Source organism: Leptinotarsa decemlineata, unplaced genomic scaffold (assembly GCF_025532065.1).
Source record: "Leptinotarsa decemlineata unplaced genomic scaffold, Ldec_3_MD MMD2_tig00026314_RagTag_RagTag, whole genome shotgun sequence".
NCBI classification, from domain to species: domain Eukaryota; kingdom Metazoa; phylum Arthropoda; class Insecta; order Coleoptera; family Chrysomelidae; genus Leptinotarsa; species Leptinotarsa decemlineata.
The window spans coordinates 16,488,801-16,751,856 of record NW_027412684.1 but is presented as its reverse complement, the minus strand read 5'-3'; the positions used below and the strand labels follow the sequence as shown (position 1 = coordinate 16,751,856).

The window sequence follows — 263,056 nt, the reverse complement described above, 5'->3', positions numbered from 1 at the left end:
CGAGTAGTGGTACTATGTACTATCTTTTTCAGCTACCCGCTAGGTGGCATTAGGCGTAATTAAATATTTGGAATTACCGCGTTGTTTCGAGAAAGTTCTGGTTCTAGCTAGTGGATTCCGATCACCTCGAGATGGCAGAAATAATTGCATATAAGAAGGCTAGCGGCGTAACTGCGAGTTAGTCTGCGTAGGAAAGGCGAAGGAAGCGAAACTGTCTATTGTGAAATAAAGTAACACCCGTCAATAAAAGTATTTTGATTTGACTTATTGTTTTTATGTGTGATTTGATAGTATGGCAGAAAATAATACTATTTCAATCGCAATTGCGTAAAAAATGTTTCATACATTTTGAATCATGTGAAATATTCAGCCACACTACAGACACTGAACTTCCCGTTAATTTTGCAATCGAAACTTTGAGTGCTTTGAAGATAAATTTTGATACTCGTTTTTCAGATTTTGATGTCATTGCGAATGAAATTAAGCTTTTTCAAAATCCTTTTGATTCTGACATTGAAACCCTGGCTTCGGAAGTCCAAATGGAAATTATTGATTTACGGTGCAGTGATATGATTAAGAACAAATATTAAAATTCATCTTTGTTGGAATTTTATAAGAGTTTTCCACTTGAACAATTTGATAATTTACATAAATTTGCTCGTGGGTCGTTTTCTGTTTTTGGTACTACTTAATTGTGTGAGAAAACGTTTTCCAAGATGAAGTACACAAAGAATGTTTACAGATCTCAATTAACCGATGAGCATCTTAAATCTCTTTTGATAATTGGTACAAGTAAAATTGATCCACAACTACAAAGTATTGTCGGTGGAAAATCACAATTACATAAATCTCATTAGTGTTTTTGTTTTACTGTGATTCATTTCCATTATTTGTTAGTTATTAATATGCTCAACTTAGATACTTAAGTTTTCTTTGTCATCATTTCTGTCGTTAAGTTTTATCTTGCAAGTAAATAAAACCGAGTAATTATCATTCTGTGTTTTCTTCTTCAACTTATCACAGCAATAGTAACAACAATTAGGTAATCATTGGCTGTCGCGGGCCAGATTGATGACAGTAAATCATTGGCTGTCGCGGGCCGGATTGATGACACTGGCGGGCCGGATTTGGCCCGCGGGCCGTAGTTTGGAAACCCCTGAACTAGACTATCATTGGCAATATTTTGAACCTTTCTTGAAGAGGCGCCTTAAAGATTTGCCTGTAGTGCTTTTGTTTTGGCCTTGAAAAATATAGTTTGATCGAGGGAAAAATGAACCACCCTCAAGAAGTGTGACGTTCGTCAGTCTTGTATTCTTGATGGTAACCTCTCGTCTCGATGGAACTCTGGAAAACTCGAAATTGATTGAATAACTTTTTTCCAGATCAATTACCCTAACACCAAACTGATATTTTTGTACTCGACGCGCGTTTTGCCAACATTAGCATCCTCATGAGAAGAAAATTAATGGTTTGGGCAATTGATCTCGAAAAAAGTTATTCAACTTTCACACCAAAGGTTCCAATCTCATCGTTATTCGAAATTGATTAGCAATGTAAAAGACAGTTTATTACAGAATTACTAAATAGTTGAACAAAATTTCTGGTGCTAATTTATAAAATGAGCATTTTCTGTATCAGGAAAGAAATCATGAACAATTTTTATGATTGTTGAAATCGTTATTTAAGCGATTTAAACTTCTTATTGTTGAAGTGGTATAAGTATTGTAACTCAATTCATATCTTACTCAAACTAGATCCATTCAATTAATCGAAAGGTATGGAGAAATGTAATTGATTTATTCAGATTTGTATTTTTTATTGAGAATTCAATCACTTATAGTTATTGTTAATCAGCGTTCGAATTTGACTGTCTTGATAAAAGTACTATAATTTCACCAACATATTGTGGTGATATGTACAACGACTAGGTCATTAAAATTTATGGGTTATTATTACAACCGTTTTCATTCAACTGAAAGAATAACTTCCGCTCTCATCCATACTTCTGAAGTTGCAGTTATTTACACACTGAAAAATCACATTGTTCGCTGCCCTGCGATTGCTTCGAGATAAACAACCAGTTCAAATTGATTAAACAATTCATTGTTGTTGAAACATTGTTATTCATATCATTCAGAATCAGACTACTAAAGTTTGTAACTGTGCCAAAAATGTAGGTCTCTGGTGAAGAAGCGATAATGAAAATGTTGAATGAAATACATTATAGGTAGGGACAGTGTAAACTTTTCATAATGTTTCATTTTTTTTGTTGCTACCATATATTTACACTTTCAAAATAATGAAATTAAAAATTCAATATTTTTCTGTCATATATAAGAAACAGATTTTTGTATGTGTAGGGCATGTTTCATACCTTTCGTGACCATGATCAACTTTGAAAATTTGGGATTCAATATAAAGTGTGAACATTAAAGTCCAAATCATATGATAATAACTTTATTCGAAATTTTACTTTGGCGTCAATCTCTGTTCCAGTCAAGATAGAAAACAACCAAAAAATGTAGAGATGTGATTTGCATTATCTGTCAAAAATTTATTTTTTTTACATTTGAAAAGTGAATGTACTTATAAAAATGTATAAAAATTATTCGAAAAAGTGTTTCTGAATACAATTTTCAGTTTATATGCAAGTCAGCAGCACAAAAATACTAGTATTTTTTGATCGTTATTGTTTTAAGCTTATTTAAAAAATATTTTTAACTTTTTAGTTCGATGTTCTTTAAAAGGGGGTTTTTTAGATTTTTTAAACCACATTTTTTCCTAAAAGCATCACTAATGCAAAATGAGACTCATGGCATTGTAATAAAACTGAATAGTTTTCAAAATGCTTCATTCCAGATACGTTTTCTTCAAAGTAGCGCCATATAAATGTTAGGTCGGTCGGTAGCCAAGCGGTTCGGCGTGGATGATTTGTTCACTCACTCGAATTGACTGCCGCGTTGGTCGGTGGTTCAAGCCCTAGTCTGAACGATCGATCTTCACTTGCGCTATCGTTCAACCCGTGTTAGGAATCACACGTTAAAAGGTAAGACCTCGTTAATCCTTAGCTCGCATAAGTTTCGACTTCTGAGTGTTGTCGTTCGTATGGGTGCGACAGCTGGTTATTGGAAAAACAGATTTTAAACAGACAAATGTGTATTTCTTTACCGAATCGGCTACAAAATTTTTGACCCTGTATGAAGTATCTTGAAAAAATATCTTTTTTTGAAAAGGTACTTTGTGTCTGAAGTAGGACTCACCAATATCAGTCAGTTGACTTGTCAATTGACACGTACTGACACGTCAAGAAGAGTACTTCGACCATGCCACCGAAGATGACTGCCCTAGTATCTATTTAGCTCTTTTGAATTTGGTGATACTAAGCTCTTTGAAGTTATCTGGCGAATAGTTGAAAAAATTGTAATCAACAGAATTCATTTTTGATCTGGTCAAACGTTATCGGTATGTTCTTACCTTGTCTGCATTTCTCGTGAAGTGTTGGTGTATGTCAGACTGTTTCTCTAGCAAATGAGCATTTTTTCTGATTTCCAGTAGCCTCTGATAAATATATAATGATGGCAACGGCATGATGCGTAATTTTTTCAATAATGGTCTACGGGGCTCCTAGAAACCTGTACCAGTATTTTTACATTTTTTTCTGTACTTTGAAAATTCTCATCGAATCAGGAGAGTTCCCCAAAGAACAACACCGTAGCTGATGTGTGAGTGGAATAATGCAAAGTACGTGATTCTTAGAATCCCACCGCTTGTGATGTTTTGCTGTTGACGAAGGATAAATATTGCACTAGATAGTTTATTTGCGAGAAGATCTGTATATTGCTGCCAAGATAAAGTACTGTCGAGAGTAATGCCAAGTAATTTTACACTTTTGTTAGCTGAACCTACAGTGGTGAACTCAAGATTTTGAGTTTTGTCACTATTCAACTTCAATATATCTGCTAGAAACCTGATTTGGCACCCTGGCGTTGGATGCGATCGGGCGTGGTGGGGTGGATTTTCAGGAAATCCTTGCGGGTACCGCCCCTCACCCACACCAACAGGATTTCACATGGCCTCCTTCCGCTTCACCGAACCCGGAGTTGCCTCCTTACATCTACTTAGTGTGGCTAACCAAGAGACAGGACCATCGGCAGCGTTCGACCGAACGTTCGTACAAGTTAACTAAGCTCGTCTTTCGCCAGAGAGTGCTCGCGTCGCACACCTGCCCTCGCCAACCATGCCAAATCAGTTGGGAATATTGTCCCGGAAGTGGCCGGTCGGGATCCTAAGCTCGGATACTAGTACCTCCGTCCATCCGGGGTCCGACACCTCGAACGTCTGCCTTGGTGCCCTCCAAGACTAGACTCGGATACTAGTGCCCGTTGGAAGGACCGCGAGCCCCGACACCTCGAACGCTTGGATCCGTACAGAAGCAGGCGAAGATCACGGAACAGCATGAGCTGTCCAGTGCCTCTGTAATGGGGCTGCAATGCACCCATGAATGGATTATCGCAACCCTGTATCCCTTTACCCGCTAGTGGAGCCGCTGCCCCTAAGAGGCCAACGCCAGTTGGAGATGAGGCTCGCTAGCCTCCAGCCGCGAGCGGACACTCACCTCCCCCCTAGAACTCATGTTAGGAAAGTTCCCTTTCCAACGTTTGATGAGTAACCGTCGAGGACTCTTTCGAGTATCCTCTACCACACATCTTATGTCGAAGATGTCGCACCCAGTGTAGGTGCGGGATAGGGCGGTTCGCCAACAACTTTTTGGTGTACGCCGTGTGGTCTGCACCGCATACCCTTACGTTACCCCAAGGGGCACTCATGTTGGCTTGATTTTCCACTTCTTCCATTACTTGTGGAATGGTAGATGATGACTGATCGTTATATATTAGAGTTGTGTCATTTTCATAGAGAATGAAGTCATAAGTCATTAACATAAATAACAAACAGCAGGGGCCCACGTATTGAACACTGTGGAATACCGTGCTCAACAGGTTCAAAATTTGATGTAACACCGTTACATGAAACCGTTTGATACGTATTTGACAGATATGATTCTATGAGTGACAGAGATACCTCTCTAACTCCAGAATATTACAATTTTTCAAGAAGTATACTGTGTCATACACAATCAATGGATGAAACATGGCACCATCATTTCACACCAGAATCAAAACGATCGTCATCTGAGTGGATTGAAAGTGGTGAATCGACTCCAAATCATGCAAAGACGCAACAGTCGGCTGGCAAGGTTACTGTGTCAGCGACTATTACTTAGCGTTATTGGTGCATTTGAAAGGCGAAGTCGCCGAAAACGGCCCCTTTGAAGAAGATGAAAGTAGTGTTTTATCATGACAAGGCACCGAGTCACAAATCAACGAAAACGATAGCAAAATTATATGAATTGGTCTTCGAATTGCTTACGCATCCACCGTATTCTCAAGATCTGGCCCCTAGCGACTTATTTCTGTTCTCAGACCTCTCTGGAAAGAAATTCAGCACCAATGAAGAGGTTATTGTCGAAACTGAGGCCTATGTCAAGGCTAAAGATATATCGTCAAATTTTATCAACTAAATCCAGATATAGACAGTAGTATTTGGTTTAGCCTTCAGAATGTATCTGTTTTTTGAATGAACTCAGAATTCGCAATTGTAAACTTTCGATTGATTGTCAAAAGTGTATCCTAAAGCAATTTTCACATTTTCAACAGCCAAAAAGAAATTTTATATGAAACTGCGGCATTGAACTTGATATTATTTGAACTAGTGGTTCACATACATTTATTTCACTTGATAAAATATCGACTATCGGCAAGATCGTCGGGTGTCAAGGCCTCTGAATACGTTTTGATGATGCTGTAGCGAAAGTAAAAAATCAAGGGTCACTTCATATTGGCATGACGAATGCGGATAAAGAAAGAAGTGCGGAGAGAAAGTTTATCTCCTCCGTGGGAAAGTTGTTCGGTGGGACCACCTTAAATTTTAGTTTCAACTACTACCTGCCTTTACATGATAGAGATGTAGAGCATAGATCATAGAGATGCTACAAATGACACTCATGCAATAGCAAGATGACGCTTTTTGTAAATATTTTCATCAGAAACATTTGAGCTTTTGAATTTCAGGACTTTCGACAACTTCTTCAGTAACGAAATCCATTGACAACATACAATAACTATTTGTTCTCGATTAATCTTGTGGTTACCTCGTATTCATTCGGGAACAATGGCAAACACTGCATACGAGTAGAAGTTAAATGATAAATATAATTTTGTATACAGTGCATTTCTTTAATGTAAAAAAATTGAAATTTGGGATAATGAAATTAATGTATGAATACTTTATTTTGAAGGGAAATTGACAGATGAAACTCTTTAGTTAAACAATTTAGATAAACAATTTAGTTTTATACCAACGTTTCGGACTTTATTAAATCCATCATCAGTATATGCCAATACATATTGCAAAATTTATAAAATTTATATAATCTTATATTATATAAAAGAGAAACAAACAGGTGCACTTACCAAACATTAGTTATCCATGCCAAAAAAACGTTTTGAATATAAGTGTCAGACAACATAGGTACAAATGAAAATGTCCAAATGTCCTCATGAAATTGCATGCTCCATTCATGCAATTTTACTTCAAAATAAATTATTCATGTAACACAAAAGTAACAAAAGTAAAACACAAAATATGATCTTTACATTAAAAAACACTAATGATTACGAAAACTCATTGAAAAGTGCGAAATTCCTAGGTGTGTATCTTGATCCAAAATTGAAATGGGATGACCATATCAACTTTACAGCAAAGAAATTACAAAAAAATTTATATGTACTTAAAAACTTATCAATATGTGTATCTAATGCGACACTACGAGCTGCATATTTTGCTTTATGTCATTCACTCATAACTTATGCCATTATTGCATGGGGGCACGCTGCGGAAAGGCATAGAATTTTCAGGTTACAAAGAAAGGCAATTAGAATTATAGATGGAGTTTATTATAAAGATGATTGTAGAACATCTTTTATAACACTGAGTATTTTAACATTCCCATCATTATACATATTAGAAAATTTACTCTATATAAAATCGCATATACCTCAATATGAATCATTTGAAAATAGACACGAATACAACACTAGAAATAAAAAAGATATTATCTTTAATACATGTCGCGTTAAAAAAGGCCAAAATGGACTGAAGTAATGGGCTGTGAAATTTTATAATAAACTTCATGAGGAAACAAAAAAATTAACTACCAGCAAATTCAAACGTAAAATAAAAGAGTTTTTAGTATCTAAAGCTTACTACAGTATAGATGATTTTTTACAGGATGACCTTAGTATATAAATACACAAGACGAATCATGATAATATTTTTATATTGTATTCACCTTTAAATGTAGTTTCGTGAAATTATTTAAGATTGTTTTAGTGTGTAATTTTAATATAATGTTGATAAGCTTATTTTATGTTGTATCTTTGTTTGACTTGTGTGAATACTGTAAGTATATTAACACCAATAAAGTATCTATCTATCTATTTATCTATCTATCAATTTCATTATCTCGAATTGAAATTTTTTGAGTTTGAAAAATGAAAGGGGGGGACATTAAATAAATGCACTGTATATTTTTGCTTACCTGAAATTGCTACTATCATTTCAAACGGATAAAGGGACGGTATGCGTACTCGAGTCATAAAAACTATAGTATACATACAAAATACAATAGTAAGATACAAATAAAATACATTTAAAGTTCACATATTGGTAAATTCATATTTTGAACATGAAATCCTGTTTTTAAAGTCAGAACTTCATTGAATTATCACTTCAAACTCTTAATGTATTGAATTTTATTTTTAAAAATATGTGTCTCCTCTACAAATCGTTATCTTAAATTTCAAATCTGATAGTATTTTCATTCAATGTGAATTTGAGTTTTTTCATCGACCGTTTTTGGGTATTTTTTACCTTCCAAAATTTTTTAGTTTACCCCGATAAGTTACTGCATCAACTAAAAAATTGTGGAAGGTGAAAAATACCCACAAAAAGTTGATAAAAAAACTGATTTTCTTCCACAAAAAATGACTTTCTTCGATGACAATTTTGGAATGTAATAATACCTTTCAAATTATTCGGAATCAGTTTACAGTTTCCAATAACATGATATCCGTTTCATTTTCATTTGAGACTGATAACACATTAATTTATATTCCACTTTCTATAGAATACGATAACAGTTCTTCAAAAAACTACCGGCATATGTGCATGGAACGTGAATAGGTTTTTCGTATGAATCAGTTAATTATACAGGTAGTGCACAATCTAATATCGAACGTTAATGTTTCTTTAATAACGGCAAGGTAAAACAAATTAACAGTGACCGTGTGAAATAGAAATTGATTTTTCGGGTGTTATTAGTAGATATTAGATAAATTCGAGAAGAAATTTCGACACATCACGAAGTTTGACCAAATGAAAAGTCGCTAAAAGGATGATAATTATCATTAGAAAAAGAGTTAGGTAAGATAGTGCCAAGTAACAACAAGAAAGAAAAGATTGAATAACTTTTTTCGAGATCAATTGCCCTAACACCAAACTGATATTTTTGCACTCGACGCGCGTTTCGCCAACAAAGTTAGCATCCTCAGGAGAAGAAAAGTGATACCTAGTCTAGTCTGGTTAATCCTTATACAGGGTGTCCCTGGACTTCCTCTTTTCCTCTCGGGAATGTATAGATGGGGTCAAAATATCACCAGTACTTCATATAACTTTTTTTCCTAAAAGTCTTTGTAACCAAGTTACGGGCCCTCGAAGTTACAAAATGAAAAATGTTTTTCTTTGATAACTTTTCAAGTGAATATACAAAATCATCCAAATTTTGGTAATTGACTAAAAAAATGAATTCCGTCGATGAGCTTTCATGCAGGAGTCAGTTGTTTTGCTACAAAGTCAGGAACGGACTACCCCCGATGGTCCACACCCCAAAACTTTGAAATGACAGATATTTTTCAATATTTTTCAACAAAATATGGTTACTTGGGCAATTTTATGAATAAAAGTACTCGTGTGGAAAGTCGATCGGAGCAACAAGTCTTGATAAAAATGTAGTTCTACTCGACGACATCAAACCCGCTCGTCCACCATAACTAACGAAACTCAAGAGCCTCAAGAGCAAACAGAAATGAATAATCCGCTACAGAAACTGCTCGATATGACCACCTTCTCTCTCTATACATTTTCTTAGTCTGCGAAGACACCCTCTCTGTACTTGAAATAGCATTCCAGGGTCGTTTCGTATGGCTTCACAATGTAATGTTATTCTATTCAACAATGCATCTCTTGTGTGAATAGGTGTAGCGTAAACAAGGCTTTTTAGATGCCCCCACAGAAAGAAATCCAATGGATTTGAATCCTGAGACCGCGATGGCCATGAATATGGCCCACCTCTACCAATCCATCTATTGTGGAAAATATGGTTCAGATGGTCACGCACAATCAAACTAAAATGAGGAGGAGCGCCATCATGCATAAACCACATATCTCTTCGGGTTTGCAATGGAACATGTTCCAAAAGTCCATTCAAATCGTTCTGAATGAACTCCAAATAACGTTCTCCATTCAATCGGTCCTGTAGAACGAATGATCCTATAAGATGGTTTCCTATGATACCAGCCCAAACATTCACGTTGAATTTCCGTTGGTGTTTAGTTTGCAATATCCCATGGGGATTTTCTTCGGTCCATATATGGAGATTATGAGAGTTGATAACTCCATCTCTACTGAAACCTGCTTCATCAGTGAATAAAACTCGATTAATAAAAGTCATATCCTCTCTTTGCCTATCCATGAACCAATGCATATTCCAGTCGTGCTGGAAAATCTTGAGGTGTCATGGCATGTACCTTCTGGATGTGAAATGGGTGGAGCAGTTGTTCCCTAATTATTCTATGAATAGTGGACTTGGATGTATGGAACTGTTCTGATAGATTTCTGATGCTCATTGAAGGATCATCAGCGACGGCTTCCAAAATATTTTCCTCCAATACAACGGTACGTACAGTCCTAGGAGCGCCCTCACCACCTCGTTTTGGCAAAACTGTACCTACAATAATATCGAAATAAAACAACGTGCTCAAATTAATTATTACATACCTGTCTCCCTCATGCTGCGATCGACACGCTCGAATGTTTCTCTTGACGCGTTCGATTGGGAAAATGCTCGGAATACAGACGACGAGCTTCTGCAGCATTACAAAATGCTCGTCCATAAAATACATGCATATCTGCATATTCATTGAATGTAAACTGTTCGGCCATATCAAAAAAATTCAAAATATCCTATAGAATATTGACAATACAATGATAGTCATATGACAACGCACCACTCAACAAAACAAAATCGCATTTCAGTTTCTCAGTTTTTATCAAAACTTTCTAAAAGGTTTTTTTGTCAACATCTGTGAAAGAAGTGGAACATAATTATTCCCTGGATATTTTTCACCTGATCATGTGCAGCCGTTTTTGTAGTTCATTCGTTTGCTTTTTATTAGTATAGTAAATATTTTTTCCGATGTGCGTTTTTTCAGCTAAATTTAGATTCGTGTTAAAGAATTTCTCCCATAAAATTATAATTATCAGTGAAACTCCTCAACAGTTTAGCTGTGAAGAAGAATTTGAAACATTCGAATGTTGAGTTTCATGAGATTCAGATAACTGATCAACACGAAACGTGATTATTCCACACGTATTATGTACATACAAAATATGGAATGAATTCGATATTTCATAGTAGAGTAGCTTGTTAGTTTGAAAACAACACGAATCTACAGAACTACTATCTGCTATCACAATTGTGACTTAAACTTCCATATAGGTACTGTACTTTTTGTTTACGACTTCATTTTAGCATACTTTGTATTATTCCTGTTATAAATGTTGTTGAATTAACGTTATCATTATTATTTCTGCTTTGATAATTATTCATTTCAAATAATGGTGGACGAGCGGGTTTGATGTCGTCGAGTAGAACTACATTTTTATCAAGACTCGTTGCTCTGATCGACTTTCCACACGAGTACTTTTATTCATAAAATTATCCAAGTAACCTTATTTTGTTGAAAAATATTGAAAAATATCTGTCATTTCAAAGTTTTGGGGTGTGGACCATCGGGGGTAGTCCGTTATCGGGGGTAGTCCGTTCCTGACTTTGTAGCAAAACAACTGACTCCTGCACGAAAGCTCATCGACGGAATTCATTTGTTTAGTCAGTTACCTAAATTTGGATAATTTTGAATATTCACTTGAAAAGTTATCAAAGAAAAACATTTTTCATTTTGTAACTTCGAGGGCCCGTAACTTGGTTACGAAGACTTTTAGGAAAAAAAGTTATATGAAGTACTGGTGATATTTTGACCCCATCTATACATTCTCAAAAGGAAAAGAGGAAGTCCAGGGACACCCTGTATACTAAAATTTGTTACCTGTAGTTGTATACCTGAAATCCAATATGGAATTTTTCGGTAATTAACTACCTGCAATTTCTTAGTAATTATTCTCTTCCTAACAGAAGATTAAAAAGCGGGCTAAACGTGGTGGGTCCCTTACCGCCATTCATGCTGTTCTTACATTTTGCTATTTCTAGACTCTCACATGCATCGAGTAGCCTGGTGTTATGCATATGCTTAATTAGTTTCAGATTGTTTTCACTAATTCTGTGGTCCTTGTCTAGAGCATGTTGGGCGACACTGGATTTTTTTATCCTTCCGCATTTCATGTGTGCACAATGCTCCTTGAAGCGGGTTTTATTCGCTCGTCGGCTCTGGCCGATGTATTTGCTGATGCAATCTTGACAATGAAAAAAAAAGCAATCGGTTGTTTCCAGGGAGAGTAAAGTAAAGTAAAGCCATAAAAACGAGAACATTTCTACATATGGAATTCCTCTTATTTGCCTCTCCAATATCTTCGAAACCAATAATTTCATCACATCCTGTATTAAAAAAAAGATTGGATTTTAAAGCCATCTCATCTATAGATATCACACATCGCTTGTCCTGTCCGAGCATTGTTTTAATTTTAATTTCAAGTGCCTTAAATATAGCTGAATTTTCTACTGTTTCTCTCACGATGGATTCTTCAAAACTAATTATCTCCTGAAAACTCTTGCTTAAATAGCATAATTTTAATGTATACCGAGTTAGGTAGGTACCTTTTGTAACTAACTACCTACCTCATTATGTTTGCTCAGTGCTCACAGACTAATGGAGACAACTAAGCCCGAGAATGACGTGGAGACAACCAAGTCGACGCATGCGTCTACGTAAAAGGGACACAAAATGGCCGTCTTTGTCGCTTCTCTGTGGTAGGTATTCTCAGCTCAAGCATATAAACCCAGCTTCTTGACGAAGCTGATTAGTTCGTACGCCGATGACACGGCTCTTCTCTCATCTTCCATGGGTCGGAAGCTCGGCGTCGTCTACATGCAACGTGCATTGGACGACCTCGAGCGCTGGTACCTCGATTGTAAGATCCGAGTAAACCCGGAAAAGACTCAGGCGATAACCATGGGAAGATTACTGTCTTCTCCGGCCAGAAAAGTGAGAATCTCTGGAAGGGAGATTGACTGGCAAGCGCGAGTAAAGTACCTCGGCCTTCTAATAGACCGTAGGCTCACTTGGAACCCGCACATCATGAGCGTTAAGTCTAAGATCGAGGGTCGGATAGCCATTCTGTACCCTCTGATCAACAGAAAATCAAAAATGAGCACGAAGAACAAAATCATGATCTACAACACGATGTTCAAGCCTGTCATCATGTAAGCTTCAGGTGTCTGGGGACAAGCGGCTCCGTCCAACATTTCCATTTTGGAAAGGTTGCAAAATAAGTTAATTATGATGATTGTGAATGCTCCTTGGTTCGTGCGGAATGAAGTCATCCGCAGAGATTTGCAGCTGCCTTCCATTCAGCAGTCCATCAAGTTGAGGAATCAGAGAGTTCCCGTTAGTTAGGGAAGCCACAGATTATGCTGTAGACGACCCCTCCCGATATAGAAGGCCCCGACACTCTGTCGAATGAGGCCCTCATGTCCCCCGTTAACGGATGAACAACTTTCTCATCCATCCCACCCCAGCCAGGTAGGGGTATCCCGTGAAGGGCGGCACTGATGTCTAAGGACTTCATGCCGTCATACCATCAGTCATGAACCCATTGGTCCTTCTTGAGACCAACAATCAGCCGAAAGGGTAGGGGAGCTGGACTCTAAACCTGAACGAATCGAAGATGACCTTCTGAAGCTGATTAGTTTATATGGTAAGTGGTCTTTCAGGTCAGATGGTTAGAGTGACCATATATGCTCCACATTAAAATCAACCCTGAGTCACTCTCGAAACCCCATTTCGTATGCGAGTTCATTCTTGACTCAAGAAAACTTCATCTTGTCATAGAAATCACAGTTCAGTTACACTTTCTTCAAGTTCAGTATCCATTTCATGCACGTGTGTACCTCATCAAATGTGAATCAAGTCGCCAGTATGGAGGTTGGTAGGACAAGTACCATCGTTCTTTATAGCTGTCATAACTTCGAGCCAAGTTTTTGTCGAGGTGCAATTTTCTTAACTTTCTTTCGCGTCTTCCGATCGATACTTTTTCGTACAGTTATAGTTTTTCTTCCAGTTGAGCGTTAATAATGGTTTCCTACGAGTGTGAGTTTTTGAAGTGACGCAACCGATTCGTTGGCCGGCAAAACATTTCACGATTAGATATTATTTATTACTTTTACCACCAACGACTCGAGAGAGAAGTGTTTGTCTCTTGGCACACCCACGCTATGATTAGGATTGGATGAGTTCGAATATGTGCCTGAGGTGGTCCAATCAGAAATCGAAACGAATGCTTTTTCAGATACATCCGACATAAGTGTCATCGTGTTGTTTCATATTTTGAATGTTGAAGACTTTTGAAAATTGTTGAATTTAACTGTTTGATCAAGAATTTGATCACGAAGCATTAAAGAAATCTGCCCAAAAATGGACTAAATCTAAAACAAACGTCTCACAATCGCCAGAACTGAAAGTCAAAAAATTTTGGAGTTCCATCTTCGAAAGGAACTAACATCGTAAAAGAAGTGCGTTCGAATAAAATTCTTCTGAAGAAGTTTCTTTCAGTTCAGCCTAATTTCTGATTATTTTCTTTATTCATAGATGTGTGTACTTTGTGTGTAGTACTTTGTCCAATCTGTTTCTTTCGACTATAGAAACATTCTTCCTCAAGCGTTCCTTTCTTAGTCCAGTACTGATAATTTTTTAAACAAAAAGGAAAAAAACATGACACAAAAGGAAAAATAATTTACGGCGATTTGAGGAAGAGAAGTGAAAGAGGGTGAGTTCTTAAGGGTAAAAACGGTTTATCGCGATTTCCGGAAAAACTGTGTAGGTGATAAAAAGATCTACAATTTTTGCGCTTACACTTTTTTTACATAAACCTAAAATTTATGCGAAAAATTCAAATAACCTATTGTTTTCATCTACAAAAATTTTTCCACCAAGTTTAGTGACAAATATTTTCATGTCACAGACACACTGTAATTTTTTTTATTAAAAATATTCATTTTCCCCTTATTTGTTTTTACCCTCATTATCTAGACTCACAATTATGACAGTTTTATTAGTATTTCTGACAATTACTATCGTAGGTCTTAATTATGTCAATATCCTTCCCCATTTTTTTATGAAATACCTTTTGATGGACTAAAATTTTCCATAGGACACTCAGGTATATAAGTTATTTTGATTTAAAAGAGAACCTACAACTTATTTGGTTGTTGATTATAGTATTATATTTGGTATATTCTTTTGTTCATCAATGCAACATGGAATCATTAATTATTCGAGTGATCAAAGTGAAAATTTCAATAAATAAAAAATTTCACACAGTGATTTTTCGGATTCAAGTTTTTTTATTTTTTTGCAATGTCTGAAAAAATTTGCAATAGTAAAGTATATTTTTTACATCATCAGAAAGTGGGGATTTCAACGAGATTTTCCTGAGAATTCTTGATTGAAAAATAAGATGCTTTCTCGATAAGCAGAAAAAAATGAATATTTCAGATCCAAAAAATGGTTGTGTGTTTGGGGCATAAAAAACTAAGTGTTCATCAGATTTGGTGAAGAAAAAAAATTACTGAAATATAAAATTTTGTTGTTATGTGAAAAAAAGTGTGAAAACAAAAGTTGAAAATCTTTTTATTAGCTACAACTTTGATATTCAAATTTTCTCCATAGTTTTGCCGGACATCGCGACAAACCGTTATTAACCCTTAAAACCCCACCCCCTTCCAGTTCTCGACCTCAGATCGCCCGTAAATTATGTTTCTTTTCATTTCTGTCATGTTTTTTTCCTTTTCCAATGGGTTTCACTACTACTATTTTCTTTCACTTATTAACCTTTTTCGAATGCTTTGGCACTGGTCCACCTTCTCCGAAGCGAATATTCGAACGCGTTTCAGTAAAAGCGACCGAGGAGGCACGTAATCCGGTGATAACTTTCCAAACGAGTTTGAAATTCGCCGAGTCTCAGGTTCAGGGACAAGACGCCAAAACCTGCTCTTCTGCATCTCAAGCGAACTCGACGCAACGGAATGTTTCTTGGTCTTCTCGTTCTTGCCGAGTGTGTTTTCTATGCCGCAGCCTCACCGTCTCGTCAATCATGCAACGCGGACCTGTCATATCGTACCATGAACTTTTTTCAGACACACTTATGTTTCAAAAAGTACTTGGTCGAAGTCCCGAAGTTTTGTACTAGAGAGAAATTCCCCTCTATGTCATAAACTGTATTGCGGGGACTATCAAATAAATAATAACGGACCGTCAAGAAGAAAATGGTCACTTTGGGTTTGACTGGTTCATAATAGACTGTCACACATTTAATATATATACATATTGACTTAGTGTTGGAAAGCTGCAGACAAAGCAATATAAAACATTATTATTATCATTATTATTATATTCACCCTGTGTTTGCGCTTGTCAGGTTCTATCCCCTGAAGCCTCGGTACATTCAGAAGGGCGTGCCAGCATTATCAGCCAACGACCACCCTCCACACCGTGGGGTGATCATTGGGACCAAGAACCATGTGAGTGAGCCAATAATGACGGCCTTCTGCATTTGCTAGGATTTCTGCCGCAGTGCGGCAATCCGATATGGTTTTAAGATTCGAGAGTAGAGAGGGCATCATTCCATCAAAGACTTCGATAATCTGAACAACCATCTTGACAGAGTGGTCTGGATAGTCTGCGGATTTCGAAGAGAAACCTCCGGTTTCTGGGGGTGCCACAGTATTTCTGAGCTCAACGGATAATGGCGATAGGGAGATGCAGAAAAGAAGAGGACTGAGGAAATCACCCTGAAATACACCCGTTCTGAAAGTGACACACCCTGTTTGGACTCTAGCCTGACCAGATTTTATGTGGAAACAAGTCCGCCAGAGTGGTATCAGTTGTTCAAGGCATCTCACTATTTTGTCGGGTACCGCAAGGTATCTGAGCAAATGCAAGATGAGTTTGAGCGAAGTTGTATCAAATGCCCTGCGGTAATCAATTCAGGCAATAGAGTGGTTACGATCATACTGCATCGAATCCTGCGTTACACATTTATCGACCAGCAGTATCTCTTTAGGTCTAGCGACTCCTCTCTTCCACCCCCTCTGCTCATATATCCGTTCGAACACTCAGTCAACTGCGGTGAGTACCTCTTCGTGTTCGTAAACAACTTATAACACGTTATCGGTCTCTAATTCTCAGGAATCGACAAATTTCTGCTTTTAGGGATGAGAACGGTCCGCCCCTCGACAAACCATTCCAGAATCGGCTGTCCAGTCGTGAATTGAAAATCCTGGCCAGATGGCGGTGGGTGCTTGGTAGTCTTCTCCACCAATAAGTGTTCAGCCCATTTGGGCCCGGAGCAGCAAAGTTCTTGGAACCCACAAGGGATCTTGAAACGTTATCCGGGGTTATCGGGTTGCGCAATTCATTGAGCTCAGGCAGTCGGAGCTCTCTGCTGAAAGGTTCGAATTGCGTTGGGACTGGAGTGTCTAAGTTGAGTGGTTACGGTCTCGATGTCCTTCCAGAAGGATTCTACCTGATCAGCGGTCGGCGGATTATTCACAACACGTGGAGGCTCTTGGAATAAGCGAGAAGGTTTCTCGCGGAACTCAAGGTTTTCCGCGATACTTCTCGGTCGCCTTGCTAGTGACTTCAGCAGTCAAAAACATTCGTATCAAGGCAGTGCTGTTTGGTGGTCAGCAGCACGCCTGGACTCGAAGTGTAATGGATACGTCGTAGTTTGGCGGCTACTAGCCGTACTGCGGGCGTGAACAGCCTGTTGGCCGCCCTGTAATCACATTGGATACGAAACACGTGTTGCCTCGTCAACGTGATCTTTAACCTCCATCTTGTGTACCCGCCGTTCAATCTTCCGAACCGCTAGGCCGGGATTTCGTCTTTTCGATTCGGAAAGCGACTGGACGACGCTGTATACGGCGGTGTACAGTGTTCTAATAGAAGGGGCTGACCAGAGAGGCCAGCCCCTTCTATTAGAACACTGTGAACCTTTGCATCCAAGCCAGTTCTTGTGGCTTCAGAGGCCTGATTTTGTGGAGCGCCCTGCGTATTCTTATTATCCCCATTGGTGGCATGATACGAGTCACATGGCTGGAGAGGATACGATGAAAACAGTGAGCAAAACCTTGACATTTGATCGAATTTTAGTTTCGATTTGATATAACATATAACTATATAACAAATCCCCCGATTCGTCGCCAGTAATGACCCTCTTTAGTAAATCTGATTCGTCTTTGACTGTTTTAAAATCTGTTTTTAAAATCTGTTTTTCCGTCAATCACCTGTCGCCCCCATACGAACGACAACTCTCAGAAGTTGAGAAACTTGTGCGAGCTAAGGACTAATGAGGTCTTACCTTTTAACGTGTGATTCCTAACACGTCAACAACAATTCCTGAGCACAGCTCATGCGACGGTTGTTGGTCAAAATTCAGCAATTTTGAAACGAACTTCGTTTCCATTTCCGAAAAAGTTGCATAACATGAGCCAACCGATATGCCGACATACTCAGCAACTTCTCTAATAGTGATTTGACGATTCTTCATCACAAATTTCTTCACTTTCTCAACATTTTGATCGGTTGTTGATGTGCTGGTGAGTCCAAGACCAGCTTCGTCATTCACATCACCGCCACCTTCAGTGAAAAGCTTTTACGTTTATCACTGTCAACATTTCAAGTGTTTTTGAGCACTCAGTTCCACTTTTTAAACAAAATTTGATGCAAATTCTTTGATCCACTTTTTTCGATAGCAGATAATCGCCGAATATGCAAAATACTTCTAACTTTTATGCCTTTCACCAACAAACTAAACATGCTAAATAGCTGAAATTGTGAACATATAGCCGAGACGACTGTACCAACCTAAAAAAATAAAACAATTGCTAATCGAATGTGCGTTGCCCGCGAAATTTGAACATTCACCTTATTTTTTGAACAGATCTTGTACTCTGCTACCCGAGCGTTGCCGAGGCGGCTCGCTAGTTCCAAAAATGAATAAAATAATTTTGTACATTGTGTATTATTCGGTTGAAATAAACAGCATATTATTTTCCGAAGAAAGACTCGTACATGGCACTCAAGGTGGATTGTATTTACGTTGATATCAATATCAACAACAATATATTATGAACGGATGAGGCCAGTTTCACCAATTAGGGTTTTCTCAGTAAGAAAACAAGTATTATTATTCCAGTCTCATGCATGTGGTTAGATTACATGCCAGGTTTTCTGTAATTCATGGTAAAAGTATAATTTGAAGTTGGTTAATAATAATAATAATAATAATAATATGCTTTATTTCCCAAAACACATTAGGTCTTATTGACATTGATCCTCTGAAATTTTAATATGGTCAGGTAAATGATTAAACATCTTGAGACCATTATAATATAGAGTCTTTGACTAGAGTAGAGGCTGATATGGGTAATCGTAGGTCGATAGATTGACGAAGGGCATAATAATTGGAGTAACCGCTAAATATCAATTTATGTATGTTAATTAAACATACTGTTTCTAAATGAAAGAATTTGTCAAGATTTTATGTAATTCAAATTGGGGTTTGCAGGAGTCTCGACTTTTGTCATTACACATGAATCTTAGAGCCCTTTTCTGAATAATGAACACCGTCTGCATTTGAGTTTTGCAACCCAGAAAGGAATTCCATACCTTAAATGCGATTCAACAAGTGAGAAATAAATCGATTTAGCGGCAGACAAACCAAAATATACTTATATGTAATTCTCATTGTAAAACACCCTGAACTAGCTTTCTATTGAGGGTTACAATGTGATCGGCGAATTTGAGTTTATTGTCAATTATTACCCCCAAAAATTTAGTAGTAGGTCTGTTTTCAATTATCCTGTCCGCGTCCTGTGTTGGTAAAGGAATGTTGTCAATAAAGCAGCGGAATGGAAACATTGAAAGACAGCAGATTAAAGTCACACCATTTTATTTTATTTTATTTTATTCACATGAAAATAACAATATTTTATAATCAATTTTACTGATGTTCAAACAACTACAGTTTATGGGATGTTTGACACAGATAACTTTCGGCAAGTAAAACACTACATTTTTGCCACGACCATAAACAGCTCGACATGAAACAGGAAATGGGACCAAATTTGTATAGAGTTAGTGAATTTTCAAACTGATATTTCACCCAGATATCCTCAGTGTTTTCAGAGATATACCGAATAGACATTTCGGCTGGAGATTGCAAAACCTGCTAAGTATTTGAGGGAAATACACCTATACAGACCAGCACTTCAAATATTTACTTTGGTATTTAGGTTTATCGGTATTTCTAATTTAATCGAAATTTGTAATATTTTCACATTGTCAACGTCATTCAAAATCCAAAATTATATTAATAAATTGCAACAAAACATACTGAATACTTGACCCCCCCTATAAGTCAGAAACGGACGTGTAATCGAAAATTTCGAAGAACACGTCAATTTTTATTTCTAGGGGGACTAATTCTGATATGGAAATTATACCCGAAACTTCAACCCCCTGCAGTCAGCAATTACCCCCCGGTATTTTTTCAATGGCATGGGGGGTCGAGTGATACATCATTTGAAAGATCTTTGTCCCTCTATTATTTTCTCTACAATTTTCTCAAAATTGGTTCATTTGTTATTGAGAAATTGAATGTTGAACGTTCTATTTAGGAAGAAACAGAAAATTCGCTTTCGCTCATTTTATTGAGGAAATCAACAACAGAAATATCAATGACAACACAATCAACCGATGAAGTTCTCAAAATAACCTCCATCTAGTTCCATACAATATTACAGTCTACTTTCGAAAGCATTCCTTACATTATTGAAGATGTCCGGAGTCAGAAATCGGCATTCCCGAACAATTCTCGTAGATCGTAGATCTTTTAAATTTGTAGAATTTATTTAATTAGAAATGAACGTTTTGAAATGGACGACACTATCAGTTTTTTTTACACTGGTAGTTTTTGTTGAATCTAGTTGTCGCAGAACAAAAAGTAGGTAGTTGGCCACTGTCACTTCTTCAAGAATTATTATTCAGTCATCTTTGTTCACTGTGTTCTAACATGGTTTATACTGCCGAAGAAAGAATAGACATTGTTGCAACCTATTATCGTAATAACGAATGTGCTAAAGCTGCTGCAAGAATTTATAATACGAATCATCCAGACCACAACGTGAGCCATCAATACGTTAAGCAGTTTATGGTTAAGTTTCGAACTTCAGGTTCTGTTCACAACAGTAAATGGCGGAGTTGAAGTTGCAGTTTTAGGACATGTACAAATGGATAATCGACAAGTAGCTAGAGCGTCTGGTGTATGAACTGCTAGTGTTTTTCGTAGTTTGAAAGTCTACAAATTTCATCCTTTCAAAATAAGGCTAGTTCAGGAATTAAACGAAGATGATCCTGATCGTTGACTTCAGTTTTGTGAGGTGTTCAGCGAGAAATTGACTAATAACCCAAACCTATTATACAATACATGTTTTTCAGACGGAAGTTCTTTCATGTTGAATAGTGAAGTGAATAGATATAATTGTCGTAAACACATTCACAAACTCCACAAAATTGAATTTCTGGACCAGCATTCTTGGTATTCATATTTTTGGGCCATTCTTCATTGAAGATAATCTCAATGGAGACACATACTTAAATCTATTACAAGACTGTGTAGACGAGTAGACTGTAATATTGTATGGAACTAGGGGGAGGTCGTTTTGAACAATTTATCCGTTGATTTTGTTTCCACTGATATTATTTGTTGTTGATTTTCTCGTTAAAATGAATGACAGCGAATTTTCTGTTTTATCTTAAATAAAACATTCAACATTCAATTTCTCAATAAAAAATGAAAAATTTTCAAGAAAAATTACAGAGGTAATAGAGGGGCAAAATACCTTTCAAATGATGTATTACTAGACGCCCCATGCCATTGAAAAATAATTGGGGGGGGTAGTTGCTAACCGCAGGGGAGTGAAGTTTTTGGTATGATTGGTATGGTACTATGGGTTCCATTCCACCACGTCCTACCAACCCGGATTTTGTACTCTTTAACCTACTAGAATGCTGATTCGTTGATATCTACCATAGATGACGTGATGTCATACTTATCAACCACTCATAAATTATAAAAGATAAGAGAAGTGAATTAGAACAAATGGAATAAGCGACAAGGAGATCATCGAATAGTCGTAGCCCTACACTCCCAGCCCAATCGCAGTGTAAATACTGGTTCGATATCACTAACAGATTACTATTATCGATAATTCATTACTATCAGTGAGCAATAAATAATAAAATATTTCTGGAGACATTTCTTTGTCTATATCTATGCGATATTTCTCGAGATGGAATGTATAATATTCTTCCTAAAGGCAAATAATGGCCAATGTTCTGTTTCAAAAAAAGTTATTGAATCTTTTTTCGAGAATTATTTTTATTCACTAAAGGAATTTGAGAAGTGTGTGGTACAAGGTGGTATGCCTATAATGGATACCCACTGTATTCATTATTATGGCTCTGTTTATTATTATTTATTTTAACATGTGAACTATTTCAAAAGTGTTGCCATTTTTATATAACTACTTGTTAATTTGACCATATTTTTATTGATATTTTTATTCTGTGACTTGCAGCTGTATATAAATATAGTCAAATAAAATACTTTATTCTGAGTTCGAAACTTTCCTGAACTGAACTGAAAGTGAATATTTATCTAGATAAGGAAAAAATAGGCGAAGTTAAAGATAGGGAATTAGAATTGAACGAACTTAATTTTTTATAGAGGATATCAGAGGTTTTATCGACCTTCTTTGACATTTTCACCTTCCACGATTTATCCTTAGGTTTCGAAGGCTTCAGAATTCTCCACAATTGAAAAAATTGAATGAACTTACTAGTTCTCTGAAATATGGTATATTCCACATGAAAAAACTGAACCACCGAAGAAAAAACTGCGTGTATTATTAAATTAATCCAATTCTGAAGACTGAGGGAGATTTTAGCTCTGAAACATTGAGAAGCAAATTCCATCAACAGTGAATATTATACAGCGTTATTGGGGCATTTGTAGGCCGAAATTGCAAAAAAACGACCGCAAAAGGCGAAGAAAAAAATGTCGTTCCATCAAGATAACGTACCGTATCACAAGTCAATCAAAACAATGGCAAAACCACATGAATTGAACGTGGAATTGCTCCTACATCTTCTGTATCAGCCAGATTTGGCTCTCTCTTTTCAGCTCATGTGTTATGTACGAAGTCAAGACAAAATCTAAACATTCTTTGGTTGAAAGGGGATCACAACCGCCTGTATTTCAACCCAATAATTGATCAATTATGATTTTCGATTAGGCAAAGACTTACAAGAATTTCCTGATCTGCCTTGTATTAGGCATTTCATTTCAAAAATAAATTTTATTTTTCTGTGAGAAAATTCACCGAAATTGGTTGTTTCAAAATTTGAGAAATGAATGAATATGAATTGTTGCAATACTTGTCATATCCTCTTTAATTATTTGAGATTTTCGAGTATTATGTTACTAATACATTAATTTGGTGAATGAACTGAATTCAACTGAAATTGCTGAAACGATGTAAGACTTTAAGCGAAAATATGTGAAATACGTAAACGATGTTGTAACGTGGCAGATTATGAGTAAATGTTGGTGAAACGGAGTAATACGATTACCAATTAATAAGCAAAACACGACCACAACAACTTGAATCATTTCGTTTCAACGAAGTCCAGCGCATTTCACTTAAAAATCCATAAACCGTGAGTCACCGCAAAGGTAATTGTTCCCTTTCAAGTGCTTCGAATATGCCAAGTCTTGTTGAGAATTTTACCTGACGATAGGACAATACTTATTTTCATTACAGGGGGGAAATAATTAGTCATTGCTATTTGACAGTTCGATACCTGATAAAGAAATTTTTGAAATAAGGGAACTGACTGTCAATAGATCACACTTCAACATTTTGCAACATGGTTTCAACACAATGATCTTCGTTATTTGCAAATATTCATCTGCCTTCCATTCATTCTGATACATGTTGACAGAAACTGAGCAATCAAACTATCAATACATTTTTTTTCTTCTTCGTAGACAAATAGATTACATGGAAAAAAACCCCATACCTCTGTTTCAAATCTGTTTTTCCGTTAACAAGCTGTCGCACCCCTACTAACGACAACCCTCAGAAGTCGAAACTTGTCTGAGGTAAGGACTAACGAGGTCTTACCTTTTAACGTGTGATTCCTAACAGAGATAATTCTAATAATTTCACTCAAGGTAGTGCCACAAATGTTTGAAACTCATTGATAATTATAACTAATTGATGTGTCACTTTGCGTACAGGTGAATTCTTCACCAAATCTAATCCTCATTAAGATAGCACGTCAACTCATCACTTGGCGAAGTCTAGATGTGGCTATTCTAACCATCAGAGGGGCTTACGCCCCAAAAGATATTTATTATAGTGGATTGATTAATTAAATTATAGTTGACTGCTTCATTATCAGAGATTACATAGATATGAAAGGGTATATGATTTGAGACATAAAATTGTTTCAGTGATTGAGAGTGCATACTTATAAGAAGGATTTGAAAAAGTAAATTTTTAATATGTAATGTGAGGAGTGGTTGAACAGTTTGGTTGAATATATATGAACTCTTCTGGTAACATATTGTACATACTGGTTGCATTAAACACAAATGTACTGAAAAATTGCTGTTCAATGTTGAGGCATGGTGAAGTTAGACTTATTTCTGACATTCTTTGAATGGATTTAAGATCAAAGAGTGAAGCAAAGTATCAGACTTGGTGGGTCACGATCATTAAAAAGTTTTTTAGCGAAGGTACTTGAGTGAAGTTGTCTTCTATTTTCCATATTGAGCCACTTACATTCAATGACTTGTGAAGCACTGTTTGGAACCTTCGGTGGTGTAATGAAAACTACTGGAGTTTTTTTCTGACACCAAACCGTTATTTTAACACCCCGACACGTGTTTCGATCACCAAGTGATCATTTTCAAGAGGAAGATCAAATATTCATTGAGTTTATGAGAGACGGGTTCATATTTCCCTGTCCCAACAACTATTTTGTACCTTTTGAACTAGCATTTTATGAATGATCATTAAGTATGGACCGTAAATGGATTCACATTAGGTTTTTTTCCTGAGGGGAACGCTCCTGCTCGAAGTGTGGGACTCCATGACTCTGTCACAGCCTACCCACTAAAACCCCTCTTCAGCATTCAAGTGGCTCTTTCTGGAACTGCTTTGGGGCAACACTTCAGAAAGAGGATGCTTATTGTTCTTAGTTTTTTTCCTCATCGCTGTCTATTTTCTCTCACCCTGATGTCTCTCTCCTTCATGTCAATTATGTATTTGGCCAGGGAGCTTATCTTAATCCAAATTTCTGCATCCTCCAGCATCTTGTTTATTATGTTGTCTGGAGTTAGTTGACCTGTGACCGTTTCCACTTCTTGTCTTTTTTGATGCCATCTCATATAGGTGAAGAATGTATGTTCGACGGTGTCACCTTCCTCGCAGTATATGCATGAGTCGCTATTGCTTAAATGGAAGCGTTTGCGGTAAGTCTGGAAGCACCCGTGCCCTGTTAGTAGCTGTGTCAGGTGGTATGTGGTATCACCATGCTTCCTCGAAAACCAGGGAGCTATATCCGGGATAAGTCTGCGCGTCCATAGTCCTGTATCTGCTTCTCCTTGCCACCATTCCTGCCATCTTTCGAGCATAGTCGTGTTAACGTTGGTCTTCTCAGTTGACCTCTCTTCCATTCTTTGTCTAGCCCATATGTGGATGGGGGGCATCCGTGCCCTAGTGGATGCGGTTCTGTATGCTCCAGTTATATAGATAGCCGTCCGGCGTTGAGTGCTTAGCAAGACTTTTCGGTTGACCTCTCTCTGTAGAGCCTTGCTCCAGATTGGTGCTGCATAGAGCATAATTGAATGCACCACTGAACACAGGATTTTTCTTGTGGCCCCTCTCGGACCTCTAGCTTTGGGCATCAGCCTTCCTATCGCCGCTAGGGCTTTGTTAGCTCTTTCCTCTGTTCTCCTTATACGAGCTCCCATTGTTATGTTTTTATCCAACAGCATACCTAGATATCTCACCTTTTCCTGGCTCTCCACCACGGTATCCTGAATTTCTAGGCTGATGGTCTTGATTTTTCTTCCTGCTACCAAGAGAACTGCTTCCGGTTTCTGTGGGGCCAGTCTCAATCGCTTATGATGAAGCCATTCTGCAATATTTTGTAGAGTGTGATTTGCTATCATTTGCAGGTTTTCCTTCGTTTTGGCTGTAACTACAATCCCCACATCATCGGCAAAGCCTACTAGCCTGACTCCATCCGGGGTTTGGATACTGAAGATGCTGTCATAGTAGAGGTTCCATAGAGTAGGTCCTAGTACGGATCCCTGAGGAATTCCACAGGTTACTTTCATTTTTGTTTCTACTCCTATCATTAGCCCTCTCTCTTCGGGGTGGTACGGGGTGATCTTTCTCCTGTGCAGCTCCCCCAGTATTTCTTTCCACGGTGCTGTGTTGAATGCGTTCTGCACATCGATGGTTATAAGAGCGCACAGCTTCCTCTTATGGTATGGATCGTCTCTGGCTTTCTCTGCTGTTTCCGTTACCCTCTCCAGTGCGTTCGTTGTAGATTGTCCCTCTCGGAAGCCAAACTGTTCATCTGATAGCCCGCCCACTCTCTCTATTTCTATCTTCAGTCTTCCGAATAGCAGATTTCCCAGGACATTCAACACACATATGGGTCGGAACGCCTTGTTTGTGCTTCCTGCTTTACTTTCTTTCTCGATTAGTACCAGCCTCGCGGTTTTCCATTCCTTCGGAAAGTTACCCTCCATCAGAGCTGCGTTCATAGTCTTCAGCATTTTATCCGGGTACTTTTGCGCTGCTGCTCTGACCACTTCTGCTGTCAGACCGTCCGTACCAGGAGCCTTCTTTACCTTGGTCTTCTTTACTGCTGCCAGCAATTCCTCTATACTGAATTTAGGGACTTCATTTTGGTGCACTATGAGTTTTTTCCATTCTGTTACTGAGTGCTCTGGAAAAAGGGTTTTGGATATTTCTTTCTGTTCATTGTCTGTCATCTTTATCGTTTGTGGGGTTCTGATTTTTTTGTGACTATCTGGTATCCTTTACCCCATCTATCTCCATCTACTTCATTCTGGAGCGGAGTCACAGTAGTTGGAGTGACTGAAATGAGGTTGAGTGATCCGATAGATCGGACTTTTGAACTATCAAACCAGCTTGTGACGTTTGGATCTCGAATCAGATAGGGGGCTCTTTTCTGGATAGACTTATGCTATACTTATGGATAGAACTCGATTTATTTGGGCAATATTCTGAAGAAAGTTTAATTTGAGCTTCAAGAAGCATAAAGATTGGCTGACGTCTTTTATAATTTCAAATGGTGTTTGTCCCTATTAATTCAAGTTAAATTCAGAATCAGGGACCACAAAATAGTGTATTGGAAATATCCAATTGAAATTTCAATTGACCCCTTTCAAATCTCAGAATAGTCTGAGATAATCAAAGACAAAAATGAACCTAAGGAAAATTTCACATCGTGATTATTTATGAACTAATCATGGTTTATTCACAATCATGACATCACTGAACTTCACTCTCTAGGCAGTCAACAAAAATATGCTACTTCAAAACATCTCGTTAATTTCATTTAATTGGTTTGATTGTTCACATATTTGAAAACGAGTTGAAGTGACAGTAGGAATAGTTTTACTTGTAAATGGTTGCCCCTAAAACCTTTAGTATATAGGGTGTCCCAAACTTGGATTCGATGGAGAAAAGTATTAAAATTGTTCAGTAATGTTGGAGACATGCTCAAAATAAAGGTACAAATGGTTGAGATGCATGCTTGAAAGATGAATAACTATTTCTAGATGTTGATTTTGTAAATGAAAACTGGAGCAAATATGTCTCAAAATATGAAACTTTGTCCTAGCCCAGTTGATGAAGTTGATGAAGTGACTTTCTTAAAATACGTTCTTGATTTGAAGAAGAAAACTAAGAACAATTTTGCCAGGAGTCTGAAATGTTTGTATGGGAAAATCTGGACAATGGCAGGTTCTTATCCCTCCTTTCCAGGGAACTCAGGAGATTCATTACCTTCCGGGCTAGTATGGCTGGGACCTGAATCGGTTTATTCAGTCTTTCTATTGAGAAGACTTTTTGAGGCTTTAGTGAGAGCCAGATCTTCACAGCGCTGCATTCATGAACCAATTGTATGGAAATCTGCCTGAAATATGTTCTCATAGGACCCAAGGCATGTATCTATGCTTGGCCTGCGACTAAATATACCTATACCAGAACCTGGAGATGTTTTCCTTTGAAGGTTATTTTGACCAAAGAGACCGAATTCCTCATTTCGTAAATTTCTGTGATTATGATAGATAATATATCACACCATAATTTTTTCTTATACCTAATATATCCTTATCTTCGTAAATAGGCATACCTATTTATTATCATGTAAATATTTCAAATGATAATGTTGTAACAATATCAATTGTATATGGATAAATGAATATAGTTTTCAGTTTTAACAAGTAATTTCGTTCACATACCCAAACGTCCACCACTGCAGTTAATTAAACTAGCCGAAACCTCAGAAAAATCTTTTTTGGGAACCTTTTGCGATACAAAATAGGGTGGACCCGGTAAAGTATTATAAATCCGCCTGTACCAGCTGTGGCAAATCATAACGGTATCACAAAATTTTGTTTGAGCACCTTGTAAGCGTTCTGAATTTATTAAAAAAATCTGTTCAAAATATGTTTTCCTGTTATTCAGCTGTCGCCCCCATACGAACGACAACTCTCAGAAGTTGAGAAACTCTGCGAGCTAAGGACTAACGAGGTCTTACCTTTTAACGTGTGATTTATAACACTTATCACTATTGGGAAACAGTATTCAAATAGACGATGAAAAATATCAGTTTTTTTTGTAAAATGTTTCATTCAACTGTGGAAGCGCAAAAGGGCCACCTATCTTTATTATTTGTTTCTTGGAAATTCGAAATTACCAGATCAATGTCGAATTTGAAGTCGAAATGATGAAATTTTGAGATTGAAGTCGAAATTTCGAGATTTGAAGTCGAAATTTTGAGATTGAAGTGGAAATTTCAAAAATGAAATCGAAATCTAGAGATTTAAAGTCGAAATTTCAAAAATAAAATCGGAATTTAGGGATTGAAGTCGAAATTTCGAGAATAAAATCGAAATATCGAGATTAAAAGTCGAAATTTGGGGAATAACGCCGAATAACGCCACATATTTTTAATATTTGTTTCTTACAATCGAAATTTCGAAAATGAAGTCAAAATTTGGAAATTTAAAGTCAAAATTTGGAAAATAACGTCGAAATTTGGAGTATAAAGTCGAAATTTCGGGAACGAAAGTCAAAATTTCAAGACTGGCCACATATTTTCATTCGTCGAAATTCGAAAATCGAAATTTCGAGAATAGAATCGAAATTTTGAGATTTGAAGTAGAAATTACGAGATTTAAAGTCAAAATTACGAGATTTGAAGTCGAAATTTGGAGAACAAAGTCGAAATTTGGTGAATAAATTTTAAATTTCGAGATTTAAAGTCGAAGTTTGGTTGGTTGAAATTTGGAGAATAAAGTCGAAATTTCGAGATTCAAAGTAGACATTTTGAGATTGGCCACATATTTTCATTCAATTTGTTTCTTGGAAACTCAAAATTACGAGATTAAAGTCGAAATTTCGAGATTGAAGTCGTAATGACGAAATTACGAGATCAAAGTCAAAATTTCGAGAATAAAATCGAAATTTCGAGATTTAAAGTCCAAATTTGGAGAATAAAGTCGAAATTTGGAGAATTAAGTTGACATTTCGAGATTTAAAGTCGAAATTCCGAGATTGGTCATATATTTTTATTATTTGTTTCCTGGAAAATCAAAATTACGAAATTGTGGGAAATTACGAGATTGAAGTCGAAATTTCGAGAATAAGATCGAAATTTCGAGAATAAAATCGAAATTTCACGATTTAAAATCGAAATTTGGAGAATAAAGTCGAAATTTGGAGAATGAAGTTGGAATTTCGAGGTTTAAAGTGAAAATTTCGAAATTAATCACATATTTTTATTAATTGTTTTCTGGAAAATCGAAATTACGAAACAGAAGTCAAAATTTCGAGATTGAAGTCGTAATGACGAAATTACGAGAATAAAGTCGGACTTCCGAGATTGGAGTAGAAATTTCGAGAAAAAAGTCGAAATTCGGAGATTCAAGGTCAAAATTTTGAGAACGAAACTTGTAATTTCCAAGAAACAAATTAGTGGCTCTTCTGCGCTTCCATATTTCCAGTCCCATAAACACCGCAAGTTTTTGCACCTCGTAGGTTACGCCCTGCCCTAAGCAACACTCAGACTAATTCCACAGCCTCCGCTTCTTCAGCACTCCTAGTCCGCCGATTTTCCTCTCTTCCTCCGGAGCCTCGTTCTGTTCGTTCCTCCACCGCGACGATCGTTCAGTAATCACTCCGTTTTGCTGTTGGTCGGTCGAGAATCGAGAGAACTCAGTGAATAGTGAGACGCAGTCAGGTGAATCAGCACACCTGAGTTGGTTCTTCGAGTGCGTGCTTTTGTGACTCATACAGCATCGTGCCCGAGGGTGCCGGTGGAATTCTACAGGGTGGTGCTTGTTGTCAGTGGTGCGGAGACTAGTTTTTTCTGTACATTTTGTGGAGGATTTAAACCGACAGAGGGGTGAGTGTACCGAAGTGGATGTTGAGTTTCGTTGGTAAATATTCGTTTTGAGCGCCCCGGCGATTTTGAAAAAATTTTGAGTGTACTTACGTATTTTGAAGCGTTGATTACGAATCCGAAAGGAAAAAGCGGAGCTCTCCCGTATTTGCAAAGTTACGGCCCTTCAAAGTTCAGACAAGGGCAACTTTTCAGCCTTCTTTTTCACAAGATAAACTATTTAAAAACACACGCATTTATTTACTAGGTCATCTTTACACCTTATTCCTCCTCAATTGACACTTTTCAATTCAACAATCAACATTTTTCTTATAAAAAACTTGAACTAAAAACGAATGTTTGCATCAGTCGTACCAACTATGCCATTAACCTTAAAAATGTAAAATACAGAGATTTATAACCAAAAAGCAGCCCGTACATTTTTTAACATTTTTATTGGAAAAATGTGGATTGTTGAAGTGAAAAGTGTCAAGGAATGAGGAATAAGGTGTAAAGGTGACCTAGTGAATCAATGCTTGTGTTCTTAAATAGTTTATCTTGTGAAAAACAAGGCTGAAAAGTTGCCCTTTTCTGAACTTTGGAGGGCCGTAACTTTGTAAATACTCAAATACTCATACTCAAATACTCATGTTATATGTTAATATTTTATAGAGGCATCACAAAAAAAATAATAGACAGTTTGCAACCACTAAATAGTTAGCAAGGCCACTTGCAGTGAAATTAATAGAATATACTTTGTCGCAAAAAAAATTGTCACGTCCCTACTTTATACCACATATCAACATTTTGGGCCACCGTCTTTCAGTAGCTATACAACAATGCATGGAAATCACTCCTTCTATTTTTCCCCTGTAGGCTCAAGTGATCATCTCAGTAGGAGTTGATTTTGTCTGAGGAACTGATAATTGCTCTTCTTTCACCAATTATGAGGAAAGGAGAACTGCAGACCTACGGTAGCCACGATATTAAGATATTGAATTGAAGACATTTGTATAGAAGTATATAATTGTAAAATCTTATTGCATTAGAAAACCATATGTCGATTTTTAACAAGCTTCTTCTAATTGATAACTTCCTGTAATAGTCTAGTTCACATATACTTTTTTTGTAACATTTTTCAGTCCTGTCCTAAAATTATGACCAAGGTGTCATTCGATTCGTATTTTTGCCTAGAAAGTTTAAGGAAACGTCCGAAAAGTTATAAACAATTGAGTGGCTTAAATTGTTAATAAATTCATAATGAACAAAAAAGACTTGGCAATGGTTCAAAAGTTATTATAATTATATAATTATAAAAGCAAAGGAGCGAATGAAAAAGACAAGTATCAAGGTATCACAATATAAAAAGTTTTATAAAAAATAGAATAAATTAAAAAAAAACACATAGTTACTTTTATTATAGAACAAAGTATTGAAAAAAAAATTGTTTATAACAATTTTTTTTAAATAAACAATTAAAAGAAGATGATTTAAAAAAAACGGTTCCTTAATTTTAATATTTAGTTGCAAAAAACGATTGTTAATCAACAAACGTATTTTTCAGCAACAAAGAAATTTTTTTAAGAAACCATTTTTTTTCCTAAAAATCATGATTTTTTTCAATTAACATAATGCAATAAAAATATTTTCGAATTGCTTATAAACAGTGTATTTGTTTATAATAAATTTAATAACAATAGCTGTAAAAAATTTAAAAAAATATTATTAATTAGTTTTTAGCCATGAGACATTGAAACAATAAAAAATTTAAAAAAAAATTGTAACGTATTTTTTATAAAATGATAATTTTCAATTGTTAATAAAAAAATAGAAAATAACAATTTTTTTATTTTGGCAACGGTGATCTATTTTTCTGCCTATTAAGGATAACTTCACCAAAGGAAAAAAATGCCAAAGTTTTAGTTTAATAATTATAGGGATTTTTATATTAACTTCCAATTCAGAAAAAGTTATTAATTAACAAATTTATAATTAACGTTAAAATTGGGATAAAAATTTTTTGACTACGGATTATTGTTTATTGATGTATCCCAACATTACGTGAATTTTTTCACTCCTTAATATTTACATTCAATAATTTTTTTTGTTTTTATATCAGAGTAACGAAAGGCGCGCGGAAGCCAGACTACCCGCTTTTGGCTCTATTTTCAGGGCTCTGTAAAAATTATAAATAATCGAGATACAGTTTCGGGAGTCGGGACTTTTTTTAAGCAAATTCATTGATCTTTTCAAATCTTTTTTCAAATTTCCAAAATTTTAAAAATTTTCCGAGATATTAAGAAAAAACTAAAGCCCCATTTTTTTACCTTAATTGTTTATAACTTTTGTAATTTTTATCGGCGCGTTTTCGGACCTTTCCTTAAACGTTCTAGGCAAAAATACGAATCGAATGACATCTTGGTCGTAATTTTTGGACAGGGCTGAAAAACGTCATCAAAAAGAGCTAAATCGAGTACATGTGAACCAGACTATAAATATCAGTGTAAAATTGTAAAATATTATTGTTTATTCAGCTTCTCGAATTTATTTATTGATCTACAGTATGGTAGCCGCAGCTGATATTTACAAGAAGTTATCAATTAGAAGAAGCTCGTTACAAATCGACATATGGTTTTGAGTGCAATAAGATTTCACAATTATACACTTCTGTACAAAATTCTTCGATTAATTCATTACAAATAAGTGTATTCAGCTTCCCAAATTTATTACTTAAGATGTTTGAGAAAGAAATGTATGGTATAACAAGATGTTTAATTTTTTGGACAAGTTTAACATGATAACCAAGTTTCAACACGGATTTTGTCCCGGTAAGTCGACTGAAAGTGCTTCATACGAGTTTGATAGGAAAAGTAGGTGGATGCTCTTTTTATCGACTTATCCAAGGCATTCGACTTCATCAATCCTGAAAAAATCCTGAGTAAGTTATACTCGCTAGGATTTAGAGGAAAAAATGTACTTTCAATACTGGAGTCATACTTGACTCTCAGAAAGATGTGCGTGAATTATGATAAGTGTCAATCACAACCAAGATGGAGGTCCCAAGATGGAGTCCCTCAGGGATCCATCTTGGGACCTCTAATGTTCCTGCTTTTCATCAGTGACATGCCAGAACATGTAAAATACAAACCGAATATGCAGACGACACACTTGCTGCTGATGCTGATAGCCCAGAGGAACTCCAAGTTAAACTCAGTGAGTTTTCTGTCGAATTACCAGATTGTTGCCGCTAAATACTAAAGTGAAACTCTTAGACTGCTTTGATGCATTTCTATCCCAGAACTATTAGGAACATTGCCGATTTTCGAGTCAGAGTGAGTAGTCACGATGTGATTTCATCAGACAGACAGACTCACACCCAACTCCCAAGCCATGTTGATAGCATTTTGGCATGTCAGAAAGGAAGTGAAATGTGGTTATTATCCACCTTCAGTCCACCTTCACTCCACCTTCCTCTGCTGGTTGAAGAGCGGACAATCAGTAAGAAGATGCCTCACAGATTCACGAGGTACGCTTTGCATGCTGGTTCATTCTTGTTTTGAAACAAATACTCATGAGTTAGGCGTGTGTGGCCTAACTGAAAACGGGTTAGGATTACTTGGTCTCTTCGATGTTCCGGTCAGCTTTTGAATGTTTATCATCCTGTCATTCATTGTGACATCTCTTACTATATTGCTGTATGGAGCTGCTCCACATATATAAATGAACTATCGTTAGAATGAGTTAGATTTCAAGGAATGAGACCGGAGAATCATAAATTCTTCATTCCATCAACTGCTGCTTTGTTCCATTGATTTTTCTGAAATTTCTCCCATGTCCAAGTCAACATGAACTATGTGATGGACACGTTCATAAGAAATATTCAGTGCCCCAGATGGTCATGTTCGACGGTTGCATCGATACTTACAGGGTGGACACAGAAACTGACCTTCCCGATCGGTCTTCATCTTCAGTGGAAAATTTACTCATTTCGAAGCTCGCAGTCCAAATTTTCACAACTACACACGATTGATCACCAAGGATATCAAGTGTATCTCCATTAATCAGCTGACCTCTTAGCGTCTTCAAATAACAGGTACTGATAACTGGATACTTCAATTTTTCCATTTTCACTTTTTTGGTTGACATTTCTTTCCAAATTTTATCGCGCAACTCTTGGTTTGAATTTTTGATGTGAAAGTGATAGTTCTAATTTCCTACTTTTGGTGCTATAGTGAATTGCTCTGTTCCACTGAACTGTTCCGGCGAACTATAGTCCGTTCATAATTTGTTGATAGCTCACTGCAAGTTTGACCCTCATTAGAGAACTGAAATACAGAGAGGACAGCTAATATGATATAATAACAAAAACCAAACTAAAACTGGCAGTTTAAGATGTTTTCGACTAACCCACCTTGTATCTGAAGAAATACAATACAGCTATAAAACTTTTAATCCGATTATGTAGGTATTTTGAGTGGAAATGAGTGACCAGTGTCGTAGAGTATATGATTAAAACATTAGTTACTTTAAATAAATAAATATATTAATATTCTTAAACTGTAGGTACTGTAAACTGTATTTTTAATTTAAAAAAAATCTTTATTTTATTCAAAAATAATAAGTTACTTGCAATTTGTAAAAGATACATTTATTTAATTAATACCTATTTTTAAATGATATAAACTACGATTACTTACAAAACTATTCAAATTCAAAATAAACAGGATCATCTTCGGAATCCGAGTCGTCTTGCAGGTTAATAATTAGCGGTTGTGTCTCTACAGTCGCATCAATTATATTGTCAAGATCCCACATTTTTTGTTCTTCTTCTATTGCATGTCTTACTGCATCTCGCCAATTTTGTTCTGTAATATGTTGTAAAGACTCATATAACAATTCACGTACAGCTTGTATTTTATATGACGTATTTTTTCTAGCCACATAGCTTTTCATTTGTGCCCAAATGAGTTCAATTGGATTTAATTCGCAATGGTAGGGTGGAAGTCTAAGGACTGTGATGTTTCGTCTTTCCGCCATTTTGTCAACTACGTATTTCTTGAACTTAGATTTGTGTTGCCGGGCAATTTTTAAAAGTTCTGCTTTAACCATTCCATCTTCGTAAGGCAGGGACTTATTCCGCAGCCAGTCAATGATATCCTGTTTCTTCCACGCAGTCGTTGGAAGTCTTTCAACTAGTCGTGAATGATAAGGTGCATTATCTAATACTATAATTGAGTTTGGTGGTATATGTTCAATCATCTGCTCAAAATACTCTTCGAAAACATCAGCTGTCATCTCCTCGTGATAGTCTTTTGTGCTTTTGGATTCAAATTCCAACAAACCATGCTTAGCAAATCCTTTTTCACTGCCAATGTGAGAAACTATTAATCTACTGCCTTTAACAGAGGGTGGGGAAATACCAGTAGACCAACCTTCCATAAAGGCTTGCCTGGAGCTTGATATATTTTTATCTGTCCAAATTTTTGTGAGAGTATGACCTGCGTTTACCCACGTTTCGTCATGATAGTAAATTGGCCTTCCTTCAGCCCGAAATTTTCGTATAGATCTTAGATACTTTCTTCTCCAACATATTATCTCTTCCCGGTCAATCAAAAGTGATTTTCGGTCTGATTTCTCCCACCGGAAATTTAATTCTTTTAAAACTTGCCACAATTTGGTTCGTCCGACATGAGGCAAATCCGGGTCGTCTCTAACTTCTTGTAAAATTTTGTTTAAGTTGGGTATTTCTTTTTTGTAAAAAAATTCGTGAATTTTCCTTCGAATACCATTTTTGGCAAATTCATCAATTTCAATAGATTTTCTCCCCCTCTTTAAGTATTCGTTTGTATTTGGGTTAGCTATACCTTTTTTTTTCTTTCTGATAGGAACCTATATATTGTTGACTCCCCTACGCCCGTCATGTTGGCACAACTCTTGATTATGTTCTGAACAGTGTTTGTGGGATTCTGAGAAACCAGAGCATCGTGAATGTTCAAAACAATAGTCTTCTCTCTTGGTGAATAGACAGACTTACTGACTGTACGCAACAGTATCGGTGAAAACTTGATGATGTTGATGATGATGACGAAGCCATCGCAAGCAATCAAACAAAACAAGTAGGAACGAAAGGTACGTATATGTTTGTAGGAATATGAAAAAAAGTTACTCACGCACTGCACAAAATTCGCAAAATAAATATTAGAGACGTTAATTACTGCCGTAGACGCCGAAACACCAACGAGCCGTAAATTAAATGCGATTAAAAAATATACTAAACCAAAAATTATTTTCGTTCGTAACAACTTCACCCTTTCAAGGCAAGTTTCGAATATAAACTGAAGCTTTATATTTAATGAATAAACACCTCAGGAACCTTCGCCTATGATTTTACGAGTTTTACGACCGTTTTATGACTTGGGCCCTCATTTTGTGCTACCGACAAATTATGAACGGACTATAGATATCAATACATCCTTGTGGTAGCTCTTAAAGTGTCCAAAATTTCAACTTTTTCCTCGTTTTTATACATTGAGGAAAATAATAATCTTCAACACTCGAACATTTCCCCTGAGCTTGTTCAATCTTTCGAAAAACGAGCAAGCAAACAATATCAATTACATCCTGTATCTGCCCCGCTTTTCCACAAAACGAAGATAAATTTTCGTTGTCGCTGTGATCATCGGTGTAATCGATAAACCTTCCAGTCTAAATTGTATCAAACTTTTTCGCGGTGTGATTTTTTAACGAGATTTAATGGAAATCGAGAGATTACTCGGCATATTTGGAAAGCAATTTATCAAAATAGCAATTCCGGGACGCTCCTAAGTGAAAACCGAGGAAACTCGCGAGGAAAAGTATCCGGCTCTTAGGCGTTAGGGTGGAAAGAATACTTATACCGAAGGTATTCGACAAACGCTTAATAAGCTGGAATTCTGTTGTATTCGAAGGTTTCAAATGTACCTGCGATATTTATATGTGGACTGTTGAAAAAATAAGGTGAATGTTCAAAATTCGCGGGTTACGAACATCCGATTATCAATTTTTGATGTTGGTACTCTCGTTTCGCACATATTCACAGAGTCAGCTGTTTAGCATGTTCCGTTTGTTGGTGAGAGGCATAAAAGTTACAAGTCTTTCGTGTGTTCGGCGATTTTCTGATTGATCTGGATTGGTCAATAACTCAAAATATGTTTAGAAACACTATAATCAAACAAATTATTAATTTATCATCTTAATGTTAACTGATTATAATTACTGCTATGATACATTTTCTTATTTGTTAAATTGAAAGTAATATTGTAAAAATCATAGTGTTAAGTTCACTTTTACTTTTATTTTTACTTTTACTTCTATTTTTCATGTTTATCTCTTGTAAATTAATATAAATTATTTGTAATATTATATACAGGGTGTCCCATATAAAACTCCGCGGGCAAATATCTGAAAAATAAAAGAGAATATCCATATTTCGTAAAGGCAGATGATTTTGATGTCAAAAAGTCCTCTTATTTGCGAAGAGATCTAGCAATAGGCGTCATCCATTAGGGCGTCACGACACCGACGCCAATTTTTTTAAATGTTAACCTAGATTTTCCGATTCGTTTTTGGATTCTGCAATAAATTCTGAATTCAGCCATATAGCACACTTGTAGTTTTTGTTGAATACTGATGAAAAAAGGCCATTTTATTGCATATTATAAGGAGGACCATGAATAAGTCAAGATAAATGCAATAATGTATTTATCGATCTGTCAGAAGACATGTCAGAGTTGATGAAAGTGTATTCCGCAATTGTCGAAGTCATCAGGCCGTAGATGCCACTGGGTCCTAAAATTCTTAGTCCAGCCGCTTCCTTGGCTGAAGAGTCGGCAATGCGATTACCTTCATTCCTGTGATGCCCTTTAACCCACCTTAGGATAATATTATTATCTACCGAGGCTTTGGCTAAATCTTGGTGGCACTCTAGTACTAGCCCTGAAGTTACACGTTGTCTGTTCAAGGCTAATAGGGCTTGTCTGCGTCAGTGCAGATTGTTATGTTTTTGCCAGAAATTCCTTTCCTATTTATTTCTATTGTGGCAATTGAGATACCAGCCAGTTCTGTTTGGCTCACGCTGGTATTTTTTCTCATTCCCCACTTAATCCTTAATGAAAAAAAAAATGGTTTTGAGGTTATGTGAAAAAATTGTGGATACAAAAGTTTTAGATCTTTCTATTACCTAAAACTTTGCCATTTAACGTTTTTCCATAGGCCTTGTAGTTTTGCTGGAAATCGGGATAAACCATTTTTTACCCTTAAAAATTCACATCCTCCCAATTCTCGAACTAGATCGACCGTAATTTATTTTCCTGTCTTTTTATCATATTTCCCTCATTTTCTAATGAGTTTGATCCCAGTATTATTTTTTCACTTTTCAATATTTTTGAAGGCTTCAGCTCTGGTCTATAATAACTACAGCATTTTTTTGGAAAAGAAAGTTTTTGGCTTTCTACTACTCCATCTTGATAAAAAAAAAGGATGAGGGAATCTTCCAAAGGAAGGAAGTATTTATATTCATAGAATATTTATAGAAGTATTTGTTTCGAAAGACTTTTTTTCTTTAGTGTAATTCAATGTTTATATGAAAGTAGCTGTTTCAGGAGGACTTTCTTTCAGTTTGTGTCTGAAAGTTACTTCTTTGCATGATCTACACATCCATGTATAGAGTTACTTATTTTCAAATTGATTACTTTCTTTCTTTCTTTGGAAGATTCCCTCATCCTTTTTTTGTATCAAGATGGTGTAGTAGAGAGCCAAAAACTTTCTTTCCCAAAAATTAATCACTCCCAAAAATATAACCCCTCCAATTCAAATGAGATTCCTCTTGGCTGGGATTGAATCAAATAGATGAATGAATGTCATTACTATGTCATTGATGACATAAGCAAATCAAGCTTATTCCGTGACATTAAAAATCGTAATTCATTAACGAATTGTGTGTATTTTCTATAATGTTGTCCAATTTGATACTGAAGAGACTTAGGGAAAGTGTCTTAAGGCGAAACATCGATACCAGTGAGGATGATAGTGTTCCATGTAAGTGCAATTTGTTACCATTCGTTTAAAGTAGAATTCATGTGAATGATATCTGATTTTTGTTCCACAACGAATGTTCGAAATACAAACTGAGTAGAGAAAAGTATCTTCTGTATAATTCAGTGTTCATATAGAAGTATTTGTTTCGAAAGATTTTTTTTTCTTTCGTTCAATCCAATGTTTATATGAAAGTAGCTGTTTCAGGAGGACTTTCTTTCAGTTTGTGTCTGAAAGTTACTTCTTTGCATGATCTACACATCCATGTATAGAGTTACTTATTTTCAAATTGATTACTTTCTTCCTTCCTTTGGAAGATTCCCTCATCCTTTTTTTGTATCAAGATGGAGTAGTAGAAAGCCAAAAACGTTCCTTCCCAAAAATTAATCACTCCTAAAAATATAACCCCTTCAATTCAAACTACAGCATCTCCAGCAAAGCAGTGCAATTATAGACTACATTCAGTTGACGAAATGTCATCAGTAAGTTCTCGAAAGCAATTTGTTGAGTATAAATCTGTAAGAAACTGTTTATGATCGATAGTTTCCAAGCCATCAAAATTCTTGGAACCCAAACATTACTATGCAGAAAAAGGCACACCGCGAGTCTATAAAACATCAAACGGAGCGACAGACAGTACTATAGCATCTCGTTACAGTGAATGAGCTGTGAATGACGAAGATGTGACGAAAATAAATTCCCATAACGCAAACAACTTCCATAGGAATAAACAGATTCAAACCACACAATCAACGCCAGAGAACTGCTAACGTTTCCTTTCTCGATGCCATTTGGTACACATACGTTGCGGTAAACACGGATATGCTTGAAGATGGTTTCGATTTGATGAGTTCACTTATTTCAAAAATATTTCAGCGTTTATCGTAGAGAGCTTTTCCTTCCACTTCACTGTGTTTACACATAAACAGATTGCAAAACCGATGCACGCGTATACTTGCTTCTTCAGGAGGGTTTCATACTTTGATCTCAAGCAGCGGAGTGATAAAACATTTTCAAGTACAGGTTTCATGTAATCATGTTTCGATCCGATCTAATAGTGCTTTAATTACGTACTTCATCACTTGATGTGAATTAATTAATGATAAAGTCCTTCACTTTTAATCAGTGTTGTTATTAGTGAATTATACTTAGTGTGTGAATTTAAATGGCTACTTCAGTAAAACGAATGAGCAAATGTGCTGTTAACGAAACGATTATTAAACTCAATGTATATAACGCTTTCAAACGCCAAAATTCTTCGTATTCTTAGTATGATAGTCAGGTGGAAATGTGTTCGCAAATGCGAACGTTTCAAAATCATCGACATACGAGTATAAACTCAAATTCAAATTAAAGCAAAGTCCTGCCAAAACAGCCCAAAAAATTACCCAGGCATTTGATAATGATACTTATGAAGAACGCACTATTCGTCGTTAGTTTGCGAAATTTCCTTCCGGAGATTCTAGCCTCAAAGATGAGTCCCGAAGTGGTCGACCTACATTAATCCCAGACGAGGATCTTGCTGGAGAGTGACCCATCACTGGCGTGGGATGGCGGAAGAACCGGGCGGTTTTTGCTGGTTCATAACGTATTGGAAAAGTCGAAAAGCTCGAGAAGTGGTTGCCCCCAAGATTTGAACGATCGAGAGAAATTTTCATGTTTCAAAGTCTGTTCTTCTTAGCTTTTGAGCAACCAAAACGGTCTTTTTTTTATTAGGATTGTCACGTGTGATGAAAAGGGGATCCCCTACGACAAATAGGAGACGTTCAAGACAGTGGTTGGACACTGATGAACCACCCAAACACTTCCCACAGGTGAAAACCCACCAAAACAGACCATGGTTTTGTATGCTGATTAGTGATTCACTATAAATTTCTGCAACCGGGTAAACTATAACAGCAGAGTCATATTGTGAAGAAATCGACGAAATATACTGAAAATTGTGACAGCAGCAGCCAGCACTAGTCAACAGAAGAGGTCCGATCCTGTCCCACAGCAACGCCCGTCTGCACGTTTCACAAATCACCGTCCAAAAATGAATTAGACGTTGAAGTTCTGCCTCACCCACCATACTCCCCAGACCTCTAGCCAATCGACTACCACCTTTTCAAGCACTCCGATAACTTTCTCATCGATAGAACCAGGACCAGGCGAAAACGGCCTTTGTCAACTTTATCGAAGTTTAATGCTAACGGAATTAATCCACTTGTGTTACGTTCTCAAATGGCGCTTATTTCTATTGAATTGCATAAATATTCATTGATATATTAGGTTAGGTCCAAAGTGAGTGAGTCTATTTGACCCTTCACCGCAACCCGCAAGGGTTTATTATGGCTTACATCTATTCACACTCGACCAATGAACTCAGCTTCTTCACGAAGTCGATTAGGTTGTATGGTGAGTGGTCTTTCAGGTCAGATGGTGAGAGTACGGCATGCGCAGTGGTTCAGGCACTGAAAAATGAACAAGGAAAGCCAACCCGCCCTCTGAGATATTACAGTAGACTCATAGAAATGGATGAAACTGAGTTCAGGTACAAACTACGTTTCCAATAGAGTTGTGTAACAATATCATGCATTTAGGAGTTTTCAAATTTGAAAACGACAGATTTTTGGAAATTTCCGAAAGTCAAAACAACTTTTTGTTCAAACAACAATTTTATCTTTGTTTGAAGGTGATTGACAATGTTTCGTGATGAATTTCACTAGTTCGGACTTCCATTGTCTACTATATAAAATGATTTGAAATCCCTGAAAGATGTAAAAAAGAATAAATAAAAAAGAATAGTTGAAAATAACAATTATATTAAGCAACAATAAACCTGAAATGAAATGATAGTGAAATAACCTACAAGTAAAAATATAATAATTGAATAAATAAAAATTAAAGGAATGAAAAAAGAAAATAACAAAAAATAAAAAATAAAAAAGTGTAGAGATTCCAAGTCACGTTAGTTCACGACGTTTCGATTTTATCGACCAATAACGCTTGGAACTGTTTCTAGAAACTCGCTGTTCTTTATATTTATTTTTCTTGGGAAAAATTGCTTTTCCGCCATTTCAAGAATTAAAGATTCCATCGCCGTAAGCGACTACGCTGTCCACAGACATACATTCAAAATCAGAATCGTGATATCCTTCACGATACTAAACACAACCAACGATTTATGGCTTCGACATTCACTGTTCGTCGTCATTGTTTTACTACTTAGAATCATGTAACCCACAAGGAAGTATCTTCGCTGAATCGAAAGCAGTACGCAAACTTTTAGCAACTAATTATTACTTATTTTGCTTATACTTTGCTGAGATATATCGCCTTCTCACCTTGAAAGTAGTTGAGATGATTTTGCACTCCACTTCCAGACCCCAACACAGCACAGTCATATCTTTAATTTTCGTCAACCACGAATTATTTAAAGCTATCAAAAGTAATTCAACGTGTTTAGTTCTTTTGGACTATATTAATCCCTTCGATACCCTTGACTTCGACATCCTGTACCTCTTTGGTTTTTCAGTGAATGCGTTGCCTCTGGTTAAAATCAAAGAGTTGTAGTAGATGACATCTGCTCAGAGTCTCTACTCGTGATCAAAGGTGTTTCCCAAGAATCCATTCTTGATCCTTCACTGTTCAGTTCGTATATTCGTGACTTCATGGTCGGTAGAAAATGCAAAATTTATAACTACGCAGATAATTCTTAACCTTACTTCACTTTACAGTTTCTGACATTGATTTTGCTCAACATTTCACTAATCGTAATCTACAGACTATATTTCACATTTCATCAGCTCATGAATTGAAGTTGAACTCCAACTCGGCAGTGATGGTTTTTGGACGGAAAAGATTCTGATATATTGTTAACAAAACCCTTCAAATGTATATTGATGGTGACGTTTTGCCTTCTGTTAGTGAAATGAAAATTTCAGACCCGTGATTTGATTCTGAATAGTGCTTCACAACACACGTTCATCATTTGATTCAAACTTCCCTCAATATTTCCCAAATCGGGACTTTCTCATTAAAAACTCAAACCAAAACTATGCGAGGTGCTAATTATCTCCAAAGTCTCAAATTGTGACAGCATTTATGGCCTGCGTTACTTCAATCTGATTCCCTACGTCTTCAACGAAATCAAAACAGTTGCCTGCACTTAGAGAAACGGAATACTACTCCTATTTACAAACACCCCCAACGTCTTGAACACTGGAATGCCACATTATTTAATAAAAAAATCGAAAGTTTTCTTGAATATTCATGTCTTTTACACAAGAAACAGATCGGTCCTGGTTATTCCAGTACACACATTCCCTGTTTTGACTCGCAGATTTTCATAGAACACATGCAATTCTTCATTCAAATGTTGTGTCGTTTCGGTGAATTTGTCGATTTATTTTGGATGCACATGCATGTGTAAAAATCCGATGACCGTACTGTCCAAATCAAAAACACTCAGTAGACGACTTTGGCACACAGTCCGATTAAAAATTATAATTATCAATATGACGATGAAAACGATTAGAAAAATTTCTCTTGCCTCATAAGTAAATATAGGTTAGTTCCGAGGTTGAACCTCGAGGTGAACGGTCTTGATTTTATGCTTCGCAAGCAAAGTAGTTTATAATAATGATGAATTGTAAAGGTAACTGGTGCCGAGGTTTTCGAGCTACCACGGGTTTATTTATTGTATGTCTATACCAGTGTGTTGATTTCAAATGAACATAATATTTGAAACATTATCACATAGATGCTAGAATGGATCCTCAAAAAAATTCAAGAATTTGTTTTTGGAAGTATTTATTAAAAAATTGTTTTATTTAAGATGCAATGAAAGCGAAATCTTCACCTCACAGAAAAAATCATTCAGGCTGTGAAATGAAAATCTCGCACTAGAAGAATTTTCAATCAAAAATTATGGAAGCATTTCTAGATCTTTTTCGAAATCTTTGGTAAGTGATCGACTGAAGAACTTTTTATTTTTAAGAACAACATACAATCGAAAATGATCACAGATACGTCATTTATTATTGTGACTCCAATGACATATATGTGATAAATTGTTTTTGGAGAAAAATGAAAATTCGCTTCATTTCTTGATCAGAGAGCGTATAGTCCGAAATCGTTTTATAGGATTTTACCTTGCATACTTTTAGAATCTACTTTAATGAAATCAAGGAAAAATAAAATGAAAGACAATTCGCCCTTGAACAATAATGTTGCTTGAGAATGAAATTCGAATATATTAAACTTCTATCGTATATTTCACAATGAAAAAAATTGAACTCATATTGAAAACACCATTTGAACAACACTCCTTCATTCACGCTTCATTATCAACTTGGCTGTATCTGTTTCATCTCAATTACATTCCAACAGTTTGTTTCTATCTTCCACAAACTGAAAATCTACAAGTTTAATTCAGACACCTATTTTTCACCACCACATTTCTTATGTCATGAACTGGCGAAAGTGACTGGTACCGATTTGAAAAACACTCCTGCTTATTGACTCACGTCATAATTCAGCCTTAATTGGACATTCCAACGTCGTTAGTAAATTCTGGCGGATTAGTTCGTCTATTGTGTTTTGTCATTCAGGAAGAAAAGGATAACAAAACTGCAGAAAGCTCGTTGAAAAACAGCGTCGATGACATCATTTGAATAAAGGATTAACAAATACTATTTATGCTCGTATTCGCTGTTCAAGACTAATAGTACAACTGTTTTTTACCTGACGGAAAAAGTAAAAAATGTTGATTGACCTTACTAAATCAATGTCTGAAGGATTTGTTATTACTTATCGATGACATTTTGACTTTGAAAAAGTCGTCTTCAGGGTGATTTACGTTTTCCTTTGTTGAATACTTGCAAATGAGAGATACTAACATTGCATGGCAGCTGCTTTTATAGAAAAGTTGATTTGGTAAGATACATTTCATTTTCATACTTATTTCCATCGAAACTATTTTATTTGTAGCTTTTACTTCAATGGTTTGGACTAGTTTTGTAGCAGAGAAAGACTGAGGATGAATGTAGTTTAGTTCTGAACTAATTTAAATTTTTAAACATAATGAAAGAAATTTTACCAACTCATTGAACTGAGTAATGAACTTATTGCCAATTTCCACCTTAGAAAACAGATAAGACTGAGGGGAGTAATTCAATTCGTTCAATCGATACATTTTTCAATTTCCTTCTTCTATTAATGATTAAGTATGAAACCTTTCACTTCCAAATATAATATATCGTAGTTTTGGTTGAACTCATGCCTCTCCGCCAAAAGATGATTTGCAAATGTGAAATTGGACTTCACAATAAAAAAACTACTGCTATGTTATTTCAATCTCTGGGAAATAGTTCTTTCCTTTCAGCCAATAGATGATTTGCAAATGTGAAATTGAAAAAAACTACTGCTATGTTCTTTCAAACTCTGGAAAAAGCTTCTTTGGCCAATATAAAGTTTTGGGCGAGATTCACAAGTCAACTCATATATTGAATTAATTCCTCAATTCCTATGGTAATTCTATGTAAGACTATCGAGTTCCCAATTATCCAATCGATATGAAGGAAAGTTGCAAAACAATTTCAGTTTATATTATCGACTCGTGGATTTTTCTAGTATGAAGGTTGATTGTATTGTTCTTTACGGAATCCCGAACAAATTATTAACAAATAACAAATACTTCTATAATGATCTGTATCGAATCCATCACTTTACGGGTATTTTCCGAACATGAATAAGTGAAAATGTAAATATTTCAACGTCGGGTATTTACAGAGTCATTTGAATAATATTTCTTTTGTAGTGGATATTACTTGAGTAATAACTTGGGAATTTGATTTGAAACGCCATATTCGTACGTGCTTGAAGTTTGGAATGATATTTTAACCACGACTGTAAAGCTTCTGTAAATTGACGACCATAAAACTTCAAGGCTAACTTGTTGGAGAAATGAAGGTGCTGGTTACCCAAAACTTTACAAAAATACTTTTTCAAATTCTTTATAACAAATTATACTCTATTAGGGCAGTAGGTACTCCAAATTTTCACTCATTTACAATAAAAATTAAGTCACTTTGTGGACTTTTATTAGTAATCACCACATGGACTCAACAGTACCTTAACTTTTTCCTTTTCTATCAATTAACACGTCTATTTCAGCTTCACTTTTATGTTTGTCCTTTGGTCTCGATTTTGACTAACTTTAAACGGGCAGATGTATTTTAAACTTTGCATACTCATCAAGAATCGATAACAATACAATAATGTCGTAAGTTTATCTCATTATCCTGATTAGGATCGCCGAAATTAAATAATTTCCTTACACAGTCTCTGTGTGAGAGCAAGTTTGAGACGACCACACTGTCTGTGCATGCGTATATATTTTATATTAAAACGAATGGGGTTGAAATAGCAAGCTAACTAAAATAACTCGCTTTAATAGCAACACAAACTAAAAAATAATTCGAAATTCATGTAAGATTGTGTTCAACATCGATAATAAGTCCTATGGCTTGACCTAACTAATGACTTTTAATAAGTCTGTAAGTAGAATTAATATTTTTACAAAAAAATTAATTTTGTTGTGAAAAAACGTGGGGTTCAAATCTGGCAAACAGCTCCTAACCAATTGTTTATAACAATGGATATTCGTGCCCCATCCCACGCTTTTTCACAACAGAGTTAAATTTCTGTAAATATATTTATCCTGATTTCAGACTCATTAAAAGTCATTGGTAACATCAAGCCATAGGACTTAAATTAGTTAAGAATAATTTTTCATTTTATGATGCTTTTTAAGTGTGTTTTTTTTAACTATTATTTATTTGTAGTTGGTTTATAAAACAATCGCCATTTGGAATACAACACACTAAAAGTATATCGAAAAAATTACCAAACATATTTGTGGAACAATTCCCTCCTGTAAAAAAGAAAAACTGATTGAAAGCATTCAACGAAAGTCATTTTTTGTGGAGGAAAAAATCAGTTTTTTATCGACCTTATTTTTGGGTAATGGTTACCTTCCACAATCTGAAAAAATATAAAAATACACTGAGATCTATACTCACACATACAAAACCCAACAACACTGAAGAAAAAACAAAAAATTGTATTTATAAAATACCTTGTTTTTGTGGTAAAAGTTACATTGGTGAAACCTCAAGACCATTGAAAGTGCGTGAGAATGAACATCGAGATTATATAAAAAATAGACAATTGACAGGATCAAAATTATCAGAACACATTTTAAAATCAGACGGTGAACATCGGGTGGAATGGAATAGGACAAGAATGATTACCAATGAGCCTCATTCTAAGAGACGTAAGCTAAAAGAATCAGCGTATATTCTCATGTCTGGAGAGAATTGTATCTCGAATAGCTCCTTAGAAATAGATCGTACTTGGCTACCCATCTTGAAGAAAACTTTGGATAGTGGCGAAATGGCAACAAACTGATATCGGAGAGTACCTTGTATTACATCGAATATTTCAGTTGTCAATCAACAACATTGACATAATTTCATATTTCAAAACTTCTTTGACATCTGTCGAAGAAGTAAAGAAATAAGCTCTCAAAAAAGGAATAACTGCATATTTATTCGAATTTTTATCCATTTCTGAAGACGGAGGCAGATTTTGGCCTCCGAAACGTAAAAGATAAGTATAATTTCTTAATATTTTTTTGATAGGCAAAATTGTGAAATACGACAAGTTACTGATAAATAGAAGATTTTTCTTTGTGAAAAATACTTTGATTTTTACGCAGTAACTTATCGGGGTAACTAAAAAGTTTGCCCTTCTACACTTGTATAAACTTCTCCATTATAATTTTTATATTTTTTCAGATTGTGGAAGGTAACCATTACCCAAAAAAAAGGTCGATAAAAAACTGATTGAAAGCGTTGTGAAATGTTAAAAAATGAGGATGAAAGTACCTTTTTGACGTTGCCATCTTTTGAAACGGAAAGCGATAGATCAGTGAAAAAAACACACAGTTGTTATTTTTTCAGTGACTATGTAAAAACCGCGAAAAATACCCAACTTGGCCCACATTTTATTTGAAAATGGATCTCCAAACAAGTACAAGGAAAAAATTTGAATATTTTTCTCATTTTCTCCTGCTTTTGATTTCTCAACATTTTGAAATTAATAATCATAAATTTCCTTTCGAGTTGTTGTTATTAGGGTCAGGTACTTCTGCAGATCCTGAAATGTGTCATCGAAACAACATCATTGTGAAAAAGTCGCTTGATATGAACGTTTATGTTTTTAATATTTAGCCTTAGTCTGCAAAATTCTTATGTATATTTTGAAGGCCAAGCTGATTGTTTTTTGTTTTTGGAATTCACCGTTCAAAAAGTTAGTATATCTATTTCAATTTGGTATCAGATATACAAAGATACAAAAAAACGTAGACATCCCCCGTTAACTGTACGTAACAGATATAAAATACTACAATATATAGAGAATTAGTTTTTATATTATTTTTTTTTTATATTATTTTATCTCTGAAGTGATATACTAATAAATAACTAATTTATATGAAGTTATCATACACAAACATCTACTATAATATGTGGTATAACATTTACCTCAATGACTTCATTATTGGCTGAGTTTTAGATTGTTCAGTAGTTTTCGACAAAAAATTTTTCAATCAAAATTGGTTTCATGATTTCAACATCCGAATTTTAATTTTATGATGGAATATTTCTAAAGAATAAAATCATTCTACAATGTATTCAGGCAACGCCAACTTGTGTTTTTAATTAATTGAAAAATTCCCATATTTTTTCATTATTATCCATACCATCTGATACTGTGGCCTATTCCTTTATTGATATTATTATTCTATTACCTTTTTTCATGCGAAACCCATTAATTATTGGAAGGTAACGAATATTACTTGGTTAAACCTTTAACCTTGAACTATAAATGTATGAAAGAATACTACCACACTAAAACCAGGCTTCCATGTTGGGCCTTTCAATTAATCATTACTTAAATAGAACTGAGTCCAAATTTGTCTGGATGGCAAACAGATGTCAAATTTACAGGGTAATTCCATGATGCATATTTAATTCCTCGACAGACGTCAGAAATCACAAAAATAGGTAAATCATTCGTGAATACCAGTCTAAGATACAATGAAATGATGATAAAAATAACGTAGCGTATAAAAATCTATTTTTTTTTAATCGTTTGATACGTTAAATGAAATAGGAAAGCTGAAGGATGAGTGTGGGTGATTGATTCAAATTGTCAGCTTCCTGAAGCATGTCAAATAGAACTTTTAAATCTGTCCAAGAAATGTGTTTTTCGAGCGAAAACCCTTTTACCGTGGCATTCCTAGCCATTCATTTAGTTGTTCAATAAATGCAAATCTCAAATGAATCTTACAAAAAACACAGGCATAAAGTTTGTAGGGACATACCCGAAAAATATATTTAATTTTCAGGGTATTCACCGTTTCGTTCAAATAAGCTTTCCTGTTTCTGTCCATTACGCAATAAATCATATAAATCAAAGCGGTATTACAATTTCACGATGGAAAATATGTATTTTTGCGTGACTGCAAAAACCAGTTTTCCCAGAACAATTAACCTGTTTACATAATTTAGGCAATTTGTTCAGCAAACGAATGGTGAAATTGTGAAATTTTTTCGAGTAAGTACCTGCATATTATATTTTCATTCGAGGAATTTTTTATCTGAGAACCCATGAACTGAATAGATAACAAAAAAACTCTCATTTTTGAAACGACTCACTTTGTTTATAGCCCATTCTCACCTAGAAGTACGAGGTCTATTGAAAAAATAAGGTGAATTTTGATATTTTTCTCAAAAAATATTCATCAATTTCTATTTTGTCCCATTCAGAGTAGCCAGCGTTTTTTACAATCCTCGAAGGGTGGTGATTTCGAGTCGCCTTCCAGCTACAGACCAATTTCTATACTACCTGTTCTGTCAAAAATTGTTGAGAAAATTATGAAGAGGAGAATGACAGCATTTCTCAAAAAAATTAATATTCTAAGTAACCGGTCTGCAAGTGTGCCCGTTCCAGAATTGAAGGTCGACTCTTTCAGTTGTATTGCCAATTGCATATGAGGAAAATTTTCTGTGAAGATTCCTGCACTGACCCCTGTCGGATATAATCCAACGGCCTTCGTGATATTAGCCAGGGCAGTAGTTGTTTTCTGATAGGCGTCAGTCCATTAAACCTACCGTGTAGGTACATCGAGACTGGCTTGAACGTTTAAAGTTCATTTGCTTTAGACTTATATAATAGACTTATAAACATATATACTTATATATAATATAACATAAATTAACACACCCATTCCACCAGAAAAATAAGCATTTATATCCAAACAAGAATATGAACAAAAATCGTATGTAACCTAAATTCAAATATGCACATTTATGCACACATGAATTGCATACTCCCCAAAACGGTATTTTATAACGTAGGTGGGATTTAACGAGGGCGTAATACACCGTTCTGGCAGTTTTGATTCCCAAATTTATTGAAGTTACTCTCACTGCATAACATCCAGAGCAAATTTTACTTTTAAGTTGTTTAATATGCTCAATAAATTTGAGCTTGTTGTTACTGTGAATACCTAGAAATTTAGATTGAGTCTCGTTCCTGATCACTAAGTTATCACCAAATGACAGGTCATCAAGAGCACATCTAAATGATAAAATGTTTGTTTTAGTGATATTGAAAAATAGCAAATTAGCATAACAACACTCCTTGACTTTTTTCATATCAGTAGATATTGCGTTGTGTAAATCATTTGAGTTTTTGTTGTTCCATTCACCTTATTACTTTCTGAACATACCTCGTATATCGATGAAGTATTCGTCATAAAAACTAGAATGACATCTATTATACGTTTGATGAGTTACAAGTGCTGAAAAAACTGTTGTATTATATTGCGTACATCTTATAAACAATTCTTTCGTTGTTAGGAATATGCACTTATGAGGGCCTTTCTCTTGATGGTTCTGATTCATTTCCAGTTGTTTATTCTTTTCCCATTGATTTTTGTTTGGGACAACCACTCCAAATTGTTTATTATTCTATGTGGCCTATGTTTACTTTGGAGCTATAACAAATGCCAAGAATTACTCATCGTGAACAGTTTCACATGTATCGACGATAAAATGCCAATGTGCAATGCGAGAGTCGATAAGATACTCTTTATCTATGGACAAATAAACACCACTCATAGTTTGTTCCTGATAAGCCAAATGAAATATTCCAGCTTGCAATGTTGAAAACAAAAACACTCCTTTTATATCCTTGTGAAATAGTTGTCAACATTCAGTTCCATGGAAATGCAGCGCAGTGAGTAAAAATTAAATATTGTGGTTGAATAAATCCCCCAAATTGATTATTTATTTCATAGAATACATTATTTTTGCCCAGAATTTCATTAGTCTACTCCTTGTTGTCTTTGTCTCATTATGACTGAACTTCTAAAAATTTCATGGGAATATTTTTGGAAAATTGGAATTCATTTACATATATTCGAACGCCTGAAATGCATATTATTAAAATTTGTTCACTTTCAGCTGATCACGTTCAGTCACAAAACAAAAACGCGACCTCAACCTTCAAAGTGATATACTACGTAAAATCGCATTTTCAATCTTTCTTCATCACGCGTGTCGCCTCGATGTGTAAGGCGACTGGAATTTATTATCTTGCCCGATAATTTCAATTTTGCGATAACGTCAAAGATAAAAGTTGAAATTGATTGATATATAAGGCGATTATATTTATTTATTTATTTATTCAATACACCCAGCAGGTCCAAAAGCCCATTTACAGGTGAATACAATTAGAAATATGATAATTATACATAAAGTAAGATCAATTTTGAATGAAACGAAGAATCTTTTTTTTTAATTGTTCAAACATTATAAAAATATATGTACACTAGGAACATTATTAACACTTCTAGATATAGTAGTTATGGGAGAATGAAAATGATGTAGAGTATTGGAAACCGGAATATGAAATGTGCTACAGAATCTAGATGAAATACGCGGTATACTGAATGGCATTTGAGACAATAGAGGCGAGCAATCTATCTGACCATGTAGTATTTTATATGCAAAACACATATCTCGGCTTTGCCTGAATTTTTTTAGGTATTTGGAACTTTTCTCATGTTGATTGAAATATGCATATTTCAAAAAATATTTTTGAATATTTTCTAAACTAGATATACAGCGTGACTCACGGTCGATGGTAGGTTAGACGTTTCTGGAAAACGCAAAGCATGATTTTTCTGAAAATTTCACCACTCACATTTCCTTACCTGTTCTATCGATCTAAAATATTTTCAGCATTGGGGCGTTGCCACTTCCATCAAAAAGTCCTAGCAATTATATTTTTTCAAATGGAACACCCCGTATATTAATACATTTTTGGAATCGCTCTAGTATTTTAATACTTTTTTGTTGATAATGTCCTATACCTATCTCTATCTGTTTTCGAGATAAAAAATAAATTGTGCTAAATATAGTCCAAAACATAGCCTTAATTGAAATTAAGTACATCAGTATTCTCAATTCATGAAAAGTTGATATTTTGATGATAGTTTGAACAAACTCGAAATATTCAAATAACACCAAGGAATCGACTCCATATCATACAGGGCGTGCTAAAATTACTATTATTTCCATTGTGCACAAAAGTAGTCGAAAGTTCATTTTTTCAAATGAAACTCCCTGTATATTACTCGATAAATTGAAAGATGGTGAAAAATGCTTCAAAATGATGTACATGTCCTTCCTTTCTTTGGAAGAATCCCTCATCCTTTTATTGTATCAAGATATAGTAGTAGAAAGCCAAAACCTTTCGTTCCCGAAAATTAATCACTCCTAAAAATATAGCCCCTTCAATTAAAATAATTAATGAAAAACATATTTAAATATAATGTAGTTGTTAATGAAAAATGAAAATTATTTTTAATTATTCATTAAGTAATAATTTGTAAACCTTAAATGAGCTGATTTCGATCGGAACAACCAGTTGATTTCAAATAATATTTAATCTGCGCTCGCGCTGCCCTCTATCTCAAAAACGATTCAACGTATGAAAAAATGTTTGAAACAAAAGTTGTAGAGAATTTAATTCTCTACAATATTGATAGTGAATAAATTTGCATAAAACCCATAGGAAACGACATATTGGCAAAAAACGTGCAAAAAGTCGTTTTTTTTTACTTTTGACCCCCAATTTTTGAAGTTGCGGCCATCGAATCATATGTGAATTTTAAGAATACTTTTATGATGCCAAAATACAAAGTTTACAGCTGGGTATGTTCACTCTCCTAGGCAAACTCCCTAAAATGACTAGACTAGAATTCATCCAGATTGGAGACGTAAACATCACTTGCAATCTTGATAGTCTGGAACATCGAAGAAAGATTATATAGATACTTCCACGGGAGGTGTACAAGAGACTTTGATTTCACCAAGAGCGGTACATATCAGAAATACGCGACAGACTGTGGCTGCTCATCGTTTTGAGGTTCAACTTACTGCACCTCAAACTTCAATGTTCAAAAACTCTTTCATTTGGGAAACTGCGTTTATGTGGAATAAATCCTGAGAATTTTTCTCAAATGGATTTAGTCTCCAGCGATTCAAATCCAATGTGAATCGCTACTTCCGCACAGGCACCGCCCTTAGAGAGCCTTACTGATGCTTCTGTAGTGCTTATGTTTTATCCTTATGAAAACTATCCTCACTAGTTTCAACTATATTAAGCTTTATGATGATAATAATATTTTTTATTACAATATAATCAACAGTGGACATAGCAAATGTCAAACTTTCGAGAAATTACTCGTAATTCTAGTTTTTTTTGTTTATGAATGTAATATTTTGTAGACAGGCTGTTTTCCTTTTACTTACTTTTTGTGCTGACAACGCCAAATCGACATTCTTTTTAAACATCCTCACGCTCTCTGAAATGTCCCTAGAAATAAAAGCGAGCCAGGCCTTCAAGAGCTTTTCAAAGCTCATTTACCTGTTAATAAAAAGTTTTACGTCCTGTCTAGACGTGAGGGATGCTAAAGGCAAGTTTCTTTTCAATGTCCCACGAAACATTGTAAACATTCCTTTGGCAAGACGTGTCTCGCAGGTATTATGTAAAATGTATAATGAAATGTTACTCGAGTTGATACCTCATTGTACGACAAAGCTTCTTTGTTTGTATACATTTTTGGAGGGAGTGGAGTTGGATTAGAGAAACTCATAGGAGGAATAAAATTTTGATGAAACAATTCAGCGCAATTGTGACACAGTACGGTCCTCAGGATTAACTTCTTTCAATAGGGGGCGAATCTATTTGAAAACTCACAACTACAACTCTTAGTCCTGAAAATTTTTGTGACTTTTAAAAAATTTGCATCAGAGAATCTCTTGTTCACTTCTGAGATCTCTTCAAATGAACATATTCATGGAAAATACACCTTATTTTCAGAAAAAATATTCTGTATGTGAATTATCACAAGTAAAGAATCATTTTCTCTGATGTAACTTTATTTGATATCAGGTATTTAATTGAATTAGTTCTATTTATAGTTATAACTGAGAAGAAGTATATGAAAAACATACCTGATAAGTTCCAGAAAATAAATTTTACTTTCACAGGTGAATTACCAACAATGTTTCAAAAGAGGAATAAACGAATTTAACTTCTCCCCTACGTTGATTGATGTTGCCTATTATAAAATTTTAGAATAAAGATCATACTAAGCAAAAAAACTGAAATTACAATGAAATAAAATACAAGCAACAATTAAAAAATCAAAAAATTGAACATGAGAAGAACATTAAGTGGCTCTGCTATTCCTGATTTGCTGGTTTCTCCTGGCTGTGTATGTTTCTTGTGATGGAGTAACCATTCCGCAGAAAGTCGTTTTGGATGATGCATAGTTCCTTTTCGAGACCTTCCTTTGTATTACAGAGCTCGAAAGCACCGTCTACTAGAGTATTGATGATTCCTCTCTTATAGTCGATTGATGGTGGTTGGATTCGTGGTTCACATACTGTCCCGTTTGAGTGGGTTTTCGGTCTACAGATGTTTCCCATTTATTGTCGGTCCTCTTCACCAATACGTCTAAGAATAGCAATTTGTTGTGAACTTCCTTCTCCATTGTGAAAGTGATGGAAGGACTTACGTTATTGATGTACTTCAGAAAGGTGTCTAGTTCTGTATTCCTATAATTCCATATTATGAAGAAGTCGTCTACGTATTCTTGTGGGCTTCTTCAATTGCTCGAGTTTCAAACCATTCCATATATACGTTGGCTACAACCGATGAAAGTGGCGATCCCATTCAGTCCCTCATCTTGCGTAAAGAATTCGTCCTTCAGTTGGAAGTAACAATTTTGTCCATTAGGTATTTTTATTAGAAAATCTCATTTGATACATTTATGAATGTCAAAATTAAAAAAACAGATAAAATAATTAAAAGAATAATGAGTTTTAATTTCAATTTTCTTCTTCTTCATAGTCGACGTCTTCTCGTAGCTGTAAACATTCAAGGGCGTTATCATCTTCATTGTCATCTCCACCCAGATTCGTTTCCGATTCTTCCATGATTTCTGGATCAAAGGACCTATCTTCGTTAACATCGGTGTTATATGGTACAGCTTTGAGACAAGCTTGCGCATTACACTGGCCACAAGCTAAAGAGCATTTCAAACTCGCTTTTCTGCATCCACATCTTGAACCACAACCACTTTTGCAGTTACAGAATATCGTATTGAGTAACTCATCTGGAGCAGGTAGTAAAATGGTCATGATAGGTTCTAACAATCCGTTACGCATTGTCCAACCCCATACCTGGGGTTCTAAATCATCTAAAGTAATTTGTCTTGTATGTGAGAAAATAAATATTATTATTATTAGTTCATTCCTATAAAATGTAACAGATATCTCCCAACATGATGATTTTCAAAGACAACGAAAAATTTCAAGAGTAAATAACGTTGTCAACTCAAAAACCGGACAATTATTAGAAAAGTGCCAGTAGTTTCTCTTCTGCTGAAACAAATGAGAAAAATAAATTTTTGTGGTTTTATTATGGCTCATAATGTTAATATCGGTACTTTGAATACTACTAAAAGTGAGCTTCTTGATTCCCATTCGCTCACACAAATGAATTCAAAGTAAAAGGAAACATTACAGTCCACCATTAACACAGCACTCCTAGTTTACCCAGAGAAAGAAAAAGTCGTTTATCGTTTGATAACGATATCAAATTCAACTGAGTAAACTTTTACACATATAAAACAAACAAGCTGCTAAAATCTAGACATCCTCTCTCATCCTGGTTGGGAAATAATTCTCAGGTATGTGCAACGACTTAACTGGCTCATAGAGATAAAATCTTCTTTGTGCTTTATATTCTGATGGCGTTTCGTAGGGGTCTTTGACCCAAGTGTGCTGAAGATTCTTCGTCTTCGCGAACTTGTCTTTCAGAAGCTCATCAGGACCGATGAACGGTTAGCAACATATTCAGCCAAAAACGTGTGTTGATGTCGACTTTTTTGAAGGTGGTGTATTTTAATAACGGTACAGAAGTTCTTATAGATGGTGGAGAAATGATAAACCATTTTTTAAAATTTTTTTCATATAAATTTGCAAATATCATCGCCGATGTTTATAAAATTTTGGATTTAGGTTTTACTTATCCACTTTTGCTTGTGAAAAACAAAAAAATGGTGTATTCATTTTAGTACATTGTTAAGATCCAATTCAAATGGTGTAATAACTTGTTCAATATTGGTTCTTTTTCGTTGTCAGGATTTTAGCATCGAATGACCCTTCAAAACATGCTGGAGGGTGATTGCGGAGTTGTCAAGTAAATCTAGAGGTTTCCAAAACATAAAAATAAAAATGGGAAATGAAATGATTGAAAATCCCTCTGAGTTGGCAACACTTTTCAACAACTTTTTGTTACTGCTCCAAAAGATCTGGTTTCTCAGTTAGACAAAAAAAGCATAGAACCAACAGAAAATACAGATTTTAATCTCAATTCCCTTTTTCTGATTCCATTTCAGGAAAATAAGTTACTCAGCATATTGAAAAATACAGTAAAAAATAAATGTTCAACAGGTCCAGATGAAGTTCCTCCTTTTTCATTAAAAAAAGTTATCAAATCGATAGTAACACCTCTCAGTTTCATGGTGAATTTGTCTTTCTCTAATGACGCTTACCCAAAAGGACTAAAATGCGGGAAAGTGAGTTCACAAAACAAATTATCGAAATAATTTGGAAAATTACAGACCAGTAATGTATTCGAATACTCTTTTCTGGACCATCTTGTAACATTTATTGAAAAATTTGAAATTATAACAGAAAACCAACATGGTTTCCAAGAATCAAGGTCGACGGTAACGGCTTTAGTTTCCTTTTATATCACAGTGGTAGAACATATTAAAGGAGATGAAAGTCCAGCTGCAGTAGATTGTGACTTACGCAGTGCTTTCAATTGTGTGAACCACGCTAAGTTACCAGCAAAACTGGACAGATTTGGTATTAGAGGGGTAGCGAATACTTGGATATCAACATTCATAGAAAATCGTACACAGTATGTTAGTATAGTATGTCAGCAAGACTCAGAAGGTCAACTCACAACTGAGAACTATTGAAAGAGGTGTTCCTTAGGGGTCAATATTAGGGCCTGTGCTATTTATATTGTATGTGACAGATATAGATCAGAATATCACAGGCAAGTACACTGCATATGCAGATGATTTTTATCGGAAATAGAAAAGGTGGACACTGATGTAATGAAAAAAATTACTAACTATTTCAATGAAAACGACTTGTATCCATAACAAACAGAAAGCATGTAACACAATAGAAATAGAAGTGAATGACAGGCCCTTATCAAGCTCTAATAAAGGAATAATGAAATTTCTAGGGCTTTATATTGATGAGCACCTTGACTGGAAGGCACAATGTGGACATATTATTGCCAAGCTTCACTCAATTAATTACTTAGTTAGGAACAGGCGTAATCTTTTAACCAGAAAACAGTTAATAACTCTTTATTCTGCTCATATAGACACAAACTTAGATATGGCGGTGTGCTGAGGTGTTTATAGCACAAAAAAAGATTGTTCGCTGCATGGCAGGGGTGTCTAGCTCTCATTCATGTAGACAATTATTTCCAAACTTAGGTATATTGACAACACCATGTGTTTATATATACGAAGAATGTATGTATGTTTTCCGAAACAAAAATAAATTCACACTTGATGATAACGTGCACAATTATCATACGAGAAAGGAAAAAGATATACATTTTCAGACGGTCCGTTTAAAGCTGAGTAATGAATCTCCAAATAGCATGGGCGCTAGATTATTCAATAGCCTTCCACCTCAAATAAAAGGAAAGGAAAGTTTACATGTTTCAAAAAACTATTGAAACAGTTTCTGTTGGAAAAATGTTACTATTCAGTTGCTGACTATCTCAATGAATAAATGTATGCAATCGTTTTGATTTGTTGAATTTTTTAAGTAGGTGTATGTATTATGTATTGTTATATATTTTTATTGGTGTAGTGCTATGACAACTTTCACGTCAAGTAAAACTACCACGAAAATTGAGTAGGTGTGGGCGAAATCGTAAATACTAGTATTGGAAGGTAAGACAATCTCGTTTGCTTCGCGTGAGCTCAGGCGTAGGCGCATCGGTGTCAACAAACAATTGTGAAAGTAAGAAAACACCTCAATTTGCGTTTTACAAATGAAACCAAACACGTTGTCAACTAGCGGTGAATTCAGCCAGAAAGGCCATCATTATATCAAACAGGTAACAGTAAACAAAAGGGCAAACAATTATTTAAATAACTTGGTATTACACAAATATTCAAATAAACCAATTATAACTTGCGTGCTCTTTTTGGGCCACCCGGTATATGGTATTAGGCTACCCCGTAGTTCGACGGAGGTGGGTCACCCTGTAGTACGGCGGAGAGGGATCACGCTGTAGCACCGCAAAGATAGATCACCCTGTAGCACCACCAAGATAGATCACCCTGTAGGGCTCAACAAGATGGACCAGCAATGGATCACCAAATTGGACCCCAAAAAAATTTATATGTTTGAAAATGTCCATATAGGACGAAACTGCAGTAACGTTAGTTACAAGTAAAAGTGGTAAAAAACATAGAAATTTTCATTTCTCTTTCCTCCCTACATTATAATCATTTCAGTTCTGTCTTGAAGAATGTACACCATTAAAGTAACCACTAAACAACCTACAGGTTCAAATTTTTGAACCAATTTTTTGCCTGAAAACAGAAACTTTCACAGCAGAAGTAATAAAAAACGGCTATCTGTACACTTTCTGTGATGAGAATTGAAAATTAAGCATTTACTAAACACAACTTTACTACCATCTACGTTTTACTATTAGACTACGTTTTGATGTAAATTAATTGGAGCTAATGGCTATAGTTACCCCTAATAAAGGGTTGCAATGGTACCACCTAATATTCTTACCACTTCTGTTAGTTTAGAACGCTATTTTTCGGAAAATTCCCATAAAAAAATAATAGATAAGGGTACCATTACAAGCAAAATTGAACACCAATCAAAATGATGTTCCACTTGAATCCTTTCCCATTTAAAATTCTAAGGGTAACATCTACCCCTCCTAGGGGGTTGAACAACGAGGACTACTCGAGAGTGTCCCTCTCGACAATAAAATGGACCTGATTTTTCGATTCCTCATATTGTTTACTGGAAGGAAGATAGAAAGGGTGGACAGTTTACAAAGTGACACCCTGTGTATGTTAATTGCTTGTAGATACGCATATGTAAAATCCACAACTAAGTCGATTCACAGTCTTATATCCTTCACTCCTGATTCTCAAAACGCCATCGTCATCATTGTCAAATCAGCGAACATAAGATTGATTCATTCATGGCAGTTTTTTTCCAATCATCAATTATCACGGACTTGTGAATTTGCGACTTTCATCACCCGCCAATCGGCACTGAATATTGTTTTCATTGCTGACTGAATGTTTTTCACAGACACATTAGCACTTCAATTACGACTCGGTTTAAACTGCTGACATAATAATTGTTTATCTTCCCATGACATAACTCAATATTTGGTAGAGGAGGAGAACGGAGAAGAATATAAACTGAATGTCTCAGTAGCGGCGAAATGTTGCACAGGAAAATTGACACGATAAATTATCATTGAAGAGGTGTACAATGAACACTGTGAGTTATTTCACGCGGAAAAAGGTGGCCTATGAAAGATTCTGGAATTTGTAGCATTTACATTCTGATTTCAGAAATGTGCCTATATTTTCAGACCAAGTTCATGAAAACTAATGTAGCCAGGAGCTCCGACGTGGGTGCTTTGTTCGCTCACTGGAATTGACTGCCGTGTTGGTCGGTGGTTCAAGCCCTAGTCTGAACGATCGATTTTCACATGCTATCGTCCAACCCGTGTTAGGAATCACACGTTAACAGGTGAGACCTCGTTAATCCTTAGCTCGCACAAGTTTCGACTGCTGAGGGTTGTCGTTGGTAGGGGTGCGACAGTTGGTTAACGGAAAAAACAGATTTTAAACAGATTATTTTTAAAACAGATATACGTCATCAGCAAGAGCACGTGTTTCACGGTACAAAAGCTTCCTCAGACGTGTTCAATAATACTATACAGTATACTAGTAATGGTTATGAAACCGCAGCACTTGTTTTTGCCTGAGGAAGTACTGTCTGATTGAAACCCATGTGAATTGTTTAATGCACTCTCATAATACGTTTCTCATGGACTCAGGAAATCCACAAGTAACGTCAATCAACTATCATAATAAATGCCACTATAAATCTACTTCAGACTATTTTCAATTGGATAAAATTAAATATAATGCAAAATATGAATTCATTTTTCCAGGTTCTCTATAGATTTCATTATCGACACGTCAATTTGAAAATTATTTGGCTTTCTACTTATCCATCTCTATACAAAAAGATTGTGGGAATCTTCCAAAGGAAGTAAGAAATGAAATAAAAAACTGTATAATAATCTCAGAACATTTTTAATAAACAATGAAATGTCAAACGATAGTGATAGTGAATAAAGTTTATTCTAAGATAAATGTCGGTGAAAAAACTGCCGCAGTATTTTGTGATCTATCAAAGGCATTCGACTGCGGTAATCACAAAATACTGCTGAGAAAGCTCTAACATTATGGATGCGGAGAAGTAACTCACAAATGCTTCGATTCCTACTTAATGAGACGGACGCAAATGGTCAAAACAACTCAACTTTCAAGAAAAAAGGAAATTAATTCTGGAGTTCCACAAGGCTCTGTGTTAGGTCCCATTCTTTTCTTATTATACATTAATGACCTCACCAAGCTTAATATTTCTGGGAAGTTCTCCATGCTCCATTTATATTTTTACTTTAATTTCAGTTGGTATGTATTGCATTTTTTTAAGTATGTACTATCCAAGCTTTGCCTTCAAGATTATGTCTTATGATAAAGCATATTAATATTATTATTATTGTCATCAATTTGGCTTGGAATATCTATCTCTCTTCGAAGTATCAGGTGCAAACCATCATCCAAACGAAAGCTGTGGTTAAACGTAAACTGTTTTGTCTTCAATTGCACAATAAAAAGTTGATATATAGAACTTTACTCAAGTGGGTTTAACTTATCGTTCATTGATATCACTGTGTCAAGTTTATTCAATAAAAATATGAGAGTGTCGAATTTTCCCCTTCTTCCATTCTCAGAAAATAATAAAATACCGTTCTAAAATTAAACTTGAGATGGTACACCACTGCACATAATACCAAGTCACCCATAAGGTTCACTTACCGAAGCAGAATTGGAGTGTAAATAATGAATTTTTAAATGAATGTAGGTTTCTCAACGTTGGCTTTTGTTTCAGATGATCAAGGACTACTAAAATTGACGAAGATAAATCAATTTGAGAGTGACGTAATCATTACAAAGTGAGTAACAACGAGAATAGCAGTCGATGATATATTTTTCAACATCATAATTGTTCTGATGTTTATTTTTACGGCAGTAATGTTTTTGATGAATGCTTTGCACAGTCAGTACAATTAGTATATTCTAAATATGAGATTTAAAAGCCCATTAGGTCTGAAGAGTATGCTTTTAGAGTGATAATATTATTGTTTTGAAAACAAACGCTCATATTGTTGAGTTTTTTGCGATGACACTTTCTATTATGTCACGTTTTCATCTTCTCAGTGATGGAAACACACTATGTATTAGGATATTAGTCTCGCTGAATTTAATTTCACAATCTGTAAACCCAGAAGAAAAGCCACTATGTTCTATTTGTCTTCTCCAAGCTAAGGGACCAATTTTTACCTTCAGCTGTCAATAAATATTTGACAATCATCTGGAAAATATTCAGAATGGCCTATTCTTTCTTCCTAACTGTCGGCATGAAATTAAATTATTCGGGTTGAGATTTCCAATACCAAGGACTGAAGAATGTATAAACAAACCGGATTCATTATTGTGAGCTACATTCGTCTTTTCACTTCTTCTCGAGTATCTACAGTCTTTTGACATTTTTTAACTGGTCCTTTCTTCATTAGGAAGGCGGGTTCCTTCTTGATGTTTTCAAATTTGACTGCTTCTGCAGAAAGACGTTCTTTTACCAAGTCTGTTGTAAGTTGAGCACCACAATTTTCCAAAGCCATGATTAACGGTTTGTAATAATCCGGAAGACTTACAAAGATAAGTGCAGCTAAGACACCATTTTTTATTTCGAGGTCGGTTGCTTTGAGTTGTTAAGCTAACTTTACTTTTTTAGAAAGGTAATCATCCATGCCTCTACAGTCATTGTACTTTATCATTACCAATTGTTCGATTAAAGCAGCAACTCTTGAAAATCCTTTGAGTTCAAAGATTTTGGCTAAGCGATCTCACACTTCTTTGCTTGTTTTCAATTCCCTTAGTTCAGTGTAGATATGAGTTTTCACACCAGGCAATAGTGTTTGGTGTGAAAATGGATGCAAGTGCTCGTTTACTTTTACCGTCAAAACCGGCTTCTTTGTCATCTTTTGTTCCATCTACATATTCCAACAGTTCGCAATTGATGAGATGAATTTCCATGGCGTACTTCCAGTCGATATAATTTTCACTTCCCTCGAGTTTTTCGAAACAAGCTGAGACGGCAGTATTTGATATGGACATTTTATCAGGAACAGGTATATCCAACTTATTCTGTCTTCTAATTGCAGTACAAGAACAACAGAAATGTTCAAATGTGCAATTCTGGGCACATAACCTGATACAATTAGTATAAGATTGAATATAATTAATTATACTTGATGACTTTTTTGGAACGTATATTTTGACAAGTAAACAAACTCGAATGTTTTTAAATAACAACTACAACATTGTTATATACAGTGGGGCTCATCTATCATACAGGAACAATCTTCATTCTGCAACAAAGTGCCTGCATGGCTCATCTTGATCCAACCACTGTTCTGAACGCCTCTTGTTGTGAAATATCCACTTTTAATCAAATGTGACGATCCGGGTACTTTTGGTCGCTCAAAAGGAAAGAAAAACAGTCCTCGAAACGTAAGAATGCATTTTTGTCTATCGTTTCGGTCTGTTTTGGCTTCGCTTCGGTTCAATTTAATTCATAGAGAAAAATTGGTAAAAAATCGCTCAACTACATTATAAAGTAATAAGCTGAAAAGAAGCAAAAAATACACATGACATTAGAACAGACAAAATTAATAGTTACATTTCACAATTTTCCTGTCTCAAATCTAATGAGGGTGTTTCATATTTTCAACTTTTTATCAGTTTTAGATTGAAACGTGCATGAACCTGTCTCTGAATATTGAACAGGAGGTAATTTTGGAGGAAACCTGAATTTTAAAAAAAGGTTGTCATCGTCTTTGGTTTCCTTCGATTATATGATAGTAGTTTCGATTCGATTTTACGTAAAACTTTGTTTCGTATACAACAGCACTGATATACAAGATGGATTTGCCGAAGGTCTCTGTTTTGATAAATGCCACAGTGAAAAACTGTGTGACAGTTGTATTCAAGGAAAACAAACTAGAATGATTTCTGATGATTTCACCTGAAAAACATTCGTTTATTTCCTGATTAACAAAAATGAGGTGTTGAAGAAAATTAAAGAATTTTCAGCAAAGGTATTCAACATCAAACAACGCACTTCATAAGTGCAAAAATCCACCAAAAAAAGACAATGGTTACTGTATGGTGGTCAGCGGCTGGCGTGATTCACAGTAACTTTCTGCGACCGGGTCAAACTATCACAGCAGACTCTTATTGTGAGAAAATCGACGAAATGTACCAATTATGTTCCACGACAACGCCTGTCCGCATGTTTCACAAATCACCGTCCGAAAATTAAACGAATTGAGCGTCGAAGTTGTGCCTCATCCACCATTTTCCCCAGAGCTTTCGCCAACCGACTTCCATATTTTCAAGCACTTTCATATCTTTCTCACTTGTAGAATCTTCGACAACCAGAACTAGGTGAAGACGGCCTTTGTCGACTTCATCGAATCCTGACTACACAATTTTTATGCAGACGACGATTAATCGACTTGTGTTACGTTGGAAAAAGTGTTTTGATACAATAGACGCTTATTTCGAATAATGATTAAGTGTAGACTGATATATTAGAGTTTAAATTAGACTCGTAAAAACGGACAAAACCGTTGAAACAGCCTAATATAAGACGAATAGCTGTAATTTTGTTCTTGAAGAAGTAGGATATAAAGAAAAACCTTGACAATTTGAAAGGAATACTTTTAATTATCACTTCCTCTCACGCCTCACCTCGATAGTTTACCCCAGTCACATATTTACATGGCAATACCATCTACAACTATGCCAACTGCTTCATCTAGATTTTCTTGTTGTCTTTGCTGGCCTACAATTCCATTTCACAAACGACGACAACTTGACGCTATTCCACAAACATAAAATATAGCAATAATGCAACTCTACATAAATTATCGTGTTTTACATTCCGAGAAAAAAAAATGTATCGGTCACGTGTAAATTGGTTACCTTAGCGCGAGCCGATAGAAGTGTTGTAATTATACGAGGCAATCAATGAAATACGAGCGGTTGGGAAAAATAATTTGCCCCGGAATTCACATGGTTTAATTTAATAACTACGCGCTGGTCTGACAGGTACTTTCTAAATCAGAATACACAGTTTTTGATACGGAAGTCGTACCGAATTCTTAGAAAACAAAAGCGCAGATGATGTTGTTACACACAACAGGTTGTTGTGATTGCTGTAGAGGGAGTCTTGTTAGTTGAGTTACATTAAGTTGAACGAATCAATTTTTATACTTATCAAAAATTAAATTAATTTTAGTTTTGATCTGTGTGTGTGCGCCTAAGCTTTTTTTGTAGTACCCCAGGGATCTATACTTGGGCCACTCTTATTCCTATTATAAATATATCAATAATGTAGACAGGAAAATAGCATATTCTGCAGTAACTGCTTATGCAGATGATATTAGTTTGTTGATATCTGCCAAAGCGACGAATGAATCAACACGAAAATGTGAATATACTCTGGATTTAGTTTCAAACTATTTCAATAGTCACGACCTGTTTTTCAATGTAAAAAAAAACTCAATTAAATGATATAGATAAAATACTTTGTCTAAGTTCCACTTACTTGATGTATTGATATTAATACGACCAAGGTTTCGGTTTTTACACCATTCTCAAGTATTCTGAGTGTTAAGATACTTGAGAATGGTGTAAAAACCGAAACCTTGATCGTATTAATATTAATACATCAAGTAAGTGGGAATTAGACAAAGTATTTATTCATTTAATTGAAGATAAATTTCCATAAAATAAATAAGTCATCAATATCACAAAAGTTAATCCGCTTTCACAACTATCAAAATAAATCCGATATTCAGGTGACTGTTAATGACTCTACTTTGAGAAACACCCATGATGCTGTTAAATTCCTAGGCATGCAAATGGATGAGAGTCTTTCTTAGAATGAGCACTGTGATCAAGTAGTTTCAAAATTGAACTCTATAATCTATCTTTTCATTAACTTGAGAAATGTTCTCAACATAAACCAACTTATGGCATGGCTGTTTATCATACCCAGGTCGAATCCAGATTGCGCTATGGTGTATGTTTGTGGGACAACTTGACAAAGAGTATGTATTTATCCTACAAAAAGCTATCCTACTCTGTTTGATCAATGTTCCTCGAAAGTATTCATGCAGAAACATTTTCGCTACACACGAAAGTTTAACTCTGGTTGGATTATATATTTATGAGTTGTCAGTTTATGTTTTCACTAACAGGAATGACTTCAATCTCAATAGCGATATTCATGATAAAAACACTCGGCAGAAGCAAATGATACACGTTAGATTGGCTAAGTATTAAGATAACTCAAAGTGCACCAAAACGTATAGGACCCAAAATTTACAACTGTTTACCAAATAAATTGAAGTCAATATGCACAGCCTTTCGTTGTTTAAAAAAAAATTGAAATCATTTCTGTTAGAAAGATGTTTTTAAATATAAAAATGTCATTTGCTACGCTGTGTATTTTCCTTGTACATTCTTGTATATGTATTTTTTTTTGTCAATATAAAGAAATAAATAGTTTGAAATAACTACTTTTATATGAAAATTGGATTATATAAAAAACACGTTTTCTATTCAGTTTGTACTCCTTATTTTACTATGGTGTAAAGATGTATAACCATCCGCCGAGCTACTCTAAAGAGACAAATATTAACCCAATCAATACAGGAAAATAATCAATGAATTTTTAAGTAGCGAACCCTATTATAGTTTGAATAAGTTCCATACCGTGCGTGTTTTATGTGTGTATTTGTTTCAACCATTAATTGTTGTTTTCATTCAGTGTTTTTCATACTTTAGTTTAATGTACACTATATTTTCTTTATATTTTTATATTCATAGGATATTCAAGTATTTTATTTTATACCTACTTACTAGCTTTGTCAACAGGATTTTTTTCTTCGGACAATAAAGTCTCATGAAATTTTGTACACATGTTCTTGAAGTATTAGAAATAACATAGGATACTTTTTATTAAAAAAAAAACAATTATTTTTTATGTGAGATAAAAACATTGTTTGTCAAAAAATCTCAAAATCTAGCTACTTTAACGTCATCTAGCATTCCAGTAATAACCCTTTGTACCGTAATTGCGTCGCTCTGTATTATTCACAGTCACGACAATATTCAATCCAATCCAGCTGACTATAGTTTCAGCTGTTTGTAATTTTTCTATATTTATTGTTATTTTCTTCTGTCACCCGCGAGCGAAGCCGCGGGTGAAAGCCAGTTTATTATATACATTAAACAACAGCAAGAACTTTAAATATGACTTCAATTAATAGCAGGGGAGCCCACGATGCAAAATGGGGATTTACTTGAGCGTCATTGAGACATATTAGGTTGCAAAGCTTAGATGATAAGAAGATAAAAATGTTATTTAATATATACCTTTTCATCGGTGGGGGAAGCGGCTATAGATTTTCAAATATGTAAAAAAAAACTGTTGCATGGACATACTCGAGCGCGTCAGTTATTGATAGCATCAATGTCCTACGTAATATTAATAATGTTGGTATGTTAATCTGATCCTCTGCATGATGTGAGTGGTTGTACGTAAGGGTTAAAAGTGAAAAGAAAAAAAATTCAATCGAGCGCGTCATATTTTCTAAGGGGGTGTTAAGTGCAACAAAAAAAATATCTCATTCAATAATCTGACGATTTCAATCTGACGATTTCAATCTGACGCAAACTCACGGCCATTATTATAATGTGCAAAAAAATTTGCCATTTTCAAATACTCAAGCACGCCAGATTAAGATATATATGGTTCATCTCTATGTTTTAGACGTGCTGTCTCATAATCTGACGATTATCTAGAGGGATTCGCTTAATCTGACAGAAACATTTTTTTTTTTAAATTCATTGAACTCAATTGAAAAGCTCAGGAAAGAGCATGCAAACAAATAAGTGTATGTTTTTTAAGTAGAATACTTAAATTTATAAGAAAATAATTTTTAAAAAATGCTCAAAAAAATGTAATTTTTTATAATCAATTGATTAATTATTGAAGAAAAGAGAAATGAAACATTTTAAGTTTTCACTACTTTTATTTGTAACTAACATTACCGCAGTTTCGTCCTATATGGACATTTTCAAACTTATATAAGGTAAGGTAAGGTAATTTATTCAGGTAATTCAGGTAATTTACAGAAAAAATTTTACAAAAAGGGAAAAAAAGAAGAATGAGGTAATAAACCACTGTGAGTCACCTAAGCAAGCTTGTGATGTGATTCTCACAGCGGTATTACGATATATATATAATATTTATATAGTACAGTATTCAAACGTCTAATTTAACTTCTATAACATGTATTACATAGAATGGCGAGATATAGTTAGTAGCAACCCTGTGCAGGTCTAGAGGATTTGTTACAAAATCTACGTTGTTTAGGTCAATATGTATTTAGAAATAGGTCTTTTATTTTTTCATGATTTTGTTCTATAAAGCACTTTAGTTCTTTTTTCAACTTATAGTTCTTAGTGATATTTTTTATATGTGGAGGCAACATATTAAAGAGTTTGGGACCGTAGTAACTCATAAATCTTTGAGTATGATTTTTTTTACATAATGGTACCACTGTGTTTCGCTTGGCTTTAGCACGAGTATTGTGAAAGTGTGGTAATGCTGGTAATTGAGATTTCATCATCCATAGTAAGCAATGGTAGGTATATAGTTTTCTTACATCAAATAATCCTGTCTCCCTATAAATTGCTTCCGTGGAGTACCTCTTGTTTTTCTTAAGTAATATTTTTAATAACGTATTTTGCATGACCTGTAGGTTATGTAGATAAGTTTTGCTCAAGCCTCCCCATGCTGTAATGCAGTATCTAATAATTGATTCTGCTAAGGAATCGTATATTATTAATAAAAGTTTATTATTTAGTACATTCCTCAGTTGGTAGAATTTATACATGAGCTTTCTAAGTCTTTTAACGGTATAGTCAATGTGTCTATCCCAACGCAAATATTGATCCAGCATTACACCAAGATACTTTATGTAGCATGTTTTTTGTATGGTAGGACAGGAGCAACCAGGAAAATGATCACACTGGAATTTATGAATCACAATTTTATCACGGACTGGTTGGTCTTTTGAAGTTGTAGTGAATGCCACAAATTTAGTTTTACTGATATTCAGACTGAGACGGCTAGCATTTAGCCAGCAATATAGAATTTTTAAACTATTTTCTGCTGTTTCATAGACTGCATCCCATGTGTCACCAACAAAAAGTAGTGCCGTGTCATCAGCATAAGAAGTTATTTGTGCTTCAATATTTTCAATTTTAAATATGTTATTGATGTATATTAAAAAAAGTATGGGTCCAATCACTGTTCCCTGAGGGACGCCAATGGTAACGGGTAGTGGATTACTAAATGCGTCGTTAATTTTTACTATTTGGTTTCTACCTGAAAGATAATTTGAGAATAACTTTAATGCGATACCTCGAACTCCTATTTCTTCTAATCTATCTAACAAAATGTTGTGGTTGACAGTATCGAAAGCTTTCGCGAGGTCTAAAAATACTGCGATACTCTTTTTGTTCTGGTTACAACTTTCTATTATATCACCAACCAAGAGGTTAACGGCGTTTTCAGTAGATAAGTTCTCGCGAAACCCGAATTGTCCTGAAGATACAATATTATGTTTTTCAATAAACTGTATAAGTCTACTTTTTAAACATTTTTCAAAAATTTTAGCGAAATTATTTATAATAGTTATTGGCCTATAGTTAGTTGCAAGTTTTTTGTCACCACTTTTGAAAATTGGTACAGTAGTGGATTGTTTAAACAAATCAGGAATTGAACCTTCCATGAAACATAAGTTAATTATGTGGCAAAGCGGATCTAAGAAGAAAGTGTGAAATTGTTTTATCACGTCAACTGTAATTCCATCAGGTCCAGCAGAAGTGTTGGTTTTTAAGCTAGATACAGTTATAGTAATTTCATTTTTTGTTACCGGATGAAGAAATAATGATGTTTTCAAGTGAGGTTTATTTCTGTTGGAAATTTCGGGGAAAATATCCTTATATATTATATACGTTCGAAAATGTCCTTATAGGACGAAACTGCAGTAACGTTAGTCACAAATAAAAGTGGTAAAAAACATAAAAAGTTTAATTTCTCTTTTCTTCATTATGATTTCCTACCATGTAGTAACGGCTACATCCATCAATTAATTGATTAATTAATCATCATCTTCATCACGATCGAGTCTCTGTGATCAGCTGTGATGGCTTCATGGCAACAGAATTCAGAGTGAGGACGGAGTGAGAGAGTAATAGATAGAGAAAAAGTGAATCGAGTAAGAGAATAGAGGAATAGAAACTGGAAGAGAAAAATATAGGTGTCTCACAGCTGCACGCATTAAACTTCATCGACGAATTTTTGTTATTTCGGCTTGCGTAAATCGTCAGATTATATATTTATCGTTATCCTTGAATTATTTCCTTCAAAATAAAAAAAAATAGCTACGCTCGAGAATGTCGAAATGACGTTATTTTCTTACAACTTTGCGCCCCTTTCTTTACGTCACTCTCAAATTGTCAGATTACTGGAATATACACTTTTTAGCAGGTAATTAACTCAACCTATCTTAATCTGACGCGCTCGAGAATTTCTGATGATCATTTTTTTTTACTAATCTGATCCTTTATCCATCACAGGCGGCCTTATATTTGGTGGAGGTACAAGGTATACTCCTGTATATTAATCTGCCGCGCTTCAGTAAATCCCGAAATCCCTGCTTATAGAAATATCAAATTTATCTATTTTATTACGAAAACACTACAGTTGTACAAAAAACTTTGTATGATATTTGTATTAGAAGTAAGTTTTATTTTGTTCGTGTTTCACAAAACTTATCGTAAAAAATACGCCACCGAGAAATTTACAATTTCAAGATTTATTCAATTAAAATATAACTAACCAATCCCACCGGAGACTTCCTAATTTCCGAATTAATTGACTGATTATTCTCGGTCAATTAAAGCAGTCGACTTTTATTGAATTTCTTCATCGATGCCAGTGAGAATTATCAACGCTTGATTTCCGTTACGTCAAATAATGTTATTTTACTTTCAATCGTAGGAACGGGAAGCAGTTGATTGACTTTTACTGCGTTCACACGTGACACTGGACACACGTTTATAGTTTTTATTGCATAACGGATAATTTTTTCATTCTCGATGTAATTATTACTCCTTACTATACTTCATCGATCATATAAAAATAAGTGGATTCTTGGCCAGGCTAAGATAAATTGAAAATTCAAAAATGACACCTGTTTTCTGAATTTAACTTGGTGTAAGTAAAGTGATTTTCATAACTATAGATAGGTTGGTCGATACTAGTAATTTATGTGAAAGCTATTTTCCGGGTTTTTGTCCGTGGTCTGCAGGGTTTTATGCCTCACGTTTCGTCTACTACTGCGGTAGACATTATCAAAGGCGATGTGGTTACGGTTGCAGTGCCCCAATTGGTTCTCGACTTGTTGCTCCCTTTGTTCTAGGCGCATCAACTACTATCCTGGTATTTGACTGTGGTTTTCAATCATTATTAGTGAGCGTGGTTTGGTTTCTCCCAATTGACCTTGTATCTGTACCTTTGAGGACAGGTAGCCAGGTTTTATCAGTGTTCATTGCCTCTTCGTTTCTATAGAAATTATCCCTGTATTTTTGAATTTCAATTGCCTCTCTATAGACTCTTGGATGATGATTTTGGGTTTTATCGAATATTTTTGTATAATGTTGGCTGCAGCTGATTTGCCACAGCTGCAACAGGAGAGAGAGGTAATTATAACGTTGGTTGAGAGAGCACGAACCTGAGAATCTTCCTTTTTTTAAGAACAAAACACAAGCACTACAGGAAAATCCTTAAGGAGCTCTCAGAGCGATGCCTGTGCAAAAGTAGCCATTCACATTTGATTTAAAACGCTGGATATTGAATACATTTGGAAAAACGTGCTTAGGAAGTTTATTTCACATAAACGCAGTTTTCCAGATGAAAGAGTTCTTAAACAGTGAAGTTCGAGGTGTACTGAGTTGAACCTCAAAACGATGAGCAGCCACAGTCCGTCGCGTAGTTCTAATATGTACCGTTCTTGGTGGAATCAAATGTGCCAAGTCACTTGAACACCTCTCGTGAAAGAAGAGAGACAAATCTCCAACATTTCTTCGATGTTCCAGGCTATCAAGGTTGCACGTGATGTTCTAGTCTCCAATCAGGCGGATGGCTCTTTTCTAAATGGATTTCAGCAGCTTCAGGGTATGTTTGGGAGCAGAGCTCCATACATGAGAACAATACTCCAAAGAAGGTGTGTTCTGAACTTTATAAAGCATCAACAGTTGCAGAGTTTTTTTTAATGGGAATAAAAGAGTTAATGTAATAATAATAATAACTTTTATTTCCTTTAAGTTAGAGTACAAAGTATCGAATTTTAACGTATAGCTCTTTAGAATAAATTTCGAGATCGACCGCACTAGCCTAGGCAAAATTGCCTGTCTTCCATGTGCTCGATCAGAGAAATTTAGAGTTAATTGTACATTGTTTGACATGGTGAGTAATCAAAATAAACTATATTTCTGATATTGATATTTTAGGTTGATTTTGTATTCAGTATATCATAATATTTCTTAGAATAATTCTTAACATATTTTTTTGTTTCAATATTGTATTTCTTCATTTTTGAAATCTGTTTTAGGTCAATTGGTAAGGCATTAAAAAATATTTGAACAACGCAATAAGGTAAAGGTGCTTCTACACTATGTCGATTTACTCCATTTTTCGAATATGTTGAACATGCTTATAATAAATCACACAAATTGATCAGTACTGTACCTATAATGACTATTGAAAGTATATCAGTAGACACAGTTATCATTAACTCAGACTTATTAATATTCTGCAATCGGAACGTCCATAGTTTGTCGATGGACACAAATCGCTTTTTATCTGGCCTCTTCCATTAAAAAAATTCATTATCAATACAAGAGAATATTTCGTATCTGAAACTTAAAGCAGGAATGGTGTTATAACACTGAAATATTCAGAGTTTATTTCATGTTACATTTCGGATTATAGTCCTAAGTAAAACTAAAATATCAATTCAACGGAATACGATAACTTAAGTATCTTGAGAGAGCTTCGAGATAAAGTTCATAAATTATAAATAATTTCCATAAACGTATTAGTCTCTATCTATATTGTTGATGGCATAACAAACAAAGACTCTGGCATCCATCGTCAGGTCAATGGCATGAATGAAATTCCGAGAATAACTACGTTAGACGTTATTCGAATAATTTAATGATCCCAAAATTCTTTGGTTTCACTCATATCAAGCTGATTCGTTATCAAACTGAATAAAGAGATGAGGAGACACGCATTGTAGTGGTGGTTTATCTAAATTCGTTGATACAAATCTATAAAAACAGATACATCTTCTAATATATATAATAATAGTAATTATTATCATTATTATTACGTACTAATCGGTGAAATAGTTTCTTCGACTACTATTCGACCACCACCTACAATTTTTTGTTAATCCCCAACAATTGCAATTTTATTTATAATTTCACATATTTATATGTGATTCTTCTTACAGAAAAACTACGTATGACCCAAATTTTCTCTTCTCAAAAAAAAATAAAATAGTTTCAACATTACCTAATATCGATGAAGTCAACTAAACGTGAGAAACCAGTAAGATAATAATTGGCATCTGCTTCACAGACTCCTCAGAGAAGTTGTCAAGACACTTATTCTATAGTTATTTATAGATTATAAGGATTGCTTTTGATTCCATTGAGTCGAGGATGAATGTCTTTGTCTTTGTATTGTATTTCGAATCGAAGTGATCTTCAAGAGTTATTTTCAGAAATATTACTTTCCTGAGTTGTATTTCGGATAAAAAAAAGCAGTATAAAACGATTAAATGGTAATAATAAAGCAATTTGGCAAGGAATTCGGACAAGAAAAGCTGGCCTCATCTTCGTCCTTCATTTTCAAAAAAATCAAATATATTGATTTTTGTATATATTTCTTCAATCCCAATTTTTTATCGATAAAGACCTTTTTTTGCGGCATCAACTGCTAGGTTATTAGCCGCGGACTTTTTTTTTCACCGTAGTGTGTGCTGGTCAGGCCCTATTCCCCGAAGCCCCGATACATTCGGGAGGGCGCGCCAGCATTATCAACTAATGACCACTCCCCACACCGTGGGGTAAGTGATCATTGGGTTCGAGAATCATGTGCCCTGAGCAAGCGCAATGAGCCAAGAATGACAGCCTTCTGCATCTGTGCGGCTAAGATTTCTGCCTTAGTGCGGCAAGCCGGTATGATTTTAAGATTCGAGAGTAGAGAGGACATCATTCCACCAAGGACTCCAATAATCAGAACAACCATCTTGACAGAGTGATCTGGATAGAGTCTGCGGAGTTCGAAGAGAAAATCTCGATATTTTATCCGTTTTTCCTCCTCTTTTCTGACGATATTTGTCTCGCCAGGAGCTGAAAACTCCACGACAAATATCGTTTTGGTCTGGTGGTCGAGAAGGACTACATCAGGCTTATTATCTTGTATGAGCCTGAGGGTGGGGAACGAATAGTTTCAATAAATTCTGCACTTCTCGTTCCCCACAACGAATTCAATATCCCCCGGAGCGTAGGGCAACACCGGTGTTTCGTCAATACCGTAAGAGTGCCGTAGATGGTAATATAGCACTCTAAGGGCCGCGTTATGTCGATGGATATAGGCCGAGACCGTATATGCTGGACATGCTGATAGCAAGTGCATTAGGGCCTCGAGCGCCTCGCGGCAGGCCCTACACCTTGTGTCAGGAACCTCTATACTCATCACGAAACTGCGGTAGACTAAGGTGTTGAAGACACCATCCTGGCAAGCCATGATGAACTCCTCAGTTTCCGACTTCAGCCCACTCGACCTGAGAAAAGCGAAGGTCAAGCGCTTTGATAAGCCAAGGTCTCCAATGCTTTTGAAGAAGACCCCATGCATTGGCTTATCCTTGTGTTTCCGCAGAAGTGAGGTGATCTCTGCGGCTTTTTGCTGAACAGGTTCCAACTCGGTGACAGAGTTGTGGTCACCTCGTTCAGTGTCGAAAACTATACCGAGTTCATCAGCTGCTCGAGCAGCTGGCCAAAAGAGAAATGCTCCAATTCCTGCTCTCTTATAGTCATGGACCATGCAGAGAAGCGGATCCGAACTCCTGACGACTTTACAGGCTGTATCCAGTACCATTCTGTCATGTAGATACTCCAAACTCAAAAGTTCACGGCCTCCATATTGTCGGGGGAAGTACAACCGTGGAACGGACGATTTGGGATGCAAACTCCAATAGATATGCATCATTTTTCGGGTATTTACGTCGAGTTGATACAGAGTAAGATTGGAACGGCAAGCATATTTGTTGCAGCAACTTCGTTCTTCCCCGACAGTTCCGATGAGCAGATCTGTCGAAGTTTGTGCTGATACTTGCCGCGGAGAGGGTTTTTTATTAGTATTATTAGTATTATTATTATTAGTATTATTATTATATGCAGCTCGTAACCGGAAGCCGGACAGACTGAGTGGAACAACGCCACTCACAAGTGATAACCTCTCTGAAGAACTCTCATAAAAAATCCGATACATCTGGTCATCGAAACTGTTGGGTAGATCTAAGTTGTTGCTACAAATATGTTTGCCGCTTCGATTCAACGCTTCTCCTTTGGATTTTTGAAGTGGACTCGGAAGGAGCTGTATCAACTCGACTAGGGACCCAAAAAATGATGCATCTCCATAGGGTTTGTAACCCAAACTGTGTTCTCTAGGGTTATATTTCTCCCTACAAAAAGGAGGCCGCGGGTTTTTGAGTTTGGGGTGTCTACACTACAGAATGCTACTGGATAGAGGCTATATAGTCATCATTAGCTCGAATCCCCTTCTCTACAGGGTCGAAGACAATGGAAAAGCAGGAATTGAAACGTTTCATTGTGAGGCAGCTGCTGAGAAGCCTATGAACTTGGATTTGTTTTCGACAATAAATGAGGTGAGCCCAATTTTTTGACTAAGTTAGAAACCATTGGATTAGAGTCGTAACGACTACAACGACTACACAAGGATAAGTAGATGCAAGGGATCTTCCTTAGAACAGTGAAGACATCGGTTTATCAAAGCACCTGACCTGTGGTTTTCTCAGATCTAGTGGGCTGAGGTCGGAAACTGCTGGTTTATCAAGGTATGCCAGAATAGTATCAACCATGGCCACGTGATGGGTATAGAGGTTCCTGACACCAAATGCACTTGGAACTGAGGCGCCTGAGAACCTGATGCCTTATTATTAGTCCGAAAACTCTTACGGTATTAACGAGACATTTTTTTGCCTTACATTCCGGGGCATACTGATTCTGTTGTGGGAAATGAGAAGTGAACTATTCTTCCTTTTCCTAACGTTGATACAAACTAATAATCCTGATGTAGTTTTCCACGACAATCAAATTAGTATGATATTTGACGTGGAGTTTTCAGCTCCAAGTGAAGCAAATTTCGTCCAAAAACGGTTAAAACATCGATACTTTTTTCTTTGAATTTTGCAGAATCTTTACAGACCACTCTATTAAAATGGCTCCAATTATTGGAGTTACCGGGTTACCGCAATGCCCCCACAAAAATGTTGGCCGGAAAAACGTAGAGGGGTGTCATTCTTGCCTCAATGCATATACTGAATGATTTTCGGTCCCAATGATTGGTCATTGGTTGATGATGCCGGTGTATTCTTCGAATATATCGGAGTTTCTGGGAGAGGGCCGGCCCGGCAAATAAAATGATCAATTCCCAAAACATACCAGCTAGCTGTGTACTCCGACAAGAATAAAAACCATTGAAGTGAGGCAAGTTTGCAGTATATTTTGCCAAATTACATTCCACAGATCTAATAACAAGTTACGCACCTCATTGCTACTAACGTTACATTTTTACTGTTACCAATTTCAATGTTACACAAGTATATAATATGAAGATTTCTTGCATGGCTAGATGAAGAACTAATAAGGAAACAGATCGTGACAGAGTGATACGACCTCAATGTGGCAAATGCGAAATGAAGACTTCTGTAATGATAATTATTAGATACTGTTTGTTTATCTCGATGCGAAAACCAACAGCAGGCGGTTACAAACTGTAACATTGCTTCAATTGAAATCGCCATTACTCATAATTTTAAAACCGCATCCAACATTTTGTCTTATATTGTGGGAAAAAGTAGATCTTTTGTTTTGGATGAAACTTTGTTAGTATATTTTTTCTTGTGGTTGTCAGGATTGAAAAAACCTGAGAGCAAAACTTGCGAAATATCTTTGATGGAATTGGCCGATACTTGATGAAAATCCATAACTAACGTATTCAATAAACACTTCATTCTGAGATTTTTATTGAACAGTTTTACAAAAACGCAACACGTGTTTCACCATAAACACTAAATAGATTTACAAAAACGCAACACGTGTTTCGCTATACAATGGCTTCTTCGGACATGTCTCTACTCCGTGTCTTACATAGTACAAATACGCCCGAAGAAGCCATTGTGTGGCGAAACACGTGTTGCGTGTTGGTTTCGAGGAAAACCAAACTTAAGATGAGCGAAATTCCTTTCTCAACTGTACGTTAAATAGTGATACGGGATTACCAAAACCTTTAGATGTTCATCTAATAAAATCATTGAAAAAAAAAAACAATATACGACTGTTACAAAACCGATGAGATACCTACAATTGAAATCATAAGGAAGAAATTGAAAACTTCTGGTCATAACGTGAGCTGCTGTGACAAAACTCTTCAAAATTGGATAAAGAAACTAGGATTTAGATTTAAAATAATAAACAAACGTCAAACAGAAAGAAAGCAGAAGAATAATGGAATTGGGTGACAAATAACTAAATATAGACAAGAACAACGGCAAATTTTCTATTTGGACGAAACTTGGTATGACACTCACGACACAATTACGAAAGGGTGGACTGATGGTTCGAGAATGTGTACGCCTAACATGCCTGCGAACAAAGAATCGCGACTAATCATTGTGCATTGCGGAGGAAGTAAATTGAAAATAACTAAAGATCCAAAAGATTCAGTAGAAAATAGAATTTTTTTCAACATTCATAAAAATATTCAGGACTCCCTTTTTCTGTTTATACAAAGGAAGGAAAAAATCTGATACCTGTTCAAATCTGTTTTTCCGTTAACCAGCTATCGTCCCCCTGCGAACGACATCTCTCAAAAGTCGAAACTTGTACGAGCTAAGGACTAACGAGGTCTTACCTTTTAACGTGTGATTCCTAAAAGGGGTTGGACGTGAAAGTCGATAGTTCGGCCTTGTGGTTTACACAGCGGTCGATGTGAGTAGAGCAAATTACCCACGTCAATCCACCAGGTTACCGTCCTACCTACGTTGATGATATTGATAGTAGTCCGGATATTTCTCTCATGTATAAACCGAAAGAAAGTATCGTTTTTTTGAAAAAATTATAAAAAAAAACAGAAATTTCACTAGCAGTAGCTGATCGAAAAATAAAGCGGAGTAAATCAGGACACCTGTGAGACAGCAAAGATACGATACGGAAATAATAACGTACCAAACATTGACTTTGATGAATTCAACAACAAATATGGGTTTTTCACAACGTCATGCATAATTTTTCACACCACCAGTAACCGAGGACTTATTTGTTTTTAGATTTATACAGAGTCTTTGAGGGCTAATAAATTGATACAAAAAATAATTTCAACATTTCCAAATTTTGAAGGAATTCACCGATTCTTGTTCTGTGGATATTATTTACAGAACTAGCATTTTGGTCAGGACTTTCATTGAACTGAATTTTTCATTTTACTTTGAAAAATCATGAAATCACATCAGTAATTATTTTTTTTAAGCGTTTGGGGAACAAAATGATATTCAATAAACTAGTTACTGCTTCAAGAAGCAAAAACAGCAAATGGCACTTCACGTCTCCTTCTCATATTAGAAGGAAACTTATGTCAGCCCCTCTGCCTAAGGAGCTCAGGCACCATGCCCATTGGTAAAAATGATGAAGTATAGGTTGTGTGGGGACATTACAAAGAACAAGTGGGAAAAGTTGTTCAAGTGTACAGGAAAAAATTTGTTATCTATATTGAGAGAATTCAACGAGAAAAGGCAAATGGTGCCAGTGTAAATGTGGGAATTCCACCTCAAAGGTTATACTTGTTAAACTCAAATTGGACAAAGATAAAAAAGATTATTGATCGTAGAGCCAAGGGACGATTGGCTGCTCTTGGAAAAGACAAAGGCAAATACACAGAAGAATCTGCCGCTTCCGTTGTGGAAACATCTCAGTATTATAGCCTTAGTTTGTACCTATTTTAGTACCTAAAAGGGTGTATTTATGGTTTTTTTGATAGAATTTTGTGAAAAACTCATGGATTTTACCGTTATTCATTGAAAAAATTATCAACTTCAATTATTAAAACTAGCAGGCGGTCCATACTTCAATAAGTGATGAGGACTTTCCAGGATTCAAAAGGGAGAAAAGAAGTTTTTCAGATCTGAAGTTATTTCTATAAAAAATCAAAATTGGCTTCCAATTCTGAACCAGAAATCTGAAATATCTTGTTTTTTGTAGGTATTTCAATGTATATAACCTTTTAGTCGTCAAAATGCAGCAAATACAAATGCAGAATGTTTGTAAATATCAATTCTAACCGTACATCATCTCAATAAATTTTACTGATGTCCATATTGTTATGATACTATACTCTGTAATGATATAATGCTTCAAAAAAAATTCAACAATATTTACTTTAATTCTCTACTTTTCCTCAGCGATATGTTGTTAAAATGATCAAAACGATATGTATTGAAAAATAAGGTGATGAAATAATATAACCACTTTATCTTTATAATTCAGTGACACCTCTCTAATTAGGAGAAAGTGCAAAAAAGTGTACGGACTAATGAGAGAAACCAATTACTGGTAAATTAATTAGAAATCTTGTTGACGACTCTAGTCTCCATTCAAATCAAAGATACTTTCAGGGTTCACTATTTGCCCAGCTATCTACGTTCCATTTTCTAAATTCGTGGAAATACATTAGTCTCACTCATTTAAATCTAAAAGTACCATCAGAACTAATCACGACTATAGTACCTCATTACTTTCCGTTCATTCAATACTTTATTTCGATGATGTTTCACTTCCTCTAATGGTTATTTAGATGAACTACTCCTATGATTCATTTTGTGATATCATCTTGACCTTGACTTCCCGTGATTTCAATAATAAATTATAGTGGCATATCTAATGAAACTGTAATAAATACGCTGATGAATGATGGGTAATGAATCACTCAGAGGTTTCGACGTGAAATAGTCAACAATTTAGTCGACAGGTCATGCAGAAAAATGGACTGTAATTTTTCAGTTAATACCTCAACAGTATTGACTATCATCAATCAATTGGGAAATTTAGGTATGTTCACATCTGGGGAGAAAATTCTCTCTATGATTGATAAATATAGTGATAGTGATTACACAAGCCCCTCTGACTTGTTAGCCAAAGATTAAACAGAGGCCTGCTATTGAAATTACTATGCAAGGTGTAAAGACTTCCTCTTTTCGGAAAAAAATAGCATTGGAGACACACTTTACAACACATGATAACGGTGCAGGAAATAGTAAATCAGTTGACACTAGAAAATTAAACAAACTACAGGTGATGTTTACGGGCCACATGACATCGAAGTACGTTTTTGATGTGAACTTCTAAATCACAAACCGTGTAGAATAGATGACGAAAAGTAATTCCGAAAATATGCTTGGTAGAAAGATTTGGTATAGAGACGGATCAAAAACTGAATATGGAACGGAAGCTGTGATTTTATATTACAGCTACCCGTTCGGTAAAGCGGTCGATGTAACCGTCAATGTAAATGTAAGAAAATTAAAAATGATATAGATTTAGAGCAGTACCACAGAAATACTCCTGAATATACAAAACTGTTTTTACAAGATGTAATCGCAAGAAATAAATGATTTTTGGGAAAGAAAGTTTTTGGCTTTCTACTACTCCATTTTGATACAAAAAAAGAAGAATGAGGGAGTCTTCCAAAGAAAGGAAGGAAGTAACTCTATACATGGATGTGTAGATCATGCAAAGAAGTAACTTTCAGACACAAACTGAAAGAAAGTCCTCCTGAAACAGCTACTTTCATATAAACATTAAATTATACGAAATAAAAAACTCTTTCGAAACAAATACTTCTATATGAACACTGAATTATACAGAAGATACTTTTCTCTACTCAACAACATTCGTTGTGGAATAAAAATCAGATATCATTTCCATGAGTTCTACTTTAAATGAATGGTAACAAATTGCACTTACATAGAACACTGTCATCCTCACTGGTATACATCGATGTTTCGCCCTAAGACACTCGCCCCAAGGCTCTTCAGTACCAAATTGGATAACATTATAGAAAATACACACACTTCATTCATGAATTACGATTTTCCAATGTCACGGAATAAGCTTGATCTGCTTATGTCATCGATGACATCGTAATGACATTCATTCACCTATTTGATTTAATCCCAGCCAAGAGGAATCTTTTCCAAAAATTAATCACTCCTAAAAAATATAACCCCTTCAATTCAAATAAATGATGTTTCACCAATCGGATTCAAAGTGAAAATGAAAAATAGTTACAGGAAAGACCATTTTTATTATTTTTCTGCCTTGAATATTTTAGATATTTCGACTTTTTCTTTCAACTGACATATCCTATGGATATTACTGGAGTTCTAGCCCAACACTCAGTTCAATTAAAGTAATTAAAGAAACATATTGATCAGTATTCATTATTACCTATAACGTAATCTGGATTTTGAAAAGATTATAGTTGTACAACGGCACTTCTCCATATTATTGATGATATTGTTAGAGCTTCAGACAAAGGTGGATGTACTGTTTTGGTCTTGATAGATTTTAGCAGAGCTAATCAACCAAGCTATATTGCTTGTAATTCTACATTACATAGGACTGTCAAATAATGCTAGGAATCTCATGGCATCATACCTTCGAGATCGTAAACAAATTGTTTTAGTCGATGGTCAATCCTCCAATTATATGGATTCGAAATGTGGAGTACCCCAGGGTTCCATTTTGGGACCATTGCTTTTTGCTGTGTATACTTCCTGTCTAGTGAAAACTCTTCAGATCTGTAATGAGCACTTTAGTAGCGGATGCTACTAAAATTTATTATAGTTTTCACCCCTGTATGGTAGTGGAGTCATATGACCGTATAAATGAGGGACTTGATAGGTTCATTGATGTTGCAGAGGATGATTGTCTCAGTATTAATTGCAGTAAATCTAATGTTATTTTTTGTGGTAACAAAAGCAAACGAGATGACATTTCTGAGAGTGTGAGTATTGCAATAAAAAATGAAGTACTTAAAAACGTAAGTAAAGCCAAAAGTTTAGGTATAATATTGGACTCCAATTTAAAATTTGAAAAAAACATAAATCAGCTTATTCAACGTGCATATTTCACTCTTGAAACTATATATGGCAATAGACATTTCCTCCCCACTCGAATAAAATCAAATTCTTGTGAGTCATTAATACTGTCCATATTCAATTACGCAAATGTACTGTATGGTCCACTCTTGTCCAGCCAATATCGAATAAAAATACAAAAAGTACAAAACGATAATATCCGCAGAAGAGAACATATTTCACACAAATTGAAACATGATGGTTGACTAAATATGAGCACTAGAGGGAGACTACATGCTGCTGTCTTTTTTGAAAAAAATATTTTCGGTAAAACACCCTCAAATTTACACAGAAAAAGCACATATCGATCCGACATACATAATCTGATATAAATGAACCCTTTCAATGCCAATCTTCAGATGAGAAATATTCAGGAGTAGTTATACTTAACAGATATGTTCAATATCAGGTCCCTGCCATGTTCAAATCCTTCAGTTTGCAAAAATTGAAGAAGGCCTATAAGAAACACTTGTTTTCAATGCAATCCTGATATACGTATGATGAAAATTAGATTAGAAATAGCTGTAAATGTTTAACTTTCATTATTTTATATTGTTAAGTTCCACACACCTAGCGATATACTTAAGTTTGAGAGAAAGAACAGTTTGTGAGCTACTTTTATATCATCTTATAAAATGATCTTTACCTTCTGCTCTGGGCCCAATTTACACTATATATGTATTCTTTTCATTTTATATATGGAAGCAATGAAGTCGATTATTATTATTTGCTCTCAAAAATACGTTCTTCCATCAAAATCGTCCTCCAAGAGTTTTTGGAAGGAACACATGAACGATGCCTAGAATGTTCTGAAGAATACAAAAATTTATTAATATACAGGGTGTTAATTCTAAATATGAAAGTTGATATTGACCTCTGTTACATGATATACCTTGTATAAAAATCTTTCGTTGGAAAAAAGTGGAATAAAGTAACTAATCGGCTGTTACATACTAAATTTTCATACACCACAAACCACAAGTGATTCAACATCAAGAGAAAGTCATTAAATGATTCATCGAAACACATGTACAAAAAGTTGTTGACCGCAACAAATTCAACGAGTGTCAAGTGTTTGCGGCTTTCGATTTTGCGGCATCTTCTTGTATAGTTGGTTTTCCATTCTAATGTGCCACTTTGTAAGAGAAGACGATTCAACAATGGCTTGTAAAAACTGTGCGAACGTTAAAATAACGCTTTTTAAAATCGTTGATGTTCCGTACGTGGGAATGTCTGAAATAGTCTTCGATGTGGGCTATTTCTCATTATTATCCGCATTTGCGGAGTTACGATGCCCACAAGGAAAATCCGTGAAATTACTTAAACGGGAAGGTGATTGACATCACCCATATAAGTTCCAGAATCACAGAAATCCCGTTAAGTGAACGATGAAGAGAGAATACTAATACTTGATGATTCAGGTCAGAAATAGAAGACATTCTGAAGTCTTCGAAAGACTACTAGCAGATACTTTCGGTTGAATTAAAAAAGATTCTATTCTGGGATCAATTATTGATCAAACTACAGTATTACTGTGACCAATGAAACATGGACCAAACTAAAATCAATTTTGAAAAATTTAGTAAAGCCTTTATTCATAGAGAGAGGGAGAGATAGAGAGAGAGATAAAGCCTTTGTTCAAAAGTGCAATTCCATTTCATTACCTGATCATATTCGTTCCCTTCCGAAAAAAATGAAAGAGAAACATGCAGAAAAGTCCATCGTTAATTAAATCTTCGAACTCAATTCAAAATATTCATGAAAAATAATGACATACTAATTTTTTATAATGTACCAGAATTACATTTTTACTTTTATCAATGATTTCCTCACACTCCAAATACAATTTGGAACTAACCAACCCATGCCCAATCCCTGAAGAAATGGGATGGAACCAAAGGATGCGGTCTTGCCAGGATCACCCTGAGCGACGCTGGGTAGCTGGCGCCGAAGAAATATCTGGCGATGACCAGGAAAAACCTACGCTTAACAGTAGGATTTCTAACTTGCCACTGAGAAACTAAGAAAACACTTCCCTAATATGGGGCTAGGGGACACACCTCTAGGAAGGATATGTGAACAGGAAGATGAAACTGTCAGGCATGTCCTATGCGAGTGTCTGGAGTTATCGTCTTTAAGAGAGTGTGTGTTCGGCGAGATATAAAGGAGATGTCTGCTAGTAACCTGTCCACCTTCTTGGAAAGGACAGGATGGACGATGACCTAGGAGGACAACTCCTCAGGAGGATGTACAATGGGTCACATGTGCCCTAAGTGCTGTGGGCTTACACTCCCCCTCCCAACTCTACAGATAAAGGCAAACTAATATTGATTGTTATTCAATACAGGAATTCTCAGCTGATGATTATTTTGACGATCTCCAGCAAAACAAATTATTCCTCGATTTCATCGTCTGTGAATGTATTATTGTCATTATGTAGAACTCAGAAGATTGAAAGAATGAAACGAACAAATACACTCTGCAAAAATATACAGATCGTGAACAGAAGCTTCTCTCATAAACAATTCTGAAGAAAAAACCATTTCGAAACAACTAATTCCGTATGAACATTGGATTACACGAAGGGTACTTTTTCCTATTCATTTTGTACTCCATACATTTGTTATGAAATTGAAACAGATCTACAGTATTAAAAACAAAACGATAATATTACCAGATCTATATTGATCTCCACTGTATTGTCATTTCATAATTTAACCAAATACCTTATGCAATTCATGAATGAATTTTCTTGAAAGAAAGTTTTTGACAACAACTCTGAAATATCTTATTCTCCTGTCGCAATATTCTTGAAGAGAATTTGTTGGAAAATTGCTCACGTTCCGCCTATTCCCAAAAAGGGCAAGAACAATCTTCCAAATAACTATAGACCTAACCTCACCTACTCCAGGTAGGTTTTCAACATATGGAATGAAAGTTTTTCTCTTGACGATCCTAGTTGGGGTTACATCGACGTTTTCACACCTGGCCCGCTCGGATTATACTTCGCTGTACCCATTTCCAAAGGAACTCGAACCAGTATTTTGCAGACTTTTCAACCTGTCTTACAAGGAAAGGGTTTTTCTTTCTTGTTGGAAAATTGCTCGCGTTCAGTATATTCCCAAAAAGGGCAAGAAATATCTTGCAAATAACTATAGACCAGTCGCTTTGCCATCAGTGATATCAAATCATAGAGAAAGCCGTAAACCACCATATCCTTGAATATTTGGAAGGCTTCAACATCAATATGGCTTTCGGAAACAAATATCAACAGGCGACTTTTTATCGTATGCCACTCATATTTAGAATAACGCAATCGAGAAACATGGAAAGTGAAGAGCTGTTGCGCTTGATATTTCTAAGGAATTTGGTCGTCTGTGGAAATATTGCTTTGCTGACGACAGCACACTTAATACCACAAAAACCCACGCAAGTAGTGTTAAAATCTTTGAAGTATCAGTTTCGCCTACAAAAGATAACAGTTTTCAAAGATTTTCCAATAGAACAATTGGAAAAAATTAAATCTAAATAAAAAAACGGCCACAACCAAAACTACCCTTTGAAAATATACATGGATCTAGATCCTCTTTTGTATACATGCTTTGATTGGCCAATCAAATTGCCATCTCAACATCATTAGACTGGACTTGACGCCAAAATATTTTCGTCAATTAATATTCAATTATTTAATAAACACTGTCTTTGGGTTCGTCCCGTTCCTATAAAACTAAATACTTCTGTAATTTCTCAATGCGGTTTTGGTATATTGACAATTGTGATTATGAAAACATCGTGTTATCATTACTATTATGTTTCCAAACTTGAATTGTATGTTTTCTTTCTGATATATTCATGTAATTCGTCTGATCAGTCTGTTTGGACGAATAAATGAATAAATAAATTAATTAATCGTTTTATTTGAAGGTATATTCAACTCCTTATGTGAACTATTTATTGCCATAAATTAGATAATGAATTGTATATCTGTTATCAGTCTATTAATTATTAATTTTTTAATTAATATAATATAATTGAAATATTTATTAATTTTTTGAGAGCTTTAGGAAAAGTATCAAAATATATTTGTATATTTACCAGTATATTTTTCCTTTTTCCTTGTCTGTATATTCCTGAATATTGATTGGTGTTTTCTTTTCTTTTTCCAGTTCGTTTCTTTCTAGGTTCCAGTACCATTTTTCTCCATCTATCTTTAGTTTTCTATATCCAATTTTCACATGTTTTCCTTCTTTTCTTTCTTCTTTAGCTTGATTTCTTATCTTTTTTTCAATTTCTCTTTGTTCTTTTGACATATCATCATTTACATATACCTTGTATTCATTGATCCTGCTGAGTTTGTTTTTATTTTTCATCACTTTCTGTTTTTCGTTTGAGTTTTCCAATTGTAGTAGACATATTTTATAACCTATTTTTCTGGCATTTCTTATTTTTAAATCGATGTCCATACTATTTTTAATGAATGAAGTCATTCCTTCTTTCAACTCCTCTTCATCATTTGTTGTGATTGGTAGTCCTTGTTGGTTTGGTGTTGGGACTAAACTCCAGTAATGTTCATTACTACATCAAAGGTTCCAAACTGTGCATCACATGTATATTCATATATTTAAAAATATGGATTCTGATTCGGCATTTCTTGAAAAAAAATTTAGATAAAATTTAAATAACAAAACTTTGTACCTGTTCCCTATGAAATAATTCTTATTGTCATCAGTTGAAAATGGATAACACTCCCTAAAAGGGCCCACCCTCTCAAACGAATCAAAAAGGGTCAGTAGATCATCCCATGAATAGTTCTTTGATTTTTTTACACACTTGTTCGAATGAAATACAATGCAATCATCACAATAGAATGCACAGGATGATTTTCTTCTGTGAAGATTGTAACGACAATAGTTGGTTCTCACGGAGATATCTTGTGAACCATAAGCGCTTTTGAAGGGACGTGAAAGGGGTCTATTTTCAAGCTCTCACTCATGCTTCAGTTGTTATAAGCCTAGTGTATCTTTATAATCCAGTGTAAGAGTTTCAAATGTATCATAAACCGTTTCGTTTTTGGTTTCAGGTTAACTAATCCAAGGTGCCATGAAATTTTTTGAAGAGCGAGGCTGACCTAATTGTTTTGTACTCGAAATAAAACAGAAACAGGTAATTCAACTAGGTTAGGGTAGGTTAAAACTGAGTAGGTCTATTCGACTTTCCGGGTTGCGGCGGAGGGTGCGGTTCTTCCAAACTCTGCCGCAGCGGGGCAGGCATAAAGTATGTGCTCTGCTGTTTCATCATTTTCCAAACAGAGGCGACACACACTGCGAGTATCTGCATATGACGATTCAAATGACAGTTACCTGTAAGAAGGCATATTAGACATCGTTGTTCATCCCTACTGTAGTCCAACAACTGTTTGTTTTTAAGCTTCGAAGGGTGAACGATCGCCTTGGGGTGAGCCACTCCTGGAAGATTTTGGCAGGAGTCCATAAATCTTCTTGTCATCCAGGTGTTTAATATTTGTTTGGCAAAGCCTAAAGCGATGCTAATGCCACGTTCTGGTTGGATGAAGCTGCTTGCGGCAACCTCCTTTGTAAGAGAGTCAGTAGCCTCATTGCCTTATAGACCAGTATAACCAAGAATCCAGACCAGAGACCATTTGTTAAGTCTTCCTATTGAGGAGAATCGTTTTTAGAAGTTGCTCGTACACGTGCTTGTGTATGAGGTTTGAAATACAGTCACATAGGTCCATAGGCAGGTTGATATATCTGTCCTGGAGGATATATCTGTCCTGGGCCTGCGATTGAAAACACCTGCACCAGAACCTGGAGGCATTTTTGATCCATCTTTGAACCAACAACTATCTGTTCTTAATATTCCCTTCTCGCGGATGATCCAGTCGTCTCTACTCGAAAAAGTACTGTATAAAGCAGTTCGTAGTTGACAGTTGGAGGCATAATGTCAGAGGTCATTCCCAGAATGCTGTGGCATTAGATTGATTTGTGCAATTGGCGATGTGCATTTTCAACTAAGTTCTTTATCGTTTCAATCGATCTGGAACATCAATTTTTTTTTTAGATTTTTATTCGTGTACCCTTGAAAATCATCAAGTTCAGATAACTTTCATCAAAGTTCAAGAGAAAAAAAGTTTAAATAAATAATTATATAATTTATGATGATGCACAGTTGAATGAAATCTATTTGTTCTAATATTTGGCCATGTATGATCATCTCTGTGCTATGTTTATTTCAAACAAGAAAAAGCTTTTAGATAATAGCCTCACAAAGACAAATGGTAATAAAACAAAGAAGAAAAATGATAAATACAGGGTGTTCCTTAAACACATGCTAATATATAAGGAGGTAATTCTTAGATCCATTTTAAGGAAAAAACGTCCTATGGACGTATGTCCTAAACGCCTTAACTTTTGAGATATAGGGTGGCAAAGTTTTCAAAAATAATCAGTTTTTTAATAATAACTGAGATAATTTTGTAGACATCTTTGGCATATTTGGTACATGTGTTCCATGCCTCAAGGCGCATTTTCTGATGTACAATTTTCTTAATTTTCTCTGCCAGTGGCGTACGTATGAGTTTTGAAATGTATATTTTTGGCGAAAAAAATACTACGCCACTGCTTTATCTTGAATTAAAAATTATTTTTAAAATCACCATACATTTTTGAGCACATTTGATTTGCTGGGTTTTCTTTGTCCGACGCATGGTTTTCGCTAAAAAAATAAAAAATCGCTTTACTTAAGGATAAATTCCTTAAAAATCTGATGCGGTATCGTGCATCGACTGAAAGCAAAATGAGAGATCAGATTTGTTGCAAAATAATTGAGGATCTAAAAGGTATTTGTTTGTTGTCAGATGCACTGTTCTCAATTAAAATTACGTCATAACGCAGCACCGCTTAATAATTTTTGAAAACATAAATTTAGTTATCCTGGAATAAATGACGTGTAGCAGAATTTATTTACTGCACCTCTTGGAAATATGTGTTTTATCGATATGTGATTTCTTTTTAAGATTAAAAGCAGAAAAAACAGCGTACCCACCATAGCAATAAAAAACGAATTCTCTGTATGTACAAACGTCAGTAGCTAATATTGATGTTGGTTTAAAGTAAGGTGTGGGTGTTAAAAACTGTCACAGCACGTTTTGATTGATTTTGAAGTGTTATTGAAGTTATTTTGGTTTATGATAGTCAACATTGCATTCCTCAAGTTTTTTTCCACATAATTTCAAAGAATTCGGAACCCATCCTTTAGTTTCTACGCAACGCACAATGATTAGTCGCGATCCTTTGTTTGTAGGCATGTTAGGCGTACACATTCTTGAACCGTCAGTCCACCCTTTCGTGACTGTGTCGTGAGTGTAATATCAAGTTTCGTCCAAATAGAAAATTTGCTGTTGTTTTTGTCTATATTTAGTTATTTGTTCTAAGTATTTGTTACGCAATTCTATTTTTCTTCTACTTTCTATAACTGCTTGACGTGTGTTTATTATTTCAAATCTAAATCCTAGTTTTTTATTCAATTCTGAAGAGTTTTTTCACAGCAGCTCACGTTATGGCCGAAAGTATTCAACTTTTTTCTTATGATTTCAATTGTAGGTATCTCATTTCTTTTGTAACATTCGTATACTGTTTTTTTCAATGATTTTATTAGATGAACATCTAAAGGTTTTGGTAATCCCGCATCAAATCACGTCTTGCGTTCATAAGGTTTGTTTTTGACTATTTTACGTACAGTTGAGAAAGTAATTTCGATAAAATCTGATGTTGCTTTTAGTAGTGTTTCCCGCGAAACCAAATTTGAGATGTAGATTCTTATATACATTGAAACATACTCTCTCAAATGTATCCGAATCTTCACTGGCATCTCTTTTTCACATTGTTTACCATCGCTATTGGAATCACTACACAGGAAAAAGTCTGCGTTGTTATCATACTCGTTATTACTACTCTTGTCCAAGGACGCCACATTTCAAACAGATAACAAAAATTTTAAGTAATTATAACAGCACCAAAATCCAATTTCAACACTCAAATCGCGATCAGTTCCCGAACTGAACATTGACAGCACAACGAGTATAAACATCCTCGTATTCTATTCGTCATCGTAACGTGACTTCAAATTAAATTTTATGACTCTTTAGCCAACCATAAAACCCGGTAAGTGAAAATTATCCAATACGAACCCCAATTCTTCAATCCGCGTGGGCTAGTTGGCAGCGGCGTTACTTCTCTGTTTTGTTTTTTTTTGGCCTTTGAGATGCCGACAACTTTAACTATTCACAATACAGGTTACTTCGACTATAAATGTATGTTCAATAAACTCTGAAGAACTTTAAACTCAGTCGGAACAACAATAATAGTATATTATGCAACGATCATGTAATGATGGTTATTAAGACACGAGCATTAACCGGGATACGAAACGAGCCGAAGGCGAGTTTTGTATGGTATATGCGAGTGTATTAATAACCATTACATGAGAGTTGCATACGCTATTTTTTCTAAACCCGATAAATAATGAAAAACTATAAATATTATATTTGTATTGAACACATTTACAGTAATTAACTCATATTTTTTTTAAAAAACACAAACTTAATGGTATTATCATGGATATATGAAAACTATAAAGATTCTAATTATATTTATATTGAATATAACAACTGTAATTAATCTGATCTTTTTAAAATATTGGAGTCGATGGTATTCCTTCTATATCGCTGTTTTCAGACATTTTGATAATATAGGTAGGTAATATGAAAACTGATTTTGACAAATAAAGCAATTAGTTACTTAGGTTAGAATCTAGGACAAACAAAGGAACAGGATTCTTGATTGAAAAATTATGGGTTTCTATTGGTTGATAATCTGTATCGTTATGAAAAATCTGTATCATAAGGGATAACATTATGAAACGGATTATGGTCATATAAGTGTATTGTTAGAGTACGGGTGTAGAAAATTGACCTTTATCCAAATATAGGTAATCCATGCAATTGGAGGTTATCAAGTAGGTACAAAATTATGCACCTTCCAAAATAGTGCTCAGATGGTGTAGTACTTAATTTTTGTTAGAAACTTAGTTCTACAGTGTTTATATGGTGCACAATTTGGAAAACAAATTACCATTAGTCGTTCTGATACATTAAGTGAAATTGTAAGTTAACGGAGTAAAATACTACTGATATCAAACAAAGTTAAGGTGTAATAAGGATGGATGTGACTCCTATTTAAAATCCATAACGATTCTCCCGAACAAGTGTAAAACAAAACCATTCACATAAACCAGAGCCTTTGTAAGACATGAAAAATTAGTCGGAACCTAGCAGCCTTTTAAAACCATTTATCCTAATATTTGTTGTCAAAGATATAAGTAAAGTTATTACCTATTTTTACTGTCATGTTTCGCAAAATAATAGTGAAATTTGTTCAAGTGAGTTCAATCTCCAGAACAAAAATACTGCTCTCGATGAGCGTTTCGCAAACCAAGTTACATTCATCAGGGGATGACTACAACTGGTAATGTCAAGTCACATTTGTTGTATGGGAAAAGTGTTTCTGATGGAAACCTCCGTGGATGAGGAATAGAGAGCTTCCACAATGATCTGGGATGTTACAGGATATTCCCAAAGGCATTAGACAATTCCAGAAACATTCCCGAATGTTCCCGAATGTTGTGGATTGCTCTCGAATACTCTCGAATGTTCCAGGCTGTTCTATAACTTTCTAGAAGGTGACTCTTCCAGCCCATATGTCTTCGAAAGAACGTCCTGCAGGTAAAAACGGAAACTTTCTTTCTGGTGAACCTATTCAATATTAACGTTTTTATACCTCTCGCAGATACAAACTAAAACGATATTTCTACATACCCTGTATATTAATCAACCTCTATCAAAATCTTCTATACCGTTCTCGAGAATCATAAACAATGAAGAAGTACTGTACTTGACTGCCCGATTAAAATTACGGAATCTAAGTATTTTTCTGAAGCGTTAACTGTAGTTTTCATTTGCTTGTAGAATTGTATAATTTCGTGCGACATCTTGCAAGTCATCACTTTCATTCAGACATTTCATGCGAGCCGTTAGGTATGCGTTGCACGCTTCAATTCGTTACATAAATCATCAATACGAACGTTATAGTACTGTTTTTGTGTAATTACATTCATTTGCTGTTACATCACTGGAATATTTTCCTAGGACGTAGCCAAGAAAAACTCCTGCAGAGATTTTTTCTGATAGTTAAATCTTGTCGAATGTGTCCCTCGTGGTAGCAGCCAGGAAAGTAGGTGTAGGTGTCGCTCGCCAGACATGTCCCAAATCCCAATGCGCAGGTATATTAGGAAAGATGGGTGTTTCGAACTTCATTAGAAATATTTTTAATTTTATTACTGTAATTTAGTTTTATTCAGGTCACATTTATGTAATGTGGTTATAACTGGTTATAACTGGTAACGAATCATGGGTATAAGGTTATGACACCGAAAACAAAAGTCCAATCGTCCAAATTGAAGAGCTCGGGAGAGCCAAGATCAGAGCCACCATATTCACCAGATTTGTCCCCTGTGACTTTTTTCTGTTCCCAAGATTAGAACGGCGTTTTGCGACGATTGAGGATATATGAACCGATTTGTTGATAAAGCTCGAGGATTGAAAAAACCCTGGCACAAGTGTAATATATCCAAGGTGTACTACTTTGAAGCGAACAAAAAAGAAATTGAAAAATTAAAATTAACCTTTTTCTCAACAGACCTCGTATGCCTTTTCAGAATGTTTTCTAGCTCTGGTTTATGTGAATGGTTTTGTTTTACACTTGTTCGGGAGAATCGCCATGGTTTTTAAATAGGCGTCACATCCATCCTTATTACACCTTAACTTTGTTTGATATCAGTAGTATTTTACTCCGTTAACTTACAATTTCACTTAATGTATCAGAACGACTAATGGTAATTTGTTTTCCAAATTGTGCACCATATAAACACTGTAGAACTAAGTTTCTAACAAAAATTAAGTACTACACCATCTGAGCACTATTTTGGAAGGTGCATAATTTTGTACCTAGTTGATAACCTCCACTTGCATGGATTACCTATATTTGGATAAAGGTCATTTTTCTACACCCGTACTCTAACAATACACTTATATGACCATAATCCGTTTCATAATGATATCCATTATGATACAGATTTTTCATAACGATACAGATTATCAACCAATAGAAACCCATAATTTTTCAATCAAGAATCCTGTTCCTTTGTTTGTCCTAGATTCTAACCTAAGTAACTAATTGCTTTATTTGTCAAAATCAGTTTTCATATTACCTACCTATATTATCAAAATGTCTGAAAACAGCGATATAGAAGGAATACCATGGACTCCAATATTTTTAAAAGATCAGATTAATTACAGTTGTTATATTCAATATAAATATAATTAGAATCTTTATAGTTTTCATATATCCATGATAATACCATTAAGTTTGTGTTTTTTTTTTAAAATATGAGTTAATTACTGTAAATGTGTTCAATACAAATATAATATTTACAGTTTTTCATTATTTATCGGGTTTAGAAAAAAAAGCGTATGCAACTCTCATGTAATGGTTATTAATACACTCGCATATACCATACAAAACTCGCCTTCGGCTCGTTTCGTATCCCGGTTAATGCTCGTGTCTTAATAACCATCATTACATGATCGTTGCATAATATACTATTATTTTTGTTCCGACTGAGTTTAAAGTTCTTCAGAGTTTATTGAACATACATTTATAGTCGTAGTAACCTGTGTTGTGAATAGTTAAAGTTGTCGGCATCTCAAAGGCCAAAAAAAAAACAAAACAGAGAAGTAACGCCGCTGCCAACTAGCCCACGCGGACTGAAGAATTGGGGTTCGTATTGGATAATTTTCACTTACCGGGTTTTATGGTTGGCTAAAGAGTCATAAAATTTAATTTGAAGTCACGTTACGATGACGAATAGAATACGAGGATGTTTATACTCGTTGTGCTGTCAATGTTCAGTTCGGGAACTGATCGCGATTTGAGTGTTGAAATTGGATATTGGTGCAGTTATAATTACTTAAAATTTTTGTTATCTGTTTAAAATGTGGCGTCCTTGGACAAGAATAGTAATAACGAGTGTGATAACAACGCAGACTTTTTCCTGTGTAGTGATTCCAATTGCGATGGTAAACAATGTGAAAAAGAGATGCCAGTGAAGATTCGGATACATTTGAGAGAGTATGTTTCAATGTATATAAGAATCTACATCTCAAATTTGGTTTCGCGGGAAACACTACTAAAAGCAACATCAGATTTTATCGAAATTACTTTCTCAACTGTACGTAAAATACTCAAAAACAAACCTTATGAACGCAAGACGCGATTTGATGCGGGATTACCAAAACCTTTAGATGTTCATCTAATAAAATCATTGAAAAAAACAGTATACGAATGTTACAAACGCAATGAGATACCTACAATTGAAATCATAAGAAAGAAGTTGAATACTTCCGGCCATAATGTGAGCTGCTGTGAAAAAACTCTTCAGAATTGAATAAAAAACTAGGATTTAGATTTGAAATAATGAACAAACGTCAAGCAGTTATGGAAAGCAGAAGAATGGTGGAATTGCGTAACAAATACTTAGAACAAATAACTACATATAGACAAAAATAACGGCAAATTTTCTATTTGGACGAAACTTGATATTACACTCACGACACAGTCACGAAAGAGTGAACTGATGGTTCAAGAATGTGTACGCCTAACATGCCTACAAACAAAGGATCGCGACTAGTCATTGTGCGTTGCGTAGAAACTAAAGGATGGGTTCCGAATTCTTTGAAATTATGTGGAAAAAAACTTGAGGAATGCAATGTTGACTATCATAAGAACATGGAAGCAAATATTTTTGAGGAATCGTTTGAAAACACATTGATCCCAAATTTGGATGCCAATAGTGTAATAGTTCTTGACAACGCTTCCATTCGCGACAGCGACATGAAAGTACCGAATAAAAATTCGGGGAAAGATGAAATACAAAATTTTTAATGGATAACAATTTGTATTGAATAACGAAAATGTTCAGCTCCCTAACTATATTATTAAAGGGGAACTGTTGAAGATAGGTTGCATTATATCGTTTACTTGAACTATACCCAATATGTCCCTTTTTTCAATCCGAGTAGGTCTACGCCGGACTGGACATTATCGTTCAATATCTCTCAATCCACTTGTAAGGCCAATAGCACATATAAGGGAGTGACTCATTCCTCAAATGATTGACATTTTCATGTCATCATTAAATAAGAAAATATTAATACATACCAACAAGCTTTCATTGAAGACAATAATGAATGCAGTAAAGTTAATTAATTCAAATTATTTCAAAGCATGTTATGTCTGACTACTCCCAAGAGGAGCAATGAACTCAATTTACCTCATGTGAAGAGTTTGTATCGTGGATAGGATGTGTGAGGGGGATAAACAGTTTCTGGGGCTGAAATCTATAAATACAGTCGCTTATCATACTGCCAGATATTTATGAGATATCTGAGTGTCAACAGTGTACATTTTTTTACTATATCTTCATCAAACTTTTTCTCAATTCAATATTCAAATCATAGTGTTGAAAAATAGGCTCTTATCTTTCCAGTTTATTACGAAATTCTCTACACAAACTCATCCATGGTTTTAATAGTGGTAAAACTCATTAATGATTTTCTCACATACAATCCCTCTTATATTATTAACACATCCGGTTCATTTATTATTTCTTTTCAACAGCTGCAGGTTTATTGAAAAATCTCGAAAAGCATCACTGTATATTTTACATTCATATATCAACATATCCGGATCAAAAAAGAAGTGGAGTGAAATTACTTATGGTTTTTAGGGATTAGCAGGACATTTAAAAATCGAGTGGATAAATTAAAAAGTATGTTTGGATTCATCTCTCGAGTTTTCCTTCAACAAAAAGTACAAAATATAACATATCACCTAGCACAGATCATTAACTTGAATCAGTTTTTTCTTATATTCATCAATCTCTAGTTTGCTTCACTTAAATGATCGTCCATCCATGAAGCCTCGATCTACTTTATTACAGATAACAGACACTTAGAACAGGTTTTGTTGCTAAATATAGTAGAGTTCTTAGGTGTTTTATATGTAATAGACATGATGGACAAGTGCATCATGAATAAATTGAACGTTAATCAATTTGGAATTAGTAATATAGTCTTGCTGTTCCAGCAGCAGGATGTTGCATGATACATTAATAAACAAGTAATTTTAAATGGGCCCCATATTAGAGGGATCTTGAAATAATTCCTAATAAAAGGAAAATAGTATAGGGGTATAGGGGAAGATGATGAACTTCAACTTGACGATGATTCAAACATCCCTGAAACATTTACAGATAGAAAGTCTCTGAAAAATGCTGTTTCAGAGGAATTTCTTGTTACTCAAATATAAATAACAAACACAAACAAATATATGAGGAAGTTATTATTTTTCGCTGAGAAGACTTTTAGTTGAGAAATGAAAGTTTTGGTCCGAGGTTCCTAGGCAGGTTGATATATCTGTCCTGGGTCTGCGACTGAAAACCCCTGCACCATCAACTATCTGCTCTTAATATTTCCTTCTCACGGAGGATCAGTCCTCTCTACTCAGGAATAGTACTTAATAAGGCAGTTCGCAGTTGACAGTTGGAAGCATTGCCCAAGAAAATATATTCTTATTGACAAAGCTTTCTATAATTTAAAGTCAGTACAAAAATAAATTTGACTATATACCACAAGTCGACAAATACAAAAATTTTCACAATACAAAAAGTGAGCTTCATCGTAAAAAAAATATTTACATAGCTCATTATAATCTAAAATGAATATATGTATAATTAAATTTGTAAATAGTACATAGAATAAGTAGACAAAGGCAAAATGTATCACAATACACAAAAGTGAGTATCATCGTAAAACTTCTATAGGGTGTTATAGGCTTTGAGAAAAAGTGTTTTTTGACTTTTTTTTGAAAAATATGGAGATTTTTCTCAAACAGGGAGGCAAATTGTTATATATCTTTTTACTCTCATACATTATTGATTTTTTCGATAATTCTAAGTGGGGGATGGGGAGAGGTAAGTTTTTTCTCGTTATTTGACGAGTATTATGGCTTGTTCGAGTGCGTTCAGTATCGGAGACGTTGGACTTGTGCTCATACTCCAAACATAGAGTTTCAAGTATAAAAATGGAAGTTAAAGTCAAAAAGTCTGTGTTTTATAAATAACGGTTCACAATGGTCGGTGTATTTAGCTCTGGACATGAATCTGACTGCTCGTTTCTGCAGGACGACAACATAATCGAACAATTTTTTGCTGCAATGACCCCAAAATGCAATACTATATCGCAGGTGTGATTCGATTGAAAAAATATGTCACCTTACTCATTGGCAGACCTAGTTCCTCAGACACAACTCTCACTGAAAAAGAAGCCCGATGCCAGTTTCCTTTTGAGACTTTGGATATGGATATGAAATTTTAGGTTACTATCAATTTCAATGCCAAGAAATTTGGTACAGAGTTTGTTTTCAATGGTTGTAGTTTCAAGAGGTTCATGAATGTATTTGCAGGTTAGAAGGCCAGTTTTTTTTGCATTGATGCAGAGATGGTTTGTGTCGCACCAGTGTTTTACCTTCTTCAAATCATCTTCCATTTTTGATTTTAGTACCTCAACATTAGACTCCTTCCACATCAGTGTCGTGTCATCAGCAAACATTGTGAACTGTCCCTGTATATTAATACTGGCTAAGTCATTTATATATAATAGGAATAATATCGGCTCAAGGGCTGAACCTTGTGGAAAGCCACTCCTTATATTTCGTAATTTGGAGTTGGAGTTGTTCTCTTTCATTTCCACAAGTTGCTTCCTGTCAGAGAGGTATGACTCGAACCAATTGTAGCTTACATCTCTAAATCCATAACACTGAAGCTTTTGGAGCAGTACCGCTTGGAGCAGTACCGCTCGAAAAGCTTCAGTGTTATGCATTAAATTTATTTGTGCAATTGGCAATGTGCACAAGTCTATATGCAGTCCACTTAGCCTTCCTCTCCAATAAAATGTGGAGAGGAGGTAGATCTAGAATGATCTCCATGGCCGCTGACGGTGTGGTACTGATGGCACCACTGATGACCAGACAAGCCTGTCTCTGTAAGCGATAGAGATTCACCTGGGCCGTTTTCTGTAAAGCCTTCGACAGGTGTCATTGCAGGATTCTTCACTGAAGTTATTCCTGCATATGTTGTTGAAGAAATAATTCAACACCCTTCGTGGTATTAGCCAGGGGAGTAGTTGATTTCTGATAGTTGTCAGTCATTAGCCTACAGTGTAGGTAATTTCAGACTGAGAATTGTTTTTTAGATAATTTGATTTCTAGTGTAGTTCGTATAATCTCTTGTGAATATTTCTTTTCCAAAACTATAACTGATCAATTTCCTTTCAGGTCTATCGTTACATATCGTAACAACATCAATTTTCTAGTATACTCACCCCGAATAGAACTTATATTCGTTTCCCCGAATGTTGTGCCTTTCCTCTCCCTTCCTTTTGACCGTCGCGCCGTTCTATCGGATATTAATCAACATGAAGCACAGTCCACCTATATTTCATTACACCCGGTTGGTTCAAAACCCGAGTTGGGCACGATTCATTAAGTATCTATTGATTTATTTCAGTGTATTACATAAATCGCTGGTATTGAGTAATCTCGTAACTGGAAACTGGACCACGAATTACGTGTTGGTGTATACATACACCTTGATATTATACACTTAGACATATCGCAGATCGAGGACCAATTCTTACATAAAACACTATTGTTAATTTTGGGTTCTACTTGATTTCCACTTGAAAGTTTAAAAAACCGCGGAAGTATACAAGATGAATTGTGATTATTGTCCAAAATTTTATATCGGACAAACGGAAAGAACTTTTTCCCTAAGAATTAAAGATCATAGAAGTAGTTTTTTCAATGGAAGGACCAATTGAACATTTGCGAACCATTTTTTGACAAAGGAGCACCAGTTCAATCACGATTATTTATTTATTTATACATGGTTCTACAGGTTACACCCAACTACAGGACAGGGATATAAATCAAATCACAATAGAATACAATTACAATAACTTATAAGATTAAAACAATACCTTTATATAGACATACCTGAAGTGAAAAGACCTAATCTCAGAGATGGAGCCTTAAAAAATGTCGAGCTGACGACTTGCAGAATTGCATTTGACACATATGTTATGCAGAGGTGAACGTTTCAGAATATCTGTACGTGGTGTTGGCAGATAAAAAAAGTATTAACCACTCTAGAGGTTGGTCTAGGTACACTGAAATTCAATTTTTACAGAATATGTGGGTCAATAAATAAACTACTAATCAGTTTAAAAAGAAAAATTGTGGATAGATGTTGTCTGATCTATAGGAGAGAAGTTTCAGGAAACGACGTTGTACTGATTCATTTTTCTTTATATACAACTGATGAGATGAATTCCAAAGTATGGATGCATATTCTAATTTTGATCTGACGAAAGCATAGTATAAGGTTTTCGATGTAGATGGATCCTAGAAATCTCTGGAGTGTGTACGTCATTACATTACATTAGAATTTCAGGTCAAACAGTTTATGTCAATGACCTCAACTATGTCGTTTATGAAGACATTAAAACTAAGTGGGCTTAGGTTACTTCCTTTTGGAACACCAGAGGTAACTGCACATTCCACAGACTTGAAGCCAAATGAAGCCAAATTATGACGTTTTGTATTTGGAAAGAGAAATGTTGAAAACTCATCCTTTCGCTATACAATAGGATATTTGAAATATGAAGAAATAAAATTTATTGAAAGGATGTAGAATATACACAAACGAATGAATCGTTGTTAAAAAAAAACAATATTACATGGATGAGTTCGAAAGTGTCAAAGGAAAAGGTGGAAAAACATGGAAAATTATCAACGAAATAACAAACGAAAATCACAAATCCAACACATTTAACTGACACGATTTTGCGACTTTGTTTCATGTATTAGATTTCCCATCAAAAATTGTTAAAAAAGTACAGGTCCGCATTCAAAATTTCAAATTTGAGGCTGCCCCAAGTCGGGATGGTATCCTTTGTAAAACTAAGCATACATTCGAATTTGAATAGCCCTGTATATGCAGGAAAAGTGGTTCTGATTATACTGAAGATTTTATTGTGAGAATTATATCCCATGCATTTAAAGCTCTTTAAACTTTAAGCCTTCTGTACGCCTGTTGAATTATATTTTGAATTAGAAAAAAAGAGGAAGAGAAAAATGGTGTATTCTCTACAGAAACAAAACAGTGGCACCGACATATTTCCATTCTTCCTAGATAAAAGAAAACCTCTACTTTTGTGGAAGTAAAAATTTATATCCTAGTATTTGGTTTCTCTGCTGTAATAACAAACAGTTAATAGTGGGAAGAGCTAATACATTTTTGGATAATATCCTGGAGAACATTTTTATTGTTCATTTTTCAAATAACAGTGCCCCAAATAGTAAATCTGAATGTAACCCAGACATTTTATGCGTTTCCCTTTCTTTGCCTTATTCCATCGTCGAGAACTGGTAACCCCAATGTTTATTATCATACCAAAAAGGAAACCAAAACGCCTCGTAGGCAATAAACATCAGAAAGCGTGTCTCTTTCCGTCCATATGCGACCAAGCCGAAAATAGTTTTTAGACGCGGCTTGTTCAGTTTAATTAAGTGAGAGACCGTGTATCTCCGGATGTCGGAACACTCCATTAAATTATCGAATATTCTTTCAAAAAGGACCAAAATAAATAGAAGGAAGATTCACTGTCAACTTCCTGGTGTTATCTTCAGCCAATGCTAGGTGCGGCAGGAATGATAAGATGCGTCGCATGGGAAATCCAAATCCCAAATTATCTTGTTGTCCTTGTGAAAAAATATTTTCGTTTCCTCGCAGCGTTAATCATTACTGATAAAATATATCTATTTTTTTTCAACAATTTTATATTCGTCTATCTTCCCAATGTGACCGATAAAAAATTAACTCCCCCAGTTTCATTTGATATACAATACAAGAAACTGAGAATCAAATGTGTTATTTAAATTTCCATCAGAGAAACTGAAGAAAAAACTAAGTGAGCCGAACTTTTTTAGTGTTGCGACAAACACAGGTGAAGGATGAGCATACTATTTTTTAAGAACAAAACACAACCACTACAGAAAATAAAATTTTCAGATAACGTTCCATACTGTAATGTACAAAGTGGAAAATGATCGAAAAAATGAAAGAGTGGTTAAAACGACGCAATATATAATTCATAGATGATACGCTGAAAGTTGATCTGTATTCTATATTCTATAATAAAAATCTACAAGCCACAATTTAAAGTATATGAACTCAGATTTCAGCATTCAGATTTTTATTCAGATTAAAGTGTTCAGATAATGATACATATCGACGATTATTATAAAGTTTCTGTAGGACGACGAGACTGCACCTAAGCATTTTGTATGCTTGAGTCGTGCTTGTCTGCTTATACATTAAAGTATAAGTTTGAAAATATCCTTATAGGACGAAACTGCACTAACCTTAGTTACAAATAAAAGTGATAAAGAAAGTGATGAGAAAGTTTCAATTCTCTTTTCTTCTGACGTTATGTTGAAAATTCAGATCGCCGGATTTATGTGATTGCATTACTCGTACTGTAGTGTTAACAGTGACGGCTCGTGCATTTTAGAACAGGGGAGGCTAAAGTCATAAAGACAATATACACACAGAAAAGCCCGCCGGAGGCGCGAAAATTTTTATGTTGTTGCACGTTTTGCTTAATACTAAGTTTAGGTCATGGGCATGACAATGCATAAAAAGTGCATGAGGAGCTATGGACTTTATTTTAGTTTGTAAACCATTTAAATGGCCGGCCATGACCGCAACCCCATCATAGATTTACGCAATTAACTTTTGCCTAAAATTATAGGTGTCACACGTACGAATTAAAAAATTAAACAAATCGTCAGCTGTGCGCCCAGATGAAACATCATGAAAACCCATAAAACATTATTCCACATTACCATCTTTGACATATCTAAAAACGATTGAAAGTTGTGATGTCCAGGTAATATAGCTAGTTTCATCAATTTCCCATGCAAAAAAAGAAACACTTTCAATCTCTTTGTTTATATTTTCCTCAATAATATATGCCACACTGTCTATAAGCTCATTTTGGATGGTTTTTGAGGTGTCCGAAAAAACGCTACCGTTTAAAAAAGTGCCAAATTGTGAATCATATTTGCCCCATACCATTAAAAGTTCCTTGTAATTGCTGCGATTAATCGAATCTTTGGTTTCATCGTGTCCAAGAAAGGCTAATTCTTCGGAACCCAGATAAATCGTAATATCGATAAGTCTTTTTAAATTCGACCTATTTTCCCTAACCTGAATATTAAAAGAAATTATGCTCTCTTTTTGAGCTGTATCTAAAGCTGTTGCTATATTTTGTTTGCTAAACAATTTTAATTTACAAGACGAAAATATATTTAAAACGTCTCTCTGTAGAACGAGGTAAATTTTTCAAATCGGAGTAGCCTATTTTAGACCACATTAGGTATTCGGTTTGTACGGAAAATAAAACACAGGGCCAACATAAAAGTTTTTCTCGTTTAATGGAGCCGGTTAACCAATCGCATTTATCGTACTAACTAATATTAAATCCTCGATTTTGTCGATTATCTGACGTTTTAATTGAAATCAATTTGGTTGAGGCCTTCCCAGAGTTTTAATAGTGTAAAATTTATTACCATAAGATAAAGACTTAAAATTATTTGTCAGCAATCAATCGACTATATCGTCAGATTTTTTAATTTCGTCCATAATGAATGAAAAAAAAACTTACCGAAAAGTAAAAACTTAAAAACACCTTGAAATTGAAAGAAAACACTTTAAAAACACATTGAAAATATTACCAAGAAGCACGGCTATAATACAATACTACTGATTTACCGAAATATTTTTCAGTACCGGTCCGTCACGGCATCCCGTCCGAATAATTAAATAAAAATCAAACGCAGTCGTACACTAACGGAGACCAACTGGAGGCTAGCCTCCTCTAACGCTATAATTTCTGCAACTGAAATTACAAATCGGGACGTATGTCGCTGGATCGGTCTCGTGGAGCCTGTGTTTTTCAAAGCAGTCGGAGGCTTGGCTCCCTTGGAACATATGGTTTTTATTATTTCGGGTTGATGGTTTATTCTTTATCCGTTCATGGGCGGTGCGTTTAGTTTTGTTGATGCAGGATACAGGGTGATACGTATTACGTAGTGAGTGATAGTGTTTTCTCGGACATATTATGTATTTATATTAAAAATTTATGGTAAAGTAATGATAACCAAGCTTTTTTAGAAAAACATTTTCATAATTATTTGTAAATATCTTTTAATTTATTGCGATGAATAGCCTCAAATTTTATGGGGAGGCTAAGCCTCCCTTGCCTCCTCTGACGAGCCGCCGCTGGTGTTAACAGTTTACAAAATAAACTGCGACTTATTTTTTAATGTGAGTTCTCTTAATTTTCTTATACTTATTGTATATTTTCTAATATGAAAATAATAAACGCGATCATTGTTATTGATAATGAAATATCATCAAATTCACATTTTCTATTTGTTCAGAATTAATATCACAATTCTCGAATTTTTTATTCCATGAAATGCAGTACAACATTGGTCTAGATAGGCATTCACGCAGAGACGGATTCCACTCCAATTATTTGACATAATGATATGTTAATCATATGATAATAATTATGGGTTATATCCCAAATTCACCAAATTAAATCGGTTGAAATGTGTGTGAATATTCGAATTGTATAAATCAAATTGAATGATTTGTGTGCGTAATAATTTGAAAAAAATCCTGAATTTATTTTAAATTATTATACGCGAAAGAGTTTGTACCAAACTCAGAAAAATACGAAAGTGTTCGAAATTTGATTGATTATGCGTAGGAGATATACATTTTAAAATTGTTTCTAGATAAAGGTGAACTTAAATATGTTACTACTAATACCGGTCAAACTTGTAGGAAAACATAAACTGGCATTTTCTTTGAGAGATGACTGATGTTATCCTATAGGTATATGTCTCTTTTCATAAAAATCTTATAGGAAATATCATAATCAAATAATAAATGAACTGTTTCCATCCTTGACTCCCACATATTTGCGGTACCATGTATTTAAATTTGCTGAAGTAAAAAGAGTATCTTTCTTACATGTAATATCATGATTTTAGAGGGGCTTTCCTTGTGAATAGTTCCTGTGAATATGCAGTCAAAAACTTTCAAGTTCTGGAGATAAGGGAGTATTAAAATCATTTCGGGAAGAGATAAAATGAAATCAAACTTATTTTTTGAGTGTCCTTTTCAATCTGTCACTGTTTCCGACTGGTCGGAAATGTATGTTCTTTATGAAAAATTGGAAGTCCTCAGAAAGTTAATTCTTTATTATGGTACACCGCCAACTCGCTATTGATGGCGTCATAAAATAAACCACACTGTATGGTATAAAATTGTATCAGACTAAAAATATTTTATTTTCGAAACTTTATGGGATATCTGAAAAAATGTAGAAGAATTTCACTTTACATGTATTTCTTCATTTGCCTTGGGCTTGGTAGATGATTTTCAGGCTCCCTCTCAGGAATCGGAAAATATCATTGGTCATTTTTCTAAACAATATACGGCTGATTGATCCCAAACTTTAGATAAAATAAATATAGTTCAAAAAGACTAAAAAATTAAAAATAAATAAAGTTTAAAAAACCAGAAAACATGCTTTTGAAGAATATCGAACTAAAAAGTTAAAAAATTTAGTTCGTTGTTATTTAAAAAAAAATTAACTTTTTAGTTCGATGTTCTTTAGAATCGTGTTTTTTAGTTTTTTAAACTATATTTATTAAAGTAACAAATGTTTTGTAATGGAGTAAAGTGAACTATTTTGAATCTAAATCTCAACAGTTTATTTTTTTGCGTTATAAAATTAAATAAGTGAAACTTAGTGTAGTGAGTATCTTTCGTGGAAATATGTACTATCAAATCGATCAAAAACCTTGCTTGTTGTTTACACAATGAAAATGCTAGTCGGTAATAAAATTTCCTTCAAGTACGGAATAAATAGTAAAATGAAAATAAAATAAAAACGACACATTTACGCGGTTGACAAACAGGTTGTTGAGCTCATTTAATTTCTCGTTAGTCTAAATCTAAATAACAGAATTGCATAACAGCCAGTGTCGTATCAAATTGACACTCATTGACAATGTGCATTCGTCGGTATTGGCCAACATCCTGTTTTTTTCCAAGAAAAAATCTTTCGACATAACAAGAATTCTACGATTTCTTTTCACAAGCAGGCCTAATTGAAAAGATTACATCTGATGAATTAGTCGAATTTTAGGTTACGTTGACTCAAATTCCTTCGTTTTTTTGAAATTTGAAACTAGAGTAGTCGAAATTTCCTCCATTGCAAGAATAGAAATGATAAGTTTAAATGATTGTTTTCAACTGTCATAATGATAGTTTCGTAATGATAGACTTAGAAGGTTTAAGTCGAACACATACAATCCATTACAAAACTCTTTTGTGATTCAAATTAGTTTTCTACTTTCAATACTGAATTGGAGGTTTTTTCTCCCTACATAATCCTACATAGGGCTAGGGATAACTCGGGAAAAATTGTTGATCAGTATGGGGCAGTTGAGACCTTCGCCAATATGCGAAAAATTCCATTTTTCTATTGACACCTACAGTCAAAATTTTGAAAAATATACTAAAAGTCGACTTTCAACCTTAACATCGTTATCTCGTATAGTCTTCTTGACTTTCTCCATTCTGAAATCACATCAAACACTCACATTAGATGGACTGGAAAGTTCGTAGACGTATGATTTACAGTTAAACGCAATCTTCAGAAGACACAGCTGCTGGAGTATTATTTTGTGGAATAAAACAGTTTGAGTGAAGCAACTTTTGTTAGTGTGAAGATAATGGATAAAAAGGAATTTCGTGTCAATAAGCATTGTTTTTTGGCGAAAAAAATACCGTTGAAGCCAAGGCATGACTTGATAAACTTTTTACAATAAGGAGAAACTTAAACATTTAAAACTGATCAATTCGACTAAAAAACGATACTTACCAGAGTAAAATAGAAAACGCGGACAATATTCATAAAGCAGCGTGGGGAATTGTATCTCAGTAAGCAAAAAATATAATAATGAAAGACAATAACCGTATGGTAGAATCACCAATTTTGATTGCCAGTATGTTCAATCATTATTTCAGAGACATTGCTGTAGATATAATAAATAAGATAGATAAAACAATGTAGGGTATGAGCTCTTCTTGAGGAATATTGTATCGCCTACGAACTCATTATACCTTGAGTCCCTATACGGAGACTGAACTATATAGCCTTTTATAAAAAAAATTGAAAAATAAATATTCTTCCGGCTTTGATGAGGTCCCAATGTTTGTTTTGAGAAAATGTCTACCAGTCTTGATGAGGCCATTGGTCTATTTGGTGAATTTATCCTTCACCACTGGATCATTTCCCGACCCTCTTAAAATGGGAATAATTATTCCAATCCATAAAAAAATTGTTGCCGATCCTTGGAAAATTACAGACCCGTGACAATCCCATCTTGCTTTTCGAAGATTTTTGAATACGCCTTCTTCAATCGAATGATACCGTTCTGTGATAATAATAATGTCTTTGCCAGAAATCAACATGGATTTTTAAGTAAGAAATCAACCATAACAGCAATACATTCATCCTATAACGAAATAATCAAATGCCTCGATGCAGGAGAGTGCCCTGTTGGGATATTTTGTGATCTCAGCAGAGCATTCGACTGTGTAGATCATCAAATTCTAAAAGATAAACTGTACAAGTATGGCATACGTGGTCTTCCGCTGTCTTGGTTATCGGATTACCTCTCTCATAGAAAACACTTTGTAGAAGTTAATAAAATGAGATCTGATATAATTTCTACGGACCTTGGGGTGCCACAAGGATCCATATTAGGCCCAATACTGTTTCTGTTTTATATAAATGATTTGGCAAACTCAATAACGGAAGAAACAGTAATAATGTACGCTGATGACACTTCTATTACCGTCTCGGATATGTCTGATTCTGACCTGGAAGAGAAATGTGCTGTAGTTTTTCGAAAGTTAAATTCGTGGTTTGCGGCAAATAAGTTATTCATGAATGTTGATAAAACTGTTCTGATCCGTTTCCATAACAGACAGAAATATTAAACACCAATGAGTTTCAAGATTAATGAGAGGCCTGTAACGACAGGCACCAAAAGTACCAAATTCCTGGGACTTCATATCGACCAATGTTTAGGCTGGCATAATCATTGTGAATTTTTAATGAAGAAGTTGAATTCGATAACATTTCAGCTCAGAAATTTAAGACAAGTGTTAAATATAAGTCAGTTGCTGACGCTGTATTATGCTCAAGTTGAGTCCAGACTCAGATATGGCCTATGTTTCTGGGGATTATCGTCACGTTCGTTAATTTTAATATTCTAACATTACCTTATTTGTTCATATTTGAACTGTGTTTACATGTTTTTAAAAATGACAATGAAATCTTTCTGATGAATAGATGTATGTATCCGCAATGTGAATACTCGTCAAAATAATAATTTGTTTGTACCATATGCCAGAACAAAGCTGGCTTATAACTCACCAAATCTGATGGCTCCCCGAATATTCAACCATTTGCCAATAAATATAAGAGACAGCAGGTCTCAAGCCGAATTCAAATATCGCTTGAAATATTTTTCATGTTCTCATAGTTTTTACACTATTGAAGAGTACATGTCCCATTAGTTTGTAAGTAGTACCTAAGATTTTATCACTGACGGCTCCTACACAATGTATATTTGTCAACAGGAAATAAATAAATAAAAAAAACATTATTTGCGACTATTATATAGCGTTATTGGAGCGTTTGAAAGATGAAATCACGAGAAATCTGGCATATTTGAAGAAAAAGAAGGTTCTGTTTTATCAAGACAATTCGCCATGCCACAAATCAATGGCAAAATTTCATTAATTGCTTCCGTATTCTCCAGATCTGGCACCTGGTGACTTTTTTCTGTTCTTGAGGCTAAAGACGAATCGTACTATGAAAATGGTATCGAAAATTATGACCACTATAACCGTTTTATCACCCTCAAAGAAAAACTATATTTGAAAATAAAATAAAATTTTATGAAAACATTTTTTTCTATGTTAGCCTACGATCCTTTCAGCCCAACTAGACACTCAAACCAGTTCAGAAAATACATGAAAAACAGTTTGATTTCGTAAAACTGAACCAATGAAGAATTTTGTTAACTGCAAAGTCGTTAAAAAAGTCTTATATGTATATAACATGTTGCCAAAATGATTTCGCACTTTCATACCTTCTTTTTGTTGCAGATCAAAATGCCAGCAGAACACCCCATCTACAGCAGTTCTGCTTCCATTCCGATAGACAAACGCATATCAACTCTATCGATCTCATCCAAACAAAACGATAATGCGGACTACGCCATAAATAGATTTTCTCAGAAGTACGACTCGTATCAGGATTTCCTTTACAGGTAGATAACTTGAATTGGTCCTCAAATTTTTCAAAATTGTTTCAGCGTAAATCGATGAAAGTTTTTTTAAAGAAGAATTTCTGTTTTGTTGAAAAACCAAGAGTTTAGAGACCTGTAGCAAGAGATGGTTCGAAAATCTCACTAGATTTTTCTACAAAAAAGTGTCAAGTAAAATTTAAAGTGAGTTTTGAACGGTGAACTTTTTGTGGATACCAAGAGAAAATTTGAATTTCTTGAAATTATTTTTGCTGTGTATTGTCATCAGATATTCAATAGAAGAATCTGACTTTTTCAAATCGATTACTCTTTCACTACAATGATTATAAATCGGAGAAAAGGTATTTTTTCGTATCTTATTTTGTTTTTTTGTAACACACACTAATTCAGTAAATATAATTCACTAATTGAACAAATCGTTATGCTAAAAGTATCTGTTTGCTTCGAGATATAAAATACCAGTTCATCCATAACCTATGTCAACTATAATGAGAGAAACATTAAAATACAGAAATAGACGGATGTTACTGTATCCCATAACAGTCTATCATCGATCAGAATATTACAGTTATGTAATGTTTCCATAATTAAAATGAATATTCAGCAGATCATTTCTAGCTTACCTCAAAAGATTCAACTCTGATAGTAAGTGAAAGGGCTAAATACGATATTCAGTAACTAGAGTTAATAATCGGGGAGTCCAAGCGGGGATTTCGGGATTTAGTAAAGCGCGGCAGATTGATATACAGGGGTATACCTTGTACCCGGTTAAGTACCTCCACCAAATATGAGCCCCATATATAAGGCCGCCTGTGAGTGATAAAGGATCAGATTAGTAAAAAAAATTGATCATCAGAACTTCTCGAGCGCGTCAGATTAAGGTAGGGTGAGGTAATTACCTGCTAAAAAGTGTATATTCCAGTAATCTGACAATTTGAGAGAAAGGGAAGGGCAGCAAAGTTGTAAAAAAATGACGCCATTTCGACATTCTCGAGCCTAGCTATTTTTTTTTATTTTGAAGGAAATAATTCAAGGATAATGAAAAATATATAATCTGTCGATTTCCGCAAGCCGATATAACAAAAGTTCGTCGATAAAGTTTAATGCGTGCAGCTATATGATACCTATATTTCCCTCTCCGAATTTCTATTCCTCTATTCTCTATTCAATTTTTCTCTATCTATTACTCTCTCACTCCGTCCCCACTCTGAATTCTGTTGACATGACGCCATCACAGCTGATCACAGAGACTCGTTCGTGATGAAGATGATGATTAATTAATGTAGCCGTTACTACGTGGTAGGAAATCATGATGAAGAAATGAAAAATTAAACTTTCTATGTTTTTTACCACTTTTATTTGTAACTAACGTTACTGCAGTTTCGTCCTATATGAACATTTTCAAACTTATACAATATATGGAAAGTTTCATTTCTCTTTTCTTCATTAATTAATCAATTGGTTATAAAAAATTAATTTTTTTTGAGCATTTTTTGAAAAATTATTTTCTTATAAATACAAGTATTCTACTTAAAAAACATACACTTATTTATTTGCATGCTATTTCCTGAGCTTTTCAATTCATTACGTTCAATGAATAAAAAAAAATATTGTTTTTGTCAGATTAAGCGAATCCCTCTAGATAATCGTCAGATTATTAGACAGCACGTCTAAAACATAAAGATGAACCATATACATCTTAATCTGACGCGCTTGAGTATTTCAAAATGGCGAATTTTTTTGCACATTAAAATAATGGACGCGAGTTTGGGTCAGATCGGAATCGTGAGATTATTGAATGAGAGCTTTTTTTGTTGCACTTAACACCCCCTTAGAAAATCTGACGCGCTCGATTAATTTTTTTTTCTTTTCACTTTTAACCCTTACCTACAACCACCCACATCTTGCAAACGATCAGATTAACATACCAACATTATTAAAAATACGTAGGACATTGATGCTATCAATATCTGACGCACTCGAGTATGTCCATGCAACAGTATTTTTTTACATATTTAAAAATCTATAGCCGCTTTCCCCACCGATGAAAAGGTATATATTATATGACATTTTTTTCTTCTTATCATCTAAGTTCTGCAACCTAATATGTCGCAATGACGCTCGAGTAAATTCCCATTTTGCATCGTGGGCTCCCCTGCTATAAGTTTATGAATTGTTTAATTAAACAATATTTGATTCTTTAATATGCTGCTCATTTATACTACTTTTGACTCGTCTATTTCTCTGCTTTCAAACCTTCTACTCCTATCTGTCTAAACTGAGATTTTCGAGTACAGTAGTAAACTTTATTTCTCACAAATTTTAACTTTATGCCAAAATTGTGGTTTCCATCGTAAAAGTGAAGTTTATTGACTATTTCAACTATTTAAAATAATTGAGAATTGGAAAATAAATTATATATCTTCCCTTTCTAATCTAAACTTTTTCAAAAACAAATTCTAGCCAGTTTCTTATAGAAATTTTGATTTGATTAAATAAAAAAATGTATTAACTTTCTCTTCCCTTACTGAATTGGGACGTCTTTTTCAAATTGGCATGTAAACCGCAAAAATAATATAAACTTTCCTAAATTTGTATTTCAATTGTAAAATCTGTTTTCATACTTCATCTTTCCATATTTCAGCTTTCAATGTCTAAAAATGACATTTCTATTCTAATTTTGCCTTTTTGATTCATGAAACTTCGATAGTAAAAATGAAGTATTATGAGACTTATGTTTTTCATTTTACTTTCACTTTCTACACATACACTACAGATTTAATTCTGACTTTTGACCTTTTGATTTTCTCCTGCTTTGAAAGATGAAATTCAATTGGAGTTTTCATTAAAATTTTTCCTTCAAAATTTTTCAAACTATTGTGTCAAAATTGAACACTCCCCAAACGTAGTATAGGCAATTCAAAACAATATCAGTCGTGGTATTAACCAGAAAATAGATAATTCTGTTTCCGGCTCTTGAGCTCTGGTAGAGTCGAATTTCTATAAAATTCCGGATAAAATTCTCGACTCTTCATACTTTGTATAAATATATTCTGAATTAGATCGATATTCTCCACAGCAACAACCAACGTCGTAGAAGACTGTCTTCCACTGGCGAAGGCAGTGGCGACTCGAGCACGACCGCTTCGGGGAGCAGTTACGGTGAGAGAGAAGAAGAAAGCGAGGGTAGAGCAGAAAGCGACGAAGTTGATAGAGAGGAAGAGGAAAAAGAACAACCGCTTGGCGGATTGATTTCCGAAATCGAGAGACAACAAGTCGAAACGTTTTTCAAAGGATTGAAAACACAAGTAAGTCGATACGGTAATTGTGTGGAAGATATTTTCCAGGAGTATTTCCAGAACATGTCTCAGATATATTGGAACTGAGCCAGAAGATAAAACAGAAACAAAGTGAAAGTGATTTATTATACGTATTCATCAGTTTCTCATGTTTATAATAATCGCACCAAAAACATTACTCTCACAGGTTCACAGTTGAACCACTCAAAAAAACACCAAATCGGTAAACATAACCTATGTTTCAGTTGGTTTCCGGGTTTTGCCGTGGTCTTCTTTGGCTACAATCTCTAAACGTTCCAACTGCAAATAGACGGTCATATGAAAAGGAACATTAGTACCCGCCTAGTCGAGCACAACCGGAGTTGCCGATTGATACGTCAAGAAGAGAACTTCGACCACGCCAATGAAAATAACTGCCGCAGTTGCAGTTGGAACGTTTAGAGATTGTAACCAAAGTAGAAACCACGGCAAAACCCGGAAACCAACCAAAACATTGACACCAGCCGTTAAGGCCAACATTCCCTTAAACATAACCTATGTTTAACTCTCAGTCATTCTGATCTGCTATTAATCGTTTGAGCAGCGCCATCATCAGTAAAAATTCTTTCCAATTGATATGAGCTAACGTATAGCAACGCAGTGGATGGGTCTATTAAGGCCTGTGGTGGCAAAATTTTCATGTAAAAATTCGAATAACATGATCTTATTGTCGAATGCGTAACGTTGACGATACCTTCGTGGTATGGCAGCTTAGTGAAGTGTAACTCAACAAATTTCTCCCTTACTTACAAAGGAAGGCCAATCTGTTACACAATGTACAGTGCAATGTGTCATACATTGCACAGAAAGTTAACATATAGATACTTGGGGGCATTCGAATGAAAACTTCTAACAGATGAAAGAGGAGAGTATCTGTATCTGTAGAGTAGGAAAGGTGAGTGTGGCCTTAGCACTTAGGTCACATGTGACCCATTGTACATCCTCCTGAGGAGTTGTCCTCCAAGGTAATCGTCCATCCTGTCCTTTCCAGAGAGGTGAATAGGTCACTAGGAGACATCTCCTTTATATTAGCAAGTGTAGGCCAAGACTCGCCGAAACACACACTCTCTTTGGCAACCTTGAGGTATCTCACGGTGGCCTCCGCGAAGGTTTTGGAAGGTGCAGCGATATTACTGTAGTTGCGCGGCTTCTTCAACCTTCTTGGGGTCACCACCGAAGAGGTGCACAAGTGAGGGAACTTTCCTTTCAGGAACTTTCCTTTCAGGAAAGTTCCCTCACTTGCGACAGGGGCTGCCGGTTCCTTGCCTTTATTCAAGGCGGAGCTTTAGGCGCCCACCGCAGAAAGTGCCCTTGCTGTTGGAGGTGATCTGCTATGTCCAGCCTCATTCCAAGCAGTAGATTGGGGAGGACATTACTGTTCATCCACAGCCACCGCCTTAGATTGAGGTGAGCACTTCTGTCCAGCCTCGGGATTGGTTTTTGTTTTAGTTCTTTCTGTTTTTGTGTTATTTCATTCATGTGTGTTCCCACGAGTAGCAATGGAAGGGTTTGTCACCTCTGGTAGAGCCTCGCATTACCAGAGGTAGGCTAATTTCAATGAGGTTTCGCCCAGTTCCCCAGTTCGTGACCGCATATCACCCAGCAGCCATTCAGCTGTCGGCACGATTCCTTATACCTCAGCTTGGGTAGGCTGGTCCACGGTGGTATGTTTTGGAAAGGCTTTTGGGGGTTTTAGTTCCCCTCACCCTACTTATTTCTGCCACTGACCAGGAGTTCGGCAACCCCTTCCGTGAGGCCTCCTTGCCTTCCCGGATAGGGCCTCCAGTCCCCTGGCTGTTCCCCTATCCGCCACCTGGTGACGCGCCCGATAAGTAGCCCAACGCACGGGGAAGAGGAGAGTATTTAAGACTTTAGTTGAGAGGACCCGACACATATGTGAACCTGAGAGTGTAGACACATATATGAACCTGAGAGTGTACCCAAGGAACTCAGTTTCTTAAAAATGCCTTTATCGAAAATGAGTATAGCGAAGCCGAATTTATTGTGGACGATATGACCCAAGAAAACAATTCCAAATGAGCTAGTCAATGGTGAAGCGGTTTTGTCCTATTCAAAAAATGTTACAGGCCGATTTGGGAGAATTCTGGAACAACGTAAGGTGAGGTTAGTATTTAGACCAACGAACACGATCAGAGAGAGTCTGTGGACAGCGAAGAATCTCAGAGGGACTTTGAGGCACGCCTTTGGATCGGTCAAAGGTGCTTGATAAAATGCAGGCTATCATCCAAGACTAAACAGGGATGCAATGAGAATTCAAAAACACAAAAACAATCATAATTGAAGAGAAGAAAGAATTGAAATCAATACAGTTATGCTACCTGAACAAAATTATACTCACAAAAAGGAGTTATACAATTCCACAATTAGAAAAGAAGACACAAATGGGACAAAACTGTAGACGGCAACATCATTTGTATCATCTGCTATGAGAACAACTCGTGCACTTCATTTGTTGTCTCATCGCCTTTGACAACATCTACCGCAATAGTAGACAAAACGTCAGACATACAAACCTGAAGACCACAAACACATTCGAAAAATAACTTCGATACAGTTACATGCGACCGTAAAAAATCACAGTATTTAGCATGTAATTATTCTGGGTATTTCGTAGGGAATCGCACTGATAGGAAAGACCCTCGCATTTACTCAGCTTGCGTAAGTTTCTCGTGGAAAAACAGGTAGTTGTTGGTTAAAACAATAATTCTTCTCGAATATAGAAACCAATCTAAATATCTGTTATTATTTTAGTACCCGAGGAAAAATTGATGAATGTAGTTCAGATTTTAAAAATTTTGTTTTTTTCGAGAAGAGGAATCCTGACACCACTTTAGGTATTTACTTGAAGTTCGCCATTTCTTGGGAAAAGATGACTGTCAGCTCATATGTCAAATTTACGAGTAGTCAGTTAAGTATGTTGGCAACCCATAAACATTAGTTGGCAATGATGGTAGTCGGGGATGTATTGGCAGTATTGTTCCTGGCGTTACGTTTTTATTCATTTTACAATATTTTGAAAAATATACTGTCACTTTACACACCAGAACTGACAGCTTGACGTATCAAACATGACAGTCGACCTATCAAAACTGACAATTAACATACAGAAGAGCATTCTCACAGGTTTTTTTCAGTTTACATACGTTAACTCGGGGTTTGTCAATGTCGACTATCACTTTTAAATACAGGGTGTCCCTGGACTTCCTCTTTTCCTCTCGGGAATGTATAGATGGGGTCAAAATATCACCAGTACTTCATATAACTTTTTTTCCTAAAAGTCTTCGTAACCAAGTTACGGGCCCTCGAAGTTACAAAATGAAAAATGTTTTTCTTTGATAACTTTTCAAGTGAATATTCGAAATCATCCAAATTTTGGTAATTGACTAAACAAATGAATTCCTTCGATGAGCTTTCATGCAGGAGTTTTGCTACAAAGTCAGGAACGGACTACCCCCGATGGTCCACACCAGATATTTTTCAATATTTTTCAACAAATTAAGGTTACTTGGACAATTTTATGAATAAAAGTACTCGTGTGGAAAGTCGATCGGAGCAACGAGTCTTGATAAAAATGTAGTTTCACTCGACGACATCAAACCCGCTCGTCCACCATTATTTGAAATGAATAATTATCAAAGCAGAAATAATAATGATAACGTTAATTCAACAACATTTATCCTGAGATGTCTACCATTATTCGAAAATATTAGTTTTTAAGGAAAATGGAAATGATAGGTAAAATGTTCATAACGAATTTTTATAATGCAAACATGTTTAACTAACGAAACTCAAGAGCCTCAAGAGCAAACAGAAATGAAAAATCCGCTACAGAAACTGCTCGATATGACCACCTTCTCTCTCTATACATTTTCTCAGTCTGCGAAGACACCCTCTCTGTACTTGAAATAGCATTCCAGGGTCGTTTCGTATGGCTTCACAATGTAATGTTATTCTATTCAACAATGCATCTCTTGTGTGAATAGGTGTAGCGTAAACAAGGCTTTTTAGATGCCCCCACAGAAAGAAATCCAATGGATTTAAATCCGGAGACCGCGATGGCCATGAATATGGCCCACCTCTACCAATCCATCTATTGTGGAAAATATGGTTCAGATGGTCACGCACAATCAAACTAAAATGAGGAGGAGCGCCATCATGCATAAACCACATATCTCTTCGGGTTTGCAATGGAACATGTTCCAAAAGTCCATTCAAATCGTTCTGAATGAATTCCAAATAACGTTCTCCATTCAATCGGTCCTGTAGAACGAATGGTCCTATAAGATGGTTTCCTATGATACCAGCCCAAACATTCACGTTGAATTTCCGTTGGTGTTTGGTTTGCAATATCCCATGGGGATTTTCTTCGGCCCATATATGGAGATTATGAGAGTTGATAACTCCATCTCTACTGAAACCTGCTTCATCAGTGAATAAAACTCGATTAATAAAAGTCATATCCTCTCTTTGCCTATCCATGAACCAATTGGCATATTCCAGTCGTGCTGGAAAATCTTGAGGTGTCATGGCATGTACCTTCTGGATGTGAAATGGGTGGAGCAGTTGTTCCCTAATTATTCTATGAATAGTGGACTTGGATGTATGGAACTGTTCTGATAGATTTCTGATGCTCATTGAAGGATCATCAGCGACGGCTTCCAAAATATTTTCCTCCAATACAACGGTACGTACAGTCCTAGGAGCGCCCTCACCACCTCGTTTTGGCAAAACTGTACCTACAATAATATCGAAATAAAACAACGTGCTCAAATTAATTATCAATTATTACATACCTGTCTTTCTCAAGCTGCGATCGACACGATATTTTCCACCTGATCATGTGCAGCCGTTTTTGTAGTTCATTCGTTTGCTTTCTATTAGTATAGTAAATATTTTTTCCGATGTGCGTTTTTTCAGCTGAATTTAGTTTCGTGTTAAAGAATTTCTCCCATAAAATTATAATTATCAGTGAAACTCCTCAACAGTTTAGCTGTGAAGAAGAATTTGAAACATTCGAATGTTGAGTTTCATGAGATTCAGATAACTGATCAACACGAAACGTGATTATTCCACACGTATTATGTACATACAAAATATGGAATGAATTCGATATTCCATAGTAGAGTAGCTTGTTAGTTTAAAAACACCACGAATCTACAGAACTTGATATTTCTTTTGAAAAAATATCTGCTATCACAATTGTGACTTAAACTTCCATATAGGTACTGTACTTTTTGTTTACGACTTCATTTCAGCATACTTTGTATTATTCCTGTTATAAATGTTGTTGAATTAACGTTATCATTATTATTTCTGCTTTGATAATTATTCATTTCAAATAATGGTGGATGAGCGGGTTTGATGTCGTCGAGTAGAACTACATTTTTATCAAGACTCGTTGCTCCGATCGACTTTCCACACGAGTACTTTTATTCATAAAATTGTCCAAGTAACCTTATTTTGTTAAAAAATATTGAAAAATATCTGTCATTTCAAAGTTTTGGGGTGTGGACCATCGGGGGTAGTCCGTTCCTGACTTTGTAGCAAAACAACTGACTCCTGCATGAAAGCTCATCGACGGAATTCATTTGTTTAGTCAATTACCAAAATTTGGATGATTTTGAATATTCACTTGAAAAGTTATCAAAGAAAAACATTTTTCATTTTGTAACTTCGAGGGCCCGTAACTTGGTTACGAAGACTTTTAGGAAAAAAAGTTATATAAAGTACTGGTGATATTTTGACCCCATCTATACATTCCCGAGAGGAAAAGAGGAAGTCCAGGGACACCCTGTATAAATCAGCTAGTGTTGCCAACCTCACGAGGCGAAATGTTGCACTTTGCGTGCGGCTAATTCAAAAGTTACAATTTTCTGTTGAATTTTACATTGTTAGGCATAATCTGTTACAATTCAGATTCAGATTTCTCGAGCAGCAACAACACTGATGTGTAATTACACTTGATGAGTCTAAATGCTTCCCAGAGAGTGGATGTTGGTGGATGTGGATGTTTGCTACAGCTAACCTTGAGAAAACATAGTTGTCCTTCCAGAGATCGACGACTCATAGAATACCTTGAAATATGAGAGGTTTTCCTCGTAATCTTCCCGTTAGCATCAACAAAAATGATATTTTTTGTTGTAACTGGTAGCTTGGCTGGCTATATCCTATCTATATTGAAAACTATAAGCATATTAAAACAGTCTATTGAATGCGGTTCCCACCCCACTCAAACCCCACTAACCAGCCAATAGGGGCTTATATTAACACACTTCATTCATAATTTGAAAAGCAAATGTTTGTTTTAGCTCCAGCACACAGTCAAAGGTGACCCACTTCTACTAATTACTCTCAGCTGCTGGACCGAAAGTGCGGGTATATCCGACAAAAATTAATCGAAAATTCTTCCTGGGTGGCAAATTAGCAATACTGTTGTGAAGTCGCGGTTTGACAATGGATCAATACAGTGCATTTCCGGTTTGGGTGACGCTTATATTTTTCCGCCCCTATGAACCGTTTCCGCCCCTGGAAATTTTGTTGAAAACTTTCATTGTCCTTTGCAACTTTCTCGAAGATTGACACGCACATTCGGTTGCGGGTTTGTCAACTATCGAGCATAGTAATGGTAGATTTATAATATATCGAAGTTATCGAATAGCAATTTGATGTAATTGGTTTGTATTTCCCAAGACGGTATGGAGTAGGTAATTGATTTCAGATATATTGATCGGCTAATGAAGCTTGAAATACTGAGTGATGCAATGGGAAAATTATCAACTCGAGCAAACGGCTTCTTCTCATTGAAGGAAAATGAGGACTATTATAATTCCAAGTCATGCATCAAGCAAAAGAGGTTAAAGAAATGGGTTCTGATGGGTTTTCCGGCGTCCAGGTGTTTTACGAACGACAATCCTCAAAAGTCGAAACTTTGGTCAACCGAGGATTAACGAGGTCTTACATTTTAACGAACTATCTATAGCATGAGTGACAAAGGAGGTCATGGTTTTTGAATCATTACTTTTTGATTGAAATATGTGCTCAAAACTAACGTATTCCTGATCCAACAGTAGTTTCGACCCGCTGTAGGTTCCATCAGTGGTGCTATGCTTAACCACAAAGACCTAATTTTCTTTGAATGACACGCTCAATTGAGTATCTAATTTGTTGCCTATTCATTACTTGCTGCGTCAAGACTTTTTGGCATGTGAAATTTCAAAAAACAAATTGAAAGATGTAAGTATTATAAATGTTATTCGCGCCCGTTAAGTTAATCATCGAAAATTCAAAGACCTTCTTGAAGAATTACAAGCTATAATTATAGCGATGTTATCTTACATACGGCCATCAGGTGGTTAAGCAAGTGGGCAAACGCTCTTAGAGTGCCTTCACATTAGGTCGCGCGGTTGCCGCGCGAATTCCATACTTAAAAGTGACGCGCGGTTGTTGTGCGACCTAATGTGAAGCGCCCCGGCGCTGACACCCATATTGTCCTGTATGGCCCTTGGCCAGAAAAGTGTGACGACCGCTGTTCTAGACGCTCGAATAAACGAAAATCCACGGAAAAAAATTTTCCTGTGATTATTTTATCAGATATACCTTAGTTAATTAACTAATTTTTACAAGTTTTGAATTTACATAAAAACCCTTATAATTTTTAAACTAAAAACCTCAAATTTTATTAACTCTTTGGAGCTTTTCTTGAAAGCCTTCAAAAAAGATTCCCGTTGGAAGCTACATAAAAATTATTTGTCATAACTTTTTTGGGGGGATTTTTATCAGTGATGAATATTATGATTTTCAAAAACAAAATTGTTTCTTAAAAAATTTTTCATTGCTTAAAAACGCCTTTGTTGATTAACAATTTTTTTGCTGCTAAATATGAATATTTAGAAACGATTTTTTCAAAATCATAATTTCTATTTCTCTTTGATATTCTTTGATTTCCTGAAAAACAAACCGTTTTTTAATTTATATTTTCTTGATTTATTTAATAAAGAATTTGTTTTGAACAAATTCATTTTTACGATATATTTTTTTTGTTACTACCAAAAAAACAAAAACTACCATGTGTCACTTTTTGTGCAAAAAATTTTCTCTATATTTTACAAATGTTTTGATTTTTTTTCACACAAAAAGTGACACATGGTTTTCTGTTTTTTTTTTGTAGTATTAAAAAATATACAGTGATGATTTTGCTATTCATGATGAGTTTGCTATGTATACATGAAGTGATGACAATTAACCGAACTTGTTTTTTAAAATAAAGGGGATATCTGTCAAAAATAAGCAAAACGTTAACTTTATCCTAGTTGCATAAAATTTGGCATATGGATATAAAATTGCCGTAGACACAACTTTTGCAAGTACCTTTTTGTTAAATTCGATTTAGAAATGCACTTATTCAATTTTTTTCAAAAAAAAAAGTTGAATTTGACAAACACTGAACGTCAGTGGGTCGCAGTTGGCCGCATCATTTTAAGTTAAATTTAAAACACAAACAAGTGCCGAAGTTAAAGTTTCCCATATGGTGCGCACTGTATATCGTAAAAATTAATTTGTTTGAAACGGATTCTTTATTAGATAAATGAAAAATATATATAAATTAAAAAAAGTTTTTTTCAGAATATCAGAGAGAAATAGAAATTATGAACAATACATTTGTTCATAACAATTATTGTAACAAATAGAGCTAAAAATTATGAAAAATCATTTTTATGTAACTTTGAATAATAAGAATGCGAATAAATTTTAACATTAAAAAAAATTTTTTTCATTGCTTCAATTGGATTTTTCACTTTTCAACGACTTTCATTATTAATAACAGAGTGGAAAATAAAAATTTTTCAATTTTTCCAACGGGAATCTTATTTGAAAGCTTTCCAGAAAAGCTCTAAGAAATGAACAAAATTTGAGGTTTTCAGTTAAAAAGTTATCAAGGTTTTTATATAAATTTCAAAATTGTAAAAATTAGTTAATTAACTAACGTATATCTAATAAAATAATCACGGGAAAAAATTTCCATGGGTTTTCGTTTATTCAAGTGTCTAGAAGGTATATATATGAATTTATTTTTTCCTAATAATGGTATTTAATGGGTTAAAATAATTTGTATTATGCAAAGGTCCGTATGGGCCTCCTCCTCGTTAACGACCTTTTTTCAAATTTCGGATATCTTTAATGTTTCCCGAGATATTTGCAAAAAACCAAACCTCCCCTTTTTTTACTAAATTGTTTATAACTGTGGCAATTCTGCGAGCTCGTCTTGAGATTTCTCAAAAAGTTGCTAGGAATCGAATGAGCCCTGGATCATAATTTTCAGTGCCCTTGGACAGAAGTTCCAAAAAAAGGATTTTGTGACCCAGACTAGTACTACTCATAATAGAAACCGAGTCTATTCCTTTTTACCTCCACACCTGCAAACAGATACCCCAATGCCACAACAGCATTTTCGGTTATACCAATTTCTCCAAATAGACAGACGGATCACTCTATTGAAATCGAAGCGCACAGCTCGTAGAGTGAAAATTGATGAATATTGTTCGTGGGCAAACAACATACGCCTGCAGCGTACTTTCTGGCTGTATATGTATTACCGCACCCTTATTTGCTAATCCATTATCAATTTCCATCACGTTGTGTACAATAACCGCGATAAAATAAAGTGATTCATGACTTTGCCATTGAACTGTAATATTCATAAACGCGTGTGGAGTTTGAAAAAAAGGAATGCACGAAATGTTATGGTCATTGATGATTAATTATTGTTACTGCTCACAATAATTGTAATAAGCTATTGTTCCAAATAACTTCGGAATGAGCTTGATCCAGTGATCCACCCACAAGGTACGTTGTTTCATTTTATCCGATGGAATTTATCATAATTGAATGAAAATGAAAGATATAGAAATCATTCCAATAGAGATCAAACGTAAATAACTACCGGTGATATTCCACCGAAAATTAAACTATTCAGAAATAGAACAAACTATGATTGCTAAAAACCTGCAGGATAATCATCATAATTAATTCTTGATTATTACAAAATTCGATAAGATTCCAAGTTTTATCAAAATTCCGACTTTGAAACCGGAATTTAATGAAATCCTAAGTTTGAATTGAAATTTCAGAAATTTCGAATTTAATAAAAATCCAAACTTGAAGTTGGAGTTACAGAAAATTTCAAGTTAGAAATCTGGATTCATTAAAATTCGAGTACAAAGTCGAAATTCGATAAAATTCCTAGTTGAAAGTGGGATTTCGGAATCTCCGAATTTGATAAAATTCCAAACTCAAAGGCGGAGTTACGAAAAATTCCAAGTTTGAAATCTGGATTAATTGAAATTTTGAGTTGAAAGTTGAAATTTGATAAAATTCCTAGTTTAAAGTCGAAGTTCAACAAAATTCGTAATTCAAAATCGGAATTCAATGAAATTTCAAGTTCAAATTGAAATTTCAGGAATTTCCAATTCATTAAAATTCCAATCTTGGAATCGGAGTTACAAAAAATTTCAAGTTTGAAATCTCGATTCATTAAAACTTCGAAGTTCGAAGTCGAAATTTGATAAAATTCCTACTTTGAAGTCAAAATTCGAAAAATTCCAAGTTTTATGTGGCATTTCAGAATTTCCAAATTTGATGAAATTCCAAACTTAAAGTCGGAGTTACAAAAAATTACAAGTTTGAAATCATTGTATTGATTGAAAATTTTGAGTTTAAGGTCGGAATTTGTTAAAATTCCTAGTTTAAAGTCGAAGATCAACAAATCTTTTAATTTTAAACCGAAATTCAATTGGGATTTCAGAACGTCCGGATTTGATAAAATTCCAAACTTAAAGTCGTAATTACAAAAAAATTCTAGGTGTAATGTCTAGTTTCATCAAAATTTCGTATTTGATGTTGAAATGCAATAAATTTCCTAGTTTTAAGTCCAAATTCAACAAAATTTCAAGTTCAAAGTAGAATTTAAGAAATTCGGAATTTGATAAAATTCCAAACTTGAAAGCGGAGTAAAGAAATTACAAGTTTGATGTCTGTATTCATAAAAATTTTCAATTTTAAATCTGACACAGGTTTGGTATTCAATTCAGCAAGAACTCTACAAGATGACTCTGATAAGATGGTGAATTTGATCAATTCAATCCTTGGTAAATGATGCCTATACAGTCAAAACTCATGATCTTGTACAAAATCGAAACGATGTCATTATCAGGCAATTCCCTCACCCAATATCATTGAAATAAATAAGTGAATTGTTCAATCTATCTGGTGAAGAAATATATATTGGTGATCCTTCCTGAACTGCTATAAATACAATAAATAGAGCCTTCAAAACATTTTTCATATTCTCCAGGATAGGTTTATTTCGGATATTGAAAAATATTTCGGAAGTAAGCGACAAAATACAGATGATCATCAACTTTTCGATGTTCAACTTAACAACAGAATACTTTTATAGAAGACGCTCAGCATGGAACACGAACCATGAACTATTTTGACAGATGACAAAGTTAAGGGTGATAATTCTCAACCTAAGAATTCCGTCCAATTGTTATTGTTTGTGAATATGGTGAAATAAAGCTAGCTCAGTTGAAATTTTGGTTTAACAACCTGTCAAGATGGCATCTGATAATTTCTCAACGTAAATAAACTTATGTTTCGAATAATTTTATTGAATTCACCTCCAAAAATGAAATTGAATACCTTTGACACAGAATATAGGTCACAGAACCTCAACCTCTCAACATCAAAGTGCTGCCATACGAATGTCTCATCTTTAAAAGGTATTCTTCGAGGTATTCTGGGACACACACCGAACACTTTTCAAGAGCTCTTTCATTATGAGAACAGCTTTCCCGAGTTGCTTCTATATCCGGTCTCCGATTTCATCTCGCATTCAAATTAGCTTTTATTAAGTTCGGAACCCATTATCGCCGAGTGCACGGTTTCCCACATCCACATTTTCTACCCAAAGATCCACTGGGAATTACTAACGAAAAGGTCAGATGAAGCTCATCTCGCAAACAATAACATTTGACCGTGTCATGAGATACGATTTCAACAACCGTGATGCTGTGCACTTTCCTTCATAGATGAGGAGTAAGCGATGAATATTTAGGTTCCATTTTTAGCAAGCGAAGGCATACAATTGAAAATAACACAAAGAAATCAAATTTGAATTTTATTCGAATTGAACATATTCATAATCATAAAAAAACGATTTATCACCAACAGGAATACCCAGTTACAAGAAATGCTATTATTACGGAGTATATATGAAATAAATATTAAAAATAATGGAATATAGAAATGTACAAAAGTAAATGCTAAAACAAAGTATACTTATATAAAATATTCGTATACATAGAATTTCAAAAGAAGAATATCTATTATGATTAAATTTAGTAGTGATTATACAATGTGTTAAAACAACAATAAAATTAAAATAAATACAACAATAAAACTTAATTGGCGCTCCGGGCCGACTTCATTGATTCCAGTGGCGCATTTGCTTTTTCAGCTGCAGGAAAACCCGGAAAAACCTGCAGCACCACATCATCTGAAGATCTTGATCTAACAATGTCCTCTCTCTCATAAAACAAAATATAGGGTGTCTCCAGAGGCTCCAATAAATTCAATGCATCGCCAGAACACTTCGTGACACGACTATCGTCAAACTTAAACCAGTCCTTTCTTCTTTGACCAAGGCGTAATAATAACCACATTCAACGCCAGAACCACAGTGAACAATGACTGCATGAATATTATAACAGTGGTCTGCTAGGTTGAAATGTTCATCTATTTCGAACCTTCCAAAGAGTTTCTTGCTTCCGTTAGAGGTTGAGTCTTGTTTGAAAATCATCAGTGTTATTATTAGATTGACTGGTGCCTCAGCTATACTTGTTTCCTTATAACAGTCAGTTAGTTTGGCGCATGTTTGACAATACAGTCGATCATCACCTGTTAAAAATTCCATTTTCAGATGATTTAACAATAAGCTTTGCACGGACTGGTAATTAGTCGTATTAGGAAAAGCTAGATGAAGTTCCAGAAATTCACATAAGTTTTCAGTACTTCTTGAACATTTACCACAAAGTAAACAAGTGAGGATTTTTTCAGCAAAAGATTTACAAACACAAGACGGGATGGGTTGTACGGAATCATTCAGTCCAGAGCGGCTGGGAGTATTGATTTTGCTATTGTTTTGCTCACGAAGAGTATTCAAAAAGAATGAAATATTGTATTTATAGTATTATTAGAAGTGATTGTGGATACATGATACCAAGGCGTTCAGAGAATCGAAATGAATATCGCAATGTTCACAGATTTTATTGAAGCTACTGCACATAAAATTCAATGGTGATCGTAGCATAACATTTGTGCGCGATGCTTCGCAATAGAATTTCAAATTGTGTCGACCTTCACTTCTTGGTACTAAGAAATTGATCTCGCGTAAAAGAACCGTACTGTCAATATTGTTGTTTAGTAATTTATGCAGGAATTTTATATCATTGATGACTCTCCTATTTTCCAGAGATGTCATATCAAATCGTATCAACAAAACGTTATAATCGATGCCTCTCGTGGGGTATTGCCAATCAACTTTTAGACATAAGTATTTTAGGAACTTATGGAACTTATGGAACTTTTTTGGTAGTCGTAAACTGGATTCCATAACACAGAGCCATACTCTTACTTAGATCTGGCATACGCAAAATATAGACATTTTAAGATAGCAATACTTTTGAAGTTTCTGCCATTTCTATAAATGAATCCAAGCATCCTATTTGCATCAGCAGTCATATTCCTTATATGGGTTGTAAATATTAATTTATTTTCGTATGTTATACCAAGATTTGAAATCCGTGAAAAAATCTATAAAAATTTAAATCAAAATACTGTCAAAAAATTAAAGGCAAACAAATTTTGGAAAAAAAGTTGATATATCATGATGAGATCATTATATACAGGGTGATTCAAAAGTACTTTGACAAACATCAGGAGGTGATTCCTCACAATATTCTAATATGAATTGTCCAAATAAATAAATGAATGTCCGGAAACGCTTCGTTTCTAAGATACAGGATGTTGAAGTTTTATTTTTATTTTCGTTTTTTTCAAATAACTTTTGAAATACTGAACTTAATTAAACAAAACTAGGTATTAGGAGGTTTTTGAGGTGTCGAATTCGAACCTGATGTTCTTATTGCTCTTACTCGTAGGGGGCGCCACCTACACGTCTTTTTCTTTTTTAAAGATTCATAACTTTTTTGGGCGTACTTCTAGCACATTTTTTCAGTAAAAAAATCAATTCCTCTATCATTTCTACGTAAATAAGCTACCCATGTTACTAGTCGCTGTAAGGAACCGTTTTCTAAATATTTGGACTTGAAAACTTCAAGTCGATTATTTGATAATTTGATGCATGTTGAAGTTATTACGAATATTTTGCTTTTTTCACAAGAATGCTTTGGAACTGAGTTTGACGTTTTACTCGTTTGAAGAGGTCATTACTGTTGGGTACGTTCCTTTATGACATCCTTAAACAAATAGTTAGTTTTGTATCAAGGGTGCATAATCAGTATTTGTTTTAATAAAATTTGCAAGAAATGTTAACATTTTATTTCAGGAAATTTTGAATATGTAGAATAAACTAAAATAAACGAAACTGAATTGTATTCAAATAAATTGTTGGAAGTGTCCACCTTCAGCGAAGATACAGGCAGTCAGTCGTCTAGTCAATGAATCTCGTACCCGCTCAAAAATTATTGGTGTGTTTCTTATTGTTTCACAGGCGTCTACTATTCGGTTTCTTACTACTGGAGTCTTATAAACTAGTGACTTCAAATGTCCCCAAAAATAAAATTCTATCGGGTTTAGATCTGGGGATCTTAGTGCCCACGCCTGGTTAGGTTCTTCTACACCCCTACCGATCCATCGATTTGGAAAGACTATGTTAAGGAATTCCCTGGCTACAACGCTAAAATGGCCGGAGCGCCATCATGCATAAACCACATGCGGATACGAATTTCTAATGGTACATTCTGAAGTAGTCCCGGCAATTCATTTTCTAAAAAGTGTCTGTAAGTTGCGCCATTCAGTCGGAGCGGAAGAAAGAAAGGACCTATCAAGTAATTATCAATTATTGCCGCCCATACATTTACAGAAAATTGATACTGATAATGCCTTTCACTAACTGCGTGCGGTTTTTCGAGAGCCCAAACATGGTTGTTATGAAAGTTTGTGATAGCATTTCGGAAGAAGTTTGCCTCGTCCGTGAAGAGTACATATCTTAAATATTGAGGATTTCCAGCCAATTTTCTCAAAAACCATTGACACATAGTAATGCGTTGGGGAAAGTCTCGTGGCAAAAGAGCTTGTATCCTTTGAATATGGTATGGATAAAACTGTTGATCGTGGATAATTCTCCAAACTGTGGACTGAGTAGAATTGACAGCTTCAGCAATTACTCTTGTGCTTATTTCTGGATTCTCCTCGAGAGCGTTCAAAACAGCTTTTTCCAATTCTGTTCCAATTCTGTTCGGACTGCTTGTGGTCTTCCAATAATATCAGCTGCCCTCTTAAAGCTACCTGTTTCTGCCAAACGACGGTGGAGACTAGCAAATGTTGGAGCTGAAGGCAGTACTCGATTAGGAAATCACTCCTGGTAAATACGTCTTGCTTTGCGCGCATTGCCACCCGCAAGGCCATAAACGAAATGCATATCGGCTAAATGAGCATTATTGTTTAAATAATCCATTTTTTCAAAATGAGTGTTTTCTACTTCTACTTACGGAAACTTCAACAAAACGTCTAACTGTCACAAAATATGTAATTACCAAAACTACTCACAAACGTCAAATTTATTTCCAAAGCATTCTTGTGAAAAATACAAAATATTCGTAATAACTTCAACATGCATCGATTATCAAATAATCGACTTGAAGTTTTCAAGTCCAAATATTTAGAAAACGGTTGCTTACAGCGACTAGTAACGTGGGTAGCTTATTTACGTAGATATAATAGAGGAATTGATTTTTTTACTGAAAAAATGTGCTAGAAGTACGCCCAAAAAAGTTATGAATCTTTAAAAAAGAAAAAGACGTGTAGGTGGCGCCCCCTACGAGTAAGAGCAATAAGAACATCAGGTTCGAATTCGACACCTCAAAAACCTCCTATTACCTAGTTTCGTTTAATCAAGTTCAGTATTTCAAAAGTTATGTGAAAAAAAAACGAAAATAAAAATAAAACTTCAACATCCCGTATCTTGGAAACGAAGCGTTTCCGGACATTTATTTATTTGGACAATTCATATTAGAATATTGTGAGGAATCACCTCCTGAAGTTTGTCAAAGTACTTTTGAATCACCCTGTATAATTCAATTCCAGAAAAAATTAAAAAGCACTATTCCATTAGAAAATTTAAATATCAATCGAAGAAAAAATGTAAATAGTGGAATTTCATAGTTTGCTAATTTTTCTATTACCCTTGAATTCGTTTTTGACATTTACTTTCTAAAACAAATTTCATATTCAACTGCATTTTATTGTTTTATTTTCCAAGATATATTATTGTTGAATATCTTATTTCTGTTAATGTTTTTTATGATACTTTGTAGACAGTTATAGTACCTTATTATGAGCATGTATTGTTTCTTGGGACAATATACTTAATTGAATTGAAAAAATCGAAAGAAAATTCGTATTCCAACGGAAATGATGAATTTACAAAAACAGTTAGTTATCAAGATAGCAGGTGCTTGACAAACTGAAACAACCATTTATTTCCGAGTGTATTCAGCAGATTCTTTAACTTTCTTTTCTTCTTCTTCTTTAATTCATTGTAAAAAAGTTTTCTAATTACGAATAGTCTAACAACAGTAAATTGTTGTCAGCTGGGCAATAACAGTAGTGAAGGACCTTTTATCTTGATACAGCCTCAGTGGCGTAGCGAAGACGGGGTCCGGACCCCCTCGAAATTTTAGGACATCAAAAAATTAATTAAGCATAGAGCAGATGAAAGAAAGGAGAGTTATCATTACTCTTGTTTACAAACATAAAATTATCATACCAATAACTGGACTTGCTCTGCTGTCAATTCACAATTCAGCTCCAATCAACAGTGACCACAGTAATGTTGAACTTCATTGATATTAAATCATTCCGAATACTAGATCGTTTGAAATATCCCAGTAAGATACGGTCACCTTTCTGTGAAATTGTCGTGCAGATAAGTCTATCGGACATCTTAGATTTATCAGAACTGAGCTAGATGGTAAAACAAAGTTGTGTCAGCTGTTTTCTTATATTGATGTGGTTTCTGGTGTTTTCAGAGAGCGAAAGTAATTTATTTTACCCATTCATCAATTTCTCATGTTTTTAATAATCGCAACAAAAACATTACTCCCACATTTTCACAATTTAACAGCTCAAGACAAAAAACACTAAAACAATGAACACAACCTATGTTCAACGTTCAGTTATTACGATTAGCTGTTGATCGTTTGAGTAGCGCCATCATCGGTTAAAATTCTTCCCAATATATTACCAATCTTTTATTTTTTTATATTATTAACAAATGTCAGCTATGTCATCAACTCTTCACCTGAAACCCATCAGGAAATTCGCTCAGCCGTATTGAAACTATTTGCCGCTTCAGTTAATAATTCATCAGCCCGTAAACTATATATTTCTTTCAAGCGCGTATATCATATCATACATATATTTTATAAAAGCTTTTGTGTATTTCAGATATACGTCAGCGGATCCTTGGCGAATTTATACACAAAAACGCCATCCGAACAAGACTGGCAACTGAAATACACGGGAATCCCTGTCGTTATATTGGACGTGGGAGAATCTCGGGCGAGAGACAAGAGAAAGATACAAATTGCACTTTCAGAAAGAGGTACGTAGCACCAGTGACAGGAAAATGTGGGGGGAAATATCAGAAACGATATCGAAAAAATAATTAGTTGAAGTCAAGATCCTCTCGCGGGGAGTTTACCGACGAAGGAACTGAGAATTCTCGATGCAAGTTGATAGGTCATTAAAGTTCTAAGGCTCTAATATTTTCTTCCGTTGCAACGAGACGCCACTTTGGAAAAAATAGGAATTCTGAAGTCTTGTCTAAATCGAGAATGAAATTTGTAGCCTGAGTGAAGAAATTTCACGGATTTCTTTTAGTACTGACTTCGTTATACTACAGATATTGCAGATATTCAGTCCTCTGATATACAAACTTTATTAGGAAGGTGTCCAAAACGTCTGTTAGCAACTGCTGTGCTAATTTGTTATGTTCTTATGGTTGAATAACTCTTATAATATGATATGATAATAACAATAATTATCAACTATCACCTACAAGATGATGCGCCTAAATCAGCCCCCATATGGAAATCTGACTGGAGGGTTATTCCCATGCATAACCCTCACCGGGTGTTCATTAAAATAATAATAATTTGAAAAATATTACCTACACACTTCATTGGAAAATAAGTTTCATCTGCTCACTTTTCTGAAAAAGATTTCTTTTATCTTCATTGATCCAGAAAATCTGTAGCACTATTTTTTGGCCTCCCGCTATGAAACTTTATATTTAAAAACTTTTTTTATCCTCCAGTTGTTCCTTTATTGGAATCAGTACTTCAATAATCCCTTATCAATTCCTGATAGTTTCACTAGCATCTGAAAAACTTTTGCTCACCCCTTACAAATTTTTTTTCGCATTCCTCCACCGTGCAATCTTACCTACCCAATTAGGAAGTATTTTGCAGCTCGTTGAACTGAGACGTGCCACCGGAATTTAAATGAAGAGCTAGACGTGATTTTATGGCTCAATCAACGTAATTGGGATCATTTTCACAATGTCCGACAAGATGTGTACCCATTTCCTTAATGGAACTGTCGTGTTTGCGATTTGTTATTGTTGGAAAAAACTGCATGGATAACAAAGGTGAAACGTCTGCCACCTCAGCCATTACGAGTATACCGAACGACATCACTCGAAATTCACAACATTCCGAAGCAAGAGTGATGATTTGTTGCAAAAGGTGACTTAACAATGCTCCGTCATAAAATTATTTCACGCGTTCTAAAAATACCTTAAAAATGTTGAAGGTCAGGTTATTAGGAGCTTGAATCGGCGAATCTACTGCACAGACAAAGCTAACAGGACACTACTTCACGACTTTCGATTGTTAGTATTCACAACCGTTTTCGTGTAATAACTAACGTATTCCTGATACATCTCTCCTTTTAATTTCCCAATTCATTGCACCAGAACTGTTTCCCCGCTTAATTAGAGGTTCTCATGTATTACAGATCCCCACATAATCCTGGCTGAATGCGTCATTGGTCAACATATGCACAGCTTCTTTAAGCTTTCTTTTGAACAAGTGTTCCTTCTGTGGATAATATAAGCTTTGGATCACTGTTTTGTTGATGAGTCTAAATACACTCCGCTAATCCTGATTTGCTGGTTTCCCCTCGCTAGGTATTTTTCTAAGCTTGCCTATATGAACTCTGAACGACCTATTGGTTTCACCGTTATTGGACATAGTACCAGTGGAATGCAATTTTTGGAGAAATTTTTGTGAGACTGCTACTGATGATATCAATCTTCTTGGGTTCCTATTGTCTTCTGGCTGAAATCTCTTCTACAAGTTTTTGAAGAAATTATTATATTGAACATCTTTCCTGATAGAGGCTAGTTTTTTATGAACACTTTTCTTTGTGCTACGGGGACTCAATGTACGAAAAAGGGGGGTTTCAATAATTCCATTCTTGGTAGATTGGTGGTGGTTGGTGTAAATCAGATACTGGCCTGTGTGGCTTGACTTTCTATTTACAAATAGTTTCCAATAGTTGTCGATTATCTTCATCATTATGTCTAGAAATTACAACTGTTGGCTTTCTTCTTCGTTGTAAAGCTAGGCTACTTATTGTCGATTATCACGAAAATGAGTAGTAGTGGTGACTAACATTATTCCATTGTAAGAGAATCAGCAGCTTCACCACATTCCAGGTCAGTATTTCGGGAATCCAGACCAGTGGCCCTTTGTTAAGTTTTTGTTTTGAAGAATATTTTCTGCTAGTAGTCTAGTTCACATGTACTCTTTTTTGTAACATTTTTCAGCCCTGTCCAAAAATTACGACCAAGGTGTCATTCGATTCGTATTTTTGCCTAGAAAGTTTAAGGAAAGGTCTGAAAATGCGCCGATAAAAATTACAAAAGTTATAAACAATTAAGTGAAAAAAAAATGGGGCTTTAGTTTTTTCTGTATCTCGATTATTTATAATTTTCACAGAGCCCTGAAAATAGAGCCAAAAGCGGGTAGTCTGGCTTCCGCGCGCCTTTCGTCACTCTGACATAAAAACAAAAAAAAATATTTAAACATATTAAATGTAAATATCAAGGAATGAAAAGACGCATGTAATGTTGGGATACATCAATAAACAATAATCCGCAGTCAAAAAATTTTTATCCCAATTTCAGCGTTAATTATAAATTTGTTAATTAATAACTTTTTCTGAATTGAAAGTTAATATAAAAATCCCTATAATTATTAAACTAAAACCCTGGCATTTTTTTCCTTTGGTGAAGTTATCCTTAATAGGCAAAAAAATAGATTACCGTTTCCAAAATAAAAAAAATTGTTATTTTATATTTTTTTATTAACAATTGAAAATTATAATTTTATAAAAAATACATTACAATTTTTTTTTAAATTTTTTATTGTTTCAATGTCTCATAGCTAAAAACTTATTGATAATATTTTTTTTTATTTTTTACAGTTATTGTTAATAACTTAATTATAAACAAATACATCGTTTACAAGCAATTCGAAATTTTCTTTTCATTATGATGATGAAAAAAAATGGTTTGTTAAAAAAATGTCTTTGTTTCTAAAAAATGCGTTTGTTAATCAACAATCGTTTTTTGCAACTAAATATTAAAATTAAGAAACCGTTTTTTTTTAAATCATAAATTCTATTGTTCTTTAAGGTTTTGAAAAAACTTTTTTTTTAATTCTTTCCGTTTATCTGATTTGATTGGCTATATGTTTGTTGTTGATGGCGGTTTTCTGTTACATAAAGTACCATGGAAAGAAAAGAAAACTTTTGGTGAAATAATTAGTGATTATAAACCTTACATTTTTAATCATTTCAACAACACAACGTCTATTATTTTCTGATGGCTACGAAGAAAATTTTCGTAGTGTCAAATCATATGAAAGATTCAGAAGAGTTTCCAAAAAAGTTGCTCCTGAAATCACCTTTGAAATAGATATGAAGCTAAAAAAAATGCTAAAAAAAAGAATTGTTTTTAGCTAATGAAAGGAACAAGTCCCATTTCATTACTAAATTAAAGTGTGCACTTATAGCCGACACAAACTTAACAATCAAACAAGCTAAAGAAGATGCTGATACACTAATTATTCAAACAGCCATAGACCTTGCCGAAAAAAATCCAGATAAAAAAATTGTTCTAATTAGGACTGATGTAGATCTTGCTGCTTTATTGATAGCTTTGACACCAGAGAATTCGAATATTACAATGTGGAAACCACGAGCATCTACCAAACAGTTCGATGTTATTTATGAAACCAGAAATAATAAGCACATTTAGTTGCAAAAAACGATTGTTAATTAACAAACGCATTTTTTAGCAACAAAGAAATTTTTTTAAGATACCATTTTTTTTCTAAAAATCATGATTTTTTTTAATCAACATAATGCAAAAAATTTTTTCGAATTGCTTATAAACAATGTATTTGTTTATAATAAATTTATTGACAATAGCTGTAAAAAATTTAAAAAAAATATTATTAATTAGTTTTTAGCCATGAGACACTGGAACAATAAAAAATTTAAAAAAAAATTTGTGATGTATTTTTATAAAATTATAATTTTCAATTGTTAATAAAAAATAGAAAATAACAATTTTTTTATTTTGGCAACGGTAATCTATTTTTTTGCCTATTAAGGATAACTTCACCAAAGGAAAAAAAATGCCATGGTTTTAGTTTAATAATTTTTAGGGATTTTTATATTAACTTTCAATTCAGAAAAAGTTATCATTTTACGAATTTATAATTAACGGTAAAATTGGGATAAAAATTTTTTGGCTCCGGATTATTGTTTATTGATGTATCCCAACATGACATGAATTTTTTCATTCCTTAATATTTACATTTGATATGTTTAAATAATTTTTTTTGTTTTTATGACAGAGTGATGAAAGGCGCGCGGAAGCCAGACTACCCGCTTTTGGCTCTATTTTCAGGGCTCTGTAAAAATTATAAATAATCGAGATACAGTTTCGGGAGTCGGACTTTTTTCACGCAAATTCATTGATCTTTTCAAATCTTTTTTCAAATTTCCAAAATTTTGAAAATTTTCCGAGATATTAAGAAAAAACTAAAGCCCCATTTTTTTTTCACTTAATTTTTTATAACTTTTGTAATCTTCATCGGCGCGTTTTCGGACCTTCCCTTAAACTTTTTAGGCAAAAATACGAATCGAATGACACCTTGGTCGTAATTTTTGGACAGAGCTGAAAAATGTCACCAAAAAGAGCTAAATCGAGTACATGTGAACCAGACCTATAGTGCACTGCTGTCGTGGATATTGCTCGCTGACAACCAAATCCTTCCTAAGCCGTTTGGCTATCCGAATTTTTTTTTTAATATTTCTGGAGTTGGTTTTCGCCAATCTCCCAACACTTTAATTAGTGGTGTAGATTTTTGGGTAGTCTATACTATACAGATGAGGGATGTTGCTGGGTTTTGCTACCCAGGAAGATGAAAGACAATTCCACAACATTTTGGACACAATTTAATATATTTATGTATCGTTATTGAGGGTTGTCTGAAAAACTGAGTTACTCTATAAAGTAATGTGAATCGTGTTATGTACGTAACAGTTTTTATTTCTAGCAGATAAATCTGCAAACAGATGCAAACTAATATGCAAACGCATATTAGTATAGCGAAAATACTCGAGAAATATGCCGTTTCTACTATTTCTAGGAACAAGTTCACTTTGACGATTAAGAATGAGATACGGTGATGAATCTTTGTGCTGGTAGTCTGTTCAGATCGTATCTCTTTCTGAAAGGTAACAAATGAAATGCTGAATTCCTGAAAAGGAATTCATTTCGATACTTTCACGAAGACGAGTGGATATTAACCTTTTGGCCTTCTCGTGGAGCGAGCAGCGGTTCGTGTCGTCCTTTATTTATCGATAGTTTTGTAGGAGAAATTCGCCGAGTTGAATCGGTGTTGAAATTTTCTCTTGTGTCACTAGCACCTAAAATTTATTGGTATTTGATGTCATCAGCTGAATTTTGAGGCTGTTTGAAACTCTAATGTACTCATAAAATTTTGCATTTGACGTGTGGATCGACAATGAGAACCACAATCATTAATTGAAGCAAACGCATAACATTTTTCTTGATGTAATAAGTGTAATAATAAATGTATGGAATTCATTAACATCTTTTCAATCAAAGCTTACAACAATGGACAGAGTGTAGAAAGTTTATTGGCTGTTTTTTCTTTGTATAGAATGTTCTTCAGTCGATTTCAGTCTTCAAAAAGTAACAAAATATTATTTAAAACAAAATCATATTCGTGGGGACTATCTGCGTTGTTTGAATAGTGACTAATTTTTCTGAAAACTGAAATATTTATACGACCAGTTTCGGGTTGAACCCCATTATCAAGTAGGGTACTGTCAGTATACATTAAAGATATGTCTTCAAGGTATCAACATATAAACCATATATATATTGTTGTGAATGAGTAGTATTTGATTTGATGTATGTATTAATACCACTTTATAATGAATATGTGACTTCTCTTTGTGATCTTTTTAATTGGCATCTATTTGACAACTGGATAATAATTCACACTAATGATATCACGGGTGTCCCAAATATATAAATATATGTAATACACAACATATATATATATATATATATATATATATATATATATATATATATATATATATATATATATATATATATATATATATATATAGAATAGTAGTTTTTCGGGGATTCGGTCTGATTAGAATAAATATTTACTCTTTTTAGCTGCCCGAGCTTTCGCTAATGTTTATTAGCTTTATCGAGGGCTGTAATATAAAAAGGACATGAAAAATATATATATATATATATAAAACATAATAACGGATAAAACAGAATACCTGTTTTATATATATATATTTTTCATGTCCTTTTTATATTACAGCCCTCGATAAAGCTAATAAACATTAGCGAAAGCTCGGGCAGCTAAAAAGAGTAAATATTTATTCTAATCAGACCGAATCCCCGAAAAACTACTATTCTATACATACATACGGTCGTTACACTATCAATTATATATATATATATATATATATATATATATATATATATATATATATATATATATATATATATATATACCGGGTGTCCCACATTTTATGTGACAGGCAATATCTGGTTTGTTGAAGGAGATACACAAAAATGTTTCATACAAAAGTTTTAGGAGTTCATGAGAGCTATATTTTGATATAATTTTTAAATATACAGGGTGTTTGGTGTAGGTGCTACAGACCAAAATTCCATTTTTTAAAATAGAACGCCCTGTATATCATTTTGATATCATTTCATGTTTGGTTTTTGAAATTCGGTTACGGCGTTGTTGAGTTATTGCTTAAAATGTAAAGTCTTGAGAACGACTATTATTTTTTTAAATATCTCATACAATTATTCTCTCTGCATCAGATCACATGAAAATTAGTCAAAATTTTGGGTGTTCGAAGTAATGGTTTCAATTTTGAGTTGTGGAATTCAGTCAGGAATCATTTTGAATATGAAACAATTGCGAAATTGAAAGAGGTGTATTCGAAAACAAATCTTTAATTAATAACAATGTAAATAATATAACTTGATAAATCATTTCATAAGAATGGTAGGTACCTAGAAATAAGTCATAAAAATTGTTCAAAGTGATGCCCATTAGATATTATATGTACAGGCTTCGAAACGTCGAATAACTTCTCTAGTACAAGTTGCTCTTATAATATCAGGCGTAATATCACTGCACGCTAGTCGAATTTTCATTTTCAGATCATCCACATTCAAAGGGGGAGTAGTGAAAACAATATCTTTTAAATAACCCCATAGGAAAAAATCAAGCAGTGATAAATCTGGGGAACGAGCCGGCCACCGAATTGGACCCTTATTACCAATCCATCTATTTGGGTACGTTCTATCCAGATATTCAGTAACAACCTGTGAATTGTGAGGAGGAGCACCATATTGTTGCCACCAAATTCCTTGTCGTTCTGCTATGGGAATATCTTCCATCAACTGGATCAAATCATTTTCTAGAAAATGTAAATATCGCAATCCATTGAGATTTTCATTGAAAAAGTAAGGTCCTATGATGCGGCCATTGAACAATCCACACCATACATTAATACCCCAAGTAGTTTGAAAATTACTTTCGCGGACCCAGTGGGGATTTTCTTGAGACCAATAGTGACTGTTATGTCGATTCACAACTCCATTATTGTGTAATCGCGATTCATCGCTCCACAAAATTTGACTGAATATGTTAGGACTTTCATGTAATATTACCTGAATACAAGCAATGAATTCAAGTCGTCGTTCAAAGTCCGTGGGTTTCAAACCTTGTACCAACTGAATTTTGAATGGGTGGTAATTATTTTCTTTCAGAATTCTCTGTACATTAGATTTACTCACACCGACTTCTTCTGCAAGAGTACGGATAGAAACATGTGGATGAATAAGATCATAAGCCAACACATTGATCTCTAAATCTTCAGTTCTAACAGATCTCGTATGATGACGATGCTTTATAGTAGAAGGAAATGACCCAGTTCGCAATTTTTCTACAACTCTCGAAAAAGTCATTCGTGACGGAATGGGTCTGTCTGGAAAACGTTCTTGGTATAGACGTTGTGCTTGACGGCAGTTTTTCTGACATTCCCCAAAAATTAATAACATATCAATGCAATCACTTGGACTAAACGCGAAAGGCATACTGGAGTTTTCGCACAAAGAACACAGTTACTGTTTTGCAAAGAATCACTGAATCGAACTGACAAGTAGATACAATTCAACAACATTTGTTACTATGGCATCAACAAGCATAAGCTACTTGATGAAATTGTACAATATAAAGCAATTCACCCTCAAGTTAGTCACATTCTCAAGAATTTCAATATTATATTCAACTGATATCGATATCGTATCGTAGAGGTGAGAATAATGGTTTGTATTCAGTAGTAGTCTAGTTCAATTTAATAAAAGATATAGACTGAATTCGTGTACGAGTAAATAAGTTTTTTTGAAACTTTATATTTAAGGAAAAGTGCAATAACTCAACAACGCCGTAACCGAATTTCAAAAACCAAACATGAAATGATATCAGAATTTAACGTAGCATCTGAATATGTAATGATATACAGGGCGTTCTATTTTAAAAAATGGAATTTTGGTCTGTAGCACCTACACCAAACCCTGTATATTTAAAAATTATATCAAAATATAGCTCTCATGAACTCCTAAAACTTTTGTATGAAACATTTTTGTGTATCTCCTTCAACAAACCAGATATTGCCTGTCACATAAAATGTGGGACACCCGGTATATATATATATATATATATATATATATATATATATATATATATATATATATATATATATATATATATATATATATATATATATATATATATATATATATATATATATGTCACAACATATTCGTCAATTTGCAGGAACATGCTTCATGCTGTGGAGCGACACGATCGACAACCTGTCGTCGTACAAAGTGGACGGCCCCTCGTTTCACACGATGCGCTACTCCTCAGACCACACGCTGCAAGTGGGATTCAGCTTTGACAACGCGCCGCACGCCCACGAAATGTGGACCCACATTGAACGGCTGGTGGCGTGTCCCGAAAATATATCGCTGTCCACGCCAGGTGAGTTATGGGAGGCGATTTTCATATTATTCTACCTAAAGTCATTTATCTAGTCAAATTGATAAAAGTAGTCCGGTCAATTTAGACATTTGAAGCTACCTAAATTCCCACCAAGCTGAAAATCAGTAAGATTGTTTAAAATATGATTAAAAATGAAATTTGAAAGTTCCCCATCTTTCCTCTGTATGGAAAAAAATTTATTCGAGGTTAGAGGTCAAAAATATGAAGTTTTTCGCGATTTTCAGCAAAACGGTAAGTTTTATCAAAAAAATACTTCAGACAAAAATTGTAGATCATGAAATTATCTATAGAATTATGTAGAAAAAAATGTATCAATACTTTTTTCCTAGGAGCCACCGTTTTTGAGATATAAAGATTCAAAAAATTATAAAAGTTGTAATCGTCATAATATGCACACGGTTTTCAGGCCACCTATGATATAGTGTACTTAGCGCGTTTTTTTAACGCGGTTGTGATCCTGTTTGATTTGAAACTATTGCAAAATAATATATATTAGCAGAGATTGAAAAGATAAAAGCAATTTAAGTTAAAAAGAAAGTAGTGGCGGAGGAAGTCATCTTGATTTTATTCAGGTTGGAGCCTGGCTCCCTTACCCTTTGAACTGATGTTTGCCAGAAGGACAAAACAGGCTTGAACATCGTATTATAGATGGCAATTTTATTTCTTAGACTCATTTTTTATTTTCTGTTTATCAGAGGGTACAGACGTGCTATCAGACCCTCGATCTTTGATTTGACGCACGTTATGTGCGGGTTCCAAGTGAGCCTACGGTCTATTAGAAGACCGAGGTACTTTACCCGCGCTTGCCAGTTAATCTCCCTTCCAGAGATTCTCACTTTTCTGGCCGGAGAAGATTTCAGTCTTCCCATGGTTATTGCCTGAGTATTATCCGGGTTCACTCGGATCTTCCAATCAAGGTACCAGCACTCAAGGTCGTCCAATGCACGTTGCATATAGACGACACCGAGCTCTCGACCCATGGAAGATGAGAGGAGAGCCGTGTCATCGGCGTAAACAGATATCTTCACACGCTCGGGCCTCGGAAGGTCACTGGTGTAAAGTGACTACAACGTCGGAGAGAGCACGGCCCCCTGTGGCACTCCAGCAAGGATCTCTCTGTTATCAGACAGAGATCCCTCTACTCTAACCTGAAATGTCCTGTCTTTCAGGAAGGACCCCATCCACAGGACAAGGCCCCGAGGTAGGTCGAACGCATTTAATTTGTGCAGAAGACCTTCGTGCCAAACACGGTCGAAGGCCTTCGAGATGTCTAATAGGACAATGTGCACTTTTTTGTTTGTGTTTAACTCGCGGATGGTGTTTTCGAGCAACCTTAGAGCCTGTAACTCAGTGGAGTGGTCTCTCCTGAAACCAAATTGTTCATCAGGCAGAACATTTCGATCCTCAACTTCTTCGTCGAGCCTTTGGAGAACAACTCTTTCAGCCAGCTTAGCCGCCGAAGAGAGTAGACTCATCGGGCGGTAGTTCTGTCGGAACAGCGGGCTCTGATCCTGTTTCGGGATCATGACGACGACCGCATGCTTCCACCTACTGGGGAAGTGTCTGAGGGCTAACGAACTATTAATTATATTCAGTAAGCACTCAACGCAGTTGTCCGGGAGCCTCTTCAACAACTTGTTAGTTATTGAGTCGACCCCCGGTGCTTTCTTAGCCTTTGCGGCCCTGATATATCCCTTCAGCTCTTCCACAGAAGCTGGAAGGATGTCGTCATCGTCATCTTCCCTGAGGAGTCGGTGAACCCGGTCTTCCAACAGCATATCGCGATCGATGTCGTCATCATCATCAACGTCAACGTCATCAGCAAAGGCTAACGCTTTGTTGGCGGGGGAGTAGCATACTCCGCGCTCTCCGTGAATGAAGAAAATAGGGAAATTTAATGGTCCGAGTCGTAACTTTCAAATTCTTCCTCTTGTTATTCTTCTTGGTCTTCTTGTTCATCTTCTTCTTGTTCTTCTTCTTGTACTCCTTCATCCTGAGTATATGTAAACTGTGTTGAGGCGATGTATCGCATGTCGCCTCGTTGGAATCAAACGGATCCTCCACGTTTGGTGATTCAATATTAGAGCACGACTGGCCTTGACAATGTGTACATGCCAGAGAACAAAACAGTCCGGCTTTTTTGCAACCACATTTAGCACTGTATCCCTTTTTGCAGTTGCAAAAAGGGGTGCAATTTGGACTGGTTCTAATGAATTGTTGACCAACTTCCAACCCCAGTCTGTAAGGTCTAGCTGATAACCAAGCCACACTTGAACTTGGGAACATACCCGAAAAAGATGTTGATGAGCAGCAACTGAGGTTGGAGGAAGACAAGGTAATTGTACTTGTTTCTTACTTTTGGTCACTACTGGCATTCGACTTACGGCATTTCATTTATTATAGCTGGTATAAGACTAGCCACGCACACAATTGAACAGGGGACAGATGTTGTCTCAAGGTTACAATGGCGTATAAATTAAGGGACTGTTCTTTGAGAACGACGTTGGACAGAACATCACTGTCAATGGCGAGCACTATAGGTCGATGATTACTAACGGCTATTGAGCAAGCTCTGGATCTATGAACAGCTTAACAATAAGAAGAATGTACTAGGTATATTCTATGATTTAACTCTTGCATTTGATATGGTTAACTACTACTTTCTCTTTCGTAAATTATACAGCATAGGAATTCGTGGTTTACCACACGATTGGATAGTATCATATTTGACAAATCGTCCGCAAGGGACAGTAATGAATAAAAGCAAATCTGACTGTAAGAGTGCTGAGTTAGGAGTGCCCCAGGGATATATAATGGGACCAATTCTTTTTATAATATTTTCAAATGACATCTACGATACGTGTACCACACCAAATAGAATGGTACTTTACGCTGATGACACAAATATACTCCTAGCCCATAAAAACTTGGAAAGTCTGGTAAACTTGAGTAATTATGCATGTGATGAATTCAGTAAATACTGTAGCGACAATAACCTTGTCTGCAGGATAAAGAAAACCAACTATATCAATTTCCTACCCAGAAACGGTAGCTCAAATCCAGATCTAATGAACAACATCAATATGTCTGTGGAAACTCTGGAATACTGTCAGGTAGCTGGATTTTTAGGAATACTCTTGGCTCAAAAGCTAATATGGGAGGCACATATCGACAGTTTATGTATAAAGGTTGGCAGTACAAACTACGCAATTTAGAATATGCAAGACACTGTCTGTACAGAAGTTATAAAACTCATGTATCATAGATTGGTACAGTCAGGGCTACAGTATGGATTGATCTTCTGGGGTAACTCTGCATATACTGACCGCATTTTTAAGATTCCGAAAAGACTAATTCGCTGTATGGACAAGTCTCGTCCACTGGACTCTTCTAAACCACTTTTTTAAAAAAAATTAGCATCTTACCATTGCCGTGCCTCTACATATTACAGCTAGGGTTATTCATCCATGATAATAAACACCTATTTCTAAAATACATAATTACGCTACTCGGGGTGAAGATACTTTATACCACCCCTACTCTCACTTGAGTATGAATCAGAGTTCCCCAAAGTACTTTGGTATTGAATGCTTCAATAAAATAACATCTTTCATAGAGATCAATAAAAGTACACTTGTAATGAGAAATGAACTATATGGTTTCTTGTTGGATAACTGCTTCTTCAGTATGGATGAATTTCTTGCTTTCAATGCTTAGATAAATGACATGGTTTCTTTTACACATGTAGTCTTTCTTTAAATTTGTTCAAGATGAAACATTTGTGTTTAGTTTTTAATGTTTTACTTTTTTGACTAGTCAATAAGTTTTCTCATGTACTTGATCTTGTAATTGTGTATGTTTGAAAATTTCAGTGATCAATAAAACTATTTCTATTTCTATTTATATTCTAAAATTCATCCGCATGAAATGTGGTCATTCACCGAACACAATAAGACTGTTTATAGGTTGATGTTGATCTGAAGGATCTCGTTCAATCAATTGCTTAATTGTCGATGTTTCGAAACTTTATTTAGAGTGCCTCGGAAAGCCGTCCTAAATAATCCTGAACAATAAATTTTCAAAACGTCGGCAATATAGCAATTGGTTTTCTTCAACATTTCGACGAATTCTCGCCAACTTAACAATCGAAATCATATTCAACGGTATATAACGTTTATATTAGATACGTCTAAACATAAAACCTGTAATGAAAATATGTATCTTTTTTCAGGTAAAAAGAAGAAGAAGGAAAAGAAACCCCCCAAACCAGCGCCGCTACCCCCCAAAAGCCACATCTCGCAGCCGTGCTGTTTCCAACACATCACCTCCGTGGACAGACAAGACACGGGTAGATATTTCTCTTTGAAGGAACTCCTACCTCGCCCTTTGGCGAATCCCAGGATACATCAACTGGAAGAAATTTAAATGTGTTTGTTTATCTTATTTGATGATGACTGAGAGACACTTTATTTTATTATTTAATTTTACGCAATTTGTACATACAAGTATTAGCATTATAGTAATAGAGTTCTGTGTACACAGACTGTTGTCGAAAATAATTTTCGGCGTCATATTTAGCATTGTCAATTTATGACTCGTAGAATAAAGAGATCATTTATCGTGTCTGTGTTTCCTTATAAGGTGCTAGAAAAAATAAATCATTAACCCAAAAAATATATAAAAATTATTTTCATTTCACACACCTGCAAATAGAATAGAAAAAATTATAGAATCACTTTTTCGGGAAACGTCAGGAAAAACGTATTTTAGTGGGTATTTCATCATAGGTGTGAAAATTCAGCATTTCAAAATTGGGGTGGCAAATTTTAATTGTGGTGGCAAAAACCACCTCGGGTGTATAATTATAGGAGAAAACTGACAATAATACAGATATTGGGGGCAACTGCCATCTTGTGTCTCCCCCCAATTTAGGCCTATACATTTCATTGTGACTACGATCTTTTAATAGACATGCTATGGAAATGACAGTTTCAACCTCTACTCATCATTTATTTTTATTAAGCATAACTTCATATTCTAAAATCATGTCAAATAGCAGGAATTACACATGATAAACATTCTTCAAGTTATATGGACACATATACGTGAAATATTCGTAAAATCCAACAATAATAAAATGGTTAAAAGAGTAATGGTAACAAAAATCTTTACTTCGTCTATGAGGTTATTATAAGAGAATTATTATAGCAGAATTTTAAATTTGAATACAATCAATATTTAGGTTCAAATTGTCCAATACAATGACAAACTCATAAAACCCATAGAAGCTCAGAACTGTCATTTTCGTGTACCGTGAAAGTTTTAGTATTTGCCCTGACCACCAGAGGGCAATGTTAATACGATGTCAGAATTCAATGTGATTACCAAGAGAACTGGGTAGCGCTGACAAACTAGTCGGCTTTTTAATTTAGTTCAATTTTGGCATACATCCCAATTTTAATATGATTCGGCCGACCGGCTGACAGCGATTGCTAACTACCATGTTCTGTTGGTAATCACATTAAATACCAACATCGTACTAGCATCGCCCTCTGATGGTCGTCAGTACTGAACACTTTACGTTACACATAAATGCCAGTTCTGAACTTCTATGAGCTTTGTATTATTTGCATCAACTACCAATGAGATGGCTCTAAAATCGTTCTAGCGTGAAAATTAGAAACTTTGGTTTCCTGGGGTGGTTGAACTATACCAAATTGAAAACTGAAGACCAAAACAGCCATTCTGGCTTTGTTTAGTTTGAGTGGTTTTGTTTTGGCGGACTTTGAGGAAAAAAACTTCAAGTAGCGGTGAATAACTTGCATTTTTTTCAGTAAAGTTCTTGTTTTGATATATTAATTGTTGAATGTTGTCAATTATAGGGGTAGTTTTCCCTTAATTTGGTTTACAGAGGCAGGGTTGCCTGTTATAGAAAATCAATAGTGTGGTTGAAAAAATGCCAGAGAAGCTAAAACACAGTCTGGCATATGTTTTTATAAAATATTTTCGTGAATTTTCAGGAAATGAGTGATTTGAAAGAGGAAAAAAGTGAGGATAAGAAGGATATCGAAATGGAGGAAAGAGAAAAGATGTTGAATGCTGAAAACAAAGCCCAGGAAATTGAATCCAGTGAAGATAAACAAGAGGAGAAAAAAACTCCGAAAGACATTAAAGAAGGAATGGAAGTCAAACCAAAAAAAATCCCGATTGGAGGCATTCAGATGCCTGGTTTCTTCACTCGAAGTAAATCAAAAGAAAGGTGTAAGGTACGTTAAAAAATAATATATAATTAAGTGAAAAAATATTATATGATGATAGAATAATCAGCTCAGGAGGAATGGTGACTTATGAAATATAAGGGTAAAACAATAAGAACAAGTCAAGCAAAATAGTTATATCGCTTTCCTGAAGATTTTTTAACAATATCTTTTATCAAAAGATAATATTGAACTAGCTGTTTGAGATGAATATAATTGATTCCATGACATTTTTTTAGAATATTATTTGTGTTTTGAGTTGTTTTCATGAACTACAAATCCACAAAGTGTATTGAAAAAAAACCTTTCGAATATCTTCAACATACATAGTATTAGGAATTTACTATTTTTTTAATGTAGGATGATACTGATGCAACTACCGAGGGAGTTGAATTGATTGAAAAAAGTGCCGATGCCAATCCTGAAAACAATGCACAGACAAAAATCAAGTTACCGAATCCATTCAGGAAGTCTAAAGCAGAAGATGATGGTAAGAATCAGAAAATAACTATTGACCAATAAATATAATTCTGTCAATATAATGTCCTGTCTATAACATTTTTATCGAAGGTGATAAACCAGCTGAACCAAAAGAAAAGAAAAAATTACTGGACACAATTCGGTTACCTCTAGTATCAGTATTTCCAAGAAAAAAGAAGGACGACAGTCTAGAGAGTCAGACAGCTCAAGCTGGCTTGGCCTCCATGGAAACTTTGGACGATAAGAGCACAGATGGAAAAACCAACGATGACAACAACATGAAGACTGTTTCTTTGGATGACAAAACTGACTTGGAGAAACAACAACAAAGTGAAAGCACTTCCTTCTTCGGGAAGATGAAATCGCACAAAGCTGTCATTGGTGAGTTTATAAATGATTCAGCTGTACATGTGATAGTGTTTTTACTATTTTGCAGGTGCCTTGCTCTTGTTTGTATTGGTGATCATTATTATTATAATATTCTCTATTCCGAGAAGTGGAAATAAAAATTCACCCCCTGTGAGGGATGGAAAATTTGTTGTTACTCTTACAGGCTGTGGAAGAGTTGAAGGGTAAGTATTAGTTACCATTTTTGGCACGCTGAAAGAATAATTTTCTTCGATGAAGAAATAAAATTCTTGATTGAAAATAAACAAAATTACTAGATGACAAAATTTCTTCTCTAGAGATATGAATGTTACCAAGTCCCTCTTGAATAGACGGAGAGAAGAATAGTTTTTTATGTTATTTGGTAGTTCATTGAAACTGTCCAGACCTTTGAAAAATAATGAGTTCATACTGCTACATGAATTTGTCCTTGGGATGTGAAAATTGGTGTTCGATCGAGTATCATAATGATGTACTTCACTATTTGTGATCAATAGGTTTACTGTTGGTTGCAATTTATTTATTATTTTAAATATAAATATCATAGTTTGATAATACAATTGTTGAGGGACATTAAGCCACCTCATACTACAGAGCATATTATGTATAGGTGTCATTCTATTGCAGAGTAATATTATTCGCATTCCACGATTTTGTAATTTTTGTAATTGATTTAATTTGTTCTGATTTAAGAGATATAAGAGAGTCCCGCAAAAATTGTAATGAGGTTTTATTATGCAATTATAGCATGTTATTTTGGCATACATTGATGATACAGATGCCACTCTAGAAAAAAAATACAGTTTCTTTGATATTTTGCTTATTATATAGTCAGCATGATCATTCAATGAAATTGTATTATTTTCAATGAACCCTAAATACTTGATTTTACCCACTATTTCTACATCAGTTTCGTTAATTTTAATTTTGACTGTGTTTCTCCCAATTTTATTTTGTTTATACTCTGTTGTAATGATCATCGCCTTAGTTTTAGTGATATTAAGTTTTAGTTTATTTATTCTAAGGTACAACTCAATATTTTTCAACGAATTATTCATCTTTTCAATAGCGACTTGCAAGGTTTTATCGTAGGTATATATTAATGTATCATCTGCAAATAAGTTAATCTTGGAGTTGTGGAACTCCAAAATCATTCACTAACTCTTGTGAGTAGCACCTATTAATTTTTGTTATTTGACTCCACGAACTGAGGTAACTTTTCATCCACTTCAAAACTACATCAGCAATACCATAATATTTGAGCTTTTGGATTAATATATCTCTGTCTATTGTTTCGAATGCCCTCTTTAAATCCAAGAATGTACAAACAACGTAATTATCTTCATCAATTTTTTCTTTCCAATTTGTTATTGTGAACTGTAAGGCATCCTCACATGAATGTTTTTTTCTGAAGCCTGACTGACAACCTAAAAGTAACCTGTTTTCATCAAAGTATTTGTTGAGTTCCTCATATACTGCTAATTCCAATACTTTTTCAAGGGTTGGAAGAGTATTGATAGTGAAAGTTGTGGACCTAAATAGGTTCACTGCATAAAATAATTCATTTTCAATCATTGAATTGATACTTTCAGTTTGATTGAAGACAGCTCCGTTGCATTTCGAGGCATTCCCTATGCCAGGCCTCCAATAGACGACCTCCGCTTCAAATATGCCCAACCCCTGAACAATCTAGATTACTGCTGGAACGGGACCTTCCTAGCCCACAATGCCACAGACTTGTGCTTGCAGATACTCAGCAACGGCACTGTAATGGGCGCTGAAGATTGCCTGACTCTAGATGTGGTGACTCCCTACGTTCGTTACGACAACCCCTTGCCTGTCATAGTACTTATCGGAGCGGAGAGTCTGATGGGGGGCTCCCCGGGCAAAATGCGCCCGTCAGCGCGGTACGCCAGGTCCAGAGATGTTGTCTTCGTCAGACCGAACTTCAGACTGGGCGCTCTAGGATTCCTGGCTCTCAAAGCTCTCTCAGAGTCGGACTACCCGAAAACTTCCGGAAACTACGGGCTCTCCGACATCTTGGCCGCCCTAAAATGGGTCCAGTTGAATATCGAGCACTTTGGAGGCGACAAGAAGGCTGTGACCATCTTTGGGCATCGCGCTGGAGCTACTCTGGTGACTGCTCTCTCGACCATTCCGGACGCGAAGAAATACTTCGCTAGAGCTTGGGCTTCTTCAGGTGGCGCCATCTACCCCAAGAAACCCGTCGCCGAATCGGAAATGGAGAACCAGAGCTTCATGGAGGCGGTGCAGTGCGAAGACGTTGAGTGTTTGAGGAGTTTGGATGCAGAGAAGTTGGTTTCTGCCGTGGAGGATACTTGGAGGAAGCCACAGCCGGATTTGCCGACGGTGGATGAGGTTCCGGAGAAGCGACATGAATGGCTGGTGAGTTTTAGGCTATAGTTTACTCGAATTGGATGTTAAGCAGTGAATGATCATCTATTCTTTGGTTTAATTCTTCGAAACTTCCACAAACTTAACAACAATGGATTTAAGTGTGCCTCATTCCAATTGTGCAGGTCCTAGATGGCCGGATCCTCAAAGAACACCCTGATGAAGTGTGGAGCAGGGAAGAGGAACTCCCAGTGAAGCTGATCGTCGGTACAACCGCCCAGGCGGGCAGTACGGAGAAACTCCTTCTGAAACACACCGAGTGGACAGAGCCCCTCGTGAAGGAACACATCAACCAGTCTTTCCTGTCTAAGAACAACCTCTCGGATGACGCTCTGAAAATGTATCCGGCCACATACAGGGGGTTGAGCACCATGATATCCGACATCAGAATAGCCTGCCCCTTGTTTTCTATCTGTTCCCGGGTGCATAAAATACCATTCTACATCGTTACGCAAACCAGGTGGCAGCACGACATCGCAGACATCGACTCCGACGTAGACGCCATCCTAGGGAGGTACGAGCCGAAAACCCCCGAGCAGAGGAGGTACTTTTCGGCGATGCAGGGTCTCTTCTACGACTACGTGTGGAAGGGCAAGATCGAACAGGAGATGATTGGGCAGAAGGTGCTCGTCGTCGGTCAGGACGTCTTGCTGAATTCGACTTATTCACACTGCGCGTTTTGGATGGTGAAGAACATTGTTCCGACTTATGCAGCTTTGGATTAATTTCTATGTAAGTTCGATTGAGGGTGGTGTGAATTATCGTGAGACTTCTACGAGGCATGTTTAGTATTTTTTAATTGGAGTTCTTTTTTTTCATAATCTTGAAAGGCGAATAATTCATCAGTACTTCGCCCTTAAATTTTTTTCAAACTGCTATAAAGGGTGAAATTTATACTATAAAAAATTAATAAACATTTCCAGTTTAAAAAAATTTATTCAACAATAATCATGGTACTGAGGTACTGAAGTTTGACAAATCACAAACCTAAAAATTCTGACTAGAAATTAGAAATTAAAATTTAAAAAATGGGTTTGGATTTTTTCATGGAACAGGTGTTATTCCTTCTCAAAAGTTGAGATTGTGCCAAATAAGAATTAAAGAGGTCTTATCTTATAACATGTGATGCCTAGCTGGATGCTCCATTTCAAAATTTTGTTCTTCAGCTGCCAGTACACGGAAAGGTCTAATTTTTTTTGTTTACAGATACAGGATAATGGAAGGTTGTTCATTATGTAAATCCTTGTCTATGACATGTTGTTTTCAAACTACTGTGAACAGATATTTTACTTCAAGAATATTCATAACACTATTTAATAATAATCAATAATCTGTGGTACAAAAAGTGTAACTTTCAGGCATTTGATTTAAATTTTTTCAAATTCTATAACAAGTACAATTTTTTGGCACTAAAATGACTGAATGAATAAAAAATTTGAAGAAATGACAAAAATTGTTCTTTTTTATGAAGGAGTTGAAATTATTTTATTCATGATATAAACTGTTTTGAGTCTTCTGCTTCAGGTTAACGAGTCATATTCCCATTTGGACACTTTGTTAATAAATTAGGAAATTCCAGCTCTTGCAAGATTTGATTACATCCTTTCTTGGCTCCACCTCATCTTTCCATTAATTTTTGTCAAAATATTTTCTCAACATATCAAATTAAAAGATAAACATGTCTAAAGTTGTTCCACGAAAATCTGCGCTAGACTCTGAGTGGCATAAGAGATGTTGCTTCAGTTTAAAAATATTACGAAGCTAAAACGCTTTTAAAGAAATTTGAAATTAATGCCTCTCAATTCAATGACTTTGTATTCATTCAATGTGACTGACTGTTGTGATCATATTTATGAGATTATTATCATACTCGGGAGGGACACTCTCTGATTACGGTAGGTTTCAGGTATTTCTAACAAATCCAATAGACCGGAAGGCTAGCGCTCCAGTCTGCCGGAAGAGGCAAAAGAATTTCTGAAACTTATTTTTCATATGAACGTCGCCCAATGATATTTTTCAAAAAGTCATACCGAATACCTGCTCTTAGTATACTGCAATTTTTGGAGATCTTGTCCTCTCTTTTTTTAGTCTAGTTCACATGTACTTTTTTTTGTAACATTTTTCAGCCCTGTTCAAAAATTACGACCAAGGTGTCATTCGATTCGTATTTTTGCCTAGAAATTTCAAGGGAAGGTCCGAAAACGCGCTGATAAAAATTACAAAAGTTATAAACAATTGAGTGAAAAAAAAAATGGGGCTTTAGTTTTTTCTTAATATCTCGGAAAATTTTCAAAATTTTGGAAATTTGAAAAAAGATTTGAAAAGATCAATGAATTTGCGTAAAAAAAGTCCCGACTCCCGAAAGTGTATCTCGATTATTTATAATTTTTACACAGCCCTGAAAATAGAGCCAAAAGCGGGTAGTCTGGCTTCCGCGCGCCTTTCGTCACTCTGACATAAAAACAAAAAAAATTATTTAAACATATTAAATGTAAATATTAAGAAATGAAAAAATTCATGTAATGTTGGAATACATCAATAAACAATAATCCACAGTCAAAAAATTTTTATCCCAATTTTAACGTTAATTATAAATTTGTTAATTAATAACTTTTTCTGAATTGAAAGTTAATATAAAAATCCCTATAATTATTAAACTAAAACCCTGGCATTTTTTTCCTTTGGTGAAGTTATTCTTAATAGGCAAAAAAATAGATTACCGTTGCCAAAATAAAAAAATTGTTATTTTATATTTTTTTATTAACAATTGAAAATTATAATTTTATAAAAAATACATACAATTTTTTTTTTATTTTTCATTGTTTCAATGTCTCATGGCTAAAAACTAATTAATATTTTTTTTTTTAATTTTTTACAGCTATTGTTAATAAATTTATTATAAACAAATAAATTGTTTATAAGCAATTGGAATTTTTTTTGCATTATGTTAATTGAAAAAAATCATGATTTTTAGAAAAAAAAAGGTTTCTTAAAAAAATTTCTTTGTTGCTAAAAAATGTGTTCGTTAATTAACAATCGTTTTTTGCAACTAAATATTAAAATTAAGGAACCGTTTTTTTTTAATCATAAATTCTATTGTTCTTTAAGGTTTTGAAAAAACTTTTTTTTTATAATTTTTTAATTGTTTATTTAAAAAAAAATTGTTATAAACAATTTTTTTTCAATACTTTGTTCTATAATGAAAGTAACTGTGTTTTTTAAAAATTTATTCTATTTTTTATGAAACTTTTAATATTGTGATATTAAAAAAAAAAACAAACATATAGTTACTTTTATTATAGAACAAAGTATTGAAAAAAAAAATTGTTTATAACAATTTTTTCAATAAACAATTAAGGAAAGAATAAAACAAGTTTTTTCAAAACCTTAAAGAACAATAGAATTTATGATTAAAAAAAAAACGGTCCCTAATTTTAATATTTAGTTGCAAAAAACGATGGTTAATTAACAAACACATTTTTTAGCAACAAAGAAATTTTTTTAAGAAACCATTTTTTTTTTCTAAAAATCATGATTTTTTTCAATTAACATAATGCAAAAAAAAATTCGAATTGCTTATAAACAATGTATATGTTAATAATAAATTTTTTTGACTGCGGATTATTGTTTATTGATGTATCCTAACATTGCATGAATTTTTTCATTCCTTAATATTTACATTTAATATGTTTAAATAATTTTTTTTGTTTTTATGTCAGAGTGACGAAAGGCGCGCGGAAGCCAGACTACCCGCTTTTGGCTCCATTTTCAGGGCTCTGTAAAAATTATAAATAATCGAGATACAGTTTTGGGAGTCGGGACTTTTTTACGCAAATTCATTGATCTTTTCAAATCTTTTTTTCAAATTTCCAAAATTTTGAAAATTTTCCGAGATATTTAGAAAAAACTGAAGCCCCATTTTTTTTCACTTAATTGTTTATAACTTTTGTATTTTTTATCGGCGCGTTTTCGGACCTTTTCTTAAACTTTCTAGGCAAAAATACGAATAGAATGACACCTTGGTCGTAATTTTTGGACAGGGCTGAAAAATATCACCAAAAAGAGCTAAATCGAGTACACATGTGAACCAGACTATTTAAAGGTATTGGTGTGATATTTTTATTTTTGGCTTCAAAAGTGAAGTGGAACTATCTTATTGATTTCATGTACTTATTATTTGCAATTATTAGAAGTATTTTTTTAGTTACGACTGATTTGCCTTTTTTTTTATTCGTTTCATGACTGAAAACGCTCCAGTTTACAAAAAATACTCTTGCCAAATTTGTATTACCAAATATTTTATTTTCCTAAAGGCAAATTCTCTAAATGCTCATATTTGTATAGGTACTCTAGTTGTATAGGTTCGTATATACAGGATGATCCAAATTGACCACGCAACATTGGCTATTTTTTTTGTCAGTGATAAAAAATTATTGAAATTTTCCAAACCAGCGATTTTTTATGCTCACTAAGATAAAAGGTGAAACTGGAACTTTTGACTTACGTTAAATTTGATTTCCCAATCTCCAGAACTGCAAAATCTTCTTGACACACACCAAACTTCTTGAGGATGAAGTTCTGAAGAGCCAACTTCTTTGGTGAAACGCGTGTCGAGAAGTGTATTGCAGTTTGTTGAGTTGTAACGATTTCTTAGCTTTGCTAATAAAGTTACCAATGATGCGCGCCCAATTTGGATCGGTTTGTATATATTTTAGAATTTCGTTTGTTAATCAAAAACTTTCGAAATGTTTTTATGATATACAAGGCATGTATATAACTTACGTTAAGGTATTCTATCGACTGTATTCTTATTTATTACTAATATTTAGTGTTTTTATCGAGACTGAAGGTGTCTTTGGTAGGAAATTTGCTACTTTATAGGCCTACGTCACAGGCTGGGACAACGACTTGAGATAGAGCACCAAAGTAATCGAGATTTGTGATAAAATGAAACGAAGAGAAAGACAAGTGCTTCGTCCGGCCTGTGATTTGAATCTGACTGCGTTTCGACAGCTGAATGATCTCTTTTTTAAAATCACTTTATATGGTACATCACTGTTGTGTAATGTTCATTATTGGCTTTATTTTGCTGAATTTTTGAAACTAGTTTTGAGGAATGTTTTTTGACTTTGAAATTATTTGATGGAAAGGAATAATTAAATCAGCATTTTACGAAATTATTAACTTACTAAATCTGCATTCCACGATAAAATCGACAAATGGATGACATAGTAACTTTTCAAATCGTCATATCATCCAATTGGAAACTTATCAGTGGATCAGTTACTTGCCATATTGGCATCCTACCCAATCCATAACTTACCAGATGTGTAACCTCATGAGTTAGCAACTTATCAAATTAATTTCTTTTTGAACTAGTAATATAACAAATCATCAAATCGGCAAGTGAGCGAATTTGTAAGTTACCCAATAAGTAATTATCAAATTACATCTTGCGAAGTTGGCAATTTTCCATATTAGCTTTTAGCCATTTAATAACCAAAACAGCAACTTATTAAATCAGAAACATAGTACCTTCTCAGATTACAAAATCATGCAATCAGTTACTTGTCAAATTAGTAACTTACTGGATCAGTAACTTGCCATATTGGCATCTTATTCAATCGATAACTTATCGGATGTGCAACCTAAATCAGCAGACAAGCAACACACCAAATTGAAATCTTATTAAAACGGTAACTTAACAACTCATCAAATAGACAACTTGGAGAAATTTCAACTTACCCAATCAGTAATTAACAAATCGGCATCTTGTGAAATTGGCAATTTACTAAATTAGCTTTTATCCAATCAATAACCAAATGAATAACTTATTAAATCGAAAACAGTAACTTTTTAGATTACAAAATTATCCAATCAGTAACTTATGAAATTAGTAACTTACTGAATCAGTAACTTGCCATATTGGCATCTTACTCAGTCGATAACTTACCAGATGTGTAGCAGACAAGCAACACACAAATTGAAATCTGATTGAAACAGTAACTTAACAACTCATCAAATAGATAACTAGGAGAGGTTTTAACTTCCCCAATTAGTAATTAACAAATCGGGTGAAACTGGCAATTTACCAAATTAGCTTTTACCCAATCAATAACCAAATGAAATTATTACATCGGAAACAGTAACTTTTCAAATTACAAAATTATCCAATCGGTAACTTATCAAATTAATAACTTACTCGATCAGTAACTTGCCATATTGGCTTCTTACTCAATCGATAACTTACCAGATGTGTAACTTAAATCAGCAGATAAGCAATACTAGGTGTATTGCTCAATGAAATGTAATATAACAACTCATCAAATAGACAACTGGGAGAGTTTTTGACTTTCCCAATTAGTAATTAACAAATCGGTGAAATTGGCAATTTACTAAATTAGCGTTTACCCAATCAATAACCAAATGGGTAACTTATTAAATCGGAAACAGTTACTTCAATAACTTCTCAAATTAGTAACTTATTGGATCAGTAACTTGCCATATTAGCATCTTACTTGATCGATAACTTACCAGATGTGTAACTTGAATCAGCAGATAAGCAATACACCTAATTAAAATCTTAATGAAATGGTTATATAACAACTCATCAAATAGACAACTGGGAGAGTTTTTAACTTACCCAATTAGTAATTAACAAATGGGGTGAAATTGGCAATTTACTAAATTAGCTTTTACCCAATCAATAACCAAATGAGTAACTTATTAAATCGGAAACAGTTACTTTTCAGATTACAAAATTATCCAATCAGTAACTTATCAAATTAGTAACTTACTGGATCAGTAACTTGCCATATTGGCTTCTTACTCAATCGATAACTTACCAGATGTGTAACTTAAATCAGCAGATGAGCAATACACCTAACTAAAATCTCAATGAAATGTAATATAACAACTCATCAAATAGACAACTGGGAGAGTTTTTGACTTTCCCAATTAGTAATTAACAAATCGGGTGAAATTGGCAATTTACTAAATTAGCTTTTACCCAATCAATAACCAAATGGGTAACTTATTAAATCGGAAACAGTTACTTTTTAGATTACAAAATTATTCGATCAATAACTTCTCAAATTAGTAACTTACTGGATCAGTAACTTGCCATATTGGCATCTTACTCAATCGATAACTTACCAGATGTGTAACTTGAATCAGCAGATAAGCAACACACCTAATTGAAATCTTAATGAAATGGTAATATAACAACTCATCAAATAGACAACTGAAAGCATTTCTAACTTACCTAATTGTTAATTATTAAAATGGCATCTTGCGTAATTGGCAACTTACCAAATCGGGTTTTACCCTATCAATAACCAAATAGGCAACTTACTGAATCGAAAACAAAGTAACTTTTCAGATCTGTAACACATCAAATTAGTAACTTACTGGATCAGTAATTTGCTATATTGGCATCTTACTTAATCAATAACGTATCAGATGTTTAACCTAAATCGACAGACAAGCAACACACCAAATTGAAATCTTATTGAAACGGTAACTTAACAACTCATCAAATATACAATTGGGAGAATTTATAACTTACCCAGTTGGTAATTATTAAAATGGCATCTTGCGTAATTGGTAACTTATCAAATCGGCTTTCACCCTATCAATAACCAAATAGACAACTTACTGAATCGGAAACCAAGTAACTTTTCAGATCTGTAACTCATCAAATTAGTAACTTACTGGATCAGTAACTTGCCATATTGGGATCTTACCCAATCGAAACTTATCAGATATGTAATACATATTACATATTATTATTATTATTATAATATAATAGTTCGTAAAATCAACAACTGAGCGATTAAGTGACGAGTATTAACAGGTAAAAAAATTAATATTCGGAAAATCATTCTGAATATAGTAGTTACAGGATTATTTGAATCAAATTTTGTATATTCACAAGAGTATATTGACACAAAATTCATTTTGAGGAATATTATTTTACATAAATGCTACAATTTTTTGTGTACATTCCTCGAAACTCGTTTCTGCATCTTACATATGCACAAGAACAACAACCTTGTAGATTTGTACTGACCTACAAACTTTTGCTACCTTTTATACTACTACATAATCAATATTGAAATAACCGTATGTCCGCTTATCTTTTGGAAAATGTATTGTCCGTTTTTGAATGTAATGTACTGTAAAAATTATTGTGTAGGTAAAGTGATGATATATACATTTTATAATTTACAATAAAATTTTAATTTCTAGTTCGTGTTTTATTGACTCAATAGATGCCTGACGTTTCGTCTACTACTGCGGAAGGCATTATCAAAGGCTCGAGTTGTTGTTCCCGTTTGTACCCGAGCACTTGGTTCGTTTTCTAATCTTTTTTGATAATGTCTATCGCAGCAGAAACGTCAAGCATAAATATCTGCAGACCACGGCCAAAAAACCCAGGAAATAGATTAGACACAGTTGTCTCCTGCCGTGAAAGTTGACATTCATTGATCAAAACATGGTGTTTCACAAGGGTCTGTTCTGGGACCGTTGTTATTTATTTTGTATACAAATGATATTTATAATATAATTGGGAGTTGTCCAATTTCACTTTTGTTGTAATATAATATTCGAAAAGAAATACAGGACATTTAAAAAGTTGAATTATTGAATAATTATGAATTGAAACCCAACCAAATCAAAATTATGATGTAAATTTATCGAGAGCTAAACATTTTGAATTATGTCAGAATTTCTCAGTATATTTTCAGTTTCTATGAGCCTGACATTCATTGAAGGTCATTTTTTTAAAGAGTGTCTTCTAAATCAATCTCTGAAAAGAATATGGCAGAATAGAAATATATTTCTCAGGTATAATTGAAAAACTTGAAGAAATAAATCATCGATTATTAATAATGCTATAATGTCACAAACTAATTCAAATTGGAGTTTTGAGACTTGATCATACCATAATCATAACATCATATGTTTGAATTAGGTTAAAATCTATTCAATTTTTGGATACAGTAATGATAATAATAAATAATAAGTAATTTTGAAAAGGTATTTTTTCTGATTATCTGGAAATAAAATTCTTAAACCAATTTATGAAGGTGGTGCCCGAAAAAATGTTTCAAATTATCGTCCAATTGCTCTCTTAAATTTGTTTGGAGAGTATTTGAAATGATTTTAACATCTCTTATAATCAATTTTATAAATATCGATATTGGTTTTGATGAATTTCAATATGAATTGAAATAGTTGGTCTGTGACAGATCTAATGAATAATATATATTTGTAGATGTTTGGATATGAGTAATTACAGTGTTGTAATATTTTTAGATATAAAAAAGGCATTTGATTCAGTTAATCAAAAAATATTACTAGATATTTTATAACTATAGCTCTGGAGTAAGAAGTCATTCTTAAAGATAATTTTAAAATCGAAATCAACATGTAGTTATGAATAATTGTGAAAGTATTATATTTAATATAATAGTTTAGTACAAATGAGATGGTTTGAAATACTGTAAACTGTTTAACACTTTCAAAATACAAATTTTGAAATTATAAAACAATAACAAAAATTGATTGGCGCTCCGGGGCGACTTCATCGATTCCAGTGGCGCATTTGCTTTTTCAGCTTCAGGAAAATCCGGAAAAACCTGCAGCACCACTTCATCTGAAGATCTTAATCTGCCAATGTCCTCTCTCTCATAAAACAAAATGTAGGGTGTCCCCAGAGGCTCCAATCAATTCAATACTTCGTCAGAACACTTAGTGATATGACTATCATCAAACTTAAACCAGTATTGACAGTTTCAACTTTTGGGGTATTAACTCTATGTTGATACTATTGAAAATATATGTTAGATGGGTGCAGGGCCGCAGCGAAAAGAAAAACTGGGGGGGGGGAGAAAATCCAAATTTTCCCAACCCCACCAGCAAAATTTGCCAACTTTCGAGATAATGAAAGCCAAGGGATTAGTACTACTATGATATATTAATTTTCTCACTTAGCTATCCAAAGATTGGCTGAATGCTTATATACCCGTTAGGGTATGCACAAACAAAAATAAATTTTGGTAATTTTAGAAATAATAATGGAAATTATTCTACTTTGGACCGAGGTCCTTGTCCTTCCACCATGTTAGCAATATTCAATACAAATGAAAGGAAACAACACTTCAATAATATTGTGCTTATTGTTTTCTACTATCATTTTTTCTATCTTCACGGCCCGAAATCGACTTTTCCAAGTCGAAATAACAGCGAAAAGTTGTGAATTTGTGGACTGTTCAGGGCTGTTCTCTTACTTGGGAGAAATTGAACTTTTTTGAAGTTTTTACACAACTCAAAATTTCAGAAGTATGGGATCTCCAAGTTATGCATGTTGGGAAATCCCAACCTTTTCTTGGTTCTTTCCCTTTTCTTGCCACCTCTCCCTTTCTTTTCTCTCATTTTTATTTTTTTAATTTTTTTCATTTTTTTACCATTATTTTTTTCTATCTTCACGGCCCAAAATTTTTCAACTTTTTCCCAAGTCGAAAAAGCAGAGGGAGGAGGTTCCCCCCGTCCCCCCATGGCGACGGCCCTGGATGGGTGATCATTTCTAATTTGTAGATGATCTTGCACTTTTTTATTAAGAAAAAAAATTGAATACAAATATAAATAACGTTATGAAAAAGATTGGGAAATAATTAAATTATTTCAATTCACCAATCAACTCAAGTGGAAGATTGATCTTTCTCTTGAACATGAACACTTGGTGATCGAAACACGTGTCGAGGTGTTGAAATAACGGTTTGGTTTTGGGATAAACTCCAGTAATATTCATTACTACACCAAAGGTTCCATACAGTGCATCACAAGCATGTAATCCCAAAAAAATTCAATACCATATTCTTCAGATCATCATTTTCAACTGTCAGAAATGAAATTTTGTATAATATGAACCACCATTTCTTTATTTTCCACACGTTCAATAATAAATAAAAATAATACAAAGCAGCAAGTTCAGTAATATTCATAAGGAGGCCGAGTTTCAAACCTTCTGTAGACATCCCTCCTCGGAGGTCTAACGTCAAGCTCAATATAATCATCCTCATACCGCTGGTTCTGGTAAGGCCTCGTCTCATATCTGGGATCCTCATAAATCGTTATATGCTTTTTCGGATACCCTACATCGTGATCGTTGTGAGCATACCTGTCGTAGGTATTGTAATAGGGATCGTGGTAAGGTCTCCCCACGAATTTTTCTTCGTTATATCTTCCTCCCATACCGTAAGCATTGGCAGCGTTTCTGCGGTTCGCTGCCTCCCTGTCGTCATAGTATTTGTTTTTGTTGTACATTTGGTGATTGCCTCGGTCTTTTTCGTATTTACCTGCGTTGTCGTAATGGCCGTGTCTTTCCTGTTCGTCCATGTGATGGGCCGAGTCCAGATTTCCACCTTTGCGACTGTCTTGGCCAGCGTCCCCATATGATCCTATGTTAAAAAACTGGTGATATCATAAGGTGTAGCAAAGGTGCTGATATGAACATTCAGGAAATGGGTATACTAATTTTACATTTTTTGAATTTGTGATTATAAATTTTTGGTCTAGATGTTTAGCGGAAGATATTCTGTCAATATTGGAATTAGACAGCAACTTCGTTATTTCATCTCAAATTCAATCGCTAGTGTATATTCTTACATATATAATCACAATGGCAATTTTTCCAACGATTTATATATTTTTGAAGTTATGTAAAAATTCGAACCTACGAAAGGTTGAGATAATCAGAAACGTTTTATTAGAATTGGAGTTGGCACATGAAAATTATTTTTTGAGCATCTTCCTTTCCATATAAAGATAAATAATCTTATAGTAAGTTATTTCAGATTGTACACCCTGTGGATTCTATATAGGTACATTAGATTCTCACTTTTAGAGTGCATCACAAAATTCGAAGTATTTTTTACTGTCATTTATTGATTTTCTCTTGACTTTTTTGAAAGACAAAGCTATAGGTTTCCACGTTGCATGATTTGAAAATGATAAAATTCTAAAAGAGAATTTTCTATTCGTGTACAAAGGGCAAACTTCAAATCGACCCCGATATGTGTGACTGTTGTGCTGTTTATCAATAACTTCATTTCCAAATTTTCTTAAATGGATGTCAAAAGAGATCTGCAATCATTCAGATCTCCACAACTCCAATATTTACAACTGTATACAGTTCTTCAATTTTTCATTTACATCGTAAGGGCTGAAAAATCCCAAAATAGTCATCAATTACTCTGATTTCCATCAATTAAATTGTTTTTTGCTAAATAATACTAGGTTTTATCTTCAAAACTTTCATAATTATTTGTTTGTTCTTTGTTACTTTCCCTCTAAAAATATTGTATGTTTTTTGGGATCGATAAACGGTAATATTATTGTTTTCCAATTGTTAGATGGATTGAGAGATATTATTTCTTTGAAGATGAAATTGATGCACAGTACTATATAGTTTCTAATACAAAAATAATAGCTTTTGGAATGTGTATAACAACATTTTGACTCTACCGACATCTATGTTCTGTATACCGAAGTAACTTGTCTTTTATGTCATAGGTTTTCTTCACTACGAACGCAGTTAGATCTACTGTGACATAGGTGTCAGGAAAATCTTCGGTCGATTGAGAAGATTATACATTATCTCGATGAAGAAACCATTATTTATTAACTAAACCACATATTTGATGCACTATAGTTTCGAGTACCTGATAAGATAACAGCTTCATTTAGGTATATTTGTTTGGAAATTTTGAATTTATCGCGATCTATGTTCTTTATACCAAAGTAACACCAACTTTTATATGAAAAAGATTTCTTCATTTTTTAAATTTAAGTAGTTATATCTACTGTAACACAGATGTCAGGAAAATCTGGTTGTCATCACAGTTTCTTTTAACATTGATAAATTATAAAATATATTGTTTAAACTTACTGAAACTGAAAGTAAGTAATACTACTAAATCAACTTCAAATGTCACGAGTCCATTGGCAATGAAAACCGTTTTATTTACAAAATTTTGAGCAATATTTCAAAATGAAGGCTTCCTAGGTTTGTTACAAGTGTTTTTTGTGCATGAATGATAATACTTTTCCAAAATCTAAATGAAAATCTTGATTTCTCACCTTTTCTGGTTTTGTGACTGTATTCATCCCCTTCATCGCTGCCATCGTCAAAGTAACTAGAATTGCTTCCTTGTTCGTCCTTGTGGTAGGTATTATGGAAGCCAGTCTTATGATGTCCTTTTTTGTGAGCCTTTTTTTCTTCGAAATCAGAAACGTCGCCTCCGCCATTTTCGTGGAAAGAACCTTGATCGAAAGAGGTCTGATCCGAATGATCTTTCCTGTTACCGTTTTGTTCGCCGTATCTTCCTACGTTCGAAGAACTGATGAACTTCTTTTCGTCGTCCTTGTTGAATCCTTCGTCTCCTTCAAAATTGGCGATACCTTCAGAACACGTAATGACATGTTTAATAGATTCACATTGAGTGAAGGCTGAATTAATTTTTTTTTGTTATGGTGATAGTTACTGTTCGTCCATTTTGCAGAGAAGTTAACCTTACGAATATCGAAAAATTATTATTTATAAAAATATTTTCCAAATTGTAAGTGGTAAGAACTTCGAAAGTCCAAAATACAGTGTGTAACAACGAAAACTTAACAGAGCCGTTTTTGAATATGTAAAGTAAGATTTTTAAAAAAACCTCGGACACGTCGATTTCTAATTGAAGGGTGACACCTTTCAGATTAATCAGATTTTTTGTAGTACGCACCCCCTCGGAGGGGTGCGTCTGACGACCCTTATTTAGATAGTGAAAGTAGGTCGAGTGGCACCTTGTTTTAAAGGTCTTTCTCTGGTAAAAGAAAATTTTTGTATCGATTAGTTTTCAAGATAATTTGAAGATTTAAAGTATTTTTATAGAGTTCAACTCTTATGCTGGGCATAATGGGGTGGTGCACCGTCTTGTTGAAAATAGATAAATTCATCTTGACATCTTGGATCCTGTTCAATTATTTCAACTATAAGAGGTTGTATTGTCTCTTGAAGAAGTTGTAATAAGAATGACCGGTTAAAATTCCATGAATGAAAAATGGACCTATAATATGATTGCCTAATATTCCGGCCCAGACATTCAACTTTTTGGGATGTTGGGCATGTATTTCTGCGTATTGTCTTGGGTTTTCATCCGACCAATTACTGCAATTGTGACGGTTCACGCAACCATTTAAATAAAATGAGCTTTCGTCCGAAAAACAGATGTTATAGAGCAGCTCGGGATTTTGCATTAATCTCTCACTCATGCCCTCGCAAAACTCTTGTCTTCGATCAAAATCATTCTCATTGAGTTCATGAACAAGTTCATTTTTGTAAGGATGGAAATTGTGGTTTTTAAGGATTCTCCATGCACTCATATGGCTTATTCCGGCTACTGCTGATGAACTTCTGGTACTTAACCTGGAATTGGCAATGACTTGACCAATCACTCCAATCGCATTATCGTCATTCACTACCCTTCTCTGAACATTTCTTTTTTATTTAAAACCGAACCTGTCTCCCTGAATTTTGTGACCAAATCCAGAACGTGATTTCTGCTTGGGTATTTACCAGGGTTTTGCTCGTTAAATAAAATTTATGTTGTATTAGCATTTTGGTCGTTGCCAAAAAATAAAGCAATAACTGAAACCCTTTCAGCAGTGGTGTAAGGCATTTTTAAACAAATAACAATACACGACCCGTTTAAACAAAACAATCGAACGATGTACTAATAAAAACTGGAAGAACAGAAGTGAGTATTGATTTCAAAAAAAGGGATTTTATTCAACAAAAAACTGATAAGAAGAACTGCTCGAAACATTTTTTATTTAAGCATGCAAGTTACCGAGTGGTCTGTCTAATGTATTATTAACATGGCAATTTTAACTTCAAATTATCTCGAAAACTAATCGTTACGAAAAATTTCTTTCAACAGAGTTGTAAAGGTATTCGAAAGACCTTTAAAACAAGGTGCCACTCGACCTACTTTCCCTATCTAAATAAGGGTCGTCGGACGCACCCCTCCGAGGGGGTGCGTACTACAAAAAATCTGATTAGTCTGAAAGGTGTCCCCCTTTAATTTGAAATCGACGTGTCCGAGCTTTTTTTTAAAATCTTACTTTTTATATTCAAAAACGGCTCTGTTAAGTTCTCGTTGTTACAAACTGTATATTCAGTCTTATGTGGCATTATAATTAAAGAGTTACAAAAAACTCATTATGAAAGTCAGTTCAATTCATTTGACAGCTGACAAATACCAGTACAACAATGTTCTGCATACCTAATTTTTGTGAAAAACAGTTCATGAAAGTAGGTAAAAAAGTTCATAAAAGTTTCTACAATTATGTACTTCTTCTGTACATTTCCTCCAAATTTTCTGAATGAACTACGCATTTAGTATCATTAGATGTATCTTCGTTTTATTCAAGTGTCCCTATACCAAAAACTATTGATGATTTGAGGATTCTTCTGAGGATCAATGGTCTCAGAGCAGAAGTAATTGAAAACTACATGCATTTAACAAAAATCTCATGGAACAGAATGGCTTCTAATTCAATAACTTCACAGCTAATCTGATGTTCATGGACAGATTTAAATGAAAGCATGGACTTTGATTTCATAATGTATTTGCTATTTTTCATACGAAGAAATCAAAGGTAAATGACTTTGCTTCCACTCCTAACAACAGAATTACAAATATCAAGTTCATATATGAATTTGAAAGCAACGAGCAACTCCAGCACACGCTGGAGTTTTTCCCAACACCAAACCCTCATTTCAACACCTCGACACGTGTTTCGATCACCAAGTGATAATCTTCAGTTTGGTATTGGGAAAAAACTCCAGCAATATTCATAATTGATAAATTAGCTATATATTTTGATTTAATTCGTTCTCCCATTGAATTAAAATCGTATCAGACAATAGAAGTCTCAACTAGTATGATTCACAATGAAACATTGTCAACCGCTTTCAAACAATATACTCTGTTACTGAACTATCATATGGATCCTTATATACATAATCGATCTACAAAAATCCTTAATCGAAATAAAAACAGAAATACTTTTTTGTCAAATATGGCTTGAAAATCTGCAGAACATGGCCAAAAAAAAACTGAAAAACAGGTTTGACACTGTGATAACTAACTGCGAAGCTGTTTTGATCATTTTTTAGGTAGAAAGTTATGAATTATCTTTTTTTTTATCTCTAACTTATACACCGATAACTTACTGACTTTTTTTCAGAAAGTACTGTTGTGTTGTTGTAATACATTGACACATTTTTGTTCCCGTCCCAGAAAGACATTTCTTGAACTGAAATAGGCGCGGAAAACATGCATCAATTCTCCGCGTGTTAGTGGAAAAATGTATAATATTGGAAACATTATTTTTCATTATTCATAGTATAGAATACTATTCCAAATGCAAGCATCAGCAGCACAATTTTCCAATTGTTTCTCCTTCGGTAAACTCTTAAATTCTTCAGAGCCAAATTCAATGTGGGATGTAAATAAAAAACAACCAACCTTTGTGATGGGAGACATCATACAGTTTGGCATCCTGTTCTTGCCCCTGATTCTTGACCACTCCTGTCCTGATAACGAGCGGGTTGGAGATGACACAAACAAAACACGTGAATGGAACCACGGTCCACCAGAAGCTGCGGTAACACATCTCACAAAGACCATCTAAATACAGGAGTTGAGAGAGAACTGAAACCAATTTGAGATATTTGTTTCGTTTTATACCGTCACTAGGTTCATTGTGATTTCTAACCTTCGTTGACTTGGAATTTCATGGTATAACGTGGAAGAGGATGTACCGCTGGTTAAAGAAACGGAGAAGGTTAATTGTATTTTTGTTAAATTTGTCTCGCAAAGTTGGTACAAAAAAGGATTTCGGGTCTTTGCTCGAATATAGCAGACACTATTATCAATTTGATCAATTGAGGAAAAAAAAATGAGAATATTGAAATCGGTAAATGGTAACTGTAAATATGTTTAGAAGAACTGTTGTCTATCTGAAAAAATTGATGTGTTGATTATGTGCTTCAGTAGTTTGATACAACAAGATAGATGGGTATTTTATATATCTCCGGATGTTAATATACATATATATGAAGACATTAAGAGGAAATCAAATACCTTTTTTCATCAAGCACTCTAGGTACTGATGTAGACTCCCATACTGATTCAGTATTTTTCCCAAGTAGGGAGGACTGGAGAAAGAAATATTAAGAGTAGATAGTTGTTGCTTCACAGATGGATCAAAAACGCCTTCAGGTTCTGGTACAACGTTCTGGTTTCAGTTGCAGACCCAGAACAGAAATATCAACCTGTCGGGATTTCAGAGTTTGGAAGAACCTCACTCTTACCATCTAACCTGAGAGATTACTCACTATATAAACTGATCGGCTTCGTTAAAAAGCTGGATTCATTTGGTTGAGTTTGTGAGCCACAATAAACCCTTGCGGGTTACGGTGGAGGTCGAATAGACTCACTCACTTGTGACCGAACCTAACCGAACCCATACTGTAGTAGTAACTATTTTTTGAGGAAGATGAGTCTCAACTTTAACAATAACGGAAATCGATGTGAGAAATTTCATCATTGTTCAAAAACACAAAAAAAATCAGCGGAACTGATGAAATACCAGTGAAACTACAAAAAATACTAATAACACTTCGAGTCAACCTCTAACAACATTATTACGTTACGGTAACGTTCCTGTGGATAGAGATCCGGGATTTATTTGAAACTTCGATTGTTTCACAAAAAAGATTGCAGATTATAACTCAACATTTATAGAGCAAACTCACCATCACTCAGCTTCTCAAAACCCCTGGAATGAAACCTAAATGAACAACTGTTGACTCATCTTATGAAACGGAACATTTTTCACAGACTTACAGTTTGGGTTTCGCCAAAATCTAAACAACGGATGCCATATTTGCTCTAAATGAATATGTGAATCAGTTGATAGAAAACAATGGAAATCACCAGGCAATATTTTGTCCTCGATCCAAGTCACCTGTATGCGTAGATAATTGACTTGACTTGACTAAACTTGAGTACCTATTATGGCATACAAGGGATTCCCTTGAAATGATTTGAAACTTATATACAGTGTGACCCATTTTTAATGGAAAAATTTGAAGTTGTTAACCGATTTTAATAATTTTTTTTGAAATGTCAAGTACTGAAAGGTCTACCTCGGGACAAAATTTGATATGTTTATTGAAGTTTCAGGGCATACTACGATATTTTTTCTCAGTCGAAAATCGGGATTTTTTATTAGCGATTTTTTTATTGAAAAAATCACTACGCCACTGGATTCAGAGTGCCTCTAAACAGGTGTGACCAAAATTTCATAAAAAAATATTCATTATTAACGAAGTTATGACAACTCAAAAATTCTAAAACTCACACAGCTAACATCACAAAAAATATTAATGAAAATAAACGGAATTACATTCAAGTTTTCACGCAAATTAACTAAAACTAAGACCTAATATTTCAATTGTCCTCGTATTAGCTGCGGTACGGTAATTAAAATAAATAAAATATTCAATAAAACTGGTGCAGTACCAAAAATGATGTTAAAAAGTAATCATGTACAAAGATGAAACAGGAATGACAGGAATGATCAAATCATTTTAGAATATTTCGGAAATAATCCTAATGCCAGTATAAGGAATGCAACTTTAGATTTGAATATTCCACGAGAAACTATTCGGAGATGTCTCAAGGCGAAGAATATTAAACCTTTCAAGCCAAAATTTTTACACACACTTCAATAAGGCGATGAAGCAAGAAGCCTGGAATATTGTTTATGGGCCCAAGAGGAATATTTAAACAATAGAAATTTCCTAAAAAATATTTTATATACCGACGAAGCCACTTCCACTACAAATGGAGTAGTGTCATCACAGAATTGTCGCTATTGGCCAGCGGATAATCCTAACTGGGCAATAAATTGTAAAAGCCAGTATTCCCAAAAAATCAACGTCTGGTATAGGATATTGAACGAACGAATAATTGATCCTTTCTTTTTTGAGGAAAACATTAATGCGCAGAGGTTTCAAGAATTTTTTAAAACAGAGTTTTGGGATGCTATTCACGAGCTGCCAATCAATGAACGATCAAATTTAATTGTCCAGTTAGAAGGGTGTTCAGTTCATTATGCCAGAGCTGTGAGGCAATGGCTTAACAAACATTTTCCAAACCGATGGAAAGGCCGTGGTAGTCCGTTTATAGAGTGGCCACCCAGATCTCCAGACCTCACAGTTTTGGACTTTTTTCTCTGGGAACTTCTCACACAAAAGGTTTACAAAAACCGCTCAAGAGATAGAAATGAACTTTGTGCAAGAATTCGACAGGTATGTGCAGATATTGGCCCTCAACAACTAAGGAACGTAATCAGAAACATTCGTAAGCGCTACGACACATGTATCGAAATACGTGGTGGATTAGTAGAGGCTACTAGAATATGAGTTAGAATTAATTGTTGCACTGAATCGAAACATTTCAATACTTAGTTATTAGTTACGTTTATTAAAATATTTTGCTTCATTGTTAGTTGAATTGTGTGAATGTAATTCCGTTATTTTCATTAAAAATATTTACGCTATATGTTTTTTTCCATCTGGCGGCACTTTATTGTTGAAATCATAAAAAAAATATTCTCATGGCTATATATGTTTTTTGTGACTGTTAGCTGTGTGAGTTTTCGAATTTTTGAGTTGTCATAACTTTGTTAATAATGAATATTTTTTCATGAAATTTTGGTCACACCTGTTTAGAGGCACTCTAAATCCAGTGGCGTAGTGATTTTTTCAATAAAAAATCGCTAATAAAAATCCTGATTTTCGACTAAGAAAAAATATCGTAGTAAGCCCTGAAACTTTAATAAACATTTCAAATTTTGTCCCAAGGTAGACCTTTCAGTACTTGACTTAAAAAAAAAATATATTAAAATCGGTTTACAACTTCAAATTCTAGAGGGGTGTTTCCATTAAAAATGGGTCACACTGTAGATCAAAGAAGGATGCAAGTTAAAATGGAGGCTATTGAAAATAATCGTACAACGAATTATTAGTCAGACACGGCAGATGTGAAGGAAGGGGTCTTGCTGGGTTCTATTCTTGGTTCTACTTTATTTCTCATCTACGTCAACGATATTGTGTGCAACTGTCCCAATGTACCTTTTTCTCTTTTTGCCAATTATATCAGTTCAATTGTCTTTGACTAGGAAGTTCAGTTACTAATTCATTAATCACAAAGAATGATGACTTGGTACAATAATTAAGCTGGTTCAGTGCAAATCAACTTCTTCTGAATGCATCACTGCCCATAAAATAAACCAAAGTGATTGTTAATGCCGAATCAACGAATACCTCAAACACTTCAAAATTTTTGTGAAGCACCATTAACTATGGTTTCATCTGGTCATATCATATTTCTCATTTGAACAAAAAATTGAGCTATCTTCGTCATTACAAGGAAGTGGCAAAGATCGTGTATAATGCCTATTTCCACAGCCTTATACAATTTGATATTCTGTTTTGAGGTTCATCTGTTTTCGAATTCCTCCTTCATCATACATGAACGAGCAATTAGGAAAATGTTTGATCTTCCATGTAGAGAATCATGCCGAAATTACTTCGCAAATCATAAAATATTCACTTCGTGCAACTTATATAAAGTTTTGTTTCTTATTTATAAAAATTGAGATTTTATGTCAAGTCAATCAGGCAATAATTTTTTCGAATTACAGATACAATAAATAAATATTACTGGAGTTTTTTCTCAACACCAAATCGTTATTTTTAACACCTCGACACGTGTTTCGATCACCAAGTGATCATCTTCAAAGAGAAAGATTTTTAGAGGAAGAGTTTTATTCTTCCTCTTTGAAGATGATCACTTGGTGATTTTTAGAGGAAGAGTTTTATTCTTCCTCTTTGAAGATGATCACTTGGTGATCAAAACACGTGTCAAGGTGTTGAAAATAACGATTTGGTGTTGGGAAAAAACTCCAGTAATATTCTTTACTACACCAAAGGTTCCAAACAGTACATCATAAGTAGATACAATAAAACTCGTTTGCCACCCCTGTGAATCACAATTCCCAGAACAATTATTTTCCGTTAAGAGAATTATCAAAGACAAAATTTAAGATTGAGTTGAAAAAATTATTGCACCACAATATTTATTATAGTTTACACGAACTTTTCTGATCAAATATTTGACAGTACTTATTTTTCAAATAGCTAGTCACTTTCCCCAAGCTATGGGCAGTGGATACAGATTACATGTTGATTATGAAATTTGCATGTGTATATTATGTATAGGATAGAGAAAATAAATTTTGTCTAATTTCCACTAATATTTTTATTTGTTACGTCGTTTACTTGAGAGTAAACTGAGAAAATTTCATTGAAGAATCTAGATCCAGATATTAGTTGTCGTTATTACATGCACTGAAATGTAATTTTGACACTTGATTCCTTGTTATGACACCAATACAGAATTTATTGATAGAGAGACAACGTTGAAAAATGAAAGTTGAATGAAGTCGAAGGATCTTTTCCGAAGGTTCTAATTGTTTATTATGTCAAGTATTTTGATGACAGACTGTGTAAAGTAAATCATAATAATGCTATTCTCAACAACAATGAATGGCCATTTTTTCTGATATTTATAATTTATTTTATGAACGTACTAGTTGTTGCCCGCGGCTTCGCCCACATAGACTTTGGTAGTTGTAGTACTAATTAGTACTATGTTGTTGTATCGCTGCTGTTCCAATGTTTTGATAGTGCTTTCAAAAAATTGTTCTACAGCGCCATCTACTGGCGAGTTACAGAAAAACTGATAGCCTAAAAACCTTCTCTATGAAAAATTACTTATACATGTCAAGTTTCATCACGATCGGTTGAGCGATGTAGAAGTTTATCACTTACCAACCAACCAACCAACCAACCAACCAACCAACCAACCAACCAACCAACCAACCAACCAACCAACCAACAAACAAACATACATTTTTGGCTGCACTTTAGTATTTGGGATAACGCCCACCAGGGAAGTGGCATATCAATCGAAAGGGGATGATGAGAAGAACACAATGGTATGGGTATTATCGCGAGGAAATAAGAGGAAAAAAATTTGAAAAATGTCTAAATTTTCTGACATGAACTAACCTAACCTAACCTAACCTAACCTAACCTAACCTAATCTAACCCAACCCAACCTAACCCAACCTAACTTAACCTGACCTAACCTAACCTAACCTAACCTAACCCAACCTAACCTAACCTAACCTAACCAAACCAAAATATATGTAATAGAATAATATGAATAAAAAATATTTTTTGTCATTTCCTCGCGATGAAACCCATACCATTGTGTTCCTCTCATCGTCCCCTTTCGATTGATATGCCACTCCCTCTGGTGGGCGTTATCCCAAATACTAAAGTCCTGCCCCATTTTTATATATTATATTGAAACATTATGTTACATTATTTCTGAAGATTTCTAATAGCATCACACAATGTTGACGCTCTATGCAATCTATGGAATCGACAGAATATTCATTTCCTGAATATTACTGATAAACGTGGCTCCCAGCCTAACAACACTGATGAAACCCATGACGAGTCGAAACAGGGCGGTCTGAATCACGAATGCTTTGTTTTTTGGGGACTGGTTTCAACAGGAATATGCTATTGCTGAAAGATCAGGAGATTTATTGAAACTAAAAAATTCGGAAATATTACTTTTTTGAAGCATTAAATTTAAGACGAACTTGCAAAAAACCGAAAACTACTTCCAAGAAAATTAGTTCCTTGCATTCTGTTATAAATCATGCCGGAACAGTCCCAACTAGTACAATATTTGTTTTATCGCCTCTCTCTTAAGAAATGTCTTATCTTTCTAATTAACTTGATGGGCTTTGGGATTAACGGTTTTCCGATCTCGAGAACACTCGGCCATAAATAAAACATGAGGATATATTGCTAGCTGCATTGGAAACCAATTCAAGAACGCTAAAATCTTGTTTTCACATACTCGCTGAATTGGGGAAATTGCGAAAAATGATGATGTGCGATAATGTTTGAAGTGCTAATAGTTCTTTCTGAATCGCAACCCTCTTATTTGTCTCTTAATTGTTTTCTTGCTTACAGTTGAAATAGTTTTATTGCTTCACCAAACTTGGGTGTAGGTGTAAATAATTTCTCAGACATTAGGGATTTTGTTATGAACCAGATTCAGATCGTTGAAATTGAATATTAAATAGTTTCTTCTTGTCAACTTCAAACGTTTCTATACAGTGCATTTCTAATGTCACCCCCTTTTATTTTTTGAACGGGTCAACTCAAAAAATTGAAATTTGGGATGATTAAATTAATGCATGAATACTTTATTTTGAAGTGAAATTGACAGATGAAACTTCGAAGATGGCGACTGGGCGCAATCAACTACATAATATGAGGTAATGAGCTTGAGGTCAGTTCAGAAGATGCTCGATATTTCATGCCGAACATTTTCGAACACAGTAACGCCAATATCTCTACAAATCTTTATTATTCTCTGCCGTATATCCAATATTGAAGCGTACTCAGTTTCGTACACCTTTCGCTTCAAATAGCCCCATACAAAAAAGTCCAAAGGTGTCAAATGTAGTGAGCGGGCTGGTCATTCTGAAGGACCTCGACAGCCAATCCGAAGTAGTATCCAAATAGTTGCTTACTTTTCTGAAGTAATGTGGTGGTGCTCCATCTTGTGGGAATACAATATCCATATCGAATTTATTAGGATTCGCTTCGACGATTTCAGTGATGAGAGAGTCAACAGTAGTTTCCAGCATATTCAAATCATAAATCTATAGAGCAGGTCAGTCATATTAAATACTTAGGACTTACAATTGACCAAAAACTGACTTGGGAACTACATGCAGAAAATCTTACCTCAAAAATGAGTAGCTTGTGTTTTGTAATGAGACAGTTACGGGAAACTGTTTCATTGCAGGTACTCAAACTGACATATTTTGCACTCATACAGTCTGCAATGTCTTATGGGCTGGCCTTTTGGGGAAATTCCGTCCATATGACAAAAGTATTCACTATGCAAAAAAGGATAATAAGATGTATGGCAGGTCTACGTCACAGAGAATCCTGTAGAAATACCTTCACTGAACTGGCACTCTCAACATTGCCTTCACTGTATATATTAATCATAACAATGAATATCAAGAAAAATGAATCAAGCTACATTAAAAATAACATGATACATAAACATCACACTCAGAATGGTAATGAACTGCGACTACCCTACTTTCGACTGGCTCTTGGTCAGGGATCCTCAAGTTATCAAGGTATCATCTGCTATAATACAGCACTTCAACTATTTGGAAACACATGTAATTTCACAAGCAGGAACGAAAGGTACGTATATGTTTGTAGGAATATGAAAAAAAGTTACTCACGCACTGCACAAAATTCGCAAAATAAATATTAGAGACGTTAATTACTGCCGTAGACGCCGAAACACCAACGAGCCGTAAATTAAATGCGATTAAAAATGTACTAAACCAAAAATTATTTTCGTTCGTAACAACTTCACCCTTTCAAGGCAAGTTTCGAATATAAACTGAAGCTTTATATTTAATGAATAAACACCTCAAGAACCTCCGCCTATGATTTTACGAGTTTTACGACCGTTTTATGACTTGGGCCCTCATTTTGTGCTATCGACAAATTATGAACGGACTATAGGTACCTGTCACAACTTACCTCGATGATAGGAGAATTGTGACAGAAGTAGTAATCTCTGAATTTGTTGATTTTCTCAGAAACCAAAATACTTTGATTGCTTTTGATAATTGTTTTGCAAAGTGAAGGAATGGTGCTACATTAATTCACGTAGATCATGACTGAGAAATGTTTCTTGGGCAAGATATGTCCCTTGAAGTAAAAATTGTTGTTGGTTGGAAACGAAACATTCGAGGAAAGCAAATTATTTAAGAAATTCGGCCGGTACAGTACGAAACTGCAGTAAGTTAGTTACAAATACAACTGGTAAAAAATCAGAAAAACTGCGAGAGTTTTATTTCTCATTTTTCAAGGCAGACTATAGTTTCTGGAGAATCAAAATTCTGACACCACTGTCTTGTTCGATAGGAAATGCCAGTGGGATTCCATTACGTATGCTTTTTTAAATTATAAATGAACCATGAAAACTGTATGATTGGGGCATACGTGTCGAAAATATTCTGAACGATCAAATATGTTTGGAATATTGATGGACGAAATCTCCTTAAATTATTCCGCGGATGAAGTGATATGAATATTACATGACACGGATTTGGATGTATTGTACGTCTGTTATATTGAGATTAATGATGGATGGTCTGGCTGGAATAATGATGTTATTATATGGGTGAAATTTTTAATGCATTGTGAAATCACTCGGTCCTTATTTTCAGTGCTTCGAAGGTAGATAGAGAACAATAACTGCCAATAACATACACTTACTGATATATAGAAAATATAGGGCGATTCAAAAGTACTTTGACAAACTTCAGGAGGTGATTCCTCACAATATTCCAATATGAATTGTTCAAATAAATTTGAAACGGAAACGCTTCGTTTCCAAGATACAAGATGTTGAAGTTTTATTTTTATTTTCGTTTTTTTCAAATAACTTTTGAAATACTGAACTTAATTAAACGAAACTTGGTAATAGGAGGTTTTTGAGGTGTCGAATTCGAACCTGATGTTCTTATTGCTCTTACTCGTAGGGGGCGCCACCTACACGTCTTTTTCTTTTTCAAAGATTCATAACTTTTTTGGGCGTACTTCTAGAACATTTTTCAGTAAAAAAATCGATTCCTCTTTCATATCTACGTAAATAAGCTACCCTTGTTACTAGTCGCTGTAAGCAACCGTTTTCTAAATATTTGGACTTCAAGTCGATTATTTGATAATCGATGCATGTTGAAGTTATTGCGAATATTTTGCATTTTTCACAAGAATGCTTTGGAAATAAAATAAATAGCCGATATGCATTTTGTTTATGGCCTTGCGGATGGCAATGCGCGCGAAGCAAGACGTATTTACCAGGAGTGATTTCCTAATCGAGTACTGCCTTCAGCTCCAACATTTGCTAGTCTCCACCATCGTTTGGCAAAAACAGGTAGCGTTAAGAGGGCAGCTGATATTATTGGAAGACCACGAGCAGTCCGAACCCCAGAATTGGAAGAAGCTGTTTTGAACGCTCTTGAGGAGAATCCAGAAACAAGCACAAGAGTAATTGCTGAAGCTGTCAATTCTACTCAGTCCACAGTTTGGAGAATTATCCACGATCAACAGTTTTATCCATACCATATTCAAAGGGTACAAGCTCTTTTGCCACGAGACTTTCCCCAACGCATTACTATGTGTCAATGGTTTTTGAGAAAATTGGCTGGAAATCCTCAATATTTAAGATATGTACTCTTCAGGGACGAGGCAAACTTCTCCCGAAATGCTATCACAAACTTTCATAACAACCATGTTTGGGCTCTCGAAAATCCGCACGCAGTTAGTGAAAGGCATTATCAGTATCAATTTTCTGTAAATGTATGGGCGGCAATAATTGATAATTACTTGATAGGTCCTTTCTTTCTTCCGCTCCGACTGAATGGCGCAACTTACAGACACTTTTTAGAAAATGAATTGCCGGGACTACTTCAGAATGTACCATTAGAAATTCGTATTCGAATATGGTTTATGCATGTTGGGGCTCCGGCCCATATTAGCGTTGTAGCCAGGGAATTCCTCAACACAGTCTATCCTAATCGATGGATCGGTAGGGGTGTAGAAGAACTTAACCAGGCGTGGGCACCAAGGTCCCCAGATCTAAACCCGATAGATTTTTATTTTTGGGGACATTTGAAGTCACTAATTTATAAGACTCCAGTAGTGAACGAGGAAGATCTAAGAAACCGAATAGTAGACGCCTGTGAAACAATAAGAAACACACCAATAATTTTTGAGCGGGTACGAGATTCAATGACTAGACGACTGACAGCCTGTATCTTCGCTGAAGGTGGACACTTCCAACAATTTATTTGAATACAATTTAGTTTCGTTTATTTTAGTTTATTCTACATATTTAAAATTTCCTGAAATGAAATGTTGACATTTCTTGCAAATTTTATTAAAACAAATACTGATTATGCACCCTTGATACAAAAATAACTACTTCGCTTAAGGATGTCATAAAAGAACGTACCCAACAGTAATTACCTCTTCAAACGAGTAAAACGTCAAATTCATTTCCAAAGCATTCTTGTATGAAAAATGCAAAATATTCGTAATAACTTCAACATGCATCGATTATCAAATAATCGACTTGAAGTTTTCAAGTCCAAATATTTAGAAAACGGTTGCTTACAGCGACTAGTAACAAGGGTTGTATTTACGTAGATATGATAGAGGAATCGATTTTTTTACTGAAAAATGTGCTAGGAGTACGCCCAAAAAAGTTATGAATTTTTAAAAAAGGAAAAGACGGGTAGGTGGCGCCCCCTACGAGTAAGAGCAATAAGAACATCAGGTTCGAATTCGACACCTCAAAAACCTCCTATTACCAAGTTTCGTTCAATTAAGTTCAGTATTTCAAAAGTTATTTGAAAAAAACGAAAATAAAAATAAAACTTCAACATCCTGTATCTTGGAAACAAAGCGTTTCCGGACATTTATTTATTTGGACAATTCATATTAGAATATTGTGAGGAATCACCTCCTGAAGTTTGTCAAAGTATTTTTGAATCACCCTGTATGTACCTATATCTAAGTATCGAATTGAAAAAATTGAATATACTATACTATACCATTCTATACTATACTATACTATACTATACTATACTATACTATACTATACTATACTATACTATACTATACTATACTATACCATACTATACTATACTATACTATACTATACTATACTATACTATACTATACTATACTATACTATACTATACTATACTATTCACACTAAATCACGTTCTGAGCCTATGATAGGAATAAAATCAGGATAGTAGAAGACAACGAAAAATGTGAGAAATGAGTTATAATTGATATAAATATTATACTCAGTGTGAGTATATTTCAAATATAAATTCATCTGGTCTTGTGTCAGAAGAAATTAGATATTTTACTATACTTCAGCAGATTCTCTATAGATTTATCTTTTATTTTTTCAGATTGTCGAAGGTTATAAACCCAAAAACCACTATTAAATATTGAGTCCCCAAGAAAAATGTCGTTTAAATGGTATTAAATTCATTTTGTACGTTTTGAAGTGCTTCTTCGACATGAACGTTAGTGTACAGATTTTCTACGCCCAAACTGATTCATTGATCTTGTTCTATGACTTTTGTTGCCTTCAGAATATATTTTCATTTTATTCATTCTTTCATAGATTCTGAATCTTTTTACACGTTTTTAGACAGTGAAAGTTTGAACTTGTTACATCCCATCGACTACAAAAATTGAATGACAATGATACATATTGAAGAAGTTTTTCTGTCTTTTTTCATTAAGTTTGACATTCCTGATGATCACTTCCAAAAGTAACATATTTTATTTATTTGTGTAGCAATAGCCATATCAATTCAAAAAAAGAAATAAATTGTTCAAAAGTCGGACCCGCTCCTATGCCATTTCCCCAGTTACCTCTATCACGACACCGATGAGAGTTCCTTTCCCGAAGTTTCCTCAAACTTTTCCGAGCCGTATAATGTTTATAGGTAAAATAAAAATATAAAGATGTTTTATTCAGACTCCTAATTACTTTTAAATGTTCTTCACAATAAAGAGTTGGTAAACTGCGAAAGCAGTTCCGAAGTAAAGACAGCGGCGTTAATTTTTATGCGATTGTAAGTCTCTCGAAAAGTTGGAAACAAACTTCACAAATAACGAGTGGAAAGGAGCAGTCGGGCGGATTTCGATTTCAGCAGTAGTTGTAATTTCAAGCTACGGGGTTGTTACAACAACGGTGATGAAATTCTTCGATGAATAGAATTTCTCCTATCAGAAAATGATTGATCATTTGTAACAAAACTTGTCTGTTTCTTTCATGGGGAATTGTTACATAACTATAAGAGTTTTCACGTGCTAGATGCAAAGAAAAGAGAGAGAGAGAGATAGCGGCGTTAATTTTTATGCGATTGTAAGTTTCTCGAAAAGTTGGAAACGGAAAATCTCCAAGAAATCTTAGGGGAAAGCTGTTATACACAACCACTCATCTCATTCTTAACCGACATAAAGATATTACATAAATTGTAAACAACTTTTGTAAAATACTATGTCAACCGCTAATAACCTTGATGGTTGATGCGGATATTTTGTAAATAAAAAAAAAACTTCACTAATAACGAGTGGAAAGAAGTAGTCGGGCGGATTTCGATTTTAGCAGTAGTTGTAATTTCAAGCTACGGGGTTGTTACAACAACGGTGATGAAATTCTTCGATGAATAGAATTGCTCCGATCAAAAAATGATTGATCGTTTGTAACAAAACTTGTCTGTTTCTTTCATGGGGAATTGTTACATAACTATAAGAATTTTCACGTGCTAGATGCAAAGAAAAGCGAGAGAGAGACAAGAAATATGTCAATGACATATGCCTTAGAATTCAGGTAAAAATAAGTTAGTCTATGATGAACCATGGAACAAACTAGAACAGATTTGGTGCAAGTGTGATTAGAGACAACAGCTGTTACAGTGTGTCTACTAGTGAGAAAAATACAAAGTCAAATTTACCTAAAAACATGAAAAATTTCATCTAAATCCGTTCAGTTGTTTAGGGTGAAACATACATACATACATTCTCACAAACTTTCGAATTTAAAATATTAGTATAGATTTTCATCAATATCAAGCAAAAAGGCAATTATTTCGCTGGGTTGTTTTATGTCATCTCATCTCATCTAATATACATAAATAAATTACGTGTCACGTTGTTTGTCCGCGATGGACTCCTAAACTTCTCAACCGATTTCAATCAAATTTGCACACCGTATGCAGTTTGATCCAATTTGAAAGATAGGATAGCTTACTTCCTAATTAATAGTCGTGATATTATTTTATTGCAAATTATCTGTATATTATTTGACATTCACAATTCGTTAACTCCAAACGATTTTAACAGATGGCGATATCTGTTGACTTAATTGAGTACGTACTCAATAGATGGCGCTGCTATGTTAAGCCTACAAACGTATCATACGAGCTACAATGTTGCCGAAATTAATTTCCATACCAGGCGATCTGATGTCTTTTAAATCAATCGATACTGTTGTTGATGAAAATGGAAGTGTAGATTTTCCAATTGAATTTTTAAATTTACTAGATATACCCTGAATGCCACCACATTATCTTCGAATGAAGATTGGTTTCCCTATTATTCTCCTACGTAATTTGAATCCACCTCAATTATGCAATGGTATGCGTTTGGTCATCAAAAAGATCAACGGAAATATTCTTGAAGCAACCATTTTAACTGGTAAGTTTAAAGGAAAAGTGGTCCTGTTGCTACATATTCCGATGATACCGTCAGATTCTACCATACCCTTCAGAAGGCTACAGTTTCCAATTCGTTTAGCTTTTGCCATGTCTATAAATAAGTATCGAGGCCAAACAATGTGCATTTGTTGTTTAGATTTGGAAAATCCATGTTTTTCTCATTGTATTAGCTAAAAATATTGTGCATCGATTAGTTCTAAATTAAATTGAAATTGAAAGTATTTATAATTCAAAATAATAGGTAAATATCATTGTTGAAGATTTAAGACTATCTGCCCTACCTAACTCATTCATAAGTTTAAGTGTCACATGTTATTTATTAACAACTTTGTAACATTTCTTACAAAATTAAATAAAAATAATAATAAATTTTAAAATTAATTCGTTTGTATTGATTTTTGCTTAATATAAATTGTACGAAAATTTTAATCAATCGTGTTCAAAGTCCTTCCTCTTCAAATCCAAATCCAGTGGATTTTTATACCAGCTATAAAGTTTCCGTCTTTGTTCGTAAATAATAATTTCTTTGTACGAAGGGGTTACGGTAGTAGAAAATCTGTCATGGAGGTCGCCATATTTTTTCACAAATGCCACCCACCTATGTAAAAAAGCATGGTGGTCCCTGTGACTGATGTTCTCCTACCGTTCCTCTTAAATAGTTTACTACAATGTAATATAACAAACCTTAGCCACAGCAACGCTTGGCCGAGTCTGCTAGTTGTAATATAAAATACATTTCCAGGAATAATTTTTTAGACAAATTTTTTTAGTCAAAATTTCATTTGAATTATAGAACATTCTATGACCTTCTTTAACAACATGGTTGCTGAGAGCACTTATCTCAGGGTGTAATCTACTTTTGTGGGAAGCAATCCGATCTTTGAGTAGTCCACCTCTACAGTTCTACTTCTACATGGTATTGAGTAAACTGATAATTTAATTAGTAAAAGAGCGTTGGATAGAAAATTGAGTTGCTTATCGAACTAGCTATCACAAGATCCCTGTTTCTTTTTGAAAAAACAAGTGACTGGCGATCTTTCGGCAACGAGTGATGCCAGAGTTATATTTTGTTTGTTTGACTTGTTACGTCCGCACTGTATATTGAGATAAATAACTCAGAACTTATAAGAATATAGAGAGAGGTCGATAACGATTTTCTATCATTGGATGATTATGCTTTATTGAGATCATAGTTTATATTAGATATCGAGAATTTCAAGTATAACTTATTTACAAAAATTCGCTCACGACAATGTATTGAATTAGTCAAAATTATGGTATGTATTTTTTAAGACTTATATATTTCATTTAATCGATAAAAGTGATTTCTCGCTACAATTCAAAATCATAAACTGATCAACCCTGGATTTGGTTGTCTTCTGAAAAGTAGTTGTCGAATCATAAGATTTATGGACCACAGTTCAAGAAAATATGAATGTTATGATAATGATGGTACATTTAACATATTGAAGAATAAAATCTGGCGTCGTTATGGTAATATTGTTAATGAGGCTTTGAGATAAATGAGTTACAAATACAATTTTAATTTTGTTTTTGTATAATCTGTTCAAAAAACTGTTTAAATCTGTTTTTCCGTTAACCAGCTGTCGCACCCCTACGAACGACAACCCTCAGAAGTCGAAACTTCTGCGGGCTAAGGATTAACAAGGTCTTACCTTTTAACAAAAAATTGTTCCATTCACCTGACGATAAGAAAATGAAAAAGAATAGAATGGATATGTTTCAAATTCACCTTCAATCGAATCACATGTTTCTTCCAAACGATTAAATGGGAAAAACACTCCAAAAAGACTTTATTAAATATCCCGTCGCGAAGACTCCGTCCAATATACGTCCCGGCTATCCATAATAAAGCGAGATGTCCCGAAATTGTTCAAAGAGAATCGAAACCAATATTCTTTGCATGGCAACTTTTATGTTCGTAACTCGATATGGAAAATACCTTCCTTTCAGGTCACTTCGGTCATTTTGAGATGTATTCCAGCCGGTTCACGTCTTCCGAAAGACACTTTTCAATAATACTACAGTAGATCGCCATATTATATGGTGTTCACTGAATTCTTTCATCTAGAAGTAATATTTGGAAGAGGTATTTCTAAGAGAGCTATTCGGAGACATGAAAACAACATATGTAACCCTACAGGTTGTATGGAAACACTAATTTTCGAAAGAGATAGATGTACAATTTTTTAGGGTACCGTAGAAGAAAACAAAGGAAAAATAAGAATGAAGGGTAACGAGAAGATGATAAAGGAAAAAAACTGCAATTTATGGAAAGTTATTGAATATTGTTTTTCTCATTACTAACAGAACACTTGAAAAATTCTGAAGAAATAATTCAAGATTCGATAAATTGTCAACGTTCGTTTTGTTAGGTTATATCAGTCATCTTTGTGAGCGCAAATACAATTGAGGTTATGATCTTTGTGATTATATGCGCAGGAATAATTGTTTTGTTTGAAGGTGGTTGACAATGTTTAGTGGTGTATTTCATCAGGTCGAACTTCCGAAGATGGGGACTTGAAAGATAGAACAAACTCATCAATACAAGTAGTCATGGAATTACTAGGATGTTGTGTACGAAGCTGCTACTTCCAACTGAAGGACGAATTCTTTACGCAAGATGAGGGACTGCTAATGGGATCGCCACTTTCAAAGGTTATAATCAATGGTGGTTTGAAACTCTGGCCATTGAAGAAGCCCACAAGAAGCCCCGAGTCTGGTTGAGATACGTAGACGACACCTTCATGATATGGAATCATGGGAATGCAGAACTAGACACTTTTCTGAAGCACATCAACAACGTAAGTCCCTCCATCACTTTCACAATGGAGAAGGAAGTCCATAACGAATTGCTTTTCTTAGACTTATTGGTGAAGAGGACAGACACTGAATGGGAAACATCTGTATGTCGAAAACCCACTCACATAGAACAGTATCTGAACCAGATATCCAACCACCGTCAATCGACTGAGAGAGGAATCATCAAGACTCTACTAGACCGTGCCTTCGGGCTCTGTGATACAAAGGAAGGTCTCGAAAAAGAACTAGGCATCATCAAAAATTACCTTCAACGGAATGGTTATTTCAGAGTGATGGTAAAACAGGCTTTAGCTAGAAGACAGCAAGAGCTCCACAAGGAAGAGAAGCCGCCGCAACCAGTACTTGTACTTCCCTACATCAGAGGATTATCGGAAAGGATAAGAAGGATTGGGTCCAAGTATAACATCAGAACCTGCTTCAGATCTGGGAACACTATGCGTAGCAGCCTCACGAAAACCAGGCTACCAAACGCGGACTGCGATTCCAAGAATTGCATTGCGAGTGCGGAGAATCATACATCGGTGAAACTAAGAGGCCATTGAAAGTTCGCATTGCTAAGCACAAGAAACACACACAGCGAGGAGAAACCAGCAAATCCGGAATAGCAGAGCATGTTTGGACTCATCAACATAATATCAAGTGGGCTCAAGCTGAAATCATCCACAAAGAGGAACACTGGTTTAGGAGAACATTCAAAGAAGCCGCGTATATGTTGTCCAACAACGCATTCAGTCAAGCGAGCATAGAGATACGTAACATATGGAAACCTCTAATCAAGCGAAAAACGACCAACTCCCGCCAAACGGTCATCTGCCGCTAAAATCAATGAAGCGGGAAGAGGAAAGAGGAGATACGTGAAAGCACTCGAATGACCTATAAATAGTCAGATCTCAGAGGAATAAGTCCAGTTATCGATCATGAAAAACTACTACAAAAGCTTTACAACTATGGAGTTCGAGGCAAAGCTTATGACTGAATTTCTACATTCATACAAAATAGGCAACAATATGTGAGCATTCGATTTGAAGAGAACGGTAAAATAAATAATATCAATTCGGATCCATTAAACTGTCTCACTGGCGTAGCACAGGGGTCGGCGTTGGGTCCAATTTTATTTATATTATATATCAATGAAATCGATAAAGTAACTGATGAAGCATTTTTTGTCACTTACGCTGATGACACATCCTTATTGATTTCTGAAAAGAACGATTATATTCTCAGCTCAAGATGTGCCAATGTTGTGGAAGCCATATCAGGTTGGTGCGGGTCCAATGACCTGTTCTTCAATCATGAAAAAACACAATTAATTCGCTTTCATCATCGGCAAAAAATTTGATCGCGAATTGAGATAAAAGTTAATGACTCACTTGTCAAAAACTGTGAAAAGACGACGTTCCTTGGAATCATTATAGATGAGAACCTCGACTGGAAGAGTCACTGTCGAAGCATCATAAGCAAAATGAATTCTCTTGGATATATGTTCAGAAGTCTAAGACCAGTACTAAAAAGTACTCAAATACTATAGTTAGTTAGTTTATAGTTTGATCTTCCTCTTTGAAGATGATCACTTGGTGATCGAAACACGTGTCGAGGTGTTGAAAATAACGATTTGGTGTTGGGAAAAAACTCCAGTAATATTCATTACTACACCAAAGGTTCCAAACAGTGTATCATAAGTAAATGATATTTGATATAGTGAAAACTACCATGTATGTAATAGGTTTGTTATGGTTCTACGAAATTCAAGTTCTAGGACGTCAGGATTATGCGCAATTGATTGGTTGGTTAATTGAGGATAAGTTCGGATTGATGGATCCTCTCTTCTGGTTTCGACTGCGAAATGATTCTAAACTTGATTTGAAAGGGTTATATTTTTAGGAGTGATTAATTTTTTGGGAAAGAAAGTTTTTGGCTTTCTACTACTCCATCTGATACAAATAGGTGAATGAATGTTATTACGATGGATGACATAAGCAGATCAAGCTTATTCCGTGACATTGAAAAATCGTAATTCATGAATGAAGTGTGTGTATTTTCTATAATGTTATCCAATTTGGTATCCAATTTGGTTGCCTTAGGGCAAGTGTCTTAAGGCGAAACACGTGTATACCAGTTAGGGTGACAGTGTTCCATGTGAGTACAATTTATTACCATTCATTCAAAGTAGAACTCATGTGAATGATATCTGATTCTCATTCCTCCACAAATGTTCGATATACAAACTGAATAGAGAAAAGTATCTTCTGTATAATTCAGTGTTCATATGGAAGTATTTGTTTCGAAAGAATTCTTTTCTTTCGTGTAATTCAATGTTTATATGAAAGTAGCTGTTTCAGGAGGACTTTCTTTCAGTTTGTGTCTGAAAGTTACTTCTTTGCATGATCTACACATCCATGTATAGAGTTACTTATTTTCAAATTGATTAATCCTTCCTTTCTTTGGAAGATTCTTTCATCCATTTTTTTTGTATCAGAATGGAGTAGTAGAAAACCAAAAACTTTCTTTCCCAAAAGATCCTAAACTATCTTGAACTGTCTAAATCGTTCTTGCTCTCGATGCTGAACTGTTGAGAACTGTTTCCGTTGCACATGCGCATTCATGTGGAAATCTGTTTGGGCTATTTTCTAGGATGTTTTTTTATTTATATGATTTAATTTGAACTGAGTACAAGGATACGCTACATTAAAATTACCATGATTAACAGTATTTTCTCTTCATCTCTTCATATATACGATAGATGGCACAGTGGTCTCCTCAAAATGCGTTCTGGTTCAACCAAGTGTCCGAGACTATTTCGGACTGTTTGAGATTTTTTGTTTGTATGCATCATGTCTTGCGCAGTTTTCAAACAGTTTTGAATGTTAGAACCAGAACAAACCTATATCCATTTAATATTTTTGCTACTGTTTTTTGTATGAACCCATTGTTTTTTCTGACACAAAATCTATTGCTGAACATGAAAATGACCTGGTAACCCTGGCCGTGTTATTATGACCCAGCTGATAACTTCAAACATTTATTCATTTTGCTTTGGTACGAAGTCCGACTTTGTATTGAATAAATTGATGTATGTTATTAAAAAAAACCCTTGAGCCTTTGAAAACATAATAGCGTGCTAGAAATTTTCCCAATTGAAGTATTCTTTGAAGGCATACTTGGAAATTTTGTTACGCTATGCAAATTCGAGAAAGTAAAAGAAAGACTGAAGTTCCTTAAGATTCTTAAGAAATTGAAACTAATTCACGAACACTGTTTAAGTATTCAAATTAGCATATTCCTCAAGTTATAGACTTGCCCCAGCGAAAAATATAAAAGGAAAGTTTCGATGGCGGTATTTGAAAGAGTTTACCACTTCTGGAACAACAATTCAGTTGCATTTACTCCACTTAGGATTGTGAACAGTAGTTTTTTTTATATTTCCGTTAACACAGTTGAATTTTTGGAAGAGAGTCGTTTATAATCAGAGATGTGAAAAAATAGTTTGGTAAAAGCATTCAAATACAAGATGCAAAGGCATTGTTACTTCACTATTCAAAGTAAAAATACAAATTAGTTTCAAATGAGAGAATTCAAATACAAAATGCAAAAAACATTTTTCCAAATAAAATACCTTATTACTTATTCAACTGACTTTAATACAAGTATTTGTTGAAACAGTTAACCTTTCATGTTACTTCAAGGGGGTTCATATTCATTCCACGAACTGAAAATACTACTTTAACAGGTGCAGAACTTTAAGGAAGAGTTTTTTTTCACATTTAGATATCTGTTCAACGATTATCAAGTATTTTTGTTTCAAGGACAAATGACACGCACTACAGGAACATCCTTAAGGCGTTCTATGAGCGGAATTCTATTCCACAAGAACGTACTTCTTCGAATGAAAGGGTTCTTCAATAGTGAAGCTCCAGGTGTACTGAATTGAACCTTAAAACGATGAGCAGCCACAGTCCGTCGCCTATTTCTGATATGTACCGCCCTTAGTGGAATCAAATGTATCAAGTCACTTGATCTCTCCAATCAGGCGGATGGCTCTTCTTTGGATGGAATCCAGCAGCTTCAGGGGATGGTTAGAGGCGGAGCTCCATAAATGTGAACAATACTAAAGGGGGTATGTAAACGGCTCTAAACATAATAAATAAATGGTGCCAGTAAACTCTCTCAAAACTACACTAGTAGTCTTTACAAAAAAAAGTACTTAGAGAGCTGTAGCCACCAATACTGCACGGGGTAGAAATTCCAATTGCAACAGGCAAAATACTTGGGAGTCATTTTTGACCACAAGTTGACATGGAATCAACACCTACAAAAAATAATCCAAAAAAGCACGATAGCCTTCAACTTGTGTAGAAGGATGTGCGGAAAAAATTTGTCTCTTCTTTTCCCAGAATTGACATGTTCATAATTTGAAATTGAATAGGCACGCAATGTTTTTATCGATTGTGAAATCTAACCAATTGTGTTTTTTTAGCATTGAGATAGAGAGAATTAGCTCCGCACCAGTTGATAACAGATTGCAAAGTATATTTACATTTGTCTAAAAGTGAGTTTTCATCCATGTCAGATACTATTAAAGACGTATCGTCGGCATACATTGTTAAAGAAGTATCCTTAATATGTGATTCCAAATCATTTGTATATAAAAGGAACAATATTGGCCCTAATACTGATCCTTGCTGAACACCCATTGAAATATTCAACAAACTTGAATTACATTTATCATAAGTGCTCGTACTGTGTTTACTGATTGTAACATATTGTTGCCTATTTTATAAAAATGATGAAATCCAGGAATGTGCCACGAAACGAATGCCGTATGAGTGTAACTTTGACAACAAAGCATTATGATTGACGCAGTCGAATGCCCTGCTGAGATCACAAAAAATCCCAACAGGACACTCGCCTGCCTCCAAATATTCAAACAGTTTATCGAAAAAAGAAATTACTGCAGTGTTGGTGGATCTATGAACTCGAAAACCATGTTGATGATCTGTCAAGAGTTTGAACCTATTTAAGAAATCCAAAAGTCTATCAAGATATGCGTGTTCAAAAAATTTTGAAAAACCCGATGTGATGGTGACTGGTCTATACTTTTCTAATTTATATCTGTCCATTTTCTTATGAATGGGAATTACCCTTCCAATTTTAAGAGACTTCGGAAATGACCCAGTAAGAAATGATAGGTTCACTAAAAATGTGAATGGTTCTATAATTGCAGGAAGGCATTTTTTGAGTACAATTAATGGGACAAACAATGATTCATTACGTTAGCCATTATATACCACCCCTGTAGGTACTAATAAAGGTACTTGGCTTGATTGAGCACCTGAATTTACAGTTCACAATGCGGATCTGCCAATTTAAAAACCGGCGAGTAAACTAAATCGATTGCGTTTCCGTTTTTGGAAATTTCGGCCATATTGTCCCACAAAAACACTATTACAGTGGTAAAAAACATAGTAACATAATATGATTCAATCATTTCCTTCTTTTTATTAGAGTCAGTATGATGGATTTGGAACTTTTTCATCTTCTTGTTTTATCTTTAACACTTCTGAAACAAATACGTCTCCAATGTATTCTATGTAGACTTTTGGCACCCATTTGATTTTGAAAAAGAGGTAAGATACGGATACTATTACGCCATTTGCTTTCGGCTCCTCTGATTTATAAAATCTCTGAAAACGCCAATTATTACCTTCTTTACGAGCAATCATTTCTATCAATACATCATAATATTGTTGTAAATCATGCCCGAAAGAAAATAGCGCCGGTCGCCATTGGTAAACATAAACCAAACGTGACGTAGCTAAGAATGCGGGGATGTACAATGTTCCCTGCCGCTCGAGAAGCAGCGAGAATAATGCTACTGATTTCGACGGAACTTCGGCTAAATTTCTACAGCTTTTTTTTTATCTATTGAAAATAACCGCATCAACCTTATGGTAATTAGCGGCGGAAAAAATATTTACAAGCAGTAACTATATTGATTACAACATTATATTTTGTTAAATAAGTTCAGAGCACTTAAATAATTTAAAATCTTGCTAGCACTAAAATAACTCAAGGTTTCCTGCGATTCCGTCGATATTTTGCACATTTCCCTTTCTATGTAAATGCGTTACTGCAAAGAGCATACTCATTCTTACGAGTTATATATGGTGTACGTCAATGTCTTCCTATTAGGTTGAAATCCTTACTCTGCGAGACCTTGTTTTATCTAATTTCAATTATGCGAACTCCGTATATGGACCAAATTTAACCAGCCAATATAAACAAAAAATTCAGAAGGTACAAAATTCTTGCTTCGGTTAATATATGGAATAAGGAAGCGAGAAAGAATTTCCAACAAGATATGTGAAACGGGTTGGTTGAATATGGAAAAAGAAGATTTCTACATTCTGGAAATCTCTTTCATAAAATCATCGTTACCGGAAGACCTTCCTATCTTCATCAGAAAATAACATTCCGCACTGATGTTCACAATGTCAATATTAGACATCGAGGAATTTTGTCCCCGCCCCCATTCAGAACTGAACTCTTCAGGAGATCGTTTATTTACCAGATTTGCAAGATATATAATCTCATCCCACCAAATTTGAAAACAGGAAGTATCCAAACTTTCAAAACCCAACTTAAAAATCTTTTGTTCAGGACTTATCAGTAGGTTTTATTTATTATTTTCACATAACAAGGTTGAAAACTGCCGCTTTCACCAAAAACTGTATAGACATTTTTTAATATTTTTTATACACTGTTCTTTTGTATCATTCAATAGGTACGCATAGGTATTTTTCAGGGTTAAGTGGAAGAACAACAGAGTAGCACTTTCCGCTGCCGAGTTGAACTTCGCCCTTTATTTTCTTAAATATATTATGAAAGATTTTTTTATGTATTAAAAGAGGAAATAATAAAGACGTTATTATTATTATTATTATAAATTGAAACCCTGGGCACTGCACTATGATGTGATGTATTGTTAGTGCAACTTCACAAATGTGGCACTGTGTTTGAGTTCTTTGCCGACAGTAACTTGTTGGAAATCGATTTGTTATTGTATTCCTGTAAGTGGAAATGTTTTTCATAGATGCAACTGCGGCAGCATATGACAAACTCAATTGGGTTCTGCGAAAACTCAGGGAATATTCTCCTATTTCACAGTAGAGGCTTTCCACTGGCGTGGTCCTATACGCTCCTGCGATTTGATTACGATATTTAAACGCTGGCTGTGAGCGTATCGACACAGTCAAGTACACAGTCAAGTGGAAGTTAAGTTTGAATATTCACTGTAGTCAATTATTGATCAATTTACGGAGAAAAACATAACAATATGTAGGGCTATCTATTTGCAAACTGCTTAGAATTCTTTGCATCCGGAAGAACATCCGGAAGATGACAAATATCTTTGTCATCTTCCAAACTTCTGATACCATCAGCAATAGGCTTTCAACAGCTTATGTATTCATGGAGAATTGGATTTCAATTTCTTCGAAAATGACCACTCCTTGTTTCTCTAAAATTTCACTTTAGATATTCTTCACTGCCAGTAGATCTTGAATGCAGTTATAATATGAATTCCATCGTGCTGGACATGAAAGTCTATATTAAATACCCTCGTAACCGTTTTTATGAAAATCAGTCCTCTTTGAAAATTTCGTTCTAAAAGTGGGATATTCAATAGTTCGTGAATCAAACTATTGAATGCTGCTAATTTATGTTGATATGGATGTACACCGTGTTAGGAATCACACGTTAAAAGGTAAGACCCCGTTAGTCCTTAGCTCGCACAAGTTTCTCAACTTCTGAGAGTTGTCTTCGTATGGGGGCGACAGCTGATTAACGGAAAAACAGATTTAAACATATGAATTGTGTATAATGATGTCCCTGTAAGATGGTTTGTGGAAAACATCAGATCGAGAGCAACCTTCAAATCAATAATGAGAATGTAAAACAAAGTGCCCGATGAACCGTTTCAACCTTCCTAATGCAATTAGGATCGAGACAGGATTCGCGGATATTTTCATTGTTTCGCTTTTTTGTAGTGCTGAACGAAAGGAAAATATTAGAGAACATGATTCAGCATGTCTTCAAACCCACCACGGTGTGTTGAATGATTCATCATTCGAATCGTGTTGAATACGTTTTATTATCTCGTGAAACGGGTGCTGATGAGATAATAAATGAAAAATCAAAATGCTGATTGTCTGAATACAACATTGCAAATTGGTTTGAGATCAGATTATTTACTTGGGAAGAATGATTTACCAATATTATATACTTTAAAATCAATAGGGTTTACATTAGGTAAGAGTGATTTCGACTGAACCGAAAACACAATAAACAACAAATTGATATACACGAAGTGTAACATAATAAGTTGAAGTTTTCTTCTACTATTAGAAGGTAAGTGGCTGTTTTTAAAATATTAGCAAAAAACTACCGCCTTCATTTCAAATAATATGAAAAAAGGCAGAGGAACTTTCAAAACTGTTTCATAATTGTTGTAATGTGATATAAAATAATTTGCAATGCGACATTTCGTTCATTAGATTGTTAGGGTAGGGCATCAAATTAATACGACCAGTTTAGGTAGACTACCTTATATCCAGTTATTAATGCTCAGAATCAACTGACTAATATATATCATAATACCTAGTCATTCGAGTACAGATATGATTCATATTTGCAACTTATCCATTATATTAGAATAAAATGATAAGCTAGAATACATGGTCATTCTTATTCAATGTTTTATTGACAAATCCAATACTCCCTGATGAAGAAAAGAGAAATGAAACTTTGTATGTTTTTTACCACTTTTATTTGTAACTAACGTTACTGCAGTTTCGTCCTATACGGACATTTTCAAACTTATACAATAAACTAACAATGATTCATTACATTAGTCATTGTATACCACCCTTGTAGGTACTAATAGGGGTACTTGGGTTGATTGAGTACCTGAATTTACAGTTCACAATGCTGATCTGCCAATTTAAAAACCGGCGAGTGAACTAAGATTTGATCATTTAACAGGTTGCACCCGCAATGTATATGCTCGTGAGCTTCCAAGAATTCTAAATAATTGAGTTTGTAACCCTTTCTTGCATAGTGCAAAATTTCCGTATCGTTTAGATTCGGAAACTTGTGGTAGCATGCCAAGGAATGGTTTGAAAACGTCGAATCATTGTTTCCTAGTCTGAAGGACCTTTCATGTTCAGCATACCGTTTTTGGAAATTTCGGCCACATTGTCCCACATAAACAGTATTACACTCCGGACACTTAAGCTTATACACTCCAGATTTCTCCAACTTGTCCACCTTATCTTTGGGATTGAAAAGGAAATCAGATAACCTGGCATATGGTCTAAATGCCACTTCCACATTGTTTTTTCAGAAGAAATCCGCAATTATTTTTTCCAAAATATGTTAGCGTACCTATTTCTTGATTTCTGGTTATTTGACCTGAGTGTATATTAATCTGTGGGTGAATTTCCGGCTTTGTTTCCTGACTAACTTCTGGATAGTATTTGCGTTGAAACCATTATTATGACCTATCTGTGTAATTGTATCAATTTCCCTAGCTAGATTGTTAGGTCCTAATGTAAACCAATGGCCATTCTTATTTCTACAAATGTTGGTCTTGGTAAAGGTTTGGTGAAGGCATCAGCTTGTTGTTCACCTGTCGGAATATAATTTAGTATGATTGTCTTTTGCTCAATCTGTTCTCCCGAGAAGTGATATTTGATATCAATATGCTTTGATCCCTCATGATCAGTCGTATTGTTGGCCAAGCTTATGCAACCGTTATTATCCTCGAATATAATAATTGGTTGCAAAAACTAAGATTAATACTACTCAGAAGTGATTTTAATCAGATAGCTGGGAAGCTATCTGGTTCAAAAAGAGCCAATTGAGTTGCAAGACATCTTCGTTCACAAATGAAATTCAGGCTTTTTAGAATATCTTTGACAGAATGTTCTCTCACGAAGCTCAGAAATGAATCACTCAAGTATTCAACTATTGTGCTCAACATCCTGGTCTATAACAACCGAAACTTGTAGTTTAGCAAGTATTTGACCTGAATTTGACCGATGGCATGAGTTATGTTGGCTTCAATTCGTCAATATTTCCAAACGTCGAGCCGAATACCTTGCATTCAATGGGGCCCCACAATGAAAAGTCAAGAAGAGTCAGGTCAGGTGAACGTGGTGGCCGTTTGATGGGACCATTGTTTTGTATCCATCGTCCTGGCATAGTCTCTGCAAATGGTTCTGCAATGTAGCGGACTTGCATCATGTTGGACATACTAATATTTTCTCAGAATATTTAAAGGCAAATCTTCTAACAACTCATTTACATTCTCCGACAAGAATACTAAATATAATTTTCCTGTCAAAGATGTCTCAAAAAAGTAAGGACCTATCATCGTGGTCTCTAGCACACCAAGCCAAACATTAACACGAAATCTTTCTTGGAAATTTGTAGCCTTATCGAAGAAGGAATTTTCTTGTCGCCAGTGATAATCAATATTTCTACTGAACCGTTATTTGTCAATCGTCTTCGGGTGATGACGATTGTAGATACTAACAATCGAAAGGTCGTGAACTAACGTGACTTGGAATCTCTCCACTTTTTATTTTTATTTTCTTTTTTCATTTCTTTATTTTTATTTATTCAATTGTTCTATTTTCACTTGTATTTTATTTCACTATTTTTTCATTTCAGGTTTATTTTGGTTAATATAATTGTTATTTTCAGCTATTCATTTTCAATTCTTCTTTTTTAGTTGTTTCAGGGATTTCAAATCCTTTTATATAGTAGACAATGGAAGTCCGAACTAGTGAAATTGATCTTGAAACATTGTCAATCACCTTCAAACAATCTCTTTTCTACATTATGATTTCCACGTAGTAACGGCTACATCCATCAATTTATTAAAAAAATAAAGTTGATGGTGGAATCTAATGCAGGAAACATCGTATTGCAAATTGGTTTGTATCAGATTATAACAAATATGAAAGACTATTGAAAATTCCTTTGTCTTTGTTCATCATTCAAAATGGTGGCGGTAAACCCAAAACACAAAATTCTACAGTTCTAATTTTTGTCGAATATTTCAAAAACAACCACGGGTATTCTCGATCTGAAAAAAAATCATTCTTCTTCCCCACAATAGGAAACTTACGCGAGTATAAAATATATCGCGAGACAGTTTTACGTACAATAAAAATATAGTTATCGGTACCGTCTTTCACATCACCGCTTGCTACTAATACCAACCCTGTCCTTCATGATATTTCTCATTGTTTTAATTCCCACCACAGTCCAATGAATGCAGAATTCAGATATGAATCCCGGTGTAAACTCTGTAACTTTTCAAGCGAGAATATCATGCCTAATTACTCCAACAAATTCTCGAGAAGTTTTAATGTCTTACTCTTTATAAGCTCGAGTTCTACGAGTTTTCTTTACATTCTTGACACAAAAGAATGGCGGTTAATAACGTTTATCGTTGAAAATTCATGGAGATTTTTATCAATACTTATAGCGTGCACGAGATAAGTTTATAGATGATGCATTCATTTGACAGCAATTCAGATGAGAATTATTGTGGTAGTGTTGAACGCCTAATCGGTCTCTATTCATAATAGGTTGTTTCAAAAATTTTCTACGTTTTTATGACTCTACTTTGAACTGTAATATCTCAGTTAATACGTATTCAATTTGATCGAAATGAGCGCCACTTGAATCAATACATTTTTGCCAACGTAGCACAAGTCGATTAATCCTGTCAGCATAAAAATTGTGTGCTTGAGATTCCATGAAGTCGACGAAGGTTGTTTTTGCTTGGTCATCATTAAAGAAGGTTCTACTGATGAGAAAGTTATCAAAGCACTTAAAAAGATGGTAGTCGGTTGGTGAGAGATCTGGAAAGTATGGTGGATGAGGCAGAACTTCTATGCTTGATTCGTTTGGTTATCGCACGGTGATTTATGTAACGTGCGAAGCAGGATCGGACCTCTTCTGTTGACCAGTGCTATCTGCTGCTGACGCTTTCATTGACACTATCACTGCCAAATGCCTGGGTAATTTTTGGGCTGTTACAACAGCGCTTTGGTTCAATTTTGGTTCAAACACCCTCTATACATATCACACACTCCAGAAGGATTATATTGAGGCCCTTTTGGCACTTCTTCTTTTTCAACCCCTTCTGGTCATTGACAATCGAAACCAAGAGGGTTGCTTGAAAAGTTAGGTCATTCCATTGGCTTCACTCAACTCTCAGGGTGTATTGAGATCCTTTTGACATTTGTCTTCGTCGACGACAACACCCTTCTGGTCATTGACGATATCTTCTACAAGAACTAACAAGGGTGCACAAGATCTTATGTCATAACATTGTTCTCGGGAGTACATTTGAGCCTTCTTGACGTAAAAGGGTGACGTACCTATGTCACCCTTACACCTAAGGGTTGTCGATGGACTGTATCCAGTATAGCGATTATATTACTACTATATCAGCAGCAAATTATCTATCGATCAGTATATACCATGATACAGTAGAATAAATATTTATTGAGATATGAAGCTACAGAAACACATGACATAAAAACGAACAGAACTTTTGAAACAACCTAATAATTGTATATTCGATAATATAGCATTTGAGGAATCATTTGGGTTTCGTTACTAATCTTTACCAAAGAGACCTAGGATGGATGTTTAAAACTTCAGCAGAACTTCTTTCAGAACGCCCTACGCGTTTGTGAAAAACTTTCACAGACATGACATACGTGATGGAATTGACTTATATTAGGTAGAAATACATGTGTGTGTGTACATGAGTGTATTAAGTGTCACTATATTCCAAGTTTTTCAGAAAAAACTACTCATAATGCTTCTTAGTTACACCAACCATTACTCACTTTTACTATTCAGTTAACTGCTATGTCGTCCCTATTCACAGAAATACTTCCAAAACTAGTCAACGATTAATGAGTGCTTACTAGAACTGATCAATCAGTCAATCAGTTTAATTTTCTGAGACTCACTACAATCATGGAAATCGTCAAAAACACGAAGTAACAGTTCACAATAAGTAAAAAATGGGAAGTATCTCTGGGTAAACATCAAAACGGAAGTGTACTCTTATAACATAAGTTATTTCAACTTCCTATCCAACCTGTGCTAGGATCACACGTTAAAAGGTAAGACCTTGTTAATCGTTAGCCCGTACAAGTTTCGACTTTTAAGAGTTGTCGTAAGTAGTGGGGAGACACCTGGTTAACGGAAAAACCTATTTAAAAGATTTCGGGGAAAAGATCTTCAGGGAAAAGCTAGGAAAAGTAATAATGATAGTGTTATTTGAGATTAACAAGACATAATTTGAACTTACTGTTGTTGAAGTTGGTCGTGTCAAAAAAATGTGAAACTTTCAAAAGCAGGACACAAGTTTCACACATTTTTAGACACAACCTCAATAACAGTTCGTTCGAATTTTGTTTCGTAAATCTTAAATACTATCACTGATATCTTTTGTAGCTTTTCCCTGAAGATGATGAAAAATGTTATGGAAACATTAGAATAACTTGAGTTATAAGGTACACATTGGTTCTGCTGGTCACTCAAAGATGCTTCCTGAGTTTTGTGTTAACTAGTCAGCAAAGACTGGGAGTCTCAGTTATTTGATATAACACAAATTTATAGCATAAGTTCAATGATGAATATATCTGAAAATGAAATAAATCTTCATTCAACCATTTTAAAAATAAACTGAAACGATGGAATGTACAGAAAAAACAGAAGTTTTTGATAAGAAATTTGAAACAGCTCAATATCAACAAGGCTTCTGGTCCTGATGAAGTGCCCATCATCGTACTTGAAAAGTGCGCAAATGAACTAGCACCAGAATTTTGGAGACTTTTCAACCTGTCTCACAAAAAAGGGGTTTTTTCTTCTTGTTGTAATATTGCTAGCATTCAGTCTATTCCCAAATTGGGACCAAATTGAGGATATGGTAAAGCACCATATCCTCAAATATTTGGAAGGCTTCAACATCTTGAGCGATCATCAATATGAAACAAAGAAACAAACATCAACAGGCGACCTTCTGTCGTATGTCACCCATATCTGGAATAACGCACTCGATAAATATCGAGAGTCGAAAGCTGTTGCGCTTGATATTTCTAAGATCTTTGACTGTGTGTTGCATGAGGGTTTGCTGGCCAAATTTCGATGCTATGACTCTTCAGCTTCATGAAAGAACGTTCCCTGCAAGTGGATATGGATATCTCTCGAATACTTTCATTATCAACGCTGGTGTTTCATAGGAATCCATATTGCCTCCAACCCTTTTTTTATTGTATATCAACGATTCATTGGAAAAAACCAAAAATTCCGGCATATCCACTGATTTGCATATGTTTCAGTTAAATGCTGACGTGCTACTCGACTAAAATTGGCGGGAGCCCCATCATGCATAAAAACATATTCCTTCTGACGCCCAAAGGAACTTCCTCCAGCAGTACTGGATGTACTTCTCTTAAAAATTGAACGTATGCCTCACCATTTAACTGAGGAGGTAGAAAATGAGGCCCAATTGAATCATCCCCAATAACTCCGAGCCACACGTTAAGAGAAAACTGTTCTTGATGGTTAGTTTCGACAATAGCGTGAGGGTTTTCATCAGCCCATATGTGGTAATTATGAAAAATAATAATCTTGTCCCGAGAAAAACACATTCGTCTATGAATTCCATCGTCTTCAGAAAGTCACAATTTCTTCTAATCATTTCCAGCATCCAATTGCAAAATTCAAGACGGTTCGGAAAGTCTCGCGGTAACGTCAGGTTTATTTCAATATTGTAACAATTTTAGTGCTTGTGAAAAAAATTGTCATACAAATTTTATGTATCCCCTTTAAAGGGTTGTATCTTAACAAGGGATGCTCCAATGAAATTTCTTAATATGAAAGATCCTATCTTTTTTTCGATGAGGAATCACGTCCTTGAATGTTTTACACTTATTTAGTTACACCCTGTATTGCATTGCTGACGACAGCACACTTGTCATGTTATTCCGTTTGAATTCCAGTATGTCTTGGCATAATCATGTCGCTGGAATTGTGAAGGTTGCTTTTCAGAAGCTCGAAACACTTTTTTGGGAAAGAAAGTTTTTGGCTTTCTACTACTCCATCTGATACAAAAAACTGGATGAGAGAATCTTCCAAAGAAAGGAAGGATTAATCAATTTGAAAATAAGTAACTCTATACATGGATGTGTAGATCATGCAAAGAAGTAACTTTCAGACACAAACTGAAAGAAAGTCCTCCTGAAACAGCTACTTTCATATAAACATTGAATTACACGAAAGAAAAAATTCTTTCGAAACAAATACTTCTATATGAACACTGAATTATACAGAAGATACTTTTCTCTATTCAGTTTGTATATCGAACATTCGTGGAGGAATAAGAATCAGATATCATTCACATGAGTTCTACTTTGAATGAATGGTAATAAATTGTACTCACATGGAACACTGTCACCCTAACTGGTATACACGTGTTTCGCCTTAAGACACTTGCCCTAAGGCTCTTCAGTACCAAATTGGATAATATTATAGAAAATACACACACTTCATTCATGAATTACGATTTTGAATGTCACGGAATAAGCTTGATCTGCTTATGTCATCGATGACATCGTAATGACATTCATTCACCTATTTGATTTAATCCCAGCCATGAGGAATCATATTTGATTTGAAAGGGTTATATTTTTAGGAGTGATTAATTTTTTGGGAAAGAAAGTTTTTGGCTTTCTACTACTCCATCTGATACAAAAAAATGGATGGGAGAATCTTCCAAAGAAAGGAAGGATTAATCAATTTGAAAATAAGTAACTCTATACATGGATGTGTAGATCATGCAAAGAAGTAACTTTCAGACACAAACTGAAAGAAAGTCCTCCTGTGTTTGTGTCTGAAAGTTACTTCTTTGCATGATCTACACATCCATGTATAGAGTTACTTATTTTCAAATTGATTAATCCTTCCTTTCTTTGGAAGATTCTCTCATCCATTTTTTTGTATCAGATGGAGTAGTAGAAAGCCAAAAACTTCCTTTCCCAAAAAATTAATCACTCCTAAAAATATAACCCTTTCAACTCGAAACACTGTTCCGAATCAGAAAACAGCAACTTCTGATACTTTATAAAGTTCAGATCAGACACCTTCTTTAGAGTATTGTTCTTATGTAGGAGCTCCGCCTCTAAACATACCCTGAAGCTGATGGATTCTATTCAGAAAAGAGCCATCCGCCTGATTGGAGACGCGAACCTTGATAGTCTGGAACATCGAAGAAATGTTGGAGATTTGTCTCTCTTCTGTTAATACTTTCATGGAAAGTATTCAAGTGACTTGGCACATTTGATTCCACCAAGAGCGGTACATATCAGATATACGCGACGGACTGCGGCTGCTCATCGTTTTGAGGTTCAACTCAGTACACCTCGAACTCCCCTATTTAAGAACTCTTTCATTCAAAGAACGGCGTTTATGTGAAATAAATCTCCAGCGCTCTGCGAGCGCCTCAAGAATTTTCCTGTAGTGCTTATGTTTTGTCCATATGAAAAAAAAATAATTGAAAAATTTTTTGAACATATGTATTTTCAACATGAAATTTGACTGTATATCTTATAATTTTAATGCATTTTCTTCATCAATGTTTTTGATTAGCATTTTATAATCACTGCGCTATCATTTCTACATTTTTATAACTAATCTCTATAGTTTTTATATTATTATAGTGGTTTTCTCAAATTATATACCCATGACCCTATAACTGTACGGGCTCTGCATCACATTTATTTGGACCAGTCAATCTCTAATCAATTGTCAATGTCAACAATTTTCTTTTTTGATAAACATGTTTTGAAAAAGTCTCAGTGCAGAACAAAATTGTTCTTCATGGATTTTTATCGAAATTTAGAAGAAGGTTGTGAAATAATTACTCATTTTGAAGTGATAAAGGGTTGAAATATACCAAAAGAGTATAAGCACCCTGCCTAACTGATAATTACCGTTTCAAATTCGAAGCGTCTAAAATTCGGACAGTCGCGTTTAAAAAGGTGTATAAATACCCATGTCGCAGTCATTTGTCACTCGCAGAATCATGGCCGTTTAAACAAGGTAGTGACACATGTAAAATATGCACAAGCACACCTACCCATCATACATGTTTGTACGAACAAGGTGGACGAACGTGTGCTCGAATCGATTTTGCCATAAAGGGGCACTAAAATGGATTGACATTGTTTTGAATTACTGGGTATCCCAGAGAAAATTGTGTACCTCTTGTTTTCGCAAAAGTTTTTGCAGGTTCAAAATGATCTATTTCGAAGTAGAAGTTTCAAACCAATCATAACGTGTTTGATAGCAGGTAGGTAATAGCTCATTTAGTATTCACCTGTATTTTAAATAAAAAATTGTAACTTTTACTCTGATGGATATGATCTCATGAATACATTCAATTGTCCAAAAGTCAAAATTAGTGATTTACTCTCCAATTTCTTTGTAAAATCGAAATAACAATCATATTTTCAGTGAATTTATTGTTTAACAGTTAACGTATTCCAAAAACACTTTATTGTGAGATTTTCACTAAATTGTTTTACAAAAACGCAACACGTGTTTCGCCATACAATGGCTTCATCTGGCGTGTCTTTCAACTAAAAAGATCAAAATAATATTTCAAATCACATTAACCACATTCATTTATGACTTTACAGAATTGAAATTATAAAAAAAGCTTGTCACGATATTTTCAATTTTTAATTGAAATTTTGTAATTAGGTAGGGACCTACTAAACTTGTAAGCAATTCATAATGTTTGTAATTAAATAAAGGTGCCGTGAATGCTTAAAATGAGGAACTTTAACCTTGAATAACTTTTTTGCACACATAGGATTTATCGGGTTTGAAATTTGAAATTTTACCTACTCTTCTAGGCATGGTGACAAGCTCTTATTATAATTCCAATTCTGTAAAGTCATAAATGAATGTGGTTAATGTAATTTAAAATTTCATTTTGATCTTTTTAGGGCACTTAAATGAAAGCTTGTTTTAAAAGTTTTTTTTATCATTATTTCATTTTGTATTTTTTAGTTTCAATCGATAGTTATCGTTCAATACGAAAGTCCACCTATAAAACGGAGAGTCCTTCAACAGAAAAACTTAAGGAACGGGGAAAACTATTATTAGGATAAACTATATTCTATAGAAGTAGGTAAGTACCTACTCCTCCGGCATACCTTATAGAAGAATCAGCTTATTATATTTCTAGGTCTATTCATTTCATTAATGGCGTCATTATTACATGGCCGAGTCCCAGTTAATTTCGAACAGTGTAATTCTTCTATCACGAGACCTTCTATTGATGTGATCCTACTTAAAGCCACGTACGCTTGACCGGCAGCGAACAACTTTGAACCGAAGTATAAAACAGCGTGATCAACCGTACTACCTTACATTTTGTGAACTGTACAAGCCCAGCATAAAATAATTGCAAACCTTCTACGTTCAGCTGTACCATGGCTGAATTTAGATGGAAATTGCACAGATTTCGGTTGAATAACATGGATCCCATCTTTGCCGAAGTCGATACGGACTGATGGAATTACCGTGTCATACATTTGTGGAAACAGGGCCATATAATTTCTATTATATGACCGATGACACCATTCACTAGACCCTTAGACACATCAATATTGTATCGCAACATCACCTTGGCTCCTACAAATATTTCCAACTCTTTAGGCAACCCCCCAGTCTTGTTTATATCAGATGGTATAATATTATTTAAATCTATATTATCATTTTATCTAGTACAATCTATTAGACTATCTTGTACAATTATTTTATTACAATTCAAATAAATATGGGTTCTTACAACCTACTACACCTTTCATTGTATTCTTTTTAGAGTCGGGAAGTAGGTATCGGAAGGTTAAAGCTTGATTTAATTTTGTTTCCAAAAATATATTTTTTTTATTGAAGCCAACCCTGGATATAGCATCTATTTCATGGTGGGCCTACCAACTGCCTATCACGAACGAATGCGTATACAAAATTTCGTGTCCCTGCTATTTACCGCTGAGGTGATCTCGCGTACGGAGCCGATCCTGGCAGCAGCATCAGATCACGTTTATGATCAACATGCATTGTCATCGGTTCTGGATCAGCATGCAAAACTTCAGGTCAATCGGATACCGGGAAGTGGGTCAAATTAAACTTGCAAGATTTGTTAACATACATTCAAGTCAAGTTAACAAATAAAAGCTTTCAAAAATACGAATATAATTGCGATGATTTTATGAGTTGGAGAGGGAAAAAACATAACTTCGTTTTCCGAAAACGTTCTTCTCATTTATTTTGAAAATTCAGCAAAACTTTGAAACCATCATCATTATGGGCAATTTAATACATTCTGAGAAGTACCCTGAATATCAAGAAAAATGTGGGCATCAGCAAATATTCCAAATTACGTGCCTTCCTAAAACGCAAATCTGATGGTTATAAACCGAAGAAATCTTCGACGCTTACCACTGAACAAATAAATCAATTCATTAAGGAAGCTCCAGATGACAAATACTTGTTTTCGAAGGTAACACAACTCCGCTGTTTCCTTCTATTCATTTTTTATGAACGTTTTGCAACAATTTTTGAAATACTAAGACATAACATAAAGGTTAAAACTGAATTATTCAACCTAACCAGCCAACAGCCAATTATATTTCATTTGCCAGACGCCTCTAAAGCAAAGTCCACTTCCGTTAAATCTATGTACTATAACAGCCAAGCAAAAGGATTTGAAAATGATTTACAGATCAAAAAATACCGGTTCTCACTTGTATTTGACATTATCATATCATTCAAAACTTTTCAAATTTATTTATTCACTTACAAAGTGAATATCAATTATGTTCACTACTAACATCACAATCAGACATCACATTGGTAATTACCAAAGTAGCTCAGCGGTAACGCGTGTTAGTTCTGACTGACTGAATGAGTTTATCATTCAAAGCCACGATCTCAAATAAATATATTGTAGTATTCCTTTCTGCGGTCAGTCGTAGAAAAACTATAGTACACATCTCGAGGAAAAGGCCAATTACATCCACTCGCGAGGCCAACGCCTCGTGCTTACAATTTTTCGCTCGCGGGTAATTGACTTCTTATCCTACTTGGTACGTAATGTACTACTAACGTTAGTGTCATGGTTACTACGCGAAAATATAACTGAATGATTGATGTACGAATTTTTTTTCGAAAAAACGCACAACCGTAATTTTTTTTCAAATCATATATTTTGTTAGATCAATATGAATGATTTTGTCATTGCTGCAGAATGTTCTGTTTGAAATTATGCAGTGAAACAAAAATAAAAAAAAAATATTAAAATCGGAGCTGTTTCAGAAGACTTTCAAGAAAAAGATGTCGATGTCTTAAATATTATCATGGATTTGACTGAAATCTCAACACTATTCACGGAATCATAATCGACACAGGAAATCCCTCGATATTTGCTGTAAAAACATTCCAAACAGGATAAAAGAAAGAAGCATTCATACCCCGACGGAATAAAAACAACTCACATATGCGAAATTTCATCTCGACTTTAATCTACTTCTCCCGATTTAAAAATCCGGCACGTATCAAATCGGACACCAGATGGCACTCGATATTGCGCTTTTGAGAGGGTTTATGAAACATGGCGAGGGGCATTTCCTCGTTACTTACACGGTTTAGAGTGTTTACAATCTCATAAGGAATCCGCGAACATAATAACTTGCTATTTTTTCGCACCCCTGTCAATATTCCCTCCATATTGCCGAGTTTATTGGCGGAAAGTTTGTTCTCGCAAATAAAAAATGTTCCCGACAAAATGAATAACGACGATAAGGGCAGGTCCACTCGATTTCGAAAACTGAACTACCTAAGTTAAAATGTTTATTGAGGTTCCATTATCACAATAATAGATATTTTCTTCGATGAAATGTGCTATGAACAGAAATATTCCTAGAGGTTTAATAATTCTCAAAGCGCAGTACAATGGCAAAGCCATTTTCAGAACTGCCTCTGAATGAAACGATTTAACAGGCTAAATTATCTAAAATTAACACATGATACATGTACATTACATATCAGTAATGTTGACCTTGAATGTCTTTCGCTGCATCAATTTCGAGCTCAGAGTATATTTGCTATTGTTTCAATAGAAACATTTACTTCTGCGGTTTTCAGAAGGTCTAGTAGAATTTGTCTTTACTACTTGTTACACAAAATGGTGCTGCCAATCGGTATTAACCCTCTAATACTGAAAGTCACAGCATTCTGCGAATGACTCAACAAATGGAAAACCCAAGTAGAGGAAACTTTCCTCCGGTTGGAGAAAATATCCAAGAGCAGATGGGCATTGGTTCACAGGTCTCTAGAACCTATTGGCACCCCCTAAGAACCTAGTGGCATTACTTTAGAACCTATTGGCAACGGTTTGGAACCTATTGGCAAAGGTTTAGAACCTACTGGCAACAGTTCAGAACCTGTTGGGCAAGAACATAAGCACTGCTTTAGAATCTATTGACATTGTTTCAGAACTTATTGACATCGCTTTAGAACATATTAGCAACGGTTTAAAAATTCTTGGGGCTCAATCTTAATATCGTTTCAGATCCTCTTGGCTTCGCTTCAGATTATGTTTGTGGAGGTAGGCCAACCTCACACATAAATCAATAATATAGTGAGCTGCCTCAATAGAAGATGTATCAAATTGTCTTTGGTCTCTAGAACCTATTTTTATCGCTTCAGAACCTATTGAAATTCCTTTATGACATATTGGTATCACTTTCGAACCTATTGACAACGGTTTAAAACCTATTGGCAAAGGTTTAGAACCCACTGACAACAGTTCAGAACCTGTTGGGCAAGAACATAAGCACTGCTTTAGAATCTATTGACATCGTTTCAGAACCTATTGACATCGCTTTAGAACCTATTAACATCACTTCAGAACATATTAGCAACGGTTTGAAAATTCTTGGGGCTCCACATAAATCAATAATATACTGAGCTGCCTCAATAGAAGATCATCACTTTAGAAACTAATGGCATCGCTTTATAAACTAGTGACATCGCTATATGACCTATTCGCAACGATTTAGAACCTATTGGCAAAAGTTCAGAACCTATTGGGCAAAAACCTTAGCACTGCTTCAGAATCTATTAACATCGCTTTAGAACCTATTGCCATCGCTCAGAATATATTGTCAATGGTTGAAAACCTTTCGGGCTAGAACCTCAACATCGCTCTGAAACCTATTGACATCACTTTAGAACTTATTGGGCCACAATATATTATTGGCATCACTTTAGGTTATGTTTGGATGAGTAGGGGCGAAACAACCTCACGTATAAATTAATAGTGAGCTGCCTCAATAAAAGATGTACTGAATTGTTTTTGATCTCTGGAACCTATTGGCATCGCTTTAGAAACTAGTGGTATCGCTTTATAAACTAGTGGCATCGCTTTATAAACTAGTGGCATTGCTATAGAGCCTATTCGCAACGATTTAGAACCTATTGGCAACAGTTTAGAACCTATTGGGCGAAAACCTTAGCACTGCTTCAGAATCTATTGACATCGCTTTAGAACCTATTGCCATCGCTTCAGAATATATTGTCAATGGTTAAAAACCTTTCGGGCTAGAACCTCAACATCGCTTTGAAACCTATTGACATCACTTTAGAACTTATTGGGCCACAATATATTATTGGCATCGTTTTAGGTTATGTTTGGATGAGTAGGGGCGAAACAACCTCACGTATAAATTAATAGTGAGCTGCCTTAATAAAAAATGTACTGAATTGTTTTTGATCTCTGGAACCTATTGGCATCGCTTTAGAAACTAGTGGTATCGCTTTATAAACTAGTGGCATCGCTTTAGAAACTAGTATTATCGCTTTATAAACTAGTGGCATCGCTTTATAAACTAGTGGCATTGCTATAGAGCCTATTGGCATCGATTTAGAACCTATTGGCAACAGTTTAGAACCTATTGGGCAAAAACCTTAGCACTGCTTCAGAATCTATTGACATCGCTTTAGAACCTATTGCCATCGCTTCAGAATATATTGTCAATGGTTGAAAACCTTTCGGGCTAGAAGCTCAACATCGCTTTGAAACCTATTGACATCACTTTAGAACTTATTGGGCCACAATATATTATTGGCATCGCTTTAGGTTATGTTTGGATGAGTAGGGGCGAAACAACCTCACGTATAAATTAATAGTGAGCTGCCTCAATAAAAGATGTACTGAATTGTTTTTGATCTCTGGAACCTATTGGCATCGCTTTAGAAACTAGTGGTATCGCTTTATAAACTAGTGGCATCGCTTTAGAAACTAGTATTATCGCTTTATAAACTAGTGGCATCGCTTTATAAACAAGTGGCATTGCTATAGAGCCTATTGGCATCGATTTAGAACCTATTGGCAACAGTTTAGAACCTATTGGGCAAAAACCTTAGCACTGCTTCAGAATCTATTGACATCGCTTTAGAACCTATTGCCATCGCTTCAGAATATATTGTCAATGGTTGAAAACCTTTCGGGCTAGAAGCTCAACATCGCTTTGAAACCTATTGACATCACTTTAGAACTTATTGGGCCACAATATATTATTGGCATCGCTTTAGGTTATGTTTGGATGAGTAGGGGCGAAACAACCTCACGTATAAATTAATAGTGAGCTGCCTCAATAAAAGATGTACTGAATTGTTTTTGATCTCTGGAACCTATTGGCATCACTTTAGAAACTAGTGGTATCGCTTTATAAACTAGTGGCATTGCTATTGAGCCTATTGGCATCGATTTAGAACCTATTGGCAACAGTTTAGAACCTATTGGGCAAAAACCTTAGCACTGCTTCAGAATCTATTGACATCGCTTTAGAACCTATTGCCATCGCTTCAGAATATATTGTCAATGGTTGAAAACCTTTCGGGCTAGAAGCTCAACATCGCTTTGAAACCTATTGACATCACTTTAGAACTTATTGGGCCACAATATATTATTGGCATCGCTTTAGGTTATGTTTGGATGAGTAGGGGCGAAACAACCTCACGTATAAATTAATAGTGAGCTGCCTCAATAAAAGATGTACTGAATTGTTTTTGATCTCTGGAACCTATTGGCATCGCTTTAGAAACTAGTGGTATCGCTTTATAAACTAGTGGCATCGCTTTAGAAACTAGTATTATCGCTTTATAAACTAGTGGCATCGCTTTATAAACTAGTGGCATTGCTATAGAGCCTATTGGCATCGATTTAGAACCTATTGGCAACAGTTTAGAACCTATTGGGCAAAAACCTTAGCACTGCTTCAGAATCTATTGACATCGCTTTAGAACCTATTGCCATCGCTTCAGAATATATTGTCAATGGTTGAAAACCTTTCGGGCTAGAAGCTCAACATCGCTTTGAAACCTATTGACATCACTTTAGAACTTATTGGGCCACAATATATTATTGGCATCGCTTTAGGTTATGTTTGGATGAGTAGGGGCGAAACAACCTCACGTATAAATTAATAGTGAGCTGCCTCAATAAAAGATGTACTGAATTGTTTTTGATCTCTGGAACCTATTGGCATCACTTTAGAAACTAGTGGTATCGCTTTATAAACTAGTGGCATTGCTATTGAGCCTATTGGCATCGATTTAGAACCTATTGGCAACAGTTTAGAACCTATTGGGGAAAAACCTTAGCACTGCTTCAGAATCTATTGACATCGCTTTCGAACCTATTGACATCGCTTCAGATTATGTTTGTGAAAGTAGGCGGGAACAACCTCTCACATAAATCAATACAGTGAGCTGCCTCAATCGAATATCTATCAAATTGTCTTTGGTCTCTAGAACCTATTGCTATCGCTTAAGAACCTATTGAAACCTCTTTATAACATATTGGTATCGCTTTAGAACCTGTTGACATCGTTCCACAACCTATTTGCATCGCTTCAGAATATATTGACAATGGTTTAAAAACAAGAATTCTTTATAAAGATATGTAAAGCATACACAACAGATGCTTCCAGATACAAAGTTTGTATGACACATGAAAGTATGAAACATGCTGTTTGCGAGCTGTCAAGAGATATTAGTTCTCCTTGTTTGGATGCAGGGTAACGTTCTGAGAAAATATTATTTCTTATTCAAAGTAGGAGATAGCTGCAGGTCCTTTAATATGAAAATTATCATGAGGAACATGTTCAACAAACAGAAAGGATTATGAAAATCTTGTAGCAAGTTAATCTCGAGCTTATATCACCTTTGTTTGTTGTTTTCCTTCGGATAATGAGCTCAAGCAATTTCACCAGCATGAATATTAAATACTTGCTGTATTGAATTCGTATTGCGTTAACATCGGTTCCTGTAATACTGGAAAAAAAAGAGAGAAAAAATCTAAGTATTCTTGGTCACTCTGTTGATAATAATGTTCGGAGGAAATCAAAAATTACATTTATCTTACCAGATTTTCCTACAGAGTACGGTTCGGCAAATCTATATATTTTTCTGGCTAATATCACTTCTGATATTGATTCACACCCGACATACACCTGAGACAGTTTTCTTTCACAAATCAACTATACAGATGCTTTTTCTTGTCGCCTGAATCTGACTGCTCAAACTCATCATAAGTTCTTCCATCTTATTTAGCTTGACAACAAAAAAATGTACACAGATAATAACTGTGAGGACAGTTGATTTCGATTGAAAGTAATCCATTGTCTATCTTTGAAAGTGGTTGACAATGTTTCATAGTGAATTTTACTAATGTAAATTACTAATTTTACTAATTTTACTAATGAATGTATGATTTGAAACCACTGAGAGAACAAATACAACTAAAATTTAAAATGAATAGCTGAAAATGAGAATTATATTGTGCAATGAATACAATGAAATGAAAATAAGGGAAAAATGAACAATTTAAAATTTAATGAAAATTGAGAAAATATTTTAAACTAAGTTACTTCGCGACGTTTCGATTCTTAGTATCCTCAATCGTCTTCAGGTAATGACTGGGCTATTCCTCCGAGAGATGACTATCGCTATCCCCTCTTCCCTCTCTTCGCTTCTCCTGTTTAGTGAGAGTTGACCGTTTTTCCGCTAGATTAAAGGTTTCCATATGTTGCGTATCTATACGCTAGCTTGACTGAATGCGTCATTGGACCACAGATATGCAGCTTCCTTGAACTTCTTTCTTAACTAGTGTTCCTCCTTGTGGATGGAAAGAAATATTTTTATATGAAAGCATAAAAAATAATTTATCAAAAATCTAATAGAAAAAAGTGATTTATAGCTTGATCGATTGGTGAAACTGATATTGACATGAGGAAGAATTAGAGTTCTTCAGTTTCTTCTGGGATTTTTCAGTTCTCACTTGGTTCTTACGACATTTGAATATTTGCAACTCAGAAACAGTTTTGGAAGCGAGAGATGACGATGAATTGGAATAAGAGAAGATGAGAATAAATAGCGAAACAGGAAAGCACAGAACACAGGTATACAACAAACTGATTTTTAAATATTTTCGTGAAATTTCATTAAACTGGCAGTAATATTCCTCTGAATGAGTCAGGAGTTGATTGTCAATGGATCGATATCATTTAATTTCTTCTTTTTTAATCCATTTTTAATCTAAAACTATGAATAGTTTCAAAGAAGAGTTGTTAGAAATTTTTTAAATTTTGGCGAAGGAGCTGATATTATTCAAGAACCAATTTATTCTTAGATTTTCACTAAACATTTTCACAAAAACGCAACACGTGTTTAGCTCTAGAAAAGCTTTTTCAGGCATTTCAGAGTATGAAGACGCCTGAAGAAGCTGATATTATTCAGTACTATTTATATCAGTAAATATACATGCAACATGTAAGAAAAATGGGGGGACTATCAGTAAACATCAGTTTGGAAGGACCTTATTTTACTTTTTCAATATTTATTCAAAAAAACTATAAAACAACAACAGAAATTAATTGGCCCTCCGACGCGACTTTATTGATTCCAGTGGCGCATTTGTTTTTTTAGCCGCAGGAAAACCCGGAAAAACCTGCATTCCATGTTTGAGTACAATGGATGATTTTGGCAGATTTCTGGAGAAACAAAATTGCTACAATTTTTGTTCTGAGGTAGAAATTTCCATGAATCTTTTCAATTCAGATTTTTTTATATTGTACATTGGTATTAAAAAAAACACAAGATGATTAGTTCTCCAAGTTGTGGATTTTAATAATGTTCGTTTGATGTTTTCGAATGTTATCAATATAAATATTTATCTTATCTGATTCAATAACCGCCGTGACTTTCAATAAAGTTACTCGATGATTGTTACAACAAATATTATGACAAAATTTGACTTGAAATACAGATAATTCTTCAACCATATCTGCGTTGATGAATATTACTTATCTCATTGGGTGTATCCGTGTAGTAGATAAAGTGCATTTATTATCGCAATTAGACTTTTTATCGTTTTTGTATATATACTATTTGCATCAGTCATGAATAAACGTTTAATTTGAGAGACATTCTGATGTTTGTTTCCACGAACTTTCATAAAACCTGCGACAAAAGTAATAGATATCAGTTTAGCAGTATGTCATATAAAAGATATGTTTCTTCACTGTCTTAATTATATATCTGCATTTCTTCTGAAGAGCCCTTTCGGAAAAAATGGTTATATCAGTTAATGTCCAGTGATTCAGAAATTATATCGAAGAATATTGGGTCAAAGTTTGAAGGAATATTTAAAGAAAGATCTATATTACATTTTTCTTCATTTTCCACGATTTCCTGTGATATTGAAAAAATTTTCTCTTGAATAGTATATATCAATCAAATTTGTCTTTATACCTTTAATTTTGATTTGAAAAGCATTAGTGAAGCTGAAGGTAATTTGGGAAAGAAAGTTTTGGCGTTTCACTACTCCATCTAGATACAAAAGAAAAAGTGGGAATCTTTCAATAAAGGAAGGAGGCAATCAATTTTAAAAGTAGTTCTCAGTTATACAGGGTGTAACTGAATAAGTTTGTAATGTTTTAATAATAAAAGTGCTGTGTAAATAAATATTTGAAAAAGATAAAACTATAAACAGCTCATTTGCTCCATTAATCACGCGAATGTTCTTTGATATGAAGCCTATACAAAACAACAAGTGAATTAGGTTAATAGCACCCGGATTTTTTGATTTTAGCGTCGATTTCGGCTCTATTCGACCTCCCGATTCACGCGCCGTTCTCCGATTTTTGGGGAAATTTACCGTTTTCGAGATACGCGAGAAAAAATGCGAAAAATTGGTTTTTCGCAATCGGTACTAGTCGCAATGGATTCCTGATGGCCGAATTAGGCTAGGTTAGATAGGATCTTTCATACAAAGAAACTTCATTGGATCATCCCTTGTTAAGATACAGCCCCTTAAAGGGGGTACATAAAATTTGTATAACAAGTCATTTGAGATATTGTATTTTGGGATGTGGCGACGTACAGAGAACGCACCTTAAGCCTCTGGAAATCATTGAAAAAAGATTTCTGAGAATAATGCTATCAAAAAACAACAGATATCTTTCAGACCAGCTTTTTAGTGAAAGTTATATCCTTGATCCAAAGCAATTGAACTATATGAAAACTGGTTTGGAATATCATACTTCTCGAAATCAGGCACAGCTACCTACTCACCAGCACGAAACTCGCCAGAAAAATCAACATATAGTATCTCACATGGCTAAATCGTTTGGTCAAAGGTTATACAGATACATTGCGCCTAAAGTATACCGGTCTTTTCATGATGAGCGTTAATTAGACGTTTCTGACAAACTATTAAACAGATCAACCTGAAAATTCCACAGTATGCATAAATCAATATGACCTACATGCCTGAAATATTTCAGACGAAGCGGCATTGTCGCTTCTACTATAAAGTAGCGGCTTTTTTGATTTTTCAAATGGAACACCCCGTATATAATATCATATTATGATTCATTATCACTTTGTCAACAAATTCATATACTATTTCCCTATACCTATCTCTTATCGTTTAGAAGATATAAATTAATTTCGATATTTTTTTTACCAAACATGAACTTTTATAAATGCTGATAATCTTAAACTTTTTTGCACTAAAACGATCAAATTTCTAATAGAGGGGAGTGATACTATGAGGATCTCCACTCCGAGTCATATTTTCATTTGCCTCATACAGGGTCTTCAAAAAATGCAGATACTTTGATCTCATGAAAAAATGAGTGGAAATCATTTTTTTCAAATGGAACACCCTGTATATTTCAACATTTTTGAGCTCTACATCCAATTTTAGATTAACTTTGTCCAGATAATACTATTTCTATTTTGAACCGTTTTCGAGATAAACTGTTTCAAACGGAAACTGACGTGGTTTTCTTGCTCGTTTTTTTTGAATTCTTCACTTATTTTGGATATTCAACATTTTTTTTATACTTAGTAATATTTCTTTTTGATCCAGTTTTTTAACTGTCTTTTCTTGAATTTATTAATAATTTATGGTGAGTGCAATAGAACTGCAAGTAGAACATGCCGAGTATTTCATGAAAGATATCCACAACTTCCGAAGCCGAATAATAATGTGATAAATCGACTATTAAAAAACTGTAGGTTGAATGGAACCTTCCGTCCAAAAATCATTCGTAAGAAGACTAAAGTGGATGATGATGACAATGGTATAACAGTTTTGGGATACTTTCATGCATTTCCAAATGCTTCTCTGCACGAGGCTGAAAGGGAGATAGGTATACCCTACGTGACAATTTGTCGAATTCCTAATAAGGATAAATGGCATCCCTATAAGTTCTATTGTGTCCAACATTTGAAAGAGACTGATTTACCTTGTAGAGTGGAATTCTTTGAATGGTTATTTGTCAAGACTCAAGAGGAATAATAAATTCCTTGACAATATCATATGGACAGATGAGGCCAAGTTCACAAAAAATGGAGTTTTCAATAGACACAACAGTCATTATTGGGCGCCAGAAAATCCCCATGTTGTCCGCCAAAGGGGTTTTCAAGAAAGATGGCAATTCAATGTATTTTGTCCATAAAGAATGAGTCAATTTTTTATATCGAGTTTTATATCGAGATGATAATTTGAATGCATCAAAATATGAAGATTTACTGAGGAATGGAATTCAAATGATTTTAAATAATGGACCAGGAAGACAACGTGTATGGTACCAAATGGATGGTACTCCACCTCATAATTCTCATTCAGTCAGCGAAGCTTTAACCGAAATCTTCGAAGACAGATGGATTGGTAATAATGGACCTTTTCGTTGGCCTCCGAGAATAACAGATGGCAATCCATTAGATTATTTCGTGTGGGGTTTCATTAAAAATATGGTTTACTCTACTCCAATAACGACAATGGAAGATATGAAGTCGACAGTTACAACTGCTTTCAATAGTTTGACTCCAGACTTGATCAGAAGCGCTACACATGACAATCTTTTGAAGAGATTACATAATTGTTTAAGTAGAGGTGGAGATGTGTTTGAACAGATTCTGAAATACACTGACGATTAAATTAACTCATTAATTTATGGGTTTATTATTTTCAGTTCGTGTTTCAGCGTTAATAAAACTATTGTTTGAAGAGAAGTTTCATTCGATGGTTGAGGAGTATTTTATTAATTATCTTTTCATTGTATTATCTGTGACTAATTGAGAAACATCAAACGAAATCTGTTTACAAAAATGAGTGATGAACAAGGAAACCATGTCAATTTCCGTTTGAAACAGTTTATCTCGAAAACGGTTCAAAATAGAAATATCTGAACAAAGTTAATCTAAAATTGAGTTCCACTCATTTTTTCATGAGATCAAAGTATCTGCATTTTTCGAAGACCCCGTCTGACGCAAATGAAAATATGACTTGGAGTGAAGATCCTCATAGTATCACTACACTACATTTCAAATTTGATCGTTTTAGTGCAAGAGAGTTCAAGATTATCAGCATTTATAAAAGTTCATGTTTGGTAAAAAAAATATCGAAATTAATTTATATTTTCTAAACGGTAATAGATAGGTATAGGGAAATAGTATATGAATTTGTTGACAAAGTGATAATGAATCATAATACGATATTATATATGGGGTGTTCCATTTGCACAATCAAAGAAGCCGCTAATTTATAGTAGAAGCGACAACGCCGCTTCGTCTAAAATATTTTAGGCGTGTAGGTCATATTGACTTATGCATACTGTGGAATTTTCAGGTTGATCCGTTGATTAGTTTGCCAGAAACGGCTAATTAACGCTCATCATGAAAAGCCCTGTATAATTCTATTCCCAAATTAATGACCGACATCAAAACATTTTTACTTTCGAAAAAGAATTTAAAAAATACATTCTGAAAATGCCTAGAATAGTAGTCACTGAAATAATCGAAGGAAAATGAAAATTGAAAATCTTTCAAATGCCGATGTATCACTGTTAGCAAACAGGTATATAGATTATTGTTATATTGTATTGAACTGAACTGTTTAAAAGTTTGATATTCGCTAAGTTGAAAATTGTGTTACTGTATTATACTATTTGTTTTCATATTTTTATTTTAAGGAAAATGAAAATTGAACACCATTTTAAATACCTGTCTCACTCTTATCAAGCAGGAATACAAACCATTGATATATTAAACAGAACTGGTTGAAAGCTAAATAACCTTCGACTGTGTCTTTGTATTGTATTATAATGTTTGTTTTTTTTATTTTATTTTAAGTATAATGACAAATTATAATAGCTGTACATGTTTAATTACATTTACGATTGAATATATTCGTAGTCAAATACCTTCATATGTTATTCATTCTATGTTTTTTTTAACTACTTTAATGTATGAAGTATATGCCCATTCACACCAAATTTGTATCTCGAAAGTATTCACTTACTTATCGAGCATCTCGTTATTCATTTGACCTTTAAATTTGTACTTCTCATTTGTATTTGTATTTGGATCTTAAATAAATAATATAATATGTTATATTATATTAATATCTTGTGCTAGGTGTTTTTTACATTTCAGTCTAGGATCTGTTCTGATTCCTAATAATTTTAGGTATGGAGCAGCTGTAATTTCATCTTCATCATGGAGTAGTGAAAAAGTGTCATTTTGCTGTGAAATAGAAACTTCAATGAGTTGTGTTTTATTGATATCATTTGCATATTATTCATTTCAAACCAATTTCCAGTATGTTTATAGAATTTGAATTCATAAAATACAATTTCATGATTGATTCAACATTACGTATATTGACACTTCCATAACCACAAAATATTTTTCAACTGTTTGTTACCACTTTGAAATTAAAATTCTCGTAATTTTTTGATTTTTCAATATGGTGGTCCTTTGTTCATGTATCCATGGAAATCAAATTAGCCTAACCGGGCCTACTTGCATCAAAGGCTGTATATGGCATTTTGAAATGAATTGGTGAATCACCATTTTATTTTCATTTTTTACAATTTACTCCGATGTTATGTGGATCGAAGACAGGGCAGTTTTGTGAAATTTATAACATCTTCATGGTGCTAAAAAATGTATAAGATATCACATTTAGAGTTTCCGATGTAAAAGCTTGAGATATAACTAGTCCCCTAAATAATCTATCACTCACCACATCCTCAGAAGTTTAAGTCTTCGGAAAAATATCCCCCAGAGAAAATTCAGAAAAATAGCCAACTTGTAGCAACAATGGCTTATCTGCAGGAGATAGCTCGAACAACATGAATAATGCAACTTCCAGGGAAGTTGGAAAGTTCCAACTTTAACAGATCAACCGCTTAGGTGAACTGTTATGAAACTCCGTATAATGCTGGAATGTAAATAGATGGAGAATCATATAATTCATACACTGAGTTTTTGGTATAGTCAGGAAAATGAAACATAGCGCTAGTGCATGTTATGGATTGGAATCACAGAAAGAAAACGTCTTTAATAACAGAAAACTTTGTGAGTCCTATTAAAATATTCATATAAAATTTATATTATGTCAAAATGATAATCTCCACGACAGAAGCAAATGAATTTTCAATGAAACCCGTGATGGGCTGGAGCAGGAAAAATTGAAACCACTCACGATTCAGATGGTGAGTGAAATATTTGATTCACCGGATTAGAACCGCCAACTTTGTTAAAAAAATTAAAATTCTATAAAAACTATAAAATTCAACACTGAAGATTATAGAGATTGCTAAACTTATAAATTCAAGAGTGGAGACCTACATAAATCGAGCTGCTCGTTTAGGGGTATATATTTCCGGATTTCAATTGATTTGTTGATTTCCATGGCTTCCAACAAATTAATTTTCTTCCCTTCATTATACGTAGGCAGGATTTTGTGTTCTGATTCTTGTAGATGTTCATACATTTTAGAAAAAAATCAGGTATACATAGAATAGAGTTTGGTGAATGCTCTGCAGTATATATAGGTCAAACCGGTAAAAATTTTGAAATAAAACTACGTGAACACATCTGTTTGGACAAAAAATCTACAATGTGCATTGTATATCTTAGAAAAAATTGTGTTTTCTATAGTAATGCAATTTTTATTGTTCACTATTACTGGAAGAACGACAAACCTATCCTGTTGCATGAATAACTAATTCATTCATTATTGTTTCTCTTCATTTCTCATCGATCTATTCATCGCTTTCCATTAATTTTCATGAACCGAAACATAGCTGGCGTAACGCAGGGAGATTTCCAAATGACCGGGGTTAATAATGCTCGAAATCTTTATTTTCTTCCCGCTTTTATCCTTCTCCATCAGGATAACGCGGCCGTGAATTGAGGCGATTAGTTAAAGGAGTTCTGCAAGTTCGAGTGTCAGAATGAGGCGCGATGTTCTTCTGTTGAACAGTAAATCCTGACCAAATTACCTCGGGATGCACCTGGTGCTTCCCAGCGCTCGAGGAGTTAACAAATGACACGCGATTTGCGCGGTAATCGAGAGGGCTACGAGATAAGTCCGTCACCGCGGAAGTCATTGGTGGAGGTAATTTTTAATTTTGCGGGGCCGATTTGCGATACTGTTAGAAATTCTAACTATTGAGACATAATACGAGTGTAATGTGGAATTGCAAATTTTCTTCTTACTATGGGGGTTAGGATATGTTAGGTAAGGTCTGAAGTGAGTGGTCTATTCGACCTTCCACCGCAACCCGCAAGGGTTTATTGTGGCTCATACCTATTCACACTCGACTAAATAAACCCAGCTTCCTAACGAAGCCTGTCCTGTGTCTGTGACTAAAACACCTGCACCGGAACCGGAACTGGCAATGTGCACAAGTCTGTATGCAGTCTATCCAGCCTCTCTCTCCAGAAGAATGGGGAGAAAAGGTAGATCTAGAAGGATCTTCATGGTCGCTGACGGTGTGGTACTTATGGCACCACTGATAGCCAAACAAGCCTGTCTCTGTAAGCCATAGAGCTTCGCTTGGGCTGTTTTCTGTAAAGCAATTGCACCATAAGTGATCATTGGTCTGACTATGGGGGAGCGACAATTCATATTTTGGGAACTGGCAACACTAATGTCAATAAGTAAAAGGTGGCAACAACATAATAAAGTTTGACCTGTTTCGCAACATTTTGATGTGCTTTTTGTTTTGTTAACAGTGAGACAAAAAAAATAATTTGAACCAAAAAATGGAAATTTGAATGTGGCAAAGAACTCAGTTCTCTGTACATCGTTTCGCAGCTGTTGACTTCCCAAATCCTGCATGTTTAACCGAATAAGATGAACATAAATCGGTGCTCATGATCAGCGTTGTCAACATTCATTAAGGTAGGTAACTATAATTTTTGGAATTCGATAATTTTGAGATATTCCACATAAATTGAAAAATTGTGATTTCATATCTGAGTTTCTTGAGTTTTTATTACCTTTTTGTTATTCTGGAAGTATAATCAAGCTCAAACCGACAAAATATATGCAGTCATTATTGAAAATAAAATTTTTGGTCAAACGCTTTTGTGTATAAAAATTCAATATGAAATTGCTTAACCTTCAGCAGTTCATCAATGAATATACATTTAGAATATATACTTAGCAAATCTTCAAAGATTACGGATTTGTACATATCTATATCAATATCATACCCCGTGGGTTGCGCTACCTATTGGGCGCGTCCTCAGGTGGTGGATAGGGGAACGGCCAGGAGATTGGAGGCCCTGTGGAGGCCTTGTATTGAAACTATGATTCTGTTTGTTCCTCACATAAATTTCATCATTATTGTCGAATACTAGCATACTCAACTCTGATATGACTAGACATGGTAATGTTGAAATTTTCAGTCTCTTGAATATATCTTTGCATGAATCAGTCTGTGAAAGCCCCGTCATTGATCGTAAAATTCGTTTTTGTGCCACGAAGATATCTTTTGCTAGGGTAGATAAACCTCAAAATATCACACCGTATCGTAGCCTACTTTCAACTTGTGAATAGTAGAGCTGTATCAATTGATCAATATTGAGTACATGCCGCAAATTTCTAAATTGAAAGGCAATCGAATTCAACTTTGAGATTAGGTAATGGAGTGAGCCTTCCAATTGAGATTTTTATCTATTCGTAGTCCTAAGAAAATTGTTTGATCCGAACTAGTTGAGATCGATGGACTCGATTCGTTTGATTGGAATGACAACTCATTACATTCTTTTTGGATATGGTGAAATCTCAGTGCTTGCGTTTTCGAAGTATTAAAAAAAAAGTAATTTGCTGAAAATCATTCATTCAAAGAAGTCAATACTTCATTGCATTTATCACGCAAGGAAGGGTCCATTTTTCCAGATATGATTAACGACGTATAATCAACGTACATTGTGAAGGCTACAGGCACAGAAAGTTTATCCAACTCATTAATATAGAACAGGAACAGAATTGGCCCCAATATGGACCCATGAGGGACACCAATGTCTGTTTCAGTTTGCTGAGAGAAATGAGTGTTGATGGCTACATATTGTGTACGTTTGAGTATGAATCATTTTATCCAATCTAGAGAATGTCCTGTAATATCATACTTATACAGCTTTTTCAGTAGAATGTCGTGATTGATACAGTCAAATGCCCTGCTGAGGTAACGAAAGATTCCAACAGGGCATTCTTCTGCCTCAATATATTCTATTATTTTTTGATAATAAGAAAACACCGCAGTCTTCGTAGATTTTTTGTTCAAATATCCATGTTGGTTTCTCGAAATTATATCATATTCATGACAAAATGACTTCATTCTTTCTAAAAAACAATACTCGAATACTTTGGAAAAAGTTGAAGGTACTGTGACTGGTCTGTAATTTCCAAGGCTCTGAGGACAATTATTTTCATACACAGGTGTTATTTTACCACATTTCAGCAATTCTGGGAAACCGCCAAAAGACAATGAGAGATTTACCATAAAAGTAAGTCGTACAATAAGTTCGGATAGGCACTTTTTCAATAGAATTGTACGTACCTCATCCGATCCCGAAGAAAATTCATTTTTTAATTTTGATTTGAGTAACTGAAATAGTTCTAGCTCCTGATATGGCATGGGAAAAAAAGACTTTAGAAGTGACGTAACGTTACGCAGGAAATGATTGAAGTCCTTGTCACAGGAGACTATATTGCTCAATATCTTTTTAGGCGCATCTGTATAGAATTTATTGAGAAGTTCAGCAACTTCTGTCGGATCGTCAACAGTGGTGTTATTATCGTTTATAGTTATGTCTGATTCAATAGCCTTCGATTTATTAGATAGCTCTGACACTAGTTGCCATGCAGATCTAGAAGGATTGTCTGAATTCTTCATTTTGTTTTGAAAATATTCTTTTTTTGTTTTAGTTATCAAATTATCGTGACTCTTTTTTCTGACTTGTTTTCTGAGATGTTTTTCAGTTCGATATAAAATTTCTATAGGTTTGAAAGGTGTTTTAAATTTTGACTGGATTGTTGTGTGATCCATTTCTTTTTATTGTAATTTTGAAAATTTTGTCTCAAAATAATACGAGAATGTTGACAAAAATGCCTGAAACGCAAGATTAATATCAGTTTTATTCAAAACTTCAACCCAATTTTCATTTCGGTTGTTTATTTTGAATTGAGTTATACTATAATTCGTAAAACGCCTTCTGCATTCTGTTTCTGTTGTTTTTGACATTTCGCTCAACTCCATATCGCAAAATACTAGACTGTGATCGGATATATCATTATCAATGACACAACATGTTATTTCCTCATATAAATTAGTGAATATTTGATCAATTGTAGTGGCAATAGTAGTGGTAACTCGTGTAGGACCCGATACTGTATATTTCAGATTAAAACATTCTAAAACATCACAGATTTTGTTAAATGCTGGGCAAGGAACCGGCTGCCCCTGCAGGAAAGCTTCCTCAATTGTGCACCTCCACGGAGGGAACCCCATGAAGGTTGAAGAAGCCGCGCAACGACAGTAATATCGCTGCACTTTTCAAAACCTTCGCGGAGGCCACTGTAAGACACCTCAAGGTTGCCAAAGAGAGTGTTTGTTCGGCGAGTCTTGTCCTACACCTGCCAATATAAAGGAGATTTCTTCTAGTGACCTGTTCACCTTCCTGGAAAGAACAGAATGGACGATGACCTAGGAGGACAACTCCTCGGGAGGATGTACAATGGGTCGCATGTGGTCTAAGTGCTGTAGGTCTACACTCACCTTCCCTAACCTACAGATACCAGATACCAGATCAATATCACACTCAGTGCTTTCGGGATATAATCATATATCGGTTAATGATGTTCTCTTACAATAATAATTGATATTCAGCCTCTGAAATCGAGCCCCAAACCCTGCAGAAAATATTCTCGTCTACTTCCCAGGTTGTATACTTCTTGCTAATGCCAACTTTCGCATGAGATTGTCAGATTAAAAAGAAAGGAAGATTGATGAGCTGGGATAAAGAATAGTTTCGAGAATGGTAATTTCAGTATAAGTACCCGTTTGTTTTAACAAAAATTATCGATGAATTAACTATATAGTTTAGAAAGTACGTAAGAAATATAAAACGAAAGAATATGATATATTTGTCATTTTACTGGGGTTGCAGCTGAATGTTTATTTCAGATCCCACCTTCTGAGAAACATAACAATAAAAATAATAGTATATTCTACTCATCTTTTAAAACTTCCATATAGACATATGAATGTAATAAATAGTAATGAATAATATTTAACAGAAACTGGAGAGGTATGCATGCAAATACAAAATTAATCATTCCGTACACCAGTTTATTAGCATTTGTTTATTAAATTAGTGGTCTTTATTATAAAAGCCAAACGAATCGATAAAATACGCAAGATATGCATTCCTTTATTGATTATATGCTCCACTGAAAGTAACAATAAACAATATGTCTCAGTAAGTTGAATTCTTATTGAAAACATTTCCATTACAAAGTCATTTTTTATGAAAAGTTCTGAAAAGACAAACCGATTTTACAGATAGGTGCAACATTTTGAGTATATATGTAATACACACCAAAAATGATATTTTTTCATGACTTGAAAGATATAGCCGTTATTACGTTATATATCATCATGAAAAATGAGGATTAAAGCTTTCTGTTTTCATTCCACTTGTATTACGAGTGTACACAAGTGGTATACTGTAGTGGTATACTATACTGATAAAACGGTATTCGTTACGTGTTCAGAGATACAGTGTCCATAAACACTCTACTACCAGTACTTAAATGTTGTTGAGTTTTACCTAAGTTCTTCTTCTTAGTTGACCTCATTTCCCCGTTAAGGTATCGAATGTTAAACCAGAAAAACCAGTTCAGCATAGTCCTATCCGTGAAAACTTCAGATTTAATATTCGATACCTTAACGGGGAGACGAGTTACTGCTTCGCTTCGAGAGGTGTAACTGATGTTGGGTTCTTCTTGTGGTGTTTTTATATGGTTTCTCTTGCGTAAGTATGGATTTGTTACCTGTTTTTCCACCTGAGGGTTGTTGATGGCTTTTGGTAGTTCTCCTACCTGTTTTTCTACCTGAGGGTTGTTAATGGCTTCTGGCGGTTCTCCTACCTGAGATTGTTCATGTTGGATAATGAACCATGGATAATGAAAACATCTGGCATTCCTGAGGAGTGCCAGAAAAGTAGAGAAAAGTAGAAAATATCATTGATGTAAATAATAGACAGAAGATAGAGCCATATTCATTTCACGTCAGTCGGATAGTTATCTGTTATCGGAGACACAATGAGTTCTTCCTGTGAGATATGTTTGAATTTTCTTAATGAACAATCGTGAGAAACACAATCAAACGCTTTACTGAGATCTACAAGTGTGATTGATGTATAAATACCTTACTCGAAACCGTCGATGATGTTTTTTGCCACCGTATAAATAGTATCAAAAGTGTTCCCAGATTTTTCCTGCAACCAAACTGAAGTTTATTAGACCATATTTCTCAAAGAAGCTTTCCCAATGACAGGGACTAGAGATATAGGCTACTGATAGGTAAAACTATGTAGCCCGGTTTTTGTTACGGATAATTTATCTTCTGCACACCTGTCATTATCTCCATTTCGCCTATCACCGGAGGGTTAGCTGGAAAATCTCTCTAAATTACCACCCTGTATCGTGGTGAGCAAGTCTGAACTAACTACAATTAGCTCATTGTTGCAGCGCCGGCATTATCTTCATTAAGTTTTACTGGCATTGGGACCGACACTGCGAAACAACACTCAACTGTCTGTGCCAAGACGGCAATCTAGATATTTAATATTGATAATGTAACCCTTCACAGCTAGCTATCCGTGCTTTTAATTTATTTTCGGGAAATGCGCCGTATAAATTCAAACTGTTATTATAATTAAGGGCCTGTCCAGATGAATTTCCTTATCGGAACTGGAAGAGAAATGTTCCGGAGAAAGTGTTGAACAGGCAGAGGGACAGCGGTAGAGTTTTTCGAAATGAGGTTATTTTTAATTCGATGATATACCGGGTGAGTGAAATTGTAGTCGAAATATGTCGATCCCGAAAACTATGTTCTAGAGGAGGTTGAATGGAGGTAAAGTTTAGTATTAAAGAGCCTATTATGTTTGAAAATCTGAGCTGGGCCTTTTATTTCGAAATATTTTTGAAAAAAATTGAAAAATCCTTCATCACTGCTTTGATTGAAGAAATATTGGAAAACTAGGAGCTCATGCTCCTGAGCAAACGAGAAAAAATACAATGCAAGAAAATTTGCATTGTATTCTTGTATTCATCGATTATCATGTCTGTCGTGGAATTATCCAGTGAAATGGTTATTTTCTGAAAGAAATTAGCCAGTCACGACTGTGTAGAAACATGTGGAGAGATGAATGTTTCGAATTTCAATTATAAATATTCATTTTGTCAAGATTGTATTTCTCCTCGACATAGTTATCAGATTGATTTGATTTATATTAGATATGTCGAAGTAAACTTCCCAAGATATGTTTACAGTAGTTCAAATTGCAGAATACATGTTTGAAGGTGATTGACAATGTTTCATGATGAATTTCACTAGTTCGGACTTCCATTGTCTACTATATAAAAGGATTTGAAATCCCTGAAACAACTAAAAAAGAAGAATTGAAAATGAAAAGCTGAAAATAACAATTCTATTAACCAAAATAAACCTGAAATGAAATAATAGTGAAATAAAATACAAGTAAAAATAGAACAATTGAATAAATGAAAATAAAGAAATGAAAAAAATAAAAATAAAATGTGGAGAGATTCCAAGTCACGTTAGTTCACGACGATTCGATTGTTGGTATCTACAATCGTTTCGGGTGATGACTGGACTCCGAGAGATGACTATTTATAGGTTGTTCGAGTACTTTCACTTATCCCCGCTTTCCATTTTCCGCTTCACTGGCTCCGTGGGAGATGACCATTTTGGCGAGAGTTGACCATTTTTCGTTTGATGATGGGTTTCCATATGTTGCGTATTTCTACGCTGGCTTGGCTGAATACGTTGTTGGACAACATGTATGCGGCTTCCTTGAATTTTCTCCTAAACCAGTGTTCCTCTCTGTGCAAGATCTCAGCTTGGGACCACTCGATGTTGTGTTGATGGGTCCAAACATGGTCTGCTATTCCTGATTTGATGGTTTCTCCTCGCTGTATGTGTTTCTTGTGCTTGGCAATGCGAACATTCAATGGCCTCTTAGTTTCACCAATATAGGATTTTTCGCACTCACAGGGTATCCGGTAAATGCAATTCTTGGAATCGCAGTCCGCGTTTGGTGGCCTGGTTTTCGTGAGGTTGCTAGGGATAGTGTTACCGGATCTGAAGCAGGTTCTGATGTTGTACTTGGAACCAATTCTTCTTATCCTCTCCGATAATCCTCTGATGTAGGGAAGTGCAAGTACTGGTTGTGACGGCTTCTCTTCCTTGCGAGGCTCCTGCTGTCTTCTAGCCAAAGTCTTTTCTACCATCGCTTTGCAGTAGCTATTCCGTTGAAGATCATTTTTGATGATGTCTAGTTCCTTCTCGAGACCTTCCTTCGTATTACAGAGCCCAAAAGCACGGTCTGATAGAGTCTTGATGATTCCTCTTTTAGTCGATTGATGGTGGTTGGATTCGTGGTTCAGATACTGTTCCATATGAGTGGGTTTTCGGTATACAGATGTTTCCCACTTAGTGTCGGTCCTCTTCACCAAAACGTCTAAGAATGGCAATTCGTTGTGGATTTCCTTCTCCATTGTGAAATTGATGGAAGGTCTCACGCTGTTGATGTGTTTCAGGAAGGCGTCTAGCTCAGTATTCCATGGTTGAGATATGTTGACGACACCTTCATAATATGGAACCATGGGAATACTGAACTCTAATTGTGATCCTTGTGAAATATTCGATCTTCTTGCTTACCTTATTGTAAATAACATTGTGATGGATATTTGCCGATTTTGCTGCTATTATGTTATAACAATTAATAATAATAATAATAGTGATAATAAATATTTTTATTTCTGAAGAATAATCGCAAAAAGATATAAAAACAGAAATAACCTCACCAGTAAGATGGATTATGTCAGGCTAAGGTATTCAGTAATAGGACCTATAGGGTTCTATATTCAGTAGAATCTTATGAAGTCTCTTTTTGAATTCACCAAGTTGATTCATTTGTTTGATGCTGGTGGGGAGTTTGTTGAACATTTTCATGCTTTGATTGAACGGGCTCTTTTCTGTAACATTTAGTCTATGTTTTGGGTATACATAGTCGAAATTTCTAGTGTTATATACATTTTGTGGTAGACTATTTTCAAAAAGATGTTTGTTTCTAAAAAGAAATAACAAGAGTTCCTGTATATAGACTCCTACAAGTGTACGTATCTTAAGACTACTGAATTTGCCTCTACATGATTCTCTTGATTTTAGTTTCAGCATAGCTCTTAAACGCTCTTTTTTGTACAATAGAAATTTGCTTTGCATTTCTACTACCTCCATAAAAAATACTGCCATACCTACAAACAGATTCAAAATTTGAATGATAGACCGTTCGGAGTACATCTGTGTCGACATACTGATCAATAACTCTCATTGAATACAACACTTAGTTCAACTTTTGAAAAACATTTTGAATATGATTGTTGAAACTCCTTGTGCTGTCTATGTGCAGTGAAATATTTGTCAGCCGAATTTCTTGAGGTAAGTCAAATCCTGCATGGTTTGTTTTGAACATTACAGTTTTGGTCTTATTGTCATTTAATATAAGTTAGTTTCTCCTGAACCACTCATCTGCCTCACAGAGGCTTTCTTCAGTTATGAATATCAGACCGGGATAGTATACTGCATTGACCAGCAAGTTTGTGTCATTAGCATAATTTTTCATTTTGCAATTTTTCCTACAAATCTCTTTCAAGTAATTTAGAAAAATTATAAACGTCATTGGGACAATTATACTACCTTGTGGCATCCCAGTATCAATTGATATTATGTCTGATTCAGCTTTGATTCCTTCCTTGTTTATTAATACCATATGTTTTCTACCTGATATATAAAAATAAGGTCATTTCAGCGCAGGGCCACGTATGCCATGTGAGTCCAGCTTTTGTAGAAGAACTGTGTGGTTCAAAACATCAAAAGCTTTTGACAGGTCTAGAAATAATCCCAATGCCAAATTATTGTTCTCAAGTTCTAACAAGATATTTTGAATGAACTGAAACATTGCTGTATGTATTGATTTTCCTTACTGATATCCATTTTGCCACTGATAAGATTACACTGCCTGAAGAAATTCATCACTCGTTTGCATAATACAGCTTCAAACATTTTTGAGAATGAAGACAGTAGACTAATTGGTCTAAAGGTTTGTACTTTAGAAGGATCCCCCTTCTTCAATATGGGTTTGACTAATGCTAGCTTGAGTGAGTCAGGAAAAACTCCGTAATTTAGAGAATTGTTCACAATATATACGATCGGATCTATCATCTCTTCTATACATGATTTAATAATTTCAGAGGGAAATTCATCATGTCCACTACTCATCTTACTTTTAATTTTTTTAACAATTTCTAAAATTTCATTTGCATTTGTTGGTGTTAGCAGTATTGATTTGTCATTTGATTTTATTTTGTGTGAAAACTTTTCATGCTATTGTTGCTTCAATAAATTAGAGACTGCACTTACCAAGAAGTTATTATAGTCGTTTACTACAGATTTTGCATCCATGTCCGCTTTATATTTATTATGTTTATTTATTATCATGTACGTACAATCGCAAATGTCATTACCTCAAATGTCATTATCACAAATGTTTGCACCACGACCACTGTCATATAAGCCAACAACCGAAAAACTGTCAATTTGTTCAATCTCAAATTTTCTCCTAATTTTTAGCATATTTCAATAGTTATTTTCGACGGAGACAAATCAAAAATCATCATTTTTTGTTATGAATCAAGTAACTGTCTTCAAACATTAAAAATATTAAAGCTAACAGGACATGCTCTCAATGTAAAAGTCATCATTACCTCAAGAAAGACTATAATGATATTTTCCCCCAACTTGACTCTGCCGAACAGTAATAAGCAAGAAGGAATCCCCGTTTTAATGTTTTTGAGATTTCTTGGCGACTCAACCGTTTCTTCCATGAGCACTCCCACGGCAGTTGACGCTTTACCAACTTTGCCAATTAATATTTTTACAATCCCGTACTTTATTATCCCTCCTATTATCCTTGAAGAAGTTATTTCTCTTTAGATAATTGTTCCGCAGATAACGTTTTCAGTTGATGGGAAAGAATTAGGAAGATTGAGAACACTGGAAGAATGATGGTTAAAATACTCGGTGACTGAAGATGGAAATTCGAAAATGATTGAAGTATAACTGGACACAGCATTTTCAATCAGTTGAAACTACATTTGGAAAAAAAGTGATTTTCTTTTCAGATGCTGATTTTACATTAACTTTTCGATGGAATGTTGAAAACATTGAGTTACCGTCTCTTTTCAAGAAGCATTACTGTTGATAAATTGTTTGAACAGTATCTGATCCGTTTTCCCGAAAATTTTGGATTTTTCTGCTACCAATTTCTTTCATTTGCATTTTGTTCTTGAGATGTATCGTTAGAAGTATTGTTTTAAAGAATAATTTCATACAACCAGTCTCATCATTTCTATTTCAAGTCACAAATACCGCTCATTCAAAAAACGATTGGAGGTAATGATAATAATAATAACGTTTATTCATTAAATATAGATAAAAAAGGGGTGTTCCTTGTATGTGATATAGCTATATCAGTAAATAATACACAATTAGTACAAACGAGGTGAGTTGAAATTCGTCATAAGAAGTGATATAAAATTAATATTGAAAATTATTAAAATTAGTTTAAATTATAAAATAGTGCTTACGATCGGGCTAATATTAACACTAGTTCAGCGACAATAGTTATTGACGGTTGAAGGCAAAATACATTTTATATGTGATAAAATGATCAATGTTTATAAAACTAGTATGAAATGAGATAAAATAGTACAGAATGATAAGAACAATAGGTTACTTATTAGTCAGTGGGCTATGCTTCAAGACAAGCAGTCTCGAATATACCTACACAGTAGACTGAATGTACTGACGCCTATCAGAAAACAACTACTCCCCTGGATAATACCACGAAGGGCGTTGGATTATATCCGACAGGCGTTAGTACAGTAATCTTCAGAGAAAATATCCTGCATATGCAATTGGTAATACAACTGAAAGAGTCGACCTTCAATTTTGGAACGGGTACGGAGAAGCTTTTATACAAATGCACTGAATTGAAGAAAATACCTAATTGTTTGATGTCGGTTAGTCTACAACATTTTTAAAATCTTCGTATTCGCGGCAAGTCTCTCACTACAGAATAACCTGAATCAAACAATGAAGAAAATTAGTTTTTAATTTTTAGTGCATGGATATGAATGGAAGTTTCTCTTCAAATTGTTTTTTTGAAATTTTGTATTTTCAAACATTTTCGAATCGAAGTGAAAATAAAATATATCGAGTGGTCCAACGAAAAGTATGCACCTTGCTTTTTTCCTTTTTTTGTAATTTAACGCAAAAATGCTCGAACAAGTTAATTTTGCTATTGAGGGGGACACATTTTAGATGTATTTTTCTACCTGTGCCTTCAACCCCCTAGCGAGGGTGAGTAACAACCCTAAAATTTTAAATGGAAAGTGGGGTCGGGTGATATATCATTTGAAAGGGCCCAAAATTCTCTTTCCAATGATACCTAATTTGTTGTATTCACTTGAATAGTTATAAAAAAAGCAAGAACATTTACTGGATATTTTTGGTGTTAATGAAAATGCGGAAAAACCGGCATTTTTATCACTACTACATTCCTCAATTTCTCTTGTGCGTTTTTTGGTTCAAATAACAACAGCAGATAGGTGTACAAAAAGAATTTAGGCAAGCGTTCATTGCTTTTGAAATTATTTCAACTTTACTGTAAAAATGGTTTATTCCATTTCTGAACGAGTTGAAATTGTTAAACTTTTGTTTTCAACATAATAGTTGTGCTAGACTTACTGCTCGCCTCTTTAATAACAGTCATCCCGGAATAAATGTGAATGATTCGTACGTTGTCAAGTTAGTCCAAACGTTTGTCGATACCGGATCTGTCTGTAATGTGGAACACCAGCCACGAAAACCGATCAAATGAAGCAGTGGAAGTAGCTGTTTTGGGACATGTTGAATTGGATCATACTCAAAGTACCCGTCAGCTTGCTACAGCCTCAGGGGTCTCCCGTTCGTCCATAATACGGATATTAAAAGCCTATAAATTTCATCCGTACAAAATTAAATTAGTACAGGAACTCAATGAAGATGATCCTGATAGAAGGCTGCAATTTTGTGAACAACTGAGCCAGCTACTAATTGATGATCCGCACCTATCATTCAACACGTGCTTTTCCGATGAGAGTACATTTTTTTTAATGGAGCTGTGAATAGGCATAATTGCCGGATGACAGTAACCCACACTTATTCCGAGAGGTCCATACACAGTTCCCTCAAAAAATCAATGTCTGGTGTGGCATATTAGGTAGTCATATCGTAGGGCCACTTTTTATTCCTGGGAATTTAACTGGTGAGGTCTACCTGAACATGCTTGAAGATACAATTGATCCTTTCATAACAGAAATAATTGAAAATGACCAAGCCGATAATGATGATCGGCTTCATTTCCAGCAAGATGGAGCACCTCCTTATTATGTTGCTCCGGTAAGAGAGTTTTTAGATGACCGGTTTCCTGGACGGTGGATTGGAAGGAGAAGCCCCATCGAATGGCCTGCCAGGTCATCTGATTTATCGCCTTTAGACTTTTTCCTTTGGGGCCACTTGAAAAATAAATATTTTGCTACGCAGCCCGAGTCCATAGAAGATCTTCGCCAACGAATTACAGCAGAGTGCAGAAGTATAAAACCTGATATGCTACAGATTGTTAGGAATAGATTTGAACAGAATCTGTATTATTGTATGGAAGCAAACGGGTCACATTTTCAGCACTTGCTGAAGTAGGATTCTACTAAGTCAATTACACATTTCAAAGTACTGGGTTGTAGTTGTTTTTCTTCATAATAGCTACATGTTTGAGTGAAATACAACAAATTAGGTATCATTGGAAAGATAATTTTGTGCCCTTTCAAATGATATATCACTCGACCCCTCTTTCTATTTAAAATTTTAGGGTTGTTACTCACCCTCGCTAGGGGGTTGAAGGCACAGGTACAAAAATACATCTTAAATGTGTCCCCTACAAAAGCAAAATTGACCCGTTCGAGCATTTTTGCGTTAAGTCACAAAAAAAGGAGAAAAGCAAGGTGCATACTTTTCTTTGGACCACTCTGTATCTTAAAATGAGGGAAAACTTAATTTTGATTCAATTACCTATCAAACCCAGCAAGGTTGAAATAACATTATTACCAAAATGACATTTATTTGTTGATTCAACTACGACATTCTTTATTATTTCATGATCAAGAAGACTAAAGTCGAAGAGGTTATTAAAATTGAATTTTGATGATTTGGTGAAAAATGTAGCCAGACTGGAAGCTGTCTTGAAACTTCCTCTGCAAAAAAAAAACGTGAGTTCTCAAAAGCGGTCTGTTCTCACTGCATCGACCTTTGAATGTGAGGAATCGCTTTCCGTCTGCCAACAGCTTTCACTCCAATCAAGTGAACATATAAAAACAAATGATAACATATGTGCGAGTTCGAGACAACTTTGTCTAGTACCAGATATATAAACGAAACATTTCTGTGTTTTGAATTCATTTAGCTGTCTGAATCTGAAAATATTTCAGGCAAAAACTATGCCGTTGAATATGACTATGTCTTTGTATTGAATTTTCTAACACCTTGTAATAAATTTTATCATTTAATTGTTAATCAGAACTGTAGTAATGTGATGTTTCAGCTATTCTCAGACGATTCCACATATTTTACTGTTGTTCACGAATTGAAAATAGTGTTCAGTATGAAAATAGAAAACTAGATTTTCTGTGTTCCGCCCAGTGACTCAAAGGGAAGTTGATATGATAACCATCCATTTCATTTATTCAGTTGTGATTAAGCCACACAATGAAATATCAGTAGTTGCAATTATATGTTAGAACGTTGTTGACAACATTTAAGAATCATTTTTCGTTTTATGCCAGGTTTCTCATTCTTTTATGGTAAGTAGCTATTCGTCATTATAAAATTTGTATTGGTTTCTTAATCGGTGGGCAAATTCTTGAGGCTTAATTCTATTATCACATTCTTTACCATGAAAATAAGTTAGTTCATGTACATTTCCTGCGGATCAGAATTTTCGAACTGCACTAAACACAGTTGTTGCAGCAGAAAAATGTATCGACGTTAATTGAAAAACTCAGAATTCTTGTAATTCTATAACAATCCTCCATAATTTGGTGTCGGTTTGATCGAAAGCACACAAAAAATTCTACAAAAATCCGTTTTAATGATGATAATCGCATGAAAATTGTGAAATGAATCTTTCTACGTTTTTATACCACTTGTATCTTTAACTAACGTTACTACAGTTTCAAACGAATACAATATACTAAAATAAATCGTTGGTACGCTAATCTGAAAACTGACGATTACTCAAGATCGATTAGGTCATTTAGTAGGTTACTTCTAACGAAAACATCACCGCTGTCTGCGAGAGTGTGCGGAAGAATTTGAAGTAGTTGATTTCGCGTCGCTCACAAGAACTCGGCCTTTCGCAGACCACAACTTGAAGGATTTTGCGTCGTGACTTGGTCTTGCACCCGTACAAAATTCAACTGACCCAGGAACTGAAGGTGAACGACCATAGATAAAGATGTGTGTTCGCTGAATGGGCTTTGGAGCAACTGACCCTAATTTATATAAAAAAATCATCTTTAACAATCAGACTCATTTCTGAAAGAGTACTGGTATGGATTTTAGGCTGACGGCTTTATTGGTCCATATTTTTTTCAGAATGACGTTGGTCTCGCCATCACTGTCAACGACGGGCACTGTAGGTCAATGATTACTAACTTCTTTCAACGTAAAGTGGATGATCTGGACACCAACGATATGTGGTTTCAATAAGACGGCACTACGTGCCACACAGCTCATACCACATTGGATATTCTAAAGGAACGAACTCACGTAGAGGTGATGTGAACTGGCCACCAAGATTGTGCGATTTGAATCCGTTAGACTTTTTTTGTGAGGGTGTCTCAAGTCGTTTATGCCAATAAGCTACAAACCACAGCCTTCCTCAAAGCCAACACAACACATGCCATCGGTGAAACTCGGCCAGATTTATGGAAAATTTGACGTTTCGGTTGCGCTTCACCCAGAGATGCTGTGATGGATATTTAAACGATGTTGTATTCTACACATAGGTCTTTCACACTTCAGATCCAAAGATAGGAAGCACTTAATGAAAGACCCGTTAGATGAACAAAATCATAACTTCACAGTTGTTCTTAAATTATTTTCCATTGCGAGTGAGCGTCCAACATTTTCTAGTCAAACCTTGTTTCCCAACGTGAAACTTATTCTTTGAACTGACATATCGATGTAAAATATATAACTTCAATAATATATATCAATGACCTTTTTTCTTATATGTTACCAAATGAATGAAAAGCTTTTGCTGACGATACAACTGTGAGTGGGCTACGCGATCAAACTATCTTGGCCCACGACAGAGCTTCATCCTGGTTCAGGTGCAACAATCTCATGCTGAATGAAATTAAAACCCAAAAACTATACTTTTCAACTAATGCCTCTGTTGTAAACGGACATCATGTTAAATTGCTGAGTATCACCCTTGATGACTCTCTGAACTGCTCAGATCACGTAGAGCAGCTATGTTTGAAAATATCAAAATATATATTCCTTCTTTGAAAGCTGAGGACTATGATTGGTGATCATGCATTATTATCTGCCTATCGTGCGTTCCTTCACTCTCACATATAATATGGAACAATTCTATGGGGTAATAGTACTGAAGCAAATAAAGTTTGTGTTCTTCAGAAAAAGGCGGTAAGAATAATCTCACAGGCCAAGCAGAGTGATTCCTGCAGACCCCTTTTCGCGACATTGAGTTTGTCATCTATATTTATATAGCATTTACTCTTAGGAATACATAAAAATAAAAGCAATCTCGAAATTAATGCTGATGTCCATGATCATAATACTGGGAGCCGCCTACTCATAAGACCGAACAGATTCAGATTGGACAAATCAAGAAAAAATTCTATAAACGTTGACTGTTATAATATCTTGCCTCCTCAAGTTAAAGCTTTCGATTATAATACTTTCAAAAAATACCTAAAGAATCATCTCATCTCAAACACATTCTATTCTATGGATGAATATATGGCTGCGCAACTCTATATATGATGCCAATGATCTAGTGCTTGTAATAGCTTTTCTGATGATATTGTAACGAATTGAAGAATTAACTGTCTTAATCAAATTTATTTTTAACAATACTTCACTATCACAACTAATTTATATACAACACTTCGTAACTAACGCTTAATTTATCTTCACAATTAGATTCCTTTCCTTGATCGCACGATTCACTTTTTAAGTACAGACTCCTACTCGGGACGGAGAGCGACCTTTTTATATCGTCAACGAACGTTCCGGATTTCTCTGCGGATTTCGGGACCCATGCACACCTTTTCCGCTGTTTCGCGATCAGACATGCGTTTGCTGACTGGGACATCGGTCAGGACCGGCTTCAGATTCATTACAATATTAACTTTGATGTATGTCTATATTCATATAGACATTTTACGATGTATTTTATACCGTTCGCTTTGCATAGCCGTAACTTGTCTTATTTCTACAATGTGTCTGTATGAGTTAATTGTACACCTAAAAGATAAATGAATTGATATACAATATACAATGAAAAGCAGGAATAAAGAGTAGTGATACCATGAATGAGTTTTATTGCTCTATCGCAGAAAATATGATTAAAAATTTTGCTAGCCCTTATGATCCATTAGTACAATTTGGTCGTGAATGAGAACCTGTCGCTGTATGACAGTAACATTAATGAATTATTTAAAATCATGATAGATATTGAAAACAAAAATACTGCAGGCTACGATGACAATTCGATCAAAATAATACAAAACTTTCCTCCTATTGCCCTAAATGTACTGGTTTCACTGATAAATTTATCTTTTCAAACAGGGATAAATTTATCCTTTTTTCTAAAAACTTCTGTGGTCATTCCTCTGCATAAGGGTGGAGATTCTGATCATCCCCCTAATCTCCGCCCTATATCTCACATACCGACCATCTCAAAAATCATTGAAAAACTAGTTAAAAAACGACTACTTGGATTCATGAAAAAGAATAAAATCATCAGTGAACATTAATTCGGCTTCCAGAATAATATTCTGAAATAAATGTCGATGAAAAGACTGCCGCAGTATTTTGTGACCTGTCAAAGGCATTTGACTGCGTTGATCACAAAATACTGCTGAGAAAGCTCCAAAGTTATGAATGAAGAGGAGTAACTCACAAATGGTTCGATTTCTACTTAATGGGACATCTCAACTTTCAAAAAAAAGGAAATTGATTCTGGAGTTCCACAAGGTTCTGCGTTAGGTCCCATTCTTTTCTTATTATATATTGATGACCTCACCTAGCTCAATATTTCTGGGAAGTTTACCTTACTTGCAGATGACACTATCATACTTTGGAATAATTAAAACACTTGTGAGTTACACAAAATAATCTCTGCCGACTTGAAAAAAGTTAATGATTGATGTGATTCAAACATTTCATCTTTTTAAAACAAATTTATTATCCTTTAGATGTTCAATCAACGAACTTTTTTTTGAAGACAGATCACTGGAGTCTAAAAATAACACTAAATTTCTAGGAGTGTTCATTGATCAGAATTTAAAATTTGTGGACCATTTTAAACAATTCTCCTCTAACTGTTACGCGGTTAGAGTGATTTATAAAGAATTGGGTTTCAGCACTGCAAAGATGGCGTACTATGCACTCATAGATTCTCACTTACGCCACGGAATACCGTTTTGGGGAGCATGCAGTTCAACTTTATTCAAAAGTCTACTAATTCTACAGAAAAGGGCAATAAATAAAACCTTAAACCAAGAGACTCCTGTAGAACCTTCTTCAAAAAACATAATATTCTAACGGTAACTGATTTATTTACACTAGAATCTGTGTGTTTAATAAATGAGCATATATTAAAAATTTTGCTGCATCCTCTTCTCATTATAACACCCGAAACTGCAGACACACTCTGAAACTCACAGATTACCAGAGATTCCATATTTTACAACGGTGGAAAAATGTACAATCATTTGTCTATGAACATAATATCTGCCAATATAAATGACTTCCAATTCAGGAAGTTAGTCAAACAATTTCTATCTGATAGACCCTATTATACTTTTGATGAATATTTCAACGATAGCTTCTAACTGACTTACGCATATTTATTATCTTTACTTATTAAGGAGCTCCTAAGTTGTTACTTTTTATGTAAGTATTTACTACCCAAGCTTTGTCTACAAAAGTGTGTCTTATGATAATCATTCGGGAGGATGTGCCAGCATTATCAACCAATAACCACTCCCCACACCGTGGGGTAAGTGATCATTGGGTCCGAGAATCATGTGCCCTGAGCAAGCGCAGTTAGCCAAGAATGACAGCCTTCTGCATCTGTGCGGCTAAGATTTCTGCCTTAGTGCGGCAAGCCGGTATGATTTAAAGATTCGAGAGTAGAGAGGACATCATTTCACCAAGGACTCCAATAATCAGAACAACCATCTTGATAGAGTGATCTGTATAGAGTCTGCGGAGTTCAGAGTGAAAATTTCGATATTTTATCAGTTTTTCCTCCTCTTTTCTGACGATATTCGTCTCGCGAGGAGCTGAAAACTCCATAAAAAATATCGTCATATTATTATTATTAGTATTATAAAACATGTCAAATTATAATGTGGTGAACACTAGCAAATTGTAATGTGACGAAAAAATTAACACCTTTCCAAAGTGTATCACTCATTAATATAATGAGTATTGATAAAACTTTATATAGCTTCATAACTAGTAAGTTTCTTCTGAGGGTGATTATTAAAACATTAAATTCTAATGTCAATGGTCTTGAGTTCAATGTCGGGCACTTGTAAATTTTTGTAAAACTTTTTCCACTCGATGTCCAAACCATTTAAAATTGAATGAAATAACGAAGATGAATATTTTTGTACTTTTCATGAAATTCAATAGTACTACTCTGATTTGGAATATCCTTTACGAATAGAGTTTTAACCAAAAGAATCATCAAGGATTTTGCTATAACAGGACCGATTCGCCCATTTCCTTTAAGTTCTGTTAATAACTTATTAGCTTTCTGCTGTAAGGTGAAGGTAGCATGTGAATTCATTTGGGAATTTTTTTCCTCATTTTCTCTATATTGATCCTTATACGTAACAATAGTTATATTACCCCTTCGTCACTATCAATTGCAGTTCTCTGCAATGCGATTTACCTTTACTTTCACCAAACATATCTTGCTTTTATCATGGAACTCAGTGATAAAATGTCAAAAACTTTGATTTTTGTGTTCTTTGATTCTTGGTCAATAAAAACTCATTTCCTTAATCCAAGACTAATATTTTTCTTTCATCTTGTCTTTCAAATTGAGTGTACGAACGGTTTTGAAAGCCACTTCATATTCAATTTTTCGAAAATCCTGACCAATCCAATAAAGTTTTTTGGTTCATATGAAATAACTAGGAATTTTGAGTCTTCCCTTTCCTGAAAAATTGCAAATTTACGGAGACACTCTGAATTCATGAATTATCTTATCTGTACCGTTTTATTTTTGGAAACGTCAATATCATATCAATATTTTTCCAGCTTGTGTAAAGATAGAACTTCAAAATGCGTCATATTCCTGGTTTCGGCATTCTCCTGTTCTTCCTAATAGAAGGATCTGCCAGTCAGGAATTCAACATAACCCCAATAACAACAAGTTCTGGACTCTACTACGAGAAAATAGGGGATGTTTTGCTTTCCAACAGCAACTGGGAATTTGTAACGTCTGTAGATTATGGCGGATACCTGCTCTTTTACCAATATTTGCAAAACCAAGCAGAAAAATTGCACGGATTTTGTCAGGAATACCAGTCGAAGTATTGTGAAGAAAGGTACGTATTTCTAAAACTTTTAGTTTTGTGACATGTCCGAGTTTGAGCAGCAACAACTTGATAGTTAAGTTAGCATTAGATTTATTCATTCAACTACTTATGTCCCGTAAAATTCGCAGGACTTCAATTTAACACAGATCTAATGAGATCTGTTGAGAATTAAAAATATAACAATAATCAAGAAATAAAACTTAGTTGACATAGTACATAGTTGATACGTTTGTTTGAAAGTGATCGACAATGTTTTATGGTGAATTTCATGTGATTCTACTATGATTTGAGATATATGAAAGAATAAAAAAAATTAGAATGAATAGCTGAATGTTAATCATCTTAACTGAAAATATCCAACTCCAACGATTCAAGAGAACAATTTGTTATTCTGAGACAATGTATTAAAACTAATATAAAAAATCATATAAACAATATACAGTGTGTAAAAGCCAAATGGAATAAATTCATTATTTCGGTTACTGTACATATTTGAAAAAAATCCCGAAACATGTCGAATGTAAATTATGATTTGACATTCTTCAACGTAAAAATGTCACCCCTACGTTTAACCCCCGTCGAATGACAGGTACAAATTCCAATTTTTTAAATGGGAAGTATAGATTGTTTGAAATCGTTTGAAAGGTCTCTTCATTCTCTATTCAAAAATGTAATCGCTTTCACGCTCATTGCAACAATTAAAATGTAATGAAATCAAAAACTGAATTGTAATGCAAAACGTAATGAAATGTAGATTACGAAAAAAAATATGGATGTTAACGAAATCCTAATATCAAATAAAACTTTTTCTAACATTATTTAACATATCAGACGTGAGCGACCTAATCGCAAGCGTTATTCAAATCTTGAGGTTCAGTTTTGTACACATTGCTCTTTGAAAACAAATCTAATGTTGAAAGATCAGGTGGTTGCGCTGGCCATTCAATCGATCCTCGCCTCCCTCTCCACAGATTGGGAAATGTTGTATCAAGATATTGCCGAACATCAACTTGGTAATGTTGTGGTGCTCCATCCTTCTGAAACCATATCGTATCAACTGAAACTTGAGGGTTTCCTGGATCAGGATATGAATTTGCTGAACTTGGAATGACATCATTTTGAAGTAGTGCCAAATATTTATCGCCACTCAAGTTGCCCTCAATGAAAAAAGGACCAATGATATGGTTTCCTACAATCCCTGCCCAAACATAAATCTTTTGAGGGTATTGCGAGTGTTCCTCTCTCATCCAGTGAGGATTTTCCGTTGACCAGTAGCGCCAATTTTGCCGATTAGCATGACAGTTGAGAGACAAAGTACAGTCATCAGAAAACATAACGTCTTCTAATGTTATCCAACATGTCCATCATTTGCTCACAAAAAAGGTTCTTCTATCAAAATAGTCTTCCATGTGCTCCTGAGTCGGTATCATTTTATAGAAATACATTTTATTTTTTTTTAATATGTTTACTATCGATGTATGGCTAACATTGAATGTAGTGGATGCCTGTCTACTCATGTATGTGGGTTCTCCTCAAACTCAAGCATCACATCTAATTTGAGTTCTTCACTCATTGCACTGGAAGCTCCTTTTTTATCTTCCCCACATTACCAAGCACGCGAAACTGCTTCTCTATTTTGATTATTGTTTCTTGGGCGGTAAATTAGGAAACTTCTTATGAAATAGGCGAGCTACTTCCTGTTGTGCTCGGGTTTTATCTTCATAACCAATCATTTGTAAAACTGTTATTTTATGCATTTCCGTTAATCCAACCATTTGTCAGACTTGAAGTTGACGAATTTCAAACTCAATAAAATTCAACTAATGTTGCCATGAAAATTATTTAGACTTATGATGTAATGTTTGGAAACTTTTGTGTAGTAATGAATATTACTGGAGTTTTTCCCCAATACCAAATATTTATTTTCAACACTTCGACACGTGTTTCGATCACCAAGTGATCATCTTCAAGAGGAAGATAAAACTGGAAACTTATCGAAACTAAAGCTATTTATGCTATACAGATACATCATACAGGTAAACCATATAGGTATACTACCCTAAATTAATTTTACAATTAGCCTTATCTATTATATTACATCTAGTTGCCTGTTGTTGTTAACTTGTCTAACTAATCCTTATGAACTGAAGTCTATGAAATGGTTTTGTTGCAAAATATAATGCGACAACTGCTGATTTTTCAGGTCTTCCATATTTCAAGTGTACTATGTGTACTATGTGTGTGTACAGTCCTCAATTTTCAATTTCGTAAATTTCAGACTTTTTCGAATTCTCGACTTTGTCATTTGGACTTCCCAAAACGATCTGTAGTGTATGACTTGTTTTAAAAACCACCTTCATACCTCTAGTTCCTTGAAAATCTTTCCAAAGTTCTTCGTATATTGGTGGTATGGAACTGAGACGTATTTATCTTGGTTTTTGTCCTTTCTGAAAGTCGAGATTTCGTTCATTCTTAACCTAAACTTCTTCTTCCTTGAATTTCACTAGTTCGGACTTCCATTGTCTATTATAAAAATGATTTGAAATCCCTGAAACAAGTAAAAAAGAATAATTAAAAAGAATAGTTGAAAGTAACAATTATATTAAGCAACAATAAACCTGAAATGAAATGATAGTGAAATAACCTACAAGTAAAAATATAATAATTGAATAAATAAAAATTGAAGGAATGCAAAAAGAAAATAATAAAAAATAAAAAAATAAAAAAGTGTAGAGATTCCAAGTCACGTTAGTTCACGACGTTTCGATTGTTGGTATCTACAATCGTCTTCTGGTGATGACTGTCTGGTGATGACCAGTCATCACCAGAAGACGATTGTAGATACCAACAATCGAAACGTCGTGAACTAACGTGACTTGGAATCTCTACACTTTTTTATTTTTTTATTTTTTATTATTTTCTTTTTGCATTCCTTCAATTTTTATTTATTCAATTATTATATTTTTACTTGTAGGTTATTTCACTATCATTTCATTTCAGGTTTATTGTTGCTTAATATAATTGTTACTTTCAACTATTCTTTTTAATTATTCTTTTTTACTTGTTTCAGGGATTTCAAATCATTTTTATAATAGACAATGGAAGTCCGAACTAGTGAAATTCATCACGAAACATTGTCAATCACCTTCAAACAAACGTTCTTCTTCCTTATTATGTCATCTACAATAATACCCTCTCAAAACCGTTAGCTGCTATTTCCTGTATTGTACGTTTTTCTTTTGTGAACCTTTCATGTGTTAGAGGGAAAGTCAAAAGACGATGCACCAAAAAATTCAACCCAGCACGTTTGTGCTGTCCACAGTGATGTGAACTGTCAGGAATATACCTGTACATGCTTGTTTCAACAAGCTTGTTGAAAACTGCGATGCAAAATATTATGGACAGACAAAAAGATCTATTAAAGTAAGATATAAGGAACACATAGCACACTTAAAATATGGAAGACCTGAAAAATCAGCAGTTGCCCATCATATTTTGCAACAAAACCATTCCATAGACTTCAGTTCATTAGTATTAGTTAGGCAAGTTAACAACAACAAGCAACTAGATGCCTATGAGAGTGTAGAAATAAGAAAACGTAATAATAGTAATAATTTTAATAACCAAATAGCATACTATATAGCTTATTAAAATAATATTGTTGGGTGTACTGATTACTACATTGTAAAAATATAGTTAGATAGGCAATATTGTGGAATTAATTTTTATATATAGCTGAAAATTGTTTTATATATAGCTATAACATTCAGACATTACATGGGGACATATTGTAAAATAATAGATGAGGCTAATTGTAAAATTAATTTAAGGTGCTACACCTGTATGGTTTACCTGTATAGTATAAATATGGTTAGTGATGCAAGTTTTTCCAGTTTAATCTTCCTCTTGAAGATGATCACTTGGTGATCGAAACACGTGTCGTGGTGTTAAAAATAACGATTTGGTGTTTGGAAAAAACTCTAGTGATATTCATTGAGTTTTGAGTTTTTTAAAGGATACCATCTGAAAAGAGAGATCTTTTTCTTACAGTTTGTGCCTGAAAGTTACGTCTTTGCATAATCTATGTAAAGAGTTAATTTTGAAATCAACTACTTTTATTCTTTCTCTGAAAGATTTCCATCTTTTCGCAGAAAGATGAAGAAGTAGAAAGCCAAAACCTGTCTTTCTCCAAAATGTTTCTCTCCTAAAAATATACCCCTTCCTGGTATAGAAAAATTGTTTCAATTACTGGATTGTTTTGAAGCAAAAAAGGTGGACCATGAACTCCACTTGAGGTTTGAAGGGCCGGGCCATAATTGTTGTATGACTTCAGAAACGTGTTCAGGGAAACAGCATTTTTTTCCAAGTATACCTTCGTGGTATATTTGAACAAACTTGTGATACATCCAAATTTTACTTGATCTGATCACTTTCATTATCAAATTGCCTCGCAGAGAATCTTCACGTTATTCAAAATTGAATATTGTTCTTTAATTCCAGCCTTTGGAATTGGATATAGTATGCAGAAAAGTATTTTGTGGATAGAATAATGTTTAGAAAATAGCCTTTTCTCATTCAAAATTACCACATTTCGTTTCATCATACTGACACGGAAATATTTTTGATAGGTTCACTCAGATCAGAATTGGACTGAACAGAATCGAGGAAACAGATGAAAATATGGCCAACTTTCTGGGAATAAAAGTTGAAAATAGAAGAGTCAAACGATTTTGGAAGGAAGTTGGAAATTTTTTCAGAAGTGCCGGCAGTTTTATAGTGGGAGGTGTGAGGTCTATTTTTGGGGGAGGAGGAGGTAACGTGGATTTATCAGCCTATGATCGACAAATTGGGGATCTTCAAAGCGGTCAAAGGGAAATAGAAAACAAGCTCAACCAACAGACAACCCTGTTCTTGGTGGACTCTGAGAGAAAAGCATCTCAAATTCAGTGGCTGGAGAAAACTCAAGGAGATCTTCAGAACAAAATTGTGTCACTAGAAAGCGATTTCCATAAAGATTCTGAAGAAAAACAGAAACAATTGAACGGCCTGAAAGATATGTTAGCTGAAACTAACACAAGACTAGAGAAGCAAGAGAAAGCACAGAAAAAGTTGGAGAGTGATGTAGAGGAAATTCAGAATAAGCTGTTGAAGGTTGATGTGGAACTCAAAACCATAAACGAAAACGTAGCCAAAAATAAAGAGAGTATAGACGAGTTAGAGCTGAAGGTGAAACTGAATTCGCTGTCGATAGATTTCACGTTTCTGATGACGCAGTTTGAAACTGAACAGAAAAAACTATTCACGGTGATAAAAAACGCAAAGAAAGGCGATTTGGACCCATACATCCTAACTCCTTTGAATCTTATCCAAATGCTCCAGGACATCCAACCAAGCCTAACCGAAGGACGCCAATTTCCATTTTATCCCAATCTCGAAAACGCCGCTCAGTTGTACAATATCATCACACCGGACGTTTATCTCTTCAACTACACAATTATATTCATCATGAAAATCCCTTTGGTAGACTACAGGAAATTCAACATACACAAAATAACGAGCATGCCAATTCCAGTTTCATCCAATAAATTTGCGTTTATTCTTCCACAAGAACCCTTTCTGCTCGTTGATAATAACGACCAGGAATTCATGCTGATATCTCAGGGAGAGTTCAAAGATTTCTGTCAAGAAACTAGCAAGAATCGATATTTCTGCAAACAAACCCAACACGTTTCAAGCGTTTACTCTAGCAAAGTCTGTGAAATCAAGCTATTCACCACAGCAACAAAAATTCCGGATTCTTGCGACAAGAGAAAGCTTGTTCTAGAAGAGCCAACTTTCTTACAGTTACAAAAACAAAGATCGTGGATTTATGTCGTTCCAGAAGACAAGTCTATCATCATAACCTGCGGATCTTCAAGGCATACAATTGCCTTGAAAGGAACTGGTTTCATTAGTTTTGCAGAGAATTGCATGGCTCGTACCAGTGATTTCATTCTGGTACCGCTAGCTGAGTTTACGAAACCAGTACTATCAGATTTCTCACCTTCGATGAATCTGACCAGTTTCCTCGATTTGTCAGATGTTGATAACTGGGAAGCTCCAAAGAATCAGAGACACAAAGACGTAGTTTTGCCGTTTGACTTTGATCAACTGGACAAGATCAGTTTCCCAATATTAGATGAGAGGAGTAGCCTAACTTGGCTGTACTATATTCTAGCGGTGCTAATTTTGCTGATATCTGCAGCAGCTTGCCTTTACTTTTATCTAGACAGAAACCATTTGATTGATTATTACACCCGAAGAATTGTAGAGTTTTTCGCGTTACTTAACCCTCGGCCAGCTACGGTAGATGAAAGAATGGAGTCTGGAGATACTGGAGATGACAGGTTGAAGCTCAAGGTGAAACTGAACAGAAAAGATGAAAAAATAACCAGAGTATCGATTCACGAACACCAGAGTTCAAGCGATCCAGAAGCGGAGTATCTAACCGTAAGGTTCAAAGTCAAAAAAGATGACGCAGCTACTTCGAAAGCCTTGACTGATTATTCAGAAAATATGAATGATGTTGAAGATGAGGCATTGCCTATCTACGGAAATATCGGATCGATAATGCCCCGTGATGATCCACATTTGAAACAATTGCGCCAACTTAAACCGGCTCATTTTCGATAAAAATGAAGGACATATTTTTTACATTTATATAATCATAAGTTTTTGAATTGTGACTGAGCCTGATAAGTAAAAGTTCTGAGCACAATTATCCAAGGAATTTAATATAACCTAAGCAATAACAGATATATATTTCGATTTGTTTTTTGTTGACTAGCGTTAGGGTTAAGGTCTTAACCTCAATGTGATATTGAACTCTGAATCTAACTTCATAACTGTGCCATCACATAGGAACAAATATAACTGAAATTGCGAGAAAAGGGGTTTCCGTCGTTTTTGATGCTGAAAATGCTACAGGTGTAATTTATATAAAAAATTGTTTTTCATTCCTTCGGAAAGCAATTTTGAATTGAAAGTTCATTGTCATTACTGTTTTCGATATTCTCTTGGGTTGAAGGTTTATGAGTATTTCTCGATGGTTTCAACTTTGATTGAAGAAATAGGGTGGAATGGAGGAAATTGACCACATCTCAACTGAAAATGAATCTGTTGAAAACTCATTACAGCAGTCCTTCAATGTAAGTGTGTGTATGTACAGTATTACTGACTCACCTTGTGGCACACCAACTCTAATACAGTGAAGCACCGATAATTCAACGAAGCTTTTCCAAAGAGTTGTCAAACTATCAAGTTTAATTAAAATGATGAGATTTGAGGAATGATGTATTGGAATATTCTTTATACATGGATCTCATGTATCAACAGAGCAAAATATTCAGAGGCGTGGATCAAAATGTTAACAGTCATATTTCATCAGTTCGGACTTCCATTGTCTAATATAATATAAAATGATTTGAAATCCCAGGAAAAATCTGTAAAAAATTAAAAAGATCTACCGAAAATGAACAATTTTATTAAACAAAAAACTGAAATTACAAAGAAATAACATACAAGCAACAACCAAGAGAATGAAAAAATGAAAAAAATGAATTATTAATACGATCTGAAAATGAAGAATATATTATTGACAAGAAATGAAAATTAAAAATTGTAGGATTGCAAACCAAGTTACGCCACGACGTTTCGATTGTTAGTATTCACAATCGTCTTCGGGTGATAACTGGACTTATTTCTCCGAGATGCGACTATTTATAGATCATTCGAGTACTTTCACTTATTTCCTCTTTCCTCTCTCCGCTTCATTGGTTTTAGCAGTAGATGACCGTTTAGCGGGAGTTGGTCGTTTTCCGCTTGATTAGAGGTTTCCATATGTTACGTATCTCTACGGTAGCTTGGCTAAATGCGTTGTTGGACAACATATACGCGGCTTCTTCAAATTTTCTCTTAAACCAGTGTTCCTTCTTGTGGATGATTTCAGCTTGAGCCCACTTGATGTTATGTAGATAAGTCCAAACTTGCTCTGCTATTCCGGATATGCTGGTTTCTCCTCGCTGTGTGTGTTTCTTGTGCTCAGCAATGCGAACTTTTATTTTCACCGATGTATGATTCTCCGCACTCGCAGGGTAAATGCAATTTCTGCAATCGCAGTCCGCGTTTGGTGGCCTGGTTTTCGTGAGGCTGCTACGGATAGTGATTCTAGATCTGAAGCAGATCCTGGTGTTATACTTGGACCAAATCCTTCTTATCCTTTCCGATAATCCTCTGATGTAGAGAAGTACAAGTACTGGTTGTGGTGGGTCCTTTTCCTTGTGTAGCTCTTGCTGTCTTCTAGCTAAAGCCTGTTCTACCATCACTCCATATTACAGAGCACGAAAGCACGGTCTAGTAGAGTCTTGATGATTCCTCTCTCAGTCGATTGATGGTGGTTGGATTTCTGGCTCAGATACTGTCCTGTGTGAGTGGGTTTTCGATATAAAGATGTTTCCCATTTAGTGTCGGTCCTCTTCACCAATACGTCTAAGAAAGGCAATTCGTTGTGGACTCTCCATTGTGAGAGTGATGGAAGGACTTACGTTGTTGATGTGCTTCACGAAAGTGTCTAGTTCTGCATTCCCATGGTTCCATATTATGATTGTTATTTTTCGGTCAATCTTTTCAATTTTTTCACCGTCTTTCTGGGATCTGGAATTTCAAATCAATTTATATTATATTAGACAATAGAAGTCCGAAATGATGAAATACACCACTAAACATTGTCAACCACCTTCAAACAAACAATAAGAGTCATTTTGTGACATTTTCTGATTAAATAATAAGTTTAACAGGACTATTAAAATGTTATCAAATGTAAGGCATTGGAATATTTTGGACTTGTGTAGGGCCACACCATAGAATGTTCATTTTTGAAAATATAGTTTGTATATGAAAGTCATAGAAAAATTAAAAAAGGGTTGATTTTTGTGATGAAAAAATGGTATTATCAAAATTGAACGTTAATTTTATTTTTCATCTGATGTAGGTTTCACTAATGAGACTGTGTACACAAACTATATTCTCTGCATTAGACAATTCATGAAGTTACCTTATACGGGGTTGAGAAAAAATCTTTGTGAAAATTTCAAAATAATTTTGGTATTATTTCCCAATAGACGCGCATTTTACAAAAAATATGCAAAAAATAAAAGGTCTCCTTTGCAGATGGGTTGAAAATTGCATGATGAATTTTTTTTTCAAAAGATCCTTTGATAATTTGAGAAATGACACAACTTTTGCAATTTTTGAGTATTAAAATTTGACAAATAATATGAATCACGTGATTACTATTCTTCAAATTGAATATTCCATCTCAATCAAAGCAGAAGTTGCAATTCCGAATAAAACAAATGAAAATTGGATATGATAAAAACTTTACAGCGATTTTGAAATGGAAATCGAAGATGAAAGAGTGTAAACTTTTACGGCAGAAGCTATTTTTCAAGTTTTTGGCCGTGATCTGCTAGTTTCCATGCCTGAGGTTTCGTCTACTACTGCGGAGACATTATCGAATGCAATGAGGTAAAGGTCGCAGTGCTCAACGCAAAAACTACAATGTTGGAATTGGTCTCCGGTTTTATATCATCATTGGTGAGCGTGGCGTCGTTTCTCTCAATTGGATCAAATGACCTTGTTTGTGTACAATTGAGGACAGGTAGCCAGATTTCACTGCTGTTCATCGACTCTTTCACGAGTCACAACTACAAGGAATATGATATACCCCGAGTATTGATTAAGGCTCTCTAAAGTCCTTAGATGAACTCAGACTTCCTCAATCAATTTTTAGACCAATGAAGACTGAGGTTTAAGAGTGTGAGGTCAGCTAAGGATCCCAGAAAGTTTTTAGCAATACAATATGGGGGCGACAGCTGATTACCGGAAAACAGATTTTAAACAGATTTTAAACAGATTTTAAACATATTTTAAACCTATTTTCAAACCCGGGGTAAATCGGCTGCAACGCCTTATAGCTTCAGGTCGGTCTGAATTGAAACCACGAAAAGAGTTATAGATGCTCGTCTCAAACAAATCGAAAAATTGTCTGTAGTAGAACATGCTCTCAAAGAGTAATACTCTTAATATCCATGAAATATTTATTTATTTTGTAAAAACTGTGTGAAAGAAATTAGCAAATATATCATGCAGCGCGTAATTTATCATCTGTGATAATAAATTTGAGATCCATTTATATTAAACTTCCTTCAGTATTGTTATGATTATACCACCAGTGAATGATGTTGCTGCTCAAATAGACGTTCAATGAATATTGTAAAAAGTTGGTCTACTGAAACTACTCTTTCCTCAGGTATGAAATCATTAGAGCTAGTATGGACAGTATAGCGAGCACAGACGAAATCCTTGCCAATTATTTGGGAACAGAGGCCAAAAGGAGAGTCAAACGGTTCTGGTTTGAAGCCTTCAAAATTGCTGCACCCTATTTACTGAAACCCTTAGGAGAAGGCTTTTCAAAGCTTATTTCTGGGGGAAATATTGATAAGCGGCGTTTGCAGGAGTATGAAAGCCAAATATCTCAGCTGAGACAAGGCCAGGAAGACATTATTAATGAGCTAGGCGCCCAAAGAACAATGTTTCAGCTGGATTCAGAAAAGAAAGGAAACCAAATCAATTTCCTCAAGAGAACCCAGGAGGGTATCCAAAATGAACTAAAAATCCTCAAGAATACAGTTGGGCAGAACTTCGAAGAACACGAGAAGAAAATTAAAGACTTGAATGATATGCTTAGCGAAACCAATCGTAAGCTGAAGCAGCAAGAAGACAGACAACGACAGTTGATCAGTGACGTGGAACATATAAAAAACGACGTTGAAAATATTTACGACAATTTGGACAGTATCGAAAAAGAAATCAGCATCAACAGAAATGATATCAATGCTACGAAAATCGAAACAAAACTCAATACAATATCCATTAATTTTAACTTTCTGTTATCTCGTTTCGAAGCCGAGCAGAAAACACTCCTGGACGTTGTTCAAAACGCGAATAGAGGTTTCTTGGATCCTTACATTATCACTCCTTTACATCTGATAGAAATGCTGAGAATTATACAACCCATGTTACCGGAAGATAGCAGACTACCATTTCATCCCACCTTCGAGAATGCTAGAACCCTTTACAACATCATCAAACCAACAATCTTCCTGCACAACAACAAAATCTTGTTTATCTTGCAAATTCCTTTGGTGCATACCAAGTCTTTTGAAATTTTCAAAATGACAAGCTTTCCGATGCAAGTGGCGCGGGACAAATACGTTTATGTTTCCCCAAAGAAGGAGTATTTGCTAGTTAACGATAAGCAGACTCATTTGTTGGAGTACGTTTTGACATCAGCTGCGAACTTCAGGGAGTTTTGTCAGAATCTCGGGAGAGGAATGTATATTTGCGACCACATTCAACAGACAAATGGACCTTCATCGAACCTAGAGTGCGAAGTTCAGTTGTTCTCAAACAAAAAGGAACTTTCTGGAAGCTGCAATACGAAGGTGATGAAACTGAAGAAACCTGTTTTCATCAAACTTCTGGAATATGGAGCTTGGATATATGTTGCACCATATAACGAAAACCTGGTAATATCCTGCGATGGTGGTTCGAGAAAAAATGTTAACCTCAAAGGAGTCGGATTTCTAAATTTATCCAAAGACTGCACAGCCCAAACTTCAGAGTTTAGCCTTCGGTATACCTCTGGTTCCAAACCTGTTGACGTTTCTGGATCTTATTCTCCTGTCATGAAGCTCACAGATTATATCGACACGTCTAGGATAGAAGCGTTAGACGCGGAATCGTTTGACAATCACAAACAGGTGATTTTACCGTTCGAGCTGGGAGAATTGGATACCGCAAGCGTAGGGATCAGGGATATAAAATCTTTGAATGACGGAACTGACTATACTACTGTAATATATGTAGTTGCTCTAGTCATAGTTGTGATGATAGGGATTGTTTTATTCAGGAAGTCGATAAGCCAGTTATGCTTCAGAAGAAAATGTACACAGCGAGAAAATCAGGATATACCATCAAGGTATCAATACTCCACAGCACCAAATAACGAAATCGTGACAAAACAATTTCCATAATGCCTAAAATCATATACCCACCGCATGTTTCGAAAGTGAAAAAACAGTACAAAACATTCAAAAAAAGTTTCTGGGAAAGGTTCCAATCTTTTTCCTGGATATTGGTTGATGTAATTGGGTGTGATATTGATGGAAACTCAAGGTCAAATAATAAAAATTGTATTTGAAGGCAGGGTTATTTTTCAAAAGAAAAACTTATATTGTTTATAACAATGAAAAAGAAAATGGAAATTTTACTTTCAGAATATTTGACTAGTTTTCGCTATGACCATGACCCTCAGAGTCTCAGCCCTAGTTCAAGGTCATTCTCAAATGTTAAACCTTACCTTTCAGTGATATTCTAAACCTTTCTTTTCTCACGATCTTCAAAAGCTTGGCATCTCCTTGCCTTAATGAAGGCAAGGAGATGTAGATCTGATTACTGAAGAGGTCATATGCCTCTGCAAAACTGACTTCTAGGGTCAAGGTCGTAATGCTGGAGGTCGTTGAGAACGTATCCTGACGTGAAATTTAACACTTTTCAAACATGGGTTTCCGTGAAAAAACTGACCTTAGCCTTGATTTGATCATTTTATAGGTGATGCTCGAAATCGAATCTATATCATCAAATTACCAGAAAAAATATTAAAACTTTTTTCTGTAACTATTTTTTCATTAAAAGCTTTCCTCAAAAGTTATTTCGCCATTTCTTTATCTTTCATATGTTTAAATCATTTCATCTTCTTGTTATTTTTGAATTTGTATGATTTTCCCAAGTATTCAGTTATAAAATGTCATAGAAATGCATGTAAATGATTATTCGATATGTTCAGTGATGTATTCAATTATACTATAGAATAAATATATTTTTTTATCTCAAAAAATTTAATTCAGGCAATTTTTATAATGGAACATCTGAAATTTAAACAGAAGCACTTATACCAATGGAAAAATAATTGAAAATAAACTGAAGGAATGATAAATGGATGGATGTAGCAGTTACTACGTGGTAGGAAATCATAATGAAGAAAAGATAATAGACATTTTCTATGTTTCTACCACTTTTATTTGTAACTAACGTTACCGCAGTTTCATCCTATAAGGACATATTCAAACTTATACATTGAACTATTTATTTGTTCAACAATTCCAAAATACAAATTATGAAATTATAAAATATCAATAAAAATTGATTGGCGCTCCTGGGCCAATTAATTAATCATACATTAAACTAGAGTTTAATGTATTAGTTTGAAAATGTCCTTATAGGATGAAACTGCAGTAACGTTAGTTACAAATAAAAGTGGTAAAAACATAGAAAGTTTCTATTCTCTTTTCTTCATAGAATAGAAATAGTCAAACACTAGAACCTAACGAACAAACAAATAAATTGAGCAAGAGAACTGTCATAGATTTGGTCACCAGAAAATTTTTGAAATGTTTTTTGAAGCTATGACTTGTTTCAGATCCTTTTATCTCTTCCGGTAATTAATTAAACAGTCGAGAAGCTATAGCTCTACATGAACTATAGTTGTATTGTATGGAACATGAAAGTCATTTTTTGCCGTGTGTTAAATCTATGAAAAGAACTGATTTTAGCGAAATCACCTATAATTTTTATATAAATACAAACAGACCTCGAAAATAACTAGTGATAGTGAATTTGAAATCCTTAGATTTTTAAAGTGATCCCTGAAAGTTGACTTTTTTAATATACCAGCTATTATATGAATAATTCCCTTATGGGCAATGGAAACACTTGCTGATGAACTAGATAATCCCCAGAAAAATACTCCATATTTCAGTTCTGCAGTCTATCTGCACATGATAAAATTTCAGAAGTTGATCAATGTTTAAAACCAGAGAGTGTCTTACTCCATGTAAGACACTCATCCATGTGAAAGACGTAAGAACTTGACTTGAGAGACAGATATTTTTATAAAATTGATTAGAGATGATTATGTTTTAACAGTGTTTTTGAGCATTGTGAAACCAAAGTGAATTTATTTATTCCAAGTTCAAATTTAAGTGAATCGCTCTGAACCGGTCACTGACAGTCCTAAAAGTGACCCTTGGGAAACTCCAAAGGCGACCTTCTGTACCGAGTAAGTTATGTCATTAAGAGCAACGCTGATGTCGAATACCCCCCTATCCGTATTTCAGGAGCTTATTTTATTCACTTCAATAATCCGAAATGTACGAAGTAACGCATACGATCAATTTAACAATTAATGTTTCTCTTATTGGATTGATTTCTGAGTGTTTCCTAAATATTTCTCTCTAGTAAAATACTTTTGATCTCAATCTGGAAAAGAAAAAAGGAAATTGGAAAGGCTATTTTTCAGGAGATATTAATTTTTTGGGAAAGGAAGTTTTTGGCTTTCTACTACTCCATCTTCATACAAAAAATGATATGGGAATCTTCCAGAAAGTAAGAAAGTAATCAATTCGAAAATAAGTAACTCTAACATGGATGTGTAGATCATGCAAAGAAGTAACTTTCAGACACAAACTGAAAGAAAGTCCTCCTGAAACAGCTACTTTCATATAAACATTGAATTACACGAAAGAAAAAAATTCTTTCGGAATAAGTTTGATCTACTTGTGACATAAGTAGATTCATGAATTGTGTGTATTTTCGATAATGTCATCCAATTTGGTACTGAAGAGCCTTAAGGCAAGTGTCATACGGCGAAACATCGATGTATATCAGTGAGGATGACAGTGTTTCATGTAAGTGCACTTTGTTACCATTCATTTGAAGCAGAACTCCTGTGAATTATAATCTGATTTCATTCGATAACGAATGTTTGGAATACAAACTGCGTAGAGAAACGTATTTTCTGTATAATTCAGTTTTCATATAGAAGTATTTGTTTCGAAAGATTTTTTTCTTTCGTGTAATTCAATGTTTATATGAAAGTAGCTGTTTCATGAGGACTTTCTTCCAGTTTGTGTCTGAAAGTTACTTCTTTGCATGATTCATACATCCATGTATAGAGTTACTTATTTTCAGATTGATTACTTCCTTTGAAAGATTTCCTCATCCTTTTTTGTATCAAGATGGAGTAGTAGAAAGCCAAAAATTTTCTTTCCCAAAAATTAATCACTCCTAAAAATATAACCCCTTCAATTCATAGTAGTTTTTGTATAAAGATGGAGATGTAGAAGTCAAAAAGTTTGTTTTAAAAAACTCGCCACTATCCAAAATCAAAAGAGACAAAACGTATCAAAATAATATATATGTAAAGAAGAAGTGCAACCTCGGGCATACAATTCACCAGAACTGTATTAACATTTCAGACTTGTGTTTCACCAACCAAGGTGACATCATCAGGAGATAAAGTTTGCCGGAAGCATCTAGTATGGTATTCAGTTGAAACTAGAACTTTTGACGAATCATACATGATCGAATAGTAAGGCTCAATTGTTCCTAATCGATTTCCGATGATATATCCCCCTACGAAGACGAAGACATCATCTATGGAATCTACAGAAAATTCAAACTATTATTATCAGTGACAAACATAGCTCCCAAAGGCAGTTCGTTGCAAAACTCATCGACCGTTGAACGAGATTATCCGTTGTCGGGATAACATTTATTAACACAAAACACAATGAAAAAGAAAACACGAGAAAGAAAATTACAGGGTAATCTCGAGGAACTAACGATAAGTCTTTTCTCGATTAGCGAGGAGATTGTAGAGGGGGTTTAGTTCTCGGCGGAAAGCTCTGAATAAGAAATAGTTCTTGGTCGAAATTTCAGAACAGGATTGATGAATGCATCGACTAACAAAATGTGTTCCCAGTACCTCTTGGAAAGTTATCTCTCACAATGCTCGGGTCATAAATTTTGTCGAAAAAGGTCAACCACTTGGATCCTTGTCTTAATCCATAAAAGTGTTAACAATGAGTACCTACTCGAAAGATCCCAAGTGGTTTCGTTCTGAATATTTATCTGTTTTTCGGCAATGAACTCTCGGTTTGAGAGCATTTCCATGATGAAAAAAGTACGAAAATAATAAGTAATAATGAAAATAAAAGAATCAACATAAAAAACCCTAGCAGATGGATATTTTGAATGACTGCTCGATAATAGAGTTATAGAAAGATCATTTTCTAACAAGAATTCATAATACAAAAATTAAAATCAATAACGAAATGAAATGTTTCTAGAGTAAATAGTTGTAGGAAAAACCCTACACCGTAATTCTTTATCTGTGGTTCTCACTGGAAGGCAACTAGTTGAAACTAGATCTCTAGCATTCGTGATTCAACAACAGACTGAATCCTATGTGAACGAAAATGTTATTTCTTTTTCTATTCAGGTTTTTCTTACGAAGAGAAATGAGTTCTGCAATGTATGCATTGTTCAATCAAGTACTACTAGAACCATGGTAAGTTGAAACAGTGGTACCAAGTATTGGATCATGATTTTCTCTTTGGGTTATGGTTTCAACAAACATTTTTGCTTCCTTCACGATGTTTCTTCATCTTCATACTCCCCTTCAAGTGCATCTTTATGTATTTTATTAGTTTCATATAACAACCACCTTTAAAGGATATGAAGGTTCAAATATCTATATGAAGGATCTTTAGATTAATACTGGGGAATCCATGTTTACTTGATATAGTTATTATAATAAATTTCATTTAAAAAGTGCATCTGATATTGTAAAATGAAAAGCCAAGTTCATCTCACGCTTTTTTACAACTCAATCGTTCAACGAAATAATCAAAAAGCAGTATTGAAGGTTATTACTCTTTACTGCAAAACAAAAAATAATAAATGGAAAATATAACATTAACTTCATAACTTCAGAATCAGTGAATATTGTCCTAACTAACATCAATATAGTTTTTTCATTCAGCTCATTCAGTCAAAATACCTTCTTCAGATTCGTCATCAGCTCTTGAAATACCAGGTCGTATCTTCTCAACACCTTCTTCAAATTCTTCATCAGTTCTTGAAATATCAGCTTGTATTTTCTCAACTTCCCCACTAATCAGATACTACATACTGATGAAAAGTTATTTGTTCAACTATTTTTCTAATTGATAACGAGTGATATTCAAAAAAAATCAATGCAGAACTCATTTCAAAATTCCAGAGTGTTTGTCAAAAAAAAGTTATGTATATTTTCCGAAAATTATTTTTTTCGGTTTGAATATTATTGAGTATTATTGCACATAACCAGTTCACGTGCTGCTAACATATACTTTGGTAATTGCATCATGAGAAAGATTGACAACAAATCAATATTCAATTACTGAAGCAGTCTTCAATATATATTTCCAGAGAAGGCTAAAAATTTAATTCCGGCAATAACCTTTTCCGTGCACCTTAATAGATTCAATTCGACATGTCAATTGATATGAAGGGAATAACCTTTATCTTTATTGCCCTCATAATTTAATCAGAAACTTCACTAGCAAGATTGACCTTTTCCGATTCAACGTGATTTCATTATAATATCACGATGACATTATTATAGTCTAAAATGTTTCTGAAAAGCTCATTAGAATCCGTTCTGGGAAATTGATGTCTGATTAACACCTTGTCCATGAATTTCCAATTTCATTATCTCACTTGGTGATTGATGAATGCCAATGTGAATTTCATAGTGTAGTAGGGAAAATTATCAATTTTTTGTTATCAAAAATGCATGGAATACATTTTTGTGGTGCTGTGATGTTCCACAAGACACGGTTCTCGGACCACTTCTATATTTATTTTATATAAATGGTCTTCTGAATTCAAGAAGCTGAGATATAGTGGGTTTTGCAGATGACACTGCTCAAACATGGAAAACGTCATGATACAATTTATTACAAAAGATATTGGAGATATATTAATGTCATTTGAACAACATATCAGATTGAAATTATTGCAAATGATTGTAACAACTGATCTCTTCAATATGTCTGTTTTAGCATGATCACAGTAAAATACCTCTGCATGTCCACTATTTAGTCGGGTTATATTACATGGAATTTTTGCTAGCAGGAATTCACAGCTTATGTTATTATGTACTGAATACTATTCTCGACAGGAAGCTAGAGCAAAAAAGCATAAGTGGCTTATAAGCAATATCAAAGGACAGTGGGACGCACATGGGGTCTTTTGTCCCTTGTGGTCATCTGGATCCACACTATGTCAAAGTACGGAGCCATTTTAGGGGACCGAAAGTTCTACAAGCAACAGCCATCCAAAAATTATATCAAATACAGCGGCTGGTTTGTTTAAACCATGAGCCATGGGAACAACACCAACCGCGACAATGGAATTAATTACGGGTCTGACCCCTCTGGACCTACACCTTGAGGAGGTTGCGTTAATGGCCATGTTACGATTGCGCACGGCTGGTGTAAACCTCGAAGTAGGAATGGGTCAATTTTGGCTAAGCCTATGGCGGCGAGAAGCGCTTACTACGCAACCTCTGCTGCAGGCAACCAGTGATGCAATTGAACCCAGGTTTGTGTTCAATACAGTGTCAGATGCTTTGAATGCAATACGCATATATACAGACGGTTCAAAAACCAAAGAAGGCTCAGGATGTGGAGTGTACTCAAGATCACTAAGCCAAAGGATTAAGTGGGGAATGGGAAAAATACCAACGTGATCCAAACAGAACTGGCTGGTACCTCAATCGCCACAAAAGAAAGGAATTTCTGGCAAAAACATAACAATCTGCACTGACAGTAGAAAAGCCCTATTAGCTTCGAACAGACAACGTGTTACCTCAGGGCTAGTACTAGAGTGCCACCTGAGGTGGGTTAAAGGGCACGACAGGAGTGCAGGTAATCGCATTGCAAACTCTTTAGCCAAGGAAGCGGCTGGACTAAGAATTTTAGGACCCCGTGGCACCTACGTCCTGATGACTTCGACAATTGCGGAACTAGCCAAACGTTACACCCATGCTCAATCCTTGAAGACATGAGATGGATCACCCTGGGCAACCCTGGGAAGCTGGCGCCGAAGAAAAATTCTACGCTTAACAGTTTGATTTCTGACTTGTCACTATCAACTAAGGAAACACCTCCATAATATGGAGCTAGTGTACTCACCTGTATGCAGGATGTGTGAACAGGGAAATGAAACTCTCAGGCGAGTGTCCGGAGTTTTCGTCAATGAGAGAGTGTTTGTTCGTTGAGTCATGGCCTACACCTACCGATATGATGGACCAGTGACCTCTTCACCTTCCTGGAAAGGACAGGATGGACGATGACCTAAGAGGACAACTCCTCAGGAGGATAATATGGACCATGTGGACCATGTGGGCACATCTTTATGCAGGATGTGTGAACAGGAAGATGAGACTCCCTGTCATATCCTTGCGAGTGCTCGGAGTTATCGTCAATAAGAGAGTGTGTGTTCGGCGAGTCTTGGTCTACTCCTGTATCTACAGATACAGATCTGTAGTAAATTTTAAAGGAACGTTATTGTTAGAATGATACGTCTAGTATTCAGTCAAATAAAATTGCTTTATTTGAGAAGTATTGAGTAATCAACGTTGCGGTCTGGGTAAAAACTACATTTTTTTGAATATGAATCTTCAAACAATTTTTCAACACGTTCCATGGAACTTATTTGTGTTGCATAATGAGGATACCATATTCATACGCCTTACTCTAATTTGCTGCGTACATAACAGTTGAATAATAATGTTAGAGTTGATGGATCTGCAAATTCCCTACCATTCCTTGATATATGAAGCCTAACATTTTATTAGCTGAAGACACAGTACTTTGAATATGAGGATTGAATGACATCTTTTGGTCAAATAGTATGTCAAGGTCGCGCATTTGAGTCAAATGATTCGAAATTGTATTATTAATATTGCATGGAAACAGCAAAGCATTCCCTTTCTTCGAGAAGGTAACAGTTGAACATTTGTTGATATTCAACTAAAGTAGTTTGTAGTACACCATACAGATACTATGTTGATGTCATGTTGTAATGAAATACTATCTGGAGTTGTAAAGATACTTTGATTTTTCAAGTCATCACCATATAATAGAGTTGAGCATTGAAGATCTATGGTGTGGTCATTGATGAACAAGAGGAATAAAAGAGGCCCAAAATTAAAACCCTGTGATACCCCTGAAGTTGGTGTTTTGATGAAAGAGCTACAATCTTGGAATTCGACATATTGTCGCCTATCGAAAAGACATGTGTCACATAAAGACAATAGTTTGGGAAAGAGTTCTAAAAAACTAAGCTTGAGAACAATGCTGACTCAAATTTATCTTGAAACATTCATGAGTTGGGATGAAATTCTTCGAACCCATATGAGGAGGTTGGAAATTTTACTGGAAATACCCAAAATAATATATCATGAATAGTATAACTACTTTACAATATTGCTTTATCTAGTAGTTGTAACTTGACCTTTTTGACCTTTCCAAAACGTTTTAAACCATAAAAATCCGCATGGAAGCTGACGGCCAGTTCTTACGTCATTCCAGTCACCGTTGGTAATGAGTCAGTTTCTATCATAATACTCGTCCTGGATCAATGTATTTCGACGACTTCAAAGCTCATCTTCGAGGGTAAAATCTCTGTACTAAAATTTCGCAAACCAAAGTCCATTAGTGCGTTCATTACTATCAATGTCAAAAGCCACTTAATTTTCTATGCTTTTCCAGCAGCGTCTTGCTTCAATTTGAATTCGTGAAGAAAAATTGTCCAAAAATCGCCTAACGACATCATATAGTAATAAGCTGAAAATAGGCGAAAAACTATAATATACCCCAACATAATAAAATACATATTTATTGAGATTTTTTCAATGCTTCAACATTTCATGGAAGATTTCAATATTGTATCCATTTCAATTCTTCTTCCATATATTTTGAATCTAATAATACCTTTTTTTCACTACTAACCTAAGAAATTGCTATTATTTACTCTATTCCGCTAACGAGAATTAATATTTCTCACCCTTGGTAAATAATGATAATAAAAAAACACCTAGGTAAATAATGAGAACAATTCTATAATTTTGAAGATATTCACAAAAACTTTTGTTAACTTAATTATCAACTAGAAGTAGGAAATTGAACATTGGGAATACGCTTGAAAATTATTTAAAATTATAATTAATTGTACAATTGTGACAAATCATGTATATTCCAGCATTTCCTGTATTAATGGAACTAACATTTGGACCAGGTAAATACACTTCTGTGTTACAAACAATCCTCGTATTTTGAACGCATTCATCACCTTCTTCCACTAAATTATCTTCAACATGACGGTTTCTAAGACAGCATCTTGATTTGCAGAAGAAGTTATATTTGAAGCTTCATTGGGCAAATTGCATTTTTGCACCAATTCGGCGATTCTCTTCTTATCAGCTATTGATTCCTCAATATATCCTTCAGCCACTGCAGCCGACTTCCACCCACCGTGCTGTTTCAGGCTCAGTAAGTCTCCTCCGTTTTCTGCGAGAAGTGTTGCCGAGCTACGTCTTAGAGAAGGACCTGTATAATACTCAGGATTTTCTAATTTGAGATAATTAGCCACGACATATGGTACTTTACTAATAGTATTGTGCCCAATATGTTTACCTTTACGGTATGAAATAAATAGTTTTGTAATGTCAGTTGGCCTATTAGCTACTAAATATTTCTTAATAACATTTACCCATTATAGCTCAACAACAACAAACTTCGTTGATGTTCTATTCTTTGAATTAAGAATATTTATTATGATAATATCATCGCAAACATCTAAATCGTCTAGAGTCTAGGAGCATATTGCATAATTCATCTGTTCTGCAGGCAGCGGCAACACAAATTACCATAACAGCCTAAATATTATTCCATTAAAAAATTAAACACAATCTAATAATAAAAAAGTATACTTTTTTGATAAATATTCGTCATCAGGAGCTTCAACTATAAATTTGTCAATTTCTTCCTTTGTAAATACTTTTGATTTCTTAGTTTATAATTACCGTTTTTTCGTTTTAAAAATGCTACAAGCTTGAAAAACTTTGAAATGTTAATATTTTCTTTTATTGCAAGTGTCGATTTCAGCATGGAATAATTTGCCCACAATGTCGATACCTTTTTGCCTTCAGATTTCTCTTTGAAATACACTAATAAAACATTTTCTGATACTTCAGCAACTTTCCTTTCTTCACACCATGTTTTCAGTTGGTTATATACATTCATGTACAGTCTCTTTAATTTTTCTGGCAATAAACACTACTTGTACTAGCTGCCACCACTTTAACTTCAGGCGGGGTACACATCATCTCTAAATCATCATCACTTGAATTTTAACCCATTTTTCAATTAATTATATTGACGTTTTACTTATAAAGATCTTTTAACTTCTTCAAAATGACATCTGACAGCAATAATAATCATTGTAACAGTGTTTGATTGTCATGGAAACACCGGCAAACGTTTTCATGGCCTAAGTAGATGTTGCGCGCTTATCATCGACATCGCGTATTCAACATGGAAGCTGTACCGTTTCAATTTGACATGCAACAATTCATAGTTGCCTTGGGTTATCATATAACCAAGGAAATTTTTCTCTTACTATAATGCAGAATTGAGAAATTCTGAACATACAGAAGCGATGAGAAAAGTGGAACATTGAAATATATCAAAAATGCAATGAGATATTTCCTAGATTCATATCAAAATTTGACACATGCCAAATTTTAACATAAATAAAGCCAGTCTGATATCCCTCGGTGCTACCCGCCTCAAGATATAAAAATGCTCGGTAAATAATAGCTTACTTCTCACCTTAGGTATATAATATACTATTCAGACAATGGAAAAATACTTGTATAATTCATTTATTGTTTCTTCAACACATTCCACAATATCATCGATCAAAATACTGGACGAGAAAGAAACTGTAACTAGGTATCTCTCTCGGAACAATTGTTGCGTGCCGTACAACATATTATTGTTCAGCAGGATTTTAGCAGTAACAGTTAGCAGGATCTTTCCCGATTAAGGCCGCACTGCTAATGATCGCCTGTAATAGCTTCTGGTCACGAACGAATTGATATTGATACACCGGGTACCATTGCACATAATGGCCTTCAGTAATTAATTGTCGGGATCAGGTTTGGCAAGAAAAAAACAAGTTGAAATATTCTGGAAGACTATTGAAATAACACAAAATTGGAAGAATAATATTCTCATTCAGAGAATTTTATTTCTCTCTGAAATCGTAAAGCATTCAGTAGTCGTTTATTAAAATTTTTAAAGGCAATTTATTACTGTGAGGAATGCCTGTTTTTTTAGAAAAAATATCTTTTTCACAATTTTTGGTCTTGTCCCGGAAGAAAAGCAAATATAGCTGTCGATTTATTCAGAAATCAAAATCAAACAAATATTCACCAGATCATCGAAAATAATACATTATTGTATTTGCCCCGAACACATCATGTTATTTCAAAAGTTTGTTCCGTTTTAGTGTCCTGTGTACGTTGTATATAGATCAATAGAGAATTTGGTACTCTTCGCTTTTATTTTTTTTCCAAATTGAATTTTTTTGCATCTATTCAGCTTATTCATATATGATGTCGTTAAGCGGATTCCAGCCTATTAATCAGGCATTTGAACTCACTATTAGACGATGGATTGGGAAATTTCGTTCCGAGGCTTTTATCCTCGAAGACGAGCCCGGAAGTGGTCGACCAACAGCAATCTAGGACGAGGATTTGAGAACCCTGGTAGAAACTCACTCATCACAAACTGGACGTCAGCTCTCATACGGTTTTTGATGGTTTGAAACTCATTGGAAACGTTAATCAGCTCCAAAAGTGTAAGTTCTCACTTACGAATTGAATGTATCAAACACTGCAGATAATGCCAGTAGGCATTTTTTGTATCTAATAATATTTTGATATATCACAAAGAGCAGGAAACATTACATGAAAAATGTTTTTTCATTTCATCGTCAAGAGCGATTTGCTTTTCATAAAATGAAAATATTCTTCAAATTAATTTTTCACCGAGCACAACTCAATCCATTGATGGATGTAGCTGTTGTTAGTGCGTGGTGGAAGATAATCTAGAAAAATGAGAAATAAAACTTTCTATACCGAAATTCACTTGTTCGGACTTCCATTGTCTAATATGATTTGAAATCTCTGAAAGAACAAATAAAATTGCAATGAATGGCTAAAGATATCAGTTATATCAAGCAATAAAACGTGAAATGAAATTACATTAAGATGAAAATAAGCAAAAAATTGAAAATTTAACAATCGAAAATGAAGTTAAAATTTTTAAAAAAGAATTCAATTCCTCCCTTTCCTTTCTCCACTTCACTGGTTTAGCGGGAGTTGATCTTCTTTTCTGCTTGATTAAAGGTATCGTAGGTAGCGTATCTCTACGCTAGTTTGGCTGAACACGTCCTTGGACATCATATATGTAGCTGCTTTGAACTTCTTCTTGAACCAGGTTTCACACTATGCATGATCTCAGCTTGGACCACTTGATCTTATGTTGATGAGATCAACATGCTCTACTATTCCCAATTTGCTGGTTTTTCTTCGCTATGTATTTTTCTTGTGGTTGGCAATGCGAATTTTCAATGACCTCTTAGTTTTACCGATATGGGATTTGCCGCACTTGCAGGGTAAATGCAATTCTTGAAATTGCAGTCTGCGTTTGGTGGCCTGGTTTTGGAGAGGCTGCTACTAATGATTTTTTCGGATCTTCTGCGAGGACTGTGATTCCATAAATTGCATTCACCGGATACTCATTGCCAAGCACAAGAGGAACACACAGCGATGAGAAACCAGCAAATCAGGAAAAGCAGAACATGTTTGGACTCATCAACATAACATCAAGTGGTCCCAAGCCGAGATCATCCACAGACGGAAACACTGGTTCAAGAGGAAGTTCAAAGAAGCTGCATATATGTTGTCCAACGACGCATTCAGTCAAGCTAGTGTAGATATCGCAACATATGAAAATATGGATCAACTACCTACAACTAACTACATCTACAATTTCAGCTACCTATCACATTTAGTATACACTATTTAACAACGCCAAGGGATAGTGAAGTGGTCAGAACTATTTCTTGGTATACATAGACAGCAAAGTAGTGGCCTATAAATAGGTGCACTGTTAATATACGAGGTTTTTTAAAAAAATAAAGTAAAATTTAATTTTTTTCATAAAAGCTGCATATATGTTGTCCATCGACGCATTAAGCCAAGCTAG

General features: G+C 34.8%; 4 protein-coding genes and 1 pseudogene across 12 annotated transcripts; 4 read left to right on the top strand and 1 right to left on the bottom strand.

Annotated features, from left to right (window-relative positions):
• The first annotated feature begins 30,169 nt into the window (after positions 1–30,169).
• LOC141485298 (uncharacterized) lies at positions 30,170–145,020 on the top strand. 5 transcript variants are annotated; one of them, XM_074181712.1, is made up of 8 exons: positions 30,172–30,434; positions 62,447–62,510; positions 88,351–88,433; positions 109,851–110,014; positions 113,091–113,319; positions 131,119–131,275; positions 140,172–140,378; positions 144,631–145,020. In XM_074181712.1, exons 4-8 carry the CDS (start codon positions 109,857–109,859, stop codon positions 144,822–144,824), a joined length of 945 nt encoding a protein of 314 aa, XP_074037813.1. In that variant the 5' UTR covers positions 30,172–30,434; positions 62,447–62,510; positions 88,351–88,433; positions 109,851–109,856; the 3' UTR covers positions 144,825–145,020. The 5 variants fall into 5 exon arrangements, with proteins under 5 accessions (XP_074037816.1, XP_074037813.1, XP_074037815.1 ...); XM_074181714.1 differs by having other exon boundaries at positions 30,172–30,468; XM_074181713.1 differs by lacking the exon at positions 30,172–30,434 and adding an exon at positions 51,689–51,833.
• LOC141485299 (large ribosomal subunit protein uL24 pseudogene) lies at positions 79,622–80,093 on the top strand (annotated as a pseudogene).
• Positions 145,021–146,050: 1,030 nt separating the features above from the next.
• On the top strand, positions 146,051–152,823 carry LOC141485201 (neurotactin-like). 4 transcript variants are annotated; one of them, XM_074181457.1, is made up of 8 exons: positions 146,051–146,209; positions 146,420–146,665; positions 147,017–147,146; positions 147,227–147,517; positions 147,573–147,708; positions 149,116–149,929; positions 150,064–150,670; positions 151,845–152,823. In XM_074181457.1, the coding sequence occupies exons 2-7, from the start codon at positions 146,423–146,425 to the stop codon at positions 150,661–150,663; spliced, it is 2,214 nt and encodes a 737-aa protein (XP_074037558.1). In that variant the 5' UTR covers positions 146,051–146,209; positions 146,420–146,422; the 3' UTR covers positions 150,664–150,670; positions 151,845–152,823. The 4 variants fall into 4 exon arrangements, with proteins under 4 accessions (XP_074037558.1, XP_074037556.1, XP_074037557.1 ...); XM_074181455.1 differs by lacking the exon at positions 151,845–152,823 and adding an exon at positions 151,145–151,385; XM_074181456.1 differs by lacking the exon at positions 151,845–152,823 and having other exon boundaries at positions 146,051–146,232; positions 150,064–151,585.
• An 8,043-nt stretch (positions 152,824–160,866) lies between these two features.
• Positions 160,867–166,717, bottom strand: LOC111512701 (uncharacterized). Its single transcript, XM_023168850.2, has 3 exons — positions 166,522–166,717; positions 163,085–163,405; positions 160,867–161,403 (listed from the first exon to the last, which is right to left on the bottom strand). Exons 1-3 carry the CDS (start codon positions 166,667–166,669, stop codon positions 160,934–160,936), a joined length of 939 nt encoding a protein of 312 aa, XP_023024618.2. The 5' UTR covers positions 166,670–166,717; the 3' UTR covers positions 160,867–160,933.
• A 64,708-nt stretch (positions 166,718–231,425) lies between these two features.
• Positions 231,426–250,539, top strand: LOC111510369 (uncharacterized). 2 transcript variants are annotated; one of them, XM_023166289.2, is made up of 3 exons: positions 231,426–231,719; positions 237,448–237,737; positions 248,077–250,539. In XM_023166289.2, exons 2-3 carry the CDS (start codon positions 237,472–237,474, stop codon positions 249,860–249,862), a joined length of 2,052 nt encoding a protein of 683 aa, XP_023022057.2. In that variant the 5' UTR covers positions 231,426–231,719; positions 237,448–237,471; the 3' UTR covers positions 249,863–250,539. The 2 variants fall into 2 exon arrangements, with proteins under 2 accessions (XP_023022057.2, XP_023022049.2); XM_023166281.2 differs by lacking the exon at positions 248,077–250,539 and adding an exon at positions 242,357–244,488.
• The last annotated feature ends 12,517 nt before the right edge of the window (positions 250,540–263,056 follow it).

Bases quoted from the DNA above. Each gene is read 5' to 3' on its own strand.
- LOC141485298 (XM_074181715.1), top strand. From the start codon at position 109,857: ATGCCAGCAGAACACCCCATCTACAGCAGTTCTGCTTCCATTCCGATA. The intron at 131,276-140,171 runs GTACGTAGCACC...GTCAATTTGCAG, and splicing joins AATTGCACTTTCAGAAAGAG to GAACATGCTTCATGCTGTGG. The intron at 140,379-144,630 runs GTGAGTTATGGG...ATCTTTTTTCAG, and splicing joins TATATCGCTGTCCACGCCAG to GTAAAAAGAAGAAGAAGGAA.
- LOC141485201 (XM_074181457.1), top strand. From the start codon at position 146,423: ATGAGTGATTTGAAAGAGGAAAAAAGTGAGGATAAGAAGGATATCGAA. The intron at 147,709-149,115 runs GTAAGTATTAGT...TGATACTTTCAG, and splicing joins GGCTGTGGAAGAGTTGAAGG to TTTGATTGAAGACAGCTCCG. The intron at 149,930-150,063 runs GTGAGTTTTAGG...CCAATTGTGCAG, and splicing joins AGAAGCGACATGAATGGCTG to GTCCTAGATGGCCGGATCCT.
- LOC111510369 (XM_023166281.2), top strand. From the start codon at position 237,472: ATGCGTCATATTCCTGGTTTCGGCATTCTCCTGTTCTTCCTAATAGAA. The intron at 237,738-242,356 runs GTACGTATTTCT...TATTTTTGATAG, and splicing joins TCGAAGTATTGTGAAGAAAG to GTTCACTCAGATCAGAATTG.
- LOC111512701 (XM_023168850.2), bottom strand. From the start codon at position 166,669: ATGTGTTACCGCAGCTTCTGGTGGACCGTGGTTCCATTCACGTGTTTT. The intron at 163,406-166,521 runs GTTGGTTGTTTT...CGTGTTCTGAAG, and splicing joins TGATGTCTCCCATCACAAAG to GTATCGCCAATTTTGAAGGA. The intron at 161,404-163,084 runs GTGAGAAATCAA...TTTTTAACATAG, and splicing joins CAGTCACAAAACCAGAAAAG to GATCATATGGGGACGCTGGC.